Source organism: Mercurialis annua, linkage group LG5 (genome assembly GCF_937616625.2).
Source record: "Mercurialis annua linkage group LG5, ddMerAnnu1.2, whole genome shotgun sequence".
In the NCBI taxonomy this organism is placed as follows: Eukaryota; Viridiplantae; Streptophyta; class Magnoliopsida; order Malpighiales; family Euphorbiaceae; genus Mercurialis; species Mercurialis annua.
Window position 1 is genome coordinate 53,306,571 of NC_065574.1, and position 248,217 is coordinate 53,554,787.

Consider the following 248,217-nt stretch of genomic DNA (forward strand, 5'->3'; position numbering starts at 1 on the left):
ATGCGCAAAAGCTTCGAATTCTAAAAATTGCATTAATTTCAGTTCTAATTACGAGCTACTTGTTTTATAATTAAAATTTAAGTTACAGATCATACTATGAAAATAGAAACATTAAATAGATCGAAAGATAAAAATATTTATTCATGTGTAATGGAAATTGCATCAATAAAAATATAATCACTGTATTCAAACGTAAACAATCAACAAGAGTCTTAATCTGTGAAATAATAGAAATAACTTTCATGATGGATTTTTACATTTTTCATTTATCTAGCTAACCTAAATAACTCACTTTAATGGAAAACAATAACAATAGGAGGATATTTTACCAACTCTGCTTCTTTGGATTTTAATTTCAGTTGATCACGAAAATAAGCACCTGAAAATTTCAAATTGACCTAAAATTTAAACTTGGTTTATTACTTATTAATAATTAGCTTAAGAATAGTGAATAACTTGCCAAAATTTCCATGCCATACTGTATCCAGGTTTGGACGGAGAAAATTATACAATACAACCGTTGCATCATATCATTCGTGCAACAAACCAACAGTGCGCTAGTCACGTGGAAAATTAAATGATAAAAAAATTAATCATAATTAAAAAAATATCACAAATGCTCATTTGATAATTATAAAGACATGACGCAACGGTTGTATGTGATTATAAACACTCTTAGACAGGTGAAGCATGTTTAGACTAACGTATACTTTAGCTGCGGCTACGATTTTTCTTTTAAATATAAATAATTTTTTTATAAATAATAATAGATATATAGTAAATTTTAGAGAGATATTAAGTTATAGTGAACTAAAAATTATACCACACTGAAAAAATACTTTTTGTTTAAATGTCTCTTTCAGTACACAAGTCACATCCTAGAATTGCAAGCATGCCTGTGACCACCGAAAACTTTTCCCGTGTGGTCCTCGGAATATGACTCTTATATAGTATAGATTCAACTTCTAAGAAAATTTGCATCATTTTTACTGTTGTTTTCAATGCCAAAATTACAATTTGATACCCGATTTTGATGGAGTGTCCATGTGATAGTATATATCTTTATGTTGCATGTAAATAAAAACGTTGAAAAAAAAAGGCTTAATGCCTTAAAAAACCTCGACCTTTCATTCTCTTTTCAATCCTACCCTTATGTTAAAAATTTGTCTATTTTATCCCAGTTTGCATCTTTTCATTTCAATTGTGCCCTGAAGTATAAAATTGATCTTTATTTATTTGACAAAAGTTCAATAAATTTTATTAAAAATGGTCAATTTAATATAAAAAGTTAATATAATGCAAAAAGGGTCAATTTAGAGAATTTTTGCCAAATAAAAAAAAGGTCAATTTTATGATTTATGGTACAATTGAAATGAAAAAAATGCAAAATAGGGTAAAATTGACAGATTTACAACGTCAGGGTAGGATTGAAAAAGTGATGAAAGGTCGGGATTTTTTAAGACATTAAACCCAAAAAAATGATAGAATGTAGTATTTTATAAAAATAGATTATATAAATAAGATAAAATAATTTATATATTTATAATTTTAATTTATTTAGTATTTATTTTTAAAATGTTGGACACAGTGGTTTGATAATTTGACGAGTTGAGACAATTATTTCAAATCTCAAATTCAATTAAACTTATAGAGTTTCTCTTTACCAACTGGACTAATCAAATAAATACACATAAATAATTTATGTCGGATTAAACACATTCTTAATATAATTGTTTCAAATTATAAAAATGAACAAAGGATCAATTCACCCCCTCAACTTGGCATGAAATATCAAAAAAAGTCATATTGGACGGTGTTGGATCAAACAGACCCGCAACTTTGCAAAATCGAACAAATCACACCCTCCCTTAGAGAGTGTAACTCTCATTTTGAAGGATAAAAAGTTCAAAATAGTACTCAATATTATTTTTAATTTCTGGTTTGATTCTTAATAATTTTAAAATTTAATTTTATCCTTTATATTTTAAAATTTTAAAAATCAATTTATATTTTAAACTAAAATTGATGAACTTTTTTTTATCCCTTTTCTCCACCCTACTCCTCGCCGGAAAAATGAGGGGGAGGAGCTCCTTGTTTTTAGAGGAGTGGTTGCTCCTTTTTAGAAGAGTTGTTACTTCTCGTTTTTATGGCGAGGAGCACATCTACAGCTCCTCATTTTGTGCCAAGTTGAGAGGGTGAATTGATCCTTTGTTCTTATAAATTAACAAACCATACTATTAAATATTCTTTCAACGTTATATCTGTTGAAACAATAAAAAATATAAATATTAAAATTAATTTTTCTAAATATAAAGAATCGGCAAATTTTCATGCACCATGTTATAGAATAAACGGTCCGATCCATGAATTTGTGATTTACGGTCAGATAATTCACTTTCAGTCATTTCAATCAATTAAGGATAATATATTATTATTTTTATGCCAAATAAGGACAAAATTATATTATATGATCAAAAGTTAGGGACTAAAAATGACCTAATTTTAGCCTTAAGAGAGTATTGTAGTTAATTATAAAACTTGCGAGTATTTTATTTAAATGGTTAAAATGGCAAAAATGAATTATTTAATCCCGAGTTACAAGTTCGGAAACCGGATTGATCCTTCACCCATATATTACATCTGAATAATTGCTTGAGATTGTAAGATTGAGAAATTTGTTCTAAAATTGAGGGTTATATGTTATTCTTTTAGAATGTTATTTAATGGGATAAATAATTGATGGGTTCAAGTGAATGAGAAGAAATTATGTAGAGTTGATGAAATGGTGAGTCAGAAAAAGAGGATGTGATTGATATAGTGAAGTGAATTTGGATGGTCAATACAAACTCTTAGGAGAGTGACTTGACTCTTCCTTTCAAGCTTACCTTTCTTTTTCAGAATCTTCTTAACCCTTTCATTTTCTGTGGGGCAAATAGCATTTTCTCCCTCCCTCTTAAAAAAATACCATCACCTAATAATAATATTCCTCATTAGTTTCCATCAATACTTGTTTCATTTTCTATGTTTTCTCAAACAAGGTTTGAAGTTCAATTCTTAGCGACACCTACCAAAATTACATTTATTATCGGTGTTTTAAAAATCGAACCGGATCGAACAATTCAACCAATTTGATCGCAAATCGAAAGTCCGTATAGTTCGAATTTTTCTCAAGAATTAAATTATTTAATTTTTTATAAATTTAAATATTTTAGTCCGTTGATTTCATATATTAGGATGCGAGGAATTGCCTATATAAGTTTACTCAATTGTACGAAATAGAAACTCAATAATTTTGATTAAATTTAACTTTGGATATAATTGTTCAATTTGCAAACAATCCAAAATTGTCCAATATTTTTAGGAATACATTTAATGAAATGGTTAAAATATGGATGAAAAAGATTATATTGCATTTTTAAATCCCAAGTTTAGTATGTATTTTCATTATAGTTTGATAGGATTGGTGAAGATAAGTTGGGTCCTTTTTTTTTTTTTTGAGGGAGGATAAGTTGGGTCCTTAACTTTCTTATAAATGAAAGAGCAGTGAACAGCACAATAGGTGCAATAACAACTTTTATGAATCATAAAGAAGCTAATAATTGTAACCACAAAGGGGTGGGCCAATTTGGGCTTACATTAATATTATTATGTCAAATACCATTCTACACAAAAACTTTTCTGATTTATGGCTTTGATGTGATTTTGATATTTATTTGAAACTAATGGAGAAAAGGTAAATAGATAGTAATTGGAAAATTGACCATAGAATGAGTTTTAGCTTGCCACGTAATCCCAATAGAAGTGGTCACGAGTATGTTAGAAATAATAATAAAACTATATTTGACAAATTAATTTTTTAAATTATTTAATATAATATATGAGTTTTTAATCGAAAGACTGAAAATACGTAACCTATCTGACAACCTCATTTTATAAATTAAATATGTGAATGCAAGATAGGATAAAATTTCATTTGTTTATACTCCATGCTTGATCGATACTATCGTGTGAATATATAGTCGAGATAATAATAATATAATCATATTTGAAAACTCTTTTTAACAAATCAAATGCTTAGATAAATTAATTATTAACTTTATTTTTCATCTAGTAAAAAGTTACTATTTATTCTTAGTTTTGGATAAAATGTTAAGAGAAATATATAGTACATTGCACACAAAGGAAAAAAAATTATATAACAACTAGTGGTAACATGATAATGAAGAACTTGCATTATAAATAGAAATGTTACGATTAAACAAAGATGGCTATAGGCAAAAAAAAAAATAGAAACAAAAAATAAAAAAAAAAGTCATAAAGAAAAGTAAAAAAGCAAACCTATATGTTTCCATCTATAGTAACATAAGTCAACTATTTCAAACCTAATTTTGACCATTGACAAAACCCTAAAATTACATTTTTTTTTCATTTTTTTTTTGTGATTACACAATTGGCCTGCAATTTTTCTCAAATACCCCAAGCCTATAATCAGCCAACCTAGATTTATAAGCTGACTTCTTATATTCACACCATGTGAATTGTTCATATAAACTCTCTTCACCTTCTTTCATTACACAAGGTAAAGCTGCAATCTTTTGACTCAAAGGTGGGCCTCCAAAATATATCATTGAAATTCTTGATCTTTTTGTGTCTGCCAAAACTCTATGTTTCACACTTCTAAACCTTCCATTAGTCATCACCTGCATCATATTTTAACCCAAATCAGTAAAAAAATAGTAAAATGTTAAAAAAATATTACTATTTGTACTTTTCTTCAAACTAAAGACTTCCCAAAATTATCATATAAAAAAATATAGAAACATTTGGATAACCCTTAGCACATGCATTTATTGTACATGTTCTTAACTATATATTTGTACATTATCCAAATTTGTTTATCCGGATTCCGATAAACCAAAGCTATTTTTCATTCACCGAATTAAATCACCTTGACAGGTTTTAATGAATGAAGCGACACTAATGATTAATACTCATGAAAAAAAAACGCGTTTAAATTACTACAAAGGTGAAAAAACTAGACTTTTAAATTTTACGACGAACCCTAAAAATAGTGAACTGTAACTGAAAATTACCTGCAAGGCATCACCAACATTGATGAAAAAGGAGGACTGATCAGGTGGAACTGAAACCCAAGTCCCATCTTTCAAACAGATTTGGAGCCCAGTGGTGTTATTAGATCTCAAGACAGATATGATCTGTGGGTCTGTATGCTCCCCAAATCCAATCAAATTTCTACCACTCAATGCCTGAAGCTGAACCTCCGGACACGTCGGGTAGTAATTTAGCCTGAAACATGAGTCACTTTTCTCATCCCTCAGCATCTTACTCAACACATTCTTCGGCTTAATCCCTAACCCTTCCGCAATCAATTCCAACACTTCGTCGGACATTCTCTTCACTTCAGTTATATAATCTTTCACAGCAGACCTATAAATTAACACAGAAGAATTTATCAGATTATTCCTCTGTTTTTTCAAAATTTTCATAAAAACAGAGCCATGATATATAAGCTAGGTAGCACGGACACAGCAACAGAAAAACAGAACACTTGGACACAGATAGGGCGAAAACGGTGTTATTTTAAGAATTGTTTATGTGAAAAAGAAGTTTCACTGTCCGAAATGTTTCCAAACCGGGACAGATTGAACGAAGTGTCCGAGCTACCTAATATATAAGAGAAAACAACAAATTAATTACCTGAAAACTTCTGGGTTTTCTTTGAAAATGGAGAGGATATTATGGGAAGTAATTTGGGAGTTTGTATTGAGCAGAAGATATTCAATCCAGCCAACATCACCATTAGGGCCAATTCTTTTATTACCATAGCCAAAAGGGTCAGGCGGACCAGCTTTATCCTTCTCAGACTGAGGAAGATTAAAGAAATTCAAAGCCAAAGACTCTAATTTTGTCATGAATTCAAACGGAACACCATGATTCACCAACTTAAAAAAACCAAATTCCTTACAAGCTTCAACTATAAGAAATTTGGCTTGAGGGTCTTTCAAATCAATCACTGGTATTCCATTGAATAAACCAGACGTTGGCTTGCATGTTTTCATCAGAGAGTAATAGTCTAATGCTGTTTGAGAAAGAACCACCATTTTTAAAAAAATTGCTTAAACTTAACACAAACCAAAAAAAACAAGAAGCAGAAGAATTAAACTCAAGAACAAGAAATTTTAGAGAAGGTGGTGAGTATAAATATGAGTTTTAGAGAGAGAAACTAGAGAGAGAAAGTAGAGAGTGTATGTGAATGGGGAGATTATAGAGAAGAAGATGGCGATGCGTATATATAAGGAGAAATAGGAGAGGCGTTAGCAACTATAAAGAAGTGCCATCTGGCATTGTGTGTCGACTTGTCATCTTTTCTATCGATGAAGTGAAATTTCAATGGTTTTTCCTTTTTTTCTTTACTATATAGTTTTTTTATTTTTATTTTCATGTGTAGAAATACAAATTATGAAAATAAAAATTTTATATTTACAATATTTAAAATATGAAACTTTGTTGTAATGTTGTGGGGTCTTGTGTTTATCCTCAACCCATCTCATTTTCTATTTATAGAGTGGAAATCATTACGAAATAGATAAATAATTTGTATATCAATAATTTTTTTATTTAAACAGCTTATGAATAAAAGAACATCGGATTAATTAAAATGAAATGTTAATTTAGAATTAATGAGTTGAATAATATTTAAACAAAATTAACTTTTCATTTGTAATTTCAAAGTATTTTAGTGGGAGTATGATGGTAAATACAGGGTTTCATTCTAATTTATTAATTAGTTGTTTAAAATAATTAATTTTTAGGTGATATTTTCATTAAATAATATAATAAATATTTAAATAAATTATATTTTTAATTGAAAATATAATTTTTTATTTATAATTGGAGAGGGAAAAAACTTGTAGGAAAAATTAAACACACGACCTAACAATTTGCTGCTCAATATATATTAGAAAATAATATATATATTAATTATTTTTTTATTTAATTGAAAAAACATTTTTTATATATACTCTTCCATGTTATACATATCGATAAGTTTGATATTTGTAGAGATTTATTTTTTGAAAATATTTGTAGAGATTAAATATGGTTAAATGATTTATTTTTTTATTAATTTTTAATTGTATTTTTTTTATAAATGGTGGTTATGTTAGCACTATCACAATGCGATAGAAAAAAATGGATTCTAGAACCTCAAAAAAAATCTAGACACTGAAATATATTGTTACCACCAAAAATTAAATGTCGGTTGTAATATATATAGTAAATCACACCTTTATTAATGCAATGAAAAATCAAATTATTGTTGCTTGTGCGAAGAACGGCATTATTTCTTGTCTTTCAAATCTCTCGAATGCTAAAAAAATCATATTGTAGCCTAAAATATTTTGTATTTCGGATCAGCTAAGTCCACCCACAGATAATAAAGCTCAAAATATCACCCATAATTACTCAAGCCATAACACCAATTTTGATAAGGAACTTCAACCGAAACCTCTAATCAACCGGGCAAAAAATAACTATGTGATTACCAGTTTCTATCTTTACACAATGACAACAATTTAATTATTAAATTAATTATTTAAATGTACTCTCAATATTGTTAATATTATGTTTTGGAAAAATAATAATTTCTTTGTGAAATTAATAATAAAGTTTAAAAATTATTTTAATTTAATTTTTATTAAATAAAATAATTATTAATAATGATTAAGAGAATCTATAAATGCTTAAAATTAATATCTAATTAATAAAATTGAATTATATATTTTTCCTATAACAAACATATTATTTGAATGTTTCAAATATAGACAAATTTGTCGTTCCATTTTTAATTTAACTACTTAGATTATATTTTTTAAATCATAATTAAATATCACTTTATCTAATATATATAAAATTAAGGACTAATATATTTATTAAATATTTTGAAAATAGTTTAGGTTGTCAACATAATAAATAATATTTAAAATATTTAGACAATCAAACTAAGAATCTTTTACAATAAAAAATTAATAATAAATAACTAATTTGACTTATAATTTCTAGTTTTTGTACGAAATAAACTTAATTTATCCTTTTTTAACAAAAGAAGTCACAAATTTATTTGTATTTTGGAATATTTGAGATAGCAAATCAGTCTATTTTATTTAATTTTTGTAGATTTAAAGCTAATTTATATTTTTAATGTTATAATATAATAATGCATTAGTAAAATAATAAAATGTGGGATCTAATTTTTTTTTTATCCGGGAGGGGAGCGTTCGTAAAACAATTAAACTCCAAGATATTAGTATGCTACTCGGTATTTACACCTTTTGAGATATAATATATTGGTACATGAGATTTATAATGGTACTAAAATGAACTATAACTCAAATGTTATATGCGTTACGCACATTTAATTCACAAGCGCTTCCCTTCTCCAGTTATAAACAAAAACTCAATGAATGTTTAAACTTATCATCCAAACAATTTAACTATATAATGAAGGTTTAATGTCTTAAAAAAATCTGACTTTATAATCCCTTTTCAATCTTAAACTAACGTTGAACTATCACCAATTTTACCCTATTTTGTATTTTTGTATTTCAATTATACCCTGAAATATTAGATTGATGTCGTTTTCATTTGGAAATAAATTCAAAAGGTTCTCCATATATAGCATATATTAATTGTATGTGTTGACAATTTATTTAGATTTAATTAAATTAATTTAAAATTTAAAATAGTTTTAATTTAATTATGGTTTTTGGTTTGTTGTTAAAAATAAAAGATTTATTTGTACTTTTTTGAATGGAAATTAATTCAATTTTATTTTTAAACTTAGTTAATTTAATGATTTCATCATTTAACTAAACAAAATTGACAAAAATTGAAAAATTGGGATACAATTAAAATGATAAAATACAAAATAAGATAAACTTGATCAATTTTCAATATTGGGGTAAGATTGAAAAGGGCCAAAAGATCGGATTTTTTTTAAGCATTAGGCCTATTGTAAATGCATAGGAAATAAAGCTTATTAATAAAAAAGACTAATTGAATTAAAATCTCCTCATATTCGCTTTTGCTATGTGAAATAAGTATATAATCAAATATCTTTTTTTGCAATAACTATATAAAATTACTGTTTTATGATTTTCTGAAATAATTATTTCTTTAAAAAATAAAAAATAATTATTCTATTTATGAGGAATAACTATCTTATTTAATATTAAATTCATCATATGAACCAAATATAGTTTTTAATGGGAGAGATTAAATTCAAAAAATCGACACAATTTCTTACTATAAAATAAACGACATAAATTAATTAATTAGAATAGAATTTTTTTTACATATATTACTCACTTTATAAAAAATGATGTGAATTTGTTAAAAATAATCCCACATTGCTTAGAAGAAAAAATATAAATGAGTTTATAAGTGTAAAGATTCAACCAATATTAACTAATTCTAGTTATTAGGTCATGCTTGAAGTTAAACACATCTTATAAGCATGTGGATTGTCACATTCTCACCAATTTATAATTAATTACTCCTACCAATTTATAATTAATTATTCCTACCAATTAATCAAAATAATATATCTAATATGGTATCAGAGTTGGTCTGACCCGGGTTCTTAATTTGTCGGTTGTACGTCTGGATGTTCATTCCCAACGGCCCGGTCTGGTGTTGCCGATGCGTATTAAATGAAAATTTCAGTGGGTCCTGCTTGAATTTTTAATTTGACGGTTGTCCGTCTGAATATTCATTCCCAGCAGCCCGGTCCGGTGTTGCCGCTGCTTGTTAAATCAAAAGTTTCAGTTTCAGGGAGAGCCAATTTCAAGCGACAATCGGATGTCTAGTCCCGGTTGCACTTGAGGGGGAGTGTTAAAGATAATCCCACATTGTTTTGGAAAACAAATATAAATGAATTTATAAGTGTAAAAATTCAACCACATATTAACTAGTTCTACTTATTAGATCATGGTTGAAACTAAACACATTTTATAAGCATGTGGATTGTCACATTCTCCAATTTATAATTAATTATTCTTACCAATTAATCAAAATAATATTTTTAATAGAATTTGTTGGACTTTACCCGTTAAGTTGAAGTGAGTCTAAGGAGATATCAATTCCCTAGCTATAAAGGTATACTCATGAATGCTACACACATAGAATTGTGGAGACTAAAGATATTGGCATTCTTATTCTTTAAGTAAGATATGCTGCCATTTGCCGTTTTTGCTATAGTAAGGATGACTCTTCATTATGGGCACGCTCTTTATTTCAAAATTTTGATACTATAAAAAATTGCAATAAACATGTGTATTTTACTATCTCACTTTTTAAAAAAAAATTGCAAATACCCTTTTTGATAGTTTATTAGTAAATTATTGCTAATTCACTGATAGATTAAAAATAAATGAGGTATTTTTGTAAAGCTTTCAAAAAATGAAGTACAGAAAGTAATTTTTCAATAAATATTCGTGCTTGAAAATTTTATCTTCTTATTTTCCCTTAGATTTATAATAAACCTATACTTTAAAATTGTGTTTTAGTTTAATTTTTTTTTTAATTTTGATATATTTAAAAAATAGTTTTAAAGCAATACTGTAAATACATTTTAAAAAGGTTTAAACTTGAATAATTGATAAAAATAAATCATTACTCTTTTTATTCCAATCTAATTGAAAACAAAGTTTATATATATATATATATATATATATATTTAAATAAAGTCGATTAATAATGAATAATTTACTTCTATATTCTCATAAAATATATCATTTTATATAATAAAGTAGTTATTGAATAAATATATAAAAAAAATGAAGTGAAAAATGTTTTATGCATAAAAATTATTTATTAAAATAAAATATAAAAAATTGTGTTTACTGGTGAAGCCACTTATACACCAAATGAGTGGTCAAGTGATCACCATTTGGATTTTTTTATACATTTTATTAATTGATTTTTTTATACATTTTATTTTAAATAATTGCAAGTAGACTAATCAAATGGTCAATTCAAGCAATAATCCTTTAACGTTGATAAGCATTTTAAGATTATATAAATTGCAAGAAACCCACTCACTTTTTATATTGAGATTTATTTTCCTGATTTTGATATAAGATGTTAGAATTCTTCCAACAATGCTAAGAAAATATTTGTGACTTTACATAAACTTGAACGAGTTACCGGTTGAATTTATTAACTGAGTCGCGAAATGCAAATGGATAGGGACTACTGGGTCGTACAGGAAGTTCTGTGAGATCTTCGAGGTTGGTGTATGAAAAAACGCAGGGGCTGGCCCCCCACAGCATTTAGAGTCGAAGAACGAACTCTTGGAAAACCCTCTAACCCATATTGTGGAATGAATGGAGTACTGCCAGATGCGACGTTACTCCCCACCTGAGTGCTTGCTAGTGGCAAAAAAGTACACCCACGAGGTAGTTGTTCGGGTCTCTATTCTCTACCGATTACCGGTCGGATCCCGTCTCTCCTTAATATTACTGGTGGAATGATTTGTTCAATTATAAGATCTTATTCCATTACTAAATCACGTGTCTTACAAAAACAACAACTAAGCAATACACTAAGAAAGCTTGCAAAGCAAGAGAGTATCACAGCTTTCAAACAAAGCACCAAGTGATAAATCACGATTCGAGCTGTCCTCTAGTGTCTGTTGAGGGAGAACAAAAAGAGGTCGGAAAGAACGCTGGTGGAATTCAGCGGCTGTCCGCTCCGACGCTCAAGTCAGTTTGAGTAGGGGAAAGAAGAGAAAAGAGAAAGAAAAAAAAAATTAAGTGTGGGAATAGAGTCGTATCTTAGTGTTTGCACATAAGGTGGTTTATATAGTCACTTGTGCAAACCATTTTCTTTTCTCTCTCTCTGGTCTCCACTTTTTTGTTTTTCTTAAGTTGTCGATTCGGTTACACCTTGAGTGGTGTGTCAGGTGCAAACTGCACGGGGAACATTCTCGTTTGTCAGCAAATCTGATGTGGTCCCCTCAAGATAATCTCTCAATTATGATGATATTTATTTGTTATGTCGGGCGAGCGGACAACGGGCACCCTTGCACGGATTCTGGGGTGATCGGTTAGATCTAGAGATTCCGAGCTGGTGTTCAACCGATGTACTGTTCTTTCGTGTTGTGCCCACACCGAGATATGGAACTGTCGAGCTATCGTTTATATTTATGGTTCTAGGCTATTCTCCTGGCAAGTTATCGTTGCTCCGAGATATCTTGAGGAGCAATGTTTCGGATAGTTCGCAAGCCGGTACCTTCTTGAGGTAACCTGTATCTCAACTAGTATGTTTTTGACTTAGCGATAATCGATTCTACCAATATTGCTTCGCCCCTATTATATGTTATCTCTCTGTTATCAGTTTCCATTATTCTTGAACATGGACTTAAACAATGCAAGTCACTGTGAAATATTACAATAAACTCTTTTTAGTGGTAGCATTACCAAGTTTTTTTTAAAAATACATTCAAACTTCATTATTTTAATTTGATGGCTAATAATTACCCATAGCCCCTGACTTTAGAGGTATCTTACGACAAACCCCCTGATCTAAAAAAACGATCAGTAAACCCCATAATCTTTGTGTCGGCGCTCGCTAAACCCCTTTTGGACGAAAATACCACTGGCGCCGTCTTTTTTGGTCAACTGACTTTAAAATAAAATCTGACGACGCCACGTGTCAGTTGACACGTCACAAAATATCTTAAAATTTCCAAACACCAAAATACCCCTAAAACACCTAACCCAACTCAACCCAATCAATAAAATCTAACCCAATATAATCTAACCAAACCCAACTCAACCCACTATTCTCCGACCACCACCATCCGCCGCCACTATGGCCGGAAAAAAATTGTCGGATAAATTGAAGATGACCGGAAAATTTTCCGGTCATCTCGGAGAAGATGACCGGAAAATTTTCCGGCGGTGGTTGGGGGTGGCGGCGATGGTTGGATGGTTGGGTTGGTTATTGTGGTTAACCAAATGATTATTGGATTTATTTATTTTTTTTTTCTGTTTTTTTCTAAATTAAATTAGGGGTATTTTGGGTGTTTGAAATTTTTAAGGTATTTCGCTGACGTGCAGCTGACGTGGCGTCGTCATAATTTTTTTTTTCAGTTGACTGAAAAAGACGGCGCCAGGAGTATTTTCGTCATATTTGGGGTTTATGGGGTTTAGCGAGCGCTGTCATAAAAATTAGGGGGTTTACTGATCGTTTTTTTTAGATCAGAGTGTTTGTCGTAAGGTACCCTTAAAGTCAGGGGCCATGGGTGATTATTAGCTTAATTTGATAGCAATTACAATTATAAACAGGTTGGATGTTTTCACTAATTGATTAGATGTATAATAAGTAGCTTATTTAAAAATATACTTGTCCAAACACATCGACTTCACTTTTGAAAAACAACCATAACTGCTGAAAGATTTTTTTTTAAAAAAAAGTTTGCAACATAAAAGCTTAAATTATTGTTAAAAAAATTATTGGAACGGTATATTTCCAATCTGAAGCCGAAAAACTCAGCGATAATCATAAAACATTACGAACTTTGAACAAAATACATCAAAAATATAGTTAAGAAAACGGTATATTTCCGATCTGAAGTTAAAAATTACATTTTTACCAAAAAAAAAAACAATCGATGATAAATATATATAAAAAAAATTTGAAAAATGAACTTTCTCTTTCTAACAGCGCTTGGCTATGAAGAGCTTGGATAAGTCTCTATTTGCATAACGAGGAAGTATTGATTTCGCTAATTAGTGGCATATTTTCAATTAATTCTTTTTGGGTAATTAATTGCATATTTACATATTTGTGCCATGTACGCAAGTCTAACTAAAGTTTATCCAATTGATTAGTGATTTCGATTAACCAAAGGTGCTAATCATTATCAATTTAGGGACTTCATCATTCATAGTGCCGCATTATATGTTATTGGAAGTACTTATAAAGCCCTTAATCTAGAAGAGTTTGTGTATTATCCAAATTATGCAGACTTTGAAATAATTAGATGAAGTTATGATAACAATTAATTAAGTTAGCATGACCTGGTCACCAATTATCTTCTGGTTACTTCTTTTCTGGGAGATTCTTATTAAAACCAGATCCATAAAACAAACCGATCAAATGTTAAAAAAATTAAAAATTGAATCTCAAAACGCAATTGAGTTGGTAAGGCGCTCTAGTGATTTAAATGTATACTAATACAATTTTAGTATTTGCCACGTAATTTAGCACGTTTGCAAATGAAATTACAAACTTTAGCGTAATTTGCAATTACAACACTAATTTTAAAAATTTGGCGAAAACAGACATCAACTTTTACTTTTTGGAAAATCAAAACACTGTTTATTTTTCAACTTGTCAACCGACGTGGCAATCCCGACTTCCAACTCAACAAAAATGTCCCGAAAAAACATCGGTGTATCGATTTGCCAAAAGTGCAAAGTTCATTACCGACATCACCAAATTTAACAGTTTATGTTTTAATTGCAAATTAGGTCAAAGTTGGAGTATGAATTTATATTTAATTCTTTTTAATATTAAAATTTATAAATATAAACTTTTTTTTAAAATAAAATATAAACTTTTTTAAAAAATAAGTTATAGAATGTAATTCATTCCGTAACGAGTTAAAAATTATTATCATTAATTGACCCTTGTACTAGAAGACTGATATTTCAAAGAGAATAAACTTTGAAACAAATGGTTCATAAACGTCAGATCAATAATGACAATTAGTCCAAGTGAAAAATGATGCATCCAAGAGACAAAGATTTTCACTTAATCCGTGTGCATAATTAAGATAGATTTTTTCTTTATTTTTTTTAAATAAAAAATTCTATTAATTAAAAGCTAATTGATCAGCCAATACATAGAATTTAATAATCGGAGGGATACGCCTCAACCAATTAGATAAATTGAAGTAGTGATATGCTACTATATGAAATTTTTATGATAATTAAAACAACATTTATGCATCTCAATTAAATTAAAGTAGTCATGTACTATTAAACTGATAATACTACAAATCAAAAAATTATTGTTGAAAACATCCATTATAACCATTGAAATAAAAAGAATTAAATTAATTTCGCTTGTCATGATAATATTAATTTTAATCACACGACTGCTATTACTAGCAGTTATAACTTCATCGTTAAAGTGATCACATTTTCTGTGATATATCTCTTCTTTTAAACATTAAACATATCATTGATATTAACGCAAAACATACCTATATTTGGTGAAATCCGTCGTAAGATGGTGGCTCTAATTGTTTAAGAGATCCAAGTCGTTTGCACCGCAAAAAACAATTTCATCTTCAAAGATAAAAAAAATACTCTTAATTTCGATTAGATCATATCTAATTCCAATTAAGATAACATGGCAGAAAATAATTTTTAGATCTAATCCAACATTGAATAACAAAGAAACTTTATTCAAAATTGAAGATAAAAACTATGAAAAAACTGAATTTGAGAGACTGGGATCTGATTTTTAACTAGAAATGGCCAAAAACCACCTTCCAAATGAACAAGAAAAAAAAATACTTACTAGGATTTGAGAGATTTCTCAAAAGACAGAGACGGCTAGAGATTTTACTGTTAAATTTCTTTGTTACCCCTTCTTTATTATTTTTAGTTATAAAAAGAAACTAATAAAAGGCATTAACAGATCGAATTAATTTATAAACTAATAATTCTTTCCCTCATAAAAAAATTAATGATTCCTGTGCTCTCCAATATTTATATTCCTAAGATGATTATAATGTGATTTCATGTAAACGTATGCACACAATGAAAATGAAAACTGAATATAAATAAGAGTTAGAATGAGAAAAGTAGAATTAAGAATTAAAAATGAAGAAATAAAATAATTGGGGAAGTGGCTTGGATGTCAAACCATACATATACCAAAATAAAGAAAATTACTAATTTTTTTTTGATGAATAAATTACTAATTTTTTAATAAATTACTCTAATGAAAGTTTAAAATTTCAGACTTAACTCAAAATTAAATCCTTAAATAACCAGCACCAATGAACTGTAATTCAAATGATATAAACACTGGATATAAAGTATTAAGATCGTGAGTTTATTTTTCTTCCACAAGCGCTCCCCCTTCCTGATTATCGGAAAGAAAATAAACATAAGACACATTGTCCTTATAGCCGCGTCAAAATAAATTGGTGAATTGTACATATATCATGTCGATCTATTCATAAAATATGATTAAGAATAATATGAGAATGATCTATATAATATTACTCATCTGAATCTAAATACAATATAAAATGTATATAAATACGGTCTTCTGGTGTCAAGAAGGCGATTTTTTTCGACAATTTGAAAATCTATCCAAACTTTTTATAAATTGTAAATTTATTTCAATATTACCAATTTGTCAAATCTATTCAATTTGACAAAATTGATATTGTGCCTATATGACAATTAGGGGTATGCACGGTTCAGTTCGATGTGGAGTTGAACTTTGCCAAAACCGAACCAAACTATCCCTAAATAATGAAAACTAAACCACCACATTCGGTGAGCGGTTTTATCGACTAGGTACACCGAAAGTTCGGTTTTAACCGTCCGATCCGGGTCATGAAACCGAAATGCTCAACAATATTAAAATTTTAAATGGTTGTTAATTTAAACTCTGGGACCCAAACAATGACAGCCTGCATTTAAAAAGCAGGGCAAGCAATTTGCTATGTGTTTAGATTTATAAAAAAATTACAACTATAAGACTTAACAAAAGATTAACCAAAAAAACAGTAAGGTATAAACCCTTTATACAAATCTGCTTCAAAAATAAGCTTCTATAACCTCTACACAAAACTGCTTCAAAAAATCTTTATAAGTCAAAACTGCAAAACATATTAAATAAGGCAATTAGACACTCAGGGTTAGTGATCGGGTCTGTAAAGAAGAAAAATAAAAATATAGATTTTTTGGTTCTTCTTCTTTATTTTATTCTTAATTGTTTAAAAAAAAAACTAATGGTGAATTTTTATGTTTTTTTCTTACGTTTTATTCAATTTTCAACTTGAAATGGATTTTTTTTTATTAATTTTTTTTATTTTGCTGTTTGTTTATATATTCTTAATAAATATTTCCTCCGTTCCATTTAGAAAGTTCTATTGTCATTTTTTTGTCCCAATTAAAAAGTCCTATTATACTTTTTTAGCATTATTTATCATTGGCAAAAACAAAATATGTCTTTTTAACACGTGTGAAGAAAAACAATGGAAGTTCTAAATGGGACGGAGGGAGTAATTGTTTGATTTTTTCGTGTCTAGTTTTACAAGTGTCCTAAATATACTAATTTATGTATAGTATAAATACCTTTCATATAACATTTACTCATTAACTTGCTATAAATTGAACTATAATTTTAAAATTCAATTTAAATATTACCAATTGTAATCTCTAACCACTTAATATTTGTATTAAACTCAGCCAATGAAACTATAAAAGAAATTTTTCTAAAGTTTATACTTCGTACCCTAAAAAAGTTGATATTTACGTGGAGTATTTCTTGATCATGACATGCGAACCAATGGTATTTTGACAGCTTCCGTATACTTGGGTTAACGATAAAGAATATAACAATGATTTCTCCTCGACACTACTCCAAGACCTAGAAATTACTAGGTTGTACCGATGCAAATGGCCGGTGCATCACACATACAATAACTTGTGACAAAGTTTATCAAATGTATCTAGTCCACATATATATATATATATATATATCAAAGTTATCTTCCCTAAAATCAAAATCCGAAGTAGCTTATGTAGAAAAAAGTAAATTTATATGTCCAACATTATATTAAATTTATCAAATATATCATAATAAATTTAAAAAGTATGATCCGATAATTTTTTAATTTATTTAATTTATGTCTAAACAATAAATAATAAGGATAAATGATTTAATTCATACAAGTAAAATATATTTTATTGCTTAACTTTTTTTGATAACGCAACTGAAGGAAAAAAAATTATCTAATTAATTTTATGAAAAAGTATACATTATAATTAAAATAATTTTATTTTTATAAAAAATATTATAAAATATCTCCTTAAATATGAATTGGTTTATCATTCAATAATATAAAATTTTAAATCATATTTTATTTGTATTAATTAAACTCTTCATTTTTTTATTTACTTTTGGAATATAATTGTCATAATTTGTAAAATTAAGATACAAGACTATTAAAATTATTTTAAAAAAAAATACTTCTAGTTTGAAATTCTAAAGTTTTGATTCATCCAAAAAGATAACTTAAGAAAATGATCATTGACTAGGTGACCCCCTTATATTCATTGTAATCTTTGTAGCTATCTTTTAGATTTTGATAGGATGAGAATGACAAAGATTGCAATTTCCCTCAACTTTGAAATGTTAAGTCATTTTGAACATTCAAAATATTTAGCTAGATTTGAGTGGTAGTCTTAATTAAGTATCTTTATATGGGAGAATAAAGCACTAAACCGGATGTAGTTGTCTTGTTAACTTTGAGATGATCAAGAACAATCAAATCATTCATGACCTAAGAAATGATGCATAACACAATAGGTAATGAGAAAAATGGTCAATTGCATAATAATGTACGGCATGCCAATTAGGGTATTGATTGTTATCTAGCTTATCTTTTTGGTTGTTTTTGTATAATTTCTTTTGAATTAGGTTTTTTTTTTAATTCATTTCAACTTTTTTTTGAAATCATTAAATCTCATTAAATCGAATATGAAACAGTTACTTATTTAAAAAAATTCAGGATAATTCAAAAACTAAACCTGATGACTTGACATAGAATAAAGAACTTGATGCCCGATTCGCAGATCTTACTTACGAAAATAAAAATAAAATATTAAATGTTTTGCTAAATAAGTGCAGTCTTTGATCACTCTTCAATCGAACTTCTCCAGTCACTCACAAACTCACAACATTCCCTTTAATCGCCACTTAATAACTTCTTCATAAAAAAAAAGACAGCAAATCTTTCACAGAAAAATGACAATAAACCTTCTATAAAGAAAGAGCAAAATAAAACATTTAGAAAAAAGACAAACAATGAAAAATAAATAAAACTAATATAGCTCATAAACGATTTCATTTTGTTATTGAAAGATCTTCAATCTATTTTCGCTTCTTGATAATTGAATTGCGCTTCGTTAATTTTTAATCCATCAAGAAAAAATGAAAAAGAATCGTTATTTATTATATCCGATGAAATTAAAATAACATAAAGAAAGAGATAGCTACCGTCAATAAAGAAAATTAAACCATTAATGGCAGCCAGAGAAAAAATGAAAAAACAATTCTTGGCGGTTAGGGTTTGTTTAGAGAGAAAAATTGTTTTTTTTTGGAATTTAATCGAAGTATATTTAACTCATTTCAATTAAGAAGCTTAAATTCGGTTAATTTATACCATTATTTATAAAATATAAAAAAAATAAGTCACAACTTTTTAATTTAAAAATGGTATAGATACTGAATTTTACTTCTCCAATTGAAATAAATTTGAAGGATTCTAAAAATTGAGGTAATAGCTAGCTTGGTTTTTTAGTCTTTCTTCTCTTACTTTCTAAAATCCTAATAACACCACACGGCTCGCAGGGGGGTTGATTTTGGCCTTTTTTTTTTCAGAATCACCTTCTTAATTCTTAAATCTCAGCCAAATTAGTACTTTTTTTGTTTTATTATAGTTATCCCAGATTTTAAATATGTTTGGTGTTTTTCTCGTCCTTTAAGAAATTTATGCTTTTCTTTATGGAGTTTTTAATCATACCTTTTATGACATTTTTTTATTTTTTTATAAATTTATTATCGAAGCATAGATCTGAAGTAGTTATGAAGGAATTTTTATTTTTGATATTCTTTCAATCAGACTCATCTAAAAACCAAAGACTCAATTTGTAGTGTAAAATAACCATTTAGTGGAGCAGACGGATCACCAAATTCCATATTTAAAGAGTTTCGTCAACGAGTTTGAAAAATTTAAATATTAATTTTATTATTTTACGAGTGTTCTTCTCCGTTACTTAATTTCGGATCAAGTTATACTTTTATCTCTCTATTAATGAAATATCATTATTGTTATAAAAAAAATGAAAGATCCTCATTCAATTTTGAATTATATTTATGGTTGATAAATAAAATAGAATATACCAATGAAAACTTAAGCAATATTCTGCTAAAAGTTGGGCTAATAATCACCCATGGTCTGATTCGTTGATTTGTTCATCATGAACAGATCTGTGAATTTATTCATGAAGAACATATTGTTCTTCATCATGAAGAACAAATCGGAAAAATTTCTGGCAGTGGGGCGATGGTTGGGTGGCGGCGAGCGGGATGATCGGGTGATTTGGTTTGGGTTGAGTTGAGTTGGGTGACTTTTTTTTATTTTAATTAAATAGAGAGATATTTTGGTGTTTTACTTTTTTAGAGTATTTTGATGACGTGGTGCCACCAAATTTTTTTTTTAGAATGTCAGTTATCAAAAAATACGGTATCAGGGGTATTTTCGTTCTCAGGAGGTCTAGCGAGCGTCGCCATAAAAATTAAGGGATTTAGTGATCGATTTTACATCAGGAGGTTTCATGATCGGAGATCCAAAAATCAAAGGTCATGAGTAATTATTAGCAAAAAAAAAATGTAAACAATAGATTCTTTTTCTATCAACTTCAACACCAAAAATTCAACGGCGTAATCCCTAATCCTTTAAACATCAAAAAGAAAGTAAAAAAGAATAAAATTAATGATTTGTTTTGTATGTAGGTAAAAAAGGGCTTTCAATAGATATGGCGTCTCCCCAGTCATTTTCTTTAGATGCATATCTTGCCGGATAATCTTAGACTTTGTCCCTAACGGTAGTACTAGAAGGAAAAGAAAAAAAATCAACCACATTAATTCCCATGGGACAAAAAAAACATCTATAAATTGTTTTAAACTTTTTTTATTTTCGTATGTCCTATTTTATATTTTTATTTTTGTTAATATTTTTATTTTTTTTATTTATTTTTAGTACTAATGAACTAAGTCACAAAACATAAAAAAATAAATTGTATTCAAGATAGAAGGAAGTACATCAAATGCTAAATAAACAGACTAGTACATTAAATCCAACACTTGATCTACTCAGCAGAAAATATAATAACTAAATAAAATTTCGAAAGATGAAAGTTTAACGATGCAAAACAACCGAGCATAATGTTTGTATGCAATTTATATAAATTTTTATCTTTAAATTTACGGAATGTTCTTACCTAGTCCCGGTCCATGAAAAATTCATAGACCTATCCAATGAAGTGTTAGAGAAATGTAAAGAAAGAGAAAATAATGAAAAGGGAGAGAAAATTGTATTAGATTTTCTAACACTTCATTGGATAGATGCATGGAAAATTCATGAATCAGGTTTAGGTAAGAATTTCTCTAAATTTACTTCATTTTTAACTTCACTGTAACTATAAAAACTCTAATTTGTCTAGAATTTTAAAATCCGAAGCTCGAAAAAACCAGAAAAAAATCTGAAACGTAGAAAATACCTAAATCATTTAGGTTTACTCTCCAACTGTCAATAAGGCTTTTCCAAAGGTATACTACATGTTCCGGACCCCTACCGCTTCCCAACAAAATTAAAATTACTTGATAAAAATTTACAAAAATAAGAAAATTAAATAACATTATAATGTAACGGTTGAAACTAATGTATATGTTGTTGATAACTTCTGAGAATCGTCTAATTATAAGATATTCTTTTAATTTCTTTTTGTAGCTTTGCCAGATAAAAAAAAATTAAAGTGAATGTACCCAAATCAGTGCATTCACTTTCTAAAGAAAAATTATGACAATGTTGGATCAATAGCCATTTGGTTTATTGGAAGCTGAGTGGCACTTGAAAAATAGATATTTTTAAACAAATTATGATATTTTGATTATAGACTAGCTAGTTATTGAAAATGAATTAATAGACTGGTATATTTGCTTTTATAAATTAGTTTCTTAATTACTATATTTTCTTTTTATATGCAATTAATATAAATTATAAAATTGATGAAGTAATTTAAAATATTTTTATTCATTACTTAAAAAAACATTTACTCTGAAATTAATTTTTTTGTTTTTTCCATATTTAAAACATGTTAAAAATATATCAGCAACTTGTATCTATGATGTAATTTTTATAAGCAAAATTTTAAACATTAAAAGTGATTTATTTTTATTTTTTAAGATAAAAGTAATTTGTTTTGGGCTTATAAGTAATTTTTTAGATATTTTATGGTTAACTCTTTATAAATGTATAATTAGTTTTTAAATTTATTCCAATGTTGTGTTTTTATAAAAAAAGAAAAAATTGTATTCAATATTACACAGTGATATAAATATATCATATTACCAAACAAATTGACCCATTTTAGACTACTAGTTTCGCATTACGTGCTATGCACGTGGCTCGTAACATAACTCGTCAATGAACATATTAATAAATTTATTAAATTATATCAATTTTTTATTTACAATTAATATTAAATTAGTTAATAATTTGTATAAAAGTAAATATAATATATTCGGTTATTAAATTTTTTTCCATACTGAATTTATTCTTCTTTTGATTTTATAATAATCATAATTAAATAATTAATTTAATTTTATAATAATATCTTTAAAAATAATAAGATAGAAAATTAAATAATAATATATTGACCAAATACAATGTTTTAATTTTGTAGTTCAATCAAACTAAATGATAGGTATTCCTACTAATTTGGAGACAATTTAGTTATTTTTACATACTAAAAGCTAAATTGGAGATAATTTAGCTACCTATTCTAATTAGGACTTTAATTACAATAGTGATTAATTAAATAACTAATTAGTTAATGATTATAAAACCTTTATTTAGTAGTAAACTGGAAAGTATTATTCAGTAAATTTGCCTGTCCCCCCCCCATCCGTGCTTTTATATATAGTATAGATTTATGGTTTTTTCGATAAATTGCAGAAATTTAAATATTATATAGATTAAATAACATTATATTTAAAGATATAAAAACATATCAATGAGATATATTTAAAATAATATATGTTTATTAAAATTTATAATTTAATTCTTTTTATAAAAACTCTCTCCACTCAAAATTAAACAAAAATATAAAAAATATAATATCAATAAAATTTTAAAAATGAAAAATATCTTTTGGGTCGCCTTAGGAATAGCAGAAGAATAGATGTGGGGGCAAACAAACACGTGCCAAAATTGTAATCCCGCGTACAAGGCCTCGCCAGATTTTTGACAGTGACGTGGATTTTTGTTATTCGTAGCTTTATTTCTCCCGTCAAGTCTATTGAATCCAGGTTGGCCTATGTCAAGTAACCCCATAATTGTATTTTTAAAACGCGTAAAATACAAATCGGAGGTGAGGGATGCAAAAACGTAATTAGATACTTCCCTAATTGTTGCAATATAATTATCCTAAGTCTGTTTTTTAAAATAAAAATATTAATTATGGGGTTATTTGACCCAAAAATGAAGAATTTTGGGGTTAGTTGCTCAAAAAAGTATAAATTGGGCTAGATGACCCCGTGCCACAAGTTCAGGGGGCGCGTTGACCCTTTGTTCAAACATATTTGATACTGAAAAAGAAATAGTTACACACTTATACTGACCCAAACCGCTAATCTTCTAACAAAAATAGCTATTCCATTTTATTTATCATTCTATCACTTTTAAAATATTAATAAATAATTTAATATAATAGATATATTTTTATAATTTTTTTTAAAATACAATAAGCAAACACGTAATCAATTTTCTATCTAACAAATGAAAAAAAAAATCAGTGTTAATTTTGAAACACCAAAACATATAATAAGTGATAAACAAACTGAAATGGATAAAGTGTGTGTCTAATATAACAACAAATTTTAGGAAATAAAATATATTATAAAAATAATTGTATAATTAGGCTAAATCCATTATTATGCTTTTTATAGTTTAATGAATACGGCACATACAATCATTTATAAAGATATCTCAGCAACTGATTCGGTCATCTGGTTAAATTTACACAACCAAAATGTAATTTTTAAACCGGATAACTGTACTAATAATAAATTTTACCATAATATGTCTATCATCACTAATCAGAAAAGTTAGTTTAATGATTAAAAATGACCAAATTTTTTATAAAAATTATACAAAAATTCAAATCTTATAATTTTATCCAATTTGTCCTGAAACGCAGAATTTTGTTTCAATAATGTCCAACTACAAGATTTTACTTATGTGGCGATGATGTGCAGCATTGCCACATCAGCGGCACGTATCCGCCATATCAACAAAATCGCGTAGTTGGACATTGTTAAAACGAAAATTTACATTTCATGATGATACTAATAAATTTAAAAGATTTATACTTTTGTGAAAATTTCTTCAAAGATTTAGCATTTTTTAATTATTTGACCATAAAAGTTTGATAATTTTCTTTCAAAGATCAAATTTTTTGTGAGTAACAACTCTCCCATCAATATTCAAAGTATTTGTGCCTCTGTTACCACTATAAAAAAACTAATTTTAATAACAATTACTACAGCGATTATTGGAATCGTTATAAAGTATATAATATCTTTTATAACGACTATTTTAGTGTCATTTTTATATAATTATCTCAAATTGTTGTAAAAAATATATTTTTTTATAATAATTCATTTATATTATTTTTCAAATATAATTGTTTTTAACGACTAATCGAGTCACTATAAATAATTTATTTTTAAGAATTAATTTGTGTCGTTTTTAAATATAATCATTTTACAACAAAAATATAATTTCTCTCTAAAAGAAAGAAAAATTAAAAATCTCACATCGTAAAAAAGTGAAAGGGAAATGTTGTAATGTGATTGTGAAAGAAAAGAATATTTTACTTTTAAAGTAATATTTTACTTTTATAAATATCAAATCCATGAGAAAGAAAAAATACTAAATTTAAATAGTTTGTAAACCTTAAACTATAAAAAGTATTTTTTTTACAAAATATATTACATATTATAACAAAAGTTAATGTTATAACTTTTGACAATAAATTTTCATAAACGTAAATTTTATTAACAGTTAGTTTTAATAGTATTTGTAATCAATTAGCAGTGACCCATACTAACAAAGTCATAATAAAACAATTACATTATTATAATATGTACAATTATTTTTATCATTACGATAATATTTTTAGTTTACATAATGAAATTCGGCATTGCTAACAAAATAAAAAAATTGTAGTGCACAATTAAAAACACACATCCTAAACAAGATCAAATCACCTTGTCATTAACTATAAGTATCTTTTATAATTACTTTACTTATTTATTACCATTTGATAAAATATATATTTTTATCTAATTATAAAATAGATAAAGTGAATTGAGACCAAATTAACCATAAAAAATTCCTTCAAAAAACCATAAAAAATTCTTTCAAATTTATGTTTGTGTTATTGTCATACTCCCTCCATTCTGAAATAGTTGTCGCTTTAACCATTTTCACACAAATTAAGAAATCAATAAATATGTCTAAAATTATAAGTATCTTTACTAAATTAGCCCTTCTTGAAACTTGTTAACATTAATTAGTATGACTCTTTATTTGTATTTTGTATTTTTTCAATGAATTGATGAGGGATATATGTGAAAAAATAGCAATAAATGCTTTCTTGATTTTCTAAAGTGACAAATATTATGGAACAAAAAAATCCCCCTAAAGCGACAACTATTTCAGAATGGAGGGAGTATGTTTTAATTTTTGCTTTTTTTATTTTAGAACTCTTCAGAAAGGCAAATCATTCAATAAAAGCATTTTAATATTCAACCGAATTAAGGACACAAGAAATTAAGTGAAACGGATCTTGTTATAGTTAAAGAAAATTGTCATATTAATAAAAAAACTAAAATTAAAATGATAAAAGTAGTGGATTTTTTTTTTTTTTTTAAATATCGCACTGAAATTAGGATTGAAAATTTTAAACTGACAAATATTCCATAATCATTTATAAGGTGCGACCACAGCCATATGTTGTAAATTCTACTACGTAGTCATTAGTACTCATTAGAAAGGCCCTGCAGCTTCATTGAGTGACACGTCATGGTATAGAAAAGAAGCCACGTGGCAGATAGCACGGAGCTTGAAAAACTTTAAACCATTTCAAATAAACTCTTTAAAATTATCAAACTTTTTCATTTAAAAAATTTGATAATAATGTATCACTAAAAATCTAAAATTCATCATTAATTTTAAATTTTTTAGTTTTTTAAAATTTTCATTAAACCGGATGAACAAGAAACAGGTGGCTTCACTGGTTCTGCCACCAATTATCTTTTTAAAAATTTGAATAAATTTGTGTAGAGGCTTCTGTTTTTATCATTTTTTTTCAAAAAATTTTGCTATAAAATTACTTTTTTTGCATTTTTTATTTGCTTGATTTTTATTTTTTTGTACTTTATTTTTATTTTTTTCAATTCCTCTATTTATAAGTTTTTTAGTCCTGATAAAGGAGCGTGCAAAATCAAAATTGCACAGATAGAGTTATCTGAATGTGAACAAATTTATGATAAGAGTTTGCTGAACAAAACCGATAAAGTGTAAGAGTCTCGAATGGGTCTTGCCAATAAAATTTGGAAAGATCAAAGAGATTCAGAGTGTGTAACAGTTGTGTCACATTATTATAATAATACATGTAACATATTTTAATAAAAGTAATTTTATTATACATCTAAATTATCTAAAAATTAATTGAACTATAATAATATAATAAATTTAATTGTATATAGTTTATAAATAATTTATTATACATGTAATATTTTAATAAAAATAATTTAATTTTAATTTTAATTATCTATAAAATTTAATAAGAATACTTCAGTCAGACATATAAATAAATGCATTTAAAATAAAATTAATTTTTTTGGAATAATTTAAAAGAAATATATTTATATATATTTATGGAGTGAGAAAATTTGATTCGAAGAGATTAATCAATTATTATATAGACTTATATGAAAATAAAATAAATTATATGACATCAAATTTAATTTCGAAAAGGAAAATAAGGACCAAATTGCTACCAACTTGAAGATAATTTGACGATTACATTTGTCTGTTAACTGTTACATTTCATTTTCAAATGTATGACAATCCATCGTCCATGAAATTGTTGTTGTTGTTTGACACATAAGTATGACAATCTATTTTCTTAAAAACAAAATATTGTGCATCATCACCTCCGAATTTTGCTGATATATTGTATGTGTTTTTATCTTTACATTTACTAAATTTGAAAAGTGGAAACTTCATGCATTGGATTGTTTTATTAAAATTTCTTCCTTAGTTTATTTTCAGAATAAATATTTTTTTACTATCTTACTTTAGATATTTTTTATCCATTTAATAATATGTCATATTAAATTTTTAGTATTTCAATAAAATTTTAATGTTTTTTTAGATAATTTTAATATGTTATTTTTTTATTTTTCAATTAAACTATTTATATATTAATTATAATTTATACAATAATAAAATATTCTTTTTAAGGTATTATAGTTATAAAAATTTAAATTTAACTTCACGAAATTATATATATATATATTTATTATCTTCACGAAAACTATTTGATGGAGTCTGCCTTCTGAACCGGTGAGTGAACCTGCAAAACAGGGTAGAAGCTAACCGGACGGTGGTTGTCCGATTAACTCTCCGATGCTAAAGTCAGTTTAGAGCTTTGAGCAGCGTTTTGAGTATATGAATGTAATTGTGATTCTAGGCATACCTCGTGCTCCTTTTATAGTAGTCGAATATACCTAGTAGAGTTGTATTAGGCAGGTGAATCCTACTTTGTAGGGATTCGGCCGTATCGTAGATATTCTCCTGATTTGTCGGGATCTACCTTAATCTGATAAGAGTCCTATTTAGGAACGTCTTCCTAAATAGTCTTATCTTCCTAAAGTAGAGTTTATCTTTCCATATGTAGTGTTTGTGTCCGAATAGGACAATATTTCCATACTTAGTCGTTTACCCGAATCCCGGACCTGACGCGCTCTTGGCGGATCATATGGGATTCGGTCTTTATTAGCGTGTTACCGAATCTTAGAGATTCGGTATCTCCTTCATATCTTTCGGTCTTCAGGGGGAGTCCGATATCGTCTGAGAGTGGATCTCCTGCGACTCGGCTCCTATTATATTTACAATAGGATTCGGTATCCATCATTAGCCCCCCCGCAAGTGAGCTGAAGTAGTTTGGCATTTATGCCTTAGTGGATTTTAGCTCTTTTGGAGCTGAGTTCTTTTATACGGGCGAGTCGTTTTATATTCTGGGCGAGTCGTTTCATATGTTTGTGGGTGACGTTTCTTCTTTAGTAAGATTCTGTGTTGCCACGTGTCGGCATTTAATGATTCAACGGTTAATGATTCAAAAGCGTTTTGTATTTAATCTCTTCGCATTTCTTCTTTTCCCTCTTACTTTGCTTTTCGAATTTACTCTCATTTCTTGTAGCTATTTCCTTTTCGTTCTTCGTTTGATTATTTGATTCTTCGTGACTTGTTTTCTCCAGATTTTTCAGGTATGTTTTCTTTCGTCGTTTGGATGTTAATATGGCTTTCTTCTTTGTATATTCTCCATGATTTATATTCTGGAAATTCCTTCTGTACTTGGTGTTCTTCGATGTGTTCTTCAATATATTTTTTGTTTGATCCTTATTTTGTGTTTATGTTTGTGATTTGTTTATTTCTGGTGTGTGTAGGCTCTTCAATCTGTTTTGGTATTGAACGACCGCCGACAGTGTGCTGAGGAGGAGGTCGAGCGTCTGTCTGCTCTTTTGGCGACTTCCGAGTCTTAAAGGGCGAAATTGAAGGCCTCTTTGGAAGAGCATGATTCCCTTCTGGCGCAGCTCAAGGCGCAGGATGCGATTAATGATCGCCAAGTGAAAGTGATTGAGAAGAAGACTGATGACTTGACTCAAGAGATTGAGGAGCTCATTCGGATCAATTCCCTTGTTGGTGGGGAGAGGGACAGTCTTAGATCGGAGGTTGAAGGTCTTCACATCCGTCTGCTAGATACGAAGGCTTTTTACTCTGCTTTGATAAGCGAGTATCGCCTTGCGATTGGGAAGAAGCTTCTGGAGCAGAATCCTAATATTGATCTTTCTGGAGTTAACGGGTTGGATCCCCAGGCCATCGCCCGTGATCTCCTCGTTAAGATGTCTAAAGACCGCGTCTAGTAGTTTTCCTTTCGATTATATTTGCTGATGTATTAATTTTGCTTTTGTAATTCACAATTTATGAATATATATTTTCTTCGTGTTTCTTCGAAATGTGCTTTCGCTTTATACTTGTCTTGCCTTGAGGGTTATTCTAAACCCTGTTCTTGGCGTTGCTTTTTATAGAGTTAATCTAAACTCTTTTTTGTTTTTGTTTTTGTTTCGAGTTAATCTAAACTCTTTTTTGGCGATTTGCCTTTTCTGAGTTATTTTAAACTCATTTTTAGCCTTTTGTGGCGATTTGCCTGGTTCGGCGATTTTGCTTTGAGTTAATTTGAACTCATTTTCTTGGTCTTTAGCCTTTCGTGGCGATTTGCCTAGTTTGGCGATTTTGCCTTGAGTTAATTTAAACTCGTTTTCTTGGCTTTTAGCTTTTCTTGAGTTTGATCTTTAATTTATTTTTTTCTTCTTTCGTCTTTGATTTAGCCATTCGTGGCTGTTCTTGATTTTTATTTCTTTATTGGTTCGTCTGGCTAATCAGATGGTAGCAAGATTGAATTTTTATTGATAAAAAGATGGCATACAAAATATTAAAGATAGATTTGACGCCATCTGGTAAGACGGGAAGTCGTTACCGATGATGGGTCATTTTCCGTTCCTATTCTTCCTTCTTTTCGGTCTTGTTTTCTTGGAGATCCACCACTGACTCGTCATAGCACTTCTTGGCTATTCCTTGGTCTCCTCTCAGCGTCACTACTCCCTTTTCGGTTGGTACTTTCATTGCCAACGCTCTTATGCTGGTTACTGCTGCCGAATCATGGAGGAAAGGCCTTCCTAGGATGGCATTGTATGTCAGTTCCATGTCCACTATGTTAAATAGTGACATGATTTTCTTATTTATTCCTCTTTCTGGGCCGATTATTACTTCCAAGGTGACTGCTCCCAGTGGAGTGATGGAGGGGCCGCCGAGTCCTGATAGCGGAATTGGGACTCGGCGTAGCCTTGACGCTGTTCCTCCCAGCATTTTGTATGCTGCGTTTGTCATCAGGTTTACTGCGCTTCCTTCGTCGATTAGGATCCGCTCCATGTTCCAATTTTCAATGATAGTAGTTACTACCAAAGCATCGTTGTGGGGTGCTTTGACGTGTTCATAGTCTTCTACATCGAAGATCACTGGCGGCATGTGAGTTTCTCGTATGTTCATTACTTCCTTCCTCTGCTTCCTCCTGATCGTGGAGCTGCTATGCCCTCCACCATTAATCATGTGTATGGTTCCCAGAATTTTGGATGGGCGCTCGTCTTCCTTTTCTTTCGGCTTGTCTTCTCTGTTTCTTTTTTCTCCCTTGTCATTGCTCTTCTCTTTTCGGGCCACAAATTTCCTCAGCTCGCCTGTGTCGATCATTCTTTCGATCTCGACCTTCAAGTCCCTGCAGGTATCCGTTTCATGTCCGTAATCGTCGTGAAATTTGCAGAACTTTCTAGTGTCTCTTATCTCTGCTTTCATCTTTGGTGGCCATACCACGTTTTTGACGTTTTCTTTGATCCACATGAGGACATTAGTTCGGCTGGTGTTTAGCGGGGTGAAGTTATTTTCGTCATCTCTGGGATCGTATCTTGATTCATATCTTGTCTGGGGGGCGAATCGTCTGCTTTCTTCGGGTCTTCCTCTCCTGTCATCAGGTTTGGACTTGATTTTTTCTCTGGATCTCTCTTTCGATTCTTTTCCTTTTGCTTCCTTACCGCGAATCGCCCTTCGCCCTTCGTCTAACTCGAAGTATTTCTGGGCTATGCCCATTAGGTTCGAGAAAGTTGTGGGTTTATTGACTAGCAACTTGTCCACCAGCTTCCCGAATCTCGTCCCTTCTCGCAATGCTTCTGTCGCCATGTCGACGTTCAGGTTATCTATCTTCATAGCTTGCTTGTTGAATCGTTCGATGTAGCTTCGCAGGGTTTCTCCTTCTTCTTGGATGCAGGCTCTCAGGATACTCGTAGTGGTTTTAGCTGGGATGTTCGTGAGATATCTATTAAGGAACTCCGTTGAGAGCGAAGCGAAGCTTTTGATCGAGCCTGGTTTTAACTTGTTATACCATCTCTGGGCCGTGCCCGTGAGTGTGGTGGGAAAAACCCTGCAAAGAATGGCGTCTGATACGCTGAGTAGCCCCATGGTCGCTGTGAACCTAGAAGTATGGTCTCGGGGGTCTCCTTCCCCATTGAAAATTGGAAGGATCGGCAACTTCATGCTGTGCGGGATAGTTTCCGCCATGATCTCGGGCGAGAGGGGTGATCCTTTCAGCCTGAGGTCGTCTATATCCAATTCTTCAGATTTTAGCTTTTTGAGCGCTTTGGCGATCTTCTCTTCCAAATCTTCTTCCACCACATATGTGGCTTTGCTTTTTTGGGGTGTCTCTGACGATTCGCCTTCTCCTTCTTGGTGTTTTTTCTTAGTTTGCTCTTTCCCTGCATCTCTTTCTTGTCGCTTACTCTTTGGCGGGGCGTCTTCTTTTTCCTTCTCCCTTCGTTCGTCTCTCTTTGAATTCAGACCGCTCCGGGCGTCCTCCTGGTTGTGCTCATTTCTGGGTGTCTCCGGTGATTCCTCGTTAGATTTGTCTCTGTTCGGACTTTCCTCGTCGCTGGTTCTATTTTCTCGCTGGTTTCTTGCTTCGTTTCTTTCTCCGTTCCCTTTGGTTCGGGGTTCCTTGCTTTTATTGTTTTCTGCCCTTGCCTCTCGTCGGCCTGGGTTTGCATTTTCTGTTCTTTCTCTTCTTCTGGGAGCTGTAGGGCTGAAGTTTTCCCTTAGGATTTTCATAGTTTCTTCGTGTCTGTCGTTTGTTCTTTTGGCTTCGCTAGCCAATCTGTCAAGATTTGCCTGTACAGATTCCAGTATCTTCTTCAGCATTTCGTTGTGTGAGTCTTGTGCTGCTGCGTTTGGTGCTTGTTCTTCAGTGCCTAGGTTGAAAGCAATTGGGATGCTTCCCCTTATTGGATTAGTTTGGTACTGGGGTGTTGAGAAAGAGGGCCCTCCGGTGTTGCTTTTTTCCCCGGAGTTGTGAAGCCCGTCTTCCGTCACGTTGATTATCTCCGGAGTGCTTTTTGGGTCCATTGGTTGTTTGTCTTTCAGGTTTACTCTTTCAGAAGTCATCTTCTTCAATGAGATTTGTTTTTGAGTTCAGAAAAGCTCCTTCTTTTGAAGTTTAGTTAAGCTGTTCCCACAGACGGCGCCAATTGATGGAGTCTGCCTTCTGAACCGGTGAGTGAACCTGCAAAACAGGGTAGAAGCTAACCGGACGGTGGTTGTCCGATTAACTCTCCGATGCTAAAGTCAGTTTAGAGCTTTGAGCAGCGTTTTGAGTATATGAATGTAATTGTGATTCTAGGCATACCTCGTGCTCCTTTTATAGTAGTCGAATATACCTAGTAGAGTTGTATTAGGCAGGTGAATCCTACTTTGTAGGGATTCGGCCGTATCGTAGATATTCTCCTGATTTGTCGGGATCTACCTTAATCTGATAAGAGTCCTATTTAGGAACGTCTTCCTAAATAGTCTTATCTTCCTAAAGTAGAGCTTATCTTTCCATATGTAGTGTTTGTGTCCGAATAGGACAATATTTCCATACTTAGTCGTTTACCCGAATCCCGGACCTGACGCGCTCTTGGCGGATCATATGGGATTCGGTCTTTATTAGCGTGTTACCGAATCTTAGAGATTCGGTATCTCCTTCATATCTTTCGGTCTTCAGGGGGAGTCCGGTATCGTCTGAGAGTGGATCTCCTGCGACTCGGCTCCTATTATATTTACAATAGGATTCGGTATCCATCACTATTAATGCAAAAATTGGTTAGACTTTAGGGAAAACAAAAATATCTAGAGTAGCAATTTCTTTCTAATTATGCATAAAGACAATAATCCCTTCAAGAAATAGAGAGCAAAAATAAACATATTTATATAGCATCAATATACTAAAAACAACAAAAGAAAAAGAAAAATTCTCTGATCAAATAAACGACCACGACGACGACAACTAGAACCCAGAAACCAAAAGATAATTAGGTATTATCAGTCATAAACCTCCAAGAAACTGATATCATGAGTTGGCCTATATGCAATATCGCACATATCTCATTCTGGGCTTGCCTTTTAGGATTATTGAACAAATATCGCGCATAAATTATTTATTTTTAACTTTTTAAATGAAAAAAGATTCAAATAAGTATTTTATGATTTTTTTGAATAAAAAAAGTTTAATTTGATTTAGAAGTGTATTGACTGAAATGTGTTTGTGTTGTCGGACTTGTAAAATATCAAGTTTTTTTATTAAAGGTCATTCATCTCCTCCAAATGTATTTACCAAATGTATTTAAAAAATTATTAATTAAATTATTTTCAAACAATAGTTATGTTTGGAATGAACGAATGTAAATTATAAAATGGCTGATACATATTTCTACCCACACATATGACTTCTAGGGTTTTAATACTTCAGCATTTCTTTAACTAATTATATTGTTTAATACGCCGTTGTAATTCGAACAATTAAATTAAATAATAAAGACTTTTTTTAACTTGTGTTTGTCCTAAACTGTAAATAATAAAGACTTAATTGGAGTTCACTGCTCTCCAATAAAATTGGTGGTCGGAAGCAGAGTGCACGTCCGGCTCTACTAAAAGATAGCTCCGCCATGGATTACAAGCATTATAAGGTGATCGTGACAGTTTATAATTCGATAACCAAATTGCAAATAAAATAATAATATGGTATTTTTTTGGAAGCAATAACTATAGATATATCTTGTTGGATGGATATAGTACGTATGAAAGTTTATACTAGTATACAAAGATGTGGTGCAAAAAAACACACACACATGCACTAAGTTTGAGGTATATGGTGGCTCGGGCTTATCACGTGGACGCACCTTAGCATTGGCTGGTTCAGCTGCTGAGTCATTTTGGATCTTAGGACTTAGCCAGAAGCTCCATGCGATTCTATCAGACAAACTTAACAAAAACTAAAAAGAAAAACCAAAGCTGAAGAAATAAATTTGTGCATGTGATAATGTTGTTGGAAAACATGAATGCAAGATGCAAGTTGCTGAAAATATGGGAGTATTCATCCAAAACAGATGACATATTATGAATACGTATGGCTACACTAATTGCTTTGAATTTTGATCGGAGGTGGATCTAGATTTTTTTTAATCCAATTTATATTTTAGTTTATTATTGATTTTTTGATATTTTGGATTCAACTTTTATGAAATTCCAGTTTTATTATAAACTCTATTTCTAAGAAGCACGGAAACTTCATTAAAGTTGCGTGTCCCGTTCAGAAACCTTTCGGAAACCGAAAACTTTGAAAAACTCTCGAAAACTTTGTCACGACCCAAAATCATGAGTCGCAACCGGCGCTAGGGAATGGGAGTGGTAGCTCCAAAACCCGTAGCAAGCCTAAAACTACTATAATTTTTTTTTTTTCGCAAATTAAATCATATTTTATATATCACAACAATATCAAAATACGCACGACCCCTGTTTGAAAAATACATCAGAGTTAAAGCGTTTTACAAAATAGAGTCTGTTTCTCTAAACTACTGCGGACTTGCTAGAATGAGAACTAGGTCTCATGACTCGTACTACTTTCGAGAATTAAAACTTCGGAAGCTTCATTCTCCAAATCGTACCTAACTCAACCTGTAAAAATTGGAGTAACAACGGGGTCAGTATAAAACTGAGTGAATACACATAATTACAAGTAATATTACATAAAGGGTGAAAACGTTTGAAAACTTCTTTATGTAGAAAATATTCTTTTTGGATCATACTTCATATGATATTACTTCCAAACATACTTCGTATGTTCATTCATATTTCCATGATCACGTACGTGTCATAAACTAAACGTTTATGTTATAGACGTACCTGATACCTTTGCCTCATTCCTATATCTCATGTACGTTTATACTACGTACATACTTGTCATATTTTGTTTATTGTTATTGATAGGAGTAGAAATACTCCTATTTTCTAGATACTTTCAGGTCTTTTTAATGCGTATTTAATGTCAAATTCATGTTATTTGTGGTTCTTATTGTTATGTCCAAGTTTTTCAGGTATATGCATGAAAACGGATGATTTCGGAGCTTATTAGAGTGATTTTGGACTTGCGGAGGACTCGGGAAGCAGTTGAAGCAAGAATCGGAGGTTTGGAGCCAAAATCTGTAAGTGCACGTCGTGCACGTTGGGAGCACGTCAGGGTCCAGTGTCCAGAACTTTGGAGATGGGAGAGCACGTCGTTGAGCACGACGTGCTTGAAGAAAACTGGGACCGCACGACGTGCGGTCTTGCTGTGCACGTCGTGCGGTGTGGAATGAAGAAGGGCACGACGTGCCCTTGACTCCTGCACGTCGTGCCCCCTTCGATAGCAGCCGGCGAAATTGACATTTTAGCCCGTATTTGACTATTAAAGACCTGGGTATTTTGGGAATTTCACATAGCTCGAAGATTACAAGAAAACATAGTATAAATACCATTCTTAATCATGGTATTAGGGTTCGCGACTTTGTTTTTGAGATTATACCTTAGTTTATTACAATTTTAGTTTCGTTCTTCATTATTATCGCTGGATTTTTATTGTTCATTATTAGTTTACTTCAACCAAGGTACGATTGATATTAATTTCATACTTCAGTATTTATTTAATCGCAGAATGAATTCGTTAATTATTGCTTTAAGTCTTTTTATTATTATGTCTAGCTAAACCCTTCATTGGGGATTATTAATCTAAATTATGTCTGTTTAATTGAATTGAATTTATGGGTTTTTGTTCTTGATGGGTTTTAATTATTGTGCTTAATGCTTAGCCTAAACTGATCACTTAGTCTATGCCGTTTGTTTTAGTTTTAGCTCGAGAGAGTAAAATTGGAATAGAACAATATAATTAAGAACGCAGGAGTTAATTGTGCGAGAGTGAATTAACGAGTGCGGGTTCATTGAATTTGCTTAACAACCATTAAATTGATTTATACATAGGTTAATCATTGTGCGAGAGTGAATAATTAATCTAGTATTAGTGAGTTTAATGCTTTTGCCTGTAATTGCTCGAGAGAGAATTTTAGGTGCTCTAGATTAGTTCGAACATCATCAGAACAATACAATCCATAACCCAAATCAAGTAAACAGCATAACGAAGATTAATAATCCCTGCCTTTCCCATTATTGTTAAAACACCGTTTGAATTACAGCTTTAGTTACTTTAAATTACAATTGTTAATTTCTGTCTTTTAATTACAAAACAAACAAAAACTATCTTTTCGGCTATTCGAATCGAGTTCCTTAACTGGTTGTCTTTAGAAGCTTTCTCTGTGGGTACGATATCCGGACTTCGCAGTCTGTATTACAAGTTGGCATACGTACGCTTGCGTATTTTCACCAATGCACCCCCCTAGTGCACGTCGTGCACCTTCGAATTTGGGAGGTGCACGTCGTGCACCTCCTCAGGGCACGTCGTGCCCCTGCACGACGTGCTCTAACCTTGAGCACGTCGTGCACCTTCGTGGGCACGACTCCGACCGCTGAAAACGGCCATTCCGACGTGCTAAATCAATCCCGAACTCATCCAACATCCATATAGCATCCTAATCTATCCAAAAACACAATAAAAACGTATAAAACGAATCAAATACGTAATCGCGATACGGTTTCGCCGTAACCTAATTTTCAAATCAAAAACCCATCCAATAAACTCAAATAAACGGCAAAACGACGTGCTTACCGTGATTACCCGTTGAAATACGATCGTTTCGAGCTATAGAACGTCAAAAACGGACGAGAAACGGAGATCGTACGATGAAAACGGTGAGAACGGCGAAGAACGAAAGAAATGAATCTGATGGTTACTGATAGCTTCTGTATCATTCCTTTCCTTATCTCATTTCTTATATATGATTGGCAAATGTACCACTTTAATCCTTCATTTCTTTAACTTAAACCATTTCTCTTTTAAACTTTCTATTTTAACCAAATGGTTAATTATTCACTTCAACTCAATTACTTACGTATTATTTATATCCAATAAATAATACTAACCCAATTATTATTATTTTCCGACAATAATCTTTTAATTACTATTCTCGAAGCTTAATTGGCTAATTGACATTTTGGTCCTTGAACTTTTTCCAAAAGTTACAATTTAGCCCAAAACCTATCCGCGTCCAAATTTTAAAAGGTCTCCGATTGACTCGAGACTTTTACCATAGATACTATAAATCATTTCACGGACTTTGGCGAAATAAATTCCATTACGGGATTTATAATTTATTTTATATTAATTTCCGAAGTTATTTCCTTTAATCCCGCTAATTAGCTTAATAAAATTATTCCAATTTCCCGATATAATTAAATTAAATTCTTCTTAACTTAATTTATCGGAATTCCGGACACGTGGCACGACTTAATTATTTGGGGTATTACAAACTTATAAGAAAAGTTTCGGGCCGTTTCAATAAATCCAAAAGATAAAACGGTTATAACAAACCTAAAAAATTCTCAACAAATAATTTTTCTTAATCAATTATCCGCAACATTTGTAGTTCACATTGTCTATAATAAAACTTATCTTTTTATTTTTATTGGATTTAATTATATTTGATTTATTTTATTAATAGGCATAAATATATACGTACAATTTATTATATATATATATATATATATATATATATATATATATATATATATATATTATTTTATAATTTTTAATATTATAAATATAATTTTATAATTTATACATTTTTCTTACATTTCGTATTTTTCATTTTTAAAAAAATGTCATTTTTTCGTGTCTGTCTTTCCTGTTTTCCGTTTCCGTACTATCTACTTCTATTCTATCTATAAAAAAAAAAAAAAAAAAAAAAACTGATTTCAATTCGGATTAAAATCTAACCTAGTTTATGGATAATTCCACCACTAATATTTGATCCTTTAACTAAGGTATCTAGTTGTTGTATGGATTTTTCAGATGTATGCTTTCACAAATGACACTTGTTTCCTATTACTTAACCACTTGACACTTGTTTCTGTTAGTTTTTTTAAAAATTTGCCCCTTTCAACTAACTGTTTTTCTTCTGATAGAAACTTATATTTTATTCTAGGGATCTCGATTTTAAACCTCTATAATATTACATCACTCATATGATAAGATCAGTCCATATTAGTCAAAATATAAATAAAAAATAAACAAACTATAATAGCTATATAATAAAAATTATTAAGAAATATTATAAAAAATAAAATATTATTTATTTATAATGATTTCTTTCATTTTTATTATATTTAGATTATAAATAAATTGAGAATCTAAATTGGTTTTACTAGCGTGAATTAAATGATTTTATATAAATCGTCAAATATTATTATTTTTAAATTTATTTTTCATTAATGTAAATTTCATAAAAAAAGATAGCCATAAACTATAATTTTCTCTATAAAAATGAAGATATGACTGCATGATGCCCACACCAACACCACAAGTTGCTGTCGGCCCAAAGGTGCAGAGTTCAACGTTTAAGTCCAACTCGGCCTTCGAGGCCTCAAGTGGTTTATGACAAGTGGGCCTGTAATTTGTCCATTTATGATTTTATTTGGATTAATCAGAGAAATATGATATTTATTTTATTTAGACTTAACTCATCTAAAGATTTTTACACTTTATTATTTTTATTCTTAAAAGTTTTATACTATTTTTTATTTTTCAAGTTCTTCTACGTATTTGGCAAAAAAAAATTCTTCTATGTATCTAATTTTCAATTTTTATATCCTTTTTTAATTTTTTAGTTCTTTTATTTATATTTTTTTGTTCCTTCAGTCCTTAAAAAGGATATGAAAATTGGAATTTGTCAAATAAAGGGATCCGAAAATAAACAATTTATAAATAAGGACCTCTCGAATAAAACCAGTGAAGTTGAAGAGTTTGCGGATGAGTTTTACCTTTTATTTACTGGCATTTTCTAACCTCTGTATTTTTTATATATTTTTATACTCCTTTTCCGTCTATTAAGTTTTAATTTAACTTAATTTTTTTCAATTTTCTTACTCATTCTCTCTTTTTTTTTTCTAATTATATTCTCCACTTCGTTGCAAACTATTGGACAACGGCTTGCTTGAATGAGGGCTCAATCACATTTCTCCAATATGCACCTCCGCAAAAATGGAAGCCCACTTGATTCTAGAAAAAGATTCTAGATCTATTTTGGTTGTGATTTTCTTAAAATTTGTAGATTTAAATCTATAATTTGTTTTCCATTTTATAGTTTGATCTTAGTTTATTTTTATATTTTTTTATTAATCATGAATTAATCTAGAATTTGAGATAGAGTACAATTTAATTAAGAAGACTGTTAATTACAATATCTCAATAAAATTTCGTTTGATACATTGTTTACTCAATGAGTTTTAAATTTTTCCTTTACATTTAAGTTTTCTTTTAAGGAGAGAAATAATACTTCCAGCCTAATTCATGGGTATGATAATAATTAAATGATCTAGAAAATATAATAACACAAAAAATTATACTTTATAAAATATAATTAGTAAAAATTTGAGATATGATACTTTTATATAATTTTTTTGTCTTTTAAATTTTTTAAAAATTAATTTTTTAACTTTTTAAGGTAGACCAAGGCACTGCCTGACCCTGCTTTGTCTTATTTACTAGTTTCTGATGTCATTTTTGTATTATTAGTAATATTGTATGCTATATGTTTCATGGAATATCTCATTGAATATTCGTATATTTTTATAATTTTTTAATCTAATTTTATAAAATTTTATAAGATTTCATAATTATGAAATGCGTATATACATTTACTTGTGTATTGAAATTATACATCACTTTTAGAGGAGTTGGAATTTTCAAAACAAAATGTAAAGAAATTATAAGAATATCCACCGTTATTATTGGAAGAAATTTTATATTTTCATAATATGACATTGTATTGTTGATATTTTTGGTTGATGTAAACAATAGATGTTGCAAAAAAAAAATCATATATTTTGAATTTGTTTGTATATTCACAATTAAATTACATACAATTCAAATAATTGTATGAGAATTTGTGTAATTTTATTTAGTTACTAAAAATTAATTTTAAATAATTTCATAATGTTATACATTGTTATCTTTTTTTCAAAATGTTTTATTATCCATAACATTACTTCCATAAGTTTTCCAAACGATCGTATAAACTTTTATACCTACTAGGCCGGCCAAAGAGCTTCATATTAATAGCAGTACACCCAAGGCCAAGGTGAAGAGAGCTTCTCACTATAATATTTAGTAATAAATATTTCTATAGTTAATTTTTTTATTGTTAAAAGATATTTTGCAGTAATAATTTTAAAAATTGATGTTATTAGTTAAGTTATAGCAATATTTTACAGCAAATTTTACTATCAATTATTTAAGACAACATTTTATTAGCAGTAACATGCCACAATTTTTTTTTGTTATATGTTAATAGTAATAATTTTAATATTATTAGCAGTAAAAGTATCTACTACTAATTTTAGTATTTCTTATAGTGTCTCTTGAATCCTTGGCGAAAAAGAAAGTGAGAGAAGGCTATTTTCGTTTGATAATTCAAAATTATTAGAATACCATGCAACTCTTGCTTCATAATATTTGATAATAAACATATACCACTATATTTTATCATTAAGTATAACTAAAATAATGTCATTTCAAATTAATATATCATACAAATTTAATAAATAATAGTCATAATTTTTTAAACAAAAAATAATAAAAGTGATTGAAATACATGTTGTGTACTCCATTCATTTTTAATACGTTTTGAATTAATTGGCAAAAGAATATTTTAATTGTGTGTGCATAATTGAAATTGATTTATCTATACTAGATATAAAAGCACGGATTTGGAGGGGGGGAGGACAAGCAAATTTACTGAATAATTCTTTTCAGTTTACTACTAAATAAAGGTTTTATAGTCATTAACTAATTAGTTATTTAATTAATTTTTATTGTAATTAAAGTCCTAATTAGAATAGGTAGCTAAATTATCTCCAATTTAATTTTTATTATGTAAAAAATAACTAAATTGTCTCCAAATTAGTAGGAATACCTATCTTTTAGTTTGATTGAACTACAAATTAAAATATTGTATTTAGTCAATATATTATTATTTAAGTTTCTATCTTATATTTTTAAAGATATTATTAATAAAATTAAGTTAATTATTTAATTATGATTATTATAAAACCAAAAAAAAAAATCAATATGAAAAAACATTTAATAACCGAATGTATTATATTTACTTTTACTATTAGTTTACGCCAAAATTTAAAATATGGCCCGAAGGCCATAAAGCCCATATTCTATTAAAAAAAATAGAAAAAGATAGGTGGAGAATTTAATTCCAAGAGATTTCCAAGAGATTTGACTTTTCCAAGAGATTTCCAAGAGATTTGACTTTTACAAGAGATTTCCAAGAGATTTGACTTTTTCAAGAGATTTCCAAGAGATTCAACTGTCAGAAGTTAATTCCAAGAGAATTCTAATTCCAAGAGATTTGACATTGAGAAGTTAATCTTAGAGGTTTGTTTTGACCTTGACCTGACCTTAGAGAAAAAGAGAATTTCAGAATCAAAAGGCCAGAAGCCTGTTAGAAGAAGAAGCCCAGAAGTTCAATTGGCCAAGGTCCATGAAGTCACGTGCTTTTTGTAAAGCGATGTTTCAGGAGTAGTTTTTAGAAGTGGGAAGCGCTGTGAAGACGTGGGCAGTTAAAGAAGCAGTTATCACCCGGCAGTTTCTACAGACGCTATAAAAGGGAGAAGAAGACGACGATTTGAACCGCAGCCAAATTCAACAAAAACTCAATACTCTCAGGAGATTATCAACACCAAAAGCTTTTATTTTATGCAATCCTTTGTAAACGCTTTACAGCTTTCCCAATTTCAATCTTTTATTTTTTAAACATTATTTCAGCAGTAGTTCATTTACAGTGTTGAATTTTAGATTTTAATTGCAGAAGTTTATTCTTGTTTTCAAAATTTCTTCAGGAGTTTTTCTTTACGAACGTTTAGATTTTTTACGTCCTTTGAAAATCAGTTACAATCGCTTGATCAATTTTTAATTTTCAATTTGAGGTCCAATCTCTGGCACGCCCGCACACACTTCAAATGCACCAACCGTTTTCTTAAAAAACAGGGAAACACTATTAATTATAAATAAAAAATTAATATAACTATAATAAATTTATTAATATGTTCATTGGAGAGTTACGTTACGAGCCACGTGCATAGCACGTAATGCGAAACTAGTAAATATAAAAAAATACAACATACATAACTTTTTATTCAGATATAGACCTAATCTATATTAATTATTAGTGAAAATTAGTGGAAATTAGTTGCTGTTGTTAAATATATTGGCCATTTTTGGACTAGACAAACTCGGCTTTTGAGAGTTGGAATCGAACCACCAACCTAGGATGTACAACTGAGAGACTTAGCCATAAGAGTAAGCCATCAAGTACTACAATATACATAATTAAACATTATATATAAATATAATTATACATATATTTATACAATAAATAATTGTAAATATTTAAATTGGTTGCTAAAAGATATTAATGATCACAAATTATTATCCAAAATATTAAAGAATTAATTACTATTTTAATAATATAGTTTGAGTAAATATAAAGATTTTTGTATTTTTTTATAATTTAAAATTTAAAATTTATTCAAATTTAATATTTGTGCTTTCTCATTTAATGTTGTTTTATACTATAATAAGATTATAATATTTTTATTTTATTTTATTTTTGATGTAAGTTTTTTAATGAAAAATACTTAACAGTAAAGTTATTTCTCGTTGTATCAAGTAAATCTTTTGATATTTAATAACAATGTATATTATCATTATCCAATAACATTTAATTTTAAAATAAAAGATCAATTTACCCTCCGATGATGGCACGAAGCATCAAAAACATTAAAATTACGAAAAGGATTTAAAAAGCCATAAATATGGCAAATCTTTTCAAATATCTCCCTCTTAACACTTTTCTCATTCTCATTTCTAAAATTGAACACATCTTCCGACTTTCAAATTTATTTCATTATTCAATCTGACACTTTAAATTATTTATGTTTTTTTATAATTTTAAAACTTTAATTCTACATCAATTTTAAATAAAAAGATAAGAAACATTTTTGATCTTTTTTCTTTAAGTCTTTTTCTTTATTTTTTAAGATTTCCAGCCGATACCACTAACAACTCGCCTCCTCGCTTGAGACGAGGAGATACTACTCATCTTCTCAGGCGAGGAGTAGCAGTTCCTCGCCTGAAACGAGGAGCTGCAGAAGCTCCTCAATTGTGAGGAGCAAAACTCGTCTCAAGCGAGGAGCTGTTGGCAGCTTTTCGTTTGCGAGGAGCAGCAACTCCTCGTTTGGAGGAGTAGATACTCCTACTCTCAGGCAGTTGGTGGTATTTCTTCGGAGGTTGATTTTCTCTAGGGTGAATTTTTTCAGTGGCTGAGTTTTTCGGTGGTGGTTTATTAATTAGAGTTTAATTGAATTTAACCAGTGTTTTAACTAAAGTTAGTAAGAGTTAAACTATAATTAATCAGTAAAATTGTGATTAATTTAAAAAAGTCTAAAAAGATTTCTAATTTAATTTGGTTTAATTATTAAAAAATACATAAAAATCTCTAATTTAATTATAATTAATTAAGATTAATTAGAGTAAATTATAAAATTCACTTTCTGAGGGTTTTTTTGAAACGATTTGTCGTCCTTGTGAGTTTTTTTATACCTTTATACTAATTTTGATGTTTTTAATATATCATGCCAATATTGGGTAAGATGACTCTTTATTATATAATTTTAACCAAAACAATGTAATTATATTTTACTAATTTAGAAAAATTAATAATTATAAAATTATTCAAATCAGAAATTAAAGTAATTAATTTACGTACATACAACATATTTTTAGAAGAAAATTAGACAAGTAAAAATGAACACAGAAGAAAAGAAAAATTGTACAATTTGTTAGTTATAAGCATTTTCTTTATAAAAAGCCTTTGAATATTCCAATCTCCTATGGTATCTTCTTTTAAAAAAAGAAGAAGAAGAGAGTTTCGCACTCCCAAATCGGTTTTCTACATAACCAACAACATTTCTCCTATCCGCATAATTACCCTCCCCAATTGATATACCTCAAAAAAATCACAATTCATAAGAGAATAATTATACAACGTAATGAATGTATCATGTCACTCGTACAATAAACTAATGAAGTCATGTATAATTATTTAATAATAATAAAATAAATAATAAATAAAAAATGAATATAATAATTTATCTATTTATTGTTTTTAGCATTCACGTATTACGTTAGCAACTAAACTTGTAAGTTAAATCCCATATCTATAAAGATTTTCGATAAATGAAAAAAAAATGGTCATGTTTTTTTAATATAACCAAAAAATTAGCATATAAATATAAAATATATTGAGTTATTAAATTTCTTAATATGACAAAAAATTGTAATATGCTTTCACCAAAACTCATCTCAAATAATTATCAATAAACAACATATTAAATAATGAAAATAATAATTTGTCTTATGACTTGAATTTGTGTTATTTATTATAATATTTATTTTTTGACATTTTTTTTTGTTTTTTTCTTCCTTATATAAATTATTTGTTCCACCTCCGTATAAGTGCAGCGTACAAGTTCCGGCCAGGAAAATTGGAAAAGATCAAACCAATTTGAACCGATTTTTTTGTTTACATGAAACATTACAATTCACATTATCATTGATCTCAAATGTTCGTTTTTTAATTTTTCAAATATCAAAGTCATTTTTGCAATTGCTATTCAGTTAGAATTGCAACTATAAATAAGAGAAACAAAAAAATAGATTTTTTTTTTTAAATTTGATCATATACTAATATTTCAGAACTACAACTTATAATTTTGATGTTGGATCAAATGACTAAAATATTTTAGATTTTATTAATTGTAACTAAAAAACTCATATTCATAAAAAAAAAAAAAGAACTAAAAAACTCACAGATTATTATTTTTTAGTTATTTGATATAACATTAAAGAGATGAACTAATTAAAAACTCACAGATTATTATTTTTTATTATTTTTCTCAAATAGAAAACAAAGACAAGGTCAATTTAGTTACTAAAAAATAGTGGAGTGTTAAAAAAAATCATAAAAAGATTTTCATTCGGTCCAACCATAAATCAACAGCCCATCCGATTCGGCCGGATTCGATTCTTAAACCAGTCTCCCAGAATAAATATTTTTTCACTTGAACAGTAGTATAACAGAAAAATAACAAACAAATCCATCAAAAACCAATCATAAGGGCGAGAAAACCCATAAAATCAAACAAACAAAAAACCATGAAGAAACCAAAAATGTCGACACCACTCATCTTCCAATCAAAACTATTCTGCATCTCACTTCTCTACCTCTTCACCACTTTGTTTCTAACATTCTACACATCTCTACACCCTACAAATTGTCTCTTCAGATCATCTCCGTTTGATCCCATTCAGCTTCCTCTTTTCTCGTATCCTCCGACCTACGGCGCCCACAAATACGCGGTCCCGACGCATCGCTCGTCGTGTTCTTCCCCGGTTTACTTCAATGGTAGGTTTTGTAAACTGCCATTGTTTTTTAAATTTTTTGTTAAGTTTTAAGGGTTTTTGATGTGTTTTGATTGATGGGTGTTTGTTGTTTTGACGTTTGGTTTGGTAGATTATTGGATGGTTTTGAAGGAGATTCAAGATTTGTGTTGGAATTCATCTGTGTTCAATGGGTTGAAGTATATGAAGAGAAAAAGTGAGAGTTTTGGTGGAAAATTTAATACCAAGAAGAGAATTTCTTATTTTAATCATGTAAATGATAGTGTAGAGATTCCTTGCGGGTTTTTCAAGAAGTTTCCGATCAGCAATTCAGGTCAGTTTTTATCAGTGGCGGAACCAGAATTTATTTTCAGCCCGAACTTAATTTCTAATTCATCTTTAATTTTCCGTCGGTATAACCTTAACCCGCATTCAACCTTAAATTTTTTATAAATTTTCCTTCATCTAATTTGTATGCAAATTCAATTTGTTGATGATTATTCAGATCAAATAGCAATGGAGAGGTGTAACGGAGTAGTTGTAGTGTCAGCAATCTTCAACGATCATGATAAAATCCGCCAGCCAAAAAGCCTCGGATCCAACACATTACAAAACGTTTGTTTCTTCATGTTCGTCGATGATAAAACCCTAAAAGGGTTAGATTATCACCAATTAATATCAAGAAAATCGATTCAAAACACTGTTGGTGTATGGAGAATCGTTAGGGTTTCACATTTATACGAAAATCCAGCGATGAACGGAGAAATACCGAAATATTTGGTGCATAGACTGTTTCCGAATTCGAAATTTAGCATTTGGATCGACGCGAAACTGCAATTAGTGGTGGATCCGTTGTTGTTGATTCATGCATTGGTGGTGTCGAAAGAAGCGGATTTGGCAATGTCGAAACATCCGTTTTACGTGCATACGATGGAGGAAGCAATGGCTACTGCGAGGTGGAAGAAATGGTGGGATGTTGATGGGTTGAGGTTGCAGATGGAGACTTATTGTGAAAATGGCTTGTTGCCTTGGTCATCTCATAAACTACCTTATCCCTCAGGTAATTTTTTTTTCTTTGATAGAATTTATTATTTTTAAACGGATATATATAAAAAATATCATAATTTTAAAATTTTATTAGTTTGATCTATTAATTATAAAATTTATCATAGTAGTCATATAATATAACGTCAAATATAACAGTCGTAAAGATAATGGATCTAACTGATAAAGTTTCCAAAACATGATATATTTTAAAAACAAGCGAGCTAACGTTATGGGTAATATATTTATCTATTAAATTTTTCCAGCTATAACATAAATTAAAATATTAGTTCAATTATAGTGATGTCCATTGAATTGATATAATAAAGTCTAGTTTTACTCACATGATATCTATTGATTTGTAGCGTTTTACATACACTCTTTTTTTTGATTGGTCGTTTTGACTGTAGTAGACACAATTGAAATAAAATTATTTAAATAGATTCATAGTTGATGCAAATTAATATTTTTGTTAGAATTGATAAAAACATGCATCGAACATATAGATTTACGGGACATTATGCATTTTGTTTAAATTTTTTTGATCTACTTACAAGTAAATATCCTATATGTAAAATAATTTTAATCGATTACGCCACTAATCACAGCAATAATCACCGATTAGCTTTATTTTGTCCATTGAGTAACCCTTAAGTAGAGCTGAATCAATTAGGTTTTTGCTAATGGAGGGTGACTTAAAGGTAGGTACATTATCATCATCATCATGTTGTTTAAGAAACGAAATTCATCAATTGGGTTAACTTAATATCTTAAGTTATAAAATCTTGAGTTCAACCAATTATTAAAAAAATGACTGCTATGGTGCCTTATTTAGTTATTTAGAACATATCTATTTAATTAATTACTCAATAGTGTGTCAAATCTTGGTCATCCCTCTTTTCATAGAGATTAGAGTATAATTTGTGTATTATCATGAGATTAAAGAACAATGCAGGCAGAAGCACAACTTATATTACAAGTTTTTGAAAGAGTTCAATATGAAGATAAGTTGCAATAAATAATCTAACTTGCATTGAAGTTGACCCACACAGTTAGAAAAAAAAATGCTTAAATACACAAAAAATCACCAACTTTTACGTGTTTTTGATATTTAACACGAACTTTTAATTTTGGCATATAAATACACGAACTATCAATTTTTTGCATGTATGACCAAGTTTCCGTTTTAAGTGAAAAACGGTGCCGTTTTAGGTATTAAACGTTGCCGTTTTAGGTTAAAAATGGTGCCGTTTTATGTCAAAAACGGTGCCCGTGTTATATATGCAAAAAATTGATAGTACGTGTATTTATATGCCAAAATTAAAATTTCGTGTCAAATACCAAAAACACAACACGAAAAGTTAGTGATTTTTGGAGCAATTAAGCCAAAAAAATGGATTTTTTTTCCTTTTTGTTCAAGTATAAGAGGCACAGAATTTGGGAACCAAACTCTATAAAACTTATTTGAATTAAATAAAATGTGAATATTTGGTTGAATGTTTTAAAAAAAAAATTCGATTCAGTTAACTTAATAATTTTGAATAAAAGAAAAAATAATTGTTAATACATACATAATTTTAATCCTTTTTATAAATAAAATTTTAAGGTCTAATGTTTTCAAAAAAAAAATCTTTTCAACTTTATAAAAATGTATCGAAACACTTAAAAAGCTATATACTTCTATCATAATTTTTATAAATTTCCTGAAAATCTATCCAATTATTTTAATTAAATTGGAATACACGAATGAAGCCTAAACCTTACAAACAAGAAGAAACTAAGAAATAAAATAAGCAATTTCCCTTTAAACTGTCCGTCACCGATTAATTTTTATTTTTGTAAAACTATTTTCTCCCAAATCGTTTTATTCGCCCCTTTTTCACCGGTACTTTTTCTCGAATATCTACTATATTCCGACATTATATGATACGTTTTTTCTTATGATCTTTACATGTATTTCCAGATGTGCCGGACAGTGCAATGATACTAAGGAAACACGGAACCGTCACCAATCTATTTTCATGTCTAATGTTCAATGAGTTAGAAGCATTCAACCCACGAGATCAATTAGCATTTGCGTACGTACGAGATCATATGACTCCGAAGATGAAGCTAAACATGTTCGAAGTCGAGGTTTTCGAGCAGGTGGCTATGGAGTACAGACATAATCTCAACAAAGATAGTATTCAAACGTCAAAACCTAGAAAAATAAAAAAAGTTGGTAGAGATTTGTTGGGTAATGGCAGCAGTTGCCAGAAGTATCTGCTTGAAATGTGGGGTGAATCACATAGTTGATCGTTTGTATAGAATTAGAAGGTAAAAAAAGGATACAAAAATGAAGAGAAAAAAAAAAGAGAACTAACTAACTACCATTCACAGGATTAAGATGACGAGTAGGTTGGCAGAGCTTTATTTGTTTTGCGGAAATTTTATCGAAGGTATTTGAATTTTTTAGTGTCTATTAGCATAGTATCTGAGTTTTAATTCGTAGCTTCGAAATATACATGAAAATAACTCTATAGCTGTAATTTATATTGCTTTTTTTTTTTGTTAAAGATAGTAATTAACTTTTAAAATTTCCATTGTTAATTGTTAGTTATGGAGGCGGGATTAAACCCACGATTTTTCAATGTACTTGGAGATATACTAGTCATCAAGAGACCTTCATTTGCTAATTTATATACTTTGTTTTAATAATTTTGGCATAACTTATTTTCAGGTCTCTATATTTTTTATTTTTTATTTGCTTATTGCATATACTACCTTACTTCTTTAATTTTTTTTTTGTCAAAGATAGCCGCCTACTTTAATTATTAGCGGGAGTTTATTTTGTTAAAGATAATAATTAACTTTTAAAATGTCAATTGTTAATTGTTAGTTACGGAGGCGGGATTTGAACCCACAATTTCTCAATGTACTTGGAGATATACTTGGAGATATACTAGCCATTCAATTTCTCAATGTACCTTCATATTTATATATTTTGTTTTACTTAATTTTGGCATAACTTATTTTCAAATCTCTATATTTTTTACTTTTTATTTACTTATTTCATATTCTACCTTACTTCTTTAATTAGCCCCTATATTTTTAGACTTGCATAGGATCTTCGTCTATCTTCATCCTATAACCCCTACGTTCTTCTAAAACAATAAAAAGATTATTTGCATCTGAGCATCTCAATTGCTTAGAGGTTAAGATTTAAACCTTAGACATTCAAGAGTTGGATACAACATTTCTAGCATAAGACTAGGGGCATCATATGCTCTTTAGTTAGTAAGCATTAATAATATATTTAATAATTTTTATAAAGATTTAATCACTCAAAAATATTTTATCTTTAATATTTTTTGGCTTATGATCTCTTTCTTTTTCTTTTTCTTAAAGCAAATGATTCATCATTGAGCATATGGCCTCATCTTTCAATAAGTGTAATTTTAGCCTATTTTTTAATTTTCACTTTCAGTTGTAATCATTTGCCCAAATTAAACTGAACAAAAATTCATATAAACATCTCATATTGTTTCATTTTTAAAATTTGTTATGATAAATATACAAATCGGAATAATATGAAGTAATATAAACGACATAGTTGAATTTTTTTCTCACTCTAATTTAGACAAATAGCTATAATTGAAAGTGAAAATTAAAAAATGGATTAAAATTGAATATTTTTAAAGGTGAAGCCACAAACAAAAAATATTGAAAATGTTGGATATTTTTAAGTGATTAAGCATTTTATAAATAAGATTTCCATTTTGATAAAATATTATTTGACTATATTATATATTTCATAATACAAATTAAATGTTTCGCCCTTTTCTATCAACGGTTTGAGCACCGGATCATATTTAACAACATTAAATTTTTTTAAATGAAAATTATGTAAATTAAAAGCCACAAAAATGGCAAAAAACCAAAACTACAAGCTTTCGTACATAAGTGGCACATTAGAGTCTACAACTTATAGAACGCCTAAAAACGAAGGTCCAAAAACAGGATACAAGAGGGGTTTTTTAAAAATCCAAACCCGAATAAACAAAACTTCTATTACAACTCTTAAAATACCATGATGTCTTTGTAAAGCAGTTAAAAGTCAATGCTTCCTTGTCTGAGGTTTTATTTTGAAAAACTCTGATATTTTTGCAATTCTGTATTTCCCACACCACCGGAAACCGAAAAACCTGCCAAAACTTTCGATAAACTCTTCTCAGAATGATGTTCTGTCACTGAATCATAAAATCCGAAAAGTAACAAGGAAAGATCCAAACAACATCTAGCTTATTAAGAATATCACGCTAAATACTTCTTGCAAAACTACAATGAATAAAAATATGCGTGTGTGTCTACAACACCACAAAGCGAACAACATTAAATTTTATTAACCATATCATATTTCTATAGGCCAAATGTTGTAAAAAGTCCAAACCTTTTATAAAAGTTTCACAAAAGTCTTAACCTTTCAATTTTGTCGATTTTGGCCAAAAACATATTATTTGGTTTTGATTGTAGTCAACTCTCAATTTGATTTCAATTTGCCTATGTGGCTCCTACGTGGCATGCGCATATATTGAAAGGTCAGAATTTTTGTGAAACTAAATATTCAGTTTTTGGCCAAAATCGACAAAATTGAAAGGTCATGACTTTTGTGAAAATTTTGTGAAAGGTTTGGTTTTTTACAATATTTGGCCTATTTCTATATCGGTAAGGATTTATGTTTTGATCATTTGAAGAGGAAGAATTTTCTATGCTGTAAAAAAATCAATCCTACAAATTTACTCCCTCCGGTCCATAATATTTGTCGCATTTGGCTTTGACACAAAAACTAAGAAAGCAATTAATATGTCTTCATTTGTAAACACTTTTACTAAATTAACCCTACATTGAAACTTGTTTATATTTATAACTACTATTTTCATTTGTTTATTGTATTTTTTCAATAAATTAATGAGGGGCAAACATGGAAAAATAGCAATTAATACTCTTTTGATATTATAACATGACAAATATTATAGACTAAAAAATTTCTCACATGCGACAAATATTATGGACCGGAGGGAGTAATAAAATATATTCGGCATGCATACCATTTAACCTATGGCACTTTAGTGATTGATAGGGCTTTATTAAGGTTCGAAAAAGGGTTAATGTAACCTACACACTAAAAGAATGTGAAAGGTTTATTTGGTTTCATAATTTTTCTTAATGAAGAGATAGGGTTAGATTTCATCTAATAGATTATAAATTCTGTTTCGTTTCTAATTACGACTAAGGCGTTTCTAAGTGCATTAAGAGGTTGTGGGTTCGAACCACGCCTCGGTAACTAACAACTAACATGAGACTCTAAAGAGTCTATTTCCACCTTTGATAAAAAAAAAAAAAAAAAAAAAAAAAAAAAAAAAAAAAACTAAGCAACAATTTCTGTTTGCTGAAGGCACGTCCTTTTTGTAGATATATCCATGAAAGTCTTTAAAACATGAACAACGATATAATTTAGGATTTGTTTCTTGCCAAAATAATTGAGGAATTGTTTTTTGCCAAAATAATTGAGGATCATAGCTCCTATTCATAGTGTTTTATATCATAGTAGTAGTTTGGTTCAAAATTCTAAATTTAAATTCTTGAAATTAATTAACATTATAAAATAGATATATGAATTTTGTAAATAAAGTATCAATTAATTAATAGTGATTTTTTTAATACTATAGATTCTCATGTTTGAATAAAAAGATATATAGCTCTATCATTTATAATTTATTCACATTTTTTCCGATTGCATAATCAATAACTTCTTGTGTTGGTTTTTGACAAAAAAAAAAGAATACATTCATGAGTAAGGCAAAATAAATTATGGGATTACTTATAAATGATTTTATAAACGATACCAAATAGCTTTCATTTTTCATAGACTTATCTTTTTAAGGTAAAAGTATAAGAAAAAATCTCCTAGTTTTCTCACAAGTACATTTAAGCTCTTAAACTAATTTAGGACACAATTAAACTTTCTTTACTTTCAATATAGAACAAATAATTTTTTTCGTCTAACAATATTAGAAATATCCATCAATTGGCATGTGTCTCATAACTATATAGAAAAAAGGTTCAAAAATAATTTTAATATTTAAAATATTTTACCAAAAACTTGAGAGACTAAGTGTTCAAAAATAAATTAAAAGAGTTTAAATGCTCTTTCTAAATAAAATTAGAGGACCTTTTTGCACAATTTAAAAACATTGAGAGCTTAATTGGCCTAGAAAAATTTAAAAGACTTATGTATATTTTTTTTTTGAAAACTTAAAGAATTTTTGTACCTTTTGTCTTTTTTTTAAATAACAATCTTTAATTCTTGAATTTATCTTTACCAATATTTGAAACCAACACTTTTTGAATCTTATCCCTCATTTTTTACAATTAGGCCAATAGGAGGTTATTGATTATTATGTTACTTATTTGCTAATTCAGATTTAAATCGTGATGAAATCGTACAAATGATTTTATTAAATTAAAAAATCTAATAATAAATTCAAACTATTTTAAATTATTAAATTTATGGATGTTCTTTTTAGTTAGAATATCATGATAAACATGTAAGTTTAACTTTTAATTACAATATCTCAACATATAAAACTCATAAATTCAGCATGACAAATATAAATGAGGGCAGCATGTTAACTAAAATTAAGGCAATCTCTTTTGAGAAAGAAAAAACACAGAACATATGTGATTGCTCACAAAAAGAATAATAAAATCACAATCTTTAAGCAAATACAACTACTTTTCCATTCACACAATCCCCATGTTTTTTTAAAAATCTCATCTCATTATCTTCCATATGTAAAAATTAATATGTTTTTTTTTTCTAACAATCAGTTTCTAGAATAGGCAAATTAGTTGTCAAATACATGATACCAACTACTTCAATTGCCATTTTTTATTTAAAAAATTAAATAAATAGTGCTTCATCAAAATATTATTTAAATTTATACCAATCCACAATCTATAAATTGGATTCTCTTACATTGAATGAGATGTTAAAAAAATAATATATATATTAAAACAATATTACATCAAACATTAAAATTAATATTAAATGAATGCTTCAATGAAACAAACTCTAAAATGAAAACTAATATTATATATTAGGTGTAGCATGCGTGAAACATTTCCTTGATGATGATGATGGTGTATTTATTTAAAATGTAAATACAGGTATAAACTGATTAAGATTCAAATATAATTATATTAAATATAAAACAATACATGGAGAATATGTTTTTAATTTAAAACACAGTGTAGTAATCCAAATAAAATTATTATATAATTTTTTTTAAATAGTATAAATTTTGCATAAACTTAATGGCATGGGCTAGAAACTTAGAGATGCCCTTAGCAAGTGAACAAGACACACATAGCTTACTGCTTAAGCAAAATAAAGATACTTATAATTAATTATAGAAACAATTGTACCAATGGTATCCGAAATTTCTCAAATCTTATATTTCAATGTCTGAATTTTTATTCTTTTTATATTAGTGTTTCAAATTCTCAATTCAACTTTTAAAAAGTGTGTCAAATTTTAGTAATTCCGACACCGGACTATTAATAAAACTAAAAATAATTTTAAAATCTACCGATTTGATTTTTTTATTTTTATTTCAAATATATAAATTTATCATTTCACACAATCAATATTTTTTAATTAATATGATGCAACTTTTAAGTAAAACTTCACATTAATTTTTGTCTTTTAGTACACCGGTGATAAAAAAAAAGCTAAAATACTCATTTGATATACTTTTAAAAAAATTAAACCATTATCATTAAAAAAAATAAGACATCAATATACAAGAATTAAAAAATTCAGATATTATTAATCTATTTAATTAAATAATTTACAATGCATGCACTTAACACGGCTTAAATAAAAAAATCCTCATTTATACTCATTTATTTTTGAGAAAAAAAAAAACAAGTTAAGACAATATATATCCAATTGTAACTAGTTAACTTATAAACAAAGTATCCCCTGGACACTGAAAAATCCTTATCTTTTGTTATAACTTAATTATACTCTTTAATAAATTTAAAAGTTAAGCTAAAAAGAAATACAACAAAGTTCTTTTAAAGTTACATTGACAAAATAAAAAATAAAAAACATCTATAAAACAAATATACAAAATTAGAAAAATATTTAACTTATTAAATATGCACCAAACAAAATAGTAGTACTAATTAATTAGTTGGTTCAGTCGTTGACAAAAAACCGAATTAGTTGGTTCATTAACCGATTTTGGTTTGACAACAAGTCAACAAGCTATCCATCCGTCTATATAAATTCTCCTGCGTCTTCCTATATTCATTCGCTTTCTTCTCTGCCAAACAAAACCCTAGACGACGTCGTATGCCTTGGTTTTCTTCCCAAAATGATGACGACTCAAAATCAAATAGCAACCGCAAACCACCGCGACGGAGCTGAGATCTACACCGGCGATCTACTGTGCAAGCAGAAATCATTAGATCTTCTCGAAGAAATTCGGTTGCCTAAGGGATTGTTACCCCTAGACGACCTCGTAGAGGTCGGTTATAACCGTAAAACGGGGTTTGTTTGGCTGAAACAGAAGAGTTCGAAGGTTCATAGGTTCCGTCAGATTGGACGGAACGTTAGTTATGAAACGGAGGTAACGGCGTTTGTTGAGGATAAGAGGATGAAACGGCTGACAGGTGTCAAGAGTAAGGAGCTGTTTATTTGGGTGGGTATTTCTGATATTTATATGGATGAAAAAGATACCTCTAAGATTACTTTTGGTAATCCTACTGGTATTTCTAGAACTTTTCCTGTCTCTGCTTTTGAATTGGAAGATGAAAACAAGAAGTAAAATGTTACTAATTGTTATTTAAAAATCATTGCTTTATGTTAATTTGATGTTATAATTGTCTGTATTGTAGTGGATTGTAATGAATAATTAGTTTAATTTACCTTGGTTTAGCCATTTTAATGAATACCCACTTATGTTTGTTTAGTGATTTAATAATTTATAACAAAAGGTCAACATGGCTTTGAACTTATATTTTACGATGGAATAAATTATTTCTAATTCTTTTGGACAATAAGATTTTTAAATTTATTTTTTAGTCAATTAGATCTCAAACTACTTCAGTTTATATCAAGTAGCTCCTGACTTGTATACTCCAAATGCCAATTTATTTAGTCGAAAATATAAATTTGAAGTTTTAATTGATTAAAATTATTTATTTAATTTTGAAATATAAATTTAATGATCTAATTTATTAAAAATATTAAAAATAACTTATTTGATTTTAAGGTATAAGTTGGAAAGCAGTAAATTCTTTGTTTATTTATAATCTAACGATGATATGATTTTAAAATGTTTGCTGCAAAATTAAGCCGTCTTTAAATGCAAAGACTCTTTTGGACTTGCCTAAGAGCATCCCCAGTGGTATTCTTTAAAATAAAGAGCATCTTTTGTAAAATAAAGAACATCTTAAAAATAAAGAGTGATATTTAAAATTTTACTCCAATAGACTCTTTAATATCAATTTTTTATTGTATATAATTTTAATAATTAATAATAAAATAAAAGTATTAAATAATAATAATATTAAATTAATTGCCTCTCTAATATTAAATTTTATTTTATTTTGTTTTCATATAAAATATTAATAAAATATTAAATATTAACAAAATAATTTTTATTTATTTAATTTTTTATTCATTTATTTATTCAATTTTTTGACTAAAAGTAAAAATATAATATTTAAAAGTAAAAATAACTACCTTATTTTTTTAAAATTTAAAATTTTACTATTTGAAAAATGAAGTAGAGAGTGAAAATGGCTCTCTACATATGGAGAGCCATTTTCACTCTCTACTCTAAATATAAAGAATAGAGAGTCCATTAGACTCCTAATTTATTGTCAAACTCTTTAATTTAAAGAGTTTGACAATTTTAGAGAGTCCATTGAGGATGCTCTAACTTCCTAATTCGGGAAATTGGTAGATTCTGCTGTTAAAAAAGTCGCCGGTGTCGGAAATCAGTTTCAACGAGAAGCAAGATATGCAACTGCTTTTAAATCTATTAAAAACTGATTATAACAAAATGATCATTTTTCATACACTTTGTTAATATATATCATTTGAAGCACCAGAAAAATATATCCCTTCAGAAAAATATTAAATTTAACATTTCAGGAGAAGAATAAAATAAAAGACCCTTCTGAACTAATCATTAGATATGAAAACTTTCCAGTTTGGAAATTTCAAAAAGCATACCAGACTGTATTATGGCAACTTTGAGTTAAGAGTTTGTGCTTAATTATAGAAGTGATCAAGTGAGTAAACATGTTTATCATAGCATTTCAGATGCTAGATAACATTGCACATTCCAAAGAAGCAAAATAACCAGCCCAATCAGACAATAAACTAACAGATAATACACGACATAAATAAAACAAAATTTCAGGGTATTCAATACTAATATCTTTAACTTCTACATAACTTCAATTGATTATGCAATGAGAAATATTAAAAACTAAAATCAGTTCCACAACTGGAGAAATTGTCCCAAAATAAAAATAGATCTGCAACAAGTTGCCAAAACACAAACTCACAGCCTTCTTCCTCTTCTACCACCCTTTCTGCGGGTGCTATCAGTTGGAATTGGTGTCACGTCCTCTGTAACATTACATTAAATCAGTACAGTATTAAAAACGGAACACGTTCAAATTATTAGTTTAACAGATGCTTCTTATCACTCAAATCATTTTCCTTGTGATGCTTCTTATCACTAAGATTCACCGGACTTTAATTGAAGCAAAAGTGATAGGACATAAAACATATAACTAATGGCACTAATAGGTGGACAAAAATAACAACTAATGCATCAAATCAAGAAAAGGATTTGTAGAAAGTCTTACCAATGCGACCAATTCTCATTCCAGAACGAGCAAGAGCACGCAGGGCAGACTGTGCACCAGGACCAGGTGTTTTTGTTTTGTTCCCACCAGTGGCACGGAGCTTAATATGCAGAGCAGTAATGCCAAGTTCCTATTTCCAAAACCCACTTGAGCATATTAGCATCATATAGCATAGAAGATGTGAAAACAGTGAAAATACAATGACTCAAAGAAATAAATGTTATGCACAAAACTAGAGCAAATATTTTGGCAGACATAAGCATCACAAATGAGACAACATTCAACTTAAATGTGTTATCTAATAGAAACGAGCAACTTAGAAGTACTAATCAGATGATACTTTAAGAAAACCAAAGGTTTGGTGAATGAAATCAAAACAAGGGAAGAAAACAAGGCAGACAAAACAAAATCATCTCACTATTTAAAACCTAAGCTGACATTGACATAAGAAGGTTGAAGTTTGGAAAAGATGGGGACTTGAATTGAAACATCTTCCGTATAAACAATGCAAGAATAGCAGACAGTATGGATAACCAGGCAACATCCTAGACACTGAAAGAAAGTAACTCAATGAAGCCTAAGCATGCTTATTTGGCAAGACAGGCCAACTTTAAATAGATGCTAGTCTTGATAAGCTTTATATAGATGACATCAAAAGCAGTCTAAACGCACTAAATCTTCATAAGACCGCTGAATAATAAGAATAACGAGTACGTAAGGACATATAACCTTGCATCTCTGAGTGACATCCTGTGCTGCAAGCATAGCAGCATAAGGTGAAGACTCATCTCTATCAGCTTTCACCTTCATTCCACCTGTTTAAATAGCAAATTTACATGTCAAAACTTGCAATCACATCTATCTTCACTACAACTACAGTACTTCCAGAATCACAGATACTGATAAACAACAATGTTATATGACCAGCAACAAAATGTTACCTGTTATGCGAACAAGGGTTTCTCGACCAGATAGATCAGTGACGTGCTGCAACCCAAACAAACACATGAATAACACAACTAAGCATTAAAATTACAACTAACCAAAGACAAAGAATTGCCAAACATCACTATACATACAGCAATACTTACGATGAATGTGTCATTAAATGAGGCAAAAATATGGGCAACTCCAAAAACATGTTCACCCTCCCTAACTGCAGGTCCAAGGGTAACATTGTCCTCCTTTGGCTCTCTAGTCTTCTTCTTCGACTGTAACAAAAAACATTCAATACAAGCATTAGAACACAAGACTAAATCTGCAAAAATCATGCGTTAATTCATGCAACTAATTTCGCCAAATCTAAATTCAATTGAAATGATTCTCGCAAATCGCTAGTTCCAATTAATAATCAAACAACATTAAATACCAGCTGCTTTTCAGTATCTGATGATGAAACAGTGCAGAAAATATACGGATCTAGGGTTTGTTAACACTAAGTGAAAAATCAAACGAATACGACACCGTATTTTGCTAGAATTCTCAAAATAAACAGCTAAAACAAACAGTATTCAGATACAGAGAGAGATTTCTTAGTTCTTACCATGGCGGCGAGAAGATTAGAGTGAGACGATGATAAGTGAAGCTAGAGAGGAGGCTGCTGTGTTTGAAAAATGCGAAAACCCTAGAGAGCAAACGGCAACTCAATGGTTCGGCGACAATTATAAGGGACAGTAGTGGATTAGGGTTTTACTGATGAAACTATTTTTTGGGTTTTCATTTTGGTCCCTTTAGTTTTTTAAAATTAATATATAGCCCTACACTTCTTGTTATTCTTCTCAATGCCCATTCGATTCGACTTAGTGTGCTTTCTTAACCCTTCTGTTGGACTTTCTTTTTGTTGAGATTTAATTTAACCCCTTCGGTTCGGTTCGGTTCGACTTAAATCTACATAATTTTTTTTTTACTTATTTGTTTTAAAAATTACGGATTTTAACGTGTTTTGCAATTTTAACATCAAATTTAGTCTTTGGCAAGGTCGAACACCAACTATTGAATTTTTTTCAATTCCACAAACCAAACAATTTTCCTTCAAAATAATGTTGACGTGGACATCGGAATAATATCAAAAAAAATTGACGGAAAATTGTTTGGTACTTTGAATTGGAATAAAATATGATAGATAATGTATTGAATTGCCAAAAATCAAATTGCGTGTTAAAATTATAAAATACGGCTAAAGTTCATAATTTTTAAAAGCAACTAACTTTTTTGAAATATTTTTAGACGTCAAACAATCATAAATAACAAAAATAAAATAAAAAGCATACAATCATTTAAGATAATCTGATTTAGAATCAATTGCTTTATATGTTGTAAATATTTTAACTGTCATTCGTGACTATACCACTTCATATGATATAGCATTTTTCTTATAATAATTTCGCTATAATTAACTACTTTTTTAAATTTTATCAAAATATAATGTTTTTTATCTTCATGGAATAAAAGGAATATTATTATTATTTTTGAGAGAAAGGGGGATATTTTTATAGATATTATATAAATTACTCTTTGAAAAAGTATAGCATTAGAGTATTTTGGTAAAACAAAAAAAACATATCAAAAGTAAAAAGTTTAAAAAATTTAATCCATGTAGTCAAAGTTCATAATAATTAAGGGTTAAACAAATTTTTTAAATGGAGTCAATGATGAGTTATTTCTATATGTTTTTTCTTTATAACCAAAGAGGAGGAACAAATTTCACAATTTAATAGAATTTTTATCTAATATTTATACCATTCGAACTATAATTTATAGGTTTTTTTTATATAATTTTAGATAACCATAAGAGCTAGAATATTAGATGAATGGCTCGAGGATAAATGAGATGACTGAGCTTTAAAAGTTTAAATATTTACATTGAGCTCATGTACCTTATGAAATCACTTTTTTGATGATATTATCTAGTTTAATTAAAAAATATATAGTTTGAGAAATCATATATTAGCATCTTATTCATAGGTGACATTTATACAAATTCCTTGCATGTCAAATTTTAAATTCTCATGCTACTTATAATTTTAACTTATTATCTATCATATCAATTCAGAGTGTTTATCTCATATAATAATTGTGTCATGTCATATTTACAATAAACTAATGAGCATTTGCGATATAACTTTTTTAATTATTACTATTTTGTTAACAATAAAAAACTCATATGGCTAAGATGCAATTAGTTTATTATACGAATAACATAACGCAACGGTTGTATTAAATACTTTTCCAGCAATTCAACATCATGTTTTCATATCACAGATTGCGGGAATGAAATTTAAGAATTGCTACAGATTGTCATGAGCAAAGAATTGTTAACTCAACACTGGGTTTCATTTCAGTCTTTTCAAATTCACACACAATTCTTAATAATTGAAGAAATTAAATTAATAAAATCCAAGTCGTAACATTCTGAAAGAACAAATGGCGTGTTACACTATGATTAAAATCAGGAAAGTCAAATGACATAACCATAAATACAGTTCGAAAAAGAAACAAAATAGGCAAGCCTAAACTCAAATTATACAGGAAATTAAATTCCTCTCTGTAATCAACTCATCAAAATAAAGAATAGAAAATTCTATTTATAGTTGACCCTAACTACAAAAAATAATAGTGGACTTGCAAAATACTTTGAATATCTAAGCGGATATTAGACCGACGTACCCTGCAATTAAAGCCAGAAGGCATGATGCAGCATATGCACCAGCAACAATTCTTGGCTCCTTGAACCCACATAATTCAAGGTGATGGTGAAAAGGTGTCATCCGAAACAACCGCTGCCCAATACCCTTCAATCGTTTGGTTGCCTTGAAGTATGCTACCTGCAACACAAGCCATGTTCAACTCTCACCACTTCAGATACAACTCGAGGGTGTTTCTCAGTATAAATGTACTAATGTAGAAATACAAACTCAAAGTAGAAAGAACGTAATATTCTCACATATATTCCCATATAAGGAGATTCTGCTTATGAATAATAAAAACTACAGGTCCTAAACATCATAAAAATGAAAAAATCTATCAGAAATTGCTACAAGTGAATGGACTACGGCTGAAGAAAAAAAAAACTTGTTTGCTACATTATGCTTTAAATTCAAATACTGAAAACCATAGGAGTGTTCAAATATGGTTTATGTGGGTTATGAACTTTGGATAAAATGAAATTGAGTGCAATATTGACAATCTTATTTTTTTCAAATATGAACTCACTAAATAATGGGCGTTTAAAAATCTATAACCTACAAAAACCAAATTTGAAAACCCCTACTGAAAACGGTCCTCTCTTATGGTTTAGAGGAAAACAAACATTATTTAATACAAAATATCATTAGAAGTTAAGCGTAGCATGTTGTACAGGAAGATGGACAAAAGACTATCCATACATGTTTTTGTCACAATTCTTGATATACTCGGTTTAAAACAAGTATCGTAAAGAAAAAAAAATATCCGAGCAATTTATTCTTCAAGCAAAGTACAGTGATGAATCAATCTCATTTTGTGCCAAAATTATTATTATGTTGCTTCTTATTAGTTTTCTCCATGCGATACCTAACTACTAGCAAATCTACTCAATCATTACCAGATTATAATCATAACAACCACAACCAGAGGAATAAGAGAAACAAGGAAAAGGACATACTCTTTTTACTGAAAAATGAATAAATTTGCTATTTACACAAAGGCATGAAATGTATCACTGTAGCACAACATGAATTCAGTTGGATAAGCAATAGCATTGATCAAGAAGGGAAAAAAATTTACAATCAAAACACTCAATATAGTGCATATAAAAACAAAGAGAGAGAAAGAATAGCTAGAATATTTTGATGACAAATGAAAGTTTCTGACTGGAAAACAATTCCCAGACAGTAATATACCTGCATAATTACTGAAGACGCTTCCAAAAAAATGAATCCGGATGAAATAAACAAGGGAAAGAACATTCCACTACAAGCAGCCATTGAGGCTAATGCACCTCCTAATGCCAGGGATCCTGTATCTCCCATAAATACAGATGCCTTGTATCGATTGTGCAACAGAAAACCAACACAAGCTCCTGCCATTGATGATCCAAAAATTGCTAGTTCTGATTTGGAAAAAAATTATTAGCATAATAATACTTGATAATATCTCAGGCCAACAATGAAACAACATTCATCATAGTCTTAAATACAATGGTGAACATATAAAACACCATGCGACAATTCAATTCTTTTTAACTAAAATAATGATAGAGCTTGGAAGGCATGAACACGCTATTAGTAAGTGTGAAGTATGAAGGAAAACTGGATGTCTCACTAAATGCTTAAAGGTTAGTAGTTTGCACGGATAAGCCTATACATTCAAATGCATAAGTGCAAATGAATGAAATGCATAGCCAAGTCAGTAACAGAGTATTATAGAACATAGATCATGTTTGGTAGTATTGCTCAATTTGGCACGTTACATTCCTTTGTTGTTTTTCTGTTAGACTTTCGCTACAATTTGCTATTAATATTGAGAATGAAAATCAAAGGCCAGGAAAATGATTTTACTAACTACCATGTTCCACACTCTTGAGAGAAACTATAAACAAATTCCCAGAAGAAATCTATACTAACCAGGACATATTGGTAGCACTGCGATTGACATTCCAATTAAAGCCAATGCAGCAGTTCCACCAGCTAGGCCATCAAGACTGTCAGTTAAGTCAATTCCACTTCCCATGGAGACAAAACAAAAGGAAGTCAGCAATAAATAACATTTTCCAAGGCATACAAGACCCAGTTGTCCAGGTAGAGGAATTAACATTTTCCTGCACAACAAAAGGAGAATGAATTCAATGAGAACACTCAGTAGTGCAACAAAGATACTATCATTCAGGCAGTAACTGTATATTTTTGTAAAACACTATTAATAGTTGAAAAACTAACAAGCTCTATGCAATTAATGCAACTAAATAAAATCTTGAAAGACGCTTTATAGTTATAATATGCTTTCAAATGATTTCCAAAAGAAAACAGTGGCAGCATTAATAAGAAAACATTAAAAAACCAAAAAAAATGTTTCTTCCCCAATTTCAAGGGGCGCATAAATTCAAACAAATATAATACAAATAGATCTGACATTTCCTTCTGCAATTTAATTAGTTTAGAATTTGCACGTCCCCAAAATCAGTTTCATTAGCTAAAACTTTGTGAATTAAAAAAAAAGGCACAACTCTGCAACTCTATGCCCATTCCCATATAATTCAAGAGTCATTTCAAAGAATCATCTTTCTAGTCCATCTGCAATTTCCCATGTCACTAAAGCCCATAATTGTTTTGCACTTCTTCTTTGAGCGCACAATGTGAAATTACATCTCTACATCAACAGATCTACTCTTTACTCACACCAACTTAAAAGCAAGCATATTGTCAATTTGTCATGGATAACTTCACTTAATCAAGTGAGAAGAAATTTAGATATGGCAGCATCTAGAAAGTTCAATGTCAACAGAAAAATCAATTCTAACAGGAAATTTTACATAATGAGCAAAACTAGAGGTTTCCTACAGAATAAATATGTTATGACTATTCGTTCTAAATATATTTTCAGTGTTGGGATGACCTGCTGGCATTAAAGGGGGCATATTGTGTACTGTAAATACATACTGATCATTCCCAATAAAACCAACAAATGTTATATCCTGTTGTGAAACATTTCTCCTGAGAATAGATATGTGAGTTACCGTCAGATAAATGTTGATCATATTAGTTCAAGAATGTATACATGCTGTAGGGTGATGATATGCTCGTGGCATCCAACCAAAGTGCAAACAAAGTCCCAACAGCAGCCTGTAAAAATAGACAGGGTAGTTTCAGGACCGTTAACAATCAAACAATCAAATTTTTAAGACCTTGAAAGCAAAACAATACAAGTAACCTTACCTCCAATAATAATTTTGTCCAAGAAGGTAACCCTTTATGATGATTCTTCGTGAGACTTAAAATATCATCTAACAAACCAATAGCAGCAAATGCTAGAGTTGCCACTGCTGCTCCATAAACTTCAACAGAAGAGAAACCAGCTAAGAATATTGCAACTCCTACTCCAATTGGTATGAAAAACAAACCACCCATCGTGGGGGTTTGCCTTTTCTTGAAGTGTCTATCTGGCCGCCTTTTTTCACTTATAACTTGATGAATCTTCATAGTGTTGAGAAAAGGGACGCTAACATAACCCGCTATAGATGCTAAAGCTATTGAAGTGAGAAAAGGACGGGACAAGTGCAAAGGAGAAAGAGGTAATCTGACAATCTTCCATGCACACCAATCGACAAAAAAAAGAAGCAACATCGCAAAGCCAATCAATCCCATATTATTAAAAATTCCAAGTCTCATCCTGCAACACAATATGATAACAATCAAACAAAGAAACTTCAAAAAAGCGCACCAATAATACATGAAATAACCCATCAACAAAGAAACTACTAAACAGAAGCTTAAAGAACATGATCCCTATAGTAAATATGGTTATGTTACCAAAAGCTTGCCTTATATTATAAGCATAATCTATTGATACTCGGCAGCATTTCATGCCCTCTTTACCAACAATAGAGTTCCAAAAGACAATAGTACCGCCCAATGGTAAAGCAGTTTAATCAAACGAAGGATGTAGCAGGAAATATAAGCTAGAAACAGAAACCAGAGCTTAAACAAGCTTATCTCCATTTTCAACTTAAATTTCAGCCAGAAGGAAGATGATTAGACAGTCTAGATTAGAATTAGTCTTAACTAAAAGGTATTAGCATCACACAAGATATTCTGGATAAAGCCAAATTCAGAGAGACATAGGCATCATAAGCAGAATACCCCTTAAAATACACAACAACTGGTAGTTAGTGCATCATAAGAAAATGTAAAGCTTTGTCAAAACGCTGAAAAAAAAAAGCAGGACTGGGTTTGTTATATCAAAAACATCAAGTTGCGGCAATCAAAACGTTTTAAGCGCACCAATAACCTTAAAGGAACACCCAAAAACAAGGCCAGTCCTTTGAAATAAATTAACAGTTAATAGCTCGAATGACATGCCAACTCATTAAAATACTAGCTTAGAGCTGTATATATTTCGGTTTGTCATCACTATCGACTTTATACATAATGTAGAGCTTTTATTTACATAATAGTACTGCAAGCAACAATAACAATCATAAGTATAGTTCCACTTGCCTATGTTTTCTTCGTTCTTTCGCAATGATGGCTAGCCTGTGAGCAGTTACCGTAAGAGAATCATGACTCGAAACACTAGAAGAAGGCAAATCGATATCACTAACTGGATTCAACATATAATCTCCATCACTGTCATCGTCGCTGGACGATATCAAATAGGCACCAGCAGCAGCCGAAGCCTCATTATCAGTCCAATCATCAAAGGATACACCAAAGTCCTGTAATATACCAAAAACTATAAACACCGTAAACAAATTTACTAGCAATTTGAAGAAAAAAAAAGACAGATTACATCATCAAAGGCTCCAACTTGAACATTCCTATGTTGCAATCGGAACCCACGCTTTCTAGCATTTGATAAATTTAACTGCAAAAAACCAGAGCAAAATTCAAATAAGAACACGTATCCAGATCATTAAGGATTAAATTATTGGATTTAACTCATAAACACTGATACCTTAAAACGGTGGAATGAATTCGACGGCGGAAGAGAGCGGCGGTTTGTAAGTGAAAATCGGTCTAACAGAGAGAAATGATGGTTGTAATATAGAGATCGCATAGTTAAGGAAGAGAGCGATGAAAATGAAAATGAAAAATACGAGTCATAAGGCATATTCAGAAAATTCCTCTCATTGCAGATGCACAAAGAGAAAGCGGGAGAAGGAAGACAAAAGTAGAGGCGGTTTTTGTTGTCGTTTGGTGAATACAGTTGCGGTTTGCTTCAGCTTTACCCTTTGGAACGCCCGCAAGTCCGCAACTTTCTTCTGTCGTTTACTACGGTCATTACGCGCCACCTAGGTGCGTGCACACCTTAGTCTGAGCTTAACCACCAGTTCGATATCCGTTTGAGCAAAAAAACAAAACAAAAAATCTGGCGTAAAGGCATTCATCCTTAAATAAAATCTTGTTCAGCAATCGTAAAATTACAAATGGCGCTACATTTCAAAAACAAACAAACATGATGAAAATTGATGTCACTGGCCTGTAAATTTTCACAAGATTTTCAGTGTTCTGTTTCCTTTTGTACAAATTTGATAAAGCAGACTCATAAAAAGTGCCCTGTACTGCTGAATTGTTTGATTGATTGTTTGGATTTCGTATGCAAAACATCAACGGAAAAACAATTGAAAGGAAACAATCGAGCAGTACAAAACATCCGCTCTCATCTTCCACACTGCTGATATTAAAGCAGCATCACATCAACTTCACCCTAATTCTTTGAGATACATAGTAGTACATATGTGTAATAAGTTAAACTGAGTGTTGGTTTTGATTAGGTACAAGAGGCCTGCCTCTTCCCATTGTAAATCCCCTGGTTCCGTCCGGCATTTTAGGGCCGGGAGGTGGCTTTGAAGGTTCAACGGTATGTGCACTAGAGGTGGATCCATGACCTGGGAAACAAGAATAAAATAGAATCTATTTACTCTGCGGAACTTCCAAAGAAATGTGATAAAGAAAAGAGAAAGCTGATTGGATCAGAATACCAAGCCCATTAGTGGCACGATATTTGTTGTTCCTTCTCTGCCGTCCTCGATTGTTGCGACTTCTATGTCCATTTTTCTCCTTGGATAAATGATCTCCATCCTGAAATGAAGTTAATGGAGAGCAGATCAAAAATCGACGTCTTTCCATGTCTAATTTAATAACACCAACCTTTACAAATCGCATTTTTTTTATGCAAGGCATAAGATACATGTATTTTCTGAAAATAATGCATCAGAACAAATAACCAGATTGAAACAAATGGTTGAATGAACAAAGATAGAGAAACCAATAAATTTATCAATGTGGTATTGCATACCAAACACCACAGTTCCCTTTGAAAGATGTATGACAACTTTAATTCCAATTGAAAAATCTCCTAACTCTTAAATTCAAACATATTTACCCCTGCTTACAGCCTAATTTGCTCAACGAACACAAATTTAAACATGATTATATTACCAAAATTTCTCACATATAATATAAATGACATCTGAAAAGCGGGAAGCTATGTTACCTCTTCATCAGGTGTATCGTCATGATGCTCACTTAAGTGATGATTACCCTCATCTCCCATATGATTGGATGCTCTGCCACTATTATGCTTTTCAACATCCACATCCCTCCAAGGTTTTCTCTGTCCATGTTTGACCTATAGCCAGAAAAGCAATAATAATATCCGTTGGGCCATTACTGTTATTAAGTACAGAATCGAGACATGACCCTTACCGAATGCTTAAGAAGTTTGACCCGCAAGCCATTTCTCCAGTCTTGTTCGTTATTTAATGCACCCACCTGAGCCAATTACCAGACAAGTGACAAGTTTACACTAAAAATCAAGTATCATAAACCAAATACAGCAACTTTTCAATGGATACTCACAGCTTTTTCCGCAGCCTCAACACTGTTATATTCCACCAAAGCATGCAGCTGCATGAAAAATTTAGACAAACTGTAAGCAATTTTTAGCAGCATCAGCTAAATAAAATCTTATAGCTTCTCTCCTTTGATTCAACTAAGAATTAACAAAAGTTGGCTTAGAAACACAATCGCAATTTAAGATTATTAGAATATAGAAGCCATTTAATAACTAGAAGAGTCCCGTACCTTGCTGCTTATCAGATTGCTACCTTTTCTTGACTCGTCCATCACATGTGGATCACGAATTGCGATATGCTTTATACTGATTTATAAGAAAATAACAATTATAGAGCACAGCAAGCAAACAAGGACTATAACATAAAGAAAGAAAAAGAAAAAGGATGGAATGAGACGCATACCGGCCAACTTCACCAAATATTCGTCTGATATTTTCTACCGAATGATCCTCAGGAAGATTCTCTACCAGAACAGTGCATAACTAGGGTCCACAAATTAGAAATTTAAAGTTTACACAAAACATGCACATTGTAAGAAGGGAAACAATAAGTTCACAGACTACCTTTGGATCCCTAAAATCAGAAATTGGAAAAGGATGAAGGCGTTTCACCTTCTTTCCATCTGACGAAACAACCTGTAGATAATGCAAAGCATTGATTCAAATTACTGAAGTTGAAACTTCTTCAAAATAAATCAAGTGAAAACAGCACTCATGTGATAACTCCAATTTCCATGACATCATTATAAGAGTAAATGATATAGCTACCTACCAGAAAGGAAGAGTCCTTAAGTGCAGCAACAATAACAGAATGGTCTCTGGTGAGCTTCTTCATTTTCCTAAAGGAAGCAATGATTGTGATGGGAACTGCAAAGAAGGAAAAGGCATAACAAGATTTCACAAACTAAGCAGCATAAACAAGGCATGTAAAATAGGCTTGGAACAATAGCATGTTGCATCAAAAGATAATGCAGAAGAGCAAAAGGTTGTAACACTGACAGAATAGTTTTGTGCATAAAAATTATCAAAATTCATTACATTTCATTCAAAAGACGGGAGAAAACAGTAAGTTGAACAAAATAACCTTCTCAAAGAAGCTAGAAAAATTACTCCAAAAGGTGAAACCAGATGCTTTCTGTTCTACTAGTCCATAGGTAAAATTCTTTGGTAGGAAAGAAGTGCATATGACAACATTAGTGCCTTTAAAAAACAGCGCTTAAAAACAGAGATCAAAATCTTTAAATGCTCAAAAAAAAAAACTATAAGCTAGACACCAAGAAGTGCATATGACGAATTAGTGAAACAAAAGACAGTGCTCGAAAATAAAGATCAAAATCTGCAGATGCTCAAAAACATTAACTATAAGCTAGACAAGACATAAAGCAATATGATGAATAGAGAATGAATCAGAAAACAATTGTTGCTATGTCATTCAGAGCAACCCCAGACATCCGGCACAACTTAGATAGCAGCACCAGGAATACATCTGGGGCAAGCAACCTGTCAGAAGTACCTGTTTTGGTTCATCATCTTCAGGATCTCTATTATTGACTTCAAAATGGTGATAAATGCATGATTTTGGTGCAATCAGATCATTTTGAATACCAATGAAGAAACTTTCAAAAGGCAACTTCGTAACAGGAAATTTCTAGAAAGAAGGTTGTATCTTGTATGTGATGTTTGAACACAAACAGAAAGCGAAGCAGCAAAAGCAAACAAGAATAAGCTCTATCCTGATCTTCAAATCTTCCACAGGGTGTGCTAATGCTACGACAAGGACCAAAGATGAACATGCATTTATGGTCTCATTGCATGCGAAAAATACTGATTGCGACTTTATCTTTATCACCAAAAAAAAAAAAACTCATAACAAAGAGATAGAGCTAGTGCACTCCACATAAATGACTTCTTTCAAGTAAAAAGTGACTTCTATCAAGCAAATACACATGATTACTCGAATTTTCCAATTATTTAAAATTCATTACCTTCTTCAAAAAAAATCAAGTAATAAACTCAATCGACGATACAATTGTGGCATCAAAACTTCTCAGCTAGAGTTTTTGCACAATTCTCTATTTATTTGTCAAGCAGCCATAAGTATACAATTGGGATAAATGTTTTCACAAGCTAAGACTTACCAAAACCTTCCTTGTTTTTCTTGATAAAACCAATCAGATTGTTGTCAGTGGGTAAATTCTCATCACTAAAGTAATATTCCACCTGTAAAACCAAAAATTACATACAAATCTATGTCACATAAATATGAACATTTAATCAATTACAATGTGCATATTAATTATAATCCAGCTTATACAACTAATTAAGCTTCTAATAGCAATACATAACACTGTCTAGGTCAAAAAAAAAATTATAAAACCATAAAAAATAAAATAGGGCTTGCCTGTTTAATGATCTTTGCCTTAAGAACTTCGGCTCGATCAGCTGGCCCAGACTGCTGGTCCTGATCTTGATCAAGATCGTGTTCCACGTCAGCAACGTCGTCGTGCTCGTCCTCGTGATCCTCATCAGACGCCAGAGCTTGGGCGTCATCATGCAGGGGTTCATCGGGGGATCCAACGGGAAGGAAAGTAGGATCATGCGGCAGCGGCGGCGGTGGAGATGATGCCGCTACGGCGGGGATGGGTCCCACCTCACCTTCCATCTGAGAGGAGTAAGGAGGAGGAGGGATGAAACGATGGCGTTTTAACAAAGAAATGTGGAAATATTAGAACAGCCAAATCCCTCCCGCCCTTTCTCCTCCTACTCTTCACACGCTTCTTCAATAATTTCTTTTATAGGGTTGCGCAATTACTAAGGATATTTCCGTCAATTTGTCCCTTTTCAGACAAATTTCACCGCTGGGAAAATGTATTGACTAACTAGAACTACTCATATAAAACAACGTCGTATATATTAAACTGCACGAAACGACACTCTGTTTATGTACGGAATCAGTTTTGAGGCTTGTCGTTTCTCATCAGACGTGTAATTCAAAATCGGCCTAATCACTCAAAAACCCCCGACCTTTAATGTTTTTTTCAATTCTACCCTGACGTTGCAAATTTGTCAATTTTACCCACTTTTGAATTTTCCGTTTTCAATTGTACCCCAATTTTTTAACTTTTATTAATTTTTTTACTTAAATGATGAAATCATTCAATTAACTAAGTATAAAGATGAAATTAAATTCTTTTGTATTCAAAAAAGTACAAATAAGTCCTTTATTTTTAAAAACTAATTAAAAACCATAATTAAATTAACACTAATTTTAATTCCTAATTAATTTAACAAAATTTAAATAAATTTTAAAAACATGCAATTAATATATATTAGACGTGGAGAATGTTTTTAAATTTTTTTCAAATAAAAAAGGCATTAATTTAATATTTTAGGGTACAATTGAAACACAAAAATGCAAAATAGGGTAAAATTGACAAATTTACAACGTCAGGGTATGATTGAAAAGGGGCTAAAAGGTCGGGGTTTTTTAAGGTATTAGGCCTTCAAAATCTATCATGTATCTATGGCTTAATTTCTTAAAAAAAAAAACACCTTGCATCTTTTTTCGTTTATACTCTGATCTAGTAAAAACACCATTTGTATCCAATTTTGAATTTTTATGTTTCAAATCTACTCAAAAGCATTGAATTGTACTCTTTTCATTTAAAAAAGAGTTTAAAATAATCCTTCATTTTTAACTTATATACTAATTAGATATTAATGTTATTAATAGTACAAAAATATCATCTTCAAAAAAAAATTAAAAAAAATTATAATTTTTTTTAATTTTTTTAAAAATATTTCCGAATTTTTTTAAATTTTTTTAAATTTTTTTAAAGTTTTTTAAATTTTTAAAAAAAATATTTCTGACAACAAAATTAAAAATAATAATAATTTTATTATTATTTTATAAGATTAAAAAAATTAATTAATTAATTGGATGTATTTGATTATTTTTTTAAGTTTAATGATTTATTTATATTTTTTAAAATAGAAAAAAGTATGTTTAAACTCTTTTCCAAATTAAAAAAGTACAATTTAATGCTTCTGGGCAGGGATGAAACATAAAACCCAAAATTGGGTACAAATGGTGTTTTTACAAGTTTAGGGTATAAACGAAGAAAAAGTACAATGTGGGAGTTTTTTTAAGGAATTAAGCCTATATCTATCAAAAATCCATGTAATTCATCCAGAAATAATGCATTGTTATGTAAAATAATGAACAATGTCAACGTGCCCCCTGAACTTGTAACACGGGGTCATCTAACCCAATTTATATTTGTTTGAGCAACTAATCCCGAAACTCTTTATTTTAAGTCAAATAACCCCATAATTTATATTTTTATTTCAAAAGATAAATTTAGAATAATTATATCGCAACAATAAGAGAAATATCTAATTATTTTTTTGCATTCCTTACCTCCGATTTGTATTTTATGCGTTTTAAAAATATAATTATGGGGTTATTTGACCCAAAAATGAAGAGTTTTGGGGTTAATTGCTCAAACAAATATAAATTGGGTTAGATGACCCCCTATCACAAGTTTAGGGGGCGCGTTGACCTTTTGTTCGTAAAATAATAGTGTAAAATAGTTATACGTTTATGTACAAATTTATCCATCAATTAAATATAAATTTTGGGGGCTGATGAGGTTTTTGTTGAGTTGATTAAGATAAGGATATTAAAATGATTTATAGTCTCATTAAACACTAGTTGAGATTAAATAGTATTTTCTTGTATAGTTGTTATATTGTTTATTCAGATTTCTTGATTATGAAAACATATCACTAATTTTCTAGATGACTAAAATAATCTTTAAAATTAAAGCCTATACTTTAGTATAAATAGACAAGAAATATAGTACTTAATTGCTTCATTCTCATTTCTAAGCAAAGCTCACAAACCTTAACTTACAGAAAAGTAAAACACATATATTTTATGCCCTTTTCACCCTGCCAAACCAAACCCTTAAATCAGACCCGAAACCAAAACTAAAATCCAAAACCCAAGCCCAAATCCTAACCCACTAAACCCGATCCTCCTTGCACTCGAATACCAAACCCGAACATCATCAACCACCGGCCCGCACAGTGAACTCATATCATCAGTCCTTGTGTTGTAATATATACTGTAGAATGCAATTCTTGTTCTATCAGCTTTAGCTGTGAAGTTCAAATCAGCAACATGAAATGTGGAATTAGAGTCAGGGGTATAATGGACATTTTGAGCTTGATCTCCAGCAAAAACCATTACTGCTAATGGCTGCTTGCATTTGTCATCAGCATGGCCTAATGCAAACGACAATGTATACGCTTTGTTAGACGTCGTTTCAACCATTTGAGAAATTATGCCTTCCTTGCCCGAAAGTAGTTCAATGGCACGTTTTCCCTGCGGAACTGAGAAATGGTCCGAGTCAATGTAGCGAACGGCGCGATTCGACTCGACGATCCAACCGGGTAAGGATGTTGTTTCTTCATCAAGGTTTGTGGGGAGTAAGACTCCTAGTGAAACATTTTTGAACATCCATGGACCTTCTTCCATGTCACCATTAAGTACTGCATTGTCTGAAACAAATAATAAAGGATGGGAAAATTAGATCACCAATTAATATTAGTGATTTATATAAAATAAATAAATAAATAAATTATTAATTGACGTGGTTTTCGTATGTAGATGATTTTAATTCATCACATAGTCAATGTGACAAGAAATGTCCTTTGACTAATGTGAGACTCAAAACATTGGATGCCAAGACTCCTAGTACATCTAAAAGTCAAAAAGTATCAACTATTTCATGCTTTAGGACACTTAAAATCAAAAGTAACTCAATAAGAGGACTACTTTAAAAATATTATTCTTTTTAGTATATTTTCTTTCAACAACTTGGATTGATAAATAAACAAATAATAAATTATCTAGTCCTATTAACAAATTTATAGCGACTATCTTATTATCCAATTAAAAAAATATACTTTTTCGTTTCTTTAGTCGTCCATTCAGTGACACAGGTAGACCATTATTTTAAATAGTACACAATTTAATTAAATTAAATATAATAATACAAAAAATATACATTAAAACTTGAGATAAGGCGAAGACACTGCCTGACCCTATCTTTGCTTTGTATTTGTGTCGATCTAACTAAAACTATACATATTATAAAGTATTTTTTATCTCAAATCATAAAAATAAAATTTAAAATAATTTTATTAATTAAATCATCAGTTAATTTAAAATTTATACATTTGGCTATATAGACAAATGAGAAAAGCTGTGGGACTATTTTTTCTTAAATTAATTTTCCAATTTTATTTTCATTATCCAATCATAATTAACAAAACTAAATAGGAATAGGGAGTACCTTTGGGTTTATCTGGAGAAAAAAGCTTCTTAATAGCAATGTCATCAATAATGGGCCCACAAGTCGGGTCATCTTCCATACCCGGATTCCTAAAAACCAAACTCACTTTATCATTTTCTGCCTCAAAAGCCCACGCGTAAGGGTCCCACCCTTGCACATTATACAATGTCTGCAAATCTATTGTCTGCGACGCGGGCGGCACTGATACGTTCAGTGACTCCATTTGAGCACACGTGCGAGCCGCACTAAACGTAACTGAGTATACTGATCCTTTCTCCACCGTTAATTCTTGACTGATCTCCGCATCGTTCCCTAATCTCACTGCGTGTGTACCACCTGGTACTATGAGGATCATCCCACCCTGTTTTTGCCCTGACGAGACTAGCTCTACGGTGCCGTTTAGTTTCCAATTCGGAATTTCGCTTGGTCCGTCTGCTAATGCTTCGCTTGGGAAACCGTTAGTTGGCGGCGTTTCGAAGCCACCGTTTGCCACCAATCCTGCAATTTACCAGCAATTTATTACTAAAATTATTTTACTATAATTGCGCCAAAAAAAGGAAAATATTAATTATTCAGTTAAATTGGGGACATAATAATTGTTATCACGTGACAAGGAAGCTCCACAATACAAGAATTGACAGAAATGGTGTGTGGGATGAATGCAGATTTTCAAAGATATTTTTATATGGTCAAAGATAGTATTACGAATTTACGAGCATGAAGAATAAAATGCATAGTACTAAAATATTACTTAAAAAATTGATGTGATTAAAATTGATAAAAATATTAAATATTCCACTAACTAAATTTTTAAAAATTAATAATAAATTATTTTACTAATTAAACTGAATGAATTAATTGAATTGATCAAAAAAATAAATCAAATTAATAAAAATATATCGATTTATTGGTTTAATCAAAATTTTGCTCATACCTAACTATTTGGTCTGTCTTCCAGGTATATATGTTGTTTCTACCTTAATTTTTTGAAACTTTATATGATTACTCTATCTTATACTAAATAAATCTTATTCTATCCATTTATTATAATTGGATAAATTTCAATCACTTTCGTCTCATGGTGAAATGGACAAAATAGTGTAAAAAGAAATCATAAAAAAATCCTATTTTTTATTATTATAATTAATAATCTTTTATCATATTTTTCTAATTTTATTTATTTTGATTTTAAGCCAATTATTGGATTAAACAACATCACTGAATTGTGTCATAAAAAGAGAGGGAGTATAAATGTATAATACAACAAGAAAGATTAATGGATAGCCTTATCTATTTATGAATATGAACCTCAAAATGCAGGGGCAAATATGTAAAGATGGAACAAAATAAAGAAGAGATAACAACTAGTGAGTGACATATGAGGAAAGTCCAGCCATGCAAATTAAGTTAAAAATACTATTCTGGTCAGCATCAAGGTTCTTAGGGAAACTATTTTCAACTAATCTAACAAATCTTAGTCATAAATTTTCATTTATTGATATTATTTCGTCAAAAAAAATATTATATAGTACTCCCTCCGTCCCGTTTAAAAAGGAACAAATGAGTTTTGCATAAAGATTAATAAAATAAGACAATATTTTATTTTATCATGTCTACCCCTATTAATTAGCATAGTTTCTCCTAATAATAGTATAGATGTATTGTAAATTGAGTCGCATTTCATACATATTGGAATAATTAAAAGAATAAAAATGAAAATTCAATATAAATTGGGACGAAAAACATGATATGGCCTTTTTAGATGGGATAAATAAAAATGGAATATCTCACTTGTTAAACGGGACGGAGGGAATACTAATAGAATCTCAAAACGACAAAATATGAGACTAATATGAACACAAGGCAATTTGAACAAGAAGCCGCGTTAAGAGCATCGGCCGTACCGCACCGTTTTGGCTTATTCTTTTAAACTCCCTAGAATCAGAAAAGTGCACAAAGTCCACATTTTTACTGTCTGCTTTTACACTTTTAAGGGCATTATCCAGCTGGAGATCGGGATGATGCACAAAAAAAGATAATGGTTAAAGTAACAATTTAGCTTTGCCGAAAGCACCATTGTCGTTTTGCTTGCTTTAAGTACCAATGCCTAATTGAATTTGGCGCCAATGAGTGCCGTTTTGGTCAATTTACCCCCCTTAAACAATTAGGTTTGGTTCCTTCCAATTCTTTTTTTCCGGCATGTTCTTATTTATAAAACAAATTTTTGACTATGAACCGCTGTTTCAACGTAGCATCGGTTCAATTATCGATTCAACCACTTAAATAAAATATATAAAAATTCCTACAATTAAATATCATAAGCTACTATGTAGTTAAAATCTAAATACACAAGTAAAATAACAACTAGCAATTATTCTGAAAAAATAGTAAATAACGGATTAGTCCGTTTTTATGATTTAATCGGCTAAATTATTTGTGATTTTTTTTTGTTCAAAGTAGTTGAACCATACTTTTAGTTTCTAAAAAATAATCAAATCAAGCTAATCTCTAGTTTTCGGTTGAATTGGTTAAATCGACGTGTGTGGTTTGATTTTTATAAATACTAGTAATTGAGAAATGAGAACTTAAATATAGCTCATAGGAGACACAAGTCAATGTCACAAAGTTGTCCTACAAGATATGCAAAGATAGGGATTAGGAATTTACTATCCAGAAACAGCCCTATCTCATCCTCAAAACACTGATAATTCCCTATATTTCTCCTATTATTGAAGATTTTTCAAGTGTTCCATCGTTTTCATACTCATTTCTGGTTCTAAATGCCAGCAAGTAAAAGCAAAAGAATGCACGTAATTAAACTAATGGTAATGGCCCTACTTAATAACTTACTTCCCCAAAACAAAAATGCTGACTCAAGGTATAAAAATAATCTGCAAAAAAGTCTCATTTAATGGTGTGGGACATATTGTTTTATAGGCTCCAAGGCCATAATCATTTAAATTGAAGAATAAAGCAAAGTAATTAGCCTAAACATTAATTAAATTTGTCTTAAAGATTGTATAGACTATAGAGTACATAATTAGCTTCTTTAACTTGATAAAGCTCAAATGCTTCTTCATCCTTCACCAGAAGGTAGCAAAAGCTCAAGCAAGCTGGGTAGCACTGATACGGAAACGGGAAGATGGCGTTATTTTAAGGTTTCTATGTTAAAATTGAAATTTCGTGTCCGAAACACCAAGTATCCGACACGTTTTCGAAACAGAAAACGTTAATTGAGTGAAATGTCGGTGCTGCTAGCAAGTAATCAAGATTGGGCAAATACTAAAATGCTCAATGCTTTACTGGAATTTAAAGCTTTCTAAAGATAGAAATGCATTTATGCTACTGATCACTGTGAATATTCCTCATCATGAGCTACCCATTCACACAAAAAAAGACCAATCATAGCATAATTTTGCCTCAAATGCCCCAATAGAACCTCGCCGAACTGCCCATTTCACTTCCAATTATTGAACTTTAACACTAAAGAATTAACCTTTCAAGAACCATCTACAAAACCCAGAAACCCCAACTCACTAATTTCAGATCTCACAAATGAAAAAGACCCGTATAGCCTTAATTTCCAAGAAAATATAAACATGAAACATAAATGAAATTTAGTTGGTCTATGAGATTAAATGAAAGAATGACAAAAAAACTTAAGCATGTATTGAAAAATGAAGTTAAATAATGAACTAACCATCTTCTCCAAGGGTAGCAGAGGCAAAAAAAGCCAGAAGAATGATAGATGGAGTGAACCATTTGCTTCTTTTAGAGCTTTCAACCATTTTTAGTTCAGTTCTTGTTCCTGTTTTTGGCCAAGAAATAGTTTTTTTTTTTTAATTTTGTGTTTGTGTGAATGCAGGGATGGGTTTGTGTGTAGTGACAATGTTTGTTGTGCAGAGAGACAGTGGAGAAGGCAGAGTGAGTAGTGTCCTTATATCCAAGATTCTAGCTTTAAACTTCTTTTTTTATTTAATAATTTTGTAACTTAAATTACTTAGAAATAAATAATTTTGTTTAACTGATGGAACTATGTTTTGGAGTTTATTAATTAGTGCAAATTGTTTGATTTAATATTTTTTTAATCTTTCACTCATAGTTTAATTTCCCTGCCCTACATAATTGAAAGAAAAAGAAAGTGGACATTGGAGTGATAATTCCGTGTTTTTAGAATGGTGGTCTCTAAGAGACCCAACGCACCGCCGCATGGTGCCATTTTGACAGTATTCCATCCCTATGCTGTTTTATTTCTCTTGTGGGAATGATCGCGTTAAATACTAGTCAAATTTAAAGATTTTAATAGCAATTTATCCCTTCAACTTGTAAACAATGAACAATTAAAGGAGGGATATTCTTTCGGAACGTCGCCGGAATAATTTAAAAAATAGGAAAAAACGTTTTTCTTTTTGGAAAATCCGGAAAAATTTATTTCCGAACGTCGATAATTATTATCCGACAAATTGTAAACGGAGGGACGTCTACCCTTCTGCCGGCGGCGGCGAACAATATCGCCGCCGACAGTATATTTATTAAAAAAAATTATTTTGAATTTTATAAATTGTTAAACGTAATTATTTATGTTGTGCATGTTCATTTAGAAAATTTTGGCGATGACGAAATTGATTACAACGATCGGTTTTTTTCGATCACAGATTCTGCCGTACGAAAAAATATTAAGTCATACTACTAACTTTCAGTAAATATTAAATCGATTAAATTTTTAAAATAACTAAAATTACAAAAAAAATTAATTTTATATTTTTTTTAACAAAAAAACCCGGCTGCGACGTTTCCGGTCGCAGCCGAAAACAGTCCCTTGACGGGGGACAGCCACATAAAATATAATTGAACAAAGGATCACTTTCACCCCCGAACTTACGTCAAAGTATCAAAAAAGTCCAAAGCTGGAAAATGGGATCACTTATACAGTCGACCCTCTAATATTTAATATTCTATATAATTTTAATAATTAATAGAAAATTGAGAGAACCAACTTCGTTCCACGTCGGATAATTAATAATTCTATTATTTAATAATTAATAAAATTTAAAATATATTCTACATGAATATTAATTATTGGAGAAAATTTTTTAAAGAAATATATAACAATTGATGATTTATTTGAGACAATACTAACCTTAATTGATAAAGTGGAAATTAAAATACCATCAAATTATAATTTTTTTATTCTTTTGAGAAATTTTAAAAAAAGTTATTAGATAAACAAATTAAAGTAAGTAAATTATTTCTAGTATAAAAAATATTAAAAATTATTTTACATTATCAATACAACTTCTTAATAATTATTTTTTAATTTGATATCAATTGATATTTTTTAAATTGAATATAAAATTATTATTTTTTAAATTGAGTGACTGTAAAGTGTATTTAGTTAGTTTTTTTATAATATTAATATTAATATTAGGTCTATTAATATAGATGCTTTAAAATATCTTTTATAATTTTTTTATATAAATTCTATAAATTAATAATTCTAATAATTAATAAATTTTTGATCCACCATGTGTATTAATTATCAGAGGGTCGACTGTACCCTAAAATTGTGTATTTTTGGTCAAAAACCCCCCTTCTCACTCTCACCTCAGAGAGTGAGGTACACTCTCCGGTTTTGAAAAGTGGTATTGTTGGTAAAGCGGATTTTTATAGTAAAAAGATCTAAAATGGTCCTAAATTTTTGTAAATTTTTCTTTTTAACACATAATAATTAAAAAAATAAATTTAATTTTTTTAATTTTAAAATTATATATATTAAATTAGTATTGACTAAAAAATGGAGGACCTCTTTGCAATTTTATAAAAAAAGTTATTAATTTTTTAAATATTTTACGTCTCAAGCGAGGAGGAGAAGCCTCCTCGCCTGAGACGAGGAGCTGCTGCTCCGGTGAGCAGCTCCTCGGTTCCGAGGAGTGACGAAGAGCATCTGCTCCTCGTTAAGAACAGACCCAGTTGGGTCTGTTCTTCCTTGAAGGGAGTGTTTCTTCCTTAAAGGAAGAACAAACCCAGCGCCGGGTGTGTTCTTCCTTTAAGGAAGAAACACTTCCTTAAAGGAAGTGGAGACCCAGCGTGGGTCATATTCACGCTGGTACTGTAGTAGATAAATTTGAGAGGGAAAGAGAAATCACTTTTGAATTTGCTGATTTATTGCGTGATGATTTTGTTGAAAAAGATCGAAGCCGCGATATTTATTTCACTCAAAATTGGGTCTCTTTACCTGGTGTTATAGAGGTGACTCACGCTGAGTCTCCTCTTCTTTTAAGGAAGAACGTTCTTCCTTAAACGAAGAACAGACCTAGCTGGGTCTGTTCTTCAAGCTCCTCGTTTTTGCGAGGAGCAGATGCTCCTCGTTACTCCTCAGAATCGAGGAGCTGCTGCTCCTCACCGGAGCAGCAGCTCCTCGCCTGATACTTATTATTTTTTAAAAAAATAATTTTTTTAAAGATTAGAAAAGTTTTAAATTTAATCTATTTTAATTAAGATGAGTTAATATTTAATTATGGTCAATTAATATTTAAGTGTGATTAATTAGAGTTATTTGTGAGTTTTATAAATCGCACTCTCCAATTAAGGTGCCACGTCAGCAAAAGAGCCTTTTTGAGCCGGTTTACACAAATTCAGGGTATAAGTGATCCGGTTTTCCAATTTTGGATTTTTTTGATACTTTGACGCAAGTTCGGGGGTGAAAGTGATCCTTTGTTCAAATATAATTTTAGTTTGAATGGATTAAGAGGTTTTAATTTTGTATAAAAATAGGGAAAAGGGCAAAAGAGTAAAGTGTAGGAACGGTGGATAGTAAAAAGGGGCGGTATTTAGTAATCCAAATAAAAAAAATGAATTATTTTTGAAACCGGAAAATCAAATGCTTGTGATCTTTACTCCTACAATTTCTCACTCAGCCTCTAACCTAAAAAGTATGCCCGTCGTGCCATCAATCACGCGCCTGAACTAGCTCGATAAAGAGTTCTACCGACGCTGCTTCTGCTCGATCAGCTCGTTCGTCCGCGGCTCTTCCAATTTTTCTGCTGCTCTTCGAGTTCTGCCGCTGCCGCTACACTTCCGTCGCCGCTGCATTTCTGTCGCTGCTTCTCTACTCAGGTAAACGTTTTAACTTTGGTTTCTTTTTAACGACAATGGTGTAATTGGGGGGCTATGATTTTGCAAATTTTATAAGAAATTGATGATCTCTCAAGAATTAAGGATGAATTTAACTTCTTTAAATTCTAGTATTTAGGGTGTATTCATAAATGGCAAGCTAGTTGAACTTCAGTTTGATAGTAAAATTAGATCAGCTAAATGGCAAGCTATCCTTTGTTTGTTTCGGTTTGTGTTTCGTTCATTTAGCTGCTAAACGAGCCTAGCTCATGTACGTTCGTTTAGCTGCTATTATCAATGATGCCCTTTTTGCTGTTCATTCTGTTTCGAATCTGGCCGCAGTTTACGTTTACATTAATATAAGCTAGATCAATAATCTAGTTCTTATTAGTACTCTTAGTTACTAATTAATACGTTTCAATAGTTGGAGACTTAGCTAACTTTAATTTTATGCATACTTCAAATTTTAGTCTGGTTTAATCGATATGTAGTTTTTAGTAGAAGGGCTAAATGGAGATGATGATTTATAACAAAACAGTGGCTATTGTTTATCACCAGCTGTTTCAGCGAGAAAATCCTTTTTTTTCTTCAGCTTAGTTACTTATTTTTTCTTGAGCAAAATGTTTGTAGTTATTGTGGAGGCAAAATGTTTCACTTTTTTTCTTAAAGAAAATTAGAAGCTCGAGAAGCTTTGATTATAGATGTTTTTTAAGCCGTTTCTATATTTTAAGCTTGATGTTATAAGATCAAACAAGCAGCACAAAGAAAGCAGCATTAAATGGCAAATGCTAATCGAGAACTACAGCGCGATCTTGAAAACAAAGCCAATGATCTCAGTAAACTCCAAAAAGGCAAGCTTCTTTAATTATTCTCCTTCTTTATTGAACTCTACTCTTAACAAATACATAGTTTTACAAATTTCATTTCAAACCAGAACATTTATAGGTCATTTTAACTGCAGAAATTGCAAAGAATCACCAAGTTAGGAAAAAGTACACCGTCCAGCTTGGCGAGAATGAGCTCGTCCTCAAGGTAGTAGTCTCTCTCAGTCTAATTTTGCAGTCAATATTTGCCTTGAGACTGTGTATTGTCTAACTGGTTTGGTAATTAGGAGTTGGATTTGTTAAATGATGGCGCTAATGTTTACAAGTTGATTGGTCCGGTACTAGTGCAACAAGATTTAGCTGAGGCCAATGCTAATGTTCGCAAGAGAATCGATTATATCTCAGCTGAATTGTAAGTTTTTTCATTCTGTCAGACCATTGTGTAGCTGATGATGGATGATCCTTGCTTTTTATAAAAGTATGGTCAGGCTGATATATTTGTTCACTAGCCATGAGCAAATATTAGTATTTTTAGCGTCACATTCATATTACTAGATACAGTTAGATACTTTCATATGCTTCTGTTGGCATTTTTCTATTACTGTTGATCTTCTTGTGATATTGCTTTATCCATTTATTGGCTATGGACTTGTGTTTTTGTACTCTAGGAAGCGACTTGATGCATCTCTTCAAGACTTGGAAGAAAAACAAAATAGCAAGAGAGACGTGGTTTGTATTCTTAATCTTCACATGTTTTTCTTTGTCTGTATTGATTTGTCCTTAATTTTGATCAACAAGGTTGGTAATGCTTCAGTGAAAATTCTAAAATTATTTATTAGTAGTAAATGTTTAGGAGAAAACCCTGTGTTCTTTCTTGGTAAAGGGCTTATTAGAGAGAACATTAGGAACTCTGAGTCTAAAAAACTTAAACCTTACTGAAATTTTCCTTACTGCATTTACATTTTTTGCCCTATACTTAAATAATACAGACACAAATGAGAACTTGAAAACTGCCTACTAGCAATAAGAAAACTTTACAGCATGTTTATAGCTCAAGTGAAAGTTGCATAAAATTGACTTGCATAAACTGAACATAATCCAACTGCCAACTGGTGCTACTTTTACAGCATAAGAAAGTAGACTGCATTGCCAAATGCTTTTATATCTGTCTAATATTTATTTTTCATTAGATAGCGCTCCTTTTTGAAAAGGTTCGGGAGTAGAAATACTAATAAGATGTGGCTTTCATGTTTTATTTAGAAAAGCAATAACAATGAGGCAACTATAACTTAACTTCTGTATTTCACTTCCGCTGCTGTCTTGGAGGTCAATATTGACTTTCAAATTCGATCAGAACTATTTCTATGAGCATGCCTTTGATGATATCAACTGAATACGAATTATTGTTTCCATTACACAAATATATATTAAGTTTGCTTTATTGGTTCAAGATTAATTGGTTATGGCCTTTGGCCAAGGCCTAGTATTGAATATTGATTTACTAGGTCACCTTAAGCTGCTCAATTAGTATGCCTATAGTTGAGCCCCTGATGTTTCTTCAATACTGTTGACATTTACACAAAAGTTGTTTGAGTTACTATTCTTTCACTGTGATTGGCATGCTTACGGAAAAGGTTGAAATATGATTTTAGCAGTAACTTATTTCCAACATTTATTTGATTTAACAATGTCTTAAGGGGTTGTCTTGGTGGTTGATAGTGACAATGATTTTATTTTCGAAATTGTTTGGATGATATGAAGAAGAGATTGGAGTTCAATGGATGTTTGTTTAGTGGGGTTGGTCCATCTTGATTGCAAAATATGCAAGATTTTGGATTAGTGTAATAGAAGAATTGAAGCTTCTTAATCAGTGTATTAGTTTGTTAAACTTGGGAAGCAGCAAACTACTTGTATTGAGTATACTCTTTAAGGGGAAAATCATAAAATATTAAAAATGAAGAAAAGCAACAAAAGCTAAGGGTCAAAGTGTTAAGATATCATAATTAACTTCATACCAGAAGAAAGTTACCAATGTACTTTTAAGTTTTAACTAATGTGATTGACTCTCTGCTTATTAACTTAGTTTGCTGGTATGGCTCAGTGGGAAGTTACTCTTTTAAATTTTTCTCTTGAGTAGTAACCTAAGGGTTTTGGTCTGGTTTATCGGATCAATTCTCTGTATAGTTGCTGCATGGTTTATGCGAAAGGATTATGCACATTATCCCTGGTTCAGGCCACATGGATTATATGTCGTGGGACAACTTGTGGGGTCCAATGCTCCTGTACCGCATTTTATGAACCATCAGAACTAGTCTTAAGAATGTAATTCTGCACAAAAGAATTAAGGTATAGCTGAGTTATCAATTGCTTGTCTTAGGATTGGGATTCCAACTTACTTTCCCCTTTCATGGAATTTGCCTGGCCTAACTTTTTATCATGATCTTTAACACCAACTTGATTTGATTTATTATGCAGAAAATATAGTCCAATCACACTTGATCTCTTTTTGCTGTGTCCTTTAATGTTACCTGTAGGTACTTTTAATTTTCACTTTAACCTAAGATAACACTTGTATGTACACATTATTGTGGTTGATATACTCGTCAACGTGCAACTATAGTGGGTGCTACTGGTAACCCTGTCACTAGTAGGAGTACATTAAGGGTGGTTTGATGATTCCGAGAAAATATGTCGCGATGGCAGCTGGGATTTGGCCATTAAGACTTGCTCTCAACTTGCAGGTTTACCTGTTGAGCATTGGAAATCTTTAGTTCATATAGTGATAATGATAATGATAATAATACTAGTAATATTATTATTATGTTTTTCTTCTCTTCTGTTGATAATTCACATTTTGTTTTTCCTTCTTATACTGGTTGAAGGCTGGGAATTGAGAATTCTACTTGTCCATTTTGTATTATTTGCACCATCTGGTTTAACATGAAAATTTTACGCTCTCTTAATATTAATGTTATATATTTGATGGTCTAATTTTGACGATATTCTTGTATTTCAGGTTCTCAAGTTACAACAAAGGATCCAATCTCTCCAGGCTGGAAAGGCCAAGGCATGATTTGGGATGATTGTTCACTTCTGTTGTTGTTGGCTTCATTAGCTGTAGCATCTCTCCTCAGAGAGTATTTTATAGGTACTATCTTCTTTTTATGAAGTAATGGTGTTTTGGTTTTTCATTTTGAGATGGAAAAATTATATCAGTGGTGCTTTTTTTAGTCCACGAACTTTCAGCTCTTCTTAATTAGTATTTTAACTTTTGAAATCATTTCAAATGAGTGCAAACCAGTCTTGTTATTATAAAGATATTAGCGTTTTGTCAATTTAATTCACGTTGCTGGTTATGTAGTAGTTTGTGTTTCAATTAGTGTTCAAATTGTTGCTGTGTGTCTGTAAATTTCTTGAATCTCTTAAGTCTTCCCTGCATCTTTTCCTATCCCAAACATAATTATATTTAGTTCTATGGCATCTTCAGAAACTGAAATATTAAATTTGCTTATAATGCAAGCAAAAGTTGAAGAATTCTTTGATTTAATTGATCAAAAAAGTGAAAAACTTAGAAATTGGAGCAAGTATGTACTATGAAAGAAACACAGCTTTGTTTTGTAATTACAATCTCATGTTTTTTTTATAGGCTTAACCATCCAAAAACACTCTATTTTTTTTATCTTTTTTTCTGTTTATAGTCCCATGTTTCAAAATTTTCAATTTTAATTCATTTTTTTATTTGTAGCCAGTTTTTAAATTGTAATGGAAATATATGTTCAAATATACTTTTCATATTGCTTCATTTGAATTTTTTATAATAAAAGTGCAAATTGAAATAATATGAAGCGATATAAAAGGTATACTTAAATATTTTTCTGCTTCAATTTGAATAAATAGTTAAACTGAAATTCAAAATTGAAAAATGGATTAAAATTGAGAATATTAGGTGGTACTATTAACAAAAAAGCCAAAAAAAATAGTGTTTTTGAATGATTAAATCTTTATATTTAATATGCTGTAACTATTGATTTAAAAGTATTATATTAGAAACACTTTTTAAATTCTAATCAAATTCTAAAACATTATGATCCAGCCATTTTTTTTAAGAATAAAATACTTCTATTATGTCAAATCAAAAGTAGTTATAAACGTGAAAAATGCAGAAAAATCACTATACTATCATTATTAAAAACTTATCACTCTACCATGCACAATTAATATTATTGTTATTAAAAAAACTTAACAATCATATTTTGAGCTTTCATAATGACATCTCATGTCAATAAAAGCTATTTTTGTTGTAGTGATAGTATTTTTTTTATTTGTTAAAATATTAAATGGAATAGAGTTTTATCTATACATTTTTTTAAAAACTGATTTCATTATAGCTATATAATTAAAAATTATAAAATTAAAATGTAAGCCGTTTTAAATGGTTAATCGTAAAATTAAAAGTGCTTTAATCCCCTCACCGTGGATGGCACTTTAGCCGGCTGGGTGGGCTTGATATGTGTACGCATTTGAGATAATGGACTTTGTTAGAGCCTTATAAGATACAAAAGTGATACCATTGTTTAGCTTATAAATTCATGAGATATCAAAACGTGAAAAATCTGCATTTTTCCCAAAGTGGGAAAATATTAGTTGAAGGTTGGGATTATCCAGCCAATAAGCATTAAGCTTCTAAGATGGTTTCATCTATTTCTGCTTGCTGTCGGAATAAGTGCGTTGTTGTTTATCTACGTATCTTTAGCTTTTACTATAACTTCAATCCTAGTACATTAGGACATAATCATTAAACCATTCTAATTAGATTGGGATTTAGTTTGATTAAATGATGATACAAAGGAACATTTTCTATTGCATTATACATAGATATAGGTGCGAGCAGTGTTTAAAAAACCGGACAAGACCGGCCGGTTGGACTGTGATCCGTCATGTGGTACAGTCAAAAAACACAAAATTTTTGGCCCGGCCGCTTTAATTTGTTTCGTTCATCCTTTCATTAAACAATATAAAACAATGTAAATTTTAAATTTACCATCATTAAAATTAAGTTTATAGCCAATTTATCTTACTAAATATAACGATTACTAGTGATGATTTATAATTAATTTTTAATAATAGTAATGAATTATAAATTTCATATTTTAATTTATATATATATATATATCAAGTAACCACTCACCTTAACTTTTTCTCATTTATCCATGTCTTAGGAAAATTTTCAATTGTACCCTATTTTCAATTTTTATGTTTCATCTCTATCATAATGAATTGAATTGACCTATTTTCTTTTAAAAAAGAGTTTAGATTAGTCCTTCATTTGTATTTTTTCAAATAGAAAAAAGTATGATATAATCCTTCTATTTAATCTTTTTTAATATTTTCATCCTTACATTGATTAAATTGTCAAAATTTTAATTTTGGGATACAAATGAAACATAAAAATCAAAAATAGAGTATAAATAAAAATCTTTTTAGATAATGGTATAAATGAAAAAAAGTTATAAGGTGAGTGATTTTTAAGTAATTAGGCCATCAAAACAATGTGTGTAAAAATTTAGTTTTTCGGTTCGATTTAGTGAATCAAGCCCTACCAAACAAAAACCGAAATCATAATTTTCATAAATTCTAAATCACACCAGACCATACAAACTATTTTAATTGATCTACTCTTAATTTTGGTCTTGTTCGGTTTGGTTCGACTTTTGCTCACCCCACTATAGATAGGCGAAGAGAATGTATACATGGGAGTAGCTAGGAATTTTTTTGAGAGACGGACTATAAAGGAGAAAATTCTAATGGACGATTTCTTCATACTAAATAGGGCAAAGTTCAAAATCAAACTTAAAAAAAAACCATTTACGTCTTCGATCAATTCTAACTAGGACCGGTGCACGATTCCGCCTAAACAGTACTGAATGTATATATATGAGTTGAACATTAACACCATATGGTTCGACAACACTACGAGAATTTAGGGATTAGAAGCCAACATGATAGAAATTCAGTAGCAAATTGTACCACAAAATCAGATAAATTCGTTGGTGCAATTGAAGTAGATTGAGAGGTATAAGGTCAACTATAGAGAAGTGTGTGCATGTATCACCAAAAATATATATGAATATTGAATAATGAATGATGATGATAAGCTCAGTACGTAATTCAAAATGAGGGGGCATGCACTTACACTATGGTGCCTCATTTGCAGTTACCACTTTATTTTTCTGCCAATGTAGCCTAGCCTGAGTGATTAAGGCGTCTCTAAGTGCATCGAGAGGTTGTGGGTTCGAACCATGCCTCGGTAATTAACAACTAACATGAGACTCTAAAAAGTCGATTTCCATCTTTAATAAAAAAAAAACTTTATTTTTCTTACTTTTGTGCACCATTTTGATTGAGAATTTTTCATACTTAATTAATTTAATAAAAATTATAGATCGTAAATTCATTACATACTGTTAAATATGTAAACGTTAAGGTGTTACTATTCAAATTGAATTGAAATTAATAAATTTATTAGGATAATTTTAGAATAATTAAATATAAAAATAACCAATCATCCATTTTCATGAATTTAGTCTTTTCCGCTTATGAGGTCATATCTTAAATTTAACTTATTTGTTAGAAATTTAAAGTATTTTTGAAACAATAGCAATTTTTTTAGTTACAAAGACAACATATTAAACTAACCGTATTCATGTAAATTAGTCTTTCTGATTAATAAAAGAAGTATTAATCGAACCATATTTATTTATGCAGCTGTTTCTAACTTGGGGGCGGAGTTTTTCCTCCTGGAAGGGGCCTACCTGGCTCGAGTATTAGTCTGAATATGAAAAGTTTAAAGATGTCGTTTTATAGTTGGAACCCATTTAAGATAGCTCATGTAATTACCAAAAAAAAAAGATTGTACAATCAACTACTTTTTCTGATTAATAAAAAAAATATTAAAAAGTCTACTCAGTAACTTGTTTATACTAATTTATTCACTTTTTATTAAAAAGAACTACTGAAGTGTTTTTAGAATTATGGTTTTTGGAGTTTAAAATCCCAAATCATCAATACTAATTTAGCTTTATATTATTCTGCCTAATGATTGATGCAACATAAAGTTATTATCCCATAGTCTATCCTAATTATAAATTCTCATCAATTTCAATATTAAATGATGCTTGAAGAAGCATCTCTTGTTTCATTCCCATTAACCATAAAATTTGGTCTGGAGGCACTCAAAAAATATATTTTAAAACTTTATTTTACAAATATAAATTCTAAATATTATAAAAAAATAAATCAAATTGACTTACTAATTTTTATTATTCTAAAAATTTAGTAAATTTATAATATTTATATTGATTGTCTGATTTTAACAAAATAAATATAAATTAATTTTTTATTAATTTAAAATACATAATATTTTGGTGCTTTAAATTATTAAAAAAATGGCAGTTTATGTTTTAAGAGTTAAATTTTTATATTAAAATTAAAATTTATAACTTTTTTGACAAAATAATTTATTTTACAATTAGTCTCATAATATGTATATATTCTACTATAATAAGTCTAAGACTAACCTTCTTAACATTAGCTCATTCCCACACGTGACATTGGTTTAAGTTTGCCTAAAAAAACTAGATTGGACATCACGATGATTTTGTTTCATTAAAAAGGACAAAGAAAATAAAGAAGTAAATTAAAAATTGTGTAATTTGGGTTTATCCATATAATTAGCTAGCTTCCTTCCAAATCAGTAACTACAATAACCATGGATTGAAGTTATATGATTTTGTGCCAAATTAAAGGTGGGCATAAAACTAACCAATCACCGCCAATTGGATCATAGCCAAGTAGCTAGGGTTTTTATATTGACAAGCGACTCTAAGTGGTCACCCCATGCAAATTGGACGGATCCATGCTCGACTGAATATTTGTTACTCCCTCTGGTATATAACATTTATCGCATTTGAAAAAAAAAATTGGTTCATAATATTTATCATGTTAGAATATTAAGAGAATATTAATTGCTATTTTTTCATGTTTGTCCTCCATTAATTTATTAAAAAAATACAATAAACAAATAAAAATGGTAGTCATAAAGGTAAACAAATTTCAATGTAGAGTGAATTTAGTAAAAGTGTTTACAAATTAAGACATATTAATTGTTTTCTTAGTTCGCGTGCTAAAGCTAAATGCGACAAATATTATGTACCGGAGGGAGTATTTAAGTTTTGTTTGGTTTAATATATGTTAAATGCATTTTTTAATCACCAAAAAGAAATATTTCTGTTGAATACATTATTAAACGAATTTCTTTCTAGATAAAATGAATTTTACATTAAAAATCTAATTAACGTAAATTACTCTTTTTTTAAAAATAATAAAAAAATAGAGTCTTAATAGTCTTGAAGTCTTGATAGTTTTAATAATCATTAGTTTTAAATTATATATAATGAAGACATGTCGACGATGTCGTCTAATAATTAGCCGAAAAATTTGAATATACTATCAGTTAATAAATTGGCTACTGATTGACTTAATTAACTCATTTGACAAAAAGGGTTTATTTGCATCATTTTTTTGAATTTTAAGGGTTAAATTATAAATTAAGAGCATAGATATATTTTGCTAAAAAAATTAAAAATTTATTTATACCTTTTTATCTAAACAAAAAAAAGTAAACAAAAGAGGATATTACCAATAAAGGTATATCTAAAATTCTGCAAGAATATATATATATATGGAGAGTTTGGTAATATGGCAATATTTTTGCAAATGTTGATTGGTGCTATGAATCAGTTGGGAAAATCTAAGTTGAGCTTTAAGCAATATAGAGTGCCATCATTGGAAGAAGATAGCTCCACGAGCAATTATAGATATGATGCAGAAATAAATTGCCAATGTGAAAGGTGCACTACACAAGCAAGTTGGTACGTTATAGCTGCATGCAATCAGTGATAGGTGGAATTTTAAAGAGGTGGATGAGTTAATATATATTGACAAATAAATCCCGAATTACATATAAAATTTTGCTGACTTAGACATTTGGTGGGAGTGCCACGTGTCATGCCATATCAGCAAAAATGCCACTAAAAATGTGCCTATGTTATTTTTGAAAATAAATGAAAGGGTGCCCTGAATTGCCACGTTTTAAAAGTTGTGTTATTTTTGAGAATTCGTGTAAAAGTAGTGATTTTATATGTAATTAACCCTATTATTTTTTAAAATTGTGGATAGCTTTTAATTTTATTTTTTTTAAGGTCCTTTGATCTTGTATTCTTCATTTTCCTTCTTTTGCCGTTCCACTATGTAGCGGATGAGCTAATATATTTATTATTTATGAAAAAAATAATTTATAAAAAATAAATAAACAATCTAATCAATAAAAACAAAAAATATTTTTATTTGCAAATCATTTTGAAATCAGATTATTATTGAAGAAAAATTATATATATGAAATTATAGAAAAAACATTTTTTCAAAAATAATTTATGCTGCAGTGCAAAACATTTATTTTTTTAAATTTAGATTAATTAATATGTCATAAAATTTAATTAAGATATATAATTATATCTTATTCTTGTCGATTATATCTTTTATTCTTATTTATTTACTTAGATATAATTGACCAAAAATGTATACAATTTCTAGACTAAACTGTCGCAATTTTTATTTTGATAATTTGTCAATTTCATAATTATTATTAAACTAGGTGAATATATTATTATGCCTTGGAGAATGTTTATAATAAATTTGATTCTTGACGTTGAAGATGTTAATATTGATGGAGCAATGCATGGTGAGACTTGCGAGTTTGGCACTTTCATAATTCAGATGGACCACTCTACTTTGTGTTAGTCCTCACCCAAATATTGAATGAGAATATGGGCAACTCTTTTCTTTTGTCTTGTCTAAGTTTCTTTTTTAATTATGATTTGGCTTATTCATTCAAATATATCAAATCTTTATCATTTATACTTACTTTTTTTAATTAATTAATTATAGTCTATTCTTAACTAATAAATTTTAATTGTTGTCAAATATATAAATTTATACAATATTTATTTTCTTTTTTCAGTTTCAATCGAAAAATATTTATTAAAAGTATATTATAATCGACAAAATGTAAAATTTTAGTCATAAATAAATAAAATTTAAATTTAACTTTATTTAAGAAATATATTTACTTTATTGTAAATTATAATTGACATAATTAAATAAAAATATATAAATAATAAAAAATATCTTTGAATGATCAACATTTATTGTTTTGATAGTTGCTTAACATGGTGATGATCTCAGAAGTTTGCATATTGAACTCGCCGTTTATCAAAGAATAAAATAAGCATAATGGTTTGAAAGTCAAAAAAAGCCTTGCCCTTGTCAAGTTGTCAATCCCCATCTTATGGATAAATGCTACTTCTGTTTGCCTACCTTCATTTTATTAAGCTGACAAATACTATCCGAGCTTACATATATACAATTAAATTTTGAAGACTTATAATTTATTTTAAACTTTTTAATTTTTACAGTAATAGTCAAATTGTATTTTTTCGTTGTAAGAATACAATTTAACTATTATTACAAAAATTAATTTTATGCTTGCTTATGCTGAAAATTGTCGGCCATACTATTACGATTGGTACTATATAACTAGACATTCTAATCTCAAAATTAGGCAGACTTAAACCTATACTGTTTATAGACTTTTCTTATTTAATTTTGGTATATATTTTATTTATGAATCTAATTAATTAAAAGTTATAAAAGATAAAAAAATTATAATTTGATAAGTTGTTGAATGATTAAGTATGAATGGGGCTAAATATAAGGATTTTCAGATAATCACATACACATTGTGGAATTCTGGTTAGTGACAATTTGCAAACCACTAGCTAAGTTGTGGACCATGAAAGACCTCTCTAATCACATGAGATGATTGATTCGCAAAAACCACACTAAACTTAATTACTATATCAATCAGGAAATGACATTATTGGCAGATATATGGTTTGTTTACTATATCCGAAATTGTAAGGATATAATCACTAACGTGTCACTATATGGTTCGTTATACCCTTAAAATTTTCGCCAAGCTCTTATCCTTTCACGTCAGGTACAAACATTAAACATCTTCAAGACCCATCACTTCCAAGCTCTTATCCTTTTTCGCGCAAACTCAAACAAGCTCCGACAATAATATTTCAGAATATGTATCCGATCTGTTTGAAGCAAACACTCATAACTGGAATTCAAGTCTTATTTTGAGAATTTTCCATCTAGAGGATGCCATGCAAATCCTTTCAATGCCATTATCATACTGGAATAATATAGAACGATCGACATGGCAAGTTTGATAGGGCAAGTTTGGAAATCTAAGAACAACTTTATAAGGCAAACAACATGCATGGAGTCCACCTCCTTCTTATAATATAATCAAACTGAATTTTGATGTTGCAGTGGAAAAAAAAACACAAATTTGCAGTAATTGATGTAGTTGCTACAGATCATCTTTCTCAAATAATTGACAAATTTATAGTAAAATACCGGTTCATATGAGACCCCGACATCCTTGAATTCCTTGCTTTAAGAGAGGCAATACATTGGGCAATTATATCAGAAAACTAATCTTTATTGATATGAAAAATTAGTTTTACAAGAAGGAGTACTACTCCTTTTATACTGTTTGCTAAAACAGATTACTTAACCTCTTAGCAAAGGCTGGAAACAAATTATTTTTAACGGAAACGCATTCTGAATATCTAATTCTATTAGTGTAAGTATCGTGTATAGATATTGTGAAGACATTTGACATCTACGTACAACAATTCTTCTCTTTAACTTCTTTTCGATATATTCAATGCTTATAAAATTTGGACGATTACAACTTAACAGAAGCAGAAAAAGCTCTTCTATCGGCTTGTTTTAATTGTTTTATTTTCATTTTATTTTAAGTACTCTTGTAACTTTTATTTCTCTAATAACATATTTCAATTAAAAAAAATACACATCCTTGTGGTTAACAAGAAGCAGAACAATTTTAGATATTAAAACCAATCATCATTATTTTTATTGACGGAACTAGTATATTATTTTATGAGAATTGTGAAGGTTTCAAATTTAATTTTTGTATTGCCACATTCATTTGTCTAATAAGAGTTTATTATTTAATAATTTGTGTAATAAATAAATATTTTTTATGGTTTAATTCACACCATGCATTAAAATATATAGAAAAATAAACTTATTTCAATGGATTAACCTATATAAAAATTGGTCCCCTTGGATGGCCATGTCCCTTGCAGTTGGGTATGCACTAGCTGAGCTTCATTACTTTGTCTTTGGAATATTTTTGGTATCTTTTTATAATGCATGTGGATAAAATAAAATCAGGAAATTCATGACTCTCTCATTTCTTTATGTAAATATATTTGTATCAAGTAGTAAATAGAGGATTAATAGTTAAAACTGCCGACACTATAATTACTAATAATGAAAATAAGGACATAATAATTTTTTAAAATATCTATATCTTCAACTATTTTATAAATGGTCTAATGTAAAAAAAAATTAGACTTTTTAGAATTGTTATAATTTATTTCAATTTTTTTAATTTTTGTAATAATAGTTAAATTATGTTATTTTTGTTATAATAATGGCCAAATTGCATATTTTATGCGAAAGATTTTGAATAATTTTGAGTTTTTATTTTTATTTTTTGTGGCTATAATATTATTCCTTAAAAAAAAAGTCTAACAACTTAATTAAAGATAACATATTTGGCCACCAATTTGGCTATTATTGTAATGGAAAAAAGCAATTTGATTTTTATTCTAAAAATTAAAAAGTTTGGATTAAAAATTGCAAAAAGTTGTAAAAATTTTGATTTTTTTTGCCATAAGACCTTTATAAATTAAATTTTAAAAATGATTTTTATTCAATTGAGAAACTCAATTTTTTCCATTAAATTTTAATTTAGTTTTACTCAATTTTCTAAAATAAAATGGTGATTGACTAGTGTAGATTAACTAGAAGATAAAGTGAAAAATTAATCACCCTCTAATTAATTAACAAAAAATTAGATGACTTTTTATGGTTTAACTGATTTAATAATTTTAAATATTAAAAGTTTTTCCACTTTAAAAAAGTTGAACCGTATTGTTTTTTTAAAAACAAACCCGACTTATCCTTTGATTTCTCTATAAAATATCTGGTCTCATTCGGAACTTTTAATATACTAATTTTACTATAGCTCTGATGATTTTTTTCACTTTATGTATTAATAGTTTACACGACTTAGTGATTATCAATGGAGCAAATTTTTATAAAACTCTTTTAAATATTTATTTTTGTTATTTTAGTAAAAAATTAGATATATAAAGTCGCTTTGCCTTACTTCTTTATGTGATCTGCGTTAATGTAAAAATAATAGTATTTCTTATAATAAGTCGACAAGAAGATATGGCCAACCTCATTTTATGTATACAAATACAAAGCAATGTGCTAGGAATTATGTTGGACAGGTCGATTTGTCTGTAATATTATTTTCTTAAACATAGCTGCCATTTTAGGTGCACCATTTTAATTTTTGATCATTGTTATCATCTAAATCTTCCAACTCCTTGTTCCTCAATTGCCATAGAACTTGAAGTCCGTGACATCTTACTACGTTTTTCAATTTCTTTGGGTAAAATTGTATTAAATTAAAGGACTAATTTTGTTTTAATACCAAATTTTTGTTGGTTTTGTCAGTTATAGCCAAATTTTTTAAAATCGATAGGAGTAACTCATTTTGAAATATTCAAAATTTTTTGTAGCCATTTTTTAAATTTAACCCTAAATTATTACATTCAGCATAGCTTAAATGGCTAGAAAATGTTCTGAATATTTTAAAATTGGCTAATTCTGATAATTTTAAAACATTTGGTTATAAATGACAAAATGCGCAAAAATTTGATTAAAACAAGATTAGCCCTAAATAAAATGTATTGTGTATTATTTTATGTGCTATTTGTATATATTACTATATTTGTAAATTAATTTCAAATATGATGGGTACATATTTGGCAATGAGAAGTGATATTCAATTATCCCATATTACAAATTCAAAGGAATTTTTTTAAGGGTTAATATTATAAAAATTCATAAATTTTATATATTTTTTTTAATTTAATCACGTTTTTTAAAATTTATCATAAAAATATACCAACTTTCATTTTTTTGCCAATAATCAAAAAAGGTCAAATTTTTCATGAAAGTCTCACAAAAATCCAAAACTTTCAATTTTATCCAATTAGTCTTGAAACGTATGATTTTGTTGCAATATTGTCCAACTATATAATTTTATTCATGTGGCTTCTACGTGGTGCTGATGTGGCATTGCCACATATCAGCGTCACATAAGTAAAATTGTGTAGTTGGACATAATTGAAACAAAATCACTCGTTTCAGGACAACTTGGATAAAATTGAAAGATTTGTAATTTTATAAAACTTTCATGAAAGATTTGGTTTTTTTAGTCATTTGTCCTTTTTTTTCAAATGCATACACCGTCCTGAGATGACACTTATTTATTGGTGTAATTTGCTGAAGTGGAGGTTATTTTTGGACTGTTATCTCAGCAAATTATGATTCCATATATGGATTTGAGAAATAAAATAAAACATAGTGTATTTTTTATGATAAATTTTAAAAGGTACAATTAAATTTAAAAAATATATAAAATTAGTGAATTTGAATAAAATTATCCTTTCTCTTAATCATAATTCTGACTCTGCCAATGCCTATAAGTATGATTATAACTAATTTATCCCTAACTAAATTATACTAGTATATCTTTCTCGCAAGAAGGAAAAAATGATATTGCTTTATTCAATAATGATGAGTATTTATCAAATAATAATAATGAGTACTAGGTGAAGTCAATCATTAACTCATTATAATATCAGTTGGACAAGACTAAAAAAAAAACTAACTGAAATGGAAGAAATGATGAGTTTTAGAGATGTACTACTGACCCACCATGAAATCATTTAAGCTCGATCTATTACCTCTTTATTTGTAATTTGTTATTTATTTGACTCCTAAATTTAATGTTTTCTATATTGGACCTCTGAATTTATTAAATAATATAATTTGACTCTTTTTTTTTGACAATCGAATAATCTTTCATTAATAATAAAGAGCAGTTACATGTGTAAGAATTCAGAAAGGGTATAACCGTTTCTAATGACCTGACATGGAACAAGATATAAACCTTGATTCGCAGATCGCCTTACAAAATAAAATTAAAAATAAATAACTGCTCTAACTTTATATCACAGCTACTACTGCTACCTGTGTTACTTGCCACTGAAGAGAGTTTGTTTACAGCATTAATCCAAGTGATGCAAGCTGATTGGTTCATTCATTTGATGAGCTGGCAGTCCTTGTGATTCATAAGGATGTCAACATCACACACACGAGTTTAGTATGATCAATGAGGTAGCTTAGGGTGTAAGTTTCTTAGCTGTAACTTAGCTGGCATTCTGTTGTTAGTAACAGAATCATATTCCTTGTTCTATAAAAGGAAATGTAAGCTTGTTTTTTCTGTTGTTGAATAATTCAATCAATCTCTGAAATATATTTGTTATCTCTTTCAATTTTTCTTTTATGGTATCAGAGCTTCGAGCTCTTGAAACTTTCTCGGCAAACAAACACTCTTGAAATTTTCTCAGGAAACAAACACTCCTTTTCTTTCTCAATACACAGCAACATAATCATTTTTCAATGGCAAACAACAATTTTAGACCAGAAGAAACCTTATCAATCCCTTTCTTCCTTCATCCAAATGAAAATCCTTCGTTGATTCTTGTTTCTAACCTTCTTGATGGCAGTAATTACCATTCATGGTTTAGATCTATGAAAATGGCACTTATATCAAAGAATAAGTATAAGTTTGTGGACGGTTCAATCACTACTCCAAATCAAAATGATGCTATTTTTCCAGCTTGGAAGAGGTGTAATACAATGGTAATGTCTTGGATTTACAGATCAGTAACTGCAACAATAGCAGAAAGTGTTTCTTGTTTGGATTCTTCTTTGGATATTTGGAGAGATTTGAGAGATAGATTCTCTCAAGGGAATTCATACAGAATTGGAGATATACAGGAGGAGATATATGCTTTTCAACAGAATTCTTTATCAGTAACAGAGTATTATACTCATCTCAAAACACTTTGGGATGAACTGATGAGTTTAAGACCTGATCCAGTGTGCATATGCATACCAAAATGTGCTTGTAATGTGGCAGATATACTTCGAAGCAATCATTCAAATGATCAAGTTATAAAGTTTCTCAAAGGCCTAAGTGATCAATTTGGAAATGTAAAACAACAGATTCTTATGATTGAACCTTTGCCTCCAATAAACAAGGTGTTTGCCATGGTGATACAGAATGAAAGACAGTTCAATGGATCAAACTTGAAGCATGGAGTAGATTCTAATGTTCTTCTCTCAAGAGGATCTAATGACTCTAGTTTTAATAATGACTATGAATCCAGTGTCTGTTATGCAAGAGGAAGAGGAAATTATCACAGCAGAGGTGGTTACAGACCTGGTAACTTTGTTCCTCCAGGAAAACCAAAATTATGTTCTTATTGTGGAAATACAGGGCATACCATTGATATCTGCTATAGAAAACATGGGTATCCACCTGGTTTTTCATATAAACCAAGGCCAGAAAGCACTTTTGCAAACCAGGTTGAATACACCAACAATTACATACCTGATAATCATACTTGCAATGAGATTGCAAGAAATGAGAATTATCAGCATAATTCACAGCAGACTCTCAAGACTGAAAATATGGATTCATCAAGTTCTTCTGGAACTATTTTTCCATTCACTCATGAACAATGCCAAAAGCTCATGGCATTAATTCAGGGTGAACATACTGGATCCTCTCACAGTACTGCACATGTGAATTCTCTTTCAGCAAATTTCAAGCAGGAATCAACAGGCTCAGGTATCATCCATCAATGTCTTTTTGCTGCTAGTTCCTATAAAAATAGGTGGATTTTGGATACAGGGGCAACTGACCACATAGTATGCAATGCTAGGTATTTTCAGTCATCTAAACATGTTACAAACATGCATGTTAGATTACCTAATGGACAATTGATCCCTGTAGAGCAGATAGGAACCATTCAGTTATTACCTAAACTGATACTCCATAATGTACTTTTTGTGCCACAATTTGGTTTTAACCTGATTTCTGGAGGAAAATTGACAGACAATAGACAATTATGTCTAATTCTTTATCATGATTCCTGCCTGATACAGGAGATGGCTTCATGGAGCATGATTGGCTTAGCTAAAAAGCTTGAAGGACTATATGTTCTAAAGCAAAGTGATCAAGTTACTTCTGTTCCAGTTTGTAATAATGCAGTTCATACTGCAGAAAATAAGAACCTGTCTGTTATTTGGCACAATAGATTAGGACACTTATCATTTAGTAGAATAAAAGCTTTAGAAGCCTTAGATTCTTCAATTTCAGTGTCAAAAATTCCTGTTTGTGATACATGTCACTATGCCAAACAAAAAAGGCTGCCATTTCCTGTTAGTTCAAGTACTAGTAATAAAGTTTTTGAGCTTATTCATATTGACATCTGGGGACCTGTCTCTACTCATTCAATACATGGTTTTAGATATTTTTTAACCATAGTGGATGATCATTCAAGGTTTACTTGGATATTTCTTATGAAACATAAATCAGAGACAAGAGGTCATATGCAGAACTTTATAACATATGTTCAGAATCATTTTGATACAACAGTCAAGACTATTAGATCTGATAATGGTCTGGAATTTTCATTTACTGAGTTGTATCAAAAATATGGGATTATTCATCAGACAAGTTGTGTTTACACTCCTCAGCAAAACAGTGTTGTAGAGCGTAAACATCAACATATCCTCAATGTTTCAAGAGCTCTCAAGTTCCAGTCTGATATTCAAATGAGATTCTGGGGTCATGCTGTGCTTCATGCAGTTTATCTGATCAACATGACTCCATCACCTGTTTTATCAGAAAAAACTCCTTTTCAGATGCTATATGATAAACCTCCTGTTTATAGTCATTTAAGGGTCTTTGGTTGCCTTGCTTTTGCTGCAAATGTTGTTCAACACAAGCAAAAATTTGACTCAAGAGCTGCTAAATGTGTATTCTTAGGATATCCTCCTAACACTAAGGATTCAATTCTATATGATCTTGCTGCTAAAACCATTATCATTTCCAGAGATGTGATATACTATGAAACAATTTTTCCATTCTCACAATCCATCTCTTCTTCTCCTCAACCACCCTCTTCACCAGATTTAAGTCCTGATCTATTACCTGTGTCTGCTTCTACTGATCCACCTTTACCATCATCACCTCAAACCAGCTCTCAACCTACACCTTCAATGTTTACTGAAGCAGACTTTCCTATTCTCAGGCGTTCAACTAGAATCTCTACATTGCCTTCTTATCTAAAGGACTATACTGTCCAAACCAAACATACATCTAGCCCTCATCCATTAGCTTCTGCAGTTTCATATGATAACTTGTCTGCAACTCAGAAGCATTTCTCTTTATCTATCTCTTCTTCTCATGAACCCAATACTTACAATGAAGCAGCAAAATCAACTCATTGGCAGCAAGCTATGCAAGCTGAGATAGCTGCATTAGATAAGAATAACACTTGGTCTATTACTGATTTACCTGCTGGAAAACAGTCTATTGGATGCAAGTGGGTTTACAAGATTAAACACAAAGCAGATGGCAGTATTGAAAGATACAAGGCTAGACTAGTGGCCAAAGGATATAATCAGCAAGAAGGACTAGACTATTTTGAGACTTTTTCTCCTGTAGCTAAAATGACTACTATCAGGACCCTATTGGCTTTAGCAGCAATGAACAAATGGCATTTACATCAGTTGGATATAAACAATGCCTTTTTGCATGGAGATTTGCAGGAAGAGGTTTACATGAAGCTGCCACCAGGATTTCAAGTTGATCATGATTCTGCAAAGGTTTGCAAACTTAATAAATCTCTTTATGGCCTTAAACAGGCAAGTAGACAGTGGAATGAGAAACTCACTGGTGCTTTGCTCACTCAAGGTTTCAAGATTGCTAATGCTGATCCTTCTTTGCTCATTAAACATACATCAGATCATTTTATCATTCTTCTGATCTATGTTGATGATGTGATTCTAGCAAGCAATTCAATGCCAGCAATATCCAACATTAAAGACTTTCTTCATGAAGCTTTCAGTATTAAGGATTTGGGAGAACTAAAGTATTTCTTAGGAATGGAGGTTGTCAGAACTACTTCTGGGATCAACTTATCACAGAGAAAATATGCTATTGATCTTCTCACTGATACTGGTTTTCTTGACAGTAAGCCAGCTCCTACTCCCATGATAACTTCAAAGAAATTGTGCAAGGATCCTAATGACTTGTTGTCTGATAATACTGAGTATAGAAGGCTTGTTGGAAAACTCTTATACTTGTGCACCACAAGACCAGATTTATCTTTTGCAGTCCAGCAGTTGTCTCAATTTCTAGACTGTCCCACAACAGTTCATTTACAAGCTGTTCATAGAGTTTTAAAATACATTAAAGGGGCCCCTGGCAAAGGATTATTCTTCTCCTCTTCTTCTACTTTACATGTCCAAGCTTTTTCAGACTCAGATTGGGCATCCTGCATTGATACAAGAAAGTCGATTTCAGGATATTGTGTCTTCCTTGGCAAATCTCTCATTTCATGGAAATCTAAGAAGCAATCTACCATCTCTCGTTCTAGTTCTGAAGCAGAATATAGAGCTCTTGCTGCTCTCTCTTGTGAACTTCAGTGGATTGCTTACTTATTAGCTGATCTTCATCAAGTTTTTCCTCTTCCAGCTCAGGTTTACTGTGACAGCAACTCTGCTATACAGTTGGCACATAATCCTGTTTTCCATGAGAGATCTAAACATATAGAAATAGATTGTCATCTTGTTAGGGAAAAAATCTCTGCTGGTTTACTTCATCTTCTTCCTATTACATCAGCAAACCAAGTTGCAGACAGTCTCACTAAACCTTTGCCACCTGCATTATTTCAATCTGCTCTTTCCAAGCTGAATCTCCATGATATGTATGCTCCAGCTTGAGGGGGGCTATCACAGCTACTACTGCTACCTGTGTTACTTGCCACTGAAGAGAGTTTGTTTACAGCATTAATCCAAGTGATGCAAGCTGATTGGTTCATTCATTTGATGAGCTGGCAGTCCTTGTGATCCATAAGGATGTCAACATCACACACACGAGTTTAGTATGATCAATGAGGTAGCTTAGGGTGTAAGTTTCTTAGCTGTAACTTAGCTGGCATTCTGTTGTTAGTAACAGAATCATATTCCTTGTTCTATAAAAGGAAATGTAAGCTTGTTTTTTCTGTTGTTGAATAATTCAATCAATCTCTGAAATATATTTGTTATCTCTTTCAATTTTTCTTTTACTTTATAAGATCCAATCCTTTTCTGTCTAACAGAAAATTCACAAACTCTTCATAAAAAAACAACAAATCTTTCATATAAAAAGAACAACAAAACTTTTAAAAAAGAAAGATAATCGCTGTAAAACGTTATAAAAAAAAAAGCTAATATAACCTATAACGATTTCATCTTCAATCTTAAAAGGTCTTGATCCATCTCTGATTTTTTATTTGCATATATATTGAAATTGATGCGCCTCAACGATAGATTTACCAACAAAAATGAAAAAGATGAAAAAGAGTCGGTCATTTATTTTATTCTAAAGTAATAAAAAATAAATGGCTACCGCCAACGGCAAAAATAAACCATTAACGGAAGCCGCGCGAAAATAAAAGAAGAAACGCTTGACGGCTAGGGTTTTCTATTTGAGAGAGAGGGGAGAGGAAAGAGTTATATAACTTGACTCTTGCACTTGATAAATACGTAAACATTCAATCTTTCCATATATAAATTTTTCTAAAATATTTTAAATGTCAGGTGGACATGGAAGGATTTAGTGTTTATATATTTATCAAATATAGAGGTCAAATTGGATTATTTAACAAATTCAGAGATTCGATAAATTGGACGTTAAGTTTAGAGGTTAGATGGATAAATGATATTTAATGGTCAAATTATATATTCAGCCATTTATGCTTGTAGCTTTTTGGAATTGCTATTGCCAAATTCACTATTTCCAGGGACCTTTTCTATTAGCCAAAAGCCGTATCTGTTCATGCTTATCATATGCATTGCACGTGTAAAGAAAGGGACTTTCATAATTATTTTAAGACTTTGTAAAATATGTTATTAAAAATATAAAAATTAGATTGGTCAAACTAGCTAGTGCATATAACATTTGTTTTTTTCTTAATTCTTTAATTTTAAAATGGTCAAATTCAATTGATTTTGGATGGCAGTTGGGTAATCAAGTCGGATTTTCCTCCAAATTTTGTGGGCCATTTTTTTAGTAAATTCTTAGTTATCAATATAAAATATTTTTGATAATGAAAATACAAAAATACAAAAAAAAGTTCTTTAGAGGTTCTAACTTATCATTAATATATGTTACATTATTCTTTAGCATAGTGATTGGTCATTATCAAAAAATATTTTCGCTCTTGTAAGTTCTTTTTTTTTTTGGTACAGGGTCCATGAGGTTTCCTGAACGGGTCTCAAATATGAGACGGCACCTTTAAGCCTTTCACATTCATACTAATCCTCACTTGAGCCGTGTAGGTCCCTTGCGGGAGGCAAACTCTGACCTCAAGTTTTAAGCGGCCGCATACATGAGTACGGTTCGAACCCGCGACCTCACTTAAAATAGAAGAGCGCCTTACCAACTCATCTATGCCTTGGGGTTTGTAAATTCTTTTTTTATGCTACAGTTCTATTCAGAAAGACATATCTGAGATTTCTCCGTTGACGGAGAAAACGAACTTTCCGGCGACCGGCGGCGGTGAGACTAAAATTTCGGGATGAATTTCATTTCGAAATAAAAATAAAATTTTGAGATAATTATAGTATAATTCTATTAAATATAGTAGTTTTAAATTAATTTTAATGAATTAATCTAAAATTAATTTTTATTAGATTAAATTAAAATAATTAGTTTTTAATTATTTTTAAATATATATAAATTTGTATTAATTTGATTTAAATATCGGGTTTAATTTTGATGTTTTTGTCATGTAGTTTGGTTGGGAAAATTTGGTTTGAGTTCGGTTAGGTTGTCATGGGTTTTATTGGATGAGTGGACGTTGCCACGTCATCAATTTGCTGACTTGACAGTGACGTGGATGCCAAATTAGAAAAAATTCAGCTCGGTTCAAAAAATGGCTATAAAAGATATTGAATATTGCTAAAATTGGCTAAATCTGCCGATTTTGAAAGATTTGGCTATAGCTGACAAAACCCGCAAATATTTGGTATTTTAATGGGATTAACCCTATTTTATATGTGTTATTTGTTCTTTTATTAAATCATTTTTTTTAAATTGATTTTATGTTTTTATTTAAAAAAATTGATAGTGAAAATTTTAATAGTGCTTGACAAAAATTATTTTTGGAGCAATATCTTAACAAGCAAAAGGTTATAAGAACTTCAAATGTAAATGTTTTAGCATTTTGGGAGGCTAATCAATTATATTATCCCGAACTTACTTACATGGATCATGATGTGTTAAGCATCGCGATCAAGATTTTCTTTAACACTGATGACCGAATTCTTGATCAATATCGAAGTTCACTCAAACCTCAAACCGTGAAGACGGTCATTTGTACACGAGATTAGATTTATAGTAATATCATTGATTTAAGCATTTTAATAATTATATCTTTAAATTTTGATTATCAATATATTAATTATCTCTATATATACATATTTATATGTAGATGTAGCTAAAGTTCAAATATGAGAACTTACAAAGATATAGTGTAACTGGATCTCAACTCTTTACCATCAACTCAAGCTTATTTAGTTGATTGTAATTCTTGAGTTGAACAATATATTTTATGTTGATTGTTATTCTTAAATTGCAGAAGATGTTATGTTATTAGTTATTATTTAAGTTAGCTGTTAAATTTTTGTTAAATTTTATATTATATTTATATTTATTGTGCTGCTATGATATTACTGTATATTTAGGTTATTAAAAGGGTCTAAACGTGCATGTTAAACAAGTTGATTTAATAACATATTTCATTAAAATATGTCAATATGTATTATGTCGTGTTATTTCAAACAAGTTAACTAGGTAATACGTGTAACTAAATATGTTTATGCATGTCATGTCGTATAATCCATTTTAAAAAAAGTGTCATGTTTTGGTTTGATATATCAACCACAATTATTAATCATGTCGTGTTTAGGTTTAGGTTAATTGCGTTTGTGTCTAAACGAATATGACCCATAACACGAATTGCTAAGTCTAGATATGAATTTACAGGCAATAATAGAGTTCTAAATATTTGAAAAGATGTGGTATCAATTCAAGCTCATAAATTTGGCCTCTTAAAAAAAAGGCTTAATTACTTAAAAACCATCCAACTTGAACTTTTTTTTTGTTTATACCCCGACCTAAGAAAAAATTCATTTATACCCTGACGTATGTGTTTATGTTTCACCTCTACCCCGAGGCACTAAATTAACATCTTTTCATTTAAAAAAAAGTTTAAAATAGTTCTTCATTTAGAGAAAAATTCATTTCTAATTAAACTCTAATTAGCTTAGGTTAAAAATGAAGAACTATTTTAAACTTTTTTCTTAATGAAAAGAGGTTAATTTAGTGCCTCGGGGTAGAGGTGAAACATAAATACATACGTCAGGATATAAATGAATTTTTTCCTAGGTCAGGGTATAAACGGAAAAAAAGTTCAAGGTAAGTGGTTTTTAAGTAATTAAGCCTAAAAAAAATTTATAGACATGTTATGACTTCATTTTGTATCCCCAGGTTCTACTAATGACATTGTAGATTTTGAGGCCATTTTTTTTAGATACATGTCAGGTGGATGATAAGTTAATCAATTTTTTTTAGTGTTATTATGCATTGATAAGTTTAAAATATTTTAAAATTTGTTTGGAATTGCTTAATTTTAGCAGTCTGTTTTTAATGTAAAGTGCACAAGACAGAATAATTGTTATTTTAGTATCTGTTTGTTTGTGATGCAAGAAAATTAAAGTTAAGAAGGAGATCTGTAATGAGCTGTCAGTTGGAGGAACAGTCATCAGGGATCACATAGGACAAGTCTGCAGGATGGGTACCAAAACGTTTGCAGGAATCACGAACGTGGAAATGGCAGAACTGTTGGCCATAAGATTCGGAGTGGAGACGGCTATAGCAGCAGGGTACAAGAAGTTACACATTGAATCGGATGCCTTACTGGCTTTACATCGCGTTCACAACACTGATAGCGCAATGGATCACAGTCAGTTGATAGCAGAAGACATTGTGGATTTGAGAAACAATACAGAGGAGATTACGCTCTCGCACGTGCGACGAGATGGGAATCGGCTAGCACATTCTTTAGCTAAATGGGGTTTGCAGAATAGAATTGATATAATTTCAGATAGTGTTATTACAAACGAGTTGAAAGACATTGTAATGGCTGATATTTTTCTGCAATAAAATCCTACCTCATTCTAAAAAAAAAAAATAGAAGGAGATCTGTTGGAATTTATATCTATAATTCTGACTACATTAATGTAAGTTGAAGCTGTAAAGTCCGACTTAAAGGATAGATTTGAATCTCACCACGGAGAGCATCACGCCCGTGGTGAAGCAAGAATCAAACGGTATCGTAATGTTGGATTTTAAGGAGTTAAGAATAATTATTATTTCAAAATAGAACTATAAAATGAATAGCTTTTCAAATAAAATAACATCTACTTATATATGATTCGTTTTTTCCCCTTATATTGACCGTGTCAAATTACAAAATTTGGAATAAAATCTTGTTAGGTTGGATACTACTGAAATAATAAGAGTCCAAATTGGATTTTGTTAGAGTTTGCGAAAAAAATTGCAGCATTTCAAGAAAATTGACAAACTGCAATACATTGACATGAATGATTATTCCGTGACAAATTTCATTATTGCGACCTAAATTTAGAATAGGATGCCGGAGAAGTTCAAAACCATTTTAAGAAATTTATTAAATCAAAAAATGGACCACAAATTAATTATTTTTGTTCACTTCATGTCTGATCGTAGTCATGTGAAATTAGGACCACCGTTTTCAATTCTCTTTTTTCCTTTTCCGGTGGCCGGGAACTTTCTTTCTAGAAAAGTTTTATTATTAAGTAATTATGTGGAAGAGAAACTAGTAAAATAGCCATCAGAAAATATAGATAATTTTTTTTATCTATACTATATATAAAAGCACGGATGGGGGGGACAGGCAAATTTACTGAATAATCCTTTTCAGTTTAATACTAAATAAAGGTTTTATGGTCATTAACTAATTAGTTATTTAATTAATCACTATTGTAATTAAAGTCCTAATTAGAATAGGTAGCTAAATTATCTCCAATTTATTAAAAAATAACTAAATTGTCTCCAAATTAGTAGGAATGCCTATCTTTTAGTTTGATTAAACTATAAAATTAAAATACTGTATTTGGTCAATATAATATTATTTAAATTTCTATTTTATTATTTTTAAAGTTATTATTAATAAAATTAAGTCAATTATTTAATTATGGTTATTATAAAACCAAAACAAGAATAAATTTGGTATGGAAAAAAATTTAATAACCGCCAAAGAATTTGATTTGAACTAGGAATTAAATAGTTCGACTCCAGTAAAATAAACAAACATTTAACTTATTCTTTTTAATGATTAGCTAATTAATTTTCTTTGTAATGTAATATGTGATTATAAATAGACGTATTCAGCTAATTGAGTTTTTTCAACTTAATGAAAGCACATACATTGGCATTGGGGTTAGAATTTATCTCAAGCAATATTGAGCTGATGGAATATTCATTAACAAATCAAAAATAAATTTATAATTTGAACATTCTTTTATTCGTAATATTTGTAATTTAATAGAACATTAAAATTGAGTTAATTAGAATTATTAATTTTAATTTATTATAATTAATATTAAATTAGTTAGAGTTTTTGTTGAATAGCAAAATAATATGATTCTACTTTTTTTATCAAAAAAATATTAATGATAATAAATTTAATTCATCTCGTACAATATTTTTTAATCCAACAAAGATTATATTCATATTAATTACAAATAAAGCATAATAATATAATTATATTTATTTTTATTAAAAATTCTAATTAATTTAATATTGATTATAAATAAAATAAAATAAAATGGTACAATTATAATGAATTTATAATATTTGACGAGTCACATTACGAGCCACGTGCGTAGCACGTAATGCGAAACTAGTATTTATAATCACATGAATTTTGTGCACCTCATAATTGGAAGCAAAGATCATATGCAATTGCTAATTAGTTGGTTGTATTTTTATCTCAATCCTTAACATCCAAGGCTCCCATTTCAAAAGAGGCCTAATATTTTAAAAATACCAAAAAAATTGGATGATGTTGATTTTAATCAAACATTTTAAAACACTAAATTTAACTAATTTTTGTAAATGAATTTTAGCAGATCACTCATTTATTTTCAAAAAACAACAAGTCTTTTCAATTATAGTCAAATATAACCTTTTTTTATATTTGAAAAGTACTTGTAAAGATCATCGGAAATGATCACAACCGGAACAAATCGAAAAGGTTTGACAATTTTTGAGAAAATATTGAATAATCGACTAAAATTAAAATGTATTTATTGAATTTGGCTAAAATTTGTTATAGTTGACCTCACTTGAATTTTTTTAATATGTTTAAGACATGAAACCCTTTAAAAATGGATAAAGATGTGATTTCAACTCGTTAATTTAAGATATAATGTACCAGAAAATTTGCATATTTTTGTGTTTTTATAATTTTAATTAAAGTTTTAAAATTTTAAAACTTTAAAATTTTAAAACTTTAATCTAATATTATACGTTTATTGACTGATTAAAAAATTTAATCTAAATAATGTTAATTGATTAAAAATAATAATAAATAATTAAAAATAATCGATGACTGATGATTAAAAGATAGTCGACTTTACTGTATTAAAAAAATCTTAATAATGTGGTATTATGTAACGAGACCCACTTGAACGCGTAGACATGCGTTGAAGAAAAAGGAGAAATAAAGTAGGAATTGTGGATGTTGTTATTCAAAGTCTCCAAGAGTGTTGGATTGTCTCACGGGGTTCTTCCATTGGACCCATTAAGCTTTCACTTTCTAATCTAAATTTTTACATTCAAAATGAAATTATTAATAATTTTTAACTCACATCCTACAATTTTGATCTTTTATTCCCGTGCCCATCACATTTTAAATCATAATGTATTCTACAAATATAATTTAAAACAGTTTTTTTAGAAGAGCTCATTACCATTATCATATCAAAAGAGACATAATATATCAAAAGAATTACAAAAACATATGATTCAAAAAAATATTTAAATAAAAAACTTAATAAATAGTCATCGTAATAACTTTTTTTTTGATATTGCGCATTGGAGATAAAATCATAATTTTATGCTAAATATTTGTTATTTTTTCATGCTAAAACTAGCATAAAAATTAACAAAAATTGAGATATTCTAATACGCCAAAATCGGTGGGCATCACACACCAAACCAAATTCTAAAACCTAATTATTATGATTATCTTTATCAAAACCTATAATGTGTAATTTGGAAAAGTGATTAGCCCTCTTCACCTCTCACCATCACTCCTTTAATAATGTTGCTGATTATCGTGAAATAAAAAAATAAGAAACCAAAATCATTTCCATCACATCAGTTTTTTCAAAATTAATTACTAAAATCCTCCCGTATCTTAAATCATAATTATCAAGTTTAAAAAATCAATTATTTTATTATTCAATCGAAATTCACTATTACCTCCTTATTAGGTGCTAATTGTTATAAAATGAACAATTTCAATTGTCTATAGTGAAATGAAAGAGAATACATTGTTCGGATAAAGTTGTTATTTGTGATCTTTGGATGAATATAATGTTTTATGTAATCTGTTTTGTCATTGTTATAATTCAATGAACCTTGATCAAACAACGAAAATATTAAAGATTTTATAATATATGAATGGAATATCTTTCCAAAAATTGAGGCAAATTAAACGCAAAACACTAGATATGAAAGCCATCATTATGTAATTTGATTAGAGCCATAATGATTTCATAGTCTACTCTAGAATTAATTGGAGGTCCCCCATTCTCATATGCCAAATTGAGCCCTTCTCTTGAAGGTTCAGGACAGAACATGTGCAAATGAGACAACCATGTATTCTATGTCTTAATAACTTCACTTCTACTAATTGCTGCCAGATAAGCTAATATATTGTAGTCTAACTTAAGCAATCTTACCTTAGTTGGCCAACATATATATATATATATATATATTCCGACTAAAGTAATTATTCCACGTATTTGTTATGACATCATACAACAAATCAATAAAATACGTGAAATGTGTAAATCTTTTTTTATAATAATCATATAAACAATAAAAGTTTTCACTCATATGATTAATTTGTTGTACAGATGATATGGTAATATCGCAATAATTATCTTGCCAATAGTTAGAGAGAAGGAATCATACGTCAAAATCTTCATGAAGGAGGAAGGGAGCACGGACCAGAAGAAATTCTGTATATAAAAATTTTACTTTTAATTTGTAAGACAAGCTATGAATAATGTTTGTGCATTCTTTAGCACTAACATTTCATTTTATATTAGGTAAGTAGTCATAGCTTGATGTTTGTTTGCAGTTTTACTATTGCAACTACGATTGATATGAATTAATATTAATTTTGAATTTCGATAAAAAAAAGATCACCTCTGCCTAAAAAAGAAAAAAATGAATCTTAATGTAATATAAATTTAAAAGCTTTCGACCCTTAAACTTATAGGACGAGCTCAAATAAAGCAAATTTTATGTATTTAATAGCATTTGGAAAACAATCGTAAATATAAAATTGTGTTTAACATCTTATATCAATTTCAACATATTTATATTTAATATCTTCACTGTTCCAAAATAGGTCAAGTTTGACTCATATAAATACGGTCGACAAATTTTAAAGACCGGGATCACCCTTATACACAAGTCATCCTACATTACGCTAATTTAAAGATTAAGCTTTCAAAATAAGTCAAATTTGACTTGTATAAATACGGTCGACAAATTTAAAGACCGAGATGACCCTTTAATCATGAGTTTAGCATAATGTAGGATGACTTGCGTATGATATCAATATCACCAAAGGATTCCCATAGGAATATGCAAATGATCCCTCTCTTAGAATTAAAAGCTTGAGCTAGTGGCAATATTTGCCAGTCAGGAAGAATCTTCAACCGATACCCTAGCTAGGGGACCTCATTGATCTCTCTGGGACATTAAACTTCTTTCACATGTCAAATTTTCCTACTTTCTCAATATAATATCATCATCTTCATGAATCATGTGGGTCTAACTCTCACACCATTATTCTACTTTCCATTCTAATTCATGAATTATTAATAAAATCTAATCCAAAACAGTGTAATAACAATGAATATTTTAGAATTTATATAAAACAAGGAAAAGATTTGTATTATCAGCAACTAATCAAGGACGTGGGCCAATAACTAAAAGTCGGTTAAAGGAGAAAGAGAAGCCAAACCTGGATTAATATATGGCTCTGATTAAGCTGCAGAAGAATATAATGTGTGAGAAATTAGTCACGTAAGTGCTAACTCTTCAGATAAAGTCGCTACTGGTCCACGTGGCATCCATGACTCTCTCTAAATCTACTGAAGCAGCTGCTTCTGGTCCATCTCTGGATTTCTGAAATGAAAACACCAACTTATTTTCACTCAAATCTGTCCTTGCAACACTTTTGTCTATATACCACTCACACCACCATAATAATCTTGGTGACGGACCGTCCACCACCACCACCACCGCAATTACCACCACCATTATCGTTGCTTAAGTGCAACTGCATTACAAAAATCTCATGTCTGCCACTTGTATTGCAATTTTCATATATCCTCCTTGTCTCTCCTTTTCGTCATCTTTCTACCTTACCTTTTTTGTTCAAACAAGATGAAAAGTTTATCTTCATGTTTTTCCTGCTTTCCCTTTAATGACGCACTACATATGAATAGCCTATTTACCTGCAGAATCATTTCAAACATGTCAGGCGTGCTACAAAGTAAGACTTAACCCGTGTTACCAGTCACAGGCTTCTCATATTTATAAATAAAGCCATCCTCAAGAGACTCATAATCTAATAGTACTCTTCAAGATGACAATTACCTGGGCCAAAAACTTCTTCCATAGATTCTGTAGCGACGAGGTTCAAATGCAAAGTATTTACCATGCCAACTTCTCTAGTGACCTCCTGCCATCTCTTGGAGCCAGATTGAACCAGGCAACCAGGCTTCAGAGACATATTATTTCTCCGTATAGTCCCCGTTATAGGGGTTGGGAGATGTGGCTTGTTGTTCTGGTCATTTACTCTGCATGGATCTCTCCGTTTGAGTTGGCATTTCTAACTTACAAGAAAGATGATGCCCTTTTCATCATCGATAACATTGTCAATGTTTTCTTTGCCATTGATATTGTTCTCACCTTTTTTGTCGCCTATCTCGACAGCCAAACTTATCTTCTTGTTGATAATCCGAAGAACATAGCATTCAGGTGAATAAATTCTTTTCAGTGATTAAGCGCCATTTCATATTGCAGCCAAATGTCTACTTTATGCTTGTTTTTGCATACTGCTCCACTAGAGCAATCATTTCAATCTAATTCGCAGGTACATAACTACCTGGTTTATCTTTGATGTCTGCTCAACGGCCCCATTTCAGTCTATCAGTCTCCTGTTCACACATCAAAGCAGCAGTGAAATTGGCTTTAGATTACTCAACATGCTTAGACTCTGGCGTCTCCGAAGGGTGAGCTCCCTGTTTGCAAGGTCGATCACCAAAAACAAATCAATACTTTCTTAATATTTTTTTCCAATTATTATGCGAAAAAAAAAAGACTCAATGGGCTATTATGCTACTTTCAGACTTGAAAAGGACATCCGGTTCAACTATTTCTGGACTCGCTGCATAAAACTCGTTTCTGTAAGTAATTGAAAACTTACCACTCATTTCCTGCCAAAAATATGCCAGATTAGTAATTCTCAATCTTCTTCCCTGTGATTGACTTCAGGTGACCCTGTTTACAGTGCATTGTGCTGGCTGCTTTAACTACTTACTTGCAGATAGGTATCCTGATCCAAAGAAAACCTGGATTGGTGCAGTATATCCAGGTTTCAAAGAAGCCGGTCTCTGGGACAGATATATAACTGCCATGTACTGGTCTATTACTACTCTAACCACAACTGGATATGGAGACTTGCATGCTGAGAACACCAGAGAGATGCTTTTCGATATCTTCTATATGCTTTTTAACCTGGGATTGACAGCTTACCTCATCGGAAACATGACAAACCTTGTAGTTCACTGGACAAGCCGCACAAGGAATTTCGTAAGTCCTCATCCGTTTCTAGTAGCTTTCTGTTAATCCACCCAAACTTTTTACCTACTATTAAATTATATATATTCAGAAATGAACAATAACAAATCAAGCTGATTGGATATGAATAAAAAATCAAGTTGTTAGAGAATGGAAGATCAATGGCGCTATGATCCTTTGAGTAATGTCTTTTGTGTTCAGTTTCTTAGCTGGCAAAATATAATTTTCTTCGAGAGAACCCAAGCTTTGTCTAGTCTAACAACTAATGTAAGGACCTTGTTTTGAGTAATGTAGAGGGACACAGTTAGGGCGGCTTCTGAATTTGCTGCACGAAATCAGTTGTCACATCGCTTACAGGATCAAATGTTGTCGCACTTGTGTCTGAAGTTCAGAACAGAAGGACTGAAGCAGCAAGAAACTTTGAACGGTCTGCCAAAAGCAATTCGGTCAAGCATTGCTCACCATCTATTCTACCCCATCATACAAAATGTTTATCTATTTGAAGGGGTTTCTCATGACTTCCTCTTCCAATTGGTAATAATTTAATATCATTATAACTATGCATAACATTATTCCTTTACCCCTATAAGCTGCTTTATAGCTGGGAGATAAACCGATCAACCAACAGCCTGCATGATATTTACAAATAATTAGTAGATATGAATGATCACTAACGCAATCCACTCTTTTGAAAAGGCATCAGAAATGGAGGCTGAATATTTTCCGCCCAGGGAAGACATAATTCTTCAGAGTGAAGCTCCAACAGATCTTTATGTACTCGTCTCAGGAACAGTGGTAATTATAATTTTAAACTTATTAATTACGTCCTAATTCTAGGAATTACCTTCCGCTGACGTTCATTTGCGTTGGTAATAATTCCTTGTTGCAGAACTTGATGTCCAATACAGATGGATGCAATCAGGTAAATACATCTCAGCAGTTGAACATTCGCTAGCTATCATAATTTATATCTGCCATTTTCCAATAAGCCCTCAAATTATCATATCCGTGCAGATTATTGGAAAAGCAACTACTGGGGATATGATTGGAGAAATAGGAGTATTATGTTACAGGCCGCAACCTTTCACAGCTAGAACCACTGAGCTTTCCCAAATACTAAGGCTGACCAGAACTTCACTAATTAACACCATAAAGGCAAATTCAGAAGATGGTCCCATCATAATGAATAACCTTTTCAAGGTATATATTTTCTGTAAGAAGATTCTAATTAGCAAACACTTTATTATTTTTCTATGCCATGATAAATCTGTGTCCTACACAACTACAGAAACTTCAAGGGCCAGAAAGCACAGGATGTGATAGCCAAAGCAAAGATCCAGGACCAATTCTACAAGAATGGTGTCATGGAGGACCTAAGGAAGAAGGCTACTCTGATGCAGGATGTCAAAATAATTCACATGGAGGTGCGTTAGCCATTGAAGCAGGAGATAAATTTTTCAAAGCACCTAAAGCTAGAGAAAAGAGCGAAAAATTCATAGGTCATAATCTTATGAAACATGCAGCAGATACAGATTTAACAGTTGATGACGGTCAAAAGGCTCTACATGCTGCTGTTTGCAATGGCCATATTGAAATGGTTAAGATTTTGCTGGAAGGAGGAGCAAGTACAAATAAACCAGATTCCAGGGGATGGACACCAAAAGCTCTAGCACAGCAGCAAGGAAATAAAAGCATATATGATTTATTACTAAATTATGAAAATAAAAGGCAAGTAGATGAACACAAAGTAGATCTTATCGAGTCAGAAACTACAGATGATGCTAACATTAGTCAAGAGAAACATAAAAGAATAATTGAGTCATCTTGTTTCAACTTCCAATCCAAGACGGCACCTACAAACTCCAGTCCACGTACTTATTGCAGCCCCAGTAGTAAGGAAGCAAAAGCAATAACCAAAAAGAGAGTCACTATCTATATGCATTGTCACAGCAATAGTTTACAAAAACGTAATGGGAAGTTAATTATCCTACCTGATTCCTTAGAAGAGCTGCTCAGAATCGGCGGTAAGCTATGTTTAACCTCAAAAAAGCATTTGAATATTAACCTGAATATCAGGAACAAAACTTTTATTTCATGTTTAATTGCATATTATAAGACTAAATGTGAAGAAAAATTTGAACAAAGATATCAAACCTTGAATAAGGATGGCTGTTGTCCACATTCTTTACCTTATTATGCCTTATCCAATTTGTCATTACAGCACCTTCTGACACTGCAGGTGAAAAGTTTGGAGACTACAAATTTACAAGAGTCATCAATGCTGAGAATGCAGAAATAGATGATATATGTGTCATTCGAGACGGAGATCATCTGTTTCTCCTCCAAAATGACTGAAAACTAGGAATGTAATGTGACCTAAAAGTTGGTCGCAGATTCTGTAGACATGCGGATAGCTTAATGTTTAGAGCAAATGTATAGAGCAATATTAACAAAAAGTAGAATATATGAATTGTCAAAAAATGAGCCACCAAATAGGGCTCAGAAACTCCAGTTAAGTGCTGGAAATTGAGAAATTAATACAAAATGTTGCAATTTCACTCCCCTACCACATATAAGTATGAAAATTGTTAACTGAACGCAAATACATCTTACAATCCTGTAATAGTCTGTAGGGCTCTATAAACAAAGTTGCCCAAAGAAATTTCTCAGTAGACAACTGACTGCAGATCAAAACATTGATGCATTGCGAAGGAATGCCGGAAACTCAAGTTGCTGCCAACATTTCTTAATTACCCCATAACTGATCGCCTTTTAAACCAGGAATGATCGTGTTAATTATGCACCATCAAAATTTCAAAAGCAGTAGAGTATTGCCCGCAAAAGTACAAGCTTGAAGTATGTTTCTGCATGTGTATTTTCTCTACGCAATAGATATCAATCTCTCTCATGTGCCTTTAATAGGAATAGGATGTGCTTCCGTGTTAAAAACAAACTTATCCAACGGAATATTAGAGGTATTCCCAAATAGCAAGTACAAATATTTTAATGTCTCTCCCAAATAGAAGGTCTCCATCTTGTCTCTTCTCTGAGGAGGAAGCACAGTAACATCTTCCAAAGAGCTATATCCACCAGATTCAACCTTTGTGTACTTCTCAAATGCTTCAAAGATCTGCCAACCCCATTCACGGTATCTGCAGCACATAATAGTTGGTCAGCTAACTAAATTTTCGAGAAAGGAACATGATAAGTTAATGCCTGAATTTTCAGAATGTACTTGGGATCTTCTGTAATTCGATACAACACAAACAAAGATTCTACAGTTTCAGGGCGCAAGAGATTATGGCGATCGGCATGTCTGATTACTATGTCATTAACAAACTCTGAACTCTTATTCCCCCCATCAAGCCCATTTTCAGAATTTTCCTGCATAACTCAGAACCAACAGCAAAAGGATTACAGGAGGCAATTACAGAAAGAAGTTTAAAAGATTAAAGAATGTTATAGCTTGCAATAGAAGGTAGAAAGCCAACTCAAACATCCATTCTGGTGCAAAGAACGATATTATGATGTGGCAATATTTCTGGCAATGGACGATAATTCATGCAACCAACCTTGGTGTGAAAATAAACAATTTCTGGAGCAAGACCAGTAGCAGTTACTGAATACATTTCAAAGCATGTCTTTACTAAATCTTCAGCGAGCTTTAAATTTTCAAGGTCTTCAAAATTAAGCAAATTGTCTTTCATTGCCTTTTCCTTTGTGACACCTTTAGTGGCACCAAGAGCAAGTGTACCAGGCAAAAAACACACCTGGAAATGAAAGTAAAAAGTTTACAGCTAATTAATTACTGTGAACATATATGTAAATATCAAGGGTGCTAGAGGAACTTTTATTACAAAAGCACGCAATCAACAAGATCCGAAACCTATCTCCCACATCAACCCAAATAAAATATTAGCAAATCATTCACAAAACTAAACAAAGTAACCAGCAAATAAACAGTCTCCTGAGCATTGGAGAAAAAAATTTGCCCAGTGCTTGATTGTCTGCTACACCAAGATCCTGAAAGTTATCAGCTACTATGTCTTTAAGATTAGAGACGCGCAATTATACGCCCCCACAACCTTTTTCTATATCTTCCCAGTCAAGGCATAAGGTAATTAAAGAATGCAAACTGTTACTGAATGTATTCATCAACCACATATGCTGGGGGAAGAGAGAGAGAAAATGGGGGTGTTCACAATATCAAATCTGAAGCAACAGAAGATTAAATTCAAAGAATATTCTCAGGTTCAAAGACAGACTCAACGTTTAGGATTATGAAAGCTAAAGGAGAGCACAACAGACTAATGGGTGAAAGAAAGACACACACACACATAGAGAGAGAGAAAGAGAGGATCTCCGCATTATGAATAGCCAGAGCTTATTCTTGAATATATGTCAAATGGCAAGCATGGTTATGTATGCATTCAGATAGCATTTGACCGAAAAAAAGAGACTCAGTATGCAGCAAATTCTCAAGTCTCAGATTTATGGGCTAGTAAGTAGACAATTAGTTGAAAATTTCTCAGCACCTAGTAGCAACGTGGAACGCTCATCACATGGAAACTAATGTAAATCAACAGCTCAAGATTTTACCAGATTGCAGATAAAATCACTAGTGAAGCAGTTATTTCACAAGAATTAGATGGATCAGATGCAAATAATTTCAGTTAGTAAACTATTTTTATAATGACCATCAAGAATATACAAGAAGGAATAAAACACAAAATAGCAGAAAGTTAGATTGACAATGATATAAGAAGTGCACATACCAAGTGATCCATTTTGGGACTAAATGAACCCTTTGGCCCATACGGCAACTCCCCAACAAAAACCAATCCATTTGGGATTGATTTCTGAACAAGGAGGTGCCTCACACCTTTCATAGCTTCCTCGTACATGTTGTATAAATAAGTGAAATTGGCATCTCGGCTGGTTCCCTGCTGCAGCCAAACTTTAATTAAGTACTCATAATAGCTGTCACCACGAGAACCCAGTCTAATATTTTCTCCACTAAATTCGCCAGAATCAGGGCTGCAACAAAAGGAAGAAACTATTAAAGGAAAAAAAATTATTTTTGTGGTGCTAAGCAGAAATCTCATTCAAATAACATGTTTTTCTAATCAAAAAAAAGAGGAGGGTAACAAAGGTGACTGAAATACACAAAGAAAATAAATGGATTTCACATATACTTTCCAATAAGAAGATAAATTTTATGAAAGAAAATAGCAGGAAGGTGTATAATAGAGAAATAATTAACCGTTCAAACAAAAAGCAATTATGAAGACAAATAAATAGATAGATAACATAAGAGAAGAAAAAAAATACTCTTAAATCAAGTTAAGTAACACTTGAAAGTTATGAAATTCCAAAGACGAATTACATGCTCTTCATGTAGACACCAAAACAGATTACATTATTGCAAACATTTTAAGGTCCTCAGCGTTAAGATTCATTACATTACAATTTGTATGAAATAGACAGTTGAGGGTAGGTCCATTGTAAATTCCCCTCGACATCAAATGGTAAAACTTAGAAGCCTCCTTGCTTAACAGCATGAGGTAAGTGTTTGGTTCTCAAAAGAGGAAGTGCTCGATGAGGTTTTAACAAAAGAGGGTCATTAGCCCCTCAGGTCTAATCATCATTGTCCTGATTGCAACCTTAAAATGGACTACATCAGTTGATTAACTGCAGCCATAAACATTACAAAACTTAGGCGGAAGACATACCTGATGTATATAGGAACTAGCCCTTCTACCTTTGAAAGATTCCTCATATGTGCCAAAACCTTCATAGCTTCTATGCTATACTTTGGATCACCAGAAACAGCACTAAGATAATTGAACTCAAGCTGCAAAGTTGAAACTTCAGAAGTACTACTCAAACCATCAGGGGAACGATGTGCTGAGGGATCACGTAGAACAACATCACTAAAGGGAATAGGAGTTGGACTGGAAGTAAAAGCCAGAAGTAGACGATCAGCCAAACTTTTAGCAATCTCAAGATACACGATTGGTTTTGGCCCCTTATGGATAGAATTACTCCCTTGTTCCCCTCCACTTAAATGATATGCACTTAAGAGACCACCCAAGACACGAATTGTAGTTTCAAATAAATTAACTTGGCCTTTCTTACTAATCCTATCAGAAAGATGTGTTTCAATCCATGATCCGGCTTCAGAAACAATTTCATCAGCATCCATTATCATGGCAGTATCAAGAGCATCTACAATAGTAGCACCCAAACCTCCTAACCCATCAACTCCCCGATGAGTCAGCGGCATAAGTTCATCATACCCCATTGCATATTTTTTATAGCCAGACCAGGCATGGATAAAAGCTTCCTTTACCTTTTGTTCCCTTCCTTTCCATTTCAAATCAGCATTTAGCTTCTCAGGAGTAACCTTGTCATCCGGTGACAATCGAGGAGGAAGCCTGGGAGGTTTCCTAAATAACTGTCCAAGTCTACTATTACCATCTGCAGTCACCTCACTACCATTTATTCTTTGTGCTAGTACTTCAGAAAAGGAATGTGCACTACTTGTATGTGTTAGCATAAGATATGCTATACCAAAAATCATTAACAACATTAGAAACTTCCCTGTGCTACAACTTACGCATTGGCGCTTTAAATTATTAGTAATCAAAGATTGTGAGATCACCTGGAAGAAAAAGACATAACAATAAATTCATAGCCAGAAACGACATAAAATGACAAAATTAACAACTTTAAGTCCAATAGAAGCTTCTCTAAGATACATTATAAAAAACAAAGAAACTTCAAGACGTAATACAAATATGCCATTGTTTGAAATAAATTACTAACAAGAATTCAATTTCATCTAAAACTATAGCAAGATTACACCACTTATAAGGCAATTTCACTCCTATATTCTATTTTTTTAGTTGAATTTCGGCTACATTTCCAATTTTCCAAACATTGAATCGAATTCTCAATTTTCGAGATTTCAAACAAATGTATCAGTTACTTATAATATGATTGGCTCTAATCTACGTTATTCTTAGATAATACGCAATGGCTATTCTTAATCGCAATATAAACTAAAGGAAGCTAAAATCAAACACTAAAAAAACTAATCAAGCTAACTAATGAAGCTAAAAATAGGCATAATTAAACAAGAAACAAAATAGATAGGGATCCATAAGAATATAACCTTGACAAAAGAGCGTTGGCGAAACTTGGCATTATCATAGTGAACATCTTTCATGGAATAAGGAAGAGAATTCGACATTATTCACCTCAAAATTAGGGTTGATCTGCCTCGCTCTGCTATCTTTTTCTAAAGATCGCAGAGAGACAGAGAGAGGTAATTTAGTTAGAGCTATAATTTTGATAAAATTTGGATCTGATTGATCATATATTTGATGGAAAAATTATAGAAGCGCGGGAAAATGTTTCTCGCCGGGGTGGATTCGCCGGAATTCAGATTGAAAGACGGTCAACGGCAGCGGCAACGGATTTTCGTCGTTGATTAGCTTCTGGTTAATAACAGGAGGAAAAGGAAAAGAAAATGAGAGAATGTGCAGGACATAGATTAAATAGAAAAACGACTGCGTATTGAAGCTATCAAGTCAGTGATCAGCGTGTTTTTGGGGTGGTTGATCATTCTGACAATAATATCCTCACCGGATTTTTCCTTCCTATATTTGTCCTTATTTCTTTCTTTGCAAAAATAATTTAAATTAGAGAAAAAATTGTGATAAATTGGTGAATTTTAAGTTGAATCTCACCTCTCTATTGCTAAATAAAATAAAATATTTTCATGAATTGTTGTTGGATCTGACCTCTCTATATTAATCATGAATTAGTGTTGAATTCATAAATAACTTCTTTCAATTAACAGTTCTGGAGATTTAATATAATTAAAATTTGTTTCTTCTTATATTAATTATTTAATTGTCAATTTGACCCATTAATTTGTCATCAATCGCTAAAAATAATCCCATATTACTTAAAAAAAAACAAATATCTATGGATTTATAAGTCTGAAGTTTCATCTACCTATAAAATTAGTTCTAATTATTAGGTAATGGTTGAATAATCACATTTCATAAGCATATGGGTCGTTACATCCGCACCAATTTATAAAGGATTAATCCATTTTAAGGTCCTTTAACTTTACGAGTTTTATTTATTTGATCCCTAAATTTTCATTTGGTGTTATTTACATATTTTATTTATCTGGTCTCTGAATTTCCATTTAGTCTTATATATCCCTGAACTTTGATTTTTCAATTTCTCAGGTCTTCAAAAATGCAAAATTAAAGGAGCATGTAAACAAACAAAATACAAAAGTTAAGAGATCAGATAAAGAAAAACGTAAAGTTAAAGGATCAAATAAAGAAAAACGTAAAGTAAGATAACATAAGTCCAAATGAAAGTTTAAGAATCAGATAAATAAAAAACGTAAAATTAAAGGATCAGATAAGTCAAAGAAAGTTTAAAGATCAAATAAACAAAACCCGTAAAGTTAAAGGATTAGATAAGCCCATGATATTAAAATGATATTTTTATTGTCATTTGACTCTAACTAACACTAAAAATGAACAGAAAGACTACTGCTAACGGAATTAAAAGTGGAGGACTATATGATTTAATTTTCAAACATGAGGGATTAAAAGTATGAATTATGACATAAGAAGGGGCTAATTTTCTCTTATATTAATATATAAAAATTAATTATATTTAAAATAATATGTATTGGCAAATTAAGGTTGAAATTATATTATATATATATTTTAAATATATTTATAGATTAAGTGAGTTGAAGTGTTACACATTAATTTTGATACAATTAGTTAAATAGATCATGATTGTATTAACACTAATCGTGTCAATATAATAGATCGAAACGACATGAACATGAACCACGAAAAATTATTAGGTAGACTCATTCTACCACGTCAGCCGTAAATTAAACTTATCACATCGTAACACGTCATTAAAATGATGGCAATATTGTAATATCACCATTTCAATTACACATTTATTATATATTGTAATTATTTTTAATAACATATTACGATGCAATAATGATACACTGAGTCTACCTAATAATTTCTTCATGAACCACGATCCATTTTTAACACCCTACTATATGATCATACTGAAATTTTCTCATACAAAACCAATATTAAAATTAAATGTATAGAAATAAGGGTTATTCTCACCAAATAGCACCACCTTTAGCGTTTTTTTGATTTAAACTCAACCTTTGGAACGTCTCATCCATTAGCACAACTTTTCCAACTTTTTATTTTATAGCCCGGTATGCATTTTATGCTCTGTTTTTTTGTTAAATTGACGTCGTTTTTGGTTGTACAGACGACCAAAACGACTTCGTTTTAGGCATTTATGCTAATATATGACACATAATGAAAGGTTGTGTTATTAGTTGAGACGTTTTAAGGGTTGAGTTTAAATTGAACAAAACGCTAAAGGTTGTGCGATATGGTAACATTAGTACTCTAGAAATAAAAACAGAAAATTCAATTGGAACTTCAACTTAAATACTTATCATGCCAACAGAAAATTCAGTTGGAACTTCAACTTAATTTACATCTTGAAATAAATCGATTGATATTTGGTTTAGTTGTTTTAGGCATTTAATTTTAGGTAACTCCCAACACTAACTATATGTATATGCAAATATTTTTTGAGCCACCGAGTAATTATATTAAAGGGATATTATAAATTTTGGCATGCTTAAATCTTTAATTCTTTAACTTTTTTTGGTGAGTGTTAATTGTTTTTAATTATTAAGTACTTACAAATTAAACAATCTTGATCCCTTATATAAAACCCTAAACACATGTACTCATTCTTCTTCTTCTTCTTCTTCTTCTTCTATTTTTTTCTCTCTCAATCTCAAAAGCAACAATAAACCCTTTCGAAATCAACAATTTCTTGCACCAATCTCACAGCTAATAAGAGATTATTTTCCTCCACAAATGCTCCAAATCGAAAACTCTAAACTCTCATGGGTTTCAAGATTCAAAACTTAATATTTCTGTTGATTCTTCTGATCATTTCCATTGCCGAGGCTACACATGAAATCCAACCCAAGAACACCATTGAAGATCAATCCGTAGCGCAATATCAAGTGTTCTATCTCAAGAACACCACACCGTTCATTTTAGACGGCGACGATCAAGAAGCTGTCGTAGTTGATAGCAAGAACAAGAACAAGAACAGAAAAATGACGATGAGAAAAAGAAAAATTGATAAAGATCAGATCAAGAATTTCAAATCAAGAACATTCTCTGTTATGCTTCCTAAGGGTTTTGTTCCGCCTTCTGGTTCGTCTCCTTGCCATAACGATAAACCTAATTTTAGGGTTTCGTTTTACTGCGATCTATCTACTACTATGAAACCCTAAAATCCAGTTCTTGAATTTTCTTGCTTCTTAATTTCTTTCGGAGCTTTCTTGATTAGTCTCGTTAGGGTTTTTTTTTGTAATTTCTTTTTTACTTTTTCACTTTGAGAAGCTGCTTGTTTTGAATGTGAAAAAACGATTTTGAATACGTTGTAACAGATATATAATAGTGAGTGTTGTATAATGGCTAATTATAATTGAATAATTTCTTCTTGTTGGTTCGTTGAAATTCTTTTATTTTATGACATTTTGCTGGAAGATTTCATTTTTCTTTTACGTGTTTTTTCTTGGTTAATTTTAATCAAGAATCATATGTTTCTGCTGGGTTTTTTTAAATCATGAAGAAATATCAGCGACAATATGTGATTTGATATCTATTGACCAATTCAGACATCTCTAGGCAGGAATTAATTGGTAGATGAACAAGAACTATTAATGAACCCATTTGACTTTTATTCTTCTTGGTATTTTTTTAATTTGGCGCAAGTTCTTTTAATCAATTCAATTTCAAATTGCATTAACATGATATGTATGTTTTACAAATAATTATTTAACGAAATGGTTGTACCATATTATTTGTCCAATAAATAAAAAAGACATTTATAATGTTAAAATATTTATAATCAAAATTCTAATACGGAAGATACTATTTGATTTGTTGTAAGAATGTCATGGTAGAATACCACAGTGTTGTGTTATATCAAAACATTTAAGATATAATTTAAGTGGTAATATATGTATTAAAAGTAAAAAATTAAATTTGTGTCAATCTCATCAGCATACATAAGAAATTTTTCATCCAGAAAATTCAATAAAACCATGCATGTGTTTTTGCATCGTATGCAGGGATAGTGTTTCATGGGCTATTGACATTTTCGTAGCGTGTACTCCATGCAAGAAATGTGGAAAATAACATACCTTTGATCCCGTTTAATTAATTTCTTAATGTTTACAATAACAAAATATACCATTGTACTAATATAAAAACAGATACGTACATTATTGAATGGCTTAATGACAAAAAAAAACTCCCATTTTTTTTGGCCATTTTTCAGTTTCATCGGGCACCGTTTGAATTGAAAAAATTCGCATGATCAAAATCCATGAATTTTAATCCACCGTTTGGTATAATTAAAAGTAATAAAAATTCGTGGATTGTTACAATCCATCATCTTTCAAAATCCTTCATTCAATTTTCCATCCAGGAGAAGGAAAAAATTAAAATCCACCATTTTTATACATAATGAATTATTAGAATAATTTATTATTTCAAAATTATCCATATAAATCCATTAATTTTAGGTTTTATCCAAACAATGAAATTTGTAAATCCACCAATTTCATATTTCATGGATTTTAAATCCTTTAATTTTATCAAATTCATCGATTTTAAAATTTTTCAATTCAAACAGTGCCTTAATGTTTTTGTCAATTGCATCCAAATTCATATTTTTGGGCTTTAATTCCACCTCAAATCAAATTGGACTATTTTTCACTCGAAAATAATTCATTAAAACTCTTATAAAGTATTTATTTAAAATCTTTTTCACTCAAAAATAAAAAATAAATATCTCATTTGAATTTTTTCAAATGAAAAAGACATCAATTTAATACTTGAGGTGGAATCGAAGCTCAAAGCATATAAATTTTTGTACAATTGGCGAAATTGCAACGTCAGGATAAACTTAAAAATAATAATTAAAAGACGAGTATTTTAAATTATAGGCCTTATTGAATATTCCAAAATAATTTTTAAAAGTTTTCAAAATAATTTTTACAAGAAAATTATTCATTAAATATATGTAAGACTTTTTTTTTCAATTTTGAATATAATAAGTTTTCTAATATAAAATACAGTAATTAATAAATGAAATGAAATTAATGTTTTTTCTTTTAAAATATTTCAAGATAACAGTTAGAGAAAAGTAGAGATAATAAATCTGAATCTTAATGAGCACCCACAATTCACAAAAGCAGCATCGAGCTCAAGCCAACTCCTCACCAAACCAACAACCAAACCGAACCAAAACCATGTCACCGATAACCACCACTTACACGGCAACTCCGTCGCAATTTCCCTCCCTTCACCGCTAAACTAAACACTGCCGCCAATTAGTCGGCTAACTATAATTCCCACATCAAATTAAGCCTTATTCAAAACAAAATGTCATTGAGGACATTTATCAAACACTTTCCCTCCACATTTAACCACCGCTCATATTCCTTCACCCCAACTCATCAAGACCCGTATTCTCTTCTCAAACAAGACCCGATTGAAATCTGCACTTCAATTTGGGTCAAATCATTTTCTTCCCCGCCAAACACAACTTTCCCCAACCTCACCGGTTTCCTCTCAAAACTCGACCTCTGGGTTCTCGCTTATCAGCGGAGCTCCGCTCACGTCACCGGAACTTTCCCGCCACGTAATGCTCTCCAAACCCACACTCTTCATTCTCTTATCTCCCTCCAAAACGCCGTCGTTCATAACCGTTTTAAATGGAACGACAAGATGAATCAATTCATCTTGAGTCCAAACGACAAGTCGTTTAGGAAAATTGTTTCCAATACGAAGCTTAAGGCAATGGTGAACTCTAGTGATCAATGTTTTCAGGACAGGGTAGTTCAGGAGGTGTTGTTGATGGTGGTGGAGCCGTTTTTCGAAGCGCGGTTTTCGAGTAAGTCTCACGGGTTTCGGCCTGGGAGGAATGCACACAGTGTTATTAGGACTATCAGGAGTAATTTTGCTGGTTATTTATGGTTTTTGAAGGGTGATTTGAGTGAGATTTTTGATGGTGTTGATGGTTATATTGTTATGGAATGTGTTGAAAAGGTTGTTAAAGATAAAAAAGTTTTGAACTTGATTAGAAATGCACTTGAAGAATCAGTCATAAATCGAGAGTTAAAGAATAAGAGTGGTAGTTGTGAAGAGTTGAGAAAGAAGAGGAAAAAGAAAGCTACAAAGAAGAAGATTTTGAATGAAAATGAGCCGAAACCTGACCCGTATTGGTTAAGGACTTTTTTCGATTTTGGTCCTGAGGAGGCGATGAAGATACCCGAGTATGGTTATTGTGGGATTATAAGTCCATTGCTTGCTAATGTTTGTCTAAATGAATTGGATAAAATGATGGAAGAAAAGATAGTTCAATTCTTTAGGCCAAACAATAGTGATTCGATTTGGAGAAATTCGATCAATGATGGGTGTCATAACCCTTCTTGGCCGGAGTTTGTTCCGTCTAGTGGTAACGAGAAGACCAGGAAAATGGATTACATTCGTTACGGAGGTCATTTTTTGATCGGTATTCGAGGGCCAAGAGAGGATGCTGTGCAAGTTCGGAGAGAAATTATTGAGTTTTGTGAAAGTAAATTAGGGATCAGATTGGACAACTCTAAGATTGAGATTGAGCACATAACAAGAGGGATTCAGTTTCTAGATCATATAATATGTCGTAGAGTTATATACCCGACGCTTCATTATACTGCAAGTGGTGGAAAAATTGTTAGTGAAAAGGGCGTAGGGACTTTGCTTTCGGTTACTGCTAGCTTACAACAATGCATTCGTCAATTTCGACGACTTTCCTTTGTCAAAGGCGATAAAGATCCAGAGCCCTTGCCTTGCAATCCAATGCTTTATTCAAGTCAATCTCACAGTAATGCGCAAATGAACAAATTTCTTGAGACTATGGCGGACTGGTATAGATATGCCGATAATCGAAAGAAAGTTGTTGGATTTTGTGCATACGTGATACGGAGTTCCTTGGCTAAACTTTATGCTGCTCGGTATAGACTAAAATCGCGTGCTAAGGTGTATAAGATTGCTTCGCGTAATCTGAGTAAACCTCTTAGGGAGAGTAGTAATAATTCTGCTCCTGAGTATTCTGATCTTTTAAGAATGGGACTTGTCGAGGCAATTGAAGGAGTTCAATTCTCCCATATGTCTTTGATTCCCTCGTGTGATTATACTCCATTTCCGAGGAATTGGATTCCGGATCATGAACGGGTTTTGCATGAGTATATTAAACTAGAAAATCCGAAATTCTTTTGTGACTTGCATAAATCTATAAAACGTCAAGGTTTGATGTTGCCTCAGGATGAAGTATCTGAGATTGTTTGGGATTACAAGACTTTTGGAATACGGAGATATCAATTTAGTGGTAATAATGTAGATGAGACTTCATGTTCTGCTGTAGAAGTTGTAACTTGATGTTTTGGATGCGCATTTGTAACAGAGGAACAGAGCAATGTTCATCATCATTACGCGCTATGTTGTATGGAGACTGAAACGCTGAAATAGAAAACGGCAGAATTACATTTTTTAAGGAACGGGTTATAACAATAAAAGTTGGAGTTTCAGAAGCGTTTTCAAAAGCGGAAATGAAATGTCAAAAATGTATAATTCGTCAAGTTGAGTTTCCTTACAGTATAGGATACAAGTTAAAAGGTGCAGTTCTCGGATACTTTCATATTATTCGTAGCAGTAAATTAATAAGGATGTTTCAGAGCTGTGTTAACTAAAAATAATGGCTATGCTGAACCAATGAATTTTGGGTCATCGGTATCGAAATAAAAATTAGCCATGCAGGATAAAACTAGTAGAGTTTGGAAAGCAATGATACAGTGTTAAACTGGGGGCCTAACTGTTCATTTTTTCAAACGGTAAAAGTATAAGTGAACCTTTTCAAACGTTAGGGGCATAAATGATCTTTTTTCAAACGTTGATGGCTCATTTGATCCCGGATCCAAACTTTAGGGGCATAAACGATCCTTTTATCTCTGCCACGTATGATTACACTAACAGAGTTTTAAGAGCTTGAAACGACGTTAAACCAAAAGGCCCGATTATCCATTTTTACTAACGTTCAGGGCGTGGGTGAACCTTTCCGGACGTTGAGTGCTTACTTGATCAAATTTTATAAATGACCCTTTTTCCTTATTTGAATGCAAAACAAACTGAGCTCGAACCAAGCTCGTGTAGTACTTGAACGAACACGAGGTTTTAATTTTTTAAACAAATGAATACGAGATAAACAAAAACCGAACATGAGTGCTAATTTAAATGAACTAGATATAAATATTTCATTCAAATTTCTAACACACACAAATGAACCATGAATGCTTTATCATATAACGAGCTGAGTATAAACACATTAAAACTCGACTAGGTTTACTTACATCCCTACTCAAAAATAATTACAATCGAAGTACATAATAGAACTGAGATATAATGTATTCTGTAATTATAAATACAAATATCATACACAATTTTTTTATAATCAACGGCCAGAGATGAATCCAGTGCAGCCATCTTTGGGGCAAATTGTGGGATTATACACAATTTCATCACAACCATCCGTTCGATGCCTCTGGAAATCAACGGTCATAGAGAACATAGCAATGAACAACACCAAATGATTCAGTGCATATCTCTGGCCCACACACTGATGGGTCCCAGTCCCAAAAACCAAAAAGTTCCTTTTAAATACTTGATCTTCTTGCCGCTCTTTCATGAACCGCTCTGGGTCGAACCGTTCCGGTTCAGTAAAGCCTTGAAATGAACTGTCATAAACCGATGGAAACACAATACTTCCTTTTGGAATTTTATATGTATCCGTCAACTGAAAATCTCTAAGGGCCTCGTGGGGCACTAAAGTCGCCGGCGTTCGATACCTGAGAACCTCACGCGCCACCGCCTGCGTGTAATTCATTTCCTTGATCAGTTCTGGAGTTATGATCTCACTGGAATCCGGTGACCATACGGCGGAAACTTCTTCTCTAACCTTAGATAAAACGTCTGGGTGCGATGCGAGCTGCGTTATAGCCCAAAGAAGTGAGGAAGTGGAACCGTCTTGGGCGGCAAAGAGGAAGTCAAACAAGTGGGTGCCGATCACAGCATCGCTAGTATGCGGCGAAGCAGGTTTACCGGCGGATTCCGCGGCGGAGATTTCTTGAATGGTTTCTTGCATCCAGAAATCAACCATACATAACGGCTCTTCCTTTTTCTCCATTCTGGTCTTACTTTGTCTTGCACATTCAGACAACGTTTCGACAAGACGACCATGAGCTACTCTCGCCCGACGAAACGCGAAACCAGGGAGATCAATAGGAAGCGCTAGGGTTCCATTGTTGAACTCGTTATAGTCAATCATGAACCTTTCGCGCATTTTTTGAGTCAAATACGGACCCACGAAAACCATTTGCGAAGTTTCAAGATTCATATCGCGAATCAACAAACGAAGAACAATCGGCTTCTTTGGATTCTCTGCACCGATCGCTGCCCATTTCTTGAAATGTTTGAGCATTGTCTTCTGCTGGGGAGAAAAGTAGCTAGAGAGAGCTCTGTGAGTAAAATTAGGAGTAATTCGGCGACGAAGATCTTTATGATCGTCGCCAAACAAATAAATAAGATTATGTTCACCAAATAATTTTTTCGCAAACGGATAACCGGCGAACATAAAAGCATCAGGTCGTACATTGGCAAAAATAAGATGTGAGAGTTCAGTGTCGCGAATAAAGACGACAAACACGCCGAGTAAGTAATTTACGGAGAAGCCGAAGCGACGAGCATAATCAGACTGAAGCTCCCAGAATTTGGTTGGGTTTCTAAAGCATGGAATTGTATTGCCGAGTAGTGGTAGAACAAGAAACGGACCGGAAGCGGAGCGTTTCTTGATGAAATAAGAAAGTTGTTCAAGAAAAATTATAATAACAAAGAAGGAGATTAGGTATGGGATTATAGTAGAAAAAGAGGGAATGGAAAATGACCAGTTCATTGTATTGTAAAAAATTTCGATATTTTTCTTACTTAGTGATAACGTAGCACATCTAGTAGGGGCGAAGCAACCTCGCCAGGAACGAACATCGCTAAGTCAAGCATTTCACCGACCTGGTAACAATTTCCGACCTTCTTGAAACCATAGAACGCATGACTTGGGGGGTCACCGGATCGATGGGAATTCAAACATCATCCGAGACAATCATGCCTGATAAGGTCGGACCAAGAATCTTACCCGAGCTCTGAAGTATGTTCGACTTAGACCTAAGCCGAGCTCCGAGCTCCTGAGCCCGAAACACTGGACCACCTAGTCCGAGATCTGAGCTACTCCCAGGTACGGGAACCATGATAACTTGACTCCCAAGTTATCCGGGCTCCGAGGTCCCGTCCAAAGAACGCTCACTCGTGTACCAAATCCTGGGACCACAGAAGATCTTCTGACAGGTACGTGAGGAATGTTCCCTCTGACACACCTAACAACCCGTGCCTCCCGCAGGGATATTCTACCACGTCAGCATAACTGATTTCTGGGACCACTGGGCTCACAGCCTGCCAGCGAGGCAGATTTGTCCTTAAACCCTAACTATAAATAGAGGGTTTAAGGACAAACCCTAGGTAATTTCTTTTTCTCTACTCTAAGCACTCTCTTTTCTCTTCTTCTTCTTCCTCTACCTAAAATCTCACTTGAGCGTCGGAGTGAACGTCCGGTGACCCCCACCGGAGTTCTTTCTGACCTCTGTCTGCTTGTGGTGTGCAGGTCGGAAAAGCTAGGATCCTGTTTGGTGATTTATCACTTGGCGCCGTCTGTGGGAAACGTTTTGTATTCCCTTGTTCTACTCTGGTTCTCTTGACGTTGCTGATCAGATCTTGACGAGAAACGATGGCTGATGATCCTGTTTTGGACAGGGTAGATCCTCTGGGAACTACGGCTGCCGACGCTAACTTGGTTGGTGGAGTCTCTGCTAGTGGTCGGACCTCTGTGATCACTGGCTTAACTCCTCCGGCGAATGCTCAGGTGGGAGGATCCAGGGCCTCCGGCAGTGGAGCTGGATTTGTGCCTTTATATGGGTTGGAAAACTATCCAAGGGCGAACCCTTTTGCTTCAGATCCAAGTCACACCCACTTATCAACCCCAGGAACCACCGTGCCTCAGAGTTTCCTCCACAATACCTTATCTCCCACTCAACTCAACTTCCCGGTAGACGCTACACTGGTGGCCACGGGAACGGGAACAACTTCTGGGCAGGATATACCTCCGGCGGTCTTACAAGCTCAAGAATATTTAGAATACATGGCTCGCCAGCTGCACCAGGCTCAGCAGATGCACTTTGCAGTCATGTCCCAGTATTACCCAAGTTACAATCCCTCAGCCACCCCTGTGGCCCCACCGCCCCGAGCTTCTGAGTTTCAGGATGGTCGTCTTCCGAGAGAAGAAGGTCGGAGCGATCACCCGCGACCCAGACCTAGGGGTCCCACAGAGCATCAAGCACCAAGAGGCGAAGATCATCGTGACACTAATCTGCCGAGAGACGAAGGTCGGCATGATCGCCCTTTTCCGAGAGACGAAGGTCGGAATGATCCTCCTCCTCCTCGAAGGGAGGGGGTGCAAGACGAGAATCTACCACCGGGGACACAGCGCGGTGACGCTGGTTTGGGGAGGGGAGACCCAGACCCGGAGGCAGATCCTCTGCGGACCGCGAGGGCAGGAGTCCCACCGGTCAGGAGAAACGGGGCAGAGAGTGTTCACAGCTCGGGTGCAGCATCTCAGCATCAGAAAACTTTGCATGACGAGGTTACTCGTCTGGTCCAGGCCGAGCTGGATAGGCACAAAGGGCACAAGGCAGAGTCTCGACCTTTTACTACCTGTGGCATTGCTAGCCCTTTATCAAAGGCTATATGGGATGACCCATTTCCAGATAAGTTTAAATATCCGCCCATTGACAGATATAACGGTAAATCCGACCCGATGACTCATTTAAGTTGTTTTCAGGTTGCCATGGGAGTTCAAAGTGTCTCGGACGCAACAGTGTGCAAGGTGTTCCCCTCGACGTTGAGTGATGCGGCGCAAAAGTGGTACCAGAACCTCAAGGAAGGCTCTATTACTAGCTTCAGGGAGCTTGCTATGGCTTTCAAAACTCATTTTGCCCCGAGCATCGAACGAAAGAAAAGATCCAGTGATTTGAAGAAGTGCTTTCAAAAACCGGGAGAAAGTTTAAAAGCTTACATTGCTCGGTTCAATGCCGAGGCAATCATGATAGAAGATTTGAACGATGATACCGCCATCGATGCTATGAAAGATAACACCAGCATGCAAGTCTTCCGAGACAGCCTGATCACCAACCCGGTTGACACTTACACCGAGTTGATGGACAGGGCTTGGAATTATATCAATCTTGACGAGGAAAGGCAGAGGAAGTCTTACGGGACGGCTAGCCCGGTTCCCAGTAAAACGCAGAATACTCAGGGATCTAACCGTAACCAAGATCGGTACCGACCTCTGAACGAGACTTCGGGGTACAGAGGTAACAAACCATTCAATGCTCAGACCAGTCCGCCAAGTACGGGGCCTGGTACTAAGCCAAGTTTCAGTATTGGAGGAGGAACGGAAGGATATGTAGATCGAGCAGGAGTGCCGAGACAGTATGTACCACTCAATACTCCGAGGGAACAAATTCTATCCTGGATCAAGCACAACAACGAAGAGATTCGTTACCCGCCGAGGCTAGTGAAAGATGGAGACCGATCCAAGTTCTGTGATTTTCATGATGGTTATGGCCACGAAACAGAGGAGTGCGGACGTTTGCGAAGTGAAATTGACAAGTTGGTCTGTCAGGGGCGATTACAACATTTTGTTGTGGCCAAGGAGGGCCAAGACCGAGGAAATACGAGGGTCAACTCGGTCAGGTCGGAGCCCGGGGGGAGTAGGGAGGCTCAATCCCCATCAAAGAAAACACAAGTCACGGGGGTAATTAACACAATCTCGGGAGGAACCTCAGAGTCCGAATACGGTCGCAAGCGCAGAAAGAAAAAGCAAAAGATGGTCATGTCGGTATCTACTGGGACGCCATGGCCTAACATTGTTTTCGGGCCAGAGGATGCGAAAGGAGTAGATTTTCCTCATGAAGACGCCTTGATCGTATCCGCCATCATTGGATCGAAATGGGTAAAACGATTGCTGGTAGACGATGGAAGCTCGGTTAACTTGTTGACTCTGTCAGTCTTTTTGACAATGGGAGGATCCAAGACTGACCTCAAGCCTGTGAACATTCCTCTCCTTGGGCTGGGGGGAGCTCCAGTTACCCCAGAGGGCATGGTCGAGCTGGATCTAGAGCTCGGCATCGAAATACCTCAGGAGGACGGAACAGAGGGAATCCTGGCGGAACCAACACGGAAGGTACGTTCACTGTTCATGATAGTTGACATGCCTCTTGCTTATAATGGTATTCTTGGTAGACCTATGTTGTATAGCACAGGTGCAGTGACTAGTATTCGTTACTTGATGATGAAAATCCCAGTGGAAAACGAGGTCATAACTATCAGGGGAAACCAAACCCTATCTAGGCAATGTTACATGGCCACTATGGGCAGCACGGTGGAAACGATGAACATCGATACACCCGAGCTGCTCATCAGAGAGAAAAAAGCTCAGAAACCCCGAGAAAACTTAGAAACGATCGAACTTACAGAGGGATCCGAGATGTATGTAAAGCTAGGGGTAGATTGGCCAGACGAGCACCGGGAGGCTATCATAGCTCGGATAAAACAGTACGTGGAGGAGTTCACCAACAAGCCAGAGGATATTGGGGGGGTAGACCCTAAGATCATCTCGCACAAGTTAAATGTGGATGCGAAATGCAAACCTGTCAAGCAAAAGAAGAGAACTTTCTCTCTAGAGAAACAGATTGCCATCCGAGATGAAGTGGAGAAGCTCTTGAAAGCCGGGTTCATCAGGAAAGTAGACTACCCTGAATGGCTGGCTAACGTAGTCTTGATCAAAAAGTCCAACGGTAGATGGAGGCTTTGTATAGATTTCACTGATCTAAACAACGCCTGCCCAAAGGACAGTTTTCCTCTGCCAAACATTGACCAACTGGTGGACGCGACGTGCGGATTTGCGGTCTATGCATTTTTAGATGCTTCTCAGGGATATCACCAGATCCCGATGAGTAAAGATGACGAAGAAAAAACAGCTTTCACAACGGATCTGGGGACCTATTGTTACAAGAAAATGCCTTTTGGTTTGAAAAATGCTGGGGCAACTTATCAAAGACTCATGAATCATGTCTTTAAAGATCAACTGGGCAAAAATGTCGAGGTTTATGTGGATGACATAGTCGTGAAATCTAAAGGGATCGAGGAACATGCAGAAGATCTGGCAGAAACTTTTGAAAAGCTGAAAGGTTTTAACCTTAAGCTGAACCCGGAAAAGTGCGTTTTCGCGGTACGCTCGGGGAAATTCCTAGGGCACCTCATCTCGGAGAAGGGCATTGAAGCCAACCCGGAGAAAATCGAGGCAGTAATGAGCATGAAAGCACCCAGCTCAGTGAAAGAGGTACAAAAGTTGAACGGGAGAGTAACGGCGTTGGGCAGATTCATGAGTTGCTCGGCCAAACGATGTTTGCCATTTTTCAAAATCCTGAAGAATACAAAGAATTTCAAGTGGACAGAGGAGTGTAACGCAGCTTTTGAAGAGCTGAAGGTTTACCTCAGCACACCCCCGGTGCTGGGTAGACCTGAGCCTGGGGAAATCTTATACTTGTATCTCTCGGTGAATGACGAGACAGCAGCGGCAGTCCTGGTGAAGGAGGAAAAGGGTCTGCAAACCCCAGTTTACTATCTCAGCAGGGTCTTGAAAGGCCCGGAGGTCAGATACCCAAAAATCGAGAAATTTGCTTTGGCATTGAAGGTGGCGGCTGAAAAGCTAAGGAGATATTTTGAGGCTCACATCATTGTAGTACGTACGAACCAACCTCTGAGAAAAGCATTGCAGAGGCCAGAGATGTCGGGACGGCTGGTCAGCTGGTCGGTCCAGCTGGGAGGATATGACATCCGGTATGAACCAAGACCAGCTCTGAAAGCACAAGTATTGGCAGATTTCATAGCTGAGACCACTGCAAGCGACCAACCCGAAGAACCTGATGAACAACTTCTACGGTGGGTCTTAGAAGTTGACGGGGCATCAAATCTAGATGGATCGGGGGCAGGCGTAGTCTTGAAAGGCCCTCACGGAGTCACACTCCGAAGCTCGGTAAAATTCGATTTCCCGGCATCCAATAATGCCGCGGAGTATGAGGCTCTGTTGATCGGATTGAGAATGGTAAACGTGGTCAAGGCCGAGCACGTAACAATAAGAAGTGATTCTCAGTTAGTTGTTTGTCAAACTCTGGGTACTTTTGAAGCTCGGGATTCGGAAATGAGGAGATACGTTGACAGAGTCAAATTCTTCTTGAACAAAATTCAGGAGCTCGGAGGAAAATGGGTAATAGAGCAAGTTCCTCGTTTGGAAAACCAAGAGGCCGATGTATTGGCCAAAGCAGCAACAGTGAACGAAAAGATACCAGGAGTCCATTTCTCTGTCCAAAAGCATTCCAGTATTGACAACTATGAAACCATTTTTCTAACTCAGCCTTTGGAAAACTGGATGCAAGGTATAGCCCACTACCTGATGGATGGAACTCTGCCAGAAAACAGAGATAAAACCTACAAAATCTTGCGACAAGCTCCGTACTACGCGTTCCTCGACGGAGTCTTGTACAGAAAGTCATTCACCCACCCGTGGTCGAGATGCTTGACAGCTGAGGAAGGAGAGTATGTGTTGAGAGAGATACATGAGGGTATTTGCGGGGCACACATAGCTCCCCGCATGTTGGCCAAGAAAGCAGTGTTGCAGGGCTACTACTGGCCCCTGATGGTTAAGCAAGCGGAGGAAATAGTAAAGAAGTGTGAAAACTGCCAGAGACACCAGAATATCCGACATGCTCCTACTACAGAGCAGTGTCCTATTACAAGTCCTTGGCCATTTGCAACGTGGGGAATTGATATCCTGGGGCCTTTCACGCCAACCACGGGGCAGAAAAAGTTCTTGATAGTGGCAGTAGATCACTTTACTAAGTGGCTCGAGGTAGAGGCAGTGAGCACCATCACAGAAGCTCGGATCTGGGATTTCTTCTGGAGGCAAATTGTGTGTCGTTTCGGTAAACCCAGAGCGTTGGTAACTGATAACGGAAAGCAGTTCAACTGCCGAGCCTTCAAGGAATTTTGCAACGACTTGCACATTGACCTGCGCTTCACGTCAGTAGTTCACCCGCAGAGCAATGGGATGACTGAAGTAACCAACCGGACGATCCTAAAAGGGCTCAAGGCCAGGCTAGGGGAGTTCGATAGACAGTGGCTGGAAGAGCTACCGAAGGTCATTTGGGCTTACAGAACCACGCCAAGGGCAGGCACAGGAGACACCCCGTTTTCTCTAACATATGGGTGCGAGGCAATGATACCGGTGGAAATCGGGATGCCAACTCTAAGGGTCCAGTTCTTCGATGAGGCTAAGAACGAGGAAGAACAGAAATTATGCTTAGACCTGCTGGAAGAGCGAAGAGAACAGGCAGCGCTAAGAATCGAAGCATACAAGCAAAGAATGGCTAAGTATCATAACAAGAGAGTTAAACCCTTGAGTTTCCAAGTCGGTGATCTGGTCCTACGACGGGCAGACATTGCTAAGGGAAATGCTGGAGTGGGAAAGCTCGACCCTAACTGGGAAGGCCCCTATCGAGTCACGGAGGTCGGACGAGCAGGAGCTTATAAAATAGCACACATGTCGGGCAGGGTGCTCCCGAGAACTTGGAACTCCCAGGTTCTTCGGAAATACTATCAGTAGTTACTTGTTTTCATTTTTGAGGTACCTAGGGGTTTTTTCACTTATGTTTGAGTTAGGCTTTTGTAAAACTCAAACATAAGTTTTTCCCCTCAATGAATAAAAAAGATTAAAAAGAATTCATGTCTTTTTTAAAACCCGAGTACTTTACTCGGTAAAAAATCCACGGGCTATGTGCCATCTACGGGCTATGTGCCACCAGCTGGCTATGTGCCATCCACGGGCTATGTGCCACCAGCGGGCTATGTGCCACCAGCGGGCTATGTGCCATCCACGGGCTATGTGCCACCAGCGGGCTATGTGCCATCCACGGGCTATGTGCCACCAGCGGGCTATGTGCCACCAGCGGGCTATGTGCCATCCACGGGCTATGTGCCATCCACGGGCTATGTGCCATCCACGGGCTATGTGCCATCCACGGGCTATGTGCCATCCACGGGCTATGTGCCACCCCCGGGCTATGTGCCATCCAGCGGGCTATGTGCCATCCGCGGGCTATGTGCCATCCGCGGGCTATGTGCCATCCGCGGGCTATGTGCCGTCCACGGGCTATGCGCCATCTACGGGCTGTGTGCCACCTACGGGCTGTATGCCGCCTGCGAGCTATGACAATCCCGGGTCATCCAGAGATAACAGGTTATCCACGCCGAGCAACTTGATCAAGCTCGACTTATGAAAAACTGAGAACCTACCCTAGCATTTGTTATCCCAAGTCTAAGTCAAGAGCCCACGTATAAAAACAACATAGAAACTAGAAAATTTATACTACAAGTTAGCCATGAAAAACTTCATTCAGAAAGATAACATGCAAACCAGCAGGTAAAAAACAAGATATATATACTAAGGCCAAAGTGACCAAACTTTGCAAAAGTATTCAAAGTATAACAAAGGAGCTCGGAGCTCAACATTGCAAAATAACAGAAAACATTCATTCAGAAAAGCACATATAAAAAAGATGTCCAAATCTTATAAAAAGAGCTCGAGGCTCAATATTCAAAAAAAAAAAAAGAAGAGAGTACAAAGAAGAAAACACTGTTCCAAAAATTTACAAGGCAAGAAAAACGATAAACTATCTAAGAAGGGTTGGTGCCCGGATCTTGGCCATCCACCAGATAATCTTCAACCTCGGCTGGACCATCATAATCCTGGGGAAGCTCTTTTGCTCGACGTCCCAACTCCTCGACATCCAGCACAAAGTCGGATACGTCGAGGTCGGCTCCAAAACGTCCACGGACATACTCGCCCACCTGCATCTCGCTCACATAAAGAATTCGGCGAAAATCTTCGTAGATCTTCTCTTCCCGACCCCTGACGTCTTTGACTTGGGCCTCAGCCTCTTCCGCCCGCTTTGTGGCCTCGGTGATCTTTTTCTTCTGATCAGACACAGTCTCCCGAAGACCCTTCGAAGCCAGCTCATTCCGGGTAGTCAGGTCTGCTAGCTGCTTCGAAAAGTCCTCACGAGCCGAGGTCTTTTCATTTTCAAGTTGGGCCACCTCGGCTCGGAGCTTCTCCAACACACCGAGGTCCTCAGCCCGGCGATCCTCAGAGCTCTTCAGCTGAGACTCCAAGGTAACAACCAAAGCAGCCCCCTCAGAGGCCTTCTTTTCCGCCTCGGTCGCTCGTCTTCCGGCCTCCCGGGCTTTCCTCTGCTCAGTCAGTAGGAGATTTTTGGCCAAGGTAAGATCAACCTCCATCCGGCTCTGGTTTTGATCTGCCATATACGACATCTGGGAAGCCTGAGAAAAGAGAAAGAAAAGCATAACAAATTAGAAAAGAACACATATAACGAAAAACATGATAAACACAAATGAAAAACGCAAGGCATTTACCTGGAGGCAGAAGGACGAAATCACCGCCCATAAATTCTCAGGCTTGAACGTTTTGTAGTGCTCCTTGTCGGCGGGCATTGTTGTGACCCGAGCAACATCTCCAGCGATGGCCAGCTCGTTCAAGGTTGCAGGCAAACCATCATTGTGCCTGCTAACCCACTCGGCGAAGCTCGCGCGAGTAATGGTCTGAGGACCAGGAGCAGTAGTGCTCGACCCCGAAGAAATCTCGGGATGGTCCGGTGCTCGGTTGGCAGGAGCCCGAGAACTCTGGCCAGCAGCCGCAGGAGCTGCTCCTTCTGGACCAGCCTTCTCCCGACCTGGGCCATCCACCGTCTCGGTGGAGTCTAAGTTGACGAACGGAATGTCCCCAACTGGTTGGGCACCCGCCGGCACCTCGATTCCCTCCGGCAAACGAACCCGGAGAGGAACAGCGTCCATACCCTGCAAGGGTTCTTCAGGAGCGCCCTTAGCAGCATGCACCTCGGCAGGAGGAGACTTCGGAACCTCGGCAGCCTTGGGGAGAGGAGGAGGTGCCGGTGTAACATTTCGGCTCGCCGACCTCTTGCGCTTCTTCCCAGCAAGTTTTCCTAAATCAAGGCTCTCCACTGCAAAGACACAAAAATCCCAAATTTAAAACAGGAACAAAAACAAACAACATGACAAGGACAAAAAACAAACCCCCAGCACTGGGCACTGAATTCTTCCAGTAGTCAAAAACAAGCTTCGGACACAAGTCGTCAGCTTGTGTTTTCTTCCCCGGAGGGGCATCATCCCGAAGGATCGCAATGTCGTTATCTTCTAGAGGTCCCGGGATGTGGAACCACTTCTCCGGCTTGTAGCATTTGATCACCCACGAGGTGCTCATCCCATCAAAAGCCGAGGGGTGGGTAATTTGGAAATAATCCTCTTTGAAATCCCGGAGTGAATCAATCACTCCGGAGATCAACCCCCCGGGAACCGCTTTTCTTTCACTCCGGAACCGCAGGTACGCGAAGTGGTTCCGGTCCTTCAGAGACATGAGGTATAAACAGCAGAATAACCTCATGCTGGGAACCACCCCGGTCTTCTCGCAGAGCTTCAAGAAGCAAGAGAAGTGTCGAACCCCATTAGGGTGAATCTGAGACAGGGGAACCTCGAAGTACCGGCTCAGCTGTTTGTAGTCCTCGCGCAGGGGAAACCGGATCCCGGACTGCAAATGCTCCAGGGTCAGCATGATGGTGTTTGCAGGAGGCACGTCATTCAGCTTTTGCCCCTCGGGCACCAAAGACAGCTCGTATTCGACAGGAATACCGAACGTTTCCCGTACTGCTCTCAGAAAACCCCGGGTGCACCGAGAGGCCTTGATATCACGGTCATCATTTTTCTCGCTGGCCTCGGGAGCTTTTCTCTTCTTTTTCCCCTTCTCGACCGGTAAAGGTTGGGAGGTCCCAGTCTCTTCCACATCCGGGGTGTTACCTCGGAGAGGGCGAACGACTACGAACTCCGTAGACGGCTCGTCTGTGCCCACACCGTGATCGTCATATCCCATCCCCTCTTCACGATCTAAGGTTTCACCCGACATACCTAAAGACACAGAAACTAGCTCGGATGAGACGAGTTCCAAATGGAAAAACTAGACAAACGCGTAGCAAAGTCAAAATTACAGATCAAGACTAAATTCCTAAGGGGTGAAACCATAAGAACGTGAAGAACATCGAAATGAATTCCCAGAAATTCTGGAAACTCAGTTCTCAAACAAAAAACATAAAATTCAAAGCACACAAAGGTAAATCAAGTTCTGGAAATCAAGAACAGCGCATTGAGCAACGTATGTCATCACTCACAGACACTAGAATAAACAAAAAGAGTTAATCCAAAACTCTAGAAGATCAAAAACGCCAAACACGGAAAACACAGAAGAATTTCCAGATTTCTGGAAATTCCTCTCCCAAACAGAAAACGCAAAACAGAGAACAGAGGAAATCACAAAGAAAACTAAATCAAACACAGCCAAAATATCTAATCCAGAATCAAATACAGTAACGCAGAGAAAGTCACAAGGAAAACAGAATCCAAAACATCATGCAATGGAATATCACCAAGAACACATACATCTAAGCCAGAAACTACAACAAAATCAGAAAGGCTTACTTGTATATAGCACAGTAAATCCTTCGCAAGAAGAAACGAACACAGCAGCAAACAACTTCAATTAGCAGAACCAGCAAAATCTCCCCAACGATGCGAAGAACAAACAAAAAGGTCTTCAAACTCAGAAAAACAAAGAAATTCAGAAGGCGATGAACTGAGAAATTATAAGTTTAATTGTCTAACTCAGAGAAACAGAGAAATGAAAAAGTCTCTAAATGTTTGAAAAATGAAATTTATACCTGAAAAGAGAGGGAAACTGAAAGGACACGCCTTTAATTTTTCTCTCTCTTTCCACTCATAACGTCTCCTAGAAAATTGCACTAGCAATAACTGTTCAACACGTGGCTGAGACGTGCGTTGAAGCACAACCGCCATTTAAGATACCCACCCAAACAGCTGTCATGCACGACAACTCGAAAGGACAGGTCTTTTCACATAGCCGTTTCAGCTCACCCATCTTCCTGACAAGCGGCTCGGTGTCAGAGATCACCCAAAAACAAAGTAAGCACGCCCAGAATCACGTGACCTAATAACCCGGATAAAATCACCATCTCGGACATAAATATCCGACGCACTGGGGGGGGACTAGTGATAACGTAGCACATCTAGTAGGGGCGAAGCAACCTCGCCAGGAACGAACATCGCTAAGTCAAGCATTTCACCGACCTGGTAACAATTTCCGACCTTCTTGAAACCATAGAACGCATGACTTGGGGGGTCACCGGATCGATGGGAATTCAAACATCATCCGAGACAATCATGCCTGATAAGGTCGGACCAAGAATCTTACCCGAGCTCTGAAGTATGTTCGACTTAGACCTAAGCCGAGCTCCGAGCTCCTGAGCCCGAAACACTGGACCACCTAGTCCGAGATCTGAGCTACTCCCAGGTACGGGAACCATGATAACTTGACTCCCAAGTTATCCGGGCTCCGAGGTCCCGTCCAAAGAACGCTCACTCGTGTACCAAATCCTGGGACCACAGAAGATCTTCTGACAGGTACGTGAGGAATGTTCCCTCTGACACACCTAACAACCCGTGCCTCCCGCAGGGATATTCTACCACGTCAGCATAACTGATTTCTGGGACCACTGGGCTCACAGCCTGCCAGCGAGGCAGATTTGTCCTTAAACCCTAACTATAAATAGAGGGTTTAAGGACAAACCCTAGGTAATTTCTTTTTCTCTACTCTAAGCACTCTCTTTTCTCTTCTTCTTCTTCCTCTACCTAAAATCTCACTTGAGCGTCGGAGTGAACGTCCGGTGACCCCCACCGGAGTTCTTTCTGACCTCTGTCTGCTTGTGGTGTGCAGGTCGGAAAAGCTAGGATCCTGTTTGGTGATTTATCACTTAGAATATGAGCTAATTGTTAATTGAGTTGCTGCACAAACAAAGAGTAAAAGAACTAAAATATCAAGCCGGAATTTTATCGAAACAAATAGATTGCAATAAGTAAATAGTATTGCACAAACTTATCTATAAATACAAGATTCAATAAGTGAAATAGAGATAAATAAGGAGACTATTCATATCCTACCAAATTACCAATCACCGAAATATAATAAGCAACACAAAGTTTATATTCAAAAGATTATGTCTGGTTATTGGATCTTGTATTCTAAGTTTAGTTTAATTAATCCTAGAAAAAGAAAAGTGATAAATAGATTAAATACAAAAGGCAAGTTGGATACTTTTAATGGTGATATGGAGGAGAATATATAGTGGTTTATTAATAGAGTAATTATACTGTGGTAATGGTTTATTTTATTTGATGTCGATAAAAAGTAAAAAAAAAAACCCTCTAAGTTGTTTTTTCGTACATATCAGTCCTTAAACCTTCTTTGAACATAAATAAGCTCTCCTATTTTTTAAGATTGAACGAAAAAGACCTTCCGTCCATGATTTTGGCAGACTGACTAATTTGCTGACATAGCAATTAGAGGCGGATATAGGACTCCAACCTTAGAAGTAGGGGTGAGCACGGTTCGGGGAAGTCCGGGGATTGACAAATCTCCGGAACCAAACCAAAAGTCGGGGATATCAAAAATTAGATATCCGGATCCGTACCAATAATCGGTTCGGAAAATTTATTTTTCGGTGCGGTTCGGTACGGGAATTCGGTCCTAATGGTTCGGTACGGTTCGATACGGATATCATTAAAACCATGGATATTAATTGTATTTAAAATGTGATCTCTACTATATTATAATATATTATTTTGACGTTTAAAATTAATTAGCTACTCATTCATTCATTTTTTTTATATTTTCAATTATCACAAGTAAATAATTATCAATAAAATAAAAAGGCACAACATGTATATTATCGTTCGATTTAATATTATTTTTTTGATTATTTGATAAGGGTACTTTTAAATATTTTCAAGTCTAAAATTATATCATTTTTGTTAAAACTATGTAATTTGGTAAATGATAGAAAATAATGAATATGTGTTGTTCATATTAACTTCTAAAAAATACTTTTAATAATTATTAAATATTTGATAAATTCATATAAATTTCATTGAAATATATAAGTATTTTATTTTTATGTAAATTAATAAAAAAAATTATATATATAGACTAATATTTTTAATATATATTATTTAATTTTATAAAACAATTTTAATTTTTAGAAATTTAAAGTTAATACAAATATAATAATCAAATGAAAGTTAGAATTATATATATATATATATAATTTCGGTTCTTCGGGTATAAGTTCGGTACTTCGGTTCGGTACGGTTCGGTTCGGTTCTCGGTACGGTTATTTATAAAAGATCCAGAACCGTACCAATAAAATTTTCGGTACAGTTCGGTTCGGGGAAAGTCAATGATCAACGGATATTTTTCGGTCCTGGATATTTTCGGTCCGGTTTTTGGTTCGGTTTTGGAGATATCCAAGATCCGTGCTCACCCCTATTTAGAAGGGTCGAAATTTTAGCGTTTGGTTATTTAGAAAAATCAAATTACAATAAACACGGTGTAAGTTGTAATTTCATTTGTAGGAGCGATTAAAAGTGTTGGTCTGTAGGCCAGCTATACTATAAAAAAGTCCCTACACGTGTATTTTCTTTTAAAAAAATTCGGGAAAGAGGGTTGGCCGACCCTCCCATGGATCCGCTCCTTAGGGATGGCAATGGGGCGGGGAGGGGACGGGGAAGCCATCCCCATCCCCATCCCCGTCCCCATTTAATTAATGGGGTTTAAATCATCCCCGTCCCCATACCCATGGATTCCCCATTCTCATGGGGATCCCCGTTTCCCGTACAATTAAATATAATTTATAAATAATTTCATTATTTTCATAAGATATTTTAAAAAAACTAATTATAGAAAATATTATTATCTTTTATAATATTATATATTTATAACTAAATTGAAACTAATAAAAAAATTTAAATTAAATTATTTAAAATTATAAATAACATATTAAAACTTATACTAATATAATATAAATATAAATCGGGTCTCCATGGGGACGGGGATGGGGATCCCCATGGGGTGGGGACTATGCTCCCCGTCCACTCCCCATTTCCGTGGTTGGGGAATGATTTTTCCCCATTCCCGTACCCATGGGGGTAATTGGTGGAGATTCCCCGCCGCATTAGGGGTGGGTCCCCACGGGGAACGGGAAATCCCCTCCCCATTGTCATCCCTACCGCTCCTAGTGGCAATAGAAATAAGTTCAAAAGTAATCCGAATGTTTTTAAATTTAGAAAAAAAATTAACACTATTTTATTACCTCTTTCTAATTAACTCCAATTAATTATTTTTGTTATTAAAATCAATTAAAATCTAACTAAACTTAATTAAACCAAGCAAAACCCATTTAAATCTAATTAAATCAATTATATTTTAATTTAGTATAATTAAACCAATTACAACTCAATTAAAGCAATCACATCCCAATTAATTAAACCAATCAAAATCCAATTAAACCTAATTAAATCAATCAAAATCCAATTAATTAGATCAATTAAAATTCAATTAAATATAATTAAATCAATGAAAACCCAAAATTTAATCTAATTGAAACCTATTCCAAAAACCACCGGGTTTTTTTCTTTTCAAAAACCGTCGTCGGTTTTCTTCTACGACAAACCACCGTCAGTTTTATTCTACGAAAAACCACCGTCGGTGCCTTCCGGAAAACCACCGCCATAGTCCATTCTCCAAGAACAGATCTGACGGTTCTGTTCTCATAAAGACGAAGAGACGAAGCCCTCTTCTTCTGACGTTCCTCCGGCGACTGACAATGGAGGTGGTCACCGGAGAAGATGATTTTTAAAAAAAGTTACTAAAAAGGCAAAAGTGTATCTAGGTCTCTAATTTAGAATTTTAGAGAGTTTAATATAGAAATTAATTGAAAATATTGAAGTAATTTCTTAACCTCCTTTCTTAACAGATCTAACTTTGTGAACTTCTATATTTTACGGAAAAATTTATTTTTCCAATTTCAAAATAACGAGAATTTAATTGTTCATAAATAATTACAATTGAATTACACAAAAAAACCGAGATAACATGAATTTACTAATTATAAATACATATATCATAACAAATATTGGAATACTCACATTTATTTAAGTAACAAGGAAGCATTCTCAAAATGAAAAAGTAACAAGGAAGCAAGGTGACATGCACAAATTTTTTATTGATCGACAAATCTTTGATCAAATAATAATCATAATCAACGGCCAGAAAGGAAACCAGTGCACCCATCTTTGGGACAGATTGTGGGATTATACACAATGTCATCACAACCATCGGTTCGATGCCTCTGGAAATCAATGGTCATAGAGAACATAGCAATGAACAACACCAAATGATTCAGTGCATATCTCTGGCCAATACACTGATGTGCCCCAGTCCCAAAAACCAAAAAATTCCTTTTAAATACTTGATCCTCTTGCCGCTCTTTCATGAACCGCTCTGGGTCGAACCGTTCCGGTTCAGTAAATCCTTGAAATGAACTTTCATAAACCGATGGAAACACAATACTTCCTTTTGGAATTTTATATGTATCAGTCAACTGAAAATCTTTAAGGGCCTCGTGGGGCACTAAAGTCGCCGGCGTTCGATACCTGAGAACCTCACGCGCCACCGCCTGCGTGTATATCATGTCCTTGATCTGTTCTGGAGTGATGATCTCCCCGGAATCCGGTGACCAAACGGCGGAAACCTCTTCTCGAACTTTAGATAGAACGTCTGGGTGCGATTCGAGTTGCGTTATAGCCCAAAGAAGCGAGGAAGTGGAAGCGTCTTGGGCGGCAAAGAGGAAGTCAAACAAGTGGGTGCCGATCTCATTGTCGCTAGTATGCGGTGGAGCAGGTTTACCGGCGGATTCCGCGGCGGAGATTTCTTGAATGGTTTCTTGCATCCAGAAATCAACCATGCATAACGGCTCTTCATTTTTTCTCATTCTGATTTTACTTTGAGTTGTACATTCGGTCAACGTTTCGACAAGCCGCCCATGAGCGACTTTCGCCCGTCGAAACGCGAAACCAGGGAGATCAATAGGAAACGCTAGGGTTCCATTGTTGAACTCGTTATAGTCAGTCATGAAGCTTTCCCGCGTTTTTTGAGTCAAATACGGACCAACAAAAACCATTTGAGAAGTTTCAAGATTCATATCGCGAACTAACAGACGAAGAACAATCGGCTTCTTCGGATTCTCTGCACCAATCACTGCCCATTTCTTGAAATGTTTGAGCATAATCTTCTGCTGGAGAGAAGAGTAGCTAGAGAGAGCTTTCGGAGTAAAATTAGGAGCAATTCGGCGACGAAGATCTTTATGATCGTCGCCAAATAAATAAATAAGATTATGCTCTCCAAATAATTTCTTCCCAAACGGATGACCGGTGCACATAAAAGCATCAGGTCGTACATTAGCAAAAATAAGATGCGAAAGCTCAGTGTCGCGAATAAAGACGACAAACACTCCGAGTAAGTAATTAACAGAGAAGCCGGAGCGTAGAGCATAATCAGACTGAACTTCCCAGAATTTGGTAGGGTTTTTGACGACGGAAATTGCATTTCCAAGAAAAGGTAGCACAAAACCCGGACCGGAAGCGGAGCGTTTCTTGATCAAATAAGAAAGCTGGTCAAGAAAAATAATGATAGCAAAGAAGGAGATTAGGTATGGGATTATAGTAGAAAAAGAGGGAATGGAAAATGAGAGAGATGACGTCATCATCTTCTGCAATATATTTATTCTTTGCTATATTTGCATTAGCAACTGAAGAGCTTATATTATTATATAGGCAGCGAGCAGAGGTTGAAGATGAGTTTAATTGGGTTTAGTTAACTTACTGTCAGTTTTTTTATTAGCTTAAAATCAGTTCAGATCACGTAATATCATATGCTTCATATATAATTTAAGCAGCAATAATAAATAATACATGATTGAAATTAAAATAGTACACCTTGTGAGTAATGCTGAATATATTAAGTAATCACATGAATTATTCAACTCCATACATTATCAATATCAATCTGTATATATATAATACATTATATGTAAGAGTTCCACTAACATTTATTAATTATGGATCTGACTTTGAGTAAGCATATTAAATAAGGTGAAGCAAATTAATTTATTGAGTTTCGTTGTAGCCACAACCGCGCTCATATATGCAATCGTTTAAGACTTCAGATCAGAGTTTGCCTCCCGCAAATGGCTTACGTTACTCGATCGAGTGAGAATTAGTTTAAATATAGTAAGGTTTAAAGATGCTGTCTGATAAATGAAACCCGTTCAAGAAACCTCATATACATGTAAGAAAAGCAGGCCAAGATATATTGAAATATATGTAATGCACGTATACACCAATAACGTGAAGCAACTACTTGCATACGTATCTCTATTATTATTACTATTTTTTTAATAAATTATGATTAGAATATAGTAGTAGGAATTCAGTTATCGGAAATGTTAACGAGCCTCAAGAAATCGGTAATTATGATTCAGATATAAAGCACAAGAGGCAGAAACAAGTGGAGATTCAATTTCATTTATGATTCTCATATGAAGATCCCATATTTTGCAAGGACAAATAATTAAATATTGATCTGCGATCTAAGATTCTGATAAGATTGCTACGCTAACAGAACCAATAAATAGTGTGTGTGTGGCAGTAATGGGTCTCCATGACTATACACATTCATGTCATTTACTTACTACTGATTTTTACTCAATTTTTAATGAAAATTATGTTATTTTTGTATACATCTGTTCTTAACGATTTTAGATCTAAAAATTGTAATATAATTAAATTTAATGCAGTGATTCTGAACTTGAAATTATTTTCATTTCTTTTTATTCTTGTCATCTTTTAATATTCGAGCTAAAATGGTGAAACCGGAAATGATTCGCTAACCTAAATGTTGTGCTTGACACCATTAATATTTCTGAACCTACCGTTTTCAATAAAAAAACTGTGATTTCAGAAGTGTTGCAAATTGCAATAATTGGTGAAGTTTCTGCTTGCAGAGATCTGATCAGATTACATTGTCAATTATGCTTTTCTGCATTATTCTATTGAGTAGCCTGCAGTTTATTTGTAGGAGTATGGCCTTATATACACGGGGATATTATATATATTTTTTTTGATAATTGAGGAGGGGGAGTGCTTGTGGGAGGATTTGAACCCACGACCTTGGCATTTGCTGCCCATCGCTTATACCATTTGAGCTATAGCTCGTATTATTAGCATATCTTCTTACAAATTTAAAAGATAAATAATTAAACGATTTTGGACATTTCCAGAAAGGACGCCGTATTTTAATATGGTGTCCTTTCACTTTCATATATTCATATTTTGCGATTCATGAGAAGAACATCAATTCATTAATTTTATTTTTTATTAATTGGTAAACTTATAATTTAACATTTAAAGTTTATCTTTTGTTTTATTAAAACATAATATTAATATTATTTATTTATAATATTATAACACACTGTAAAATAAAGAATTTGTAATTTTAATTTTTTTTTTTGATAATTTTGTAATTTTAAAATTATTTGACAAATTTTATTACCATCTCAATAAGATGCAGTCTTTAACGCATTTAGATAATATAGACAAACTAAGAATAAAAATACTCATATTAAATTTCGCAAAATATGAATAGAGCATTGTAGGGGCAACACAATAATTGTGATGATTGTATTATATATCCGATAGCTATGGTTTCCGCCACCACTGGCGAGAAAAACGCCTTGGAATGCTGCTGCAAGAGCTTGTATTATCCCTCCTCATTTGTTTTACCACACAATTAACACTAATCCCCTGCCTTTGTGAGAAAACCGCACTTTATTAGCTTTGAGCCATTTTCTCTTTGGTACAAAGGAAGAGGCAAAAGCCTAAAGCAAACTAAATAAGAACATTTATGTCATAAGAGACTCCATATAAGTCATGCATGATCCAATGAACGACGCTATGAGGCACCTGCTCATGAAACTGAAAACCAATCAAATAGTCATCACCAAGAGACGCCAGGTGATCAGCAGCAAAATTTGCTTCCCTGTAGATATGACACACCTTTACTTCCCAATCTCTGTCAATAAGAGCTCTGATAGCAGCAACAATGTTGGAGAAATGAGCTGCTTCGGAATGATCAGAGATTTTATCCACTACCGTCTTACTATCCACTTCGAGAAAAATCTTTTTTGCGCCTAGATTCCACCCCATATGAAGGCCGTGAAACACTCCTCGGAATTCCGCTTCCAGGACCGAACCTTGGCCAATAGTTGTCGAAAAACCGGCGAGCCACTTCCCAGAACTATCTCTAGCAATACCTCATGCCTTTGCAATTCCAGTGGACGGTGTTAATTTTAATCCAGTTTTCAGGAGTACAATGCCAACTGATTGCAATATCTTTTCTCTCATGAGACTGAACTAAACTCTGGATGTGGTTAGCCTGCGCAACTTTGATATAATCAACTTGTCTCTGAATATCCAAGACAACATGAGCAACCGAGGACCCTTTATTAGCCAAAACTGAATGATTCCGCCAAAGCCAAATTTTCCAGAGAGCAACTCCAAAAACTAGCTTCCAATCTTCAAAAATACTGAATTCCTCTCGACCTGATAGATTAAGCTTTGAGCCATTTAGATTTACTGTTGCAGTGAAGTTTATAATATAATTTTTTATATATATAATTGGGGAGGGCCGGAGGAAAAGCGCTTTGTGGAAAAAATCGAACCTAAGATTTAGCAAATTATCGAAATCTCATTAATTTCATTAGCCTAATAGAGACTATTGAAGGTTAGAGCTACATATACTGAACCTTGAATGATAAACTAAAGAGAAGCAAACGAAAATAAAGACTAATCCATCTCAATACAATTTCATTTTTTTAGTAGCAGAACAGCAAAAATAAACTAACGGCAAAATTATGATAATCTTTAGGCAAGTCTAAAATCCAAAAGTAGGCAGAGCTTTGATCTCTCATTTAAACAAACTCATTGGACGGAATTACATAAACAAGTTTGGTCTGGAAGCCTTGTAAGTTGTCTTGAGCTTCCTAGTTGGTGGCCTGACCTTCTTGAACACCAGTGGGAACTTAATCTTGGAGTTGTGAAATTGTTTGGTGCTCTCTCTTTTGCATAGCTTAGCCGGAATGGTCGCCGTCTTGATGATCTGAATACAAGGGAACCTGACTCTGTGGCGAGAGGCCATCTCGGTGTACATCTGTTCGACTCCACCATTCAATGTGGTATCTCTGTATTCCTTGTACATGTTGTGGTACCCAGTCCGACTTTGGTATCGCAGCCAGATACCGTAGTTCTTGATCGTGGTTGGGTTCTTCTCATAAATCTATATGACATTTATGATTTAACAAAAATGATCAGAGAACAGAAATGCAGTTAACACAACTTCACTTAATAAAGTAACAAAATGAAGATCCCAGGATTTGACCAAAATCCTAGAATTTAAAGGGTAAAATACTAGAATTTCAGATTTTTCAGCCATCCTACGGATGAAATATGTACTTGATTCAACAAAACAAAGGTTTAATCCATTCTCATAAGGTCCTAACAATAGGAAGATATCATTCTATGCAACAGATTTTGTAGCACAGCAGCAGCATAAAGATCATAATAAAGAAAAGTAATGTAAAAAATCCTGATAGAAAAGTGCACAAGGAAAATATTGCTCGTTGCAAATTGGCTGTAGAGTGATTTTCAACTAAATCAAGAAAAAATGTAGTTGCTGCAGTGTTCGTCACAAACAAAATGAAATAGCATAGAGAAACATATAACAAAAGCAACACAAGCCATCTTGCTTCAAGGGGACGGGTCAAGCAGGAACAGTACAATCTGCACTGACCAGATAATGCAGCATCAAAAACTATAGTTCATGAGTTTTTAAAGGGTTCAACACAAATTCAGTTCTTAATTCAGCAGAAACAGAACACAAAATTCATGTTAAAAAACAGCAAGAAGAAAGTACACAGAATGAATTTTACATCAAAAGAAGACTATGAAATCCCTATAAACTGGGTAAGAAGGACTGGTATTAGAGATGTAGTTGCTTTATAATTCAACCTAAGCGGTGATGATTAGCAGAGGAAATTGTAAAAAAAAAACACTATGTAGGAATACACAATGAATGGTCCATACTGACAAATATTGACGCACCTCAGGTCATGGTCAAGTCCGGTGTATTTGAAACTTCAGTTCATTTTATAGATTAACCAAACAAGTTCAGTACGTACAATATTATCCTTGCATTGCTATCGCAGTGACCAAATAGGAATCTACAATTCCAACTAGACTGTATAAAATGAAGTCGCATAAGAATGAATGAAATTGATCCAGTTTTCTTCCACATCATCAATACTTAACTTAATCAAATAGAGGCACAATAAAGGAAAACCAGTATCAAAGCTTCAGTAAGACGCATATTTCAATAAAGATGATCCTCACGCAGATCCAAATTTAGTCGAGTGAAATAACAACTAAGGAAACTAAAGCTAAAGTTATGACCGTTACAATCGAAACACAGGAAAATACATCGAAATCAATGATTTTAATAGACATAAAATTTAGTTATACCTCATTGATGGCCAGAACTTGACCATTGCTCCTCTTGACCTTCTTCAGCTTCCTCAAGAAGTACCTGTAAACAGAGTCGAACATCAACAAAAGTTAAAATGCAATCAAAAAATCCAACACAACAGCATTCAATCCCTAAAAAAAATCAAACCCTGACCAGAATTTTGACTTGGCCCGAACCTCATTGGTGGCCCAGAGCTTCATCCGGTAAATCTTGGGTTGCTCATCGGAGTCGGTGGGCAACGCCCTACCAACAACCTGGTATTGGTGAAACTGCACACACACGATAACACATAACTCAATCAAAGCTAGAACTGGTAGAAATGCAAACACTTTTAAGGAACATAAAATTGATATAGAAAAATTAGAATTTGAAACGAACGTACCCTGTAAACACCCATTTCTATGAGGGGAGAGTAGCGGATTGTAAATTGTAATGATCTGTTCAAATTGATTGAAAACCCTAATTTTCTATAATTGATAGAGCTGAGCGTGGTTGATACTGTTATGTCGAAAGCCCAATTGTCCGCTCATATGTGGGCTTGTATTCATATGGGTCTCTACTTCTGTTCATGAATTTGGGTGTCTGTCCAGTCCGCTATTTTATAGACGGGCTCGGCCTTTTAAAATTTTACAATTTTTATGTAAATTTCTAAAAATTTGGTTCGATCCCGCATATATAAAGTATGAAGGTCGGATTTGGGTGGTAAATATAAAATCTGAACCGATCTCAGACCAGGATTTGGTTTACATTAAATTAATAAAGTCTGTCAACCTCATACTCTAACTCGACCCATGATTAAGTATATTTTTATGTAATTCAGACGATATAAAATTGAAAAGATAATCACTCAAACGAGTAAATGGTTAACCGGGTCTCTTGCATCAGGAATTAAATAATTCACTCTCAACTATTTTAATTAATTAAGTATAATACACTTTAACCAACAAACTGTAATTCAAATGGTATAAACGCTAGACAACAAACTGTCAAGGTCGTGGGTTCATTTTCCACACAAGCACTCCCCCTCCCTCGATTATCAGAACCAAAGTATAATACACTTTATCTTTCTGGTTTTTGTATTTGTGATTCGAAATTAAATAATTCATTCGGATCAAATAATTCACTTTCTACTTTGTTTTGTTTTAAATATTCACATTTATTATATAAAAAAATTTAAATTTATTATAACTATTTTATATATTATACAAATCTAATGATTATATATATGAATGCAATGAAACTCTAAACTATGATACAAATTTTTTAATATTACCAATCAAATAAAGATGATAGTGACAGTCCACCAAAACTAATTTCTTCATATTGGAAATAATTCAAAGGTAATGATTATAGTGACTTGTTAACCCTAGTAATAATCCATATGTTTAACTCTACCTAGTAGATTAACGAAAAAAGGTTTTCCTTTAAGGACCATCTATTTCAAAGAATCCCCTTTACAAGACTAGAGGTGCTGTTAATCAAAAATAAAAAATGCCTTTATACTATACTAAATTTTTTAAGATTTCACTAAATTTAAAGTCGAATCAAATAAATTGACACAAATAAATTTATAAACGCATATTTCTCAATTCTTAAAATAAATTAGTACATATTTAAACTGTAATATTATATCAATTGAAATATGAAATAATGGAACCATTATAATTGGATAATCTATTTTACTTCTTTAAAGTAAAATTTAGTACAGGCGTTGGACAATATTCTGTTAAGTTGTGAGTTCAATTTTTCTCATAAGCGCTCCTCATTCCCAATTATCGAAAAAAAAACGTTCTTCTTTAATAGTGTACATCTCTTTTATTTATGGCTACTGATTACAACAATATTCTTATTGATAATTATATTTGTAAATGTGTATAAATTTGAAGGAGTGAATTTTAGTTGAAAGAAAAATTAAAATTTAGCTAGAAAAATTAATTAAATTTAATCACTAATTTAACTTTATATAAAAAAAATAGAAACTTTAAGAATTTAATGCTGGAAGGGTAAGGGCAGAAGATGAAGTTAATCACAATAATCAAAATGGGACCAAAAGTTAAATTGGATTACAATGATCAAAGTGAGACGTTCTACGAAAATAATAATAATGTTCAATTGGTTGGTCTTATAATTATATAGAATAATGTCAGAATTGAAAATAATGTACCTCCTATCTGTTATCACTTGAAATTATTACAAATCATAAAGCAACACCTAAATTAAGTTTAATATATATGTGCATATGGGAATATTTAGAAATTCAGAAATTACTACCTGAATGTTAGCATCAAAAACTCAGCTGCAAACAAATCTAAGTAGGCCAAATGATTAAAAAAAACTAATCTTTTATAAAAATTATATAAAAATGCAAATTTTTTAATTTTATCCAATTTGTCCTGAAACGCAGAATTTCGTTTCAATTACATCCAACGATGCGATTTTACTTATGTGCACATAAACAAAATCGCATAGTTGGACAATATTAAAACGAAAATCTATATCTCAGGATGATACAGATAAAATTAAAAGGTTTGAACTTTTATAAAAGGCTTAATTCCTTAAAAAACCTCCACCTTGCATTTTTTTTTCGTTTATACCCTGACCTTGTAAAAACACCATGTGTACCCAATTTTGAGTTTTTATGTTTCATCTCTACCCAAAAGCATTAAATTGTACTCTTTTCAGTTAAAAAAAAGTTTAAAACAATCCTTCATTTTTAACTTATATACGAATTAGATATTAATGTTATTAATAGTACAAAAATACCATCTTTTTCAAAAAATTAAAAATAATAATAATTTTTTTAAATTTTTCTAAAAAATATTTCGAATTTTTTTTTTAATTTTTTAAAAATATTTCCGACAAAAAAAATTAAAAATAATAATAATTTTTTTTAATTTTTTATTATTTTATCAAATTAAAAAAATTAATTAATTATTTGGATGTATTTGATTATTTTTTAAGTTTAAGGATCTATTTGTATATTTTAAAATAGAAAAAAGTATGTTTTAAACTCTTTTCCAAATGAAAAAAGTACAATTTAATGCTTTTGGGTAGAGATGAAACATAAAAACCCAAAATTGGGTACAAATGGTGTTTTTATAAGGTCAGGGTATAAACGAAGAAAAAATACAAGGTGGGGTTTTTTTAAGGAATTAAGCCTTTATAAAACTTTCATAAAATGTTTGGCACTTTTTAGTCATTTGGCTATTTAACTATGCTTACTTTATTCTAGAAAGCTCCTGCAATTTTTTAATATGCTTTTGGTTAATTATAAATTACACCACAAATTCTATCATATTGGCCTTTCTGAATCAATTAACCAGAGAATTGACAATGTTAGTATTTTGCCACCCCACATTCTCTTTTGCGCAACCTAAAAAGCTTGCCAAAATGTCAACCCCACTTCTTTGAAAAACAAATAATAAAACTATTCATAATAATCTCCACTTTCTATATAATTTTGTTGTTTTTTCTAATCCTGCTTCCTGTACAAGACTGCAAGCAACCACCACTAAAACGCCCATACTCTTATAAAATCTCATAAAACATTTTTATTTGGCCAAATGTTGTAAAAAGGCCAAATCTTTTATAAAAGTTTCACAAAAGTCCCGACCTTTCAATTTTGTCAATTTTGGCCAAAAACAAATTATTTGGTTTCAATTGTGGCCAACTGTTAATTTAATTTCAATTTGCCTATGTGACGCATATGTGGCGCCTATGTGGCATGCCAAATATTGAAAGGTCAGGACTTTTGTGAAAACAAATAATCAATTTTTGGCCAAAATCGACAAAATTGAAATGTCAGGACTTTTGTGAAACCAAATAATCAGTTTTTGGCCAAAATCGACAAAATTGAAAGGTCAGGACTTTTATGAAACTTTTGTAAAAGGTTTGGCCTTTTTACAACATTTGGCCTTTTTATTTTGTCTACTAGTTTCATAAACCTTTGTTAGTTGCCATCCGAATCTATCTATATATATATATTTTTTGTTGCTGTTTTTTCCTTATTTATATTCCTAAAGAAAATAAAGAAAGCACTCAAGCACTAGCTAGGGTTTATATATTCAGTTCTTGAAGAATGCAAAATCTTAATTTAGCAGTAATTAGTTTAAGAATGCTTCTAATTTTTGTTGCTCTCCTTCCATTTGCTTCTTGCTTATCTCATGAAGTTGCCTTGGATCACAAGGTATTTAAATATATATAAAAACTTCTCTTCGTTTCTGTTTTTTTTTTTTTAATTTTCATTAGGGTTTGATTATGATCATATTTGTGCAGTCAAGTCCTAAGTTAAAATCTGATGTTGCTCTTCATGGAATTTTGTTATGGCTCTCCATGGGATTTTTAGCACCACTTGGTATACTCATTATTAGAATGTCCCATAGAGAAGAAGGTGGGAAAAAGAAGGTTTTCTTCTATCTTCATCTAGTTTTGCAGGTAATTCAATTCCTTAATTTATTCTGCAACTCATTCTTCAGTTTGCTTCATTCAAAGAATAGAAAATAAAAAACAAAAGTAAAAAGAATAAAAAAAAGTTTTTTTTTTAAAAAAACAATGTCAATGTGTTACTTTTAGAGTCAGTTTGTGATCATGCAATATCTTTTGTTAAGTTCATCATCATCATGCATATATATGATATATCCCACTTTAACTTTAATAATGATGTCTCCAATTATTTTGTTTCTTTTTCATTTTCCCCCCTTTAATAGGTTTTTTTTAATTCTTTTTCAATTTAGAGTTAACAAAATTAGCTTAACCATTCTTACGATGGCAACTATTTTTTTTTAACGGAGATATGATTAGTTAGGTTAGATGTTCGGATTATGAGTTAAATTAGCCGAAACAATAGATTATGCTGATACTCGAAACAAAGCATCGGGAATGCATTTGGAGAGCCTTAGCCACTCGGGCTAGGTCTCACCGGCATGATGATGAATACTTAAAAAGCAAGAAAAGCATATGTAATTTAGGTAGTTCAATGTGTTTATAAAATGTTTCATCAATAATGTGATTGAAGAAGAAGATTTGTCTTCATGAGTGTAGTTGTTAGATGAAAAATATATGCATGTGATCCTAATCATTTGCTTTTATATATATATATATATATATATATATATATATATATATATATATATATATATATATATATTACAGTTTCTTGAATTTTTAATTAAGTTGTAATTAAACATTATTGCTATTTAAGCAAGAAGTAAGATCAAGTGTACAATATGACACAATAATTAGTTCCTATAAATTGAGTATACAATAGATAGAAAATTAAATGTTTTAATTCTTGTTTTTGTTTACATTTTGGGCAGGTACTGTCAGTGCTTCTTGCCACAGCTGGTGCTATAATGTCCATAAAATCCTTTGAGAATGCATTTGATAACAATCACCAAAGGATAGGTCTAGCACTTTATGGGGCTATTTGGGTCCAAGCTATCATTGGATTTCTAAGACCTCTTAAGTAAGTTCATAAGCTAATATTGCGGGTTAAAACTTTTAACAGTTACTTGACTATAAAACAAAATCAATGGTAATGTGAGTTTAAATTTTTAAGCCTTTTAATTTTTTTTGAATATGACACTTAAACACTTTTACTTTATTTTTGTGACGTTTAGCCCCTCCAATTTTAAGTGTTTCTGTGAATTTTTCCAAACGTGAGGTTTATTTGAACCATTTAAAATATCGAGAGCTTAAATGGCTAAAAAACAGAAAAAATATGTGCTTTTATCATAAAAAATTAATTTTAACTTTTAAGGTTTGTTTGTTTCAATTCTAGTGTGGAATTCATTTCATTTCTAAATAAATTCTATTTCAAGCTCATTTAAAAATGAGTTCCTATATTTAGTATCACGATTAAATATAAAATTCTTATTATATATTATATGATTTATATTTTTAATATTTTTAAAATAGTAATAAATAGGAATTCCACTAGCATATCAAACACGTATTTTGTAGAAATTCAATCAAATTACATAAAAAATGTGTAAATCATTTGAACCAAACCGACTCTTAACTTATTTTCATTTCCGTGCGCAGAGGGAGTAAAAGAAGAGGCACATGGTACTTTTTACATTGGTTACTTGGAACAATAATCTCTCTAATTGGTATCATCAACATATACACAGGCTTGAATGCATACCACAACAAATTATCAGCAAAAACAAGAATTTGGACCATACTTTTCACTGCCCAAATCTCATTCATGTCATTTTTCTATCTTTTTCAAGACAAATGGGTATATTTGCAAAAACAAGGAGTGATTTTAGGAGATATTGATGAGCCAAATCCAATGCTACCAGCCAATCAAGTCAATCCTCAAAGTGATGCTCAAAAAGTGTTGGTGCTTGAAGCTTGTAGCAAGAGAAATGCACTCAAAAATTTATTTGACTAATTAATTAATATTTTAAAAATATAGGACTAATTATTAGTTATAAACTTATAAATATTTGTTTCATTTTCAATTACATTTCATAATTTCTTTACAATTTAGTTATGGGTACTTTACTATAGATATGTTTTGGATTTGAATTTTCCTGTGGTGATCTATTCTTTGTCCAGAATTATTAATGGATATAATGAAATAGAACATTTATTATAGGGGTGATTTAGAAATTGTATAAGTATTGCCACGTTGCATTACAAAAGAATGTAATTATGTGAGCATATTTGTATATAATAATCTATTTTAATGAGTGAGAATACACTAGTGATTATGATAAATGTATTGTAATGTTCAGATAATTGATAGGTTATATTATGAGCAAATTATATTGAACCGGACATATATATTATAATTCACATTTTAATTTTTCATATTGGAAAGTTAAATATTATGATTTTTTATTTTTATTTTTGTCAACAATTTAGTTTATTCGTCTATTTTAAGTGTTAGTCAACTGAATAAAAAAAATTTCTTTTTAATAAGACTTAATCACAAAAAAACCCTCACCTTTAAACCCTTTTTCAGTTGCACCCTGACGTTGCAATTTTGTCAGTTGCACCATAATTCACACTTTTGGATTTCAATTTCATCCTCAAAATCAAATTGGATTTTTTTCACTCGGAAAAAATTCATAAAAACCCTTATAAAATATAAGTACTCGTTTGAACTCTTTTTCACATAAAAAGTTAAAAATAGATGACTTATTTTAACTTTTTTCAAATAAAAAGAGATCAATTTATTACTTGAGGGTGTAATTGAAAACCAAAGGTACAAATTAGGATGCAACTGACAAAATTGCAACGTCAGAGTGCATTTGAAAAGGGGCTAAAAGGTGGGGTTTTTTTTTGGTGATTAAGCCTTTTAATAATTACTGAGTTAAAAGATTTAAGAATAAATTATTTTTCAAACATGATTCACAAGGGAAACAATTGTTGACGGAAACAAAAGTAAGAGTCATAGTATTTTTTTTATTTTTATTCTTAATTTAGTCATTTGACTCGGTTGACTAATACAAAAATGAACGGAAGGATTAAATCGTTGACGAAAGAAAAAAAAAACAAAAGTTTTAATTATAATATAAATGGAGACCTTTATAGTAATTTACTCTCATATATTCAAGTAAACTATTAAGGGTGCGCATAGGAAGAAAATATATCAAATTCCTTGATTTTTTGTTTTTTAAAAGTCGACACGATTTAACAAGTAAAGTACAATTCATTTTTATTCGATTTCTCAGTTTAATGAAAATAATTTTTCTTTTCTAAAAGTTTAAAGGTGAATATAAACTTAGGAATGAATCTAAGCTAGCATCTTCATTGCATGTTGTATTTTTTATGCTATTTTTAGCACAAAATAAGATAAAATGCTCTACATAGCACATATTATTGAAATTCACTCCAATGCAAAATGCTAAACTAAATGCTAAATTTATAATTTTGTAAGTGATTATTATTATTGATGGCAAATCTGTAAATAATTTAGATATACTAAAGTTTGGCATATGCTAAATTTTCTAACAAATTTGACACAATGTTTAGCATATGCTAAATTTTCTAACAAATTTGACACAATGTTTAGCATATGCTTAATTTAGCACATGAAATAGAAGTGTAAATGGAGATGTGTTTTTTTATATTAAATGCTAAATTATAGCATTGTAAGACATTTTTGGCACTAGAGTGGAGATGCTCTAAATTACAATATAAATTGCAATTTAGTCATTTGTATATATATAACAAAATTATTCTTATTCTAGTTTTTCGAAATTAAAGATCAAATTAAACCATTTTTTCAAAATAATTTAATAACTTTATATCTATTAGTTAGATTCAAGAACGATAGCAAGAAGCTTTCATAGCTCAGTTGGTTAGAGCACCCGTTTAGTAAGCGGGAGGTCTTGAGTTCAACTCTCAATGAAAGCATTTCGTTTTTTTTTTCTTTTGCCGCATGTGAGTGAGACGTTGTCTTGTCTGCCGTTCGATTCTTATCTTCTACCGATCAAACTTTTCATGCCCGAACTTTTGAAGCATTTGATTTGCTACCTGGTACAGAGACAGCATAATTTTTTACAAAAAATATAAAATTTATACTCAAATCTCTGCATATTACAGTCCATGGCTTCACATGATCACCATCATGACCACGACCATCATCATCATGATCAGTAATCTCCTAACAAAGATACCCATTTGAAATTTGTTGTTTATAGTTTTGAATTCTTTAGAATTTTTTGATTTGATTGTTAATGGTGAAAACAGGAGAACAAGCTCATGGGTAGGGGCGGATGGGAGAGCGTACCATAGTCACGATGGATTAGCACCTCATTCTCATGAACCCATTTACTCTCCTGGGTTTTTCAGTAGACGAGCTCTTCCAATTCTTACCAGGGATTTCAATGAACGAGCTTTTACTATTGGTATTGGTGGACCTGTCGGTACTGGGTATGTACTTGCTCTTATTTTTGTAGAACATATGAGTGGTGTTGCTAGTTTAAGAAGTTTTGATTCTTTTGGTTTAGTTCAGTTCAGTTCACCTTGTGCTTTGTAGTGTTGAATTTGTTTCGCTGGACAAAACTTTGTTAAGTCGTGGGTTCAAGGCCTCCCACAAGCGCTCACTCTTCCCCAATTATCAAAAAGAAATTAGAGATTTTTAGTGATTTAGCGTAGAGAATTAGGGGATAAACTAGAATTGTGATCATCTTCCATCACATTCTCTACTAGGACTCGGGCCTCGTCCTGCATATCTGTTCTCAGAAGAATCCGGCTGGGTTTAATTAGCACACATTTGGCGTATTTCACAATTCAATTTTCTACTCGAACACCTTTGTACCTAAACCATTCAATTTGTGTGCTTAGGCCAGGACTTGGGTGGCTGTAAGGCTATATTAGACCATGTAGATATGGAACTGGACTAAGCAAGCCTGAACTAAGCAAGCTAGTAAATGGGACTTTTAAACGGACTTGATTTTACTCGTAACAATTATCATGTGGCCATTTATATGCAAATGTAAAAGAATTGAGTAATGAAGTTGTTCTCTTGCCGGTTTTTTTGCATTTGATGCAAGGCAGATAGTTTCCTTTCCGGTGCTAAAGTATTGTTTCTAGATTACTAAAATCTAGCTTTTTTCTGGCATGTTTTGCCTTTCGGCTTTACTGGTTTCACTTCTGTATTTTGTGATTTGCACTGTTATATGTAAACTCAATGTCAGATAGAGATGAAATACCACTTTACGCTGCAGGAAAACAGCCTTAATGTTGGCTATATGCAAAATCTTGCGGGACAAGTACAGTCTTGCAGCTGTAAGTATCATCCCTTTAAAGTTGGAGTACTGATATACTCACTTTTCTCGTCCAATAATAATCTGATGCTTTAAAGTTTGGTCTCCAAGTTTAATTTGATTACTTACTAATTTATTACTACTTTAAGAAATTCAAACATCATTTCAGGTCGAATTATCCAATTTTAGATCCTTGTTTAATTTTAGCAGCTGCTTCTGAACCAAGAAATTTATTCTTCTTCTTGAACTCAAGATGGATGGCTAACTCTTCATGAATGCCTTCTGCTGAACTACTAATGAACATCAATTTGGCACCTTTCACGTTTGTGCTCTGCATGCATTATGCTTGTGTATAATGAGTTTGGAATGCAATTCACAGCCATTGAAAAGGACAAAAAGATTTAATTTTATGAACTACGTCACCTATTGTTATTATTTGTTCATCTGTTATTTTCATGTTATTGGTTGTTTTAAATTCATGACAGGTCATAGCAGTTATTAATAGCTTTACTGTTATTTCAGGTGACAAATGATATTTTCACCAAGGAGGATGGTGAATTCTTGGTTAAGAATGGAGCACTTCCTGAGGAGAGGATACGTGCTGTGGAAACCGGAGGTTGCCCACATGCTGCAATTCGTGAAGATATCAGTATTAACCTTGGTCCTCTTGAAGATCTATCTAAGTTATTCAAAACAGACATCCTACTTTGTGAATCTGGTGGAGGTAAATGCTACTACACACCTTTTCCCTGCTATGCATAAATAAATAAGCGAAAATAAAGTGCTCTTTGATCTTAACCAGTCAATTATAGTTACTTTTTGGCAAATGACATTACCATTAGATCTTAGGAAATGCGGTGAAGATGATGACAAAATTTAGGTAGCCTTATATTTCAAATAGCCAAGCATGTTTTGAATTACCGAAAAGGGAGCAACTATCTAATTAAACTTGATCTAACAACCCTAAGTTTCTCATAGAAAGGTTTAATCTTATATATGAGTTTGCTTGGTGCAGATAATTTAGCTGCCAACTTCAGCAGGGAGCTAGCAGACTATATCATATATATAATAGATGTATCCGGTGGTGACAAAATTCCTCGGAAAGGTGGCCCTGGCATCACCCAAGCTGATCTTCTTGTACGTACTCACCGACCACCTTTGAAGCATTGCTGCTGCTGCTATTCTTGTAGCTCTACTGAAGCATTTGTTCATTGTTTTTTAGGTTATCAACAAGACCGACCTTGCTGCAGCTGTTGGAGCCGACTTGGCAGTCATGGAACGTGACGCACTTCGAATGCGTGATGGTGGACCATTTGTCTTTGCTCAGGTAAGCTCAGTTCAGTAAGCTGTTTCATTTTGGTCGCGTTTATTCATCATGGGCATGCCTGTTTTGTAAATTGTCGTCCATCGTTTTGATATCACTTGTTACGCATACCCTTATAGAAATCTGCAATTTTCACCATCATCACAATCTCCCCAGCTTGTGCTGCAAAATTATGTCTTCTCTTTCAAAATAACATATTATGTGTGTGGTCTGACATGTAGTGACACTGCCTTATTATAAGTTGTCTTTTTATTTTTATTTATTTGTTGGAGTTGTAGGTTAAGCACGGAGTGGGTGTAGAGGGGATTGTGAACCACATATTACAGGCCTGGGAGGTAACAACAGGGAAGAAGCAGCATTAGCATATGCTTTCAAAAGTTTCGGCGTCTCCGATGGTACTCTTTAAAACAAAGAATCTGTCTTTTAAATAAACTAGTTTCGCATTACGTGCTATGCACGTGGCTCGTAACGTAACTCCTCAATGAACATATTAATAAATTTATTATAATTATATCAATTTTTTATTTATAATTAATATTAAATTAGTTAAGAATTTTTGTAAATGTAAATATATTCGGTTATTAAAAATTTTTCCATACTGAATTTATTCTTCTTTTGGTTTTATAATAATCATAATTAAATAATTAATTTAATTTTATTAATAATATTATTAAAAATAATAAGATAGAAATTTAAATAATAATATATTGACCAAATACAGTATTTTAATTTTGTAGTTGAATCAAACTAAAAGATAGGTATTCCTACTAATTTGGAGACAATTTAGTTATTGTTTACATATTAAAAATTAAATTGGAGATAATTTAGCTACCTATTCTAATTAGGATTTTAAATATAATAGTGATTAATTAAATAACTAATTAGTTAATGACTATAAAACCTTTATTTAGTAGTAAACTGAAAAGGATTATTCAGTAAATTTGCCTGTCCCCCCCCCCCCCCCCCTCTCCGTGCTTTTATATATAGTATAGATAAAATTTTATGTATATATATTAACTCCAGTGAATTTATTTTACAACTCTATATATACCGTGTGTTAAATAATAGTATTAATTTATAATCCTTCTTATTTTCTTTTAATTTGTTTTTCCTTTTCTCCCATAATATAAATTCTGTTGGACTTTTAATTTATTGTTAATTTATTTTTTGTAATAGAAGATATCCATTAAATTTCCATATTTTTCTCATTTTATGTACTCTTTTTATTATATATATTATTTTATATTAGTTAACAAAATTAGGGTCCATATTGTTTGGGTTGAATGATTTAATGTTAGAGCAAATTACTTTAAAATCTCTTATATTTATCATAATTTATATTTTGATTATTTTATTTGAAAATTAAACAATTCGGTCCCTCACTTTGATTCTGCCAATAATTTAGTCCATCCGTCTATTTTTGATATTAGTCAACCAAGTTAAAAGATTTAGGGGTAAATTAATTTCAAACTTGAGGGACTAAATCATAGGCAAAAATAAAAGTGGGGAACCAAATTGTTCTTTTTGGATTTTTTTTTTCTTCTTGATTTAGTCCTTTGACTTGGTTGCTAACACTGAAAATGAATGGAAGGACTAAATGATTTATGAAAATAAAAGTGAGGGGTCAAATAGTTTGTTTTTCAAAAAAGAGAGATCAAAATGTGACTTATGATATGTAGGAGACTTTATGTAGGAGATTTTAGAGTAATTTGCTCTTAATGTTATAATACTAATCTAAATTACTTAATTATGGATGAACAATTTTTTCAACCAAAACCAAACTTAAAAAATATTAAAGCAAAAAATTTGGATTGGTTTGTTTTGATAATTTTTTTACATTCAATTTAAATATCTTTCAAATAGTCGACAATTTGTATATTAAAATTTATGATGGGAGTTTTATTACAAATTAAATAAAATATTTTATTTGTTACACAAAAATGGGATGCACTAAAATTATATTTAAATCATTTTAATAGGAAAACAACCAAATAAGGTAAATTATAACAATGATAAGAATCTAAAATCTTTTAGAGAAAACTACTCTAAAACCCCTCACGTTTGCTATAATTTACAGATACCTCTTTTTTGAAAATAAAAGATTTGATACATTAATTTTGATTTTTTAAACTGTAAGATCCTTATGTTAGCTTCGTTAATAATTTTTTATTTACTTTCAAACGATTTGGTACCTCAGTTTCAACTATAGAAACAATTTGATACCTCACTTTTAATCATATTAACGATTTGATACTTCATTTTCAAACGATTTACAAACGATTTGGTACCTCACGTTTCATTCCGTTAACGATTTGACACCTATATTTAACAGAAGAGCCTTATAGTTTACAAAATTAAAACTGAGGTATCAAATTGTTTGATTTTCAAAAAAGAGGTATCAAAGTGTGAGTTATGACAAACATGAGGGGTGTTAGAGTAATTTTCTCAATTTTTTAATAATATAATATCTCAATATTAGTGACAAAATTGTCTAATATATTTACATATTTAATAATTTGGATCCATTGGATTGAGTTTTTATTTGTAGAGGCATACTTAAAAAAATTGATGAACAAAATAATACCAATGGAATGAATTCATATTTTTTGTGCTTAGTGGGAGTATTCAAAAGATGAACCACGGGTTAAAATACAGGCTTTTTACACAAACAACTTAGTTTGCCAAATTTTTAACTTTAATACGGATGCAGGTTTGGGTTTTCTAAACTACCATGTGCGGACGGAATTATAACTTTTATACGGACTCTATATATTAAACCCTAATAGCATATAAATCATAATTTCAATTATTTTCTCTCTTCTCATCATTCAATTCTCTCTTCCTCTCAGTTCATCTTCCTCTCTTTTTTTTATCGTTCGCCGTCTTCTGCTGAGCCGTCCTCTATTCCTCCGCTCCTCCGTCATCGTTCTCATCATCGTCTCTGTTGTCATCTTCGTCAACGCCATCATCTCCTCTGCTCATCGTCGTCATCTATTTGATTTCAAATCTATAATTTATTCATTGTTTTTCTTCTTCTTCTTCTTTTTTATTTTCAGATCTACAATTTTTTTACTTTTTTTCACCATTAAACATGTATAGAGATTATATTTTAAGAATATAATGCTAATTTCATGTTATGTAATGTAAATTTATGGTTATATGGAATAAATTTTTGTTATTTCTGCATTTTTTTGTGTTTGGTTGTATTTCTGTATTTTTTTATTCTGCAGTTCGATTTATTGATGATGGTTGATTGCTGAAATATTATAATATTACAGTGTTTTTGATTTTATGTTGATTTTGTGTTGATAATCAGTTAGTATTTCCTTAATTTTAACATTGAAAAAATTTATTCTAAAAAAACATTAGCAAATTAGATAATTTTGTGCGTGAAATAAACTAAAAAAAAAATTAAATGAGATTAGTTAAGGATATGTTAGCATTATCATGTTGACATTTTGTTGATTTCTTGTTGATATTTTATCGATTGTCACAATTTTTCAAAAAATTATGTTTTATTTTATTCCTTATGTTGATTCGTTGTTGATTTATTGTTGACATTATGTTGATATGTATTTCAACTTTTTTTGATTTTCAATTTTATGTTGACATGTTGTTGATATACTGTTGATAACATGTTGCTTTTTCAATCATTGAAAGAAAAATAAAGTTAGTCTTAAATTGATGTATTAATGAACTATTGATATGTTTTTGATAATATGTTGATTGTTTTTGACTTAAATCAATCAATGTTCTCATTTTACAAACATCTTGACTAAATTAACATTAATTGTTGATTCGTTGTTGATTTATTTTTGACATTATGTTGATATATATTTCAACTTTTTTTGATTTTCAATTTTATGTTGACATGTTGTTGATATACTGTTGATAACATGTTGATTTTTCAATCATTAAAAAAAAGTAAAGTTAGTCTTAAATTGCTGTATTGATGAGCTGTTGACATGTTTTTGATAATATGTTGATTGTTTTTGGCTTAAATCAATCGATGTTCTTATTTTACAAACATCTTGATTAAATTAGCATTAATTGTTGATATCAACATAAAGTCAACATAAAATCAACAACACTATAACATTACAATAATTCAGCAGTCAATCATCATCAACAAATTGTTTTGCAGAATAAAAAAAACGCAGAAATACAACAAAACACAAAAAATGCAGAAATAACAGAATTTTATTATATAAAATCACAAAATAATTCTATATAACATGAAATAAGTATAAGATTCTTTAAAGATACTTTTTATACATGTTTAATGGTGAATCAACAGTAAAAGATAAACAAATTACAGATCTGAAAATAAAACAAAAACAAAAAATTTCAGATCTAAAATTAAAAAGATAAAAGAAAGATGGCGCGGCGAGACAAAGGCGGAACGATGGAGGCGAAACGGCGGAGGCGCAACAGCGAAGGCGGAACGGCGGAAGCGAAGGAGTAGAAATCGTGAATTTTTTTTCACAACTCAAAAAAATTTACTGTTATATAAGCAAAAACGGTTGAGAATAGAGATGAAAATGAGAGAAGTAAGAGGAGTCGTACAGTAATAGAGATAACGCACAGCAAAATCGTGGAGAAGAGAAGCGAAAATGGCGGAGAAGAATGAAGAAACCGCCAATTAAGAAGAAAAATAAGAAAACGGTAAAAAAGAAAGAAATCCAAAAGAAAAAGTTAGGTTTCATAAAATTGATGGTGTGAAAAGTAAAGATATGGATTGAGCCGTATAAAAGTAAAGTCTAGCCCAAATCCTGCATTTTATATAAAAAGCCCTTAATGATTTTTTTTTCTCTCTAAAAAAACTTCTTTTTTCTCTCTAAAAAAACCCTAGCCGCCAAGAGTTTTCTTCTTATTTCTTCTCCGGCTGCCGTCAATGGTTTGATTTTTGTTGTTGACGGTAGCCATCCCTTTATTTATGTTATTTTAATTTGATAGAATATAATAAATAGCGACTCTTTTTCATTTTTTTGATGGATTAAAACCTATCAACGAAGCGCAATTCATTTACCAAGAAGTGAAGATAGATCGAAGATCTTTCATCAATAAAATGGAATCGTTTATGAGCTATATTAGTTTTATTTGTTTTTCATTGTTTGTTTTTTTTCTGAATGTTTTATGTTGTCCTTTCATTATGAAAGGTTTGTTGTCCTTTCTCTGTGAAAGGTTTGTTGTCTCCTTTTTATGTAGGAGTTTGCTGTCTCTTTTTTATGAAGGAGTTATCAAGTGGTGATTGAATGGAATGCTCTGAGTTTGTGGGTGATTGGATAAGTTTTGATCGACGAGTGATCGAAGACTGCACTTATTTAGCGAAACAGTTAATAATTTATTTTTATTTTCGTAAGTAAGATCTGTGAATCAGGCAGCATGTTGTCTGTTCCATGTCAGGTCATCGGATTTAGTTTTCGAATTATTCCGAATTTCTTACAAATGTAACTGTTTCATATTCGATTTAATGAGATTTGATGATTTCAAAAAAAAATATAAAAAGCCCTTAAAATACAGTAACTTTACGGGCGGGTATCCAACCCAATTCAAAGCACCCGCCCAACCAAATGAAATTAGTCTTCCGAACTCTGTGAACGTCAAAACGACGACGAAGCCAGGCAAACCTATCGTCAACGACATTGAATCATCACCATCACCAACCCTGATCAAAATCCAGAGAAATTCCCCAATTATAATGGGAGAAGACGACGGAAAAAAGCGAAGAATAGTGGTGGAATCCTTAGGATGGCTAACAGAATCCTCAATTTTACCTAAAAAACACAAAGCCATTGAAGGAGTAGGTCCTTCTTCAATCCTCGAACTCAAAGCTCAGCTATACAAATCCCAAGAAGAATCCAAATCCTCCAAACACTCCGCCGCTCCCACTTCTGACGCCACCTACCACCGCGTCAAGAAAAAGATCACCCCCGTCGATACCTTCTCCGCCAAAAACTCCGGCGTCGAATCCCGCGCTCTCAAGTAAGTAGAATTTGAATTTTTCTTGCCCTAATTCGAAATTAGGGTTTGTGTGATTTATTTTTAAGGTGATTGTATTGTTCTCAGGGACGGACTTAGGAAGAGTTCATAAATTTAAATCCTTTTAAAAATATTAGTATGTAATTGAATAGTATAGTTTTGCTTATGTCAATTTTGTCCGCTTTATAAATTTTCAGTACAGTCTTGCCCACTGCTGATTGTTATGCTGTATTTTAGGGATAAGTTGGAGCTAAAAGCGATTAAAGATGGAACAGCAAGCTATGCTGCATTGGAGAAAAAGGCGGAGATGTATGATAAGTTAGTGAGAGGAGAGTTGCCTGATGAGGAGGATGAGGAGAAGTATTGTGTTGATTTTTTCCGGAAGGGAATTGAACAAGAAGATTCGCAGCTGCCGCAAATTCATGATAATTCTGATGTACGGGAACAGAAACAAGAAGTTGATGCCGAGAATGTGAATGATAATGAGCCTGTTTTATATGATGTGAAATTTGCAGGTCTTGGAAGAACAGCTGCAACTATGGACAGAGATGAACACAAGCGTTTCGTTAGGTAAAGTCTTTCTTTTTGTTATGCATTTTATATCTTTTAGATGAACCTGAAGCCGTTTTTGAATTAATTTGAAATGACAATGATCAATGCTTGATGGGGGAGTGTTCGGACTTCAATTATGTTGAAGAGTATCATCATGTTCGCTAAATTTAGGTTAACCTGTTAAATCATTTGACATGTTTGTGTGAGTTGAGACTGCAATTTACAATACTTACTTGAAGCTGTAGTAAGTTCGATTGTGTGTCAATTAAAGGCTTATGGTCCATATTCATTGTTTAGATTCCTGAATTATCTTCGTAATGGTTGATAGTTTTTTTTCTTCAACATTAGATAGTTAACACTCTTATTCATAATTGAGTTTAGGTGATTATATAGATAATGTATGTGGAAGGATTGAAAGAGAGTTTGAAACTCTATTTATCATGCTTTAGATGGTAATGGAACGAGACAGATTTATACAGTAGAAGATAACAAATGGTCGCAGAATAGCAAATTCATAAGAAGAAAGTAAAAAGTTGTCTGTTAACAGCGTAAAATGAAGGAAGCCCTAATTCCAAACTAGTTGGGTTCAATGTACGATCATTTTCTTTGATTTATCTAGCTTAGGGATGAATTTTTGACAATGTTTTGAGGGAATATGCAGTTTTTTAGTTTTCCAGTATTGTGGCATATTTGCAGTTTATGGTTATCTGGTTTGATTTGTTTAATATCTGTATATGTATCATGCAACTATAATCCATAATATTGTGGTTTTTCAGGGAAGTTCATGAAGAAGTAAATCAAGCGAGAGAAAAGGTGTCTGTGTTGAAGATGCGTAGGCAAGAGCAGGCAACAGCTCATCGCGAGAAATTAAGACAAGCTTATCTTCGTAAAAAATTAGAGAAACTCAAAGCTGCATCTACTACTGAGCAGACATGAGCAGTCGAAGTGGGGAACACGCTAAGCCAATTTCTCTTTGAGACCATTTCAAGTATGTGAGTTGCTGTGTAACTCATAAACAAGTGTAAAAATGGGAAATTTTTGTAAAACTTAGTTTGTATATTTCATGTAAACTCAAAAAAAGAAGTTATGGAGCCGTCAATTATCTTAATTCATCAGATTTCATTTTTGATGTGGCTACTGATTCATATTCGGACATGTTTTGTGTAATTTGTTTTGATTTGTTTATTAAGGACGCCAAAAAGGGCAAAAAAACAATATAGTAATCCGACTCCACTGGGGATCGAACCCAGAATCTCTGGTTTCGTAGACCAGCGCCTTATCCATTGGGCCATGGAGTCCTGTTTGAGGTTGATAGATCCGAGATTTTATTTGTTCATTAGAGTTGAGTTTTTCAGTGGGCATAAAAAATAAGTTTTCTATATTTTAAATATAGGCCAAATGTCGTAAAAAGGCTAAACCTTTCACAAAAGTCATGACCTTTTAATTTTTTCGATTTTGGCCAAAAACTGATTATTTGGTTTCACAAAAGTTCCGACCTTTCAATTTTGTCGATTTTGGCCAAAAATGAATTATTTGGTTTCATAAAAGTCCTGACCTTTCAATATATGTGCATGTCACATAAACTCCACATAGGCAAATTAAAATCAAATTGAGAGTTGGCCACAATTGAAACCAACTAATCTATTTTTGGCCAAAATCGACAAAATTGAAAAGTCGGGACTTTTGTGAAACTTTTATAAAAGGTTTGACCTTTTTACGACATTTGACCTCAAATATATCATATCATAAGATGAATTCGTTTTTTAGTTGTATTAACAAAATAATTATATATAATATATCAAGCACTATTTTTTTAATCAAAAATAGATTTTTTTTAATTGTTAACATGAATTAATAGGAAGTTAACTATTAGTATTTGCAAATATTTTTTATACAGGCTAACAACTGTCTGTAAAAATTGTGGATGGAACCCTCATCCTCAAGGTACAACAAAAAGTGCTTGCATTGACACATAAAAAAAATTACACTCACAGATTATGTTAGTGATTATGTTAGTGATATTATACAAAAAGAAACTCTTGCCATTCTTCTCTCCCAAAAATCTTAGTAGTCTAATTTCTTTTCTTTTTTTAGTTAGCTGTTAATGGTTTAATTTTTCTGTTGGAGATAGCCATTTCTTTATTTTAATTATTTTAATTTTTTAAAATTTAATAAATAGCTAATTGTTGTCATTTTTATAGATTAAAATATATCAACAAAGTGGCGAAAATAGATCGATAATCTTTTAACAAAAAAATGGAATCATATACGAGTTATATTAATTTTATTTATTTTTTATTATTTATTTTTCTTCTGCAATTTTTATTATATCTTTTAATTATAAAAGGTTTGTTGTCCTTTTTTTCACAAAAGGGTTGTTATCCGGGGTTTATCAGATGGGGTTGGACTGTTCGCTCATTAAAGCACTACATGAGCTGGGTTCAGAATATCGTGAGGCAGTTCGGTCCATATCGGTGTGGACATTAGAGCATTAAGAGGACCTTTCCCTCGGTAAAATCAGATGTTATGAATTTGCGGATGATTAGAGAAATTTGATTGAAAACTATACTTAATTGACGAAATAGTTAATATTTTTTATATATATATAAGTAAGATCTGTAAAGGAATCATGTTATTTGTTCCATGTCAGATATCATCAGATTTAGTTTTGAATTATCTAGAATCTTTTACAATGTAACTGTTTCATATTTGATTTAATGAATTCAAACATATACAATTTCAGTGTCATTTAATAATTTTTAAGCTAATATGATTTTTTATATATTTAATTTCTTTTGATAATGTTTTTTTTATAATGGTCAAATGAAATTTTATCAAAATAATATTTATATATTTAATATAATTAAAAGATTAAGTTAATATAAAAATAAATATATTTTTAATCAGATAAATTTGTTCTTATTATTGACACTAAAATAATAAAACAGTCTATGCACAAGAATTTATTTTCCAACTATTACAGTAAGATTCTTTTTTTGAAATAAGAGATTTTTAGACAAATGTATACCAAACAGCAAAATAATCTCAGAAATACAGGTTGACTAAGATCATTAAAATAATACGATTTGACCAAGTTTCTTTACAAAAATATGTTTCCTAGTTTAGGCAAATACGATTCCCTTAAATAGGAAACAAACTCAGTTCAAAAGCATAATCATAAATTCCATCAAACAGATTCGACGATTTCTCTCAAATTTTTCTCAAATTCAGAGAACGATTTCTCTCAAAACTTCGATTAATCACAGTTCTAACATAATCAATCAAATAACAGAACATCAATCGATCACAGTTCATAAAAATCAATCAAAATTTCAGTAAAAAGAGGATAATCAATCAGAAACTCAAAGAAAAAGTGAAGAATCACGACGGCATGAGTTTTCCAAACGGTTCCGGTGAGTGTAATCAATCGAAATCACGACGGCATGGGTTTTCCAAACAATTCCGGTGCGTGTAATCAATCGCAATTGTGTTCACTTTCAATTGTATTCATGATTTTAAATTTAGCTAAATAAGTGTATTAATTTAGCTTAAATGTTTGATTTTGTTTGCTAATGTGTCGTAAATATTCAAATTTATGTTTGATATCAGTCTTGTAATTGATTTTTTTACTAACTTTAGATATAAATCTTATTGCTTTCAAACTGTTTGTTTATATGCTTCAATCAGTAGATTTTTGTTTATATCTGTTTTGGAATTGACCTTGCAACCTTACTAGATCAAGAGATTAATCCAGCGAGTTCCGGGCATAGGTTTAGTGCTAACAACTCTGTATTTCCCATTTGGATTCCAAACTTCATTTTGAACAGGTCCTTGGCTTTTATTGTCTATATTAGCTTTCTATGTATAATAAAATTAGAAACAGAAAATTGTCTTTTGTCCCAATGGGATCGGCTGCTGACATCTTCAATTTTATGTAAGGTCATTTATTTTCAAATTCTTGAATATGTTCATTGTGCATGTGTAGTTAGTCTATCAATTTTATTAACGCTAATATGCAGTTTCTTTTTTGTAAATAGAAATTTGAGGTCCGACACTTTGATTATGAATTATGCTAAGATTGAAAAGGAGAAATATGTACTACCAATCAACCATCAACATCCAGTATCAACATGTAAGGAAATAGACCTTAAGAAGCTGCAAAATCTTATAAAACTTTTTTGTTTACCAATAGTAAACTAACTATTTTCTATATGTAAGTTGTACTAATAATTATTTGTTTACACAGAGTACACCATCAATTACACATTTGTACAGCGTGCATGAAGGTGATAAGACATTTATAGTGAAGCTGAAAGAAAGAAAGAAACTGCATATGTGGAAGATTTCAAGTGGATGGGATTTCTGATTTCAACTTTTTACAATTTATGCCTCAACAATTAAGCATTTGCCTATTCTTCTGTAATGTTAGAGATGCTCATGAAGTTGTACATTTTGTATAATTATTAAGAATTATGTAATCTTTTATCAAAAATTAAGAGCTTACTAATAATGAACTATCGGTTTGCTATCTATATATATAAAAAAAATCATTGTTAATTTTACAATCGGTTTACTAATATTTGACTATCGGTTTACTAAAAATTTACTAACAGTCAACTATCGATATACAAAAAAGTCATTATTAGTTTCTAATTGGTATAATAATAGTGAATTTTCGTTTTACTATCGATATATTAAAAAATTCATTGTTAATTTTACAATCGGTTTACTAATATTTAACTATCAGTCTACTAAAAATTTACTAACAGTCGACTATTGGTTTACTATTAATATACAAAAAATAATCATTATTAGTTTATAATCGGTTTAATAATAGTGAACTTCGGTCTAGTATCAATTAACTAATAGGTAGTTAACTATTGGTCTACTATCAGTTAACTAATAGGTAGTTAACTATTGGTCTACTGTCAATTTACTAACGGTCTACTATTAGTTAACTAATAGGTAGTTAACTATTGGTCTATTATCAATTACTATATTTGTTAGTTCTTTACGATTGCGACTTTGCTGGCTATTTTTTTTACAAGAAGGAAATAATATTTTGGTAAAAAGATATAATTTTTAAGATCAATTTATTAAAACATAAATTTACTATTGATTTACTATCAGTATTATAAATATATATAAAATTAGTTTATCTTTTGGTTTACTAAACGAGTAGTTTACTTACGGTCTACTATCAGTTAACTAATAGGTAGTTAACTATTGATCTACTATCAATTTACTAACGGTCTACTATCAGTTAACTAATAGATAGTTAACTATTGGTCTACTATCAATTTACTATATTTGTTTTTCCTTTACGATTGCGACTTGCTGGCTATTTTTCTTAAAAGATGGAAATCATATTTTGGAAATTAACTATAAATTTATCGACGGTTTACTCACGGTTAACTAACGGTGTACTATCACAAAATTTATATTAAATTCTTAAAAGATGGAAATTAACTATAAATTTATCGACGGTTTACTCACGGTTAACTAAAGGTGTACTAAAAATAAATTTATTAATTTTTTTAAGTACAGTATCTTTAAAATACATAATTCAAGTTTACCAACAATTTATTAACCATATAATCATAATAAAATTTATAACAAGTTTAACGTTTACTAACAGTGTATTACAAACAAAATTATTGGTGTATCATTAGTAAACCATTGGTTAACCAACAAAAAAAAATTACAAAATTTTATTATAAACCCATCTGCCTTCACCACCGCAACAACAACTGTAAAAAAAACTAAATCGTTTTTTTTAATCTACAAATTTTGGTTAACCATTAGTTAACCATTGGTTAACCAACGACAAAACTGTTCATAAAAATTACAAATCAAAAACTTCCTTCATCACCAAAATACTTGGCTCAACCATCAAATAACAACATCCAATATGTGGCTCACTAACGACAGCTGCAGCAGTAAACAAAGCCGTCGCACAACCGCTTATCCTAACTTTAATGCAGGAACTCAACTTACTTCCAGGTCAAGATACTGGAATCCACATCCAAACTCAGCTGCAGCAGCAAATAAATATATTAGCATTATATAATTGCGGCACCTCCTATAACACCAACATTTAAGAGCATAATCATAGGGTTTTTAGACTTTGAAATCCTTCATACTGCCCCTAAAGCATCAATCTTCACAAAAAAATTAATGCATGACTAATTACAGAGCTACAATTTCTATTATTACTCAAAGAAGCTATGTGCTTATAAGCATTTGTGTGGTAATGATTTAAGATCAGAAGTACCAATATTTATCTTATAACCCATTATTTTTACAACAGGAGTTTTCCTATTCAGAAAATACACATTTATCTCAATTGATGCACGTAATTGGCATAATCAAAGTGTCGACCTCAATATCAATTAACTGAGATTGAAATAAAGAAGAGATTAATTACAACGAATTTAATTGAAAGCCATTTGACAAAAAAATAATAATTGAAACCTTAATAATAGGTTTTGAGAAGAAATCAAAAATGAGAAATTGAAATAATTAACAACAACGAATCAACACAGAGATGAGTTACGCCGATACCAATAATCGACGATTGAAACTGAAATTGAAATTAACAATATCGTTGAATTTGAAATCGACTAGAGAAACACCGCAGTACAACACATGTACTCAATGAAATTGACAGTAAATTCAAATCCTTTAAACTCAAATAATCATCACCAGCTTTCTTTCCTACTGAATGTATATTTCAATAGACTGAATCGTAAAAACATTAAATAAAAGAGTAAAAAAGAAAGAAATAAGAAAAATTTTGTATTTTTGTAGCGAGACAAAACCATCCGTATTAGTGAGAATATTTTAGTGTTTAATGGTGCCTTGTCTAATTTCCTCAAATAATTTCAGTAAGATTTATGGCGCTATGTATACAAATCTTGAAAACGCTCTAAGAAATTAAAAGAAAACAACAAGAAGGTGACAAATAATAGCTAGCAGCCTAGGCTAGCACCACACATGTCCGCCATGCATCCACTCTTTAACTTACTAAACCGCCACCGCCACCTGAGTCATGATCCTCCTCTACCACCGCCACCGCCACCTTCTCCTCCTCTTCCTTCTCAGCAACAACGTCCTTAACATTAAAAGACAAAGAATCTCTCCTTATCAAAAACTTCCCAGTAGGAGGTACCCACAAGTTAAGCAACCCTTGAGGCCGACCAGACGGCCGCCGGACCTGCACCGTCATGCACTGAATAGGATTATCAGCTGGATCGTCAGGTTTGCCTCCCTTCAAAACATCACAAAGCAAAACCCTAGCACTTCCAATGGGCTTCTCTCTAACATGACCGTGAGCATATATGTCCACGTTCAGCGCCGCCATCACGTCTGTTTCCGGCAGGTGTTCCCTGAATCTCACGTTGACAATCTCGTTCCAAGTAGGGTCAGTTCCGCCGTGGTTGTCCACGTGGGTTTTTGCCATGTGGAGATCTTTTTCCACGTAAACAAGTGCGTAGGGTTTCATTTTGGTGACATGCTTAACGTTCTTGAGATTCTCCGCTGATATTATCAAGACTTCGATTTCTCTAAGTGGATCCGGTCGGTGGTTCTTGTGGTGGTGGTGGTGGTGGTCGAGCGGGGTTTTCTGGTGGCTCATCTTGGTGATTTAGATGGAGAGTTTTTGAGGGCAGAAAAGGAGTTAATTAATTAATTAATAGATTGAAGTTTGTGTATTTGTATTTAATTTAAAGAGGAAATGAAGAAAAGAAAAAACAGATAATGAAGACAAAATAAAATGGTGCTTTGAACGGATCAGTAGTAGAAATCAACATTATTTGAACCAATTGAAGATCAATTAAATGAAATTTAATTGTAGACAGTTCATTACATGTGAAACATTGGTTTAAAGAGGAAAAGAAAAGATTAATTACGACAAACTAAGTTTTATTTTCTCGCTCCAAGTTCAATGTTTTTGGTTTTTACTTTTAGAATAGTACAATGTTTTAGTTCACCTTGTTATAATTTATTAGACAAAATAATCTAATTTATAAAAAATACTAGAATCAAATTTATTTAGAACTTTTATGCCTATGAAACTTTAATATGAATTTATTCTAAATTTTGAAGATTCAAATTTTCAGGAGTTTAATGGTTTTATATTTTCCCTCCTCGTCAATTATAGCAATAAATACAAATTAAATTACAAATTTTAGTATGTTTTTAATTATAATATAAATTTTAAATTTTAAAAATATCAAAATAATGTTTAATTTTTTTTATAATGTATTTTTTGAAATAATCTTGTTGAGATGGACACTGGAAATACTATACGTACAATGTCCCCATTAGCACGCCTCATTTGATAATTATTTAAAGCTATGTTGTTTTAGTTTATGTGCATAGTTTAACTCTTCTTTTTCTCTTTTTAAAAAATAAACTGTCAATTTATTAAGCCGAATCGGAAGCAATTACCTGAGTAAAAAAGATAAAATGTTGTTAAACATTGACTAATACAAAAAATGAACAAATGGACTAAACTATTGACGTAAATAAAAATGAGGGATCATACTGGGGTTTTTGGTCGAACATTCTTTCAAAGTGTCAAGTTAGTTGGGTTGCACCGGATTCTTTAGAACACTTCTTCGAATTCTGGAATTCTATAGCTGCAGGTCGGCATCGCTCTCTTTGGAAGTTAATTTGGTTTTTCGGAGTTTGGCACCTTTGGAAAGTTAGGAACAAACGTGTTTTTAAGAACGAAATGGAAGATCGGAACAACTTGATTTTTTTGACTATTTGCAAGGCGGTGGAGTTTTATCGTGTTAGGAATCATAGCTTCCCGTTTAATGGGAATGATGTTTTTAGGTCGATTGACTATTTTTGTAATTGTTCCTAGTTTCTGACTCTTTTTTGCCGCTCACACTTTGCGGGTGTGCTAATCCACTTATTATTTATCCAAAAAAAAAATGAGGGATCATATTATTTGATTTTCAAACATGAGGGACTAAAGTGTGAATTATATTCACATTAAAGTTTATAATTTTTTCGATTTTCTCCATCTTATAAATTTTCAATATAATTTTATAAATCTGTCATTATTTGTATGTCGTGGAACAACGAATAGATATTATGTATTTTTGATGTAATCATAGTATTAAGGCGCTAGTTACTTGAGTATCTTTCACGATTCGACTGTAAAATCAGTTGGACTGCAATCGAGTAGTAGAACTCCAACTTTCTAAGACTTTGTCGCAAAATCATAAGTATCAACAATACCTCCAGTTTTGGCAAAAACAAAAAACAATACCTCCGATAATGGAGGTACTGTGGTTGTTTTAAGAGCGGCGGCGCTGGTCTCATTGTATCATGATGAACATAACCGAATAGGCATGATACATAGTACATGGCTTCGTTAAGTCGACCAATAACCATGACAAGGTGATAAATTCATTCTTCAATGGTTTCTACAATTTAAATGATACATAATAGACATATTATTACACAGGGATTTTTATACTTGAGAGAAACAACTAAAGAGAAAGGGAGAGAAAGTAAAATTGATTCTAAATTTAACGGTTAATTTCTAAGTTAATTAGTTTTATTTTCTAATAAATGCTGAAAGCATTTTGTTTGAGCTCTCCAAATGTAATTTTGGTCAAACTAGTCCGACAATTTCAGAGCGTTTCATTGAAAGTGAAGTCTGATATGATCTTTGAAATCTGGACCGATCAAAAAGCATTTGAGAGGGAAAATTGAATTTAAACGGCGAAAAATAATCATAATCATCTTCGGTATGATTTATCATTCTTTGGATTCATCGATAAAATGGATTTTTGTTACTTTTCGATATTAAGAGATTGTTGATAATAATATGTTGATACAATTTTCTAGTTGTTAACCTTGGAAATTTATATGTTTGACAAGGGTATGTCTCTATGTTTAAATTCCATATATATGATTCAGATGACTAAAAGCCTAATACATCAACGACAATTAGGGTAATTTTACTAAAAGTTTTCAAGCTTTACTAATAAATCACCAACTGGATCCGATCTATATTTGATACCTGTACACACCAGTAAATAGAGGTCAGAAACTTCCGATGGGAGTTACCGGACGTTGTTCCAACGTTCAAGTAAGGTTTAAGTGAGGGAAAGAAAAGAAAGAGAAATGAAGAAGATAAATATGGTGGAAAAAGAAGAATTACCTAGGGTTTGCATATAAGGTCCCTTTTTTATAGTTAGGACTCATGTGCAAATTTTGTCTTGCTGGATGCTTCTCCTTCTTGTGGTCCCTATTTTCTGTTATGTTTACATGACATGTTCTTCCGCATTTGGCGCGGTTTGTTAGGTGCATCAGGCGTAAGGAACATTTCTTTTGTACTTGTTAGAGGATATATATTCCGTGGTTCTAGAATTAGTAACACGTGAGTGTGGATCCTTTTGGCATTTTGGAGCTCGACCTAATGGTCTTAGCTAACCGAGCTCCGATGTCAGATTTTGAAGGTCGGGAGGTATTTTTTGATAGATTTTGTTCGCTGTTCGGACGAGACACTACTTTGTCTTTCATAGCTCGGTGATCCCCCAAAGCACTAGGTCGATAACTTGGTCATATTGGATCTGAACTTTGATGCCGAGCATCACAGCTGGAGGAGATATATTCAAAGGCTCTGAGCTCGAGATCCGGGCGATGTGCCACTTGCTCGGTGCCTTTTATGGATATTACATCAGTAAATTACTTGGCTTAGCGATATATGTTTTTGACGAGGTTACTTCACCCCTACTAAATGTCATCACTACATTATCAACGATGGATATTACGTTGGTGTCTTTTCCTCGCAACTTTTTTTGTAATTTAGGGTTGTATGAATTTAAAATGAGGATTATGCGCCTGAAAAATAAGTTAAATTGATATTGAATATATTTATCTCACTTTTTAAAATTAACGGATTAAAATGTCCAAAATAATTTTTCAAGATATTTTCGAGAAAATGATCAAAATTATAAATATTAAAAAATTATTTTTGACAAGAAAATGTTCGAGACACTAATCTTTATTTTTGAAAAATCGAATCAGTGGTAGATTTTTGAGATGATAGATTTTTGAGATGATCTTCTTGAAATTGAAAATACAATGTGAACTATTCCATTAAAACATTTCATATTTCAACTAATTAAAAGTACGGGGTCTGGTTAATTTGTTTACTGTAACTCTTTTTTTTAAATAGATTGAATTTGCATAGTTTTTGTATTTTCTATGTGCAAATAATAAATAAAATGTTGAATTTAATTCAACTAATCTTAAAAAATATTATTATTTAAAACAATAATAAATTTTAATACTATAAAAGAATAATATTAGACCTATTAATTTGCTAGGGAGAGTATTAATTAATTTGTTGAAATTTCAACATCTTTCATAGTTTTATGTTTTTTTTAGAACTTAATCTTTTCTAGTTTTATATGTGGAATCGACACAGAGCAGGTATAATTAAATGTATACATGTCATCATTTAATTAGTTCAAATTTCTGTCATAATTATGCCTTCATATGACCAAATAATATTGCTATTTTTTGATACTTAAACTATTTTAAGCTGTATTACTAATTATTTTAATAGATGTGGAGACTAATAATGCATTTTAAAGTAACAAATTAGAATGCATTGAAAATAATTGGATTATGTGCAAGCAAAACCCTGTTGCCAACTCTCCACCCATTTAAGGTTTTTATTGTTTATTGGTGAGATCATCTTTTTTTCTTTAAATGGAAACTTGTTTAATTAGATTAGTGGCGATAGAGAAAGAGAAAAAATAGCAGTTTGATCTCAACTTCAGTAACCTTTTTGAGGTGAATGTGTTCAAATTCTAATCAGAATATATACCTCAATTATAATGTCTATAATATATATCAACCTATGTATTACTAAGGTTTAATAGTGTTAAAAAGTGTTTTTTTATAAATTTATCTTTTCAAAATGTGTAAATTTATTCCAATTTAATAATTTTATTATAATTTTTTTTCCTAATTAAAAGAAAAACTTAAATTTACAAAATTATAAATTTAACTCGTGGTTATAAAATTAGAAATAACGTCAAAATTTAATTTCAAATATTTAAATTTTTAATGATTGAAAAAAAGCAAGTTTAAAGCTAAAAATAAATTATGAAAGACGAGTAATACAAACATTTTTTTAAAAAAATTATATGATTTTTTTAGAAAATTGCTCTAAAAAATCACATATAATTAACTCCTTTGTCCTTTTTATTTGAAAATCAAACAATATAATTTTCCGCGTTTATTTTTGTTAATGTTTTAATCCTTTCATATATTTTTAGTATTAGTAAAATAAGTCAAATGGCTGAACTAATATTTTTTTTAATTTATTTTTTTTGACACAAGAATAATAATAAAAACTTATATTTTTATAAGATTTAATATAGCTTAAAAAATTTATTTATTTTATTTTTATACAATTGTTTTTAATTTTCTTGCTTCATTTACTTTTTAAAACTACAAAATAAAAACAATTTTTTTTTCAAAAAATTAAAACCTTAATAAATAAAACTTGAGATCTGCGATCCTAGGTAAGATCGGTTCAGGATCATGGGACCTTTGCTTTGGTAAAAAAAATTAAATTATGAAATGTTAACAATAAAATGAATTTATTTTGCATTAAATTTCATAATATTATAATTTTATTTGCACATATTAAACATATAAATTTAAGAATTATATTGAACTTTAACTAAAACTTAACTGAAGATTAAAACATTAAAACACTAAAACTTAACTGAAGATTAAAACATTAAGAGCATCCCTAATGGTATTTTTTAAAATAAAGATCATCATTTGTAAAATAAAGAGTATCTTAAAGATAAAGAGTGATATTTAAAATTTTACTCCAATGGACTCTTTAATATCAGTTTTTTATCGTATATAATTTTAATAATTAATAATAAAATAAAAGTATTAAATAATAATAATATTAAATTAATTGCCTCTCTAATATTAAATTTTATTTTATTTTATTTTCACAAAAAATATTAATAAAATATTAAATATTAATAAAATAATTTTTTTATTTAATTTTTTATTCATTTATTTATTCAGTTTTTTTTACTAAAAGTAAAAATATAATATTTAAAAGTAAAAATAACCACCTTATTTTTTAAAATTTAAAATTTTATTATTTGAAAAATGAAGTAGAGAGTGAAAATGGCTCTCTGTATGTGGAGAGCCATTTTCACTCTCTACTCTAAATATAAAGAATAGAGAGTTCATTATTGTCAAACTCTTTAATTTAAAGAGTTTGACAATTTTAAAGAGTCCATTGGGGATGCTCTAACAAAAATAAAAATAGAAGATTGTATCGTTTGATTTTTAAAGAAGAGATACACAAATATAAACTATGACATATAATAAGGACCGGAGAGTAATTTCTTTCTTTCTTTTCCCAATTCAAACTTATGGTAATTGTGGATGAAAAAGGGAAATTTTGGTCCTCCATTTCCTGCCTACGGATTTTTTTTGAAGACCTTAGACTTTCTCCACCATTAAGTTGATTTAAGTTTAACCATTGATTATGAATTTATGACCATTAAAATTCATATTCTTAATTCTGATCGCTATTGCCAATATTATTTTAGCTTCTTCCAAATTTATTTTCTTAAATTGACCAATAAAACACTTTGGCTAGCTAGAATTATCAATCCCTACTTTACTCTATAAATATAAATAGACCCTTAATGTTTTCTCATTCATATATTATTCAATACTTTTGATATCTTAAATTTCTCTTCAGAGTTCCAAATCATGGAAAATTCTCTTCCCATTCTCATTTTTGCTCTTATCTTCATGATTTTCTCCATCAATTCAGGTATGTACAAATTTTACTATATAGTTTTTTTTTTGAATAATTTTACTATATAGTTTAAATAATCTTAATCATACTATTGTAACTCTTCTTAGTTAATTTTGTCAATTTCCATGAAATTAAATCTTTATGTGTTCTACATTCAGGAATGGTGAAGCTGGCTGATGCACAGGTAAATATACACAAGTTTTTCATATCATAAACTAATTAAATTAATATCAATATGATTAATTTGTTAATTACATACCATTTTGTCTTGAATTAATTGCTCAAATATTATGATTTTACAGGGGAAAACTTGGTGTGTAGCAAAACCATCATCAAGTGAAGCAGAATTAACAGAAAATATAAATTATGCATGTGGTGAATTAAGAGATTGTAGGCTAATCCAACCAAATGGTGGCTGTTATAGCCCTAATTCTTACATTAATCATGCATCAGTGGTTATGAATCTTTATTACCAATCCAAAGGCAGAAACACATGGAACTGTGACTTCAAGAATTCTGGTCTTATCTCTACAAAGGATCCAAGTAAGTAATTAAATCTCATCATCCTAATTAATTTTTATTGATTTAATTTTGTAATTACAGTTTTATTATAGTTTAATTACATTTTTTTTATTGAATTTGCAGGTTATTATGGATGCCAGTATCTTTAGTGGGTTAGTAATGCTAATGGGTGTAGTTAAATTGTTGGGGTTTTATATAATTTTGTTGTCCATTAGCAATTTTACTATATTTGTTATTGCATAATAAATAAATGAAGTGTTATAAGTGTTTTTATGTTTTGATAATTTGGTCTAAATTGGACAATTATGTGTATGGAAATTAATATGAACACAATTGCAAAACCACCATTAAAGCCTATGTTTTTAATGATAAAAGGATCATTCAGGTCCTTCAATATTTAGACCATGCTCATATAAGTCAAATTTAATCTATTTTAATAATTGTGTCCTTAGCATTTCAATATAAACTCAATCACATTTTTTATTGTGTTTTGAGCACATAAAAGCAACCATTAAAATATTAAATAAAAAATATTGGAATTAAGATACGATAATAGCGCTCTAACTCAAGAGTACGCATTAGGGGTGTTCAAATTCAGTTTGGTTGGGTTATGAGCTTATAACCACCCAAACTGAATTTTTAATATTATCTTGGGCTATAACCCAAATAATTTAGGTTATGTTAGTTTAGTTATTCAAAACCAACATGGGTTATATTATATGGGTTATTTAACTTACTTTTTTTTACTTTTTATCACTTTAGATGAAAATTTTAAAACCCAAATTTCAATCTGATTTTTTTTAAAATAATAATAAAAACAAAATTTCCAGAAAAAAAAATATTTTCAGAAAAAAATTTAAAAATTCTTTTTTCCAGACAAAATATATTTTGATAGAAAAAATAATTTTTTTTAAAAAAAAAATTTCCAGAATTTTTTTTTAAAAAAATATTTATTTCCAGAAAAAAAAATATCAGGAAAAAAAAAATTCAAGAAAAAATATATTTTGATAAAAAAATTTAAAAATAATAATTTTTTTTTAAAAAAAAATTTCCAGAATTTTTTTTTTAAATATTGTTCCAAAAATATTTATTTCCATAAAAAAATATTAAAAAAATAATTTTTTTGAAAAAACTTGGTGAATCAATCAATAAATATATATGCACTTTAAATAATATATAACCCAAATAAACCCAAATAAACCAAGAAACTCTTTTAGTTGGGTTATAAAATTTCAATAATCCAATGGTTTATGATTAAAATGAATATAGTGATTTGGGTTTGTTTCACATGGTTGGTTTGGGTGGGTTATGTAAATTTTGTACACCCCTAGTACGCATAGGTGATTGACTTTATTTTGGAGAGTTTGTGGACTAAATTGTTAAAATATGTAAAGTTTGATCTATGCAAATTTGTCCCACAAATTTAAGGATTGTGATTATTTTTACTAATTTTGTAGTGGCAACACTATGATGTCTTGAGGGGAAATTAGAAAGCCAGCAGATCACATGTAAACATCTATTAATTGCGAAAATTTAAAAAGGTTTTGCTAATTTAGGTACTCTACCTACGGTTACATACAGGGGAGGTCTTATGGTCAATTAAAGTTTAAAATATGGGATTATTTTTTAATTATTTCCTACTGTATAAATCATAAATGCTATAATTAATAATTTGGTGATCTCCTTTTCTAAGATATAAACAAGACCCTACATTTCCTTAAAATTTTAATGTAGATGCCCTATGATTATACAAGTTCTACTAGTTATGGAAGCTTAATCTCAGACACTGTTGCTTTTAAAACTTGACAAAAAATTTATTTGGATTCGTGCACTATTTTAGTTTTTCTGAATCGTATCCCTCCATTTTATTTATTTAGGTTAAATATCTATATTTTTAATTTTATAGACAATAAGTCCGTTCATTTTTGAAATAAAGTGTGTACTCCACGTGCCATTAGTGCGACTAAAAAATTTATTCATTTTTTACGTTAATTTTTGAAATTGAATCCCTATGTTTTTATTTTTATTAAAAGTAAATTTTTTTAGTTGTAGTTGTCTTTTTATGACGGAGAGATCTAATACCCATAAAAAATTAAAATGTAAGAGCTCAATATATAGAAATTATAGTGGAGGAATCCAATTAAAAAATGTTTAATAATATAGGGATCCAGTTACGTGATTTACCTTAAAATTTCATAGTGACTACGTACGTAAACTAAAAGATTACTATGGTACAGCTGATAAACCCTTTATGCATGAAAATTTAACCTATCATTTGGTGTTTGGATTAGTTCTAGGTTAAGAGGTCCAACTAGGGCTGTAATTCAGCCGATTTGATATAATATATTAATTACTCCAAATCATATATATTATATTCATTTATAATATATATTGAACATCTTATCTTTTTATTTTATATGATATAATAAATAATATTTTCTTTAAAATATATCATGTATATGATCCTATCAGTATTGATTTGATAAATATTAAAATGGACTAGAATTTAAAAGGCCTAATAGTTCAAAAATATCCAAAATTTTTAATTTGGTTTATTTATAGTCCGAACTTTTAAAATCTTTGATTTTTGCTTATTTTTTATTTTTTTATTTCACTTACATCCAATTGCTCAAATTTGAGTGGAAAGAAATTCAATATACGCTTTATATTACTTCATGTTTGGAATTTTTGATGGTAAAAAGATAAATTAGAATAATATGAAGCAATATAAATGATATTTTTTTTTCACTTTAGTTTGAGCAACTGGCTATAATTAAAACTGAAAAATAAAAATGGGCTAAAATTGAAGATTTTGAAAATTTAGGTCATAAACAAAAAAAATCAAAAATATATGGTACTTTTTGATAATTAAGCCAATTTAAAATAATTCTTTTTTCTTTTCTGGAAAATTTAAATTTTTTATATTAAAAGAGTATATCAAAACAAATAAAATTTGATTTTCAATTGTTTATTAAACTCCAACTCCTTAAATAAAATTCAGTCGGATTTAAAGTTTAGAATAAAATCAAATTCCAACATTCTAATAAGTTCCCATCTTTTTACCACTTATTTAAACTATATCTATTTTACTGAGTGATTTAATATATATTAACTTTTAATCTCTACACATTATAATGTTCTAGTATATATTAACTTCTAATCTACACTTTATAGTGCTCAATGTATATTAATTCGAGTTTTTTAACAAATACCTAACATGTGTTAAAATATTCTAAATTTTATTAGAGAAAAAAACAAAGTTGAAAAATAAAGCTACCAACTTTCAAATTGCACAAATAACTTATCTAATTTAAAATATACGGTCAACTATTATCAAGAAAATCAGCTGTTATAAAAATCAAAAAGTCCTACAAAATCTCAAATTTACATATATAGAAAAAAAAATCAAAAATCTTCAAGAATCAATAATTACAATAACAATTTATTTAAATGTAATTCTATATATAACGGCAAATACACGATTCTTCAAAAACAATAACAATTTATTTAAACCAGCTGTAATTATTTCTTCAAACAAAAAACGATTTGATTTTTTTTAAAATAATAAAATTTTACTAATAGTTAACTAATGGTTAACTAATATAAAAATTAACAATTTTTTTTATAAATGCATGAATGACAATATTGAAGGTTCTGGTTTATTATGACGGAGTATGGAAGAAAGATCTTTATGTGAACATTAGGTTTACTTTCAGTTAACTAATAGTATACTACTACTCATTAAAAAAAATCAATTTGTTTTTAATAACTTAACATTTGCTTGGAAAAAAAAAGTTAACCTGAAGTTAACATGCAGTTAACTAGTAGGATATTAATTTATAATTCATTCTCATGTTATCTATAAATTTACTTTACTTCAAAGATTTCTTTATGTGGACATTGAGTTTACTTTCAATTAACTAATAGTATACTACTACTCATTAAAAAACATCAAGTTATTTTTAATAACTTAACAATTGGTTGAAAAATAAAGTTAATATGAAGTTAACATGCAGTTAACTAGTATGATGTTATTAGTTAACTTAAAATTTATTGATAGTACACGTATAGTGCATACAATTTACACACGACATATTAAATCTAAAAAGTTGACTAACTGGTAACCAAAATATAATACATGTTTGACAATAACAAATGTTTTTATAATAAAATATAGGAAAAAAGAAGACTAGCTTAAAATCAGTGACACAATTAGAAATGTTTTCATTTAATAAAACAAAATTAAACCTAAATATTCCAATATATCAATACATCTTATCCTTAAAAAATAAAGTTGATTTAGATTTTAACTAACTCACATGTTATAAAAATATTTATTTAATTTTTATTATTTTAATATTACACTTTATTTGATTTTTACCTAATATGAAAATCATTATTAGAAGAATATTAATATTAGAGATTATCAGTATTTTCAAATTATTTACTATGAACATTAAAATAAATTTTTATTTTAGTTTTTGTATTATGAATTTTTTTTCGTATTTTTTATATATTTATTTTTTAATAAATTTAGTGCTTAAATAAATTATTAATATGATCTGGCATTAATACGCGTACTTACATCTAGTTTAATAATATTTTAATTGGATTTGTCTCGATTACACTTTACTTTTGTGAACAAAGAAAAGGTACTCTCACTCACTTAAGTAGACAAGTGTTAAGAATATGAATGGAACATATAATATATGCATTAAACAAAGAGTTTGTAAAGTTGTTATACACATGGAGTCACTTGCTATAGAACCCACAAAGATTATTCATTCTATTATGATAATAGAGCTTCTCCTGAATTCTTCTTATACTGATATACACATCATTGAACTCACACTATTTTAATGATTCAAAAGAAGGTTTAGTGGTGTTCCAGATGTATGATTAATTAGATTAAAACCACGCCACCCCTTAATGATTTTGTTTGTGGTTAAACCAACATTATTTAGCTGTCAGATTCCTTAATTATGCACTTAATTTCTCTCTATATTAACCATTTCTTCCACCTTTCACTTCCACTCACTAAACCACACTTCTAATACAATTTTCTGTTTTTTTTTTTGTTAATTAATCATCCTCATCCTAAAAAAACTGCTGATATGGAGAGTTGCAGAATGACCATGGTTTTCACCATTTTTGTTCTCATGGCTTTTGCTGGTTTTGGTATATCAGCTGCTGCTGTTGAAGAAGTGGGTGGAATTGCTCCGGCGCCGATGGAAAGCTCTGCGGTGGCTCTAGGAGTTCCGGCTGCAGTTGCGGCTATTGCTTCAGTGGCGGCTTGGTTCTTTTAAATTTGATGAACATTTTATTGTTTTTTGGTTTGTTTATTATGAAATGCTGAATTCTTTATTGTTCAGTTCATTGTGTTTATGCTTAAACAAAATACTGTTTCCTTAAGCAATTACATGAACAACTATCTATCTATTAATCATCTGAGTAGCTTTAACGCTTTCATTCAATCAGCATTTCTCATTTCGAAAATGTGTTGGAAATTAGCGTTTCTGAGAAAAACTTTATTTTTAACATAAAAGTATGTTAAAATAATACTGCCATATCCGTATCTAAGTGTCCCGTTTCCGTGCTACATAGTCCATCATTTTTTTGTGTATGTGAAAATAATGAAACTATAAAATCAGTACAACAATTACATGCTCTTATTCTAGACTATGAAAGCTCGGAAATGAAACTGAACGCTGAATCTCTTAACTCCATAAGTTTTTGTGCTATCATAATACGTACTGAATAAAGGAACCAAGTGACCAGCAAGATAAAGCCATCCAAGAATGAGAAACTTACTCCGTGTCTACGCAAAAGTTCTGTTTCACTTCTGCTTGATGGAAGCAAAAAGATCCTTGTACGTGCGCTTCGGAGCATCAGCTCGAGAGACAATTTCGACAACTTTGTAAAATGATTCTGGATGGACTAATGACTCAACAGCAACTTCTGCAACCAAATCTCTCGATATAGAACCTTCGTAAAGAGTATCCTGCAATTTAAATTCTGTTAAAACACCTTAATGAGGAAGCAAAAAAGAATATCTGAATCGGTTCGGATAAATCTTAATACCTCTGGTTCCATAACAACATTTCCAGATGGGGGATCATTTTTCAACCCACCGGGTCTAATAATTGTGTAGTTAATACCGGACTTTCGGATATAATGCTCTGCCTGAAGCTTAGCAATTAAGGTCAGTCCAAACACATTCAGAAAGATGTAAGCTGGATTGAATATCTGACCCATTGCTGCACCATTTACTAAAATTGAGCTGATGAGAATGAATCTGTTTACACCCTTTTTACGACAAGCGTCCACGAGGTTTACAGTTCCAAAATTATCAACCTACAATAATGTAACTTCATAAAATCAATTACGTATTCAACCATTTTGGATTATAGATTTTCTACTACGCACATAGCTTCAGTGATTAACCTTCATATGTTCATTCGAATATTCGAACATTCGAACATTTTAAAGACATTTCTTGAAACACTAACCCTATCATGTTGAGCATGAGTGAGAAATTAATCTACACCGTTATGAACGATGTAGATCGTAAACATGACCTCCTCAAGTTCAAAGGGAATCCCAATCTTGAGTGATAACTAGGCTTTTACATATTTGAATTTAAAAGGCTTTAAAAATAGACAAAAAAAGGGTCATCACCAATCCCTAAATTTGAGCATTAGAGTTAATTAACGCATATTTAGCCATTTTAATCAATAAAGGACAGCGCTCTCCATCTTTATATTAATTAGGGGTAACGTTCTCTATTTTTAGATCAATTAAAAAAAAAAAAAACTCCCAAAGTGGGTCATCGCCGTTATTGAACTCGAAACTATTTAACAATTAATCAACATGACTTGAATAAGAATTAAGCAAGAACATCTACACAAAAATTCAAACAAAATAAAAGTACCTTCCATGGAGTAAACAAGTCCCAGCCAGGCCTAAACCCAGTGGCACATATTACAGCCTCAGAATCATCTCCTATTGCATCACCTAACTTAGCAGATCCCTCAGTTACATCAAATTTCACCTGCCAAAAACAAACCAAAAATCACTTAAAAAAAACACACAAAAAAAAAACTAAAAAACAAATGAATTAAAAAACAAAAAAAATTAGAAATACTAACAAACTGAAGAGATGGATTATCTTTAGAAAATCCAGCTTTAGCTTTTTCTAAATCTCTAACGCCAGCCTTCACCTCAAACCCCTTAGCCAGTAGCTGCTCCACAATTCTTTTACCAGTACTTCCAGTTGCTCCAGCAACAAATATTTTCTTCTTGGAATTATTATTATTATTATTATTATCGTCCACTTTTACTTCTGTAATTCCTTCATTAACTGCCATTATCTTAACAACACAAAAAAAAAGAATACTCAGGCATAAATGGCAATAAAAAGCACTCATGATTAAAATATAAATTGAACAGTATAAAAATTAATTACCTTAGAAGTGGATTTGGGTTTAGTAGTGGAAGAGATGGAAGAAATGGGTAAAATGTTAATGTTGGAGAAAGAAATTAGATGGGAATGGGTTTTTAAAGAGTGAAAATGAAGAGGGTTACTTAAGAAGGAAGGAATTGAAATAGAAGTGGCCATTGATTTAACTGAATTTCAAGTGTGTTTTGAACTCTGCTTTTCTTGAAATTACGATTGAACAATCCCCGCCACTCAAATTATTTGTTTCTTTCTAGTTTTCACACCACCACGTGGCCTACTGCTTGCTTCCAGATGCTTCCGATTCTGTAAAAGCTTTATTTTTGCTCTTACTAATTTGGTTTAATCTAATTTTCTTAAGCAATTCAGTAATAACAAATTTTAACGTGGTGAGGATTTCAGTTAAAAAATAATATAATCAGCAGCACCTTTAAATACAAGGAGATTCACAAAAGGATACACTAAAATATCATAATTAATCTCTTTTTTGTCATCCATCCTGATAGATGGCCCTGACAATGACAAATAAGGAAAGCAAAATGTATGTCCTAATTTTCTCAGAATGCCGACGTGCGAATTCTGCAATTTTAACTTCTGCTTTGGACACTTTGAACAATCAGATTTGAAATATGCAGCTCTATGTATATTCCGTTCGGCACTCCCAGGCAACTGCTTTGCTTACTGATTCCAATGTCCCTGAATTCATTTCCAAGGGTAAATCATGTTATGCTAGAAAATAGAATTAACGGTTTTACAAAAGTAAAAGATCGAGCAGAATTATCGCAAGAACAGCTTTTATGACGGAGGACTAGACATGGTTCACAAATGTTTGAAGAAACAATAGTAACATGAACTTGCCTGCACTTTGTTGTTGAGGTTCTCATCATTCATGATATCACCATATGAACCTTTCCATCAGCTATCATCACTTTGTTCTCGTCGTGCAGTTTCTGCAAAATTGTAATGAGTTCAAGGTAAGCAGCAGCTCAAATTTATTAGATATCTGAAAACCGGCAGAATTTCTTACTGCCTCAACTCATCCCGTCAAAGAGCTAGAGAGAATCAAGGGTTGTTTACATAAATGTCTCAAATTTTTATTTCATTTACATTTATGATTCATGAACCTTTTTGTGCGAAAATCTTTCAAACAAAAAAAACAAAGTTTACATTTATACCTCAGCTCAGATTGATTTCTGAGTTGATTTCAGGTCAACATATAGTTGATTTCTAAGTTGATTTCAGTCATGATGTATATAAATATGAACTTTTAAAAAACTGAAATTTTTGCATATAGAAAATTTGAGGGCTGCTAATGTAAATTCTAGAAAAAAATGAGTCATTGTGTCATTTTCTCAAGAATCAATATTACCTGTAATAGCTGCATAATCTCTTCTCTTGAGTAATGAGAAGCTCCTCCATTGATAGCATTCTCCAAGTCATCAATGGTAATGCTATCCAAGTAGCGCATATGCTCACGAAAAGCAGAGTTAAATGCTTCAATTCTGCAAGTAAAAAGCCAAGAAGAATAGAAGTTTATTTTAATGACAATTCGTAGGTCATATATCATAATTAATGCAACGGTAGGATGGGAGAAAGAAAACCAACAGAAGAACTGTTTTCAGTGCATGCTAGAATATACCTTTCTGGAGATAACTCAGTGGTGGCTTGCTCTGCAGGAGGGTCATCTACTTCCATGGCATCCGCTGTTGAACTAGCAACAATAGCATTTAAATCAAAAGTGAGTTGTGCAAATCTCTGATTGCATCTGATTAAAATCAATCAAGATGATGTTGGAATGAACTTCTGCTGGCTATCTTAAATACAAGTTCATTCTAGTTGTGGGATTAACCAAAAAACTTTCTCAAACTAATACATGAATGAAGACATAGAAACAAGAAAACTGAAACAAATCAGAATTTAAAGCAATTAAATTTAATTAAGTCTATTTAGTTTGATCCTTTGTGGTTTTCAGTTTAATTTTTACTTTAATTTATTTTTAATTTTTCAAGTGAATTCAGTCTGATTCAATTTGTATAATTTTAAATATTTTTCAACACCACCCAACAAGAAAAAGAAATATAATTAAAATGTATTCCTTCATTATTGATAAATCTGGAGCACTTGACATAATGTAATGTAACAGAAGAACTGAAGAGGAAAGTGTTGGTCCTTACCCTCCCATTTCTACATCTGTGTGTCCGTCTCTATCACCTCTAGTAGCACGACGGCGCTCTGCATTTTGATTTCTTTCCAATTCTCTTTCCCCTTCCCTCCCTCGTTCACGCTCGTCCATCTCAGTTAATTCTGTATGATATATAGCAAAATTGAGAACTTTGAGGGCTGCTTCAACATCGGACTTCGAAACCTGCCACAGCAAGTAAAAGACATGGAGAACACGTTCAAACACCGATCCTAGAAAACCTATGAACTGATACTTGGATAGTAATGAAAAATAGAAGATTAAACATGTACATAAACCAAGTACCTTCCTACTCAATTTCAATTTGGCATGTGCAGTGGAGAGACGTATAATTGTTTCTAAGGTTCTTGCAGTGATCGGAAGTGTACCTCCAGTCTGCAAAAGCAAATTATCAGAAAATTACAAGAATGAGAACTTTAGAGGTTAAATCTAATTACTAGATGCAAACCGACCTTTGTAGTTGAGCTAGAACTTCTGAGTTCAGCATATGCGGTTGCAATGTATTCAGATGCCTGTAGACCAAATGTTAGAATTATCAGTATTGGTTACACTACATTTATGCGATAGAAACCCTCATTGTTTCCCAATAAAAAATCTATTCTGGTAAGTTTAAATTGTAGGAATGGCTAACAGCCTGCCAATGAATGATCAAATGTATCACAGAATATAAACAAAGTGAAAAGAGTCAATGACCTCATCACTTAGGTCAGGCTGAATCCTATGCTTTGCATAGTGGATATACTTCTTCAGAAACTTAATTGTAAGGGTATCACGCTTCTGACCCCTGTCTGTTTTCTTTCCGTGAAGCATTCGGTTATACTTGACAAAGACGGTCGAATCATCAGTTTCCTCTTCTCTTCCATATCGAGAACCTCCATTAAGTGTCGCTTCACCTGAACAATTTAAATTTCACCAATTAATCACTTGATGTAGTTTGTTTGGTCAGGGTAGGTGTAGTTAATGAAGAATAATTCGCCTACCTCCATCAACTGCTGAACGGTACCGATGCATGCGCAAGACATGTTCTGAAATGTGACGGTCAATATCAGGATCCATTTGATCCAATACTATGAATAGCAAATCAAAACGAGAAAGCAAAGAGTCTGGAAGTCCAATGTTCTTAGTGGGCGTCAATGAGCGGTCATACTGTACATACATCCAGTAACCAATGGAAGTTCAGGTAAAGACATCAGGTAAAAGTGCAAAATTAATGATGAAAGACATACTTACAGTTCCATAAATGGGATTTGCAGCAGCCACAACACTACATCGAGCATTCAAAGATGCATGAATACCAGCTTTAGCAATAGTAACAGTCTGCTGCTCCATGACTTCATGTATAGCAACACGATCCTGGTCATTCATCTTGTCAAACTCATCAATACAGACAACACCCCTGTCAGCAAGAACCATTGCCCCAGCTTCCAGCCTTCTTTCTCCTGGAAGCCTTTGAAGTTATAATACATGAATGATTTTAAAAAAGTACTAGATAACAGTAGAGATGCTAGATCATCGAGTTCTTCACCTGTTTCTTGATCAGAAGTAACAGCAGCTGTCAGCCCTACACCAGAAGAACCACGACCGGTGGTTGATATAGCCAAAGGAGCGATATTCATTATTGCTCTTAAAAGTTGAGATTTGGCGACAGACGGATCACCAACCATCATCATGTTAATGTCACTAAGAAAACAAAACATAAGTTTATTGTAAGTAGAATTTAAACAATGTTAAAAGATGTCAAGAAACTGCTCAAGATAAAACAAAAATGGGATGCAGGCATGGAAAAATTAAAGTAGCATTATAATCGTGAAATAGATCACAAACACAATTTCAAAAATCAAAACAAAAACACAACTCACCCTCTTAAATGAGTACCATTCTTTAAGTTTTTTTCAACTCCTCCAAGCATCAATAGCATAACTGCTTTTTTAATCCATGAATGTCCATATATTGAAGGCGCCAGTGAGTTACCAAGTAAATCAAATGCATCATCTCTTTCAGCTATTTTTTTTATGTTCTTTAAGTCCTCTGGACTATATATTGGCGCATTAGCCTCCTTATTGAGCAAAGAAACATTATTAGCAATGAGAACAGTCCTGCACATCGAGAATTCATGATCAATTGTCAAACACTATTTTTTTGAAAAATATATATAGAAGAGAAAATGGCACAATCAATACGTATAGATCTATGGTCTATGGTCTGAACTACCTGAATACTCCATTAACACTACCCTTGCTTCTTCCAGGAAGTGCTTTATATATCCCCACAATGGCAACACGATCTCCAGGCTTACATGAATCAACCATGTCATCCTCAACTATGACATCAACTGTTCTTGGAAGCTGACCAGGAGCAGCATTCTCAGGCACTTCTTGCATTGACAAGGTTTGATGATCTTTATACGTGCACATCCCATACTCAGTTACCAATAAATTTCCATGATTATCCTGAAGCAGCAGATTTCATGAAAGATTTCTCTACTGATGATAATAAGAGAACACTCAAGAGAAGGAAAAAAAAGACATACCCTTGTAGGATAGACAGAACCTGTGGGCAAACCCACATTAGATGTAATGTCACGATATTCACGAGTCGTGAATTCCCCAGTATCAGGGCAAAAATGAACACTTTTTACAACCTTCGGCCTTACAAGAGAACCTGAAAATAAATAAATAAAAGACAAAATTAATTGTATATACATCTGGAAACATTATCAAAGAATTTCAAAGAGGGTTGATTACAGTCGAAATATTTCTCATTCTATATTATGTAGATAACCTTTTCAACTATATGTAGATCAGGAATACACAATCTGCACGCAAATACAACTAGAAATGATTATTTACTTGTGAATCATGAGCATACTGACAAGTGACAACTACTAATGTCTAAGCATACTTGAAAGAAAATCATAAAACAGAAAACGGAGGAAAAGTGTGGAGCTGCTACTCAGAATACAATGTAAACTTATTTCTGCCAAACATCTTTACAAAAAAAAAAAAGTTCTGGAACTGCCACAAAGCTTTAATTAAAGCCTTCAACATTTCACATTGCATTTGAGCAACAAAACAAGCTGTTAGTATTAAACAATGATAGTTAAATAGAACATATATCTTGCATTACCAATCGAACTTTCAAAAAAAAAATTGTAACGATTTCAATCATAGAATCAGGAAAGAAACATAACTTTGCTTTTTGGCATAATCAAATATTCATCTTGTTTGGAAATTTTAAAATGAAAGAATGTCCAGTTCAATAAAATCCAGTTCATCCAGAAAACAAATTCAACTTGAAATCATGCCTAAAATGCAATACAATTGAACTAATAGCTCAAACAATTTGACATGCATAAATATCAGAATCAAACAAGATAGTATAACAAAAACAGTAAATGAGAAAGAAAATATACATTTGGTGATAATGCCCTCAACGCAGACCATAGAGCCAATAAACTCAGACAGAAGTTCCCTCGGAGTAACACGGCGAGATACAAATGGCCCCTCAAAGCCAACAACAATCTGTTCTCCTTCTTTCAAATACTTTGGATCAATGCTTCGTGTGATATCGGTCGCTGCGTCACATAATGACTGCATATAGTCACTCGGATTCCTCAAAACCCTAAACAAATCCAACCACAAAATCAAGAGCTATAGAAATAAGAAAACAAACAAAAAATCAATCAAAAATTAGGGATTATACCTAGGGCCAAAGTCCTGAAACGTATGGAGATCCGAGATGTTAACGATGAGACGGTGTCGTTTGTGGTTGATCATCGCTTTAATTTCATCTTTGTATATCTGATAATTCAATGGTTTAATTACATTAATCGATCACAAAATCCATAATTAAGTACAATTTGTTAACTGATAATGTAAACATATAGAAGTAGAGATTAGGATTTACGTACATTTTGATCCAAGAATTCTAAGAAAGCTCGCTTGTGACTGCTTCTATCTTCGTTGACCGCCATTTCCAAGCTCCGACTACCGCCGACGGGACTGAGTTTCTGACCGTTGAAAGCAGAATAGAGAAAAAAAGCTCAAAATTATGACTGGTTTTCGCGCCCTAGTGTAGAAGAAAGAACCAGGAGTGTTGTTTTAGCGGGAAGGAGCTGCCTTATTTGGCGGGAAACTAACGGGCTATTTCGATAGTCCGTAGCTCGTGGGCCTCCATTTCAAAGCCCATGGACTTTTATTATCAATTTTTTCATGGGTGATTTACAAAAATACCTAAAAACTATAAATATTTGTTATCAAAATCTGAAAATTTATTAACGTACCTAAAATTTTAAATATTTATTTTTTTACTCCGCATTTTATTTTTTTATTCCGCAGTTGCAAACAGTTGTAAACAGTTTTAAAAAGCACAATTTGAAACTGTTTTATAAAACGTTTCAAATACAGTTTTTAATAGAGTTTCAACGACAGTTTCTAATTGAGTTTCAAACGGTTTATAAATATTTCTTAAAAAATAAGTTGAAACTATTTTACAAAACGTGTCAAATACAATTTCTAATAGTTTCAAACGGTTTCAAAAAATAAAATAAAATTTGAATCTTTATACACCGTTTCAAAGACGGTTTCTAATTGGGTTTTAAACGGTTTATAACCGTTTCTTAAAAAAATAATTTGAAACCGTTTTAAAAAACAGTTTCAATTTCAGTTTCAAAAGATTTCAATTTTTTTTAAAGTAGACATCTTTGAAACCGTTTATAATACAGTTTCAAACAGTTTAAAAAAAACGGAGTATTTTTACAAAAAAATTCAGAGTAAAAAAATAAATTTTCGAAAAAAAGGTAAAAAAATAATTTTTCAAAAAAGCGGAGTATCTTTGCAAATATTTTTTAAAAAGGAGTATTTTGTGCAAATTCCTCTTTTTTCATTTTATTACTAGAAAACTGCAATTTGTATTTTTTTTATTATAGGTTATTTTGAACGGATTTCAATTATAAGACAACATTTAAATTCAGACTAATCTTACTTCGAACTCTGTAGATTTTATCCACTTTGTCATGATAAGCTCAGTTTAACTAAAAAACATCATTTCATAAAATAAAATAAAAACTAAAAAATATTTAATGTTATTACATTTTTCTATAAAAATGCAAAAATCCATTTTCCTCGTGCTGAATGTGACTCATAATTTATTTATTTTTAATAATAATTAGGGAGGGGGAATGAGGCTCGGACTCGAGATCTCTTACTAAGATGTCTGTGGTAATAACTGTGGCTATTACCGGTGTGCTACAAGAGCACGGGCATATCATAAATTTATTTTGCTCAACGAGGTACCTGATAAAATTCTCGATACACAAATGTTAATTCTAATATGCTGCCCGTGCTCAACAGAATAGCAAAAATGGGTTTGAAGAGCTGTAGCAAAAGAACTAAAGGATGGTAACTACACAATTCCAAAAATGCTTCATAATTGCTTGCATCCACTACATAAATTAAATTTAACCTGAAGAAATAAGGTGACCATACAACTAAATTTCCGAAAAAAGTGACAATTAAGATGCAACTAAAATAAAATAACAAAAGAACCTTTTTTAACTTAGAGTTCATATCGAAATTATTGTCAAATGACAACTACAAATCGAAATGACTACCCGCAGCTCAAGTAACAAAGATGAAGCAGCCTCTATGACTCGTCTATAAGCAACTGTCGAGAAATTCAGACCATAAAAATTGCATCCGTAGCCTGAATGCTGATAGAATAAACTCGACAAGCCATTAGATGCTCAGGGCTTAAACGCAGAAAAGGCCACCACCGAGTTGTGTCCACCAAATCCAAAGGAATTTGAGATAGCTGAAAAGACCCACAGTCGAAATTAATATAAATTCAGATTCTTGATTGATCCAATCGGAAAGCATACATCTTGTTGAAGAGTTTTAAGAATCTTACCAACACTCACTTCATGCTGTTGCTTTTTATTTGCGACAGTGTCAAAATCAACTGCTGGCTCAGGATTCTGCAGGCAAGGAAAACATATATCAAGCAGTCGCAGATTTATCGTAAGATAATCCCGTCCATTAAGAAAAAAAAAAGATGATTAAAAACACGACAATTACAACAAGAAAAAAAGAAGATTCAACTCGTACAAATTGGTTAATGGAAGGATGCAACCATCCTGTGTTTATCGCTTTGACACAGGCAATTGCTTCCAGACCTCCAGCAGCACCAAGGCAATGTCCGATCATTGACTGCAAAACATAAAGAATGAAAAAACAAACGGCAGAAAATTAAGCACGGAATCGTGAAAGATCAACACCACAGCCTTCTGAGAGCTCAAACTCAGGTAAGAAAGAAAAATATATCTGATGATTCACCACATACGAAAATTACCTTGGTTGCATTTATTTTGATCCCAGAAGTATTCTTGAATACTTTTTTAATAGCATTTATCTCAGCTAGGTCACCAGCAAGTGTCGAAGTTGCGTGTGCATTAATGTAGTTAACCTGCAAACGAGACAGCATTAGTTTACTTTGTAAAAACTATGTTATTCAGGGAAATCATAACAATATTGACACAAGGCAACTTGGAAAAAGGTAATTGCAGCCTAAGTACCATTTTATGTTCCAACCCGTCATGAACCCCACAAACTGAGAAAGGATATTATAGTTGGGACCCCTTTCTCAAATTTATACTTTTATATTTGAAAAAGAAGTATTGACTGAGATGTTGAAGGCAGACTTTAGACAAATTTACGAGGTAACAATTGTTGTTCAAGTTTTAATTCATTTTATGAATAAACTTTACTTAAATCGTATAGCTAGTCAAGGAACATCTAAAAGTGAACCAAAGTCCTTCCATCGACATAAATATAAAAAACCGACTGTTGCTTTCCTTCCGGTGTAAATATATTTCAACCATAAACTAATATATGAGCAACTTTAAGGAATAGGGCATGTATTTTTTCTTCTGGAAAGTGCTTCATCTCATATAGACGGCAAGTTTTAGTCGAATGTGACTCGGTCTTAATGACAGATCACATTAGACTTTGGCGTGATGGGAATGATTATTTGCATTTACTGACTCTCTCTTAAAAACAAAGTACTACAGATAAATGCCTCAGCAATACTTGTAACCGCAACACAGCCATTATATGTTCGCTTGTGATCATACTAATACTAAAAGCATCCATCTTGTCACCTCCAATTTAAACCCAATGCAGCATGTCATGAAGCTAGAGCATAATCATTTGATAGAGACTACCAATCAGGTACAACAAGAAAATGCGGCTCACGTGATCTGAATTCCATCAATGCAGGCCACTGTCATAAAATAATATCAAGTCTTTAGAAAATTAAGTAAATACCTCCTCAGGTGACACACCAGCATCTTCAAGACTTCTCTCAATGCATGTAGATACCCCAAGTCCATCAGCTCTCGGATCAGTCATGTGATGAGCATCACAGTTAACAGCACCTCCCAAATACTCAGCAATAATTGGTGCACCCCTTTTCATTGCATGTTCTAAACTCTCCATCACCTGCCAGAAAGATGACAAACTCAGTTAAATAAGCTTTATTTTATCAACATGTCTACCTACAGTACGGGAATGCATGCAGAAGTCATATAATTACTGACCAAAATTTAGGACCAATGTACTAAAACAGGTCAGTGGTAAAGAAAATAGAAAAATCTGTCCTTTTCATATAGGGTTGAAAGTGCAAGCTTCAATTGCACATAATTTACCGTCGTAAAAGCAATACAAACGAGCTTACCAAGACTCCTGCACCTTCACCCATAACAAAGCCATCTCGAGCTTTGTCCCACGGCCTTGAAGCAGTTTGAGGATCATCATTCCTCTGTGATAAGGCTCTACATGCTACAAAACCTCCCAAACCGATCGGAATGATGGCAGCTTCAGTTCCACCAGCAATCATCATTTCAGCCTCACCTCGACGAATGTGATTGGCAGCAGCATAGAAGCAATAATTAGAAGTAGCACAAGCTGTCGAAATTGAATAATTTGGACCCATGAGGCCAAGGTCAATAGCTAGCAAGGCAGACCCCATGTTAGTTATAGCATAAGGAATAAAAAATGGAGTAATTTTCCTATGTCCTTTCTCAATTAGAGCCTGAACACCATCTGAAAAGACTGTAAGACCACCCATCCCTGTTCCGACTAGTACACCAGCCCGCTGTTTATCAATCTGCAATCACATAAACATAAACCAGTAAGCAACCAAGACATCTATCTATCAGAACCTTTTTTCCAATATCAGCCAAAATATTCAATTCAAGAGAACAAGTCACAAACTTTATTAGATCATCCAGATAGAAACAAAATTGCATCATCATCTCACATTCACATGCATTTTACTAGTCTTTCTACAATCACATGAAAACTTAACAACAAAAATGGAGCAGAACTAACTTCAAAGCATAAGAAATCAAAACAAATGTACTAAGCTAAAAGTTTTGAAATGGTGGATGAAAGAAAATCTAAATAACACGGACACTTCATTCAATCAACATGTACCGTTTCGTCCGCGTTCGTGCTACCTAGAAGAAAATAAATCACGCGTGTATGCTTGAAGCATGTAGCCATGGTGAATTCAGAACTGATATTCAGAGTACTTGCTCCAAAATTGGATCAATTCCAGGCAACTTAGCCTTAAGAGTAACTCAAAAATGCAAAGCATAAGATTCAAATCTTAAAAAAACAAAAAAATACATGACATAAACTCAATAAACTATAAACCATTCATGACAACCACAATTTTGTCCTGCCTGTTCAGCATTACTATCCTAAATGTCCCAAGTCCCAACTTTATTAAAAAAAATCTAGTTAACAATAACAAATTACAAATCTTTCAATTAGATCCAAAACCAAAAACCAAATGGGTTTATCAATCAAAACAACTTAAAACAAAATTAAGATCCAAAATCCAAACTTTAAAAACACAATAAATATCCAAAAAAATCCAAAAACTTTAAAGAAACAAACCTTAGACAACTTCTCACCACCAAGATCAGCAGATTCAAGAGCTTTTTTACCAGCAACAATGCAATACCTTAAACAATCATCCAGCCTCCTATCGTTTTTCCCATCAATATAACCCTCAGAACTAAACCCTCTGATCTGCCCCCCGAATCGCGTCGGAAACTTCGACGCATCAAATCTATCAATCAGCCCAATCCCACTCTCTCCGGCCAGTAATTTATCGTAGTAAACATCCACATCGTTCCCAAACACAGATACCAATCCCATTCCGGTGATTACCACTCGTTTTTTCGGGTCCTTTTCTCGCTTCGGAGCTGAAATTGGCGTGTTCGTCGTTGTTGAGGCAGTGATGAAGGAGACCTTTCTGATTGGGCGTTTAGCTGCATTGTTGGTGGTTTTTTGGAGGGGGGTTAGTGGGGATGGGCGGAGAGAAGCGGATTGTAGGGCTTGCATTGTGATTGTCACGGCGGTTGTGGTGGCGGTGGTGGTGGAGATGGGGAAGTGGTGGAGGCGATAACTACTAGGAATTGTGTGAGAAAATATAGAGCGATGAAATAGCACTGGGTTTTAGCTAAGCTACTCTCAGCTAACTTCTGCCACGTTGGCGGGGTGTAATGATGTGGCGGCCTTGGTTTTTCAGTTTGTTTGTGGACTGCTGTAGTCTATTGTCGTTTTCTGGGTTTTTAGTCTTGTTACTATTGTCGTTTAAGTGACCCCGTAATCTGCAATTAAGTCGATTTTCTAAAATAAAATAGAATTCTTAACCGTCTTTTTTTTATGGCCTAATCACTCAAAAACCCCTCACCTTTAAACTTTTTTTCAATTCCACCCCGACGTTGAAAATTTATCAATTTTACCCACTTTTGAATTTTCCGTTTTCAATTGTACCCCAATATTTTAATTTTTTTACTTAAATGATGAAACCATTCAATTAATTAAGTCTAAACATGAAATTAAATTCTTTTTTATTCAATAAAGTATAAATAAGTTCTTTATTTTTAAAAACTAACTAAAAACCATAATAAAATTAACACTAATTTAAATTCTTAATTAATTTAACTAAATTTAAATAAATTTTAAAAATATACAATTAATATATGCGAGACATGTAAAATGTTTTAAACAAATTTCCAAACGCAAAAGACGTTAATTTAATTTTTCAGGGTACAATTGAAACACAAAAATGCAAAATAAGGTAAAATTGACAAATTTTCAACGTCAGGATATGATTGAAAAGGGGTTAAAAGGTCGGGTTTTTTTAAGACATTAGACCTTTTTTTATACTATTAAAAAAAAATTGACTGTTTTTGACTGCCATTGTTTGTATTTTTTTTAACAGCGGTAGTTGACTGCAGCTATTTATTATTAGTATTATAATTTTATAAAATATAATAAATGATCATTTTTATTTATATTTATCCAAAAAGTAATTTTTAATTTAGTATAAATTAAAAATTAAAGAAAGATTGAGAACTTTAAATATTTTTGATTATTTTTTGTTTATAAGAGTTTTATTCACATATTTTCATTAAAAAAATCTGTTTATTTTATTTATTAAAGACTTATATTAGATGGTAGTTTAATTGAATTATATGATATAAATTTTAATATCAAAATCAGTTTGTGGATCTACTTATTATTAAAGTTTTGTGTCACGACCCATTTTCATGAATCGCGACCGGCGCTAGGGTATGGGTAATGTAGTACCGAAACCCGTAGCTAGCCTTTCATTTAATTCATAAATACATAAACCTGCAGAAAACCAATGCTCGGGGGCAACCGAGACTTCAGCCTAAACTAGCAGTTATGATAATCAACAGTTAATATAACATACTTATTCAATTCCGGGTCTAAAATAGGCATAACATAAATAATCCGAAATAAATACATAACATGCCAGAGCAATATAACCAGTCAGACCAATCCGACATACAACTGTAACAATAATAAAGACGTCTAGTCAACTACTGCGGTCTAAGAATAAAATAGTTTGACAGTTTATAAAAATAAATGGAACCTCCGAGGAAAAGTAAATGCGGAGATCACCAGACTCTCTCAGATCATAACCCTGGGAAAAATTGGGAAAACAACGGGGTCAGATATACTGAGATGAGTTCATACCACTATTTACATTTATTAAGTGGAAAACCTTTAAAACGTTTAAAACATTTAATAACGATATTACAGATAATAGTTGGAACCCTAATCCACAATTCTACATAAATAACATAATCCAATAGGTCTGGTCCCGAGAGCTGAGCTACACCGAGTTACCACTGACCACACTTATACCAGAGTCCCGAGAGCCGAGCTACACCGAGTTACTCTACTTGGTCCCGAGAGCTATGCTCATACCGAGTTACCACATTACCATAATTACCTTTTCCAGATCTTTACCGGTGCGCACGCAGTCCTAATGATGCCCATTAGGTAGCACGTTCCAACTAAGAGCCATAATATAAAAACAGTTCGAAATATACGTACAGTATATATATTTAATATTAAAATAACAATTTACTTAATAAAGCGGTAAATAGTAAATATAAACTCACAGCTTGCTTATCCACGTGATCTTGGCAAACAGCTAACCCTGTTTCGACTCCGGAGCGCGAGTAGTCGAAGAGTCTAAAAATAAATCATACGTTAAAATCGCTCCAACCCCTAACTCTAAGAATACTAGACACCACGTAGGACTAGCACAATTAATCAGACAATTAAATAACACACAGAGAAACACAATTCTCAACTAAATTATAATGCCGTAATTAATTCAAGACTATTGAGTTCGCCTTAAGTCCAATCCGAAAATATTATTAAAATAATATTTAATTGATAAATAAAATCAATTACTCAAATAGTGGGTTAGCCGAGTTTTTCAAAACTACCAAGCTAAATCCACATGTCGGTGACCCAAGTCCAAACCGATCCAACTAATATTCCAGAGTTTATAAACCACAATTTATAATTAATATTAAATAAAATATTAATTAATATCAAAATAGAACTCAATAGCTTGAAACTCAAGTAATTAAATATTACCGGCAATTATCTCAATTAATTAAATAACAAACAAAGCTAAAATATAAATTTAATTCCAAGGCATTCTAAGCCAAAATATCAATATAACAATTAAATAATAATTATTAATAATTATTAATTTAATTTTTAAACATTCAAATATTATTTTTAGGTTTTAATAATAATATTACTAATTTGAAAATCTTTCAAATTAAAATAAAATCTCCAATTAGAAATCAAAGTCAATAATTTAATTAAATCTAAAAATCATTTAAATTATAAAAAGATTAATATTAAATCTAAATTTAAAATATTAATGCCCAAAGTAATTTTAATTTATAAATAATAATATTACTCAAGTTGCTAATTAATAAATCGAAATCAATTTCGTAGATTAAAATAAAAATGAAAATGAAATAGTTAATAACAAAGTTAAAGCATCATTAGAATTAAGTCAAAATAATTTAGTGGCTAAAATAGCCAATAAACCAAGAGAACACTCAATAAGCCAATCATTAATTGACACCTCATCACCATCAACCTTTCATACAAACCCAAACAATTGAATAAGCCACTGACGCCAAATTATTAAACAAAAGAATAAAACATAGCCAAGAACACAATTCATGGCCAATAATAATTTCAATAATCAAACATCCAAGCCACATGCCAATTTTAAATACAAATTAAATCTGCCAACATAAAACATAACCAAGATATCAATTCATTAATTAAACTCCAAAACAACGACAAACAAAACCCAGACAATATCTCAAGCTAGCTAACAGTGACAATCTATCATCCTCTAATCAATAATTAACAACACAGGAAAAACTCAACAAATCTTAACCCATCTTAAATATAGCTTACTGAAATCATCACCTAATCAAACCAAGAATGAAAATTACTACCATCAAGAACAAAACAATATGCAGAGACAACCATATGAAAATAGAACCAAACATATTCAAAAAGCGATGAAACGGCGGCGTCTATAGCGGAATGATTTACGTACCGAATGAGAAAACGAAGTTGAGAATCGTAGAGGCGTGAGTCTAGTATCACAGGGACAAGACGGATCCAAATATAACGCTATAACGAGAGAGTACGATTAAGAATACGCAAGTATCAATTTTAGTCAAAAACTGAAATATGAACAATGATTCTTACCTAATTTCACGAGCATAAAGAGGATGATTTGAACAGCGATGTTTTAGAGGTTTTGAGATAAAATTGACGGCTAGGGTTAGGTTTAAGTGATGAATAAATTAGGTTAAGAAAACGTGATATAAATGGAAGGAATATAAAAGCAACGGGCAAGATAATAACAATAGACTTAACAAAATTAAACAGGCCATACCTGTACATAAGTGAAACAATGATCATGGGCAATTTGCATGGGCTTAATATTATAGGTTAATATTATGCATAGGCTTTGCATAATTCATGGGCTTGCATGGGTTTAAATAATAATACAAATCAAATACGAATCGAACTATGGCCGTAACAACGAACGACTAAAATATATATATATATATATAATAAATTACCTAAACTTGACGGAATGTAAAAATTTAAAATTTAAATCTGAAATAATTTAATAGTAATGAAAAAAAAATACGGGGTATTACATTCTCCCAAACTTATTAAAAATTCGTCCTCGAATTTACCACAAACCAAATTAATATAAAATCAATTATATCTTGCAAAAAAAAAAAAAAAAAAAAAAAAAAAAAAAAAAAAAAAAAAAAAAATCATACGTAACTCTAAAAATACGGAGCAACGCATCCTCAACGGAACAAAAGAAAACAACTAATCGTAACAATTCTAGATTTCCAAAATCACTTTACGACCAGGTGACAACTCAACAGAAACAAAATAACACCGTCTAATTCAACCACAATCTCACTACATTAAACAAACTCTCATCAAGGGTAATTCTACCACAATGAAAACTGAGGAGAGTCAAAGCGAAACGAAACATAAATCAACCAAAAACACGGTGAAAAATATATGGGGTATTGCATTCTCCCTAACTTAGAGAAATTCGATCTCGCGTTTAAAACTGATTTAAAAAAAACTCGAATGGTCACCACACGCATACGCGAAATAATTCTGAGTTCAACAATTTGGTACATCAACGACTTCTCAAACACCACGGGTGAGCGAATTAAAAATTTATTTTCTAACCGGGAATAACCAATACGCTATACGAGGAAAAGTTTCGAAAATAACAGGCTCAAGTCTCAAAGACTACCAAAGCAACACTACACGTGTAGGAACAATCTCAAAATTTAGAATAGTAATCTTACTAAGTCAAAGTCCAATACTACAAACCGAATACAGACACTATCACTGAAAATAATCTTACATCCCCTAACACCTACGCACTATATCACTTATAGTGGTCACAACACTAATTACTTCATACGAGAAATACTTAACAACAAATCAAATGTCATCTTGATCAAATATGCTCTCACAAAATAACGGCTGAAAACTAAACATCACTAGAATCGTCTCGATTCAATCAACTAAGATCAGCTCGACAATACCATCAACTTTTCGAACTCAGACATAAAAAGCACACTAAATCAAGTTGTCAAAATTTCATCGCTATCTCCAAAATAAATTTTGCAAATAAGAACCCTTTTGTTTACAAAAACGTTTTAAACATATATCGAATCTATAAAAAAAAAACAAAATTTCTTTTAAGTACAGTTTTTTTTTTATAAAAACGCACGCAGAGTATAACCAATGTTCTTAAAACAAACTCCTCAATTTATATACTCTAAGCTGACACAATTCTTCAATCCGGACTCAATATTTTTTCGCATTCACCACAACTAAACCTCGAGTACAACCTTATAACTATAGCTCTCCTTTTTAAAATACGAATACTCCAATGATATAAATTAAATCCTTATAATGCAATTTCGCTTAAATCACCACCGTCATCACAGAGTACTTGTCTAGATACCAACCAAAATTTCAAAACCGTTTGAAATTTATCAACTTTTTAAACACCATTTTCACAATGTAACTCGCGAGTTTATAACAAAACATTTTTCTTGAAAGGCTTACTGATAAAATTTATTTTACATAATTGTGCGCCAGGGTGATGACAGCTCTCATCCCCAAAGAGTTGCATTCAACCCTAATAATTTAATGCCGTGATGAATGTACTAAATGCATGTATCAATTTTTTTATTTTTCTTTTAATTAGTGATTATACTCAATGCTTAATGCAGTTTCCTATTCGTGGCATTTCAAATGCATGTTCATGACATGTCTGGGCACAATTACGTGATGAAACATTTCAATTTCTTTAACAAGTTAATATTTGAAATCAATTTTTCTTTGAAATATTTTCTAGACATTACACTCTGTGAGACGTGCATTCGTCCATCTTGACATATTTGCCCATCTCCATTATCCTATTCCACCAATTTGAATTGTCAAAACGAAATAACCTAAAATCGACAACGAAACTAAAATTTACCTAACAACGAATTTCTCTTCAAATCAATTTGAAAATTTTCCAAAGGCATCAAAGCATCACGACCGCCTTCACAGCTTCAATATCAGTTTCGATATTTCACCGATCTATCTAAAGAAAACACTATTGTATTACTACACTGATCAACCTCGATTCACAGATTCCATATCTAATTCTAGAACACTAACAGCTGAACTTTCGACTACAACAAATTATTACAAACGAGTCCGACGTAGAAACACATAACGTTCAAAATTTCACGCACGAGGTAAACCCACACGAGAAGAATTATTCCACCGGTGCTGAGTAATTTATTTGCCTTCCTCCGACCAGGACAGTTTCAGGATTCGAATCTGAGAACAGCTCTTGAGAATCGCTCCTCAAATTTATTGATAAGAAAAATTAATCACTTCGATTTCCAGGGTCAAACGCTAGATCCGGCTAAAACAATTATAACATCAAAACTAATCGCAGGGTAAAAGAAAACGAAGGTTCGAATCGCACATCGACACCAATACCAAAATTAAGCCAAAGAAAACTAGCGAGGAATGCCCTCACGTGCTACTCCACACAATGAGGTCAACGAGGACAAAAAATGATAAGGCATAACTTAATCAAACACTAGAGACAAGAATAATAACACAGTAATATAGGTCAAGAATTGATCACACATCCGAAAAACACTTAAGCATCTTGCAGTAAAACAATCATTCATTAGGGTAGCTATCCAATATAATTCCAAATAATTAATCATGCAACATCTTATATGGTCAACGAATTCCTATCGACATAGTGACAACTCAAAACAACCTGTAATTGATGAAAATTTAAATCACACAATAATATTTTCAATACATCAACTTAACTCAAAATATAAAGATATTGGTCAAAAAGTACTTATCAAAACCCACTTTAAAAAAAAACTTACAAAATAGATTTCAAGTTCATGTCGAGCCCCATAGTATTAAAAATCATTTTTCGGAACACCTCTTTTATAAAACAATAGATATACTTCTTTCCGAACGTCTCAAATTAAAACCGCCGAGTTAGCTGAGTGATTACCACTTCCAAGCTCAACTCTAAATTTGGGTGACCCAAGTCAAACCCATAATATCCATTTATAAAACGTATGCAACACATTTTCAAATCCGAAAAGAACGCCTTTTGAAAATAAATCTCAATATTTTCAAAATAGGTGGCTCGACCTCATCCAAAATAATAACATTAACTCATCGCCCAAGTGGAAAAACAATTATTCTTTAACAATCTTTTCAGAAACATTGGCTTCAATCAAAATTAGTAAATCAAGTATAAGACCAACAACACCAAAGTGTTGACAAATCAAAATATGGTAAAATTTCAAAATTAATGTTAAATTATCAAATCGGTATCGCCTTTAAAAATTATATTATTTCAAAACAATCATTTTGAAAACACCAAGCTATACGTAGCATTTTAATTTTTTTAAAATACAAAAATTTCATTTTATTTCAAAATAACAACCCTTTTTCAATCCTTAGTCAAATGTAAAACTTTGAAATAAACGGATTTCATTTCACTGGTGAAATTACGGAAAATAATATATTAGGGTGTCATGTACAGACTACCCATTGAACTATATGGGTCATAATACCAGTTAGGCCAAAGAAATTTTCTTAAGAAAATTTAAAACCATTACGTGGCCAGCAACGTAATCCACAAAACGTGGAGAAAAAAAAATCAGTTAAAAATCATTTAAACCCGAAACAGTGTCAAATCTGAAAAAATATCATTTTTAAATTCAAGACTCTCGGCCAACGCCAGAAAGACTTATAAAATAATTCAACCTCAACAATTAATTAAAGGCATAAAAGCCAGGATACTATCACCCAGTAAAACACATCAACAACATGAAAAGAAAATAACATCATGCCAAAGCATGACTTAAAGAAAATTACCAAATAAGATTTCCCGAGAAATCAAAAGCAATTAAAATCATCCAAGTGAAATAACATCAATAAAAGCATCAAATCAAAGCAAAAATAATGACTGACTTGACGCAATCCTATCGTTGTAGGCAGAAAGTTTTAAAATTTAAAAGATGACGTTTCAAAGACAAGACATGAACCTAATTCCGCAGTAGATCCTATGACACAATAATAACACTTAACATGCCTTAAAACGATAAACACATAACATGAAAAAAAAAAAAATTTGGCGTTAGTTCGAAACTAAAGCTCTGATACCAAGTTTGTCACGACCCATTTTCATGAATCGCGACCGGCGCTAGGGTATGGGTAATGTAGTACCGAAACCCGTAGCTAGCCTTTCATTTAATTCATAAATACATAAACCTGCAGAAAACCAATGCTCGGGGGCAACCGAGACTTCAGCCTAAACTAGCAGTTATGATAATCAACAGTTAATATAACATACTTATTCAATTCCGGGTCTAAAATAGGCATAACATAAATAATCCGAAATAAATACATAACATGCCAGAGCAATATAACCAGTCAGACCAATCCGACATACAACTGTAACAATAATAAAGACGTCTAGTCAACTACTGCGGTCTAAGAATAAAATAGTTTGACAGTTTATAAAAATAAATGGAACCTCCGAGGAAAAGTAAATGCGGAGATCACCAGACTCTCTCAGATCATAACCCTGGGAAAAATTGGGAAAACAACGGGGTCAGATATACTGAGATGAGTTCATACCACTATTTACATTTATTAAGTGGAAAACCTTTAAAACGTTTAAAACATTTAATAACGATATTACAGATAATAGTTGGAACCCTAATCCACAATTCTACATAAATAACATAATCCAATAGGTCTGGTCCCGAGAGCTGAGCTACACCGAGTTACCACTGACCACACTTATACCAGAGTCCCGAGAGCCGAGCTACACCGAGTTACTCTACTTGGTCCCGAGAGCTATGCTCATACCGAGTTACCACATTACCATAATTACCTTTTCCAGATCTTTACCGGTGCGCACGCAGTCCTAATGATGCCCATTAGGTAGCACGTTCCAACTAAGAGCCATAATATAAAAACAGTTCGAAATATACGTACAGTATATATATTTAATATTAAAATAACAATTTACTTAATAAAGCGGTAAATAGTAAATATAAACTCACAGCTTGCTTATCCACGTGATCTTGGCAAACAGCTAACCCTGTTTCGACTCCGGAGCGCGAGTAGTCGAAGAGTCTAAAAATAAATCATACGTTAAAATCGCTCCAACCCCTAACTCTAAGAATACTAGACACCACGTAGGACTAGCACAATTAATCAGACAATTAAATAACACACAGAGAAACACAATTCTCAACTAAATTATAATGCCGTAATTAATTCAAGACTATTGAGTTCGCCTTAAGTCCAATCCGAAAATATTATTAAAATAATATTTAATTGATAAATAAAATCAATTACTCAAATAGTGGGTTAGCCGAGTTTTTCAAAACTACCAAGCTAAATCCACATGTCGGTGACCCAAGTCCAAACCGATCCAACTAATATTCCAGAGTTTATAAACCACAATTTATAATTAATATTAAATAAAATATTAATTAATATCAAAATAGAACTCAATAGCTTGAAACTCAAGTAATTAAATATTACCGGCAATTATCTCAATTAATTAAATAACAAACAAAGCTAAAATATAAATTTAATTCCAAGGCATTCTAAGCCAAAATATCAATATAACAATTAAATAATAATTATTAATAATTATTAATTTAATTTTTAAACATTCAAATATTATTTTTAGGTTTTAATAATAATATTACTAATTTGAAAATCTTTCAAATTAAAATAAAATCTCCAATTAGAAATCAAAGTCAATAATTTAATTAAATCTAAAAATCATTTAAATTATAAAAAGATTAATATTAAATCTAAATTTAAAATATTAATGCCCAAAGTAATTTTAATTTATAAATAATAATATTACTCAAGTTGCTAATTAATAAATCGAAATCAATTTCGTAGATTAAAATAAAAATGAAAATGAAATAGTTAATAACAAAGTTAAAGCATCATTAGAATTAAGTCAAAATAATTTAGTGGCTAAAATAGCCAATAAACCAAGAGAACACTCAATAAGCCAATCATTAATTGACACCTCATCACCATCAACCTTTCATACAAACCCAAACAATTGAATAAGCCACTGACGCCAAATTATTAAACAAAAGAATAAAACATAGCCAAGAACACAATTCATGGCCAATAATAATTTCAATAATCAAACATCCAAGCCACATGCCAATTTTAAATACAAATTAAATCTGCCAACATAAAACATAACCAAGATATCAATTCATTAATTAAACTCCAAAACAACGACAAACAAAACCCAGACAATATCTCAAGCTAGCTAACAGTGACAATCTATCATCCTCTAATCAATAATTAACAACACAGGAAAAACTCAACAAATCTTAACCCATCTTAAATATAGCTTACTGAAATCATCACCTAATCAAACCAAGAATGAAAATTACTACCATCAAGAACAAAACAATATGCAGAGACAACCATATGAAAATAGAACCAAACATATTCAAAAAGCGATGAAACGGCGGCGTCTATAGCGGAATGATTTACGTACCGAATGAGAAAACGAAGTTGAGAATCGTAGAGGCGTGAGTCTAGTATCACAGGGACAAGACGGATCCAAATATAACGCTATAACGAGAGAGTACGATTAAGAATACGCAAGTATCAATTTTAGTCAAAAACTGAAATATGAACAATGATTCTTACCTAATTTCACGAGCATAAAGAGGATGATTTGAACAGCGATGTTTTAGAGGTTTTGAGATAAAATTGACGGCTAGGGTTAGGTTTAAGTGATGAATAAATTAGGTTAAGAAAACGTGATATAAATGGAAGGAATATAAAAGCAACGGGCAAGATAATAACAATAGACTTAACAAAATTAAACAGGCCATACCTGTACATAAGTGAAACAATGATCATGGGCAATTTGCATGGGCTTAATATTATAGGTTAATATTATGCATAGGCTTTGCATAATTCATGGGCTTGCATGGGTTTAAATAATAATACAAATCAAATACGAATCGAACTATGGCCGTAACAACGAACGACTAAAATATATATATATATATATAATAAATTACCTAAACTTGACGGAATGTAAAAATTTAAAATTTAAATCTGAAATAATTTAATAGTAATGAAAAAAAATACGGGGTATTACATTTTGACTCTTGTAGATTCCATTTTTCTGAAATCTAGTGAATTTTAAAAGAATTAGTAAGATATTAAGAATATGTACATAATAAATAAATTAAAATATGGTTTAGTAAGATTGGGCTAGACATAGACAAGATTAAGAATGGGCTATTCGTAGGATTGGGCTTTTTGTCAAATGGCATCAGACAGCCCGAACTATACATAAGCCATTATCAGATGTTAGCCGCCAAACAACTGATCATAGGCCTAAAACGCAGCGTTTCACATATATAGGTAACCAGCCAGAAGAAACGGCACCGTATTTCTTTTCATGTTGTGCACGCAGACGCAGCAACAAGAGCGCTAAATACAGAGGAAACGGAGAACAGAGCTAAGAACTAAAACTGTAAACTAAATTTAAAAATGGTGAAGATAAATTCAAATTCAAAGAAACGCAGTAGCTCATCATCAGCTTCATCTACTACTAAATCAAATGGGTAACAATTTTTTCTTTACAATTCTTTAGGCTTATTTGCATTTGAAAAATAAGATAAAGCAGTTAATGATTTTAAAATTAGGTTAATGTTGGAATTTAAAACTTTGAAAGATTCTACTCATTAGATTACTGATTATACCCATTTTTTTTTGTATGCATGTGGTGTTTTTTTGGTAGTGTTAAAGATAGTGATAAGAAAAGGAAGGCAACAAGGATTTCAAAGAGGAAAACTGAAAAATTTGATGCTAAGAAGCCCAAGAAACCGCCTACTGCTTTCTTCTACTTCCTGTATGTGAGTTCTTCCCTTCCATTATCTTGTTTGTTAGGGTTTTTGCTTGACAATTTGCAATTTTTGTCTGTTTGGCTGTCTATCTAGTTGAAATTTTAGGGCATCGGGACATATACGGTGGTCTTTCTTTAAATGTAAATTCTTAAGTATAGGAGATAAGAATTTAGGATTATTTGCATGTAAAATCTCAACCGCATTTCTAACTATTTATGCACATTGTTCAAAACTTGGTATACAAAAAGCTCAATCTCTTATTTTTTGGCATTTTGGAGACTAAAGTCATTGTCCGATGTCGTTTCAGTCATTTGAAACCGCCAAAACGACATGGTTTGTAGAGAAAAAAATACCTTGGTGCTGGAAAATGTCGAAAAATGAAAAGTTGGGCCTTTCTGCCAAGTTGTAGACGTTGTGCTTAAATCGCTACAAACTTGAAAAGTTGGGATTTTATATTCAAATAACCCAAGAATTTATGATAGTTTTTCTTTGTTGGGAATAATATAGTATTTTCCTTAACTTTTACTAGTTGGAAGTATGGTACCATATTGTTTGCCTTCACTTTTGTTGTAGCATATCATGTGTTTTGCATTTGTGAGTTGCCTTTGTGTGTTTGGTTGCGATTCCAATGAGTTTAAAAAGTATCTTATTATTTCAACTTTCGGGTAAGTAATTGTGTGTATGGAGCAATAGAAGTGGCGCTAGTCATATGTTTCGGTGGATCAGTGTGGCTATTACTCCATCAGTGTGTTTGCAATTTAGTGGAGCTGATCCCTTTACTAACTGCATGCATCATCTAACAACCCTTAGGTGGATAATGTTGAATTCCCTATATAGAAGGACAGAAATTGCTATGCAAATTACAAGAGAAGATCTGTTCACTTTGGAAATGGGAAAGCCCTGAATCTAGTCTTCCTTTAACCATTTGGCATTTGGATGTAAAGGAAATGTGATGACCTTAAGCTAGTTTTGGTGTATTATAGCAAACAGTGGATGATTCTATTGACCAAATTTTAGAGATTTTGTAAAAATTGAAAAATTACTTCACGAGTTCTGGGTTTTTACATGAATAATTGCTTAGGTTGATCTTTCATGTTTATTACATTAGTTTCTGTTTTTGAGAAGATGCCATTTTACTCTTTTTCTTAACATAAGTTCCTTTTTAGCATTTCTCATGAATAATATTCCAGCTACATTCATCTGATAATTTCATGTAGATGTAGCTTTCATCTGACAAGTTGAGCTCCTTTGCTGGTCTTCGCCTTAAAAACTATTGCTTATGTTTTTTGAGTTAGATTGATAGTGCTACTTGTAAGCATATGAGCTTGAATTGTTCTTGGTGATTGGTTTGTTTGGCATATTTACGGCCAAAAACTTTTAAGCTTTTTATCCCTTTGTATTAACTGGATTTTCTTTGCTTCTAAAGGGAGGATTTCCGTAAGGATTTTCAAGAGCAGAATCCAAATGTGAAGTCAATGCGTGAAGTATGTTTATTTGTTGGAGTAACACATGCCTTAGTTCATCAATTCAACTCTCTCTCTCTCTCTCTCCTGCCCTCTATAATCTATATAAACCTTCATTATTTCCTTATGTGCAATTACTGAACTGTATTTTTTTACTTTCAGATTGGCAAGGCATGTGGTGAGAAGTGGAAAACGATGACATATGAGGTTTGTGCATGTTAGATCAACATACTTTAACTTATATATGTAACTCTGCACGGACTATCGAGTCGATATTAGTGGATTTTTTAAAATATTTACATTATGCATATTTTTGGTTCAGTCATGAGATAAAGATTGTTTATATAGTCTTCTGACTCTGTTATCTCTTGCCATAGGAAAAAGTCAAGTACTACGATATTGCCACCCAAAAAAGGGCAGTGTTTGATAAAGCTACAGCAGAGTATAATAAGAAAATGGTATTACCCTCTTTACATCTTGTTCTTGTTCTGGAATTCTAGCTATATGCATTTATCTGTGATAGAACATATTATTATTCTTAAACATGTTTGTCAATGCAGGAAAGCGGCGAATTTGATGAAATTGTTGATGACTCTGATTTCGATGAGTAAGCTTTTAGGATTGTTGTGTTGTATAATCATTGTTTTCATAGGAGTAGGAAGTGCATAGAGGCAAACTGTATATCAATCTATGAACCAAATCAGTCTTCTCTTACATTCGAGTCATCTGTTTGTGGGATTCCTGTGTAAATTTCGAACTTGGAATTGCATGTAGCTGATTTACTGACATAGTTGACAATTAATGTGCATGAATATTTGAGTGAATGAAAAGGAGTGATCAGTTTCCGGAATTAGTTTTTGCCTTAATCTCTGTCATTATTCTAGGGTCGAGTTGACCAATCATTGCTTTGAAGATTAGTTATTTTGAGCCAGCAATAGTTTTAGACTATGTTGCTCAAAAATAGAAATGCTGAAACGGAAACGAATTTGTTTACAAGAATTATTTATAAATATTAGAGTTTCTGAGTTTCAAAGTTTCTTTCATTTTCTGAAACGGAACATTGTAAGAATGGGTTATATATGGCATTACAGCCTCTCAGCATTAAAGTGGATTCTTCTGATTTACTATCAAGAAAGAAAAATAATGCAAACTAACGAAATTAGGAATTCTAATATGATTTTTCTTATTGCGTTTTCTGTTTGATCACTAGGATTGACATTCGGCAATTCACTGGGAAATTATACTCCTCATAGTCCTAAATAGAAAGATACTAACTGCATTATACTGTCAAATTTTTCTCTTCAGTTGTGGCAATTCTATTGACTGAATTGCCTAAAGAGTCTGCAATACTTCTAACTTCTGCAATCATTGCAATTACATCATTTAGCTTGTTGATTGCTGAGCCTACACCCTGTGAAACAAATTGAAGCTACTGTTAGTGACCGTTCTTGTAAATCAAATTCGTTCGATCAAGCAATTGTGCATGGCTTGCTTACTTACCACACCAGAAGCCCCTGCTGTAATAGCCATCGGTGCTGTTACTGCACTAAGTCCGGACGCGCACATAACCGGAATCTTGACAGCTCTTGAAATTGAATACGCTGCAGCTAAGGTTGGTGACGCCTGGAAATACAGTATGATGATAGCAAATTCGTGATTAAAAATAAAAATAAACTTGCCCGACTTAGATTGCTATATCATTATAGTTTGGGTTAATTGCAACTAAATTAATGAAATTGCAAGTCTATCACATTTTTTAAAGTTGACAATTTCTTTCAATCATATTACTGTTTCAAAATTCGGCGATTTTCAGCTGATGTGACTCACATGAGTGCATGTCGTTTTGTTGTGTCCAATGATTGCCTACTGAAATCACCGGATTTTGAAACTGACGCAGAATGTAAAAAAAAATGGTGAATAAAATAACGTAATAGAATTATAGTTTTTTTTATATATATTGTGAATAAATTTGTAAGGAATCCTAGTTTTAAGAGGAAAGATTTATTTCATTTCACCTTCTCAATCAACCCAAGAACACCAGACATTGAAGGATTAGAACATTTCCCTCCTTCAGTTTGAATAATGTCAACACCTTCCTCTTCCAATTTCTCTGCTAGCTTGACCTATTCATCAAGCAACATCAAGTAAAACGTACCGCCCGAGTGTTTCAGGTTCAATTTTCCCATTCCGTAATAATTATTAAAAATCACAATAAACTAAGCTTGTTCGTGTTACTTATACCTGGTCAGGGAGGCTTAATGTGTGAGGCACAGTGACTGATAGAGTTACTGATGGAAGAATCCTCCTAGTCTCCTTTGTTAAACTCAATATCTGCATAACTTGCAGCAACAATGAGCACTCAATAATTATGCTGCAACTAAAATTACTTGTGTTTATACCTGCTCCGGGGAGAATACAATTCCCGAGTCGTAAAACGAATCATAATTCCCGATTTCCACCTGCATATAGGCATACAAATTTTGCATTCAGATTTCATATATGACTAAGAAAATGACGAGAAATGAATGGCAATCAAACCATTAGTGCCCCTGCTTCAACAGCAGCTACAAATGCAGCTGGATCGACAGAAGAAACACAGACCTGCAAACGAGGCCAACTTCGAGTCAGATTCATGCAAATGTTTAGACAAATACCGTCGCTGAATCAGATATTAACGTCAGCATAATTTGTCTGAAGTGTAAACTAAATTTACGATACGAATGTCTTGATATCAAATTAAAACTAGGGGTAAAAATTCGGTATGGTACGGGCTAATAACCCTGAATTACCGGCAGAGAAGTTAAGCTAATGGCAAGCTTGACTAGTTCACGGTCACAGGCAATATCTACATGAGTAGCTCCTCCCTGTAAATTTCATTACATACAATGATATTATTATATCAGAAAGACCCAAAAATGTTGACAATTAATATAATAAATTAATGAAAGGCCAAATGTCATAAAAAGGCCAAAACCTTTTATAAAAGTTTCACAAAAGTCCCGACCTTTCAATTTTGTCGATTTTGACCAAAAACAAATTATTTGGTTTCAATTGTGGCCAACTCTCAATTTGATTTCAATTTGCCTATGTGACGCCTATGTGGCGCCTATATGGCATGCCAAATATTGAAAGGTCAGAACTTTTGTGAAACCAAATAATTCATTTTTGGCCAAAATCGACAAAATTGAAAGGTTGAGACTTTTATGAAACCAAATAATCAGTTTTTGGCCAAAATCGACAAAATTGAAAGGTCAGGACTTTTGTGAAACTTTTATAAAAGGTTTGGCCTTAATGAAACAAAGAACCAAACCTTGTCTGCAGCAGTAACAACTGAAGCAACACTGTCCTTGTCGAAATTCTGCAGCCCTGAGATGATCTGCACAACAGAATACAGCAGCAGTAAAAATATAACTAGCCGTTCTCACGACGGACCGAACTTCTAATTAAATTAAAACAAGAATTGGGACCTTGAGTGCAGTTCGTTCATGGAAGTGTTTTAGTACAGTTTGTTTGGTAGTTGAGAGAATGGCTTTGGTAGTAGTTAGACAAGGAGTTCTTTTAAGAGATAAATATGGTTTTGAAGGTAGAAAATTACCAAGAAAAGTGTTATGATTTTGCTTCAAAAGAGTGTGAGAAGATGATGAAATTGGTGAGAAGATTGAGGAATTCATCTTCTGTTTTCTCTTGGGAAGGAAGAGATAAGATATTATTTGGCAGTCAGCTTTTATTCTGTAATAATAGGATAATTTTCTCCTAGAGTCCTTCAAATTTTGCATCTCTCGCGATAATTCCTAAACTTTAATTGAAAATTATATTTTTTCCTCAACATTTTATTTTGGATCTATATGTCCCTGATGCCACTTGATAGAATTCCGCCAAGATTTAATGATGTGGCGGCTAAATATAGTTATATAAAAGTAGCATTTTTATAAGAATTAAAAAAATTCGTTAATTATAATTAATTTAATAAATATCTAACAATATCTCTATATCTTTTTAAAAATCATTAAAGAATTACTATATTTAATGTTATTATGAGGATATTTGAATTATTTTATATTAAATTAGTATTAAATGGAAAATCATTAAATTTTAAAAATAATTGAGTTGAAAAAGTAATAAAGACAACACTACCACAAAATAGAAGTCAAAAGGAGAATACATACAAGCTAAAAAAGTGAAAGTGAAAGAGAGACTATCGTTAATTATGAGTTCAACTAATTAAATACTAGAACATTTTATTTATTATTTTTAAATTTTTATTTTTCAACAATTGGTTAATTTAAATTTATTAATAGAAGATGGAGCAATAAATTTTCATTTCCTATAATATTTGAGTAACCTATAAGTTAATGCGAGAAATTAATATTTTTCAATGACATTACAAATACAAGATTTTTTTAAGTTGTCCAAACGTTACCTTATAAGCATTTTTATCTAAATTTTTAATATAAATTTTGATTATTTAGGCTCCATAAGGAGATATTGAAATTATTATAATTATATTTAGCCATATAATACTTAATACACAACAATTACATATACTGACCACAACCACCAATTTACCAAATACAAAATGACTGATTAGAAATCCACCAATTAACATATCTCATATAATCATTAATTAAAAAATTAAAATAAACCTACACCACTCTCCAATTTTGTTAAATTCCTCAAAACTTCAATTAAAACACAACCTTTCATTTCAATTCTAACAGCTGAGAATCCAATCACTTTCTCCCTCAAAATACTATAAATTTAGATCAGAAAAAACTTAAACAAACAAAACAGCAAAATTATTGTTTAATTTGTTGGAATTTCAGAACTATACTAAACAAAAGTGACATTATAAGCAAGATAAAAGTTAAAACCATAACAGAATTTTAACAACTAAAAAAAATTTAATTTAACAACCAAAAAAAGAGCAATGCCACTCCAACTTCAACGGTCTGCCATGAATTATAACCAATTTTTGCTTACCTTATTAAAACTATATTTCTTTTCTTTATTTTTCTTTCAAATTCTTGGCCTTATTATATCAAATTATTTTTCTAATAGGCCAAGCGACTCAGCCACCACCACCACCACCACCACCATAACCGCGGCGTCAGGGAAGCGAAAATGGACATTAATAACCCGCAAAATTTCTACCATATACCGGAAAATGTACCGTTTCATTGTTACATTGTGAATATCACAGCAGAACATGGCTTTTGGCAAAGTGAAAACCCTTTGACACAAGCCCTGCCTCTTTTAGCATGGCAGCTTGCTGTTGTTATTATGCTCAATCGTATTCTCTTTTACCTCTTGAAGCCTTTCGGCATACCTCGAATCGTTACGGATATTCTGGTACGTAATTTTATTTGGTTGTTTCCGCTTTTCGGCCCAAGAAATGAAAACAAATTTAGATGAACCTAGTTTATCGCGTAAAATTATGAATTTTCTATTCATGATTTAATACGTGGTGTAATTTTACGCGATGAACTAGGTTCATCTAAATTTGTTTAGCGTGAGTGAAAAACTTATAGTTCAGTAACCGCAAAATTTTATAATCCCGGAATTTTCTTTTATTGCAAATTCTATGTATAAAATTGTAAGCTGGTATTTGAATGTGATTTCAGGCAGGTATGTTGATAGGACCGACAGCATTCGGAAAAACACATTTCTTCGCGGTGATGTTTCCGTTACGAAGCATATACATTGTAGAAACTGTGGCATACTGGGCATTAACTTGCCATTTATTCTTATCTGGTTTAGAGTTAGACATGTCATCATTCTTCCGAATCGGAAAGAAATCGATCCGTTTCGCTATCGCCACAATTTTAATCCCCTTTGCCCTTGGAATCTGCCTGTTTTTCATTACGACAAGCATACGACCCGCGTCTTTGTACCGAAAAAGCGGCTGCATATTCTGGGGAGCAGCTCTGACAGTCACAAGTTTCCCTGTAGTTGCTAGACTTTTAGCAGAACAGAAGCTTTTACATTCGGATATCGGAAGATTAGCGATGGCGATTTCGCTTGTAAACGAGCTGTTTACGTGGCTGCTTTTGTCGGTTCTAATTCCGGCTCGAATTGGCGGACTAAATGCTCTGTTTTCGCTAATTGCAACGGCGGCTTTCGTCGCGTTCTGTTTCACAGTTGTTCGTCCTGCTCTTGCCTTTATAATACGCAAGACTACTGCAGGAAATAAATACAGTGAATACTATTTATGTTTCATTTTGGTTTCCGTTTCGTTCTTTTCGCTAATTAGCGACATGCTCGGGACCACATCGATCGTCGGGGCTTTCGTTTTCGGGCTGATAATGCCGAATCGGGTTCTTGCAAGCGAGCTTTTGGAGAAATTTGAGGATTTTATTACGGCTTATTTGTTGCCATTGTATTTTACGGCTATGGGGTTGAGACTTGATATTTGGACCATAACTAGTTGGCCAATGTCAATATTTGTTATAGTGCTGTGCTGTGGGGTTAAAATTGGTTGCACTATGTTGGCTGCTTATCACTTCAAATTCTCTCGTCAGGATGGTTTTGCTCTCGGAGTACTTATGAATACTAAAGGCATTTTGGCTCTCATTGTCCTTAGCATGGGATTTGACAAAATGGTATGCCTATCTATTTTTTCAGTTTTAGTGTAATTTTTATTGATTAATTATTAGATGGAGTTGATGTATGATCGAGTCGAGTTGAAATATTATTAAGTTCAAACCCGACTCGATCATAAAATATAAAATTTGAAACTCGACTCGAACTTGCGATCGAGTTTCATTTAGGTGCTCGGTTCGAACTCGATAGAATGATTGAGGTTTGAGTTCCACTTATCAAGCTGAGTATTGATGTTCGAATTCGATTAGGCAATTGATCAATTTGACTTGAGTATTTAAAATTTGAGCTAGACTCGTTTAAGTTCACGAGTTTGTCGAATCGAGTATCTTGATGCTTGAATTTGACTAGATAATCGATTCCAATAGCTCAAATTTTAGCAATTCAATTTTGAGTAATTAGCTGATGATATATACAAAAATATTGTGCAGTATCTAGTAAAAGAAGATTTTGTGACAATGGTGCTCGCAATTCTGATAATGACCGGAGCAGTTTCGCCCATTATAGCCTCCATTTACAACCCTAACAGACGATTATCAAAATACAAGCAGAGAACCATTCAGAACGCCCGGCCCGACTCCGAATTCAAGATCCTGACATGCTTGCAGAGCGGCGGTAATGTATCAGGCATGATCAATTTATTAGACTGTTCTAATGCTACAAACGAATCCCCTCTCTCCGTTTTCGCTCTCCACCTCGTCGAGCTCACTGGCCGCGCCTCTGCTATGCTTATAGTCCACAGTCCTGGCAAGAGCCGCAGAAGCGGGTATTCGGAGCAGATTGTTAGTTCTCTCGAAACGTATTCGAATCTGAACGAACATGTTAGTATCCACCCGTTAACTGCATTATCGCCTTTTTCGACTATGCATGAAGATATTTGCAGTTTAGCTGAGGATAAAGAAGTTGGTTTCTTGATTCTTCCTTTTCATAAACTTCCTACTCCTGATGGCAAATTAGAGGATGAAGGTAATGAATAACTTAAACAATCGAAACTGAGTTAAATATTTTTACGGTTATTGAACTATAGACATTTTACAGAACGATAATCATCGTTTTATTTTTTATATTTTGATAACTGAACTTTCATTTTTATATTACCGAGAAGTTATCATAGTAATTTCGGCCAATATTGTTTATGTGGCAACAGAAAATGGTATGGCTAAATTGATAACTACATAGTTTTCAGTTGCCACATAAGTAATTATTGACCGAGATTGCTATATTAATCTTAAGACTTAATTCAAAAATTAACAACTATGCACTTTTGAATTATTTTCAATAGGTAGTACTTCGTTTCGAGGGGTAAATCTGAATGTGATAGCGAACGCTCCGTGCACAGTCGGTATCTTCGTAGACAGAGGATTTGGAATTCAAGGAGAATCCAATCTCACTATGCGACAGATAACAATGTTTTTCATCGGCGGCCCTGATGATCGTGAAGCATTATCATACGCTTGGAGAATGTCGATGAGTCACGGAGTTTCTTTAACAGTAGTGAGGTTCATTCTCGGAGAAGGAGTAGAACAATCTGCACAAGAACAAGCAATGGGTGACGCGCATAGAGAAGCAGTATCAATCGAGTTTTCGAGTAGACAACGAAGGATAGACGACGAGTTTGTCAACGAGTTTAGGCTTAAATCGGCAGGAGAACAGTATATGGTGTATCACGAAAAGGTGGTGAATAATGACGAAGAATTAATCGAAAGCTTGAAAGAAATGCACCATATTTACGATCTCTATATTGTCGGAAGAGGCGAAGGGATGAACTCTCCATTGACGGCGGGGTTGATGGATTGGTGCGAGTATCCTGAGCTGGGTGCATTAGGTGACTTGTTGGTCACGTCAAGCTTTGCTCAAGGTTCGGTTCTGGTGATGCAAAAATATGTTGCATATGGAGGAGACGAAGAATTCGGTGAACATATGGCGGGTTCCGCCGACGGCTCGGGGCATGAAAGGGAGCATTTCAGAGATTGGAGAGGTGCTTCTGAGGATAATGATGGAGGGCTTGAAATGGAGCCTTTTGCACAGCACAGAAGCAAGGGTCATGGTGAAGATCATGTTTAGGGATTTGATTAATTGTTGTACTATATGTAAGTAACCAAGAAACAATGTATTTTCATGGAGTTTAATTAGTTTGTTTCTAATGCATTTCATTTCATTATCCATGTAAAATAAAGACTCATTCATTTTAGATTTTTCTAATTATTTGGGATAATGGGTAGGGCGCGCAAAAGATCGAACTGAATAACCGAGCCGAACCAACAAATTTGATATGGTCGATACTAAAAAAATTTAATATTTTTGTTTGGTTAAGTTTGAACATTAAAATCAAAATGTTGTTGATTAGGGCGTGTTGATTTTTCATATCTGGAATGAGAATGACTAACATAATTTCTCATCTCAAAATGTTCACTTTATTGACCATATCATTATCCATCGTCAACTAAAGGAACTTGTGATTGACCCAAATAATTTTGCCAATTCCCAATTTGTAGAAGCTTTTAAAATATATTTTGCTTGGGTTGCACTTGTATATCCCTTGACCATGTCAAAATGTCATGTTAGTGGTTTTTAATTTTTATTGCAAAACATATTTAAATTTAAAAACTATCATTTTTTTTAATTGGATCCTTCCATGTGAACATAAAATTCTTACATTTTTAATTGAAATGATGTTAAATAAATTCATAAACTCTATATATATTTTCTCAATTTAATCACGAATTTTAAAGCGTCTCAATTATATGCAGGAAATTTCATTTTTTATCAATTTGATATATACATAGACGTAACACTCATTCGTTGATTTGGTTTTGCTAAGGTGTACATTATGTTTGGTAACATATTATCGTATTATGACCTCGTGTATCGAATTGAGTAAAAATAAAATTTTACGTATACAATTGAGACGTTTTAAAATTTGTAATTAAATTAAGAAAATATGATTAATTTATGAATTTGTTTAACACCGTTCCTTTTTAATTTTATACCCTCCGGCCTCCATTATGGAAATAAAACACATGAACATGATAAGTTATTAATGCAACTCCAATAATTATTTTGTTTATTTTTACACTTTGAACATATTTTATGTCAAATGCTCTAATATCTATAAAATTTGAAATATATATACATATAAAAAATATAAAAAAATTTAACAAAGGAACCCGATTATAAAAAAATATAACAGTGCATAATCATGTTTTTTATCTTTATTATTTAGTCATTTAGTTTGTTAATCATTTTAGTATTCAGATCATATTAATTTATTTTTTAATTAAAATGGATAAGGAGTCAAAAACTGAATTTCTCATACCAAATGAACATTCCCATCACTGAACTATGTGTACGGACAGTTTGATCATACATTATAATCTTGCACCAATCAATGACTCCATTTCTTTAACTTTTTAAAGAATAATTATACAACGCAACGGTTGCGTCACGTCATTCGTGCAACAAACCAATGAGGCGTTAGCCATGTGCAAATGTTTAATAATAAAAAAATAAGAAATAAATAAAAATTCCACATCGCAAATATTTATTGGCTTGTTGTAAAAATGACGTGGCACATCCGTTGTGTGGGATAAACACTTTTTTTTTACTGCAGTCACGATCTGATTGATAATTTCAAGCCTTTGCTGGGTGGTCATGGTCACGATCATACCAGGCTGTCCTTTTGGCTGCATTTCAATTTTCATGGTTGATCACTAGTTGACTTGGACAATAATTAATTAAGACTTATCTCCTTAAAAACCCCCCACCTTTTCCCCCCAATTCGTTTGCACCCGCACGTTGTAAAACCACCAAATATACCCAAATTACGACCTTTCACTTTCAATTGTACCCTAAAGCATCAAATTGACATCTTTTCACTTGAAAAATGTTCAAATCAATACTTTAAATTTTAGCATATATTTTAAAATAGGACTTAATATTTTATTTAAAACAAAAATAAACCTATTTTTTCAAGTGAAAAGAGATCAATTTAATGCTTGAGGGTGCAATTGAAAGTGAAAGGTCGTAATTTGGGTATATTTGGTGGTTTTGTAACGTGAGGGTGCAAATGAATTGGGGATAAAAGGTGAGGGGTTTTTAAGGGGATAAGCCATTAATTAACTATATTGATTACAAATATTCTTTTTTTGAAATCAATATTAAACATGTAGGATTTTTCTATGCTTGAATTTGAATGTTTTATACTCACTCCATTCTAACAGAGTTGTCAACTTTGTCATTATCACACAGTTTTAAATAGGATAGTATAATAAAATTGAATTTAAAATTAACTTTTTAAAAATGGACAAAAAAATTAGGACAAAATAATTCTGAAAGTGAACAACGCTGTTGGTGTATAACTTTAGAATAACTATAAATGGTGAATCATTTTCATGTAAGAATGTTAATGAGTAACCGCTGTCCGCTGACTATGTTTAATTTTGGGAGTTATTAGCACCGTTTTAAAAATATTGAGGGCTTTAATCACAAACAAATAATAAAAAGGCTTTTGTGGTCTTTCAAATAAACTTCAAGGATTTTCAGTACCTTCTGCCTAAATAATGAAAATGTATCTTAGATATCTAAACAAACTAAATTGGCTGGATTATAGTTTCTGGAAGTTCAACCAAAGATTTAGATGCTAAAACATAATCTATCACGTCACAAATTAACACGAGTATTTTATACTTGATCATATGAACATAAAATAATATTAGAACTTTGAACAGATTGACTTTCTTTGTCTGGATATTTTATAATGCGTTAAACATGTACATACAGAAAGAAAAATTCAAATTTCCTTCTTTTTCTTACATCAAGTATGTTGAAATCAATCACATTGTGAATTTTTTTTGTTGAACAATTTTCATTTTTATGATTATAACTTATAAGTGTAAAACTGTAAAAGTAACCTTTATTTAACGTTATGAGCGATATGTTACTCAAAGTTTTGGATGGTTGATAGTGGCAGATTTGGGATTTTTTCAATCCGGACTTAATTTTTGGCTCATCTCCAATTAGAGGTGGCAATTTTCACCCATACCCATTTACCCACCCATATCCACCCATTATATAAAGGGTATGGGTTATAAAAGGGTAGTTATATGTTAAATGGGTAGTAAATGGGTAAAAATCTTCCTACCCATTAAAATAAGGGTTATAAAAGGGTTTGACATGGGTACCCACACTCTACCCATAATGATTTAATATGCAAAATTAGTTGAATGACACATGTCAATTTTAGGGGTCGTTCTACAGTACCACTTAGGTTTAGATACCCATGAATTTCTAACCACTAGATTAAATCTTAATTAAAATCCACCGTTAATTAAATAGTTGTCATTGATTTGTTACCCACTTAGCCGGTTACCACATGAAGAAGAAATCTCACAATCCATCTACTCTCTTTCATATTCTCTTTCTTTTTTAATAATTCAAAATCTTTTTCTGGGCCTTAAGATTTCCAAAATTTAGAACATAAGAACAACAAGAACTCTTAATTATAAGCAGGGCTTTCTTACTTTACGAGTTATTCAAATTTCAAACGATTCTATGCGATAATGGGTTTTTTTATTTGAGACGATCTTTACGAAACATTGTTTTTGAAGTTTGTTTCCACAAATTACAGCAGGAGCTTAAACTCTTGATTTACAGATTTTAGTTAAGAGTTCCCACCCTTGCAAGGAATGGAAGCATGGCAAAGGCAGAAACTGAAGCTGCAAAATTAAAGAATTAGCAAAGTCTTTGCATATTGGACTTTCATGTTATTGGCCTTGTTAAATTTCTTCCTTTTCTTACCTAGAAAAATAAGAATTTGCACCAACGTCCGTGGTCTGTTTCTTCTTGTTTCATGAGAAGAATCAGTACCATTTATTTTAGTAATGAAAGGTCATTATCAAAAGAAATTAGTCAATTAATTTTTTTTAAAATTATTGGTTTCTCTATCCCATCATTTTAAATGTCAGATTTGAAACAAAAATAAGACATGTTTTTGATAATTTTCTTAAAAAAAGGTAGTTATTTTTTAACCTCATCAAAACATCATTGTTGGAGCTGGAATATTTTCAGTTCCTCAGATGATATATATAAATAATTTTGATCTGATATATATATTGATCCTTTTACTCTCAAAAGAGAATGAAATTAATAAATGTTTAAAGAAATTGGCTTTTGATTTGTTGTGTAATACATCAAATTAGATTTCTGATTTTCTTATCATCTTATTGGCAGCCATTGATGAAGAGCTAGTGCAAGTTCTTATCTTTTTTTTAAAGAACAATCACATGTTTTTGACTGGTCAATGTCGAAAAAAATTCTTTTCATATTATCATGAATCCACATTTAAGATAATGGCAACATAAAAATTTGTGAGGTTATGATTATGAAATTTATACGACAATGTTGGTTTCACAGACAAAAGAAAGAGGATTAGGGATAATTAGGGATTAGCTTAGGAATAAAAAAACGTTTTGAAAAAAAAACTCAATGAAAATGAAGCGCAAAATTACCGGCTATAGCAGGTAAATATAAAAAATTGTATATAAGCTGAAGTGGTACTCTATAACCAGCCCAATTTTAGAGTATTTGAATTTTTTTAGAATATCAAATAAATTTTAAATTTTAAAATCAATATTTAAAAGTCATAAAGAACCAAAATAATTTTTTTTCCAGAATTTTCCAGAAAATATTTTTTTTTCAGAAAATATTTATTTTCGAAAATATTTTTTTTTCAGAAATTATTTTTTTCCAGAAATTTTTTTTTTCGGAAAATATTATTTTCCAGAATTTTTTTTTTCGGAAAATATTTTTTTTTTCGGAAAATATTATTTTCCAGAAAATATTTTTTTTTCGGAAAATATTATTTTCCAGAAAATATTTTTTTTTCCGGAAAATATTATTTTCCAGATTATTTTTTTTCAGAAAATATTTTTTTTCGGAAATTTTTTTTTTCCCAGAAAATACTTTTTTTTGTCGGAAAATACTTTTTTCTAACAAATGTACAATTAAATTTTAAAAAGTCAATTTCTAACATTTTTTTTAATGATACAATTTCTAACATTACACATATAAAGTGGGTTAATGGGTGGGTTAGGGTCATATAGGGTTACATGGGTATGGGTACCCATATAAAATTAAAACGGGTCATAAATGGGTAAATTACCCATTTATAACCCTACCCATTTAAACCTAACCCATACCCACCCAAACTCACCCATTTGCCACCTCTATCTCCAACCGACCGACAGTCCGGTTTTAACTTACCTCTATTCCTAAATTTATTATAAACCTTACCTTTATTTTTAAAAATATTTGATCTCAGGTCCGGATTGGAGCCTACACTAGCATAAAGATAGTTACGTGCCTAATGGTTGACCTTCTGTCATTGTAATAAACAAAGGGTCAACGTGCCTCCTGAACTTATGACACGGGATCATATAGCTCAATTTATACTTTTTTTGAACAAGTAATCCCAAAACTCTTTATTTTTGGGTCAAATAACCCCATAATTTATATTTTTATTTTAAAAAATAAATTTAGAATAATTATATCGCATCAATTAGGGAAGTATCTAATTACTTTTTTTCATCACTCACATCCGATTTGTATTTTACGCGTTTTAAAAATATAATTATGGGGTTATTTGACCCAAAAATAAAGAGTTTTGGGGTTACTTGCTCAAAAAAGTATAAATTGGATTAAATGATCCCGTGTCACAAGTTTAGGGGGCGCGTTGACCCTTTGTTTCATCATTGTAATTATGCAAAAGTGATTTCCCTATGCCGGTGTTTTAAGCACTGAATCGACTGATCACTTCAACCGGTTTAATAAGAAAGTGAAGGTTAATCCGATTTAATTATTTTCTGAATATTAAAAATAAAATTCAATATTTTTAAACTGAAAAAGACAGTAAAAACTGAAAACTATTGAGCAACAAAAACTGTCCCATTTATTATCTATTTAAAATGCGGTCTTTTTATTGATATTTTAATTTATTATCAAATAAAATTTTATATATATATTTAAATTTTGAACATCAAAATTTATTTTAAAACGCTGGGTACAGCTATCAAGTGGATGAATAGAGCAAACCAAGTTGATAAACAAATGCTGACTGCTGACAATGAGGACTATGTTTTCCTTCCTGGGTTGAACTTATACAGCTAATATTGTGAACAATCCTTAAAAAATTCAAATGGAAGATTTCTAAGATTTTCTTGAACCAAACACAACCCTAGTCTTGATTTTGAAATCTTATGCTATTTTTTTTCTATGCTCAATAATAATACTAAACGTAAGTTTCAACTGTATATATAAAAAAAACAGAGAAAAAAACTGTAAAACTGATAAAAAAAAAAACAGAGCAAAAATATGGTTATGATTAATTATGGTTACAAGAACAAGAACATAATCTTGAACATAAAAAATGTGTAATATAAAAAAATTTATGAAAGAATAATTACAGTTTAAGATGGGGGATATGTTAAAAGTGGCAGCCACAGCATAAATAAAAGAAACTAACAGTAGCAACAAGAACAACAGCTTCAAAAATAGACATAATCTTGAAAACCAAGTTATCAAAAAAACTTAACTTCAACTTATTAATCCTTTTCCACTTAAAACCAGACCCCAAAAACCTCAGCCTAAACCTCCAAAATTCCTTTAATTTTAGCCTTCTAATCCAATTCTTCATCTTCTTCGTTCTGCTGCTGCTGCTGGTGGTGGAACTGATGATCTTCTCGCTCTCAATCTCTTCTTGCATGTTTAAATTTTATAATTTTTTAAAAATTTACTATTGAACTATACAAAAAAGTTCTTGTTTTTTTTGTCGGGTTTGATTTGTAATGAAGAACAGAGGAGGTGTTATATGGTAGATATATATAAGGTTTTGTTTGGTGAAGAAGGAAGGAGGAGAGAAGCAGGAGGGTTTTGAAGGGTGTTTTGGTAATTTGAGAGTGAAACTGCTCCGTGTTTTGATGAGTCCAAAATAATTAGAAGATGGTTGGTGGTGACGTTGTTGTATTGTATGTAAACGTGGAGGAGTGGGGAAGTATTTTGGAGGTAGGTTTGTGTCTACTTACCTACATAGTAGTAAGATTTTGGAGAAAGATTTGTTTATGCCCCTAATATTTACCCTGAGGTCCGGATTTGTCCATACGTTTAATTTTGGTTGAAATGCACCCCTGACGTTTTAAAACTGACCTATTTATGTCCTTTTTTTTTATGAGGTTAAATATTTCAAATTTAGCGTCATCTATTTCCTACGTGGATGATGACATGACTGGATACCTAAACACTCGTTTGTTTAAGGCCCGTATATGCCCTTAAATAAAATACAATTTAAATTAGTTTTTAATAAAAATTGAAACACTTTTTTTAGAAGTTTACACTCTGTAATTCATCGGAATAAAGATTGAGACTTTTTTTTACAATTTTCACATTCCAAACCCACAACGTCCACCGGTAAACTTGACAATGAACTCGCCGGAGTTCATCGTTTCTAAGGATGAACCCCGCTGTTCATCCTCTCTGAAGATTTGTATTAATTTTATCAAAATTAAAATTTATTAATACGCTATATTCAATGGCAAATTTACCTTAAAATTAAGATAGATCGAAGTTTATATATCTATTCAAAATTGAATTAAACTATGATGCAGTTTATAAAAAAGATCAAACTAGAGTGGTGGGAGTTATTGAATCAGACTATTAACAAGATTGGAGATTTTTCTGTTATTTTTTGATTTATTTGGAATTCAAGTATTTTAGAATTTTGGGCACTCATAAAAATAATGAATCGCGCTGTTAAACAGGACCGAAAAAGGTGATTTTTGAAGGAAATGCCCTCCATGCATCTAACATTATCAATTCAATAATTTATAATATCTCATCTGTTCAGAATATTTATATCCAAAAATTTAGTAATTCAGAAGCTCTTAATTGATAAAAACAGTCAAATTATCAATGCGTCAATTTCCTTTACGCTGTTTTTGTTTCAATTTTATTTTTGAAAACGGCCTCTTTATTATCTACAATCTCTTTTATTTTAACTCTATTTCTGTTAAAAAGATCACAAATATGAAAAAAATTAAAGTAATTTGCTCATTTGTTAATTGAAAATAAGTCGTAATTATATTGATAAAATAAAGGCTTAATGTCTTAAAAAAAACTCTGACCTTTCATCCCCTTTTCAATCCTACCCTGACGTTGCAAATCTGTCAATTTTACCCTATTTTGTATTTTTTTTCATTTCAATTGCACCCTAAAACATAAAATTGACATTTTTTTTATTTGGAAAAAATTCTCTAAATTGACCCTTTTTGCATTAGATTAACTTTTTATATTAAATTGACCATTTTTAAGAAAATATTGAACTTTTGTCAAATAAATAAAGGTCAATTTTATGCTTTAGGGTACAATTGAAATGAAAAAAATGTAATCTGGGGTAAAATTTGACAATTTTTCAATGTCAGGGTAGGATTAAAAAGAAGATGAAAGGTCGGGTTATTTTAAGGCATTAAGCCTAAAATAAAATACCAAAGAAAAAGGAAGTTTGTTGTAGATGAGGTTTATAGTAATTTTTGCTCATTTATTAATTGAAAATTTGGATTTCTTTATATTTATTTGTAATATGTGTATGCGTTTTACACAAACTTCACTATTTTTTTACAAACTTTACTATTTATTTGAGGTCAACTTCATTAAAAAGAAAATAAAAACTTAAGAGGTTCAACTCTTAGAAGGTTCTTCTCATTTTGGCTGCACTACGAGTTTATTTTGAATCTTTGACCAATTATGCATGGAATTCATTATTCATATATGTAAGACGTTGAATTGAATTTTCTCATTAATATTTATTTGTTCATCAAGTTTCTAGTAGTTTAACTTTAAACAATTTCTAATAAAATGACTGCTTCATAATAAATGAATTTTTTTCCTATTTAACAAAATGTACTAACATTTACATTTGAGTAAAAATTACCAAATAGCAAAAGCAAATTAACTCTAATAATTGATTTATATATTAGAGGAGATTGACAACTTATCAAGAGATTGAAACAATTCTCTATAGGTGTAGATAAGTAGATAAGTGAACATTCTAATTTAAACGAGATTGTAGTTTAGAACTTTATATATATATATATATAACCGTTCAAAATTTGAGATTAGAATTTTATTTTTCGCAAGAAAATTATCGGCCGCAAGTAAAATTTATTTTAATATGAAATTTTTTTTAGGTTGACCGAGTCTATCACGTCATCCGTTACGGAACACAATTATATTATAACACCTCATCGAAATGATGGTAAAATTCAAATTTTAATGATGATATTACAATTTTGCCATCATTTATTTGAGATGTTATAATATGACTGACTTAGTCTACAGTTCACGTGGTAGACTCGGTCTACCTAAAAATTTCTCCTATGAAAAATTTAAAAGTGTCGTCTAATAGTTAGAATCCATCCAGAATACCTTATATATCTTATATTAAAACAAAAATATATGAATTAATGTCGTTGAAATTGGACAAATGTTCGTTTTGTCTCTCGAACTTGACACAAAAGATCAAATAAAATTATATTCATAATTTTGAAAAAAATACCTTTAAAATGGTTATTTTATTTTATTTTATCCATCAGCTATAATTTGTACATAACGCTTCTATAATGATCAACATATTGCAATTGAAACAGAAAATTATTAGAGCCCGATATAAAAATTGAAGCTGAGGGAGTAAAATAAGTCAAAGTATCTATATTGAAAATAGTTTAATTTAAGTAAAAAAAAAACAGATTTCATTTGATCTATTTTGCTAAATTTAAGTGGCAAAGTAAACCTTTATTCTGTTGAAAATGGAAGAACTTACATGCTGACAGAACAGCAAATTATAATTTAGAGCTCCTAAAATGCATAAAATCAATATTAATCGATTAGCGGTGATAGTTGGAAAAGGAATTTTACAAATTTAAAATGTCTAATCCATAAGATATACAGCTTTCAAGATTCTGTATAAGTGATTGCCAGAGTTTAATCATAAGCTACGGCTGTCCAAGATATAATGCTTTATTAAACAAAATGCTTTAGAAAATCTGTGTCTAGTTGGTTTAGATATGGCTATGAAGAATGAATCGTGTTTAGCAATTGATTGTGCTTAGTTAATTAGTATTTAAATACACTTTAGAGCAGGTAAGATTCCACAATCAATTCATCAAAAAAAAATCACATTCAAGTTTTTTTTTATAATTGGGGAGGGGGAGCGCTTATGGGAGGATATGAACCCACGATCTTAACATTTTACTATCCAGCGCTTATACCATTTGAGCTACAGCTCGTTGGTACATTCAAGTTTTTAAATTGATTATTATTTTAATAATTAAAAAATAAAACAATTTAATGATAGTGATTTTTGTTAGATGTTATCGTATGAATTCGAGAAATTATTACATATACTTACTCCATCACGTCATCCGTGTATTGAGCTAATCACATTATAACACGTTATTAAAATGATGGTATTATTGTAATTTTGTTTGTTTTTTTTTACACTTTTTAATAGATATGAATTCTACTACATACTATAAACCATAGTTGTTAACTTTTTTTAAGGTTAATTGGTTTTTGAATTATCTTAATATTGGACAGGGTTAAATATAAATAAAATTATAACATAATTTTTAAATTTTTATAATTCAAACTATGAACTTATATTTTTTTATATAATTTGAACTACTAAATAAAAATTTAATTAATTGGTGTTGATGTTAACATCAAAATCCTTCTAGCATGATTTTTATTTTATTTTAGCATTTTAGCATTTTATATCAGCACTGATTGATCAGAATTTCAATTGATTATAGGAACTATGAAAAAGTAAAAATTTATATTTGAAATTATAAAAACTAAATATTTAAATTCAAATTATAAAATACACTATAGTTTATAAGCTGGATATTATACAAAGGGTTGTAAATTCTTATTAGATTTTGACACAAAGAAGATTGTTATTAGTTGTGGATTCCATGGTTGGTCGGCTTCAAATTATATATTTCTTTTCAAAGATTCACTTTAGCATTTGAGAATAATCTTTTTGTTTGCTTTATTATATTTAACCATTAGCTCTCTTGGCCTTTACGTGTGTTGTTCTTTGATAAGATATGTTTAAAAATAGGCCTAATGTCTTAAAAAACCCCGACCTTTTAGCCCCTTTTCAATCATACCCTGACGTTGAAAATTTGTCAATTTTACCCTATTTTGCATTTTTGTGTTTCAATTGTACCCTGAAAAATTAAATTAACGTCTTTTGCGTTTGGAAATTTGTTTAAAACATTCTCCATGTCTCGCATATATTGATTGTATATTTTTAAAATTTATTTAAATTTAGTTAAATTAATTAAGAATTTAAATTAGTGTTAATTTGATTATGGTTTTTAGTTAGTTTTTAAAAATAAAGGACTTATTTGTACTTTTTTGAATAAAAAAGAATTTAATTTCATGTTTAGACTTAATTAATTGAATGATTTCATCATTTAAGTAAAAATATTAACAAAAATTAAAATATTGGGGTACAATTGAAAACGGAAAATTTAAAAGTGGGTAAAATTGACAAATTTTCAACGTCAGGGTGGAATTGAAAAAAAGTTTAAAGGTGAGGGGTTTTTGAGTGATTAGGCCTTAAAAATATAGTTCCCAAAACAAGCAAATGGAGGCATAAGGTTGGCTGTGCTAAAATTCTTAAAAAACACCCAAAATATATTTATTCTGTCCATAAATCTACGGCTATAATATTTTTTGACAATGAACGCGCAAACGGAATACAAATTTAGTTATTTTTTCTTTCAAAAAGTTGAAGCTATTGTGAGGTTATGTGGAGCAGACTCGAATAAAATTAAAGAGAAATCATTAAAAAAATCAAACGAGAACATAAGATATGTGGTTCATCGAATTATTTATGTCGAAAGAATTGGCAGTTAATTAATGTAATATCGAAACAAGAGATTCTAAAATCACTACAAACTAAGAAGCACGGAAACTTCAATAAAATTGCGTTTCCTGTTTCGGAAACGTTTCGGGAACAGAAAATTCTTGAACACCCGTACGAAACGTTTCGGGCCGTTTCCGTAAATAATAAAAATTAAAAATTTGTTAAAAAATTAAAATTATTACCCACAAATAAAAAAATCTAACTAGTTACCATAAATTTTACATTCGCATTGCCCACAATACATTAAATATACTTATTTGTGTTGAATTATATTATATTTTTTTATATATTTATAAAATTTTAAATATTCAGTATATTAAAATTAATTATTTTGTTAATTATCATGAATATTTAGATAATATTTTTATAAATATATCCCTACATTTTTGTTATTTACACGTTTCCCCCACATTTTATGTCCTTCATTTTGAAAAACTTTCGTTTCCCCGTGTCCGTTTCGTATCGTTTCCGTTTCCCGTTTCCGTTTCCGTGCTACCTAGACTACAAACAATTTTTTCAACGGAACAAAAATAATAAGTTTAAATAATTTTTAATCACCCAAATATATTATATTTTTATGATATTTTTTGATTATAACTTCATCTTTCAAAAATTTTAATTTCAATCCATTCTTTAATTTTCACGTTTAATTATAGCCATTTGTCCAAATTGCAGTGAGAAAAATTCAAACATGTTTTTATATTACTTCGTATTATTTCAAGCTGCATTTTCATCATAATAAATGTGTGTTATATATTTTTAACTTGGCTCCCTGAATAAAAAATCTATATCCGTCACTTGGTATGCAAAAATTGTAAAACCGCTTCCTCTGCATTTTCTTTCTTCATAAACCTTTTCATTTTATTATTGGTTTTGAAGCGGGAGAAGTTGGTTGTTCGTCTTCTCGTTAAAAATTCACCGACTCTCTGCCTTTATCTGTATATTTACAATATATTGTTTTATCATGAAAATTTATTTATTTTTGGCGTGTTTTTTTTTTTTTTTTTTTTTGAGAATAATGAAAATTTCATTAATAGGGAAATAAAAATACAACTTGATTAAATATTGAACAAATCAATACATTCAAGAAGTACAATAATAGAAATTTTTGGTAGTTATCGTTAATTCGGCTAATCCACTATTTGCAAATGGATTTAATTTATTATTTGAACATTATTTATTATTTTTGGCGTGTTTTAATGATATTATTTTGCATTGTGTTAATCCTTAAGCTTGTTAAGTGTATGTTCGAACTCAGTTTCAAACTTCTGATGAATTAAGGTTTTTATAGTTTTATTTAAATATGTTTCATTTATTGTTTATAGTTCAGCCAATTAAATATTAAAAAAATTTACATTTTATTTTCTATATTGACATTATAGAATTTCTTTTCCAATAACAAAAGAAAAATACTCATTTACATGATTATGATGAGTTGGTCACTTTTTTAGCCTGCCGTTTGAAGAAAATGCTCAAATATTGGATGCCAGCCAGTGCCCACAAGGCATAAAAACGGACATATTTGACCAATATTCCTATAGTTTCAACTGCCGAACGTTAGCTCCAAAAACATGGGGCCTTGCCTGGTGTTAAAAAAAGCAGAGGACACCATCATCGTGTCGCCCTCTCAAATATTAGCTCCAATTCTTCCTAACCTTTTCTTTAAGTTGGATCGGTCAAGATTGTTTTCAACTTCTTTTCGCTTCTATGACTCGATGCTTACGCAAATGCTCATTGGCTATGGCGCAACGGTTATATGCGATAAACACTCGTAATTCAGATATTATGATCTCATTTTCATAGTATTTAATAACTAAAATGAGTTCAATAATTTATAAAGGTCCTTCCTTCTAGTTGAGTTCAATTCGATGGACTAGATCTCTAATTCTTCTAAACAAATATGGACGGAGGTCGTGAGTGCGTGATTTAGTCGCTATTAAGATATTAATAGATTTTCACTTTAAAAAATAATAACAAACTTCTATATTTTTAAATTTGAATTTATTTAATTTTTTTATTTAATGAGCGTGTTTTAATTACAAATTGTTGTTTAGTTGGTCTTTTTTCAAATTCGATGATTACCAATTTGTCGAATTATGTAGACATTTAAATTTGATCTCATGCATGTTTTTACATGAATGTAATTCACGCTTTTTTTTTGTCCAAAAAAATCTAAAAATTCAAAACAAATTAAATACATAGACTAAAAACAAAAGTTTGAAAAATGACAGGATAAACAAAATTGTAAAAATATGGAGGCAAAATTGAGTTTGGTCATTATTATTCTCAATCTACAAAATTTATATGTTTGTTTTTTAAATTCATTAACTTTAATTAAATCGAATATGAAACAGCTATTTTTATAAAAAATTCGAGAAAAATTAAAATTAAACCTGATGACTTGATATAAAATAAACAAATAATGCTTGACTCACTGATCTATTTACGAAAATAAAAACTAGATATTAATTGTTTCGCTAATGAAGTACAATTTTCGGTCAAACTCTTCCACCAGCCGCAAATTAATTTATAGTATTACAAACTACAACCATGCATTTCAACAACATCACGTTTTAAACCCTTCGTTAAAAGGGTTTTCACAAAAAATGACAACAAACCTTTTATAAAAAAAAAGAACAAAAGTAAATTTTAAAAACAAACAAACAAGTAAATTACAAATATTCAAAAATAAATAAAACTACTATATAGCTATAAACCATATCATCTTTATTGTTGCCGATGACTCCTAACTCATTTGGCTAAGGAGTGAGGCATTAAGTTTCAAGAGGCATGAGTTCGAACTCCCTCGTGGACAAAAAAAAGATGAAGATTATTGAAAATTTATGGAGAATATGCTACAAGCGTTAAAAGCGACGAATGCGGCATCGTACCGCCAAGATGACGAATCCCGTAAGGCGATGTACTTAACGTAATACGGCGTGAATGACGCGATTAGCGTATATTTCAACATATTTATTGTATATGTAATTAGTTTATATATCTATCTCTGTTAAAAAAAATATCATCTTTATTGTTGAAATTTTTTCAATTATTTCCGATTCTTAAATTGTATTGAAAATATATTTTGTGATATATTTTGATTCGAAAAAAAAAAGTTAACTATTTATTATTTTTATCAAATTAAAACAACATAAAAGAAAAAATAGCTATTGTCAACAGTGAAATTAAATTATTAACAGCAGCTGAAGAAGAAATATGAGAAAAGCAATTAACAGATAGTATTTGTTCTAGAGAGAGCTATAAAATTTGTATATAATCAACCAAAAATTTGATCTAATCTAGTCCAGCACATATAACCTAATAGTGTGGAAGTTTAGTTCCATAAATTAGTATAAGTTATACTGTTAAATTTGTTGAAAATTTCAGATTTTAATTAAAATAATGGAAAATTGGAAAAGAAGAAAAGGTAAACTAAAAAATTGAAAAGCAGTTAAATTTATTGAGAATTTCAGATTTTAAAAATCCATTTCCTATAGTATTTTTTTTTGAGAATATTTCCTATAGTAATTAAAAAATTGGAAAATTGGAAAAGAAGAAAAGCTAAACTAACAAATTGAAAAGCAGTTAAGGCTGCACATTTTTTTCTTGGATTTGGGCCGACAGCCCATTGATCTAGGTGGGTTTTAGTCGTGTAAGTCAAAATATTTTTATTGATTTATTTTGATTTTTTCTGTGAAAATGTGATTTAATTTATATTTAGTGTATTAACGGAACCCTATTAAATAAGGGATTCTTACAAAAAGCCTTTTTTTTTTGGAAAATATTTATGAACTTAGAGGTTGATTTTTTTTTTTAGAGATTTAAAAATTTATCTAAAATAAAAGAATAATAGGGTTTTATACCTCAAAAAGGAAAAGTTAGCACAAATACATCATAACTTTAATTTTTCTAGAGTTTTACTCTCCGTGTTATAATTATTTGTGATTTTACTCTTTTATAATTATTTGTGATTTTACTCTCTCTTCATCTCTCTTTCTCTGACACATCTTACACATGTAGATGCTCTCCTTATCCCTTTCTCTCTTTTTATTCTCTCTTTTCTTACATATGCGACCACTGATTGTCATTTACTTTGTTCTTCTTTAAATTATTTGTCGACATTTCTTTTTTATTTGTTCAAAACTTTTTTTCTTTATTAATTATAAATAATTTTTTTAATTAAAATATTAAATGTTTTATTAATTTTAAATTAATTACTATTTATTTAATATCTTATCATATTGATAGAGGATTTATCATATATGTACTAAATATAATAATTTGAATTTTATAAAATATATTTATAACAAATATATATTAATTATATATTATGATGTTAATAAATTATTACTTTATTATTTATATTATTATAATTATATTTTAACTTAACATGTAATTATTAGTGTATCATATTGCATTGATATCTTATTATCATGTCATTATCAGTATCGTATGTAGCAGATTATTATATGATTATGTGATGATACTGCTGGATAATATTAGACAAAATCATATTATCATATGAATACACATTACTACATTATCATAGGATTATCACAGTTTCACCTTATCATATAATTATCAATGTATCATTATCAGTTTCACCTTATCATATAATTATCAATGTATCATTATCAGTTTCATATGTATCGGAATATTATATGATAATGTGATGATACTGCTGGATAATATTAGACAAATCACAATATCACATTATCATATGATTATCATTATATCACCTTATCATATGATTATCATAGCTTCGCCTGAGCATGTAATTATCAGTGTATCATATTGCATTGACATCTTATTATCATGCCATTATCAATATCGTAAATTACAAATTATAATATGATAATGTGATGATACTGCTGGATAATATTAGACAAAACACAATATCATATTATCATATGATTATCACAGTATTACATTATCATATAATTATCACAGTTTCACCTTATCATATAATTATCGATGTATCATATTGCATTGTCATCTTATTATCATGCCATTATCAATATCATATGTAGCAAATTATTATTATGTCATTATCATAATTTTTATGTAATTTTTTTTCTATATAGATATCATATTATCATACTATTATCATAACTTTATTATTTAATTATCATCTGGTTATCACTGATATCATGATTTTTTTTTTGTAATTATATTTTCACGTACGTTATCATCCAATTATCATAACCTTATCATACTTCATTATCATCTAGTTATCATAATTTTTATGTAATTTGTTTTCCATATAGTTATCATATTATCATAATTTTATTATTTAATTATCATCTGCTGATATCATGAATTTTTTGTAATTATATTTTCATATACATTATCATTCAATTATCATAACTTTATCATACTTCATTATCATCTAGTTATCATAGTGTTACAATGCAGTGATACTCATATGATAATCAGACTTTATTTATAAAAAAAATATTTTCTCTTCAGTTTTATGATAATGAAGTGATAATCAAATGATAATCAGATGCTGATTTTTTTGCAGAAAATCGTTTTTTGTGCAGAAAATCGTTTTTTTCATCATAGCATCGTTTTTTATGCAGATTTTTAGATCTTAAGTTAAAAAAAATCAAGATTAATTTATTTAAATCTGAAAGTTAAAATGAATTGTATTTATCACCACGAATTAAGAAAAAAATCGCTAAAATCAAATATGAAAGAACGGCGGAGCGACGACGAAACGATGGCGGAGCGACAACGGATCGATGAAGGAACGATGACGAAAAAAAGAATAAAAATGGAGAAGAAAAGAAGAATAAAGAAGAAGAAGAAGAAGAAGAAGAAGAAGAAGAAGAAGAAGAAAAATGGCGGGAAAAAAAAAGCAGAGAAGAGAAAGAAGAAGAAAGAGAAAGGAAAGAGAGAGAGAAAAAAAGTGACAGATAGTGTATGATTAGAGTAAAAGAAATATGATTAGAGTAAAATAATAATAAAAATTAGGTATAATTATAATATAAATATGTTTTAGAGTAAAAAAAATAATTATAGTAAAAGGGTGAGTTATTTTCTCTATCTTTTCCTTTTTGAGGTAGGAAATCATATTATTTACAAAAAGAGATTATTTTTCCTAATTTTCTCTTTTTTTTTGTAAATATACAATTCCCATTTAATGTTTTTGATAAAATACTGAAAAATAAGCATATTGATAAAAAAGTAATGGTTCGAAAATATTTTTAGTATACTTAGATATACTGTTATTGTAATTCTAGAATTTCTAATGTATATTGTTAGTTGAACTTTTATAGATTTTTAATAAATTATTGGTATAATTTTAGTATAATTTTAATACTCTTTTAATTTATATAATATGCAACTAATAATTATATTTTTAGTATGTATATATATTTATAAAAAAATATGTGAATATTTTATTGTACTTTTTATATACTGTCAATATAATTTTAGCTACATTTATTCTACGATGGGTAAAATTTTGTTGTAATTTCATTTTTATAATATACTACAAATTCAATATAATTTAGTATATATATATATATATATATATATATATATAATTTTTATATATTTTAATGTAAGTTTATTTAATTTTACTAAATTGTAAGTGTAGTATTCTTAAGTTTTACTAAATATAAGCTCTATTTAAATTTAAAATTTAGGAACTGAACTAAGTAGTGATGAAAACTTTGAGGAACGAGTTGAACTTTTCTCAATCTAAAGGCAAAATTTCTTTTGTACCTCTAAATTATATTGTACTCTCCTTTATCAATCGGGTTAATTCCATAAAAAATTATGATCTTTACATGAAATTTCATTTTAATCACGACTTTTAACAGTTGCCATATAAAACCATGACCTTTCATTTTTTTTCAAATCTATCATTTTCGTGTATTTTTTTGACTAAATTCTTCATTAAACCACTAATTAAAAATTCAAATTATAAATCGACACTAAATATTATTATCTTTCGGATAGAGTATGTAAGATTAGTAATTTTTCGTCAGAAAAAACACTGAATTTTACTTTGGTGATTAATTTAAAATAAAATTAAAGGTCGTGCCTTTAAATGCCAACTTTTAAAAGTTTTGTTTAAAATAAAACTTCGTATAAAAATTGTGATTTTTTTTGTAAAATTAACCCTTTTAATCCTTCAACCGTGAACAATATCAAAAGCTTCCTCCTACCATTAAATTCAACTAAACAACCTTTTATTTACTACCGACTTTTTTATAAACAAATTTCCTCTCCACCTCGTAAATATTGTTCTAAAATAATTATTGTATATTATAGTTGTGAAGTGGTGGATTTGATAATGAAATCCAGAGTTAGAAAGTGCATAGTGAGATTAATCTATTTTGGTGTATTTAATTTATGACACGGATAATTCTAAAAATGAAAACATGAGCCCCAAAACATCAGGACATCATTTAGATTAATTTATTTTTAAATGTATGAATCTTATTAAATCGATGCTTTTTTAATATATTGAATGTAAAATCAATAGATTTATGAATTTTATTATTTGAATTGAATATAAAATTCATATATTTATAAGGATGAATTTGAAATAATTAAATTATAATACAATTTATCATTCATTAAATTTCAACTTTTTCCTACTAAAATGTGAGAAATTAAACAATGAATTTTGGAGGATGAAAAATTGTCACAATCCATGAATTTTCATGATATTTTTACACCAAACAATGATTTTCATAAAATTCATATATTGTGCAAAATCCTTCTCCAAATTAAGAACGGTGTCTAAAATAATTCATTATTCGCCATTAACAGTAATTAGAAAATGGTGATTTCGAGTCTTGTGAATGAAGAAAATTCCCACTTGTAAACTCACCCACCATGCCAGATGCGCGACGCGGATCGGATCCTGATTAGTCAGGACGAAACCTTGAAAACCGGATTGGTTTAACAAAAAAAATATATAAATTTTTGCGAGAGTATTCAATTATAACATTTAAAAATCGGTCTATTTAACCCGTTTTAGCATATTTGTTACTTTTTGTAACCTTTTTTGATAATATATCAGCCACCTTACTGCCAACACAATGAATTGCTAACGTGACAATATTTCTAATCGGGAAAAGGTGCAAATATGACCCTCAAGTATACCCCGTGTTTCTTGTTGGCACCTCATGTTTTTCGGATCTCAATTATGACCTTGACGTCTTTAAAAAGTATCAAAAAAACACATCAATTTAACGGTGTTATCCAATTCACGTTAATTTGCTGTTGTGGCCAATTTTTGTAACACTTCAGCAATTTGATTTGCCAAATCACGCCACCCACTGTTGCACACCATTACATATTTAACCCAAGATTGAGCAGCTAAATGCATAAAAGGAATAAAAGGAACCACTTCAAATAATTTCTTTAATAAAGCAGAGTCATCAATATCACATTCAACAATAAAAATCCCACTCAAAAAGGGGATTAATGGGCACGATTCAGATATGGATCACAATAATCGTAGAAATTGTCAAGACCCAAACCCAGCTGCTGCTCGTGTTACAAGTACAGTAATTCCATTTCTTGAACGGACTCTAGCAGAAGACCTGACCCGTTTCCCTCAAAATGACCCGCCCCATGAGGCGCGGAGAGAGCGGCCGGCGCGATGGATCAGACTATAAAGCAAGAAAAACGACATCGCCATCTCCACCTCACTACCTCCGCTGCCCCATTGTTGCCCCACCGTTACTTCATCTTCTTCCTCAAATTTATAAATATAAATTTCAGAAAATCATCATTAACACCAACAATTCGAAATCTATAAATTAAAACTCCTAATACCTATGGCCGGAGACTAACTGAAGAGCGTCGCTGCTCCACCAATGGACGACCAACAACACCCATCCTATGTCTTCTCTCTCGTCGCTGGTCACAAACAAAAGGAGATCTCTCCTTTCCTTTCTCCACAGCTGTAATGAGCAGCGTCAAAAGAGAAGCAACGGGGACGGAACTCTGAACGGCAACTGCTGGCGGAGGCTAGATGTCGGCGATGGATAGATGGCGAAGAAGGAAACGAAGAATAAGAGAAGAAGTTTAGAGGATAGGTGGCCGGCAGTTTGAGATTAGGCGAAGAAATTATGGTAGGATTGGTGGTGGTGTGGCAAATCAATTAATTGCTGAAGTGTCAAAGAATTTGGCCACAACAGCAAGTGAATGTCAATTAGGTAACACCGTTAAATTGGTGTGTGTTTTTGATACTTTTTAAAGACATCGGGATTATAATTGAGATCCGAAAAACATGAGGTGCTAACAAGAGATATGGGGTATACTTGAGGGTCATATTTGCACCTTTTCCCTTTCTAATCCAATCAAAGCACATAGCCAACCATAAAATAATTCAACCAAAATTAAACTCAACCTTTAAATCAAATCAACTAATTATATTAATTTTATATAAATTTTACATATATTATTGTAAAATTAAATTAACTCATTAAAATTAATTTTTAAACCAAAATACATGACCAATCATAAAATACTGGTGAATGATGAAAAATAAAAAATACTAAATTCTTCAACAAAGTGAGGTCCACCTGAAATAAATCTTCCTAATTTTATAAATATTTTTAAT

At 31.6% G+C, this 248,217-nt stretch overlaps 27 protein-coding genes, 3 long non-coding RNA genes and 2 other non-coding genes across 36 annotated transcripts; 14 read left to right on the plus strand and 18 right to left on the minus strand.

The window, feature by feature from the left end:
* Positions 1 to 4,209: 4,209 nt before the first annotated feature.
* On the minus strand, positions 4,210 to 6,292 carry LOC126679832 (gibberellin 2-beta-dioxygenase-like). Its single transcript, XM_050374837.1, has 3 exons — positions 5,719 to 6,292; positions 5,094 to 5,448; positions 4,210 to 4,700 (listed from the first exon to the last, which is right to left on the minus strand). The coding sequence occupies exons 1-3, from the start codon at positions 6,120 to 6,122 to the stop codon at positions 4,443 to 4,445; spliced, it is 1,017 nt and encodes a 338-aa protein (XP_050230794.1). The 5' UTR covers positions 6,123 to 6,292; the 3' UTR covers positions 4,210 to 4,442.
* A 39,383-nt stretch (positions 6,293 to 45,675) lies between these two features.
* Positions 45,676 to 49,551, plus strand: LOC126680361 (alkaline ceramidase TOD1). The gene is made up of 4 exons (XM_050375480.2): positions 45,676 to 46,011; positions 46,120 to 46,320; positions 46,492 to 47,046; positions 48,994 to 49,551. The coding sequence occupies exons 1-4, from the start codon at positions 45,762 to 45,764 to the stop codon at positions 49,323 to 49,325; spliced, it is 1,338 nt and encodes a 445-aa protein (XP_050231437.1). The 5' UTR covers positions 45,676 to 45,761; the 3' UTR covers positions 49,326 to 49,551.
* A 5,748-nt stretch (positions 49,552 to 55,299) lies between these two features.
* LOC126679885 (uncharacterized) lies at positions 55,300 to 56,006 on the plus strand. The gene has a single exon (XM_050374897.2). It carries the CDS (start codon positions 55,454 to 55,456, stop codon positions 55,904 to 55,906), a length of 453 nt encoding a protein of 150 aa, XP_050230854.1. The 5' UTR covers positions 55,300 to 55,453; the 3' UTR covers positions 55,907 to 56,006.
* Positions 56,007 to 57,495: 1,489 nt separating this feature from the next.
* On the minus strand, positions 57,496 to 59,642 carry LOC126682853 (40S ribosomal protein S14-3). Its single transcript, XM_050378617.2, has 6 exons — positions 59,509 to 59,642; positions 59,057 to 59,176; positions 58,907 to 58,952; positions 58,695 to 58,780; positions 57,966 to 58,095; positions 57,496 to 57,723 (listed from the first exon to the last, which is right to left on the minus strand). The coding sequence occupies exons 1-6, from the start codon at positions 59,509 to 59,511 to the stop codon at positions 57,656 to 57,658; spliced, it is 453 nt and encodes a 150-aa protein (XP_050234574.1). The 5' UTR covers positions 59,512 to 59,642; the 3' UTR covers positions 57,496 to 57,655.
* Positions 59,643 to 61,374: 1,732 nt separating this feature from the next.
* LOC126682677 (phospho-N-acetylmuramoyl-pentapeptide-transferase homolog) lies at positions 61,375 to 67,020 on the minus strand. The gene is made up of 8 exons (XM_050378425.1): positions 66,615 to 67,020; positions 66,450 to 66,524; positions 66,158 to 66,375; positions 64,877 to 65,330; positions 64,719 to 64,783; positions 63,569 to 63,762; positions 62,846 to 63,054; positions 61,375 to 61,789 (listed from the first exon to the last, which is right to left on the minus strand). The coding sequence occupies exons 1-8, from the start codon at positions 66,768 to 66,770 to the stop codon at positions 61,607 to 61,609; spliced, it is 1,554 nt and encodes a 517-aa protein (XP_050234382.1). The 5' UTR covers positions 66,771 to 67,020; the 3' UTR covers positions 61,375 to 61,606.
* A 96-nt stretch (positions 67,021 to 67,116) lies between these two features.
* LOC126682679 (la-related protein 6A) lies at positions 67,117 to 71,291 on the minus strand. The gene is made up of 11 exons (XM_050378427.2): positions 70,918 to 71,291; positions 70,655 to 70,736; positions 69,289 to 69,383; positions 69,081 to 69,152; positions 68,920 to 68,999; positions 68,747 to 68,822; positions 68,522 to 68,569; positions 68,369 to 68,434; positions 68,157 to 68,291; positions 67,642 to 67,741; positions 67,117 to 67,548 (listed from the first exon to the last, which is right to left on the minus strand). Exons 1-11 carry the CDS (start codon positions 71,176 to 71,178, stop codon positions 67,409 to 67,411), a joined length of 1,155 nt encoding a protein of 384 aa, XP_050234384.1. The 5' UTR covers positions 71,179 to 71,291; the 3' UTR covers positions 67,117 to 67,408.
* Positions 71,292 to 73,375: 2,084 nt separating this feature from the next.
* LOC126682678 (protein DUF642 L-GALACTONO-1,4-LACTONE-RESPONSIVE GENE 2) lies at positions 73,376 to 78,818 on the minus strand. The gene is made up of 3 exons (XM_050378426.1): positions 78,579 to 78,818; positions 74,879 to 75,376; positions 73,376 to 74,081 (listed from the first exon to the last, which is right to left on the minus strand). The coding sequence occupies exons 1-3, from the start codon at positions 78,664 to 78,666 to the stop codon at positions 73,486 to 73,488; spliced, it is 1,182 nt and encodes a 393-aa protein (XP_050234383.1). The 5' UTR covers positions 78,667 to 78,818; the 3' UTR covers positions 73,376 to 73,485.
* A 2,921-nt stretch (positions 78,819 to 81,739) lies between these two features.
* Positions 81,740 to 86,155, plus strand: LOC126682940 (prefoldin subunit 6). Of its 2 annotated transcripts, none has more exons than XM_050378718.1 (6): positions 81,740 to 81,994; positions 82,723 to 82,842; positions 82,953 to 83,023; positions 83,103 to 83,227; positions 83,484 to 83,544; positions 85,832 to 86,155. In XM_050378718.1, the coding sequence occupies exons 2-6, from the start codon at positions 82,770 to 82,772 to the stop codon at positions 85,886 to 85,888; spliced, it is 387 nt and encodes a 128-aa protein (XP_050234675.1). In that variant the 5' UTR covers positions 81,740 to 81,994; positions 82,723 to 82,769; the 3' UTR covers positions 85,889 to 86,155. The 2 variants fall into 2 exon arrangements, with proteins under 2 accessions (XP_050234675.1, XP_050234676.1); XM_050378719.2 differs by having other exon boundaries at positions 82,750 to 82,842.
* Positions 86,156 to 111,138: 24,983 nt separating this feature from the next.
* Positions 111,139 to 113,357, minus strand: LOC126680384 (uncharacterized). Its single transcript, XR_007641128.2, has 3 exons — positions 113,255 to 113,357; positions 112,617 to 113,112; positions 111,139 to 111,600 (listed from the first exon to the last, which is right to left on the minus strand). It is a non-coding gene; the product is annotated as an uncharacterized LOC126680384 (long non-coding RNA).
* Positions 113,106 to 117,026, plus strand: LOC126680382 (potassium channel KAT1-like). Of its 3 annotated transcripts, XM_050375510.2 has the most exons (10): positions 113,106 to 113,638; positions 113,754 to 113,912; positions 114,009 to 114,066; positions 114,155 to 114,472; positions 114,755 to 114,994; positions 115,157 to 115,255; positions 115,350 to 115,382; positions 115,475 to 115,660; positions 115,749 to 116,484; positions 116,700 to 117,026. In XM_050375510.2, exons 1-10 carry the CDS (start codon positions 113,244 to 113,246, stop codon positions 116,813 to 116,815), a joined length of 2,340 nt encoding a protein of 779 aa, XP_050231467.1. In that variant the 5' UTR covers positions 113,106 to 113,243; the 3' UTR covers positions 116,816 to 117,026. The 3 variants fall into 3 exon arrangements, with proteins under 3 accessions (XP_050231467.1, XP_050231466.1, XP_050231468.1); XM_050375509.2 differs by having other exon boundaries at positions 115,749 to 117,026; XM_050375511.2 differs by lacking the exon at positions 113,106 to 113,638 and having other exon boundaries at positions 113,780 to 113,892; positions 115,749 to 117,026.
* Positions 116,907 to 122,110, minus strand: LOC126680383 (mannosyl-oligosaccharide 1,2-alpha-mannosidase MNS3). Its single transcript, XM_050375512.2, has 6 exons — positions 121,638 to 122,110; positions 120,193 to 121,124; positions 119,236 to 119,497; positions 118,033 to 118,230; positions 117,696 to 117,844; positions 116,907 to 117,612 (listed from the first exon to the last, which is right to left on the minus strand). Exons 1-6 carry the CDS (start codon positions 121,713 to 121,715, stop codon positions 117,366 to 117,368), a joined length of 1,866 nt encoding a protein of 621 aa, XP_050231469.1. The 5' UTR covers positions 121,716 to 122,110; the 3' UTR covers positions 116,907 to 117,365.
* A 2,192-nt stretch (positions 122,111 to 124,302) lies between these two features.
* Positions 124,303 to 125,081, plus strand: LOC126682892 (uncharacterized). The gene has a single exon (XM_050378659.2). It carries the CDS (start codon positions 124,464 to 124,466, stop codon positions 124,860 to 124,862), a length of 399 nt encoding a protein of 132 aa, XP_050234616.1. The 5' UTR covers positions 124,303 to 124,463; the 3' UTR covers positions 124,863 to 125,081.
* A 1,724-nt stretch (positions 125,082 to 126,805) lies between these two features.
* LOC126683298 (nuclear intron maturase 1, mitochondrial) lies at positions 126,806 to 129,396 on the plus strand. The gene has a single exon (XM_050379149.2). It carries the CDS (start codon positions 127,024 to 127,026, stop codon positions 129,058 to 129,060), a length of 2,037 nt encoding a protein of 678 aa, XP_050235106.1. The 5' UTR covers positions 126,806 to 127,023; the 3' UTR covers positions 129,061 to 129,396.
* A 562-nt stretch (positions 129,397 to 129,958) lies between these two features.
* On the minus strand, positions 129,959 to 131,656 carry LOC126683299 (cytochrome P450 710A1-like). The gene has a single exon (XM_050379150.1). It carries the CDS (start codon positions 131,624 to 131,626, stop codon positions 130,130 to 130,132), a length of 1,497 nt encoding a protein of 498 aa, XP_050235107.1. The 5' UTR covers positions 131,627 to 131,656; the 3' UTR covers positions 129,959 to 130,129.
* A 3,009-nt stretch (positions 131,657 to 134,665) lies between these two features.
* On the plus strand, positions 134,666 to 139,322 carry LOC130015570 (uncharacterized). The gene is made up of 6 exons (XM_056105937.1): positions 134,666 to 135,022; positions 135,338 to 135,610; positions 135,944 to 136,180; positions 136,289 to 136,492; positions 136,535 to 138,229; positions 139,296 to 139,322. The coding sequence occupies exons 1-6, from the start codon at positions 134,666 to 134,668 to the stop codon at positions 139,320 to 139,322; spliced, it is 2,793 nt and encodes a 930-aa protein (XP_055961912.1).
* Positions 139,323 to 147,077: 7,755 nt separating this feature from the next.
* Positions 147,078 to 148,757, minus strand: LOC126680212 (cytochrome P450 710A1-like). The gene has a single exon (XM_050375271.2). It carries the CDS (start codon positions 148,653 to 148,655, stop codon positions 147,150 to 147,152), a length of 1,506 nt encoding a protein of 501 aa, XP_050231228.1. The 5' UTR covers positions 148,656 to 148,757; the 3' UTR covers positions 147,078 to 147,149.
* Positions 148,758 to 151,781: 3,024 nt separating this feature from the next.
* Positions 151,782 to 154,027, minus strand: LOC126683375 (60S ribosomal protein L18a-2). Its single transcript, XM_050379247.2, has 4 exons — positions 153,909 to 154,027; positions 153,680 to 153,795; positions 153,523 to 153,586; positions 151,782 to 152,281 (listed from the first exon to the last, which is right to left on the minus strand). The coding sequence occupies exons 1-4, from the start codon at positions 153,921 to 153,923 to the stop codon at positions 151,940 to 151,942; spliced, it is 537 nt and encodes a 178-aa protein (XP_050235204.1). The 5' UTR covers positions 153,924 to 154,027; the 3' UTR covers positions 151,782 to 151,939.
* A 3,506-nt stretch (positions 154,028 to 157,533) lies between these two features.
* On the plus strand, positions 157,534 to 160,021 carry LOC126682408 (cytochrome b561 domain-containing protein At4g18260). The gene is made up of 4 exons (XM_050378075.2): positions 157,534 to 157,712; positions 157,802 to 157,960; positions 158,842 to 158,990; positions 159,569 to 160,021. The coding sequence occupies exons 1-4, from the start codon at positions 157,605 to 157,607 to the stop codon at positions 159,921 to 159,923; spliced, it is 771 nt and encodes a 256-aa protein (XP_050234032.1). The 5' UTR covers positions 157,534 to 157,604; the 3' UTR covers positions 159,924 to 160,021.
* A 1,801-nt stretch (positions 160,022 to 161,822) lies between these two features.
* TRNAT-AGU (transfer RNA threonine (anticodon AGU)) lies at positions 161,823 to 161,896 on the plus strand. Its single transcript has one exon. It is a non-coding gene; the product is annotated as a tRNA-Thr (tRNA).
* Positions 161,878 to 165,676, plus strand: LOC126683398 (urease accessory protein G). Its single transcript, XM_050379273.2, has 8 exons — positions 161,878 to 162,138; positions 162,233 to 162,415; positions 163,213 to 163,273; positions 163,774 to 163,975; positions 164,267 to 164,388; positions 164,474 to 164,578; positions 164,854 to 165,006; positions 165,568 to 165,676. The coding sequence occupies exons 1-7, from the start codon at positions 162,089 to 162,091 to the stop codon at positions 164,935 to 164,937; spliced, it is 807 nt and encodes a 268-aa protein (XP_050235230.1). The 5' UTR covers positions 161,878 to 162,088; the 3' UTR covers positions 164,938 to 165,006; positions 165,568 to 165,676.
* A 4,483-nt stretch (positions 165,677 to 170,159) lies between these two features.
* Positions 170,160 to 172,217, plus strand: LOC126679883 (uncharacterized protein At4g18257-like). The gene is made up of 3 exons (XM_050374894.2): positions 170,160 to 170,560; positions 170,795 to 171,127; positions 171,886 to 172,217. Exons 1-3 carry the CDS (start codon positions 170,277 to 170,279, stop codon positions 172,043 to 172,045), a joined length of 777 nt encoding a protein of 258 aa, XP_050230851.1. The 5' UTR covers positions 170,160 to 170,276; the 3' UTR covers positions 172,046 to 172,217.
* Positions 172,218 to 172,334: 117 nt separating this feature from the next.
* Positions 172,335 to 172,407, minus strand: TRNAR-ACG (transfer RNA arginine (anticodon ACG)). The gene has a single exon. It is a non-coding gene; the product is annotated as a tRNA-Arg (tRNA).
* A 5,605-nt stretch (positions 172,408 to 178,012) lies between these two features.
* Positions 178,013 to 178,765, minus strand: LOC126683166 (uncharacterized). Its single transcript, XM_050379002.2, has one exon. The coding sequence runs from the start codon at positions 178,743 to 178,745 to the stop codon at positions 178,128 to 178,130; it is 618 nt and encodes a 205-aa protein (XP_050234959.1). The 5' UTR covers positions 178,746 to 178,765; the 3' UTR covers positions 178,013 to 178,127.
* A 6,082-nt stretch (positions 178,766 to 184,847) lies between these two features.
* Positions 184,848 to 185,744, plus strand: LOC126682868 (glucan endo-1,3-beta-D-glucosidase-like). The gene is made up of 4 exons (XM_050378633.2): positions 184,848 to 184,964; positions 185,108 to 185,133; positions 185,252 to 185,492; positions 185,595 to 185,744. The coding sequence occupies exons 1-4, from the start codon at positions 184,901 to 184,903 to the stop codon at positions 185,618 to 185,620; spliced, it is 357 nt and encodes a 118-aa protein (XP_050234590.1). The 5' UTR covers positions 184,848 to 184,900; the 3' UTR covers positions 185,621 to 185,744.
* A 5,240-nt stretch (positions 185,745 to 190,984) lies between these two features.
* Positions 190,985 to 193,235, minus strand: LOC126681119 (uncharacterized protein At2g34460, chloroplastic). Its single transcript, XM_050376506.2, has 5 exons — positions 192,937 to 193,235; positions 192,620 to 192,841; positions 192,403 to 192,522; positions 191,553 to 191,825; positions 190,985 to 191,472 (listed from the first exon to the last, which is right to left on the minus strand). The coding sequence occupies exons 1-5, from the start codon at positions 193,087 to 193,089 to the stop codon at positions 191,308 to 191,310; spliced, it is 933 nt and encodes a 310-aa protein (XP_050232463.1). The 5' UTR covers positions 193,090 to 193,235; the 3' UTR covers positions 190,985 to 191,307.
* Positions 193,236 to 193,323: 88 nt separating this feature from the next.
* On the minus strand, positions 193,324 to 199,208 carry LOC126681118 (DNA replication licensing factor MCM3). The gene is made up of 17 exons (XM_050376505.1): positions 199,038 to 199,208; positions 198,830 to 198,927; positions 198,540 to 198,748; positions 197,658 to 197,788; positions 197,339 to 197,577; positions 196,987 to 197,223; positions 196,653 to 196,807; positions 196,358 to 196,566; positions 196,108 to 196,273; positions 195,821 to 196,020; positions 195,580 to 195,639; positions 195,413 to 195,502; positions 195,102 to 195,292; positions 194,567 to 194,638; positions 194,297 to 194,429; positions 193,786 to 193,877; positions 193,324 to 193,623 (listed from the first exon to the last, which is right to left on the minus strand). Exons 1-16 carry the CDS (start codon positions 199,098 to 199,100, stop codon positions 193,815 to 193,817), a joined length of 2,316 nt encoding a protein of 771 aa, XP_050232462.1. The 5' UTR covers positions 199,101 to 199,208; the 3' UTR covers positions 193,324 to 193,623; positions 193,786 to 193,814.
* Positions 199,209 to 200,531: 1,323 nt separating this feature from the next.
* Positions 200,532 to 204,689, minus strand: LOC126682157 (3-oxoacyl-[acyl-carrier-protein] synthase I, chloroplastic). Its single transcript, XM_050377741.2, has 7 exons — positions 204,088 to 204,689; positions 202,859 to 203,290; positions 202,450 to 202,623; positions 201,476 to 201,589; positions 201,232 to 201,333; positions 201,035 to 201,101; positions 200,532 to 200,938 (listed from the first exon to the last, which is right to left on the minus strand). Exons 1-7 carry the CDS (start codon positions 204,535 to 204,537, stop codon positions 200,871 to 200,873), a joined length of 1,407 nt encoding a protein of 468 aa, XP_050233698.1. The 5' UTR covers positions 204,538 to 204,689; the 3' UTR covers positions 200,532 to 200,870.
* Positions 204,690 to 205,810: 1,121 nt separating this feature from the next.
* LOC126680424 (uncharacterized) lies at positions 205,811 to 208,546 on the minus strand. Its single transcript, XR_007641144.2, has 4 exons — positions 208,273 to 208,546; positions 208,118 to 208,194; positions 206,637 to 206,709; positions 205,811 to 206,152 (listed from the first exon to the last, which is right to left on the minus strand). It is a non-coding gene; the product is annotated as an uncharacterized LOC126680424 (long non-coding RNA).
* A 3,684-nt stretch (positions 208,547 to 212,230) lies between these two features.
* Positions 212,231 to 215,643, minus strand: LOC130014639 (uncharacterized). The gene is made up of 4 exons (XR_007641143.2): positions 215,371 to 215,643; positions 215,216 to 215,292; positions 213,735 to 213,807; positions 212,231 to 213,250 (listed from the first exon to the last, which is right to left on the minus strand). It is a non-coding gene; the product is annotated as an uncharacterized LOC130014639 (long non-coding RNA).
* Positions 215,644 to 216,127: 484 nt separating this feature from the next.
* Positions 216,128 to 218,859, plus strand: LOC126682346 (high mobility group B protein 14). 2 transcript variants are annotated; one of them, XM_050377995.2, is made up of 6 exons: positions 216,128 to 216,302; positions 216,479 to 216,589; positions 218,011 to 218,068; positions 218,210 to 218,254; positions 218,425 to 218,505; positions 218,608 to 218,859. In XM_050377995.2, the coding sequence occupies exons 1-6, from the start codon at positions 216,229 to 216,231 to the stop codon at positions 218,656 to 218,658; spliced, it is 420 nt and encodes a 139-aa protein (XP_050233952.1). In that variant the 5' UTR covers positions 216,128 to 216,228; the 3' UTR covers positions 218,659 to 218,859. The 2 variants fall into 2 exon arrangements, with proteins under 2 accessions (XP_050233952.1, XP_050233953.1); XM_050377996.2 differs by having other exon boundaries at positions 216,191 to 216,302; positions 216,479 to 216,593.
* Positions 218,860 to 219,206: 347 nt separating this feature from the next.
* On the minus strand, positions 219,207 to 221,754 carry LOC126682345 (uncharacterized protein ycf23-like). Its single transcript, XM_050377994.2, has 9 exons — positions 221,515 to 221,754; positions 221,358 to 221,423; positions 220,837 to 220,911; positions 220,586 to 220,648; positions 220,447 to 220,506; positions 220,289 to 220,378; positions 220,063 to 220,170; positions 219,548 to 219,670; positions 219,207 to 219,458 (listed from the first exon to the last, which is right to left on the minus strand). Exons 1-9 carry the CDS (start codon positions 221,716 to 221,718, stop codon positions 219,327 to 219,329), a joined length of 921 nt encoding a protein of 306 aa, XP_050233951.1. The 5' UTR covers positions 221,719 to 221,754; the 3' UTR covers positions 219,207 to 219,326.
* A 1,090-nt stretch (positions 221,755 to 222,844) lies between these two features.
* LOC126680336 (cation/H(+) antiporter 15-like) lies at positions 222,845 to 226,792 on the plus strand. Its single transcript, XM_050375457.2, has 4 exons — positions 222,845 to 223,396; positions 223,669 to 224,646; positions 225,076 to 225,610; positions 225,927 to 226,792. The coding sequence occupies exons 1-4, from the start codon at positions 223,169 to 223,171 to the stop codon at positions 226,706 to 226,708; spliced, it is 2,523 nt and encodes an 840-aa protein (XP_050231414.1). The 5' UTR covers positions 222,845 to 223,168; the 3' UTR covers positions 226,709 to 226,792.
* The last annotated feature ends 21,425 nt before the right edge of the window (positions 226,793 to 248,217 follow it).

Excerpts from the sequence above, each read along its gene's own strand:
- LOC126679832 (XM_050374837.1), bottom strand. The coding sequence starts at position 6,122 with ATGGTGGTTCTTTCTCAAACAGCATTAGACTATTACTCTCTGATGAAA. Across the intron at positions 5,449-5,718 it reads GAAAACCCAGAAGTTTTCAG|GTCTGCTGTGAAAGATTATA; the intron begins GTAATTAATTTG and ends GTTAATTTATAG. Across the intron at positions 4,701-5,093 it reads ATGTTGGTGATGCCTTGCAG|GTGATGACTAATGGAAGGTT; the intron begins GTAATTTTCAGT and ends AATATGATGCAG.
- LOC126680361 (XM_050375480.2), top strand. The coding sequence starts at position 45,762 with ATGAAGAAACCAAAAATGTCGACACCACTCATCTTCCAATCAAAACTA. Across the intron at positions 46,321-46,491 it reads GTTTCCGATCAGCAATTCAG|ATCAAATAGCAATGGAGAGG; the intron begins GTCAGTTTTTAT and ends ATGATTATTCAG. Across the intron at positions 47,047-48,993 it reads TAAACTACCTTATCCCTCAG|ATGTGCCGGACAGTGCAATG; the intron begins GTAATTTTTTTT and ends ATGTATTTCCAG.
- LOC126679885 (XM_050374897.2), top strand. The coding sequence starts at position 55,454 with ATGATGACGACTCAAAATCAAATAGCAACCGCAAACCACCGCGACGGA.
- LOC126682853 (XM_050378617.2), bottom strand. Across the intron at positions 58,953-59,056 it reads CATTTAATGACACATTCATC|CACGTCACTGATCTATCTGG; the intron begins GTAAGTATTGCT and ends TTTGGGTTGCAG. Across the intron at positions 58,781-58,906 it reads AACCCTTGTTCGCATAACAG|GTGGAATGAAGGTGAAAGCT; the intron begins GTAACATTTTGT and ends CTATTTAAACAG.
- LOC126682677 (XM_050378425.1), bottom strand. The coding sequence starts at position 66,770 with ATGCCTTATGACTCGTATTTTTCATTTTCATTTTCATCGCTCTCTTCC. Across the intron at positions 66,525-66,614 it reads ATTCATTCCACCGTTTTAAG|TTAAATTTATCAAATGCTAG; the intron begins GTATCAGTGTTT and ends GGTTTTTTGCAG. Across the intron at positions 61,790-62,845 it reads CGTCTTCAGTAATTATGCAG|GTAGCATACTTCAAGGCAAC; the intron begins GTATATTACTGT and ends CTTGTGTTGCAG.
- LOC126682679 (XM_050378427.2), bottom strand. The coding sequence starts at position 71,178 with ATGGAAGGTGAGGTGGGACCCATCCCCGCCGTAGCGGCATCATCTCCA. Across the intron at positions 69,384-70,654 it reads GAAAAACAAGGAAGGTTTTG|TTCCCATCACAATCATTGCT; the intron begins GTAAGTCTTAGC and ends CCTTCTTTGCAG. Across the intron at positions 68,570-68,746 it reads GCAATCTGATAAGCAGCAAG|CTGCATGCTTTGGTGGAATA; the intron begins GTACGGGACTCT and ends TTTTTCATGCAG.
- LOC126682678 (XM_050378426.1), bottom strand. The coding sequence starts at position 78,666 with ATGGTTGAAAGCTCTAAAAGAAGCAAATGGTTCACTCCATCTATCATT. Across the intron at positions 75,377-78,578 it reads TGCTACCCTTGGAGAAGATG|GATTGGTGGCAAACGGTGGC; the intron begins GTTAGTTCATTA and ends GGTAAATTGCAG. Across the intron at positions 74,082-74,878 it reads TTCTCCAGATAAACCCAAAG|ACAATGCAGTACTTAATGGT; the intron begins GTACTCCCTATT and ends TATTTGTTTCAG.
- LOC126682940 (XM_050378718.1), top strand. The coding sequence starts at position 82,770 with ATGGCAAATGCTAATCGAGAACTACAGCGCGATCTTGAAAACAAAGCC. Across the intron at positions 82,843-82,952 it reads TCTCAGTAAACTCCAAAAAG|AAATTGCAAAGAATCACCAA; the intron begins GCAAGCTTCTTT and ends TTTTAACTGCAG. Across the intron at positions 83,545-85,831 it reads AAAATAGCAAGAGAGACGTG|GTTCTCAAGTTACAACAAAG; the intron begins GTTTGTATTCTT and ends CTTGTATTTCAG.
- LOC126680382 (XM_050375509.2), top strand. The coding sequence starts at position 113,244 with ATGACAATTACCTGGGCCAAAAACTTCTTCCATAGATTCTGTAGCGAC. Across the intron at positions 115,256-115,349 it reads TACTCGTCTCAGGAACAGTG|AACTTGATGTCCAATACAGA; the intron begins GTAATTATAATT and ends TCCTTGTTGCAG. Across the intron at positions 115,383-115,474 it reads ATACAGATGGATGCAATCAG|ATTATTGGAAAAGCAACTAC; the intron begins GTAAATACATCT and ends ATATCCGTGCAG.
- LOC126680383 (XM_050375512.2), bottom strand. The coding sequence starts at position 121,715 with ATGTCGAATTCTCTTCCTTATTCCATGAAAGATGTTCACTATGATAAT. Across the intron at positions 121,125-121,637 it reads GCCAACGCTCTTTTGTCAAG|GTGATCTCACAATCTTTGAT; the intron begins GTTATATTCTTA and ends TTTTTCTTCCAG. Across the intron at positions 119,498-120,192 it reads CTAGTTCCTATATACATCAG|CCCTGATTCTGGCGAATTTA; the intron begins GTATGTCTTCCG and ends CTTTTGTTGCAG.
- LOC126682892 (XM_050378659.2), top strand. The coding sequence starts at position 124,464 with ATGGGTTTCAAGATTCAAAACTTAATATTTCTGTTGATTCTTCTGATC.
- LOC126683298 (XM_050379149.2), top strand. The coding sequence starts at position 127,024 with ATGTCATTGAGGACATTTATCAAACACTTTCCCTCCACATTTAACCAC.
- LOC126683299 (XM_050379150.1), bottom strand. The coding sequence starts at position 131,626 with ATGAACTGGTCATTTTCCATTCCCTCTTTTTCTACTATAATCCCATAC.
- LOC130015570 (XM_056105937.1), top strand. The coding sequence starts at position 134,666 with ATGGTCATGTCGGTATCTACTGGGACGCCATGGCCTAACATTGTTTTC. Across the intron at positions 135,023-135,337 it reads TGGCGGAACCAACACGGAAG|CTAGGGGTAGATTGGCCAGA; the intron begins GTACGTTCACTG and ends ATGTATGTAAAG. Across the intron at positions 138,230-139,295 it reads TGGAAGAGCGAAGAGAACAG|AAAGATAACATGCAAACCAG; the intron begins GCAGCGCTAAGA and ends AACTTCATTCAG.
- LOC126680212 (XM_050375271.2), bottom strand. The coding sequence starts at position 148,655 with ATGATGACGTCATCTCTCTCATTTTCCATTCCCTCTTTTTCTACTATA.
- LOC126683375 (XM_050379247.2), bottom strand. Across the intron at positions 153,587-153,679 it reads CGGGCCAAGTCAAAATTCTG|GTACTTCTTGAGGAAGCTGA; the intron begins GTCAGGGTTTGA and ends CTCTGTTTACAG. Across the intron at positions 152,282-153,522 it reads AAGTTCTGGCCATCAATGAG|ATTTATGAGAAGAACCCAAC; the intron begins GTATAACTAAAT and ends AATGTCATATAG.
- LOC126682408 (XM_050378075.2), top strand. The coding sequence starts at position 157,605 with ATGCAAAATCTTAATTTAGCAGTAATTAGTTTAAGAATGCTTCTAATT. Across the intron at positions 157,713-157,801 it reads AAGTTGCCTTGGATCACAAG|TCAAGTCCTAAGTTAAAATC; the intron begins GTATTTAAATAT and ends ATATTTGTGCAG. Across the intron at positions 157,961-158,841 it reads ATCTTCATCTAGTTTTGCAG|GTACTGTCAGTGCTTCTTGC; the intron begins GTAATTCAATTC and ends CATTTTGGGCAG.
- LOC126683398 (XM_050379273.2), top strand. The coding sequence starts at position 162,089 with ATGGCTTCACATGATCACCATCATGACCACGACCATCATCATCATGAT. Across the intron at positions 163,976-164,266 it reads ACTTTGTGAATCTGGTGGAG|ATAATTTAGCTGCCAACTTC; the intron begins GTAAATGCTACT and ends TGCTTGGTGCAG. Across the intron at positions 164,579-164,853 it reads GACCATTTGTCTTTGCTCAG|GTTAAGCACGGAGTGGGTGT; the intron begins GTAAGCTCAGTT and ends TTGGAGTTGTAG.
- LOC126679883 (XM_050374894.2), top strand. The coding sequence starts at position 170,277 with ATGGGAGAAGACGACGGAAAAAAGCGAAGAATAGTGGTGGAATCCTTA. Across the intron at positions 170,561-170,794 it reads GTCGAATCCCGCGCTCTCAA|GGATAAGTTGGAGCTAAAAG; the intron begins GTAAGTAGAATT and ends GCTGTATTTTAG. Across the intron at positions 171,128-171,885 it reads GAACACAAGCGTTTCGTTAG|GGAAGTTCATGAAGAAGTAA; the intron begins GTAAAGTCTTTC and ends GTGGTTTTTCAG.
- LOC126683166 (XM_050379002.2), bottom strand. The coding sequence starts at position 178,745 with ATGAGCCACCAGAAAACCCCGCTCGACCACCACCACCACCACCACAAG.
- LOC126682868 (XM_050378633.2), top strand. The coding sequence starts at position 184,901 with ATGGAAAATTCTCTTCCCATTCTCATTTTTGCTCTTATCTTCATGATT. Across the intron at positions 184,965-185,107 it reads GATTTTCTCCATCAATTCAG|GAATGGTGAAGCTGGCTGAT; the intron begins GTATGTACAAAT and ends TTCTACATTCAG. Across the intron at positions 185,493-185,594 it reads TATCTCTACAAAGGATCCAA|GTTATTATGGATGCCAGTAT; the intron begins GTAAGTAATTAA and ends TTGAATTTGCAG.
- LOC126681119 (XM_050376506.2), bottom strand. The coding sequence starts at position 193,089 with ATGGCCACTTCTATTTCAATTCCTTCCTTCTTAAGTAACCCTCTTCAT. Across the intron at positions 192,523-192,619 it reads ATAATCCATCTCTTCAGTTT|GTGAAATTTGATGTAACTGA; the intron begins GTTAGTATTTCT and ends TGTTTTTGGCAG. Across the intron at positions 191,473-191,552 it reads ATGTTGTTATGGAACCAGAG|GATACTCTTTACGAAGGTTC; the intron begins GTATTAAGATTT and ends TTTAAATTGCAG.
- LOC126681118 (XM_050376505.1), bottom strand. The coding sequence starts at position 199,100 with ATGGCGGTCAACGAAGATAGAAGCAGTCACAAGCGAGCTTTCTTAGAA. Across the intron at positions 197,578-197,657 it reads GTTCTGTCTATCCTACAAGG|GATAATCATGGAAATTTATT; the intron begins GTATGTCTTTTT and ends CTGCTGCTTCAG. Across the intron at positions 197,224-197,338 it reads AGTGTTAATGGAGTATTCAG|GACTGTTCTCATTGCTAATA; the intron begins GTAGTTCAGACC and ends CTCGATGTGCAG.
- LOC126682157 (XM_050377741.2), bottom strand. The coding sequence starts at position 204,537 with ATGCAAGCCCTACAATCCGCTTCTCTCCGCCCATCCCCACTAACCCCC. Across the intron at positions 203,291-204,087 it reads GTGGTGAGAAGTTGTCTAAG|ATTGATAAACAGCGGGCTGG; the intron begins GTTTGTTTCTTT and ends ATGTGATTGCAG. Across the intron at positions 201,334-201,475 it reads TCAAAATAAATGCAACCAAG|TCAATGATCGGACATTGCCT; the intron begins GTAATTTTCGTA and ends TATGTTTTGCAG.
- LOC126682346 (XM_050377995.2), top strand. The coding sequence starts at position 216,229 with ATGGTGAAGATAAATTCAAATTCAAAGAAACGCAGTAGCTCATCATCA. Across the intron at positions 216,590-218,010 it reads ACTGCTTTCTTCTACTTCCT|GGAGGATTTCCGTAAGGATT; the intron begins GTATGTGAGTTC and ends TTGCTTCTAAAG. Across the intron at positions 218,255-218,424 it reads GGAAAACGATGACATATGAG|GAAAAAGTCAAGTACTACGA; the intron begins GTTTGTGCATGT and ends CTCTTGCCATAG.
- LOC126682345 (XM_050377994.2), bottom strand. The coding sequence starts at position 221,718 with ATGAATTCCTCAATCTTCTCACCAATTTCATCATCTTCTCACACTCTT. Across the intron at positions 220,649-220,836 it reads TTAGCTTAACTTCTCTGCCG|GTCTGTGTTTCTTCTGTCGA; the intron begins GTAATTCAGGGT and ends CCTCGTTTGCAG. Across the intron at positions 219,671-220,062 it reads TTCTTGGGTTGATTGAGAAG|GCGTCACCAACCTTAGCTGC; the intron begins GTGAAATGAAAT and ends CTGTATTTCCAG.
- LOC126680336 (XM_050375457.2), top strand. The coding sequence starts at position 223,169 with ATGGACATTAATAACCCGCAAAATTTCTACCATATACCGGAAAATGTA. Across the intron at positions 224,647-225,075 it reads GCATGGGATTTGACAAAATG|TATCTAGTAAAAGAAGATTT; the intron begins GTATGCCTATCT and ends AATATTGTGCAG. Across the intron at positions 225,611-225,926 it reads TGGCAAATTAGAGGATGAAG|GTAGTACTTCGTTTCGAGGG; the intron begins GTAATGAATAAC and ends TATTTTCAATAG.